The sequence below is a fragment of the Gambusia affinis genome, linkage group LG13 (genome assembly GCF_019740435.1).
Source record: "Gambusia affinis linkage group LG13, SWU_Gaff_1.0, whole genome shotgun sequence".
Lineage (NCBI taxonomy): Eukaryota > Metazoa > Chordata > Actinopteri > Cyprinodontiformes > Poeciliidae > Gambusia > Gambusia affinis.
The window spans coordinates 27,664,701-27,937,000 of record NC_057880.1 but is presented as its reverse complement, the minus strand read 5'-3'; the positions used below and the strand labels follow the sequence as shown (position 1 = coordinate 27,937,000).

The window sequence follows — 272,300 nt, the reverse complement described above, 5'->3', positions numbered from 1 at the left end:
CGGAGCAAAGAGCTGAAGAGTGAGTATGAGCTTTGGTTCTGAAGCCGTTTGTTTTTTCTTTTGCTCTCATTTCATTGGTCCCGATGAGGCCAGGATCCTGGCACGGCTCCCCCTGCTGGATGGAGAACACTGAGTGGGTTGTCAATCTGCCGACTTGACACAAGAGGGCGCTGATCACTAAAACTAAAACCCTGCAGGTGTAAAGGCGTCCAGCAGGGCGAGCCTGAATCCACCAAACCACTCAGCTTTGTTCAGATGTGGCCATGTTTTTCTTTGAGTTTCAACCACTGAGCTCCTCCCACGGGGGTCCCTGTTCTGACCCGGTTCTGACCCGGTTTCCGGTGAGAGGGAAGCAGAGGAAGGAGCCGCAGCCTGGCTTAATTTTACTTGTTTCTTTGTGTTTGTGGCTGCAGTTTTCTGTTTTTCTGCCCCGTTCCATTCAACAACCCTTTGCCGTTTGTCTTCTAGATGGTAAAGAAGGTAAAAACAAAGACTCCTCTGCTGCCTCCTCTTCATCCTCCTCATCTTCATCCAAGCCTAAGGTGAAGACTAGCAGCAGCATTGCAGGCATCGCCCTCTGTTGGCAGGGAGTGGTGCAGCGGCAGGTAAGGCCACACCAATGTAAACCCTGTAATCTGTCCTGTTCAGTCATGAACTTTGAACCCTGCATGATGTGATCCACTTGCTCCACCAGGTCAAGAAGTTCCTGGAGTCCAGCTGCAGCCTGCCGGACTTTGTGGAGCGTTATCGTACTCTGTACCTGCGCCTGAAGAACGCCATGGAGGAGCTGTTCGGACAGCAGACGGCCTTCGTCCTCGCTCTGAGACACGGATTCTCTGCTGCGCTGCTGCAGCTCTCCATCCTCAGAGCCATGCACGTGAGTCCAGAACCGGTCGGGTCTAATCAGGAGGGTCCGGATCAAGGGCCCCATCCTGTGATCACCAGAGAGGACGGGTCCAGCCTGTCCTGCCGTCTCTGATCAATGGATCACCATTTCTTTCACTCTTGTCTCCAACCACCGGTCTGTTTCTGCGGACATGTCTGTGTTTAAACCAGCGTCCTTCGTCCTCACTGAACCAGACGGCAGTTCTCTTGTGTTTGAGCCTCTGTCTACGGAGCAGCTGTTTATTTTGTCCAGAGTGGACATCTGAATGTCCTCAGTCTCTCCAGCCACTGATGGGAGACAGTGATAATCCAGGACTAACTCAGATTTAATCCAGGTTAATTTAAGACAGGCTTTTCCAGGCTTTTCCATGCTTTTCCAGGCTTTTCCAGGCTTTCTGGTCGCCCCTCACTTTGTGCCAGTGAGGCTCAGGTTTCCAGAGTCTGATAGCTCCTTTCTTCACTTCCTGTGTCTCCAGGTCAGTGAGCGTTTCGCTCAATACATCGACCACATGATCCAGGCCAGCGCGGCGCCCTCTGGTGGAGTGGAGACTCTGCAGCGTCTGCAGCAGTTCCTGGAGCCGATGCTCTTCCTGTCGGGCCTGGAGCTCGCCAACACCTTCGAGCATTTCTACAGGTAAGAATGCCCCAGCAGAACCGGCCCGGTTCCGCAGCAGCGATGAGACTCCGCCCCCCTCCCACCTGTGCAGGTACTACCTCGGGGACCGGCTGCTCGCCCAGGGCAACGTGTGGCTGGAGAGCGCCGTGATCGACCAGATCGGCAGCTGCTTCCCGAGTCGCTTCCCCCAGCAGATGCTGAAGAACCTGAGCGAGTCGGAGGAGCTGCAGCAGGAGTTCCACCTGTACCGGCTGCAGCAGCTGGACCGTCATCTGCAGGAGCAAGACCAGGTAGGGGCCGCGGGCAGCAGGGGGGCAGCAAGGGGCCCCGCCAGGCTCCAGCCTCCTCCTTCCTTTGTCCTTCTCTTGTTGCCACAGGTCATGGAAGACTGGGAGGAGTCCGAGGAGGAGGCGGAGGTCCAGGTTCTGGTTCTGTCTCCACGGTGCTGGGCCGTGTCTTCGGGCTGCTTCCTGGATGAACCGGCCAAACATTTTCCAGCTGAGCTCTGCTCCTACCTGAACCACTTCACCCAGTTCTACAGCCACAGTGAGTTCCAGTTCAGCCAGTGAGGCCAGACACTGGGTGAACTGGTTTATCTCTGCTTTATTCCTGACTGCGTTTAAACCGCTTTGCTTGCTGCTTAAGCTGCGTTCATCCTGGATTAAACCAGGTTTATCTGAAGCTCAGCCCAAATAACCACTGAGGTCCAGCAGGTTCTGATTGGCTCCGGTTCTACTGCCGGTTTGGATCCGGACTTTAGTTTACCCAGCTTTGAAGAGCAGGGTTTAGTGCGGGCCTAGTTGAGGCTGGTTCATCCCGTGTCTGCAGGTCAGTCCATGTACAGCCTGAGCCACTCGAAGCCTCGGCGGCTGCAGTGGACGTGGCTGGGCCACGGCGAGCTGCGGCTGGGCGGCTGGACGCTGCACGTCTCCACGCTGCAAATGTTCGTCCTGCTGCACTTCAACACTCAGGAGGTGAGGATCCAGCCGGGTCTCGGTGCCACCGGGGTTCTGGCCAGTTCTGACAGACCGTGTGTCTGCAGGAGGTCAGAGTGCAGCAGCTGCTGCAGGAGAGCGGCCTGTCTGCTGCCGTGCTGATGCACGCTCTGCAGCCGCTCGTTGCAGACGGAGGACCTTTGACCTGCAGCTCTGAGGAGGAGCCCAGCGCAGGTAAGAGCTGCAGCCTTGATCCTCCTCCTCTTCCTCTCTAACCTTCCTCCCATCCTCAGCTGTGCTGCAGCTGAACCAGCAGGTGGCGTCCCGCAGCCTGCAGGGCGAGCCTTCGTCGCTGCAGCTGCTGCCCCGGCAGACGTACCTGAATGTGGACGAGGACGCGGCGGGAACGCTGGAAAGGAAGAGGAACTTCATCTACTGTCTGATCGTCCACATCATGAAGCAGGAGAAGGAGATGCACATCGACAACCTGGTGTTCAAGGTCAGCCGCTGCCCCACCGCCCCATTTTATTGAGGCTCCTCATGTAGCTGCAGCTTTGCTAACACATAAAATACACCATTAAAACAATGTTTAGAAATGAAGTGAAGAAAATGACTTGTATACATAATCAGCCTGAGGAGGATGGAGGAATGATGGAGGAATGATGGAGGGTCTTATTGGGCTCCTGCTGCAGGTCATGGACTCGTGCCAGAAGCAGGAAGCGGCTCGCTCCCCTGGCGGCGGCCGCTTCGGCTGCAGCACCGGCGACGTGCTGTCCTGCATCATGCACGTCATCAACAAGGGCTGCGTCCGCCGCAACGACGACAACCCGCACATCGTGGAGTTCGTCCCCGATGACCCGGCCACCCCCCAGAAGGGCCACGCCCACTTCTCCTTCGGCCGCGCCGGCTCCAGGAAGGACAGCACGGCCGACATCAGGTGTGACCCCAGACCCCACGCGCACACGGCCCGTTTCTGACCTGCGTCAGACAGAGTCGCAGGTCCGCTGTCCACGAAGGCTTTAGGAATAAAACGAGACATCGGGAGCCTTCGAGTGTCCGGCCGTCTGTCCCTCGCCGGACGTTTGTCCTTCTCATTCTGTCCTCATGTCCCCAGTTTGGTACCGGCGCCGCAGCAGTTTGAGGACGGCGTTCTGGACTCGGTTCTGTTCTCGATGGGCCGGACCATGACCCGGGAGGAAGTTCGCCAGCTGATGCAGCGGACGGTGCAGCAGGTCAGAGTTCGACGCCCTGTTTCTTCACGGGCTCTGTGGCGGCTCCGACGACCCGGACCTCCCGGCGGTTCTTGCCCTGCGTTGCCATGGCGATCAGGCCGCCGACGCTCTCCCTGTCCCCGCAGGTGTCGGCGACCCTCAGCTTGGACTCGGACCGGGCCGAACACCTGCTGATCCACTGCAGGTGGAACGTGGACCTGGTGGTGCAGCGCTACACGGACGACCCCGACGCCCTCATCATGGCCGCCGGCCTCACCTGCAGGAACCCGCAGCCGCCGAGCCCCGCCCCCTCCTGCCCCGTCTGCCTGGGGCCCCGGGGCCCCGACGCCGAGCCCGTCCCCACGCTGAGCTGCATGCACTACTGCTGCCGGGTCAGAACCGCCCCGAAGCTGCTGGGGTCTGAGATGGAGCGTGTGTATGAACCTGTGTGTGTGTGTGTGTATGAACCTGTGTGTGTGTGTGTATGAACCTGTGTGTGTGTGTGTATGAACCTGTGTGTGTGTGTGTATGAACCTGTGTGTGTGTGTGTGTATGAACCTGTGTGTGTGTGTGTGTATGAACCTGTGTGTGTGTGTGTATGAACCTGTGTGTGTGTGTGTATGAACCTGTGTGTGTGTGTGTGTGTGAACCTGTGTGTGTGTGTGTATGAACCTGTGTGTGTGTGTATGAACCTGTGTGTGTGTGTGTATGAACCTGTGTGTGTGTGTGTGTGTGAACCTGTGTGTGTGTGTGTATGAACCTGTGTGTGTGTGTGTGTATTAACCTGTGTGTGTGTGTGTGTTGCAGTCGTGCTGGCAGGAGTACCTGACGGCGCGGATAGAACAGAACCTGGTCATGAACTGCAACTGTCCGATCACAGACTGCCAGGCTCGGCCCACCTCCCAGTTCTTCCTCAGCATCCTGACGGACAGGGACACTGTCGCCAAGGTAACGGCCCCCCTCCCCCTGGCCCCGCCCCCCCAACTCTGACCACGCTCTCCTCTGCGCAGTACGAGAACGCCTTGCTCAGAGGCTACGTGGAGTGCTGCTCCAACCTGACGTGGTGCACCAACCCCCAGGGCTGCGACCAGATCCTCTGCAAGGAGGCCGTGGGCGGCGTGGGCACCTGCTCCCGCTGCTGCTGGTCCTCCTGCTTCAGCTGCAACTTCCCCGAGGTCAGAGGTCACGCCGTAGGGAGGGTCAGGGGGGCTCCGCCGGTCGGTCTCTGTCCAGAAGCCGCATCCCGGTCGCCCCCCGCCCCCCACCCCAACTCACCGCGGGCCCTCGTCTGCACAGCTCCCGGTGCCGGCCCGGGTCGCTGACCTCCTGACCTCTGCCCCCAGGCCCACTATCCGGCCAGCTGCAGCCACATGTCCCAGTGGATGGACGACGGCGGGTTTTACGAGGGGATGAGCATGGAGGCGCAGAGCAAACATCTGGCCAAGCTGATCTCCAAGCGCTGCCCCAGCTGCCAGGCGCAGATCGAGAAGAACGAGGGCTGCCTGCAGTACGTGAGGAAGAGGAAGACGTGATGAAGGTGACGAAGGTGATGAAGGTTGATGAAGGTCTCTGTCTGTTCCCAGCATGACCTGTGCCAAATGTAACCACGGCTTCTGCTGGCGCTGCCTGAAACCATGGAAACCCACACATAAAGATTATTACAACTGCTCCGCCATGGTTGGTCGACTCGCCGCCACGTCATCACAGCCTCGTCCAATCAGAGAGCAGCAGCGCTCACTGTCTGTCCTCCTTCCTGCAGGTGAGTAAAGCCGCCAGGCAGGAGAAGAAGTTCCAGGACTACAACGAGAGATGCACCTTCCACCATCAGGCCAAGGTAATGGACACCTGACGGGACCTGGACTTGACGGGATCGACCTGACGGGACTTGGACTTGGACGGGGATCGGGACCTGGACGGGGACTTGGACCTGGACGGGGACCGGGACCTGGATGGGGACCGGGACCTGGATGGGGACCTGGACCTGGACGGGGATCGGGACCTGGACGGGGACCGGGACCTGGACGGGGACCTGGACTTGGACGGGGACCTGGACTGTTCCAGTATTTGGACCTGGACAGAGTTCAGCATCAGAACCAAAGGAGCAGTATGGCGTGGCGTCCTGCGGGGGGCGCCGTGCCAGGCCTCCAAGCAGCATCTGGAAGTTTGGTTTGTGCTGCAGGACTTCGCCGTCGGCCTGGAGAGCAAGGTCTCGTCCATCAACGAGGCTCTGCAGATGAAGTCGCTGACCTTCGTCATCGACGCCTGTAAAGTCCTGGCTCAGTCCAGAAAGGTAACTTCCTCTTCCTGTTGCTCAGTCCAGAAAGGTAACTTCCTGTTGGCCTGCTGAGCGGTGTGCTAACTGTGCCCTGCTCTTTGTCTGCAGGTGCTGGCCTACTCCTGCGTCTACAGCTACTACAACCAGGAGACGGAGAAGATGGATGTGATGGAGCAGCAGACGGAGGCGCTGGACCTCCACACCAACGCCCTCCAGATCCTGCTGGGTGAGACTCTGCCTCAGCCACCAGCACGGCCGCAGGCCTCGCTGGTCTGACTGGGTTTACTGGTTTCTGTGTTCAGAGGAGACTCTGCTGCAGTGCACTGACCTGGCCTCCTGTGTCCGGCTGCTCAAACCGGAACATCTGAACACGGGCCTGGAGCTGATCCGCCGCATCCAGGAGCGCCTGCTGGCCATCCTGCAGCACTCCACCCAGGTGCCAGTCCACAACCACCGAACCGCAGGAAACGCTTTAATCCAGATTAAAACTCCCTGAAAACGGATTAATACGACCTGCGGTAAACCAGTTTAGTCCCTGGTCTCAAGTCCGACACCAGGCAGCCGTGGCGCCATCCAGAGGGGGTCGGGAGGATTTAGGTTGAAATCCTGCAGATCTATTGCAAACAGATTCAGGAGCTTCAGGGATTGGCTGCTGGTCTCAGGGTGCCATCTTGGAACCTCCAAATGAATCCAGTTTGGTCCAGAGTCACTGGTAGTCCAGTGTAAACCAGTTTCCAGTATGAACTCTCCAGTCTGACTCCGTGATGTGTTTCTGGTCCAGGACTTCAGGGTCGGCTACCAGACCAACAGCGGCCAGGAGCCCGAGACCACGCAGGCGTCCAGCCTGTCCAACCACACGGACACCAACAAACGGTCAGAGCTGGACCTGCACACACCTGTCCTCCACCTGTCCTCCAACATGTCCTCCACCTGTCCTCCACCTGTCCCTCACCTGTCCTCCACCTGTCCCTCACCTGTCCTCCACCTGTCCCTCACCTGTCCTCCACCTGTCCTCCACCTGTCCCTCACCTGTCCTCCACCTGTCCTCCAACATGTCCTCCACCTGTCCCTCTATCTCAGCTTGTAGGTCACCTGATCCCAGATCATTTTCAGATGTTTAGATAACCAATCAAATGCAGGAATGAATCAGATGCAGGTGAGGGCCAGGTGTGTCTCACCTGTGGTTTCCTTCAGGTCCAAGTCCAACCGCGGGTCGGACTCTGGAGATTCGGATAACAACACGTTCAACGCCGAGGAGGGCGGCGAGGATGCGGAGGAAGATGATGACGAGTATGACGAAGAGTACGTTCCCGAGTGGCACGAAGACTATGATGAAGACGACATCGACGAGGACGACTTCTTCTCCGACGACGACGAGTCCGAGAACCTGGAGAGGGACTTCAACCCCTTCGACTGAGCCGGGTCAGAACTCGAGGAGGCGAGGACGAAGCCCCGCCCCCTCCCAGCCGTGTGACGTCAACTTGAGGACATTTGGGCCGACGGGAACGATCCAGTCCTCCCCTGACCCCTGACCTCCCTCGCTGCACTCGCTTACACTTTCTGATTCTGTTCTCTTTAGGCCAAAGTACGGGACGGAACGCGGCTCAGAACCGGTTTTGACTCCAGTTTCAGTTTCAGGGGAACCAGTTTGCACCAGTCTGATTCCACCAAAGCAAATAGCTAGGCTGGTTTGAAACCGGATTAAACCAGTTTGACGTTGTCTGAGACAGGTTCACACTGATCACAGGCCAGTGTGAACCTGTCTGAAAACAATCCAATTTCAACCCGATTGAACCCGGTGTGAACGGGTCCAAAGGAATCTGGAAGCAGACTAAGCTAAAGCCAATTTGAACAGACCTGGAACCAGTTTATGGGAAACCATCTTAAAACCCATTTCATGCTAACTTAATCTGGTTTGAAACCAGATTGTAGTGGAACAATGTCTGAAACCGGTTTACAGTTGTCCAGCTTAATCCTGTTTGATTCTAGTATAAACTGGTTTCAGACCAGTTTCCACCCACCACTCGGAGACTGGTTTGATCTAAAGTAGAAACCATTTAAGTTGGATTGGTGGAAACTGGTGTGGAACCAGTTTTGTCTGTGAACCGGTGGAACCAGTTCTTCGGTTTGTTCTGCTCCTGAAGCTCAGACCCGGCCGGTATTCTGGACCTCCTCTGGACTCGTCAACGTCCCGCTGCTTCTTTCCTTGGATCGGATCGGACCGGACCACCCTCCGCCCCGCCTCACGTTCTGCCTTGGTCTGGTTCTGACGGACCCGGCCCTCACCTGAGGAACACGCCGCCTCGGTCAGAGTTTTACCTGAGGGGCGGCCCGGAGGTTTCTATGCACTTAAGCCCGCGGTACCGAGCGGCGCCACTGCAGTGACTCGGTTCTGTCAGAGTTCTGGGTCGTAGTTCTGGAGTCGGGTATCTGATACTCCAGCTCCTTATTTTGCTGTAATTTTGAGAGATCATATATTCATAATGTTCTACGATGTTCTGTTTCCTTCAGCCAGCAAACAAAATAAAAGCTTTTCTGCAGCGCTGCATCCGACTCTGCTGTTCCACAGAACCATCAGAACCATCAGGACCATCAGAACATTTAGGTTAAATACCCTGAGATCAGCTGTTCTGGGTCCAGATGGTGGTGATGTCACGGCTCTGGTGGAAGGTCATTGGAGGAGCCTCTGCTTCCTTGTGTGACCTCAGAGAGACATCGGGTCAGATATCAGGAGGAGACTGGTCCGGTTCTGGCTCCTCCAGCGGTCCAGATGTTCTGCAGAACAAAGTGGCCTTCATCTCCGCATCAGAAACAGACGTACCGTACCTGACCCAGTGGTTCTGGTCCCTCATGGAGCTGCACCTGGTTCTGATGGGTTGGCTGGTTCTTCCAGGTGACGCCTCCCTGCAGTTTCCAGTAGAACTGGACTGGAGGCGGGAGAACCTCCATCTTGGTTCTGCTGCTGTGCGTGGCCCGGTCCACTCGGCTGTGGTTCTGTCTCTGTGGCTCAAAAAATATGAAATAAAGTTTAAACTTTCTGAGCGTCTTTCTGGATCAGAACCGGACGGTTCAGACCCAGCAGCAGATTTTTTTTTTTACAGAATAATTGTGATGTTTTTTTAACATCTCAATTATTAAGTGACAGGACAAAGTTGGTTCAGGATTCAGCAAAATTCAAACAATGAGACATAAACCTAAAGTAAAATACATTTACGATAATATAAGAACAAAAAAACAAGAAGGATGGGGGGGGGGGTAATCAATGAGAGTTAAATAAAAATGTCTGAATCAGAATCGCCCATACATCCCGAGTCCAGCTCCATTACAGGTAGGTTTTCAAACCTTCAAAATGGCTGCCATATTTAATAGTCTTACTTTGATTCTGCATCCAGTAGGTTATTTTTTCCAAGGCCACAGCTATTGATCTCACAAAGCCATAGTTGAACTGGAAGGGGGCTGTCTGATTTTCATTTTGTTGTAATACATTTCTTAGTAATTGCCAGAAGGACTTCTGTGAGTTTCTTATAATTTGTCTTTAGATTGGAGTTCTTAAAGTTCCCCAATAAACAATTTAAACTTTTGGAATCGTGATGCCAGGAGATTCAGGAGCAGGAGGTCAGGCAACTTCATCCAACTCAGGTCTGCTCAAACGGAACCAGACAGATTTATTCATCTCCACGGCAGCAGCATTTTCACTGAATCTGATCAAAACTGCGAGTGGAACCAGTTTAATCAACCTGAGATAATTTTGACCCATGTAAACTACTGAAACCAGTAGCATCAGTCTGGAGTCAGAGTGAGTAAACTTGGCTGATGCAGGTTACATCTGAGCTGAACCAGTTTGGATCCAGACTGATGCTGAATCTGAAACCAGTGTGATCCATTACAAGGGCAAACTGGACCTAGCTAAACGCTGATTGGGGACAGTTTCCAATTTAAGCAGAAGTTAAAGCGGAAAACAGAACTGCGCTTCCGCGGTCGACCTTTAGGGGGCAGCATCACTCGTTCCCACCGATTATTTATAAGAAGAAGAGACGTACCGGAGTGGTAGTGGAATAAACTCGTAAATAAACTTAAATATTTGACACATTCGTTGGTAGAAGCGGCGTTTTTTCGAACTGGGGTGTTAGATAAGGATGCTAAGCTGTTGTTCACGGTAGAGCGGCGGGTTAAGCGGCTGCATTTCAGATTTTAAGTCGGACTGTTGTTAGTTAGCCTGCGGCTAACGGAGCTGCTAACCTCGGTGTCTCCCTGCTGATATGGGTCGCGGAGACGGACCCACGAGGGATAGGACTCCTCTCGGACCTCCAGGGGAAGATGTACCCCCTTTCGAGATGGGGCCGCCGGGCTGGGGCCCTCCTCCACCAGGAGGTTGGGGACCTCCGCCTTCCGGTGGTTGGGGACTACCGCCCCCAGAAGGATGGGGTCCACGAGGCCCTCCGCCTCCAGACTGGGACCTTAGAGGACCCTCTCCTCCGGAATGGGGTCGCCCTTATGACTGGGGCCCAAGCGGTTCTCCATCTCCTGATTGGGATCCGAGACTTCCCCCACCCCCGGACTGGGACCCCAGAGGCCTCCCGCCTCCGGACTGGGACCCCAGAGGCCCCCCTCCTCCAGGTTGGGGCCCCAGAGGTCCCCCACCCCCTGACTGGGACCCCAGAGGCCCCCCTCCTCCAGCTTGGGGCCCATATCCTGATGACTGGGTGCCTCCCCCAGATTGGCGGCGACCCCCTCACTGGAGAGGATGGGGTCCGGAGTGTCCTGACCCATGGGGCCCGGGGGCCGTCTCACCTGTACCTCCTGTCCCTCCTGTCCCACCGGTCCTTCCGCCTGGTCTACCCCCACCTGGTCTACCCCCACCTGGTCTACCCCCACCCGGTCTACCCCCACCCGGTCTACCCCCGCCCGCTCCTATTGTGATCCCCCCTCCAGACCCAGCGGCCGTCCCGCCAGTCCCTCCTCTGGGCTGCATGCCTCCCTTTGGGTTCCCGCCCCCGTTTCCGGCCCCGGTTTGGACCGCGGAGGTGAGGTTCAGAGGGGATCTGGTCCCCAGTGGGTCTTACTGATTCTAGATCCGTGGTTCTGGTCAGATCATAAGAACTGATTCAGTTGTTTTCTCTGTTCAGCCAGTGGCGGAGGAGCCGATGCCCAACCCGCCGCCTGACCAACCGGAGTGGGTGAGTCTGGTTCCAACCTGGAGCTCAGAACAGCTCTCTGATTGGTCCATTCAACTCTGACCACAGTACCAGTTTAAAATGGTTTGGAACCACTTTAAACCAGTGTGAAGTCATTAGGTTGGTTTTCTGGTCTCTGATTGGTCAACCACCAACTTCCTGTTTAGTCTTTTCTTCTCTACTCCAGATCAAGGCTCTTATTTCTGCTCCACCTTCTGACTCAACTCCAGTTGAGACTAAAAAAGACTCTGAAGTTCCTGCCGTCACCAAGGCCGCGCCCCCTGACCCAGCCCCAGCAGCCGCCCCCACACCTCCCGCCGCCCCGAAGCCTGAGCCCAGGCACACGGCCAAGGCGCTGGGGCTGCTAGGAAAGCGGACCTTTGAGAGGTGCGTGGGTTCTGGTGTGGACGTCCTCTAGCTCAGTGTTTCCCAATTCCAGTCCTCAGCCCCCTCCCTGCATGTTTTAGATGTGCCTCTACACCAGAACAGCTGATTCGAATGATTTCATGACATCTTCTGCAGCCACCAAGTCCTGCAGGAGCCTGTTAATCACCCAAAGATTCAATCCAGGTGTGGCAGAAGAGAAACACCTAAAACATGCAGGCTGGGGGTCTGAGGACTGGAATTGGGAAACACTGAACTAGATGTTGGAACCGGGTGTTTAATCTGAGCGTCTCTGTGTTCAGGCCTCCACCCGGCAGATCCACAGGGATCATCTCCTTCGTCGGGGTGAGGATTCTGTACTGCCAGCCTCTCTGAGGTCCGACGGACCCAGCTAGAACCTGTCAGTAATGTTGTTCCTGTCCATAGCCAACGTTCGGCTCCATCGAGAGGGAAGACCTGGAGAAGTTCCAGTTTAGCTTCGATGTCTTCTTTGGGAACCCCAATGCCCTGACGCCCGGCGTCCGGGTCCACTTCACGGCCTGCAAGGAGAAGGTGAGTCTGCGGCGGTTCTCCCCGTGGTACAGTCAGAACCGCCGTCTGAAGCCATCTCTGCTTCCCTGGACAGAACCGGGCCGTGGCCACGGATGTGAAAGTGGCTCCAGGGGGAACGGAGAACGTGGACCCTGAGATCTACGAAGCCGTGGTCAGCCAGGCCATCGAGGAGCCGCAGGTCAGTGAGGAGGAGGAGCCGCAGGTCTTCCTCGCTCTGGTTTCCTCTCCAGCAGAAGGTGATTCTGGTCCAAGGAGTCCAGACCAGTTTACTTTCACCCAAACCTTCTTTCTGCTGTCCTGAGCAAGGAGTCGAAGGAGTCGAATGCATTGCTGCAGATAGCGATGGTGGGTCGGTTCTGGTTCCTCTCTGGCGGCCATGTTGAGCTCAAATCTCCCATGTGGTCCATGGATGATGCACGGCACTACCAGTAAAACTACAGATCAGTCCTCAGCAACCTGGCGATCCAGGGGTGAGGATGTTGTTGCTTAGCAACAGCTGACCGATGACGTCACACTTAGATTCAGCTGATAGTGGGATGTATGTCGTTGCTAAGGTAACAGTGGTGAATTCCCTGAGATACGGTGTGTCCTGCAGGACACCAGGGTCTGCTCACCCACTGCCTTTGCTTTTGCTGTTCCTCTTTAAATCTCTGGTCAGAGACCCAGTCCAGGCCAAAGAACAAGGTGTGTGGTGGTGAGCAGAGGCCTTTGGGTCTAGAAGATGCATCAGAGCCTCTGCAGGTCAGAAGGTCTCTGAGTCTTCAGCTCTGGTTGTTGTCCCCGCAGCCCGGCGACCGACAGTATCCCGGCCAGGTGCATGTGACCCTGGGCATGGTGCGGACCAACCTGGCGTTTGAGAGGAAGGACAGCACGGTGACGCTGCTGAAGGACGATCAGGTGCTCATCAACGTTCTGACCGACATCGTCACGGAAAAACGGCGAGCCACCAACATCAGACCCAAGATCCCAGCCACCTTTGGCTCCACCAGGGAGACCAGGGAGAAGGTAAGGAGGCGCCGCCCAGCAACCCCACCTGCTGCTGAGCTTCTGCTTGATGGTGTTTGTCCTGCAGGGCGTCATTGTCAGTCTGAAGGAAAACGAAGGCATCATTCAGTCAGAAGAACACGGGGAGCTTCAGTTTGAGACCAGAGAGAACTTGAGTGATGTGGACTTCACCGAGGAGGACATCAATGAGGAGGTGGAGTTCACTGTCCTGCCGGTACGCTTCTCTGCTTCCCCAGCAGCTCTTGGTGCTGCAATCATGACTGAGAGCAGGTTTGATTTGTGTTGGACTGTGTTGTGACGTTCCTGTGTCCTGCGTCAGCTGAGAGGGGGGAAGCGGGCCGTCAGGATCAAACGAGTCAAAGAGCCCCTCCTCCTGACGCTCTGTGGTGCCTCTAGCTCCGCCCCCGAGGAACTGGAGAGAACCAATGGGGAGATGGTCTCTGTGGGCCCCAACCGGACAACGTCCAAGTCCAGGGAGGAGTTGGAGCCTCACATGGTGCTGGACTCTGAGCTCTATGAGGGCATCGTCAGCCAGACCATCATCGAGCCCAAGGTAGGCTTTTTCGATCCCAGCTGGCGCTACGGCCTGCTTGGTTGCCTTATGGTTTTAGGCTCTTGACTAAGGTGAGCAGCAATGCCTCGTTTCCACTGGGAGTTCCAGTCTGATGTATTCAGGAGAACTGCCAGTTGGACTCTCTCTGGGCAGGCGGCTAAACCCAAACACGTACTGTAGCATCAACACAAACAAACCTGACGCTAGCAGTGACTCCAGACCACACTGCTGCGTTACAGGTCGGCTGTTTGGTCCACTTTTACCAAGCAGTACCAGTACCAGTCAGCCCCAGCTCCAGACTAGTTTAACAGGGGGGCATCTGCTGTTTTTTGGGGGGGGCTAAATGACTCCATGTAGCAACAATAATATGATTCAAGTAAAAGAAAAATGAACTGTGCAATAAAACTCCTCTTATTAGACCCTTTTTTCCAAAAATGTTACTCAATAGATTATAACCAGTACTACCCACTTTTGAACATAAACAGCACCAGTAACCTACAGGCTGCTAGTTAACAAGCTTAACGTGCTGTAGAGGTGTTAGCTAGTCATCTTTTAGCTAACATTAGCTAGTCATCTTTTAGCTAACATTAGCTAGTCATCTTTTAGCTAACATTAGCTAGTCATCTTTTAGCTAACATTAGCTAGTCATCTTTTAGCTAACATTAGCTAGTCATCTTTTAGCTAACATTAGCTAGTCATCTTTTAGCTAACATTAGCTAGTCATCTTTTAGCTAACATTAGCTAGTCATCTTTTAGCTAACATTAGCTAGTCATCTTTTAGCTAACATTAGCTAGTCATCTTTTAGCTAACATTAGCTAGTCATCTTTTAGCTAACATTAGCTAGTCATCTTTTAGCTAACATTAGCTAGTCATCTTTTAGCTAACATTAGCTAGTCATCTTTTAGCTAACATTAGCTAGTCATCTTTTAGCTAACATTAGCTCTCTCTGTTAGTTTGAGGGATACTGTTGTTGGTTTTGTTGGTTTTCTGCTATGATTCTAAAACACCTGAGCAGCTCTGTGCAGCAGCAGCAGGTCTCCTTCGCTGCTGTGCAGGTGTAAGCCCAGCTAGCGTCTTAGCGCTCATGTTGCGTTTAAAGGTGGCTTGGAAAAACAGGTTATGACGTGTAAATAACCGATTAAACAGTTTTAACTGCTGAAAAAAGTGACAGAAGGCATAGATATGGGAAGTGCGGAAACTGCTACTGCATAGGACTAACAGAGTTATTGGCCAGTTTTAGGCAAAAACAACAAACGGCTTCCAGTCCAAGGAGGCACGGTTGACTCTACGGGCGGGCAATGCCTCCTAAAGCCCACCCAGGCCGCCGGGCCTGGTACCGGTACTCAGAGGAAACGAGGCATTAAGGGATGTTGGTGGGTGAGGATGTTCACTGTAGCTAGCTGGTTAGCAGAAGACTGTCCATCTGATGTTTTAGAACAAAGTTCTGGATCCAACAGTCTATTAGTAAAGACGGATAGCAAGAGCTAATGCTAATGCTACATAGCTACACTGGTGCCAGATGACCAGAACTGCAAGCGCAGAAAGAGAATGAGGCTAAATGACGAGCGATTAGAACCCCGTCAACGTTCCTGATCCTTTCTTCAGAATGGCACCAGCTGCAGGACCATTACTCTCCTGTATTTCTGGGTATTCTCTTCATATTTCCCTCCTACAGCTGGACGTTCCCGGATATCCGGGTCAGATCGTCGCCAACATCGGCCCCCTCAGGACCAACGTGACCTTTGACCACCGGGACTGTTCGGTGACTCTGCTGAAGAACGACCACGTCCTGATCAACCTGCTGATCAACACCTTGACCAACAAGAGGCGGGCCGCCAACATCCGGCCCAAAATCCCCTTCACCTTCCGCTACACCAAGGAGGTCCGCGAGCAGGTACCGGCCCGGAGGGACCGACGGGACCGTTCCCGCTGGAACCGGTGCTAAACTGGTTCCACTGCTAAACAATTAGCTACATGAACTTTGACCCTTCACAGAATAAAATAGGAGGATGAAAGAAGTTCAAATGAACCAGAACCAGTCCTGAACCAAAGCACATTGTAAAGTGAACACACCCTCCAGGTTCTGAACCCGGTCCTAACGCGGATCCGTCCTCTGTTCCAGGGAACCATCGCCTCGCTCGGAGACCAGAAGGGGGTCGTCAGCTCCACCAAGCACGGCGACTTGCCCTTTGACCTCTGCGAAAACTTCAGCGATGCAGAGTTCGACTCTGACGATGTGGGGAAAGACGTGGAGTTCACAGTGACCACGGTGACAGTAAACCGACCCGAACCGACCCGGTCCCGTCAGCCAGCAGAGGCTGACCCGTCGTTCTGTTCCTGCAGGAGAAAGCCGAGGTCAGAGCGATCCGGCTGAGGAGGATGAGGAGGAGCAAGGCGGCCGAAGACAAGATCCTGCAGGAGCAGAAAGCCCGCGAGCTGGAGGAGCGCCAGAGGAGGGAGGAGGAGGAGGCAGAGAGGAGGAGGAAGGAGGAGGCAGCTGCTGCTCTGGCAGCTGCCAAAGACAAGGTGAGCTGGAGCAGCAGGTGGCGCTGTGGGGTCAGTACCTGCACTGACTGGGCTAACTGGTCTAACTGGTCTGCAGTGGACTCCGTTCGGCTTCAGGTACAGAGTCGCCGACTCCATGCTGGAGGTCAGCAGGGAGCGCTTCCAGGGCACCGTGCTCAAAGCCATCTGCAGGAGTCCTCCCAAGGAGCCGAGGGAGGAGCAGGAGGAGGCCAAGCAGGAGGGAGATGTGAAGGAGGAGGAGATGGTGGCGAAGGAGACGCAGGAGGAGAAAGGAGGCACTGAGGTGTGGAAGGTGGAGCAGCTGCGAAGGTTTTGGTTGGAGTTCTGGAGACAGAATGTCCTGTTTCCATGTCAGCAGGTCAAGCAGGAGGAAACGGAGGACGGCGAGCAGCAGGAGGCGACGGGACTGACTGGGAGGAAGGAGATGCAGGGGGAGGAGGAGGAGCAGATCGGGGCCCCCAGCCCGCCGGCCCCTGAGGTGGGTCGGCTGGTGATGACCGTGGACGGCCGACAGAAGCAACTGAGCTTTGGCCCCAATGACCTGCTGAGCCTGGCCACCATGCTGGTGGGGGACAAGGTGAGGAGCGGGCGTGTCGGGACGCTGAGCAGCGGATGGAGGAGTAACGGCTTGTTTCCTCCTGCAGGTCCGCTTCAGCCTGGCCACGCACCGCCTCAACAAGGAGGAGCGCGCCACCTTCATTGAGATCCTCCCCGACTCCTTCGAGGAGTCCACGGAGCAGCGGATGCATGTGAGGCCCTCTGTCCTTGTGGAGCCGCGCCGCCTGTCCTCATTGAGGCCCGTCTGACGCGGCGCTTCTCTCCTCAGGGCATTGTGATCGAGTTCTCCGAAGACTCTGGACTCATCAAGTGTTCGGAGAACCCTCAGCTGTTCTTCAAAATGTCCGAGGTGGTGGAGAAGAAGAAGCTGGAGCTGAACGAGAAGGTGGAGTTCAGCATCGTCCCGGTCAGTCCTGTTGCGCCATTTGGCTAGCTTTCAGTCCACAGTCAACGATCCAGAGTTGTTTTCTGAAATGTGTCTTGGTAATGAAGCATCCGACAGCAGACGGAGGGCAGCAGGCCATCAGGATTAAACGCTTCACGGAGAAAGTTTTTCTCCCGGTTCGCAAACTGAGCGGCGTCGGAGCAACCAAAGGGAAGGTGAGCTCCTCTGCATTGTTTGGGCTAAGCAGAGATCGGTTTTCACCTCCGACGCTAATCTTCCTCTGGTTTTGTAGATGACCATCAAGTTGGCAAAACCCCCAGATGGAACTGAGTGAGTAAATATTCTTCACATCTTCTCATGATGGGGTTTAATCTGCAAACGGGATCAGGGATGAAATCTCTGAGTGCACAAAGGTCATTTTGAGGGAGAGCAGCTAGCACGGCTAGCAAGCCCGTGTTTTCAGAGTGAGCAGTAAAAATTTGGAACTAAAAGAAATCCCCTCAACTTCAGGCACTTCAACTTTTAAAGATTTAGCCACACTGTTTTGTTTCATTAATATACCTAATGACATACTGAGCAGATGATCTTTGCTCAACAGAAAGAGGAATATGATGGGTTTTTTAATTCTGTGTTTTCCAATACAAACGTTACCTACCATTGAACAATAAACATTTGAAATAAAATACTTTGATTAAATTAGCATTTGGTGCAGAGATTAAGATCAGAACTGGTAGTTGGGAATTTGTTGACAAACCCTAACCCTGTCTGACCTCTGTTCACGTTTCAGAAACCAGAAACCAGAGGCAGACAAACAGAAGGCCGTGTTTAAAACGATAAAGAAGGACACCAGCGTCTCCCGCCACAAGTACCGTCGCAGCCGGAGTAAGGAGAGGAGCAAAAGTCGAAGTCCGTCCAAAGATCAGTTTGGCCGCGTGGCAAAAAAGAGACGCAGCGTGAGCGTTGACCGAGAACGCAGCAGCAGGTACAGACGAAGCCGAGAGAGGTCGAGCAGGCGCAGCCGGAGTCGCAGCCAGAGTCGCAGCAGCAGCTGCAGCAGAAGCCGCAGCAGAAGCCGCAGCAGAGAGAAAAGCTCCAGGAAGAGGAGCAGGTCCAGCAAAGAGCGTGAGGACAGCCACCGCAGAAGGCCGAGCCCGGCGCCACGGCGAGGCGTGGTGGTAGATACCGAGTTGGCGAGGAAGAAACGAGAGCTGGAGGAGCTTAACGAGATGATCGCCTATAAGAAGTCTCTAGTTGACCCCAGGGGGCTGGAGCCTGGAGGCAGGACCTGCATCGACTACGACCACGGCAGGATCAGCATGCCTCGCTCAATTCTCAAGAAGCGCCCAGAAGAACCAGATTACATCCGGCCTCCCTATGATGACCCTTACTATGACCGTCCGTACGGTCTGTTCCCAGGCCGCCGCTATGGCGAGCCCTACAGCGACCCGTACCCTCACCCGTATGCAGACCGACCATACGCAGACCGACCATACGACAGCCGTCTCTATGGTGACCCTCCCTATGGCGGAGCCCCTTCTTCCAGCCATCGCTACACTGATCGGTATGACGTGTACAATGAGCATTACGACAGTCACTTCTACGACTCTGCGTACAGGGATCGCCCTTACGATCTTTACCCACCAGTAAAACGAAGTAGATCTCCAGAACCTCGTGTCTCTTCTCCACATTCTCCACCTAGCCTTGATGCTAACCTCTCTGCTAAATCCTTGACTCACTCAGTCTCCACTTTCAGACCTCCGTCTCCTATCGACTCTCCTCCAAAAACACCTTCTCCCAAACGAAAGTTCACAATTCCTCCACAGTCCCCTCCGGCTCAGAAACCCCCTCTGCACCGATTCCTTGACATGCTCAACAAGAAGACAGTTGCTGAGAAGACCTCGGAACCGTTGGATGTTACAGATGACCTCCTGCCTCATGAGCGAGCCCTTCAGGATGGCAAAGGCTTCTCTCGAATTGTAGGTCTGGCTCAAGAGTGCCCCAGCACCGGTCTGGTTCATGAAGTGGAGATCAAGCAGCCAAACTCCAAACAACCCTCAGTGGAGAAAACGGGTGATGGCCAGAATCCAGAACCCTACGATAAGATACAAAGTCTGCTGCGTTCAATTGGCCTCAAGCTGAGCTCTGGAGAGGTTCCCAAACTGGCCAATAAAGCTCAGGATAAAACCTTGAGCTTCAAGTCGTCATCGATGGAAAGAGAGATGTTTCCTAAGGAAGAGTTGCGAAGTGGCAGGACTGGTTCTGTGGAAATGGATCGTATCCATTCTCCCTCTCCTGCCAGATCTTCCAGCATTGAACCGCTCACCAATCCGGAGCCGGCCGTTTCGGAGTACGAGAAATTCTTTGACCAACATGACTTTGAAGAGCGAAAGAAGGCGCAACATCTGCATAGCCATACCAAGACAACAGGGAGCGCACCACCCACAGTTTCCTCTCCAAAGCCTCCTCCAGGGCCGCCTCCTGCCCACTACCAGCACCCAACCCCCCCACTCAACTGGCCTCTTGGAATCACCGCCACATCCCACGGCCCTGATCCCCCAGCTGCAGCCGCCCAGCCCCACCCCAGGCTGTTGCGCCCCCCAGGGCCTCCACCAGGGCCTCCTCCACGGCGCCAGGCGCAGCACCCTCCCGGTCCACCTCCTGGGCCTCCGCCCCAGCGCCCGGCCGGACTGCCTCCTTTCACGACAGCCTCCACTCATACGGTTCTTCCGTTCATTGGCCAAGCCAGTCCCACTTCAGCCGCCGGTGGAGCCTCCTCCTTAAAGCCCGCACCAACTCCCACCGTGACACCAGTAACCTCAAGTCCTTCGAGCTGCGACCAGTCGTCCATGTCTACCACGGTGGTGCGCTGCTTGAACCTGATTGAGACTGTGAAGTCTCTGAGCACCCCGCCGTCAGCCAAACCTGTTAAATCTGTCCAGTTCAGCTTACCCTCAGTGTCATTCAGCAGCTCGCCGCCCTCACTGGAGACGGACGACGACATCAAGGCCAAGCAGAAGGAAAAGGTAAGATCAGCAGAGTCCTAGTTGACGCTCTCAAACCCAGGTTACCCTGAAAAAGACCGTAAAGAAACAGTGTCTTATCTTTACAAGTGACCCAGGTTTCTAGAAAGATGCTGTTCTTGGCTTGGTAGATTGCTAAAGATGTGGTGCTTGTGTCACAGCTGGATTTGTATAATCAGAGGCTTCTGGAGAAGAGGGAACAGGATTATAAAGAGAGGCTTACCCTCAGGAGACAAGGAGAGAGGAGCAAAGAGGGTCCGCCGGTCCCGGCAGGTAAAACATCATCTTTATTTACAGACATACTTAACTAGCAAGGAATCATGTAATAGTTATGATTACTGTCCACCTCAAACAATACCTGCATGCTGTACTCGGTGCTGCTGTCTTTTTGTTCAACCAAACTGCTGCTTTTCACTGTTTCCTGAAGACTTCAGTCATACAGGTTCTTCCAAGAAGGTCCAATGTAACTGATAGGTCTGTCTGCAGACATGCTCAGGTCATTCACGAGATATTAAGTTTAGACACCCTTCATTGGGTGAGTTTATGTAAACATGACTTTAGCAAGGTCCAAGTCAAGAAACCCGATTATTACAGACATGGATTTGTGTAACCATGCCCACATTACCTAAACATGTCCGTTAGCAAGATTCTGCTGCACCAATAGAAATTTTACACTTTAGGGCATGTGGTTGTTTTCCGTCTATGAGAGACCAAGAGATTTTTGCATGCATGTACAGTTCTACATGACTTCAGTGCCTGGAACATGAGCAAAACGTCGGTTCAAGCTCACGGAGCCACAAACCCGTGGCTAAGACGATGGTCAGCAAGTCGTTAGCCGGATCTAATGCGTCGTCTCTTTGAGCAAGCAAAGAAGCTGACTGCGAGCTCAACTCTACAAAGCAAAGCGTTTTCTTCCTCTGCACCTGATGACCCACTGGTCTATAAGGAAGGAGTTGGACTTCAGATTAATCTTTAATGGAAAGGCAGAGATCCAGTGTGTTGGGTGTAAAACTAGATTCCAGTTACCCCAACTTTAAAACTGACTACATTCAGAAGTCGGCTATAAAAACTTAACTCAGGAAGGGTTTTGGGTGTCCAGCTAAACCTCAAACAGCTAGCCACTGTTTTTATCTAGATGTTATTTAAAGCTCCATGGTCACTGTAGGTGCATCCTTCAACTTCTACAGGCTGATACTGAGGATGGAACATGTTCGTGTCACTAAGGCGTTTCATCGGTGACCTTCTTTTTCAGGTTAGGACCTTGGTGAAGATAGACTAACGATGCCCTGACCTGCTCCCAGGTTATCCACTCCATTCCCATCAAGGCTTTAAGTGATTGGTGTGGGAGTCCCAGCTGAGCCCCAGTATCTGTTGCTGGTCTGTGATGATGTTATCTGCATCACTACAGAGAAGTGCAGCCAGTTGTTACAAACCCCGGCCTACTTCTGGTGCAGTCGGTGTGTCTGGCTTTGCACATGATTTTATTGATCTGACAAAGTTTCTCCACACTTCCGCTAATTTGCTTATAGCAGAATTTATTTATCGTTTAGTGTTTTAGTGTTTTCTAACTTTGAAAACATTTATTTTCAGATTCTGAAATGCTAATTTACTTGCCTGTTTTGTAAACCTTAAGTTAAAGTTTGACATCAGTGTTGACATTTAGTTATTGACTGTTGTTAGCATGTAGCATTACAGTTAACAGTTTAAAATCTTCTGATGTCCTGTTTAGACTCTGCTAAATATGATGTTGGTATAGCGTTTTAGCATGATTAGCATCTTTTATAACGTCCCATAACGCCAACAGACCGTATCAGGTCCTGTGGCTCCTGATCTGACTGTGTAGGAGAGAGAGAGCTGTTAACGGGGTCTGCATGGAAATATTTTTAAGGTTGAATTATCCATGAGATGCTAACATTAGCTGAGTCCAGGAGTCGATTCCTCCTGATCCAAACAGATACCTTCACAAACAAATGCTATCCATAGGTTTTAAGTGGCTTGCTAGCATGACGTAGCAGCTTTCAGAACCAAGCTAATCCAGTAAAGTTGGGACAAAATGTGCGTAGCTAAAACAGGCTGCAGTGACAAACTGATTTATTGTTGTATTGGGTAATAACACATTAATAAGGAAGACCCTGTAAAAGTCCAGTTTTCACTGCAGCTGCTGTGGTTCATTGCATCCAGCAGTTCCTCCATGCTAGCTTCTTCTACCAAAGTACCAGCTGGCTAAGTCTAGCTTGCATCAAGCTTGGACGTCTTCAGGGTTGTCCCCCAGCGGTGACTGAGTGTAGATACTTCTGATGATCTTTCTGAATGTAATGTTTGATGCGCACCGAATCAGAAACAAACCCTCGGCTTTGACCAGGATCCCTTCTGCAGAAAAAAGATCTCGTCGTCATTTTCCCGCAGCTTTAATCATTTTGGGACCTCAGCGTTTCGTTGCTCTCTGTAGCACTCTGTGTGCTACCAACCGGTCATGACGCTTACCAGGGGAGAATCTGGGAGTGAAATACAGTTGATGTTTTAGGCTGAAGATGTGCTCCAGGACTTGGTGAGGCCTGGAGGGCAGGATGGCTTTTTGTAGACATGGCTTTATGAGTGCAGGGTTCAGTCAGATAACTAGGGATGCTCACTTAGAGCTAGCTAGTTGTTGGTCTCCTGCTGCTACTTTCTCAACATTGCAGAGTAAGGCTAAGAGCAGAAAGCTAGATGTGAATATTAGCATCACCTGTTAGAGTAATTCATCACTTGCAGCTTAGACCTCTCTGACTTTCTGGTAAACATTAGAAGCTAAAGCTAAATCAGATTTATGAAGGGCTTAAGTCTGTTTGAATTAAAGAACCTGATGTATTTCTGGGTCGGATCTGTTCATTCTTAACATAAAAGCCATGTTGATAAAAGCCTTGTGGGTTCCTGCCAGCCCCGGCGCTCCCTGTTCATGTTTTCACCAGATGTTGCGTTTCGTTCGTGCGGCGTCTTTCAGACAGGTGCTAGTAAAGCCCATCCGGGTAAGTTCACTTCGGTTCTGTTTTCTTCAACCTAAGCCAAAAGAAGCTGAGTCTACCGTCCAGCAAGACGTTACACCAAAACATCTTTAGTCTTTATAAAGCTGATGAACAGTAAGTAAAACCCACCAGACTGTATTAAGAGCTGCGGTAATTTGTTCTGTCTGCTAGATTTGATCCAGTTTCTGTATCAGGTGGAAAATGTGTAGCTGCTAAAAGCCTTAATTGGTGGAAAAGGCTGAACAAGTGACACGTCTCTGCTGTAGTCCTCATTTCTAAGCGTTTAGTTTCATATTTAGAGATTTGACCCGCCTTTGTGCCGCAGAACCAGCCAACAGAACCGTATCGATTTAGTCTTTATGCTAGAAGTTAGCTGTACTGTTGAGATTAAAGTGTGCAGCTTTTCACCAGGATCTTCTTCTCTACAGCTATAATTCACTGTTATTGACATAGAAAGTTTTATCTAAACTGTATTTTTCAAACAGACCATAGTTTTCAGAATAAGTCAGGATCTCGGTCTTTCTGTGCGGTTGATTGTCGTCGGCGTTCCCGTCGGTACAGCCGTTAGATCTCCTCAGGTTAAACTAAACTTTATTTAAAAGGTTTTCTAACTTTGTGACTTTATAAGTCTGCAACTTTTCCATGTTGTGCTGAGAATTTGTATTGTTTGCATCCTCAGGTTGAGCATCCACGTTCCCAGTTTAGACCAGACTGGTCCAGTATGGAGTTTAGCAACTGAAATGAAGATCTGTTAACGGTGATGAACAGAGGCAGCATTTAAACACAGACCCATCTAATAGTTTTCTGTCTTTTCTCTTCAGGCTGGTAGACTTTGATAGAAACTTTGTTTGGTCCAGAAGGTGTTAAACTAACCCACAGACTGCAGAAAGGAAAATACATGCCAGTGTTTTGGGGACTTGGTGGCGTGGGGCCAGACGTTAGTGAACCTCTACTTCACTGTTGAGATCAGTTCCTGTTTCTGCTTCCTGGATGGATCCTTGGGCCGAGCTGAGAGGATCGAACCTTGGCAGGAGTCTTGGAAAGTTTCTGATGTTTAGTCGGCCGGCCTCTGTGGCGCTCGGCTGATTTTGACGTTCTGGTTCTCTGATGACGGATCGGCCCGAACTGAACCTGAATGCAGGCTCCTCCACTGCTGCTCTGTTAGACCAGGGTGGATTTTACATTTATTCACATCGAGAGCTACCTGGTCGATGACATTAGCCTCAAATCCTCTTTTCTGAATCGATTAAAGCCACTGGCAATTCCTGAACGATGAACTTTAAACAAATTACTCCTTTAGGTGCAGACCTGAGCTGCAGCTTGTTCACTGATGCATCCTGGGTCTAAAGTTGCTCTTTAGGTTAGATGAGCTAAGAGAATTTCATTTCAGTTCTATAAACAAAGTACTGGACCACGAGCAAACCGTCAGAGCCAGATGAGGAGGAGCAGACACGTTTATTGGCAAAGAAACTCGTTGTGCTGAACCTTTAGATGTTAAAACGTGATGTTCTTCATGGTTGCTTGACTTTTTGCGTGTCACATTCCATGGTCTGAGCTTTTCCTAAAGGATCTGGAGCCAATCTAGAGACGACAGGTAAAAGTCTCGCGGTGCTTTTCCGTATTTGCGGGATTATTTGAAGTTTTCGTAACTTGATTAAAATGACAAACTTTGCTGAGACGTTTTTTCATGACGGTAAAGGTAGGTGACTCTTTTGATCTCTTAATACTTTTGCTCTAAACTTGAAGCTGTGAAACATTGAAACCTCTTTAATCTCAACACATTCATTACTCAACATTTTTTCACATTAGAAGCTGTAGTGTTGAGGATTAAAAATAAAATCTCTTTATGTAGTAAATATTATTTAAATAGAAATGTTTTGTATGAGCTAGAGAGTTTTGACCTGTAGAAACGGATCAGGAGAAAACGGTCAACAGTTTAGACAGACAGGAAACCCTGCAGGTTCTCTCTGTTTCCTGAACTCAAGACGACAAATCAAACCGATCGGTCCCTTATCTCAAACCGATCGGTCCCTTATCTCAAACCGATCGGTCTTATCTGGACTCAGTAAAGTCCAGGCCATGCTGGAGCTGGGATGGGCAGTTGCAGTACTGTCTGTTAGCATAAAATAAGTGCGATTGTTGCATAGATTTTGATTTATTTTAGTTTGACCAACTCATCAGTATTTTTGCAAACCTGAAAACTAAAACGTGTTGTTGGTACTTTTAGTTTTTTGACATGCAGTAGCATTCAGTCGCAGCCAGAAACACTGCAAAGGGTTTTAAATACGGTCAGCATTGGCCTTATCACTATAAATGCCAGAACATCAGGGGCCTCATGTATCAAACTCTGTGCAGTTTTCACACTAAAACTCGGCGCAAGGACAAATTTAGAAAAAACTCCAGATGCATGAAGCCGTGCTGCTGCTCCGCCCGTCGCCTCCATAAATACATCTTAATGGTAATTAGTATAAATACCAGGAAGTTGCCATGTGAAGCAGTAACCATGGCAACGTCTTTGTTTGTAGCAGATTAAGTATCTATAATAATAATGGGGTGCTTTCAGGACACATAAGGTCACCTCACAAAATATCATATCAATAATCAAACTGTCTGATCAGCCCTGGTTTCTCTTTAGGGACAATAAATAGATTCATTCAGACCAGGAGTTTCATCGATGTAGACTTGAGGCCCTGATGCTGAACTGCTCATCCCTGCAGCAAAGGAGAGAATTCAAGCATTAACCGATTTGGGTTGGAGACGGCCGAGACCTGCAGGGTGCTGCAGGGAACTTTACTGTGATCTTCACCGACTTATTTCTGTAACGCTCCAGGTTGATTTCACAAAGATCTATTAACTTAATAGCACAGCGGTCCTCCGTCTTTCACAACTGTGGAACGAAACCAGTTTCTACCCGGACCGGCCAGAACGGCGGCAGCAACAGGGACAGCATCCAGAGTCAGTTACCTTCTAATTTAGTCTGACTTTTGAAACAAGTTTCTGTGTTAAAGGGTTAGTGGCAGTAGCAGCTCCTGTAGTGGCTTCATCTAAGAGAAGCCTACAGGTTGTACAGGATATGCCATGCAAACCAGAGAGCATGAAGATCCACAGCAGTAGCTATAGATGACAAATACTTGGAGAGTAGTAGGAGAAAGCAGCATGGTCACTTTGTCCTCCACAGCCTGTAGCAGCAGCACTACAGAGTCAAATCAGGATAATCTCAGCCAGTCTACCATCAGGCTTATCAGTTTGATCAGAGTGGAAAGGTTTAAAACTCGACCTGGTGTCTGCCTCACCACCCAGACTGGGAGCTGAAGGATCTGCTCTTTGACCCTCTAGAACCAGCAGAACCCCTGCAGTCTCACAGCAGGATATCACAATTAGCCAGAACAGCTTGGAGGCAGTAGTTGGTAGGATGTTGCATGTTGATGTTTGGTCGCTCTGTGAATGTTGGGGTCATTTGTAATGCATTTTTATTCCAAAACAATAATACACTCTGATATTATGCACACACGATTGCATCATTGAACATGTTTCTGTTCGCCTGGCCTTGGATCGTCTGATTGAAGCCGCCCAGATTAACAGACTCTAGTGGATCTTTGTGAAAGCAGTCTGCGGCGTGATCTGAGACACGTTACGATCATGTCTGTCAGATGATCCTCTCTGACTTCCTGAACTGTCCTGTTCTTATCTTTAGGTAAACCAATCAGTACCGAGCCAAAGAACGTTTGGATCTGTGGTCATTCCCTTGTGTACTGGGCCGAGTCACGGGCCAAGTCTCCAGAGGTAGGTATGCAGCTGGGCATGGACCCCAACAAGGTGACCATCTGGTGGAAGGGTATCCAGGGCATGACCTGGTCCCAGCTGTTGCCCCAGCTCCACCAGCTGAAGATCACCTGGCCCAACCCGGACGCCCTGATCGTTCACCTGGGAGGGAACGACCTGAGCACCGAGAGCCCCACTAACCTGCTGGCCTCCGTCAAGAAGGACATGGCCTCCATACGGAGCATCTTCCCACACTGCCTCCTGGTGTGGTCTGACATCCTCCCTCGCCGGGTGTGGCGTCACTCGCCAGACAGTTATGAAGTGGATCTGGTTCGCACCACTGTGAACCGCAGAATCCACAGCATTGTGTCGGATCTGGGCGGCGTCTCGGTGAACCACGACAACATCCGGTGTGGCACCAACACGGGGTTGTACCGGGGCGACGGCATCCACCTGTCGCCTAAAGGCATTGATGTTTTCAACCTGAACCTGCAGGAGTTTCTGGAAAAGTGGGAGCTGGAGGTGAACTCCCAGAAGGCTGCAGGGGTGTAGGCGTCATTCTTTCTTTTACGGTACTTATGTCCCCCAGTAGCTAGCTAGTTCAGATGAATCTAATTGATGCTCCATAAGGGCAGTTATATTGTAGTTTGACAGTAGAACCGTTTCATTGTCAGCTGAAATATCCCATCATTGTTATTAATTTTATGTGACTTTCAGCAGAAGTGTCTCCAGATGATCCTGAAGTTTCCTCTGCAGGAAGTCTTCTTTTTCTTGTAAAACTGAATAAAATCATTTCATCAAAGTTAATCAAGTTTCTCACTGAAATGAGTTTTAGGAAAATGTAAATGAAAACTGTTCTGAATTGGTGTCAGTTTAATAGTTTACAGTTGGCTGAGCATTGTGAGATGAGAACATCTGATGATCTCTGGTTCATTCATCAGCAGAACCTCCGGGTCTTTTTTTTTTTTTTTCCCACCAGGGGGTCTTTTTGTGGCTCTAGTGTCCCTTATTCAACAGTGGGCTGACAGGAAGGGGGAAGACATGTGGCAAATGTCGTCAGGTCCGGGAATCGAACCCGCGACGGCCGCGTCAAGGACTGAGGGCCTCCAAACGTGGGGCGCGCTAACCTCTACGCCACCGGAGCACGCCCCCTCCGGGTCTTTTTTACCAGATACGTCCCTGTAAATATAACTCACTGCCTCTCATTTCATCAACGCTTCCTTTATGATTACAAGGGACGTATATTATAGATGCACAGTGTGCTAAATTCATTTGACCCCCAAAAACCAAATCTGGCAGCATAAACTGTAGTGGATTAAATGTATTGTTTGGGTTCTCATCAACCTCTAGATATGTCGAGTATAGAAGTTACAGAGCAAATGTCTGGCAGACGGCAGTCAGAGCTGCAGACGGATGGAAGACCCCGGGGTTTAGCCCTGAAGAAAACATGAAGGCGGAGCAGCAGGACCTCCGTCCCCTCAGGACGACACATCAGACCGTCAGATCCTGGAGACTCTGAGAGTAAAACCCAGTTCAACAGAACAGTGATTGGACCCAAGAGCGAAAAGCTGAAAGGTCTGCTTGGGTTTAGGTGGACTGTGTTTGTCCACGCAGATCAGAGCTGATGGAGCATCAGAGTGCAGATCTGCAGCTGAAGCAGTGTGTGCTGCTTCTGGGTCACAGCTACACAAACACACACTGCAGCAATAATCTGGGTTATGTTTCCTTCTATAAAAGGAAAAATATCGGCATCATTTGCTCATAAATGTTTGCAGACTGCACAGGTGGAGGTAAACCCACAGAGTCCAGCAGAACCTCGGGGAGGATGAGCTGCTGGTCCGGTTCAGAGGCCGTCGCTGCCAGGCGGAGCTCATTCACCGCCAGGCTGTGTGGAAGTTGATTAAAGCCTTTAAACCAGACTTTGGAGCGTTTTAGTCTCATTCCTATTACAGTAAAGGAAATGGGAGCCAAGTTAAAATCTTTCTTCTATAGTTTGGGTCGATTTTTCCCGTTTCTGTTTGTGTTATGCTAATAGAACAAAGTATAAACCTGGGATCTTTTGAGTTTATCAATAAAACTGAATTTAAAAAATCAGTTCCTTCGTGTTTTGTTTTTTTAAATGTGAATAGTTTTTTTGTTTATTTGTTTTTTTTATTGTAGTCTGAAATATGCAGCAGAACCAGTTTATAAATGTTTAAACTATTTTGGTTCTGTGGTTCTGTCCCAGTCCAGGCTGGGGTGGCAGAGCGCCCTCTGGAGGTTCGCCTGTAAATCTGCAGCTGGATTAAATCCTCTCAGGACCTCTGGATCCCTCCTGAACCCCCTGGATCTTCTCGGACGGGTTTGTCCTCCAGATTTGCCCTCAGTCTCATTAACTGAATGTTTTCTCTGGGAATCAGGAGATCTGTTGGATCTCTGCTTCCAAGGTCAGAATCTGTTCTGGACTGGCTCAAAGCAATCAGTAGCTCTCAGAATTTCTTTACAGGTCAAAGTTCATTTTATAGCGCTGGATCGGCCCACTTGCAGTACCGCAACTTCGTCACGCGGTGGCAACAGTGAGGCTATCAGGAAGCGAGATACCCCGCAGAAACAAAGAAGAAGGGTTCAGTGTGTGTATGGTTCGGAGCCGAACTCGGGACCACAGCTTTGATAAAATAGTAATCTGTGTTTTGTTGCGGACCGGAACCAGTTGTGGCTTCCTGCTGCTTGTGAAGCGCCGCACCGACCCGCAGCTCCCCGCGCGGCCTCAGTGCATCTCTGCGGGAGAAGATGTTCCGCGGCCGGCCTCCGTTTAGAGGCTACCCGCCTCCTGCGAGGCCTTACCCGTCACAGGGATATCGGGACGACCGGGCCCGACCGAGACCTCCGTACCACCAGGACTACCCGGAGTACCGGGACCACGGAGCTTCGGAAGCCTACCACAGGAGGCACCCGTCCCCCGGCCCCGGAGGCCACCGCGGCGGGGACTTTTGGACCGGAGGTCCGCCTCCTGAGGTGAGTGAAACTGGAGTCAGACTGCACCGAATGATGTGAAAACCTGTTAACTACTCCTATCACAATCGGGTCTTCTACTGGTCCAGAACCAGAACCGCAGGACATTCTTTGGGTTCTGATAGGTTCCTGGTCTGGTCTACAGCTAACAGGCGTTGCTGCAGACCAAACTTCATTCAGAAACGGGTTGATTTAAACCGGAGACTTCTGAGCGGCGGAACCGGGAGACTCCGAGCTGCAGTCAGCTTGAAGGAAAACAGCTTCCGATCAAACTTATTGATCGGCTCTGATCAGATCAATAAGTTTGATTTGATCAAACTTATTGATCACGGAAAGACCACATATGATGCGTTCGAGGGTTTGTTTTCAGTGTAGGACATTTGGAAAGTCTCTGAGTTAAAGTGTTGATTGATCAGGAGATTATTATAATTACTATTGTTGTATTAAACCGATTATAGATCAGACAGTCCAAATGGACCCAGATATCTGGTTCTGTGGCTGATTAGTGAGTACCTGTGTTGTCTCCTGCAGAGGTCTCCGTCTCACAGAGGACCAGCTCACCTGGACCACAACCTGGTCATCAGCGTGGGGAAAGAGCAGACTGGCCCCCCGCCCTACCACGACAGGTAACCAGAGGCAGGAGAACCTGGATTCTGGTCCATATGGAGGACTGAGGTTCTGATCCGTCGCTGATCTCTGGTGCTGTGATCCAACATGAGTTTAGTCCCTTCAACACGGTCAGACATTCACTCTGCTCAAGTTTGGTTTGATCTAAAACAGAGACAGCATTAAACTAAACAGGAAAACCATAATCATTTAAACATGTCTGGATATAAAAGTTAAAATCAGAAATATTCCTGCTGCAGATACAATTATGTCGCATAAATATGAACTCTTATTATAGTTATTTAAAATGGTTGTGATGGAGGAGGACTCTGAGGTCAGGTGATGACTGCACACCTGAATATTTCTGTCATCATTTGGACCGTCACGTGTTCCCAGAGCCACACAGGTCAATATCCAAAATATAGTCAAAATTATTATTATTGATCTTTCGTCCGACAGCAGGAAATCCAGGCGCTGCGCATGTAGGTTCACAGAAAGATTAAAGTATTAAGATATATATAAAACAACATTTGCAATAATGTCCTGAACAAAAGCTACAAAATAAAATACTGTACAGGATCATTTCAAAATTGTACATAACTTTTTCACTCTTCTTTCGTGTGGTCTGTTTTTTCAGGCTCCTCTCACCGATCATAATCCTGCTGTATCCGTCACTAATCTGTCAAACCCACTGTACAGTTTCCCCAAAACACCGATTTGTAGCTGCTCCCAAGGGGGCGGGGCTTGTTGTGCCAACGTCTCCTCTGATTGGCTGATAGATTATGAATCATCTCATGTAGCTGTTTACATCGTCACTGCCTTGAGTTTAATGAGCCATCGCGTGAACAAACTTATTCACGTGAGAGTTTAATTCAATTTCTTATTTAACGGAAACAACCCAAGTGCAAAGTTGTGTCTTATTTTTACATTAGCAGCATATAGACAAAGATTTGCTCACATTTGTAATGGAAACGCAGCAATGGAAACCTTTGTTAGGGGAACTGACTATCTGCCTTCTTTTGAGTTTGTTCTCTGTCTGAATGTTCAAAACTGATCGGTCCCCGGGCCCCGCTGCCTGGTTAGGGTCTAACCGAGTGGATCTGTCATGCTAAGGCTCCTCATCCCACAAGGCACACCGATCAGTTCCCTGGAAGTAGGAAGGAATAAAGACTTTAAAAGATGACCATTTTTGAAGTCCAAAAACAAGCTTTTCTCAACCTGAGGTGGTATTCTCAGGGTGGTTCATGTTCTCCCCGCAGAACCCGAGATGCATGAAAAGCAGCAGAATCCTGACCTCTGTGTACAGAATACTCCTGTCCTAAAGCCTGAATAACTGTCACCAATCTCAGTGTGAAGAGTTTTTACAAAAACATGAATTCTCATAGCTGTTGGTTTCCAAATGAGCTTCAGGAAGAGGGCAAGCCAAGCAGACAGCGTTGACCTCATGCATGTTTGACTCCTGATTACCGGGGTTGAAAAGCTGCATGTCTCTAGCAAAGGATTCAAGTTGGTGAATATGAAGACGATGCTCATCTGGCTGTCCACTCTGGTTATGTTCAATGAATGGTGGATACTTTTGAACTAACCTTTGAGTAAGAAGAGAAGATAGCTCATGCTTGGGCATGAGACAGGTTGGGTGTCTGCTCCCTCCTGCTGTGTGGATGACCTGCACTTGTCAAGTTTGGCACCTAGTGAACTTTATGGTAGCTGCAGGTTGTGACCTCCAACACTATCTCAACTATTGTGGAGGTAACAGGAAGTGTTCACGAGACTGCAATAACCTCTGGAAAAATGGACTCTGCTCTAGATTCAGCGCTGCAAGCTGTACATCTGTCCTCCGAGTCTTTCTCCTGCTGTGTGTCAGGCTGTGGCACAGTGCTACCTGGCAGGTTAAGTCCCCCTTTTTGAGACGAGGGTTCTCTGACCTCACCAGCACTATTCATTGTGGGGATGGTGTGCTACTGACCTCAACTTGGAATGAGGTCAGTAGCACACTGACTGCATTCCAAGGGGATGAGCTCAGTATGAGCAGAATACTTTAAAGACCTCCTCAGTCCCACCAGCACATCATCCAGTGAGTAAGTTGAGCCTGGGGACACTGGGTCTCCAATCTCTGGTGGTCACCAAGGTGGTTAAAGATCTACTCGGTTGATACGACTCTGTAATACTGCGTGGACATCAGGGGCATCTGGAGATTGGCAGACCGGGGTGGTGGTCCCCCTGTTCAAAAAGGGGGACCGGAGGGTGTGCTCGAATTACAGGGGGGTCACACTCTGAAGCCTCCCTGGCAAGGTCTATTCGGGGGTTCTGGAGAGGAGGGTCCGTCGGATTGTTGAACCTCGGATTCAGGAAGAGCAGTGTGGTTCTGGTTCTGGTTCTGGAACACTGGACCAGCTCTACACCCTCAGCAGGTCCTGGAGGGTTCTGGGAGTTCGTTCAACCAGTCTACATGTGTTTTGTGGACTTGGAGAAGGCGTTCGACCGTGTGCCTCGGGGAGCCCTGTGGGGGGTTCTCCGGGAGTATGGGGTACCGGGCTCCTTGATACGGGCTGTCAGGTCCCTGTAGGACCGGTGTCAGAGTCTGGTCCACATTGCCGGCAGTAAGTCGGGCTCGTTTCCGGTGAGAGTTGGACTCCGCCAGGGCTGCCCTTTGTCACCGATTCTGTTCATTACTTTTATGGACAGAATTTCTGGACCAGCCAAGGTGTTGAGGGGATCCGTTTTGGTGGCCTTAGGATTGCATCTCTGATTTTTGCGGATGATGTGGTCCTTTTGGCTTCATCAGGTCGTGATCTGCAGCTCTCGCTGGAGCGGTTCGCAGCCGAGTGTGAAGCGGCTGGGATGGTGATCAGTGCCTCCAAATCCAAGGCCATGGTCTTGAACCGGAAAAGGGTAGAGTGCCTTCTCCGGGTCAGGGGGGGTGTCCTGCCCCAAGTGGAGGAGTTCAAGTATCTCGGGATCTTGTTCACGAATGAGGGAAGTAGGGAGCGGGAGATCGACAGGTAGATTGGTGCAGCGTCTGCCGTCAAGCAGGCTTTGCAAAGGTCTTGATTTACCAGTTGATCTATGTTCCCACCCTCATCTATGGGCAGAGGTCTAAAGAATGAGATCATAGGTACAAGCGGCTGACCTGGGTTTTCTCTGTAAGGTGTTTGGGCTTTCCCTTAGGGATAGAAGCTCAACCATCCAGGAGCATCTGCTGTTTCTCTGCACGAAGAGGAGCCAGTTGAAGTGGCTTGGGATCTGGTTAGGATGGACCCCTCCATGGTGAGGTGATCAGGTCCCATAAAGAGGAGACCAAGAGAAAGACCCAGGACACACTGAAGGGATGATGTTCCTCCGCTAGCCTGGGAATACCTAGGGGTTCCCATGGAGGAACTGGTCTAGGGGCTGGGAAGAGGGAAGTCTTGGCCTCCCTGGCAGGCCGCTGACCCCGCAACCCAACACCAGATTAGCAGAAGAAAATGGATGACAGATTTCTTTGTTGGTACAATTGAATGTAGAATTTTGTTCATATCTCATTTATCAGCTGTTCTTCATTAATATGGTTCTTGGAGATTCTTTTTATTTCATATAATTAGTTTTATTCAGTCCAGTTTGTCAAGATAATTGAACATGTGTTCTCCACAGAGCAGTTCAGATACCAGGAAGTAGGACACTTGATCACAGAACAGATTTTGAGACTCCTTTATCCAGCAAGAACCATGACGGTCCCTTGTTGATCCGGATGTGCTCAGTTAGCTCTACTTATGTTTTCCTACAGAGATTACCTTCCCCGACCTGAATATGAGCGGAGTGGTAGCAGGGGCCGAAGTCCAGACAGGAGCCGGGGACGCAGCAAGAGTCGCCACCGTGGAGAGAGTCGGAGTCCAGACAGGAGCCGGGGACGCAGCAAGAGTCGCCACCGTGGAGAGAGTCGGAGTCCAGACAGGAGCCGGGGACGCAGCAAAAGCCGGGCCAAGAGTCGTGGGCGGAGCAAGAGTCGAGCACGCAGCAAGTCTAGATCCAGGTCCAGATCTCCGGGGAAGAGCAGAGGAAGGAGTCGTAGTTTCAGCAGTTCAAGCTCCAACAGCTCAAGTTCCATCAGAGACAAGAATGATCCGTCCAGGAAGCAGTTTAAAGAGCTGGAGCTGGCCCGACGCAAGAGGGAGGTAGAGGAGCTACTGGGTCAACCTACCAAATCCATCCTGAAGAAGCACAACAGTTACGAAGACTCGCCGTCTTTTCGGGTATGTTCAGTCTGGTACTAGTTGAACTGCTAACTAGTGGTTCTATCCTGAAAAAAGCCAAGTTGATCCGTTACTAAGCTTTAATTTAGATTAGAACATTATGATGCTACAATGAGAAAAGAATGGTTTTGGGTTTGATGAGTTGGCGTTGCATCACATTGTGCTTCTGTACCACAGAGCTCCGACTCGCCCAGGGATCTGGACCGGACCATGGCTCGTGTGGCCGACCAGCTGATGCAGGCTGTTAAGCTGAACGACCCGCGTGCCGTGGCGGCTGTTCTCTCAGAATTGCGGTCCGACCCGCAGATGTCTCAGCGGGCCAACCTCAACAATGAGATCAAAGAAATCCTGAACCTGTTGGGCGTGGCAGAGGCAGTGGGTGGAGTTTCACAGAGAGTCCTGGATGATATCGATGATGAAGAAAAGTTTCTGTATGGAGAATTGGAGGAGCCCAGAATGTCAGCGGCACCAGAGCCAGAGCGACATCACAGCCTGGATTTGTACGGAGACGTGACGGAAGACTCTCTGTATTCTGATCTGCCCTCGCAAAGAGCCATGACCGGTCAGGTGTACAGCTGCCCTCCAACCATTTCACCTCATCTTCAGGTCACTCCGTCTGTGAGTGAGCCAAACAGGCACATGAGTCAACCCAGCATCAACCCCGACCAGAATGTCATAGCCTATCCTCCGGGAACAGAGCCACTGGAGGAGAGTGAGCGTCAGGCGTTGGAGGAGTACGAGAAGATCCAGGACCTCCTGAAAACCATCGGACTTGACCTGGGCGTTGGAGAGATCAGCAAGATGGCTGCCAGGACCAAGGAGCGCCTCCATGGCAACAAGCAGCCTTCGAAGACACCCACACGGCGACAACGATACTCTTCCGGCAGCTCCAACGGCAGCCGCCATAGCCGAGGCCGGAGGAGGCGGAGCGAGAGCGGCAGTTCAAGCAGCAGCAGAAGTCGCAGTCGCAGTCATGGGCGGGGCACCAAACGGGGGGGCAGCTGGAGCAGTGAGGACCATGAGGCCAAGAAGACCACAGCTGCTAAAACTTCCAAAGATTGGGAGGTCAAGGAGACAAAGAACGAGTGGAGTACACCAACACTGCCTCAGAGTCAGACCTCTGATCCCGCCCCCATCCCAACCCACACAGGCATGCACATTCCTACTTACCCTCCCCCACAGCTCCCTGGCATGATGCCCCCAAACTACCCTTCTTCAGCATACAGCCAGTATGGAAACTACCTGCCCTACATCCATCAGCAGTGGCCCCCCATGTACCCACCGCCTAACATGGCCCTGCCCCATCAGCCTGCCAGAGAGAACCTCACGCCACCTCCCACCTACAAAAAGGCTTACAGAAAACCCACCCCAGAGACGGGGGCCTTAGGTGAGGAACCCAGCCTGAGATCTGCTGTGATTGGTCACTCAGACCTGCAGGTGATCCAGTTAGACTGGTTTAGGAAGCGACCAGAACCAGACAGAGGCTGGTGCTGCGTTCCCATCCATTAGCTGTGTGTTTGGTCCTCAGGTTTTGCAAGGAGTGTTGGTCAGGAAGAGCAGCAGCGGCGGAGGAGTCAGGACCAGAACATTTCTGATGAGCAGAACAACGAGAGCGAGAAATTAAAGGTGACTCACCTGCACGTATCACTTCCTGTCTTTCCCTGTCCTGGTAGGACTCCTGTGCAGCTCTGTGGTGTTCCTGACCACCTAGTCCTGCATCTCTGTTTCTGCTGACTGGGTTTCTGTTTTCAGGTTCTGGAGGAGCGGGAGAAGCTGAGGCAGGAGCGGGAGGTCAGAATGACCAAGAAAGAGTATCTGATAAAGGAGCTGGAGCGGCTCAGGAAGCAGCAAGGTGAGTTCCTGAGGGTTCTGCACTGGTCTGATCCGGGTTCTGAAGTCCAAACAGATGAGCTGGGCCCAGCTGAAGTATAGAGTTGCAACACCACTCCACACTGGTGATGCTGAGAATTACAGTTCTGCCTGACAAAGATCTGGATGGAACTGTTTTCAGGCGAGCTGCTGAGGAAGAAGCGCCGTGAGAAGGACGGCCATAAGGACCCCCTGCTGCAGGAGATAAACCGCCTGCAGGACGAGGTCATGGCGAAGATCTCCAACCTCCGCAAGGAGCACGAGGCTGCTGAGAGGAAGCGCAGCGAGATTGAGAAAGTCGCGCAAATCCTTGGCCTGAGCCCTTTAGATCGGCCCGGCAAGATCAGTAAGCTGCCTAAAATCCGGGACCAGGAGGAGTTGCCTCCAAAGAGTGAGGAACAGGGGAGGAACTCAGAGGAGCAACCAGCTGCCGGCAGCGCCGCATTAAAGGTACAGCTCCTTCAGAGGAGGGTTTACTGTCAGACAGCATAGCATAGCTAGGGCCCACATGGTTCCAGTACAACCTTTTGTCTTCAGTATAAGTCAAATGATGGAAGCAGAGAATAAAGATCCGACTGTAGAAATCATTTCTCCTGCTTCCTTAATAGGGTTATTATTGCAGTTATTTACAAGTTCACTGTTAGATTTACAGGATCAGTTCAGATTGATTTCTTGTGAAGGTATTTATAGATTTACTTTTCAATAACTCCATTCTCTGCCTCGTGTATGAGAAGTGCTAACTAGAAAATTTTGGAAGAAATTTAAATGGGGCCTGCCAAAGTGCGCCTGTCGGGCTGGACCCGGCGTTCTGACGCTGAAAGTTAGCGTCAACGCCATAGAAAGCTGCAGCACGATCTATGGCATGAGGAGAATTACGAGAACGTGGACATGACGTGGACTTGCGCCATTCAGCGTGTTAAAATGAGCGCATGAGCAAAAATTAGCCAACATGCTAATGTTTTGGCTAAACGTTAGCATTAGCAAAGACATTTCGCATTTTGGCTAATATTAGTCAAAATGCTAATTGAGCTAATTAGCATTTTAGCTAAGTGCTAATTAGGTAAATTAGCATTTAGCTCATTTTCGTTAATGCTAAGATTAGCTAAATTTAGCATTAGCTAACATTAATTTTAGCTAAATGCTAATTTTAACATTTAGCTAAATTGCATTTGGCATTTTAGCTAAATGCTAACGTCAGCTAAAATGTACATGAGCATTTTGGCTTAAATTAGCCAAAATGCTGACATAAGCCTAAATGCTGTCGGTAGCATGAGGGCCATCCCTAAGATGTTGTCCATGATTAACTTACTCCATTCAGTATACTAAACATGGCTAATAAGTAAGAAAATAGGTAATAGCTTATTTAAGCTAACAGGCTAATGCTAACAAACTGCCTAAATTTTGCTAAATAATAGTCAATAGTGTGTGGAAAGTCACAACCATCTTCACTAATCCTTGTGAAGCATCTCCAACACCCTATATTTAGGCTTTTATTTTGAAAAAAAAAAAAGTAAGCTCAATAATAAATGCCCACACTAATCCAATGTGTAAGAGTGCTTTGGAGAAACCAGTCACATAAAGCCTAAAAGAGCAATTACATGATGTAAAAATTGTCAAGGCTTTTATTTTGAAATTCTTGTTAATCTTCATATCAAAGGGCCACACTCATCCAATGTATAAGAGTCATTGGATTAAATCAGTCATATGCTCATGAAAGCAATTACTTGATGCAAAAATATTCAAGGTAATAGAAAACTAGGTAATAGCTTATTTAAGCTAAAAGGCTAATGCTAATGAACTGCCTTGCACAGCAAGGCAGTTCATTAGCATCGCCTTATGGCGATGCATTAACCTGAGGGCAATATGAAGGCTTTTATTTTGAAATATAAACATAAGCTTCATATTAAATGCACACACTAATCCAATGCCTAACAGTGTTTGGGTTAAATCCCTTATTTACTGGCCTAAACAGCCAATAGTTCTAAATGGAAGCTCTGTGTCAGTTAGAACTACAGATATGGCGTTTTTGTAGTCCTATTTATTATCATTAGCTCAAAGGTTAATGGCATAACCTGAGAGGAAAAGATAATACAGGCTAATATAATTGCACCGCACTAACCTGACAGAGATATTGGGGCTTTCATTGGGAAATTTCCATTAAGCTTTATTTAAAATTGACACACTAATCCTGTGTGTAACAATGGTTTGTTAAAACCAGTTATAAAATGCCCAAAACAGTAGTAATTCTAAAGGCCAGCTCATTCCAGAATATCCTCCCATAAATCAGCTGCTCTGGCCTCATGTGTTCCGTTGCTATGGTAATGGATCAGCTGCTAACTGTCATGTCTGTGTGAGACAGAAAGGGGGGAAAAAATTCTATCTTTGTGAGACACCCAGCCAATTAATATGGAAAAAGCACTCCGAACAAACCTTTGCCGTTCAGGAACCGTAATACATATTTGAAAACCGTTTGAAGCATATGAGAGGGCTATTTGTCTTCTCCGATAGTACCGCAATTCATATTTTTACCTCATTCACAGTAATTGCAGTGATGAGACAAAAATAGTGCAGAAACTTTTCAGAAATACATGGAAGTGAATCAGGGAGAGCGTCAGTTACCCTGTCCCATGATTTCACTCTGAAGCACCTTGACAGAAAACCGTAAATGCTAGAGAAATATCGAACACATTTTACCGGAGCAGGCATGCGTATCAATGTCATGACCGAGTTTGATACTGATAGTGCGATATTTGTGGGCGTGACGGCGATTTCAAAATTGTTTTGGGGTCAAAAATCTGCTTAAATTCTCACTCTACTGGAGCGTCAGTTGGTTTCAGTTATGCTCTGCGTTTCGGCAGTTGGAAATTTCGCTTTTTACGTCGCCATCGTGAGTCCGATTCCTTATAAAAATAATAGCTCCAATGCCGGGATCAGGCCGCACGTTTTGATACTGACTGACTTGGAGAGCGTGACTGACTTCGCAAGTCAGTCACGCTCTCCTTAGGCATTGCTATGGGCAGGCCCCAATAAAGAGACACCTTATTGGGTGTAGAGTAATAGGTTCCTGCCATTGCTTTGCATGGCAGGAACCTATTAAATAATTTGGCTTTACCTGTAGTAGACTGATTTATCACTGTGAATGAGATGGAAAACTAAGTACACCCTCAGTAGTTGAAGCTCACAGCCGGTCATCCATCATGTTGGATGTTTTAGTGCATATTAACGGTTTATAACAGGGATCTTTCAGCCCTGGACTACCAGAGCCAGAGTATATTAATAAATGGATGGCTTACTAGTGCCACTGCCATGAACAAAGTGCAGTTATTCACAGAATAACAGATCTTTTAACACAATATGCAGATTTTTGCTTTCAGAATCTGTTAATTTCCATCTGAAACTTGTATTTCTGTAGACTCTTATCTGGCTTTGTATGGATGAGTATGCATATGGCAGAAACAGGCCAAAATACACTAGCAGTTAGCTGCTAAGCTAGCGGGACAACTAGCATGCTAGCGCCGAAATGCTAACATAATAGAACAGTTACTTCACTCCCAGAACATCGTCTACATAAAAGTGGTTGATGAAATAACAAATGTTATAAGAGAAAACCTTTATGGGAACAATATCCAGGTGCTTAGCAATCTGGAATTAAGCAAAAATTAAACTTTACAGCTTCATGAATCCGTCAAGACTAGCAAAGCAAACCGTCTCTCGGGAAACTCCGCCATCCTGTGGTGAAGCTTGGTACAACACCTAAATTTGCAGTTCTTCCACCTCCTTTTAATTCTAGATCCTTTGTTGTCCCAAAGTGTGAATATTCAGTTAATTTAATTAAGCAAAGCAAAATTATCACAACTTTGTGTGTCATTTGATTTAACCATGTAGAATATTTTTAATCCGGTGAACCCTCGCTATATCGCGGTTCACCTTTCGCTGCTTCGGATTTGCATGGTGCATTGTGTTCTGCATTCTGATTGGATAAACAGTCTCTCTGCTACTTCTCTACCCGTGTGTCAATAACATTGTGGTTTAATATGTGCACGTACGTAAAAACAACTTGCCAAATTTAACATAATCGATGGTGGCATGTCAGTTTATAAGAACCTTTAAGAAAAAAGAGCGACAACAGATACAGATAACTGTTCTTCTCCCGAACAAACACACCTGCACTGCGGAGGAGCAGTGAAACAGGTGAATCACTATTTGTCCTACTGTACTTTGTATTTTTTTAGAATCATATTTTTCCCGTTCTTATCCAATGACTCGGGTCGCGGTGGGGCGGCGCTTGTCTCCGCAATTTGAAACCTTCACTTCGTATTTATGATTAAAATTATTATTTTTCAGTATAGTAGTTATTTGTAAAAAAAAATAAAATGTTTATATAGTTATTTGTTAAAAAAATGCTTGGCCCTGTAAAAAAGGTTTTGTTCTTTGTTTTAATTGTATTATGGAGTATTTCATTGTATAATAATTGTTAAAAAAATAAAGGTTCCTACGTCGCGGATTTTGCTTATCGGGTTCTTTTAGGAACGTAACCCCCGCGGAAAACGAGGGATCACTGTAAGCACTTAAAGACATATTTTTGAATTTGAAAAATATACCAAAAATGTACGATCCTCTGGTCTGTACAGCTTGTTTGCTGCTGTTTGGTCCAGATTATGTGCAGTTACTTTGATTGAGCCAGTCGGATTTCCAATACTTTAGTTTCTAACGAGCTCACAACATCTGCTGCAGGTCGGAGAGCCAAAAACCTTTGACACGTTTATTATTCACCGTCCTGCCACTCAGACTTCTTCCCGGGTTAATCTGGTTAGTCAGAGCGAGTGAGTTGGTCTGATTTCAGATCTGTTCTGTTTTGGGTTTTGCTGCTGCTGGTCGGTTAGTGTTGCAGAGCTAAAGACTCCCAATGCTTCATGTTGGCGGCTGGCCTCATGGTTGCATGATAGCTGTCCCACACCAGCGCTGCTTCGGCGTGCGCCCTGCTGCACATCGGAACCAAGCGGTGCGGAGAGAGTTCTATTCTGAACGTGGGACTAGTCAGGATGGTGTCGTCTCACTTCCTCATTTTCATCTGCGTTCAAACGCATCCTGTCCTCCACCTGTAGAAATGTAATTTCTATTAATGCTCTCAGCTGGTCTGTTGGGCCCAATGAGAGCATCAAGCTGCCATGTTTCAGTGCGGGACGTTCGGGTCGTTCCATCGACTTGTTTTGTGCCCTTCCTGCTGTTGTCAACAATAACATCAGTCTATCGGTGGAATCCTAACAACATAATGCTTTAATATCAGTTTCTGAACAAGCCTGTAATCCTTTCATTGAATAAAAGATAAAGACAACATGAAGTCGGTTCGAACCAGAAGCTGAATGGGCCTCTCTGCCGTTTACCGCACCAACTTGTAATCACTTCATCTGAGTCTTTATCTTGCTGATGACCATCCTGACCTGAAGGGCTCCTGCAGGGGGCGCTGCAGCACCGAGATCCAGTTGTAAACACGTCTCACCTGTTTTTACTCATCGGTGGCGTTAAACAGAAAGGAGTGTTACTGCAGGATCGTTGTATGATGCGCGCCGGCTTTGTCCTTTTTGACGCCGTTGATTTCGTCTTATTTGGTTGCGTGACGAATGTTGATTCTGCCTTTGCTGGACTCTGTCAAGGTAAGTTGTTTTCACTTCGTAGCTGGTTCTTGTTTCTGTCCTGACCGTCTCTTTCTCCTCCTGCTCTACTGAATCGCTGCTTCCTTTACTTTTTAGGCAACCCCGGCGACTTCGACAAAGGCCTCGCCAGAGCGGCGGCTCTCTGCCGCTGAGGCTCCGCCCCCTGACCCATTTGAGTATTATGACGCTGGGAACCACTGGTGCAAAAACTGTAACATCACCTCTGGTTCCATGTTTGACTTTTTCACGCACTTACACAGTAAACCCCACCGGAAGGTTTGTTCTTCACATGGTTTGATGTCTCACTTTTCTCCTCTGATAAATTTCACCGTGGGATTTCTTGTTTGCAGACTTTGGATCCGTACGATCGGCCCTGGGCCTCCGGTCCCTCCAAGACCCCTAAGACCACCGCCGGAGACGCCAAGCAGACCAAACCAGCCAAAGGTACTGGCACCATGTCGAGACTTGATCCAATCGAAGCTGCTGCAGATGATGTGGTCTCTGAACCACTGAATTCTGTTAGCTGTCTTTTACTTCCAGGTGGGACTCAGATTGGACCTGTGTGTCGGAGAAGAAGACATTTACACCTTCTGGTGTCTTTTCATTAGTTTTTCCATTAGCTAGCGCTCTGAGATAACTGTAGAAACAGCTGCTATTTTCTCTCTGACTCTCTTCTGTCCGGACAGGTTCTGATTAACCTGGAGATGTCCGCCAGGTAAACATGATTGGAAGCTGGTTTTGCCTCCCGCCCCGTGTTTGAACGGTGCTGCTTGTGTTTGACTGCAGGGTCGGAGTTCCTGGTTCCTGTCAGAGGGTTCTTCTGCCTGCTGTGTAAGGAGTTTTATGGCGACGCCATCTGTGCTGAGGAACACGTCGTCACGCATTTTCATAATGAGAAATACAAGGTATGAGCTAAAGGAGGCCGGCTGTGTAGTTTTACCTCCAGCTGCTGCAGAGAGCTGGATCCTTTCAGACATGGACCCCAGGCCCGGTTCTTGGCTGCACTGGTAACCTTAGCAACAGTTAGCTGCTAAGCTAGCAGGGCAACTAGCATGCTAATGCAGCAGAACAGTTCTTTCACTGTCAAATCGGCGTCCAGACTCGATGAAATAATAAAACTTCATTTGAATCATCCAGTCTTTACTGCCTCTGCATGTATCTGAGCAGACTGGGGAAGCACTGCCACCCTGTGGTGTAACTCGGTACAACACCTCAGTTCATACACTTTCACCCCCTTTTAATTCTGATAAATTATCAATAAGACTAAACAATATAATCACAAATCATTTTATTATGTATCTAAGGACATAGCTGTGAATTAAAACAATACTTAAACGCCGATCATTCTCACATATTTTGGAACTGTCCTAAAATTGTTCGATTTTGGAAAAATGTGCATGAAACTGTGAAGAAGATTCTGGGATATGATTTTCCTGTCAGTAGGGTGGTTCAATACCTTTGCAATTTTAACAATAACAGAGTAAGGGTAAAAGACAGGTATCTGATTAATGTTAGCAGCTAGCAAGAAAGCTATTACGAGGAAATGGGGAATAATAGAAGAAATCTACATTATGGAAAAACTGACACATCGTTTGAGACTTCAGCAAAAACAACTGGAAGAGAAATGGAAGAAATGGAGAGACAAAAATAAAGAGCTAGACAAACTAGACAGGACAAAGGTCAAAGAGAGGAAGAGCAGAAGTTTCATGTTATGTTAAATGTGAAGTGTTTGTGTACATTGTGTATGTAAACGAATGTGAAAAATACTAATAAACAGTTAAATGATTAATAATCAATAATCCCTGCAGTACCTCCCCACGTTGAAGACCTCCCGTCTGATCAATACAACCTAAACTCAGGCATATTTGTGTTTTTCATGCTTCCTTCACCAGAAACAAATGTTGGAGAATCCGCTGTATGAGCAGAGGAGGAACCTGGACCGCCAGGCGGGCCTGGGTTTGGAGCCAGGCGGGAAGAAACGCAAATATGACGAGGATGATAAAGACAGAGAGGAAAAGAGCAAAAACAAAAAGGACAAAAAGAAGGAAGAGGAGGCCGCCGAGACCGGCGACGAAAAGATCAAAGTCAAAAAAGAAGAAGAGGAGCAGAAAGTGAAGGCAATCAGAAAGAGCCTGGAGGAAGAAAAGTTTTACAGCAAGAATGAGGATGAAAAGTACAAACACGGCAAAAAGGAGGAGAAACACAACAGCAGAGAGAATGAAGACAGGAACAGCCGGTACAGAGGCAGCAGTCGAGACGAAGAGTATCGGCACCGCCATCGCAGGGACGACGACGGCCATCCAAAGTACGGCAGTAAATACACCGAGGACAAATACAAGCAGGAGAAATGTTCAGATTCCAGATCTAAACATGACCGAGATGAAGGGAAGCAAAAAGCCGAGGCTGAGAAACCAGGAGGGAAACCAGACGTCAGGAAGTCTGAACCTCCGCCAAAACCCTACGAGCTGCCCAAGATCTTCTGTGGGCCGAGTCCGGCCATGAGGGCGAAGCTCCGCAAGCAGGCCATGGAGGCCAGCAAAGCACCGGCCTCTGCAGGCACCGCCACTTCGTTTGGGAAGTTCACATGGAAGAAGAAGGAGAACCAGCTGGCAAAGGAAGCCCAGAAAGTTGCAGCAGAGTTCCTCAAGGACGAAGAAGCGGCTGCAAAGGGGAAGCCAGGTGAAGAAGAGGACTCCTTGTCGAAGTCAGTGGCCGCTGCCAAAGAGATTGCTGAGAAGTTGGCCGGCGAGGAGCTAAAATCTCCACCTTGGTACGCGTCTGGTCGAGGACAGATCCGACCAAACCTCCGTGCTCCTGTGGCTCCGCTGAGGAGAGCTTCCCTGGCAGGAAAACCTGCATCCCTTAACACATTTCTGAACATGAGACCCCAAAGCACCGATGGAGGTCCACCAGGGCCTTTTCCTGGGGCCCCTTTCAGGCCCCCAAACCCACAGATGTTCAACAACAAACCCGGGCCTCCAGTAAGCTCTGCTGGACCGTTGGGGGCAATGTCTGCTGCTCCCATGGTGACTGGAAGAGAGCAGTTCGGTCCTAAACTCCCCCCTTCGATGTTGAAACCTGAACCGTGTCAGAATACCTGTAAGCCTGATTCAGCTGAGTCAAAACCTGTCATGAAACAAGGGCCACTGTTCCCTAAACCCACTCCGGTCCAGTCAAAACCTGCAACAGGACAGAGTAGTCCTTCAACAACTTCCCCTGCATTGTTAAACACAGCATCCTCAGAAACTCTGTCTGCTCCATCAGAGGTTAAAGCTACAACTTCTCTGGCTCCCACTGCTCCACCCAAAGCTCCGCCTTCACAACCAGAATTGATAAAGATTGTGTCCGACGTGGCGGCTCCTGGCGTCCCAGAAAGTGAGCAGACTCGCACCGTGTTCGTGAAGCCACCTCCTTTCAAGAGCATGCTAGCGGGGCCTCAGAAGTCGGAGAAGCTCCAGGGCAACCTGGCTGCAGCCAAGGCGCAGGCCTTATTTGACATCTTCTACAGCAGCCTCGGCCAAGCCGGCCCTTCCTCTTTCTCCAAAACAGAAACCGACGTTAGAGCTGCTAAAAGTTCTCCTTCAGTCCCCGTCCAAAATAAGAATTTGCCCCAAAATAAACCTGAACCCCAGATCCAACCACAAGATCAACCCCAACAACAAACCCAAACACCAAATACACTCCCAACTCAGACCCACAACCAATCACAGCCCCCAGATGGACCCAGACCCCAAACACAAGAAATGGCTGAATCCCAACCTCAGATTGAACCACAACTCCAAATTGAGCCTCAACCCCTAAAACACACACAACCACAAGCTCAAGATGAACCACAAGCTCAAGATGAACCACAACCTAAGGTCCAGTCACCAAAGGTACATCATGCTCAGTCCCCCAACGAACCACGACCTCAACAACAAACCCAACAAAAACATGAATCTCAACCCCTGGATCATTCTCTACATCAGGTGGAGCCGTCACACCAACCTCAAACGGCCCCCCAACACCGTTCTCTGTCGCCCTCCTCTACCGGACCTCCACATACAATAGCAACTCCTCCAAAGAACGGGTATCAAAGCACACAAACCCAAGCTGGTGGTGACATTCAGATCACCTCCGTTTGGTCTCTTCATGACGTTGCAGCTCCGACAGCGAAGGCTGCAGGCCCTGAACCATCTGACCCACCGCCTCACCCAGAACAGACTCTACCAGAAGGATTGCCTCAAAGTCCACCCACTAGTCCTGGACGTAAATCTCAAATCTGCCCACAGACGAAACTCGTTACGATGGAACCAGCAGCCGAGCCACCGTTCCAGTTTGAACCCCAATTAGACCAGAATGCTAATTCACATCAAGAGGCGACTCCAGAACCACAGCCTAAACCCAAACCAAGTCCTAGAACCAGAGGTAAGGCAGCAATGACGAAGAAGACCCCTTCTGCCGCTCCGGTTCGTCAGACCCGCTCCCAGACCCGATACCAGACCCGTCAACAGCAGAGTCAACCAGAACCTGAACAGGACCCAGGCGCAGGGAACCAGGACACCACGGCGTCAGAAGCTAAAGGTCTGGAGTCTCCTGATCCGGACAAAGAGACGGATCCTCCAGGGACGGAGGTCACCCCGGAAACCTTGGGTCTCCCTTCAGACATGACCGCCCTGGACTTTGACTACACCTTTAACTTTGAGTAGGGGGCCAGGTTCCCAGTTATTTACAGGACTGTTTAAACACCAGACTGATGTGGAGATCTGACCCCCGGCTCTACGTCAGACTCCTTGTTTTCCACCAATAAGACGTTTTAATTTCCTAAAGTCTCTGCAGGTTTCTGTGGTTTGGATTTAAAGTCACGTTCCTCTTTAGATCTAGACGCCAGCGGCTCTCGTGTTCCTGCTTGTTTCTCCTCCGTCATGCTGAAGCTGTAATATTTGTTTCTTTCAGCAGAGTTTTAATAAAGGTTGGCAGAGAATGTTCTGAACCCTTGTGCTGCTCGAAAGTTTCTAAAGACGGACGGAGACGGTTCCTGCCAGAACCGAAGGAATCCGGCTGTCTGGTGACCTTTGACCTGTAGATGGATCAGAGCTTCGCTTGCACCGATCAGGTCATGGTTCTGGTCCCACATGGGCTGGAAGGTTCTGGTTCTCCAGGGTCCCTTCCGGGCCGGAACCACCTTGGGTTCCCAGGAGAACCCGGAGATGGCCCCTGCTGGACCCGCTGCCTCCCAGAGGAGCATCAGAACCACCGGTTGTAGATGATGGTTTTGATCCCTGGACAGAACCTGATCCAACCCAGTTTGCTGAAACTGGATGATCTGAGTCACTTCCTTAAATTTGGGCCCGAAACGATTCAGCAAGATGGAAACCTGTGATTGGCTGCAGTGGTCATGTGACTCTGACCTGATTAAAATGCTTCAGTTCACTGAAACATTAAAACAACTTCAGCATGTCATATTGGTCGGGTCGGAACCGCTCTGGTTCCGTTCTGGACTCCTGAAGCGGGTCGGAACCGCTCTGGTTCTGTCATCTCAGGAGTAATCTGATGATCATCTGATGCTGAAGTGTTAAAACTGTTACTAAACTGTAACTTAACGTTTCTCATTTTAATTTCTTAGTTTTCGTGGTTCTCATAAAGCTAGCTATTTATTCTGCTAATATTATGAATTTTAAATAAATCTTAGCCTTCATACTTTTGCCTGTTAGAAAAAAAATTAACTGTATTTTTTCTGTCTGTTAGTTTTCTGTAATTAGAAATCTAACCGTTAGTTTACATCTAAATATTTAGTTTGAAACGGTGATATTTATAAATGAATAATAGGGTGAAAATATAACTGAAAACAGGCTAAATAACCCAAATTATTCCTGTTTTGACTGCATAATTTTCAAGAACCAACTAAAGCATGTTCTGACCTCCTTGGGTTAAAGTTTAATGTTCAGAACCAGAACTGGACCAGAACCTGAAGGTGAGAATATCTGGTACCTACGGAGAACATTCAGATGTTTTTCTAACTTTACCTTCACCTGGTTCTGTTCGGTTCGGAACCCGCCTTCCTCAGGTTGGAGAGGTTGGTGTGTGGTTCGGTTCGGGTTCCTCAGGTTGGAGGGGTTCTGTGTTGCTGGGGAAGACTCCAGACCCGCATCGCCTCCTTGCAGCCTCACCCTCGCGGTTAAACTCACTTTTATCCAGTAGGAAAAATCCCTGCACGCGTCGCTAGGCAGACGGCGGCTCCGGCAGCCAATCGCATTGGCCGTGTGGAGTAGCGGGCGCACGGAGTAGACTGACCGAGTGACAGCGTCTGAGTCCCGGGGAGGAGGATCGCAGAGGCTCCGTGGGAGTAGTCAGCGCCGCGGACAAGATGCCGAACAAACCGAAGAAGGAGAAGGTGAGTGTGGACTACGGAGGTTGGGTGGAGCCTTTCCCCCTGGAGCGTGGAGAGACAGCGGCATGGAGGCGGGTTCAGATTTGATGAAGCTAAGCGGCTAAAGGCCCGTTAGCATCACACAGCGCTAAAGTCGGCCTGTGATTGGTAGCATCAGTAAAGGGTCGTTCCGTAGAGTTAAAGTCTGATTGATTGCTTAAAGTTTTAAGAATCTTTTTTCCATAAACATAGAAATCACCTGGGACCAGCAGGAGGCGCTAATAGAGGAAAAGCATTAAGTTCATCTTCAGGAAAGTCTTTTAAATTTTAAAGAGTCTGATTTTAGAATAAAAGTGTTTGTTTGATTGGTTCTGATCGGAGGAGAACAGAGTCACTAAACCTTCTGGTTTAACAGTCAGTGTTGAGCTAAAACCAGTAAGCTGCACCAGTTTGAGCTGGTTAATGACTCCATCAATGTGACGGTTCTTGCTATCGGTCACAGGCCAACTTCAACAGAGCTAACGGCTTCTACAGAGGAGCAGGAGAACCGGGACCGGGCTGCTTCCTGTCAGTCCCGCCGGTGTCGGGTGGGAAGGGAAGGGGTGGCTCTCTGATCCGCCTGTGAGCACGGAGGCTCGGCTGCTGGCTGTCCCCAAGCTGTGTGACTCATCCCGGCGACTCCGAAGCTGCGCTTCCCCGCAGTCCGGTTCCGGACCACTGGGTCTGAACCAGCAATCCAGAACCATCAGCTGGCCTCATGTTTAGAGCGGTTCTGATAGACCCAGTTCCTGTGTGACCAGCGACAACCTCAGGGTTTTGGTTCTGATCGAGTCCTGTTGGACCAGCTGATTTCTCTGGCTGGGTTCCGGTCCGGACCTGATGAAGTCACTGGATCGCTATGGATTTGCTGCAGAACATGACCGGGTTCTGGTCCAGAATAGGGTCAGAACTCAGCTCCCTGAACTTTATTCTGAAAAGTTCTCCCCAGGAAGTTCAGATCCGATTCATAACCATGTTCTTCATCATTTGGGCCCGATTTCTCCGACCCGGTTCTAGCATTGGTTCTGATCCGTTTAACAGAGTAACAGCGTGGTTCTGGTTCTGGTTTGTTGTTTTTCAGGAATCCTGCAAATCTTCCAAAAGCTCCAAGAACAGCAGCAGCGTGAAGGACGGCGGGCCGGAGAACCCGGAGGAGGTGGGTCGCCCCGGTCGCCGCGGCCCGACCAGAACCAGAACCTCTGACCTGCCCGTGTGTTTCAGGTGCAGCAGCAGCAGAGCGGCAACAAGCGCGCCAGCTGCAGCACGCCGCCGCCAACGCAGCTCAACAAGATCAAATACTCCGGCGGCCCAACGCTGCTGAAGAAGGAGCGGCGCCAGAGCTCGACCCGGTTCAGCCTCACCAAGAACCGCGAACTGCAGAAGCTGCCCGCCCTGAAAGGTGACCGGACCGGACCGGACCAGAACCTTACCCCATTCAGACCCTAATCTGTCCCTGTCCCCAGATGCCCCGCCCCCGGAGCGTGAGGATCTGTTCGTGCAGAAGCTGCGGCAGTGCTGCGTTCTGTTCGACTTCATCAGCGACCCGCTCAGCGACCTCAAGTACAAGGAGGTCAAGAGGGCGGGGCTTAACGAGATGGTGGAGTACATCACGCACAACAGCGAGGTGGTGACCGAGAGCATCTACCCCGAGGCCGTCGTCATGGTGAGTCCGCTGAATATCCAGGTGAAGACGTGGGCGTGTCTGTAGGAAGCTCCGCCTCCTTGGCGCCACCATTGTGCTGCGTTCACTTGCCCTGGGACGTCTGGCGTTTCCTCGTTTACTCTAAACTAGCGCAGCATGTAGCTACTGGAACCATCACCATGGTAACGGCTGTTTGTGTCCTGCAGTTTTCCATAAACGTGTTCCGGACTCTTCCTCCGTCCTCCAACCCGACCGGCGCCGAGTTCGACCCGGAAGAAGACGAGCCGACGCTGGAGGCGGCCTGGCCTCACCTGCAGGTACGACTCCAACTCCTGGAGGTCCAGGTGAGCAGAACCAGAACCAGAACCAGAACTGACCTGATCTGTGAATCCACAGCTGGTGTACGAGTTCTTCCTCCGCTTCCTGGAGTCTCCGGACTTCCAGCCCAACATCGCCAAGAAGTACATCGACCAGAAGTTCGTTCTGTCGGTAAGACATCACTTGACCAGGTGGAGCTGCAGGTGGAGCTGCAGGTGGAGCTGCAGGTGAACTCCTGTCCTGCCTGCAGCTGCTGGAGCTGTTTGACAGTGAGGATCCCAGAGAGCGAGACTTCCTGAAAACGATCCTCCACCGGATCTACGGAAAGTTCCTGGGTCTGCGCGCCTACATCCGCCGGCAGATCAACAACATCTTCTACAGGTGAGTATGCCTTAGCCCCGCCCACACAGGTGAGCCCAGTGCTCCCAGTGGCTCACTGGTGTTCTCATCCTGCAGGTTCATCTATGAGACGGAGCATCACAACGGGATCGCTGAGCTGCTGGAGATCCTGGGCAGGTAACACACACACACATAAACACACACAGTTTTATTTAACTGTAATGTTTTGTTCTGAGATCTGCAGAGTATTATATTTGAAAATTAATAATTTGTTTTATTCAATGTTCAAGCTGATTTATTGTTTGTTATGAAAGTCTTTTATTGTAAAGGTGAAAAATAATAACAGAAAACAATACTGACTGAAAAACAAACTCACTCTCTCTCTCTCTCTCTCTCTCTCTCTCTCTCTCTCTCAGCATCATCAACGGCTTCGCTCTGCCTCTGAAGGAAGAACACAAAATGTTTCTGATCCGGGTTCTGCTGCCGCTCCACAAGGTCAAGTCTCTGAGTGTGTACCACCCTCAGGTGAGTGTGTGGTTCTGCTGGTCCTGCTGGTTCTTCTGGCTCTGACCCGGTTCTGCTCCCCAGTTGGCTTACTGTGTAGTCCAGTTCCTGGAAAAGGACAGCAGCCTGACGGAGCCGGTGAGTTTCCCGCCGCAGCTTCCTCGGCCGGGCCGCTGCTCCCTCCTGACCTCTGACCCCCGACATCCCCAGGTGATCGTGGGCCTGCTGAAGTTCTGGCCCAAAACCCACAGTCCGAAGGAGGTGATGTTCCTGAATGAGCTGGAGGAGATCCTGGACGTCATCGAGCCGGCCGAGTTCGTCAAGGTGCAGGAGCCGCTCTTCAGGCAGCTGGCCAAGTGTGTGTCCAGCCCTCACTTTCAGGTACCAGAACCAGAACCGGGCCGGCCACGGCGGCAGGTTCTGGTTCTGACAGAGGTTCTGCTGCGGTTCCAGGTAGCAGAGAGAGCACTGTACTACTGGAACAACGAGTACATCATGAGTCTAATCAGCGACAACGCCGCCAAGATTCTCCCCATCATGTTCCCCGCACTCTACAAGAACTCCAAGAGCCACTGGAACAAGTACACACTGTTACACACACACTGTTACACACACACTGTTACACACACACACACTGTTACACACACACACACACTGTTACATACACTGTTACACACACACTGTTACACACACACTGTTACACACACACTGTTACACACACACTGTTACACACACACACTGTTACACACACACTGTTACATACACACACTGTTACACACACACACACACACACTGTTACATACACACACTGTTACACACACACAGTGACATACACACACTGTTACACACACACACTGTTACACACACACACACAGTTACACACACACACTGTTACACACACACTGTTACACACACACTGTTACACACACTGTTACACACACACTGTTACACACACACACTGTTACACACACACTGTTACACACACACACACACTGTTACACACACACACACACACTGTTACACACACACACTGTTACACACACACACACTGTTACATACACACACTGTTACACACACACTGTTACATACACACACTGTTACACACACACACTGTTACACACACACTGTTACATACACACACTGTTACACACACACACTGTTACACACACACTGTTACATACACACACACTGTTACACACACACACACTGTTACACACACACACACTGTTACACACACACACTGTTACACACACACACTGTTACACACACACACACTGTTACATACACACACTGTTACACACACACTGTTACACACACACACTGTTACACACACACTGTTACACACACACACTGTTACACACACACTGTTACATACACACACTGTTACACACACACACTGTTACATACACACACTGTTATATACACACACTGTTACACACACACACTGTTACACACACACTGTTACATACACACACTGTTACACACACACACTGTTACACACACACTGTTACACACACACACTGTTACACACACACACTGTTACACACACACACTGTTACACACACACACACACTGTTACACACACTGTTACACACACAGTTACACACACACACACTGTTACACACACACACACTGTTACACACACACTGTTACACACACTGTTACACACTCTTCTTCAGGACGATCCACGGTCTGATCTACAACGCTCTGAAGCTTTTCATGGAGATGAACCAGAAGCTGTTTGACGACTGCACCCAGCACTACAAGGCTGAGAAACAGAAGTAGGTTCTAGGAACCAGAACCTCTGGACCGGACCGGACCAACCGAACTGACATGTTTCTGCTCCTCATGCAGGGAGAAATACAAGCTGAAGGAGCGGGATGAAGTCTGGATGAAAATCGAGGATCTGGCCCGGCAGAACCCACAGGTAGGGGCTGAGGATGACGATAATGATGATGAAGGTCACTGGACATCATGTCTCCTTCTGTTTACCTGCAGAGCAATAAGCTCCACCCCCTGCGGCCTGGACTCCACCCACAGGAAGAGGTGAGTGATGCTCAGTGTGTGTGTGTGTGTGTGTGTGTGTGTCTGACTCGCGCTGCGTTCCAGTTCCTGATGTTTAGCGATGGCGGTCTGGCCTTCATCTCCATGGAGACGGAGACTCCCACAGCGGAGGACATCCAGCTGCTGAAGAAGACGGTGGAGACGGAGGCGTCCCAGGTAGACACACTTGTTGACCTGAGCTATGCTAGCTAGCTAGCGGTGGCTAACCAGTTCTTGGTCTGACCTCCAGGGGGTGAAGGAGCTGCAGAAGGAGAAGTCGCTGATGCGCAGGAAGTCGGAGCTACCGCAGGACGTTTACACCATCAGAGCTCTGGAGGCGCACCAGCGGGCCGAGGAGTTCCTCACAGCCAATCAGGAGGCGCTCTGACCCATATGAGGCCCCGCCCTCTCCGAGGCTCCGCCCCTCGGTGGCCGGAACCGGTAGGACACTAGAAGCTCCGCCCGTCTGTCCATGTGCCGTGTCTCAGCGCTCCACTGTGATTGGACATCAGCCACAAGCCACGCCCACATCTCCCCAGAGGCTGCCGCGGTCCAGACCGCCGCCAAGCGCCTGAACGCATCGCTGGAGACCAGAGCAGGAACCTGGTGGTGCGTCCTGATTGGCTGCTCTGGCTCCGCCCCGTAGTGGTGTTGCCATGGAAACTGTGGGGCCTTCAGGCCCTACTGTACGTGGATGAATGTCCCTGTGACCTCTGACCTCAGTCAGCCAATTAGGTTTGGATCTGCTGAGACGCAGTGAATGTAGGTGTGGTCTCCGCCAGGACTACCGCTATTGAGGGCTTAGACCCAAACACTAGGAAGCAGGCCCGGTTCTGATGGTTCTGATGGTCCGGTCACCACAGGAAGTGATGGGATGGCTGCAGGTTCCTCCAGGTGTTTCAGACAGGAACTCTGATTGCTCAGAGGAAACAAGTCGTCTAATTAAGCAGCTCTGAGGTGGGGGAGGGGCTTTGTGATGTCAGTGAGGACACGCCCCCATGAAGGACACGCCCACAGAATGTCTTGGTTTTTTTTTCTTCATCACTCTTCCAGCTGTTGAGCCGACATGTCATCATCCCATTGGCTGTGATAAGCTCCGCCCCCACCGCCCCCCATGTCGTAACACCACCAGGCGTCGCTGTTCCAGATGTTTATTGAGCATCACATGGTGATTTGTACAGATGTTCATGTACAGCAGAAATAAAGCAGATCCCACCCACATGTATGACCACTTCCTGTTTCTACACACAACAGGAAACATGAGAGTAATGAGATGGGAAGGAAGCTGGTCCAGACTAAACCACAGAAGAAGAAAGAATCAGTAAACAGTTATCTGGATCAGATCAGAACCAGGAGCAGCGAGGCTGCAGCTGCTGGCGGTGCGTTCAGGGTCCTGTAGGGATAGCGGTGTGTTCAGGGGACGTGGTTCCGGCGCAGCATCCGAAGCCCGGCAGAACTCTGGCGCTCCTGCAGCGCGTTCTGGACCAGATCGCTCCACTGGGTGTCAGAGATCTGCTGCGCCCAGGGCGGCACGCCGAGCGAGGGCAGCGCCACGCCCGCCATCGTCCTCTTCACAAGCTCCACATGGGCTGCAGAGACAGGAAGTGATGTCAGATCACACATCACTTTGTTAGGGTCAAACAAAGTGATGTTCTGCACAATCTTTTTTTTTCCATTTTTTTTTTCCGGAGAGTTTTTGCGGCGCTAGTGGCTCGTATTTTTGTAAGCAGACAGGAAGCAGGGTGAGGAGAGGGGGGGAAGACATGCGGGAGTCGAACCCGTGACGTCCGCGTCGAGGACTAAGGCATCCAAACGTGGGGCGTGCTGACTACCACAGCACAGCACTTTTAATGCAGTGGAGCCCAAAGTGGGTCCTGGAGGTCCGATTGCATCCTGCAGGTTTTATTCTCTCCCTGGTACCAACAACCTTCTCAGCAGGTCAAAGTTCTTCTTCGGCCTCTAAAGATCCATCATAGGATCCAGGCGAGTTAAACCAGGGAGAGACTAAAACGTGCAGGATGCAATCGGACCTCCAGGACCCGCTTTGAGCTCCACTGCTCTAAACAGAATCCTAAATCCGATTCGGTTCCTCTGAACGTCTCACCTGGATCCATGGGGATGGACGCTCGGCTCCTCTGCGCCGCAGCCTCCTCCGGGTCCTCCTCGTCGCTGTCTGGGGGCGGAGCTTCAGGTAGGTGCAGACCCATCACCTGCAGGGACACGCAGGTGAGACGGTGCACGTCAGCAGGTGGGAGAGCTGCGCCACCTGTTGCTGGGCGGATCTCACCTCTATCCTGTGCTGCAGCTGCTGCAGCTGCTCCGAGTGGGACGTGTCCCCCCTGTCCTCCTCCTCCGGCTCCCCGGGTCCGTCCGGGTCCTGGTTCAGAGGCTGGTAGTAGTACCCGCCGCTCTCCTCCTCCTCCTCTTCCTCCACTCCGTCCTCCACCGCAGGCAGCACCGCCCCGTCCACCGGACGCTCGTCCTCCCCCAGCTCGTCCTCTGAGCTCGGCAGCACTCTCTCTGGTCCCATAGCTGAGCGGCACACTTCCATCCACGAGACGCAGCCCTGCGGACAGACAGGGGAATGGTGAGGGACGGGCAGAGGAAGCACTACATGCTGTAGCAGAATCCTACAGTCTGGGTCAGAACCAGTAGAAACCGCTTAGAAACCGGTGGTTCTGCTGATTCTGACTCCTTCCATGGCAAGCCGTCAGTTCCTCTCCTCAGACTAGAACCAGCGGCCGGAACCGCCGCTACCTGATGAAGGTGGACAACAGCAGAAGCTAACGGCTAACACCGCTAGCAGCTGCCAGTCTCCAGATCATTAGCTTGTTAGCTAGCCGGTTAGTCCGGTAGTTGGTATCTCCCAACAGAACCTCTTGCCTTCACCTGTCCTCACCTCTCTGGGTCTGCTTCACCTGGAGTTAGCTGTTGGCCTCTGCTGCTAGGCGCAGCTGGTGACGCGCCAACACTTCCGTGTGCGTCACATGTAACAACGGAAGCGCTTTTCAGAAGATTTTTTTTTTTCCGACAAATTGTATTGAACAAAAAAAAAAAAATTGATGGCGTTTCCTATCAGGCAACAACCAGAGTGAAGACATTATGTGAAGTAGGTTGTAATAAATGAACTTAATAAAATAATAAAAATAAGATCCGGACTTAATTGATAATAAAGGGTTTACAAACAAGCTAACAACACAAAGAGTAAGGCAAGACAGTAATGCCAAGGTGGCATATCAAGCACAACAATCGAAAACCGTAAATGAAAAAATTAACTCTGAAGAACCGGTCTTAATGGCTTTTCTATTTTTGAATATTCAGAGATCTAATATATTGTCTTCAATTTAAACGTTTGGCTTCGGATGATTCTGGGATAAGAACCAGAACCGCAATGATTATTATTAGAATAAAATTCCAGATGGTTATAAAATGCCTTATCTGGATATTAAAGACCTGAACGGGTCAAACAGAAATTATAAAAATAAAAGTTAACATTCACAAGAATTGTTTCAAAAAATTTTATTTTCCGAAAATATCAATTGAAAAATATTATCAGATCCCAGGCAACAACCAGAGTGAGATTAATTCAGAACAGTTTGTGTCAATGTCTTTTTTGTATAAGATCCGGACTTAATTCTGCTTTGCTCGGAGAGAGGCTAAAGGAAGCCACAAGGTGGCGCCAGAGAGCAACTAACCCGTCATGTTCCCCTGAAGAACCGGAAGTTTCTGATCTTCCAGAAAATAAAATCTACAGATTTAAACGTTTGGCTTCGGATGATTCTGGGATAAAGAACCAGAACCGCAATGATTTTATTAGGTTCCACATGATGGTTCAAGCCTTATCTGGATCCAGTAAGACCTGAACGGGTCAAACAGAAATTATTATTTTCAGGAACTCAATTAAAATCGATTTTTATCAGATTGTCCCAAAGGTTCAGCAGAGCCTTGAGATTAATTCAGAACCCCAGGAGATGTTTCCTGATGAAATCAGCAGTCTGATTGGCTCATCTGGGGGTCTGGAGGTCACGACCTCTCAGGAGTTCAAAGTTCAACTTCTTCTTTCCCAGGATGCTGCAGATACTAATGGATTCATTCAGTTGTTTTAATTTTTCTGGACCTGCAAAAGGTTCTGCTCCTCTGATCCAGAACCAGAACTTTCTGTTTGATCTTGTATCCTGTTTTGGTTCCTAAGCAAAAACAAAGGATGACGTCATCACGCATGCCCAGACCCAGAACCTGCAGAGCCCAACAAAACTTCACGTACCTGGCCCTGTCAGATATGTTGGTTTCTATGGCGACAGAACTCATAGAGGCTCGTGACCGGAAGCTACGTCACAGCTAATGCTCCAACATTCAAGAGGAGTCACTCCGACGAAGATTGTTCAGTTTCATCTTCATTGATCAGATTAACTTTTATTTAACTTTAATTAAAACATAACATTCCGGTATATTCACGCGCTTTTATTAATTTATTTCAAAAAGTAAAATGTTGTGTAATGGTGGTACAGCAGGTCAGGCTTCTCTGCTCAGAGTGAGTCCTCCTGTCTGCCTGCCTATCTGTGCCTCGTAGTAAAGCTGCTCACCTGCAGGAACACACCGGGACGCCCGGACTCCCTCTGCCCGACCAACAGCGCTGCTGCCTGGCTGCAGGAGTCCCAGGCCTCCCATACCGCCCGGGTCGGAATCAGAACCGGTTCTGACGCCCGCCGTCCCGTTGGAGCCGAACCTCCTCTGGCTTCCGGCGGAACCGTGGAATAATGACATCAGCGCGTGACTGTGTGCCCGCTCAGCGCGTGAGCTGATCGATCTCAGGTTAATTGACTGATTGAGAGGAGAACCAATCAGAGGGTCCATGAGCTGGTCCTGCTCTTTGATTGGCTCGGCACGGTTCGGTTCTGAGGTCAGCGGAGGTTCTGGAGACGTTATTGACATTCTCCAGGTTCTGATCAGATCCATGGTGAAATGATGAACCACCGGACCAGAACCGAAACCGGTCTGCCTCAGAACCTTGTGATCCCTGTGCTGCTTCTGGTTCTGGATGTTCTGGTTCTGATTCCTCAGAAGGTTTGTGTTTGCTTCTGTTCCAGCTGACCCAGTAACCTCCCTTCCCCCCACCCAGTCCTCCCAGTGCTCCCAATCCGGATGCTGGCGGCCTCCATCCAGGTCAGCGGGGAACCGCTGTCGGCGGTCGAGGTTCAGGATATCTGCGACCGGCTGCGGGAGGACGGAGTTCGGCTGCTGTCGGTCCGCGGCTGCCGGCTGTCGGACCGGGACTTCGGGCGGCTCTGCCGCGGCGTGGCCGCCTCGCGCTGCCTGGCGCAGCTTAACCTCAATCTGGGCGTGGTCTCCAGCATCGGCCGCGCGAGCCACCTGGCGGACGCCTTGGCGGCCAACCGCTCTCTGCAGACGCTGTTGTGAGTATCCGCCTCCTGATTGGCCGGGCAGGCCTGATTGGTCAGTGACGGCTTGTGCCGCCCCCCTGCAGCCTCCACGGCAGCCCGCTGCTGGACGCCGGCCTGGAGGCCCTGAACCCGGCGCTGGCCGCCCACCCAGCGCTGGTCTGCCTGGACCTGGGCGACTGCCTGCTGGGGGACGTGGCGCTGGCGCTGATCTGCGGGATGCTGCCACCAGACGGAGCCAAATCAGGTAGGACTGAGGCTCGTTCCCCCAGGGGTCCTGAACGCACCACATCCTCCTAGAGCTGATGATGACACACCTGCAGGTGATCAGAGGTCATTGAGAACAGAGGTCAAACCCTGGAGGGCCGCTGCCCTGCTACCTTTAGATGAGTCTCTGCTGCAGCAGCTGAACAGAATAATGAGGTCATTAAGGTTCTGGAGAACCGACCCACACCAGGAGGTCATGAAGCTGTTTGTTTGGTACCCGAGGCTCATCTAAAGCCTGCAGGACGGAGACTGGAGGACTGGAGCTGGACACCCCTGATTTAGAATCAGATTACAGGAAGATCTTAATGCTCCAGCTGTTAACACCTGGGATTAACCAGCTATGACACACCTGCAGCAGGTGATTTTATTTAACCAATAAAATCATTATTGGTAAATGATTTTAACAAATAATTAACCAGTAATAAACCTGTAACTAACCCGTTATTAAGCAGCTTGATCACCCAAATGTTAACCAGTTATTGACCAGTTATGAACCTTTAACCAACCAGTTCCAAAGCAACCTGTTGCTTACCAGTACTGTTCCGGTCTGGTCCGGTCTGGTCCGCCCCTCCAGGTCTCAGGGAGCTGACTCTCAGCGCCAACCCACGGATCAGCACCAAGGCCTGGGCCCGGTTCTCGGTGGCGGTGGCTCACAGCTCCCAGCTCCGGGTCCTCAACCTGGACTACAACCCACTGGGTAAGGAACCGGAACCAGAACCAGAACCTGAACCTGTTTGGCTCTGGTTCTGATGGGTCCGGTTCTGTCTGTAGGGGACCAGATTGCGGCCATGCTAGCAGTTGCTGTGGCATCCAGTAGAACCCTGGAGGTTCTGGACCTGGAGGGAACCGGACTGACCAACCAGTCAGCGCAGGTCAGCAGCTGCAGCTTCTCACCATATTCTTGCTCCTCTTCCTCAGCAGGCTGACAGCGCCGGTTCTGGTTCTGTGCTGCAGGTGTTCCTGGACATGGTGGAGAACTATCCCACCAGCCTTCGGGTTCTTGTTCTGGCCGAGAACGAAGTGAGTCCGGAGCTGCAGCAGCAGATCAGCGACCTGCTGTCTGAAGGGGAGGAGGACGGCCGGGAGGCCCCGCCCCCTCCAGGCCACGCCCCCAGCAGCCCCCTGCAGCCAATCAGACAGAAGCCCCTCCCCTGGCTCCCCCACAGCAGTAAGGGCTGACAGCGGTCCGGATGGAGCCGGTTCTGTTGGACCCGGAGCAGAACCGGCGTCCTCTGTGTGGTGTTTACATGTCCTCTGGATCCGTAGGAGTTTCGTGTTCTGTCTGGTGTTAATCGGCTCCAGTTCTGGCAGCATTATGCTGTTTCTGCACATTAATATTCAGTTTGTATTTATTATTATTATTCTGTGGTTCTACTCAGGCTGGGTTCTGGTTCTGGATTCAGTCAGGCTAAAATCTGAATTAATAATGTGTTAAGACGATAAATATATTTTAAACTTAATTAAGGTGAAAAAGCTAATCTTAGGCTTAAATGAGGTTCTGATGGTTCTGACAGTTCCTCTGACCTCCAAACTCAGTTCAGTCCGGGTCCAATTCCCTGATGGAACCAAATGCTTCTTTGGGTCCTGACAGGCCAGACCCGGTTCAGACGGGTGGAACCAGAACTTGTTAGCTCCAGTTCTCCCTCTAGTTTATGGTTCTGTGGGTTTTTGGTACCGTTGACCCGGCTGAAAAGAACCGGACTGAACTGGCGGTCTGAACCCAGAAACCTGGTTCTAAAGTCTGAATGACCTTTGATCCCACAGACTCCGGTCCGTCCACGGTCATGCTGACGTCAGGAGTAGGCGAGAGCCTATTGGCTGAAACTGAAATATGACCACGCCCACTTCCTGCTAGAGCTTCCTGGACTGAATGTTCGTCTGCTCTGACCTGATTGGTGGGCCTGGGGAGGGGGCGGGGCTTGCTGACAGGCGTCGCTTTATTCTGCTGTGATGATGTCACAATAAAAACAGTTTACGCCTCAGTAAGGACGGCTCTGATTGGTTATTTCTGCTCAGCAGGTCCAGAAACAGAACAGAGTGAAACAGATTTATTGAAGGCGGACCGGATCGGATCGGTTCTGGTTTAATTCAGAGCAAAGTTCTGATGACTCATTCAGCCGGTCAGAGAAAAACAAGCTCATCCTTCAGTCATATATTTTATAAATGCCACAGTGTAAAAGTTTAGTTAGCAAACGTGCTAACTAAACTTTTATTTTGTAAGCTAGTGATATTTAGTTTGAAATGGTGACATTTATAAATGAATAGAAAACATCGAAATGAACTCAAACTTAATGTCTGACTGTCGGCGCCCCCTGCTGGACCACCGGGGTCCGGCGGGTCGAATAAAATCTATACAAGAAGCAATAAATAGAATATCTTACAGTATTTACAGAACAGTTTGGTTTGCAGCCGGTTCTGGTTCCGGGCTCAGAGTGAAAACAGACGGGGAGTCGATCCAAACCCGGTTCTAGGAACCAGAACTTCCACCTGACTCAGTTCACCGATCCGGATCCATCCAGAGTCATGGCCTTCCTGAGTGCGAATTCTGATCCGGTCAGGTCCGGTTCCATACTGCAAACCAGTTGATCAACGTATGACGTCATAGTGCAGGTGGATTTGTGACCTCTGACCTCCTCTAAACAACCTCTATGTTGAGTTTCTTTTTCTGTGGTTCTGCTGCATTCAGGAAGCTGATCCGATGCTCCGGCTGGTCGCCCGGCTCCCGCCTGCTGCGCGGCGATAGGGACAACCAGCAGGGGGCGTGGCCACGGCGTTGGCAGGGGGCGTGGAGGACCAGAGCTGCGGTCAGCGCCACCACGCCAACAGACACGCTCGTCAGAACCAACACGACGACTAGCTGCAGGTCCGACAGTCCGCCGGCGCCGCGCTCCTTCACCGTCACCTTTACCTTCCTGTTGTCATGGTGACCAGTGTCCCGGGCCCGCGTGGTCCAGACCGGCGGGCTGGCGCTGACAGGGCTCGGCGGCTTTTCACAGGTGGTTCCGGTGAATCCCGGCTGGCAGAGGCAGCGGAAGCCTCCGGCGCGGTCGAGGCAGCGGCCGCCGTTTCGGCAGGGCTGGCTGGCGCAGTCATCCATGTTGACCGTGCAGAACCGACCCGAGAACCCGACCGGGCAGAGGCAGGAGAACCGGTTCACTCCATCCACACAGGTGGCGCCGCTGGCACAAGGCCCCATCAAGCAGTCGTCGATGTCGGTCTCACAGCGGGGCCCCGTGAATCCAGCGAGGCAGCGGCACACCAGCTCTGCCGCAAACCCGTCAGCGTCGTCACACAGGCCACCATTTTTACATGGGGACCTGGAACCAGAACCAGATGGGAGTTAAAGTCCAGACCAAGAACTTTAAATGATTCTAGTGAACTACCATAAAATATGTTGGATCATCAATAAGTCATGTCACAACAGAGAAGATACATGCTAACGTTAGCTTAGCCCTTCAACCCTCAAACTCTGTGGATCTGTTGCTACCAATCACCTTCTCTGGAGGCACGGCCCCTTCCTCCTCCGGCAGGTCGGACCATGAAAACCGTCAGGACACAAGCAGCGGAAGTCTCCGCTGTCCTCCAGCAGACAGGTGGCGCCGTTGAGGCAGGGCTGCTGGGAGCACACGCTGAGGTCTGACGGGAAACACACAACAGGCAGCGGCGTCAAGAAACACCAAGACCGACGGGTTTCCGACGGGTCGGTTAGCCGCAGAAACCTTTGTCGCAGAACCGGCCGCCCCAGCCCGGCTGACACGCGCACTGCCACGGCTGCAAGCAGGAGCCGTGAACGCAACCCGGCATCGTCACGCAGCGCTGGCACAGCTCGCCGTCCCAGCCTGGATCACACCTGGAAACAGGCAGCAAGTTTCAAGGAAAGATGGAGAAATTAACCATGAAAGGAGACAACAGGTCAACGTTCCTGTGGTTTCTGCATCGCAGCCATAAAAAAACATGATGAGTTTCTCTGATGCTGAGACATTAGTCCTGGAATGTCCTGGATCCTGGAAATGTTTTCAACTGAGAGAATGCCCGTTCTGGAACTGTCTTTATGTTGCTCTGAAGGTTCAGGTCAGAGGTCAGCCTGATCTCTAGTTTCTAGCTGGGAGAACTGAACTAAACTGTGAACCTTTCAAAATAAAAGCAGTTGGTTAACTGTTTGGTCTACAGGGTGCAGCCAGCCAGGGAGGATTTCCTGTTACACCTGGAGACCAGATCTGACCAGGCTCAGCGGTGTACAGCAGGTTGGTATCCGTGGAAACGGGATTTAACCTTTGACCTCCTGATTCTGATGACGTCTTACCTGCAGACTCCGAACTCATCACAGCGGCTGTTGGTAGCGTTGCAGCTGCAGTTGCTTCCTGTGGGGAGAACGGAACCGATCAGAGGAAATGGTCAGAAAACAGGAAGTAGATCAATTCTGTCAGAATAAAATGTCTGCTGGGAACCCGGTTCTGATCTGGGACGGTTCCAATTCCAGGTTTAGCAGAACCTGAGAGAAGTTCTCCAGCTGATCAGTGACTGGAATCTGAAACATCTGAGCTGCACAGCAAGGACGTCACTGGAGGTTATTTAGGAATTATAAAGACATTCCAGAAGTTTCCAGGAAGTTTCCAGCAGCCAGTCGGAAACGTGACCCCAAACCACGGGATCAAACCACCGGATCCTGAACTATTCATACTCCTGCAGGTTCAGAAAAGTTTTCAGTTTGTCCAGGAAGTTTGTTCCTCAAGAGGAAAATCTGGCTCTGCATTTAATTTTGAAAATTCATTGGGAATTCTTTCCTGTTGTCTCAACAATTAAAGGAAAGGTGTTCCAGACCCACACCAGAACCGCTCTGGTTCTGAACAGCTTCCTGGTTCTGCTGCTGATCCGGTTCAGAACCGATTCTCCAGTAGAGGCCCAACAGAACCATTAGAACCAGTTCTGTCTCTGAATGGTTGGTCTCTGTCAGAGGTTGATGACAGGTTTGCTCCGTGTTTAGACCGTGACCTCTGACCTGCGGCCTCGGAGTGCAGCTGCCGATCGGATCGGGTTTCGGCTGGAATGGAATTGGATTGTTCCAAGGAACGTCTCGGTAATCCGACCCGGTCGCTGGCACAACAACCGGCGGGCAAAGCAAGCCGCCCGCCACGCGACCCGTCGCCTGTCAGAGGTCAGAGGTCAAACTCCTGGCCTTACAGCAGGAACTGCTTCAGGAAAACTGGTGAATCCCGAAACGGGAACACTGTGAGGATGAGCAACTTTCCTTCTTCATCATGGAGGAAGTCAGAGGGAGCAGCCAGGAAGTTACAGGAAGAAAAAAAATTTTATGTCCAGGAAAATCAGTTTGATGATCAATAAATGTGAATAAAACAGGAAGTTCAAGGATTCCTGTTGGAACTAGAAAACATCATTATTAATAAATGAGTTTTATTTTGGTTTCAAGGTGAATTAATCAGTTTGGTTGTTGTTCATAAACATTGCTTCCTGATCCAGAACAGATCAGAATTATTGATGATCGGACAGAACCTTCTGGTTGTTCCATTAAACCCCAGACTTCCTGTTTGGAAGCCCAGATTTCCTCCAGCATTCTGCAGATCATCTCCAGACCTGGACCCTCTCCACCTTTGGGAACCTTCAGAGGAAGCAGAACCTCAGGCGTACCTGGGTCATGTAACCTACCTTCACCTGCACTAGGGGGCGGGGCTAAGAGCATGAGGCGCATGCAGCTCAGCAGCAGCAGGACGCCCACACCTCGGATCGCCGACATGTTGGCTGCAGCTAGAGGCCGTCCTGCAACAGGAGGACACGGAGAGATGGAGACCAGGTGAGTCCACCTGTCCTCCTGTGAGGACAGAACCAACTACAGCACAGCTAGAATTATTCCTGAAGTAAATGGAATGCAGCATTAGCAGGCTATTTGTTGTGTTAGCATGCTAGCTGTTTCTTTTAGCTCAGAAGTTGGTCCATGGATCTGGAAATAATATCGGACATCTTAGATTTCACGTGTTCATTGTGTCATAAACAGTTTAAACAAGTTGGGAAGTTGGGCCTTCCAAGCCGCAGTTGTGACTTTCAAACTGGGAGCTTGAGAATTTGGCCAGAAAACATCACAAGGATCCTCTGGACCAACAGCTGGACTGCTGGTGTTACTCCTGGTTCAGCTGGACCCCTGACACCCGGCTGCAGACATTAGACCCCAGAGTTGATCTGGTCTCTCTGTGAGGTCATCTTTCTGTCCTGGAGTGACCTGGAGCCCAGGAGATTTTTTCAGACATGTCTGCAGGTTGGAGGTGTCGCTGCAATGCGTGTGAAGTTGAGCTGCCACTGAGAGTGAAACTTAAGCTGCCAGCGAGGGACAGTCCTGCAGGACGCTGTGAGCTGAACTTCAGACGGGCCGAGGGACATGTCTTGGGTTCCAATCCTGCATCCCATGCTGCTCCATGTCAAACTTTTCCAAATGTCTTAACCTTCCTTGCTCAATCTCTGTAGAGGACAGGTCTGTCCAGCAACTGGACCCTCCTCCTCTGTCTCAACCAGACCTTTGGTCCAGCAGGGAGTGGAGGTTCCTCCAGACCAGGAGTCCTCCTGTCCTCCAGGTACATTGTCCTGAAGCTGCTTGGTGTGTCTCTGTTTCTACACACCAGGGACACATCTAGCTCTGGGAGGACTGGAGATGATCCAGGACGCTCCACTTCCTGATTAGGTTATAGGACCTACCTGTTCTTCTTCCTCCTCTTCTTCTTCCCGCTCTCTGTTTCCTTCAGTCTTGTTGCCGTGGTGACGGAGGTCCGGATCACTGTGCCCACACTGCCGACTGTCAGGCAGGAAAACAAGGAGCAGATCACTTTTCCAGAGATTCCAGGGAAGAGCACGGCCTCTGCAGAGACAGGAAGGGACATGCCTGGATTACCGACAGCATTCGTGTGGCTCACATACCACAACCCACACACACACACACACACACTCAGAGCCTTTCTTTCAGGGTGTTTACTCTGGGGAAAGAAGAATGAGGGGAGTGTGTTCTGGAGAGAAAGCAACAGGTGGTTGGTTAGCAGGAGAGTTAGTCAGAGCAAACATTCTCCATCATCTCTCCACGAACTCACTCCTCCTCACTCCATATCACGCCTCTGACGAACACTCCTGCAGTAAACACACACAGCAGCACAGGCCAATCAAAGGGCAGAGAATCTGTCACATGACCAGGACTAAGAACATAAAACCTGGAGTGTCTAAACAAGTTTCCCCTTCAACAGAACTGTCCCCTTTCAGACTGAACAGTTCATGTACAGAGTTCACCACTAAAAAGCTCCTCCATCATACTTGGCCTTCTTCACTTTGGTCTGAACCACCAGGAAGTGGATGTACATGTCAGTCAGGGTGCTAGGAAGCTCTCCTCCCTCTCTGATCCCCAGCACATCTTCTAGAACTGTAGCAGTGATCCAGCAGAAGACTGGGATGTGGCACATGATGTGGAGGCTTCGTGATGTCTTCATGTAGGAGATGATCCTGCTGGCCTCTTTCTTCTCTCTGAATCTCTTCCTGAAGTACTCCTCCTTCTGTGGGTCAGTGAACCCTCTGACCTCTGTTACTATACCAACACATTCATGTGGGATCTGATTGGCTGCTGCAGGTCGTGTGGTGATCCAGAGGAGAGCAGAGGGAAGCAGTTTCCCCCTGATGAGGTTCGTTAGCAGAACATCCACAGAGATGGACTCTGTAGCATCAGACAGAATCTCCTTGTGGAAGTCCAGAGGAAGTCGACTCTCATCCAAGCCATCAAAGATGAACAGAACCTGGAAGTACTGAGCCTTCTAGGAGAGATGGGGAAATATTTTTCTTTTGGGTTCCCTCGAAAAACTTTGGATTTCACAATACCATACTAATTGGTTCATGTGGTATAATTGAATACTATAAGCCAGGGGAGCCCAAAGTTGGTCCTCGAGGGCCGGCATCATGCATGTTTTAGTTCTCTCGCTGGTTTAACGCACCTGGACCAAATGATGGCTCATTAGAGGCCTAAGAAGAACACTGACATGCTGAAAAGGTTGTTGGTTCCTCCAGGATCTTCTGCATGATCTCGAGGACCAAATTTGGGCACCACCGCTGTAAGCCTTTCTCACAGTGCCCATTGTACTTTCTGCCATAATATGAGGCTTTCATAAGATTTTTTCATGGATCTTAATATCTCGTTGTAAAATATCTGAAATGTTATAAATTTTTCTTTAGGATAGAAATGCACCACAAACCTATGATATAAATAGAAACTTTCCATAATTAGGAAAAAAAGAAAAAATAAATCCAAACTATTTGGATTATTTCTGAGTTATTATTGCAAGGTAATTAGTCATTTGACAGTTTTGATTGTGTCTATTTTGTGTTGGTCTGAATGTTTTAAAGGGCCATTTTCATGTGCAGCTCCATCTCAGCCTTACACAAACAGACATAAACATGCAGTGAATAATTTGATTTTCAATCAATCTTTTGCACCAAAGAATTAAGAATGGTCATATTTTCACTAAGACCCTTTATATGTTTGAATATTTTAAATTTAAATTGACATTTGTGACTGTATGTAAAAGAGACCAGCAAATATTGCAGTAAGCATATTGCAAGGGAACGTAAAATAATATTTTTTCCATGTGTCCCCTAGAGGGCATCATGGAAGTGTTCAAAGCTGCAGATTTCTTTGGTTTCAGTAAAGAAGTGATTAACAAGTTCCACCAACCTGAACTTTTTCTCTTTCAGCTCTGAAAGTGAATGAAAATATGAACTGGATTTTCTGGTGTGGGGCTCCACAGTGGACCAGCTGGTAACACTGTTGCCTCACAGCAAGATGGTCCTGGGTTCGATTCCCAACCTTGGGTCTTTCTGCATGGCGTTTGCATGTTCTTCCTGTGCATGCGTGAGTTTTCTCTGGGTACTCCAACTTCCTCCCACAGTCCAAAAAAATTAGGTTAATTGGACTGTACAAATTCTCCTTAGTTGTGAGTGCATGGGTGTTTGTCCTGCCTGTCTCTGCATTGCCCTGTGATGGACGGGTGACCTGCCCAGGATGATGTTACCTCTCGCCTGTTGACAGCTAGAAATAGGCACCAGCACAATGGGAGAAGGGTGTGACAAAATGGATGACCACCAAAGTTCTGGTGGTCTTTTTCTTGTAATGTGCTTAGATCACATGCCATCCAACATGGATAACTCAGAAAAGGTTGACCTTTGAATGTCAAAGTTAGAGCAATTTTTTTAAGTATGTCAGGTTAGCTGCCTTCCCCCCCCCCCCCCCTCCCCTCCCCAACATTTTGATAACTTTTACTGCCCCATCCCTTACTTTCATACTGACCAAATATGAAGCTGGTAGCTCAAAATCCATTGGAAGGCTTTGTAATTGTAAAAAATGGCAAAAAAGAGCTCTTTGAGCCAAAATGGCCATGTAATATTATAGCTTTTTACCTTAGTTCAGGGAATCTACTATGTGCGGAGTGTGAAACCTGTCGAACGTACAGTTTGGTGTATCTCACATTAAGGGGTTCTGTAGAGCAGCATGGCCCTAACTCTAACCCTCTTTCAGTTCCTTTAAAAATGTTTTAATATCATGTGGGGACAATTTTGGGCAAAGTTAAGTGAGTTTGAACTATATTTACGTCCTCCAAAACCTCCACAGCAGGGAGTCCACCCTGAACATGAACTAATTCAAAAGGAAAGCTCCGTGGTGAACTAGTTAATCTTCAGAGTTCATGGAGAGAGAACATCAGCAGAGTCACATCTGGCCTTTCACAGCCTCAGAAGGATCCTGGTATCAGGTTCACAGGTCAAAGGTCAAAAGGCCCTTGGACCAAGTCCAAGGTATCAAGTACTGGGTCCTAGGTTTCAGGTCAAAGGTTAAAGAAAGAACTAAATCAAAACATCAGTTAATGTCCATCTTCCCACTGAATCATGGATGCCAGGTTATGAACAGGATGTCCAGAAAGCTACAAGTTTTATTGTGAAGTCACAAGTTTCCTGGTGGAGTTCCATACAGGAAGTCTTTTTGTCAGGCCGCTGAAGGAAACTCTGAAGCTCAATTCTTCCTGTCCAGTTCTGGTTCTTTTGGTTCTGCCAGGTTTGAAGTGCCTAATATTTCAGTACCTGAAGGTTCTACAGTCTGTAGTTAAACCACGGTCACACCCATCGTCTAGCGCCCTCTGCTGGTCGGGATGTTCAAACTCAGCTGATTATTTTTGGAGCTTCTCTGCAGCTTCAGGAATAATGAAGGTGTTTCCATCTTGTTGACGTGCTTCTCAGGAATCTACGGGTGTTTTCTACTGGCTGCTGCCCAATGACGGAGAAGAGAGCAGATCACAAGATGCTCAAATACGGCCAGAGAGCTGAGTTAAACTCTCCTCACCCACTTCCTCCTACACACCTGAGCTGCGATCGCAGCCTCAGATCCTAAAAACACGTCCTGGCAGGACCACCAGCCTCTGGCAAGGGGGAGCTTTCCAGAACCAGATCCAGATCTAGAACCACAACCAGGACCAGAACCAGAACTAGAATCACAACCAGATCCAGGACCAGAATCAAAACCAGGACCAGAACCATAACCTGGACCAGAACCAGAACCTGGACCAGAACCAGAACCTGGACCAGAACCAGAACCTGTAGCAGAGGAAACTCTTCTTACCTTGAGCTGAGTTTCTCCTTCCTGTTGCTGTGAAAACCTCCTGGATCTGCAGCCGCCGGCCAGATTGTTTGCTCCCTGTTTAATGCACATTAACACACACTCTGACACACACACATTAACACACACTCTGACACACACACATTAACACACACTCTGACACACACACTCTGACACACACACATTAACACACACTCTGACACACACAGAGAAACTGACACATGTTGCTCCTCAGGGTGTCTGCTTTAATCTGAAGCGAACGACGAGGAGACGACGCTCGCCCAATAAACACTCCCCCTCTGCTGGGTGCGACCCCAACACACACACACACACACATTGACACACACACACACGTTGGCGTAGCTAGCTTTGTGGGGACTTTCCATTGACTTCCATTCATTTCTACAACCTAAACCTTACCCTAATTCTAACCGTATCCAAAACTCAATTCACACCTCAGTCCTAAATCTGACCCCTGAACCTAAAACAGCGTTTCCCCTTGTGGGCCAGGCTTCGGTCCCACAAGGAGCAGTGGGTCCCCACAACGTGGTTTATGTCAGGAAAATGTTCCCCACAGGTATTGGAGACAAAAGCAGAGAAACACACTCTCTCTCAGAGGACGTGTGTGGGCGGAGCCAGGTTCCTAGAGTGTGTGTTGTTAGATCAGGTGTTGATTGGACTCAGTCGCTCCAACATCAAACATGCTGCTGAACCAGCCCGGTTCTGTTCCTGGCTCCGACCTGGACCTGCTGAAGATCCCAGCGGGTCCAGACTTGTCTCGCTGCAACCAGGACGACTTGTCCTGACAGACAACCTGCTACAGAACCAGGACCAGAACCAGAACCAGAAGAGAACCACTGGTTACCGATATATTTATATTCTGTTGCTCATTTTGCTCAGAGATTTCCCCAATAATGGACACATCGATTTCTCAATATGCTTTCTTGTCTGTACTCGCGCCCTTGTGAAACCATCAACAGCAGCCCAAGTGCTGTTCCAATTCTAGGTACTCATCCGGGCAAGAACGCTCAAAGTACCCGCATGTGTTCTTGCTCCGCCCACTTTATCGAGGATGCATCGATGCATCCATAGACATGAATAGCAGACGCCTCCTGGAGCGGCTAAGCTAACACAAGTAAATGGACCGAACTTCAGAAAGTGCCGTTTGACAAAGTATTTTAAGTTAATTCTTGTTATTGACACATTTTCTCACACACACTAATATATTTGGTAATCAGATAAATGGCTAAAGACAGAGTTTCTAACTTTTGATGGGATTATTCATTTTGTTTTGGGGGATTTCTGAATAAAAAGCAGAATGTTTTTATTTGATAGAAATGATTCTGATCATTTTTATATTGACATTGATGAACAGACACGTTTATAGTGTTCAAGCTGAGCTGTGATTCTGACCAACCTTTCCTCTCTAAATCCTCTGGTCTTTAATAAACTTCCCTTCTAACAGCGGTTTATCATCAGCTCTCTCTCATTAGAAAACAGTATGAAAATATTAGCTATGCTAACAATCAGTGGTTCCTTCGGGCCAATTTAGCTACATAGGAAATATTTCTCGGTTGTTTAGAAGCGAGTTTCTGGCTGGAAAGTCAAGTAATTCTGCTCTTTCATCATTACCTGTGAAAGGTAATGCCAAGGAGTCCAGTTTGTTTTGTAAAACGGTTGAAACAAAACCAAAAAGCACAGCACCAAGAGGTCTTATCGCTCTGGTGCCACACACAAGATGGCGGCGACGGAACGCAGGACTCAGCACTCAATGAGGCGTCTACGGTCTACGGTTCATGGCTACAGCGCTGCTGGAATGGGTTAATGTGATTGGCTGAAACATAGGTTACCCCAACGTGGGGGTTTCAGTAATAAAAACGTAATCCCATTAATTTTAAGGTGTTTCTATTTAGAAATTACATTTCCTTACGTGGGGTTACAAAGAAAAAGCTAAAAATGCAGCATGGAAAAGTGGATAAAACATTTTAAAATGAAACCAGGAACAGCCCTCTTCTGAGTGCTTCTCCATTCATCAACAATATCTTACATTTTCTTACAATGCTATATACAAATCAGGGATGTGAGGAAGCACTGAAAACCTGAAACTACAGGAAACATGGAAATGATTTTAACCAAGACGTATGAAGACGGCCCTTAAAATCTTGTTTAAAAATTCCTTGGGGATGAAAAACGACAAAAAAATAAAAATCAGGTGAGATCATCAAGAAGGCCCTGTTCCAATTGGACGAACTGCGTCCTTGTGAACTCTGTAAGAACGGACCTTTAACTGTTCTTGGGTATGGACTTGCCAAACACACAAGAACGTTTCTTATAATAGAACTAATCTATTCTATTCTATTCTGTCTGCCTTTTCCCTTGGTCAAAACACTTCATACCCCTGGTCAGAGGACGAGGACCCTGATAGCCTTGTAGCCTGATAGCCTTGTAGCGTGGTCAGTGCTACCAGGTCAATCAGAACTCAGTCAGTTCTGGACCTCAGGTCGGATCTGGTCGGTTCCGATGCAGAAGAGGATCCAACCTGCAGCAGCTGGGATTCCTCTATGGTCTAAACTGGGAGCTATGGGAAACCTGGCCACAATGACCTTTAACCCCTTGGGTCCAGGGTTCTGGCTAAAGACTCGCATGTTCACTACCTTTGTCTCTGCATGTCCTTCCTGTCCCTCCTTGTTGTCTCCATTGTTTGTGCTGGGACAGAGGGTTGGGTTCTGGTGAACCGGGTCAGAGACACCAGCAGCTGCAGGACTCAGAGTGTCCTCCATTCCTCCCATAGCTGCCACAGAGCAGGGCGGAGACCTGCGGGGGGGCTGCATTGTTTTCCAGCAGCTGGACATTGTCCTCATCTTTCTGTCCAGCAGCTGCTGCAGCGCGTCATGTGATCTGTTGTTTTTCCTGCAGATCATCCGTCCTCACCAGCTGACGGCGTCCTGATGGATGCCCTGATTTATGGTCCAGGTCCACAAATACCAGAACCAACACCGTCTTCATCGGCTGACAGGAGGGACACAGGACATTTATGAGGACATTTCTGCAATCTGAAGACATTTCTGTGGTGTGACTAGATGTTTTATTTCCAGGACATTTGTGAGGACACGGTCAGACAGTGACCATCTCTTTAATGAGGATTTTTGCCCGTTCTCCGGTTTGTGCCTTCACTCCCTCACAGGAAACGGTGTTCATGAAACGTCTCAGCCTCGCCGCAGTCCTCAGAGGACGGTTGGTCTCTGAAACTATGTGACGCCTCTTCCTGGAGATGAAAGTTTAATGATTCTGCAGGAGAAAGTGGGATGATGAAACCTCACGTCAAGACGAGATGCTGCTCTGCCCTGGGCTCTGTCTGCAGGCGCTTCGGCGTCCACGTCCTCTTCCAGGGACATGGACACAGTCTGATGGACACAAACTGATTAGGAATAAAAAATAAAACCATTTAATTTTAAAGATGTTTTCTGTGTTCCAGTTATTGGTCTACTTGGTGAAGAACTCAAGATCTCCCGTTGAAATAATAATATTGTGTTGAACTTTTAATTTCAAGAGAAAATATTAAAGTCCAGGTTAAATCAACCTGATCTTAGCAATGCAGTTTGACTTTTAAGCACATTTCAACAACAAAGTGGTTCAAAATCCTTTACATGATTAGAAACTACCAGTAGGTACCAGATGGTACCAGATGGTACCAGAAACTCCATGGTGGATGGATGAAGGTTGGATGCTCAGTCCAGCACCAAGTGATTATGATGTTTTTGAAACCAAACAGTTTTTGTTTCAGAACATTTTGGTGTTGATCCATTAAATGGATCCAGTTAGGACCAAAGTGATGTACTACGGGTCAGAACGGAACCGGTCCATGTCTCAACATTAAATAATTAACGGAAATCATTCTGAGACAAATTCAGAACATTTTAAACATTTTAGAGCCCTTCTTCTCTGTACGTCTACTGTGACGTCATGACGCGGGGGCGGAGTTTGAAGGCGAGCCGGGATTCCTGAGGATTACCCATCATGCCCCGCGGGTAAAGATGGCAGCAGATCAACTTTTCCCGGAGCTCTGAGCAGATTCTATCTCCAGTAACGGAGCTCCTCTCCGGGCCGCTGCTGCTCTCACTGACCGCCGTCAGGCTGCTCTGCCCGCAGCGCTGCTACCGGGAGTCGGATCGGTCCGGAGACCCCCGCTCCTGTTCTCCCAGCCGGAGGAAGGACCGCGGACCTCGGGCTGAAGTTTGTCTACCCTCGGCGGAGCCGCCCCGAGCCGCGCTGGGCCGCGCTGACCGCCGCTCAGGTAAGCTGGCAGCGGGCTGCCGGGGCTCCGGGCGGCCGGCGCGAGGCTGGCTGCTCGGAACAACCAGTGCGACAGAAGGGGAACTGGGCCACAGTCTGAGCCGCGGCGGCACCGGACCAGCTTGATGCGGCGTTACGGTGTGTTGGGTAACGTGTCCGGACGGTAATCTGGGGCGGTTCGTGCCGGGCTCCGGCACACGGAGCCCCGCTGGGTTTTGTCGTGTTGTCTCCGGACTGCCTTGCAGACAGAACCCAGGGCTGCAGCGTGACTGCGCCTGACAGACAGCGGAGTGGAAAAACACTCAACGAGTCACACACACCTGCAGCCAGGCGGCCAATCAGAGGCCAGCAACCCCCCATGGATGCTGGGGGTCCAGGGATCTGATCAGACCCGGATCAGTTCAGGAATCAGTTCAGGAGGAGGCAGAGCAGGATCCCAGCAAGGCATTCTGGGTAATTTCCTGCTGGGATAACCAGGAATGGATTCTCCATTACGGGTTGATGGTTCTGATTTGATCATTATTTGGTTCTGGTTCTGATCCATGTTGGATGCTGGAAACCTGCAGGTGTGGTGATCAGCCCGGTCCAGATTCCAGGTAGGAGGGATTAACTGGACCAGAACCACCAGACATCCGATCACTGCTGCCTGTTTCTGCAGAACCTTCTGACTGAACAACCCGACCAGGACCAAGCTGAACCGACCCGACCCGCTGCTCTTCTGGTCTCCAGAACTTGAGGAACTGTCCTGCCAGTAGACGGATCAAACGGGCCTGTGGTTCTGAAGGCTCTGGTTCTGGTTCTGTCAGTCCTTAATGGTTCGGATCAGAATCTGCAGGCGCTCTGTGTTCTGAATGGAAACAGGAAGTGATGTCAGAGGTTTGGTTCTGTTTCAGCCAGACCGAGCCAGTTCTGATGGAGGATCCGGTTCACAGTGGGAGAGGAAGAGGAGCCTGTGTGTGTGTGTGTGTGTGTGTATGTGCGTGCGCGTCATATGAGCCGGCCGGGTCAGTGGTTCTGGTGTCGTGTTCAAGTGGGTCACATGACCCGACTCCAGCCTCCCAGACAGACGATCCTCTGGCTGCAGAGCAGAACCAGAACCAGGCAGGAAGGATGAAGGAGCAGCTCTTTGGTTCTGGTTCTGACCGTCTCGACCCGGTTTTAATGACTCCGTGTTTTTTCAGGTTATCGGATCAGAACACAGAAGAGGATCCAACCAGAGGATGAAGAGTTCCAGGTGAGGATGACTGTGAGGTCGGGTCCGTTTAGACCGGGTCCTCCTGGTGATCATCGGGTCGCTGTGTTCAGAACCGCTTCAGATCGGCGCGTTGGGACAGAAGGCCTCTGAGTCACAATCCAAGATGGCCGCCGGGGCGCTGCGTAGCGGTTTGGACAGGAAGTGGATTTTAGACGTTCAGGTTTTGGTTGTTTTGTTTTGAATTGAGAGAAAAATTAGAAAATATTCACTTGTTCAGTAGAAACATAAATTATTGCCAAACTTTACATTTTAAACCTGATTAAATGTGAAATCGCCATGGCAACGTTTTACCGTTCAGATCTCTTTAATGGGGCATCAGGTCCTCCTGATACACCCACAGAACCGAGTCCGATTCAGAATCCATATGACTTTATGGACCAAAACGAATTCATGAGGAACTCTGAAATGAAAATATTAAAAAATTATGATGAAAATAACAACCAAACAGTTTTAATAAAGATATTAAGTAATGAATATTAATTTCATTATTATGTTTGAATTTTTCCCTGGAATGATTTTCTACTAAAGAAATTTAATTCTTGCGTTTTGAGATAAACCTTTTTTCTATTCATGTTCATAAATGTTTTTAGAAAAATTTTCAGAAGTGGATGTTGTACAAGAAATCTTCCCCATCATTAAGTTTTAATATTTAACGAGATTTGGTCCAACAGGGTGAAGAGTTAAATCATTAATTTAATCCTCTTTAATACGGCTTCCTAAAAATCACATCAAAAGCTTCATTTAGGATTTGTCACATGCAGCAATGAATTGTGGGTAATTAACTAAGCCAAAGTATTTGGCAGAGGGGCGGGGCTAAAACAGGAAGTGGAGGACTGGATGAACTACGACCTCAAACCCTCCAACAGGAAATCACATGTGATTGACAGGAAGTGTTGGGCCGTCCGGTCCCGATGCTCCCTGTTACAGGACCTGGAGGTCAAAGGTCAAGTTTTAAAATGTTTCTCTGTGTTCCAGGTGTGATCCTTTCTGTGGATGAAGTCTCTTCTGGTACCGTTCACAGCTCAGGTAAGAACCAGAACACACCTGGGAAACGACCTGGATATCTGGAGAACGACCTGGAGACCTGGGGAACGACCTGGAGAACGACCTGGAGACCTGGGGAACGACCTGGGGAACGACCTGGAGACCTGGGGAACGACCTGGGGAACGACCTGGAGACCTGGGGAACGACCTGGGGAACGTCTTGGAGACCTGGGAAACGACCTGGAGACCTGGGAAACGACCTGGATATCTGGAAAACGACCTGGATATCTGGAGAACGACCTGGAAACCCGGGGAACGACCTGGGAAACGACTGGAGAATGACCTGGAGACTTGGGGAATGACCTGGAGAACGACCTGGAGACCTGGGGAATGACCTGGAGAACGACCTGGAGACCTGGGGAACGACCTGGGGAACGACCTGGAGACCTGGGGAACGACCTGGGGAACGACCTGGAGACCTGGGGAACGACCTGGGGAACGTCTTGGAGACCTGGGAAACGACCTGGAGACCTGGGAAACGACCTGGATATCTGGAAAACGACCTGGATATCTGGAGAACGACCTGGAAACCCGGGGAACGACCTGGGAAACGACTGGAGAATGACCTGGAGACCTGGAGAACGACCTGGAGAACGACCTGGAGAACGACCTGGAGAACGACCTGGAGAACGACCTGGAGACCTGGGGAACGACCTGGGGAACAACCTGGAGACCAGGAGAACGACCTGGGGAACGACCTGGAGAATGACCTGGAGACCTGGAGCACGACTTGGGGAACGACCTGGGGAATGACTTTGGGAACGACCTGAAGACCTGGAGAACGACCTGGGGAACGACCTGGAGAACGACCTGGGGAATGACCTGGAGACCTGGGGAACGACCTGGAGCACGACTTGGGGAACGCCTGGGGAACGACCTGGGGAATGACCTGAAGACCTGGAGAACAACCTGAAGACCTGGAGAACGACCTGGGGAACGACCTGGGGAATGACCTGGAGACCTGGGGAACGACCTGGAGCACGACTTGGGGAACGACCTGGAGCACGACTTGGGGAACGACCTGGAGCACGACTTGGGGAACGAGCTGAAGACCTGGAGAACGACCTGGAGACCTGGGGAACGACCTGGAGACCTGGGGAACGACCTGGAGACCTGGGGAACGACTTGGGGAACGACCTTAAGAATCCTCAGACAGCTCTTGACTTGTCTGAGTCCTAGACTTGAATCTTGAACCCAAAGTTGTAACTGACCTCTGACCTCTTCCTGCTAAGCTAGCTGCTACATTACAGGACTTTTCCTGCTGGAAGTGTCAAAATAAAAGCTCTTGCTGTTGTGTTCATTCAGAGGTTTAATCTGGGTTGATATTCTCTGCTGCGTGGGTAGAGTTAGGGTTAGGTTAGGGTTAGGGTAGGTCCGGGTCGGTCCGAGTCGGGTCGATCCGGGTCGGGTCGGTCCTGCAGCCCAGCAGAGTTGGGATGGACCAGATGGACTTGTGAACTGGTACCAGTCGACCTGGACAAACGCCCTGAGGCGTTTCTTATTTTAACACAGATACATTAATGTAACATTTATTTTTTGATATTATAAATGCTGCTGAACTTGATTAAATGGTTTCAGAATAAATTAAGAGATTTTAAATTGTCTGACCAACTGGGAACACAAATATAAATCATTATCACCTCTCGCTCAACGCACCTCTGAAAGGAACTTCTAGTTCATAGAGCTGCACAACCGGAGCTAAAGGTCAGCTAAACTCTGACCTTGATCAGAAGTTCTCCAGAGAAACATGATTCCTCACAGGTTGGTTGAACCCTGGTTTCTGATTAGTTGGAGAAGCAGCAAATATTAACACAAGTCGCTATGGAAACGGTGTTTAAATAATCCTGTACCAGCAGGATTGGCTTCAAGTTTTCATCCCCATGAACCGATCTGGCGCCATGTTGGGTTCCTTTTAAACAGCGTATTAGAACGTAAAGATAATGGAACGGTTTATTTAAATCAGAGTTTTGGTCTGGATGAAAACAAATATTTTTGTTTTCCCAGATATATGTGGACTGAATAAACGTCTCTAATGATTCACATCCAACTTCTAGATTAAAACCTGAACATAATCTAGAATATGCAGAAAAAAAGCTCTGTGGAGAAAGGTCTGGAAAAGATCCCGACCAAAACCAGAAACAAAATGAACAAAACAACCAGAAGCTCCAGAAAAACCCAGAATGTTTTCTGATCTGCTTCATTAAAACCACCAGAACCAGAAACTTCTAGAAAAATATGTAGATATGAAATATGAGCAGAAACGCCAGGAGGATCAGGAAGCGAAAACCCAGAAGTCCTGGCAGACGGGCGAGGGTCACACGGATCGATGCGCCCTGATTGGCTGCTGGTCACATGACCCAGACGGACTAAATGGAGCAGAAAATTACGATTACGGCTCGGATCCCTGCAGCAGCACCGTTAACCGGACCGGTGATCCGGTTTCCGGTCCGGTCCTGGTTTTGGTTTCCTTGCTGCGGTCCAGACCTTCCTGTCCTAACCTCTGGTTCTGTGGTTCTGGATGGGTCCAGTTGTCCGAATGCAACTTTGTCTCCTCCAGTAAAAGGTTCTGACGACCCAGATGATGATGTCACCTGTATGACATCATCACACACCTGCTGATAGCCGAGTGGCTCTGAGTGCCGGTCCGGTCCGGATCGATCCAGCTGCACTTCCTGTTCTGGAAACAAGCGCTGATCGATGATTGGCCTGAGGCCGACACACACACACTCACACACACACTCTCTCTCTCTCAGCTGTGAGGGGCGGGCGAGTATCGACCTGCACTCAGAGGAAGAGTGTTGCCGTGACGATGGGCAGTCGGGTCGGGGCGTCGTGGCGAGCGGTCGGTCGACAGGTGAGCAGTGCTGTCGTGTCTCTGACTAGCTGACCTTTGACCCGTTGTCCTGGCAGGACCGCAGACCCGACCGGAACCAGCAGGCAGGATGGCGAGCGCCGGCCCGGCCAGGAAGCCGTACCGCAAGGCTCCGCCGCAGCACCGTGAGACGCGCCACGGCCTGACTCCCGCCTCGCCGCCGCCCGCCCTGCGGCCCGACTTCAGCCAGGTAACCCCGCCCCCTCAGCGCCGCGAGCAGACCCCGCCCCTCTCCGACAGCGAGCCGGACGTCTCCAGCCTGTCCAGCCTGGAGGTCTACGTGCCGCCGCCGCCCTTCAGGAGCTCCGCCCACCGGCCTGAACGCCACGCCACCAGTCAGAGCAGGGGAGGTCACCTAGGCTCCGCCCCCTCCAGGAGGCGCTCCCCGGTGCGGCACCGCCCCGGCCGGACTCAGCGGGCCGCCCCGGCCCGTGCCGCCACCCCTAAAGGCATCCTGAAGCAGCCGTCCGCCGTGGGGGCGGAGCCAACGTACGACACGCTCAGGAAGTCAAAGTCGGTGGAGCTGCTGGGCGACGGGTGGCGTGGGGCGGAGCACCGGGGGCCGCCCTCGCTGCAGTCGCTGGCCCCGTCCTCCGCCTGGAACTGGAGGATGCAGGTTCTGGAGGAGAAGGTCCGGTTCTCCAGCTTCCTGGACGAGATCACCTGCCGTGTCTTAAGCCCCGCCCGCCTCGCGCAGCTCGGCAGGCCGGCCACAGACCTCAGAGGCCCCGCCCACCAGCACGGCCGGCGTCGGGGCGGCCGGGCGTCTGCAGACCGGACCCGGCGCTGGGACGGCTGGGTGGCGTCGATACGGCGACCCGACGGCTGGAACCAGCCTCAGGAGAGGGCGGGGCGCGGTGACGTCACACGGGGGGCGGAGCTTAGAAAGGCGACTGAGGTCAGGCAGAGACCCAGACCCCCCCTGTCCAGTCTGTCCCTGCTGTCCCACATCAAGGTAGGTCAGAGGTCACTCTGCCTCCTCTTCCTCACGCCCTTCATCCTCCCCACTCTCCCTCAGCGCCCGAGGTGCGTTTGTTTTCTCCACCTGGACATGATGATGGTGATTATTACCAGGTTCTGATTCCGCGGGTTCTGTTGGGTTTCTGTGTCCGCTGCTCCTGAAGAACCAGAAGATGCATCCTGCTCTCTGATTGGCTGCTGGCCTCTCCTACAGCTTGGTTCCCTGAGCGGGTCGGGTCGGTACCGGCTGATAGTCGTGATGCCCTGCTGCATGCTGGGAGCCGGAAGAACAGAAAAAGGTTCACAGGACACTGGAAGGCGACTGGGTTCCTGCTGGTTTCCTTAAACTGGTTCTGACTGGTTTACAATGGAATTCAACTGGTTTCACTGCTGCTTTTTACTGGTATGGGTCTTGTTCTGGATGTTTTATGAGGCCAACACCTTCATGAACCAGCAGCAGTTGGTTCTGATCGGGTCCAGTCCGAAGCAGGATCTCTGGATGGAAGAACAATCTCTACCATTTCTGACAAAGTTCTGGATTTGGGTTTCTCTGTGGTTTTGGACCAGTTTGGATCATGTTTAAACTGGTTTCTGATCCCTTTCTTGTCGGGTTCTGGACTGAGATCTAGCTGGTTCTTCAGAACCGGATTATATTTGACTGAAAGGAGACCTAGAAAAATCTCAGGAATTTGGATCAGATCATGGAGGAGCTGGATGCATCTGAGTCGGCCCCAGATGGCCCAGTGGGCTCCAGTCGGCCCCAGATGGCCCAGTGGGCTCCAGATGGCCCAGTCGGCCCCAGTGGGCCCCAGATGGCCCAGTCGGCCCCAGATGGCCCAGTGGGCTCCAGTCGGCCCCAGTGGGCTCCAGTCGACTGATGTGACTGATGGGCTCCAGTCAGTGGGCTCAGTCGGCCCCAGTGGGCTCCAGTCGGCTGATGGGCTCCAGTCATTGGGCTCCAGTGGCTGATGTCAGTGGGCCCCAGTGTGGCTCCAGTCATTGGATGGCTGAGTGGGCAGTCTGAGTGGGCTCCAGTCGGCCCCAGTGGGCTCCAGTCGGCCCCAGTGGGCTCCAGTCGGCCCCAGTGGGCTCCAGTCGGCCCCAGTGGGCTCCAGTGGGCCCCAGTGGGCTCCAGTCGGCTCCAGTGGGCTCCAGTTGGTTCCAATTGGTTTCGGTAGTCTCTGTTTCTTCTCCTCATGTTGACTCCAGTTCTCCCTGACCCGGTTCTGTTCCAGAAGTCCAGGGTTCCCCAAAGTGGGTCCCTGAGGGCCTCCTGCATGTTTTAGTCTCTTCCTGGTTTAACTCACCTGGATCCTATGATGGATCTTTAGACGCCGAAGAAGAACATCAACCTGCTGAGAAGGTTGTTGGTACCAGGGAGAGAATAAAACCTCCAGGATGCAATCGGACCTCCAGGACCCACTTTTGGGCTCCACTGCAGTAGTCGGTGTCAGAGCCGACCGGCGCTCTGCCTGTGGGTCTGAGGGTGGGTTGTTGGCCCGCTGAGTCCAATTCTGCTTCTGCTCTGTTCCAGGAGGCGCTGTCGGACTCCGACAGGATCAGGTGAGTTGGTCCGGTCCCTTCTCTCCAGGTGTCCAACATCCTGATGAGGCTAAAGCACTTCCTGTCCCGCCTCCTTACCCAGAATCCTCCAGCAGCAGAACGAGGACCTGCGGCACCGCCTGTCACTCTCCACCCACAAGATGGAGGCCATGGAGGCGGAGTTTGAGGGCAGCCGTCACTACATGGAGGCGGAGCTCAGCCGGACCAGAGACGACCTGGACAAGATGAGGGACAAGTTCCGCAGGTGAGGAAGCCGATGATGATGATGATCAAAGTGTCTTCATCACCTGATCAGCTGCTGTTTACAGGAACATTTAAATGGTCTTTGTATTATTCTATCATATTATGTTTTTGTAACACGGTGGAGTTTTTACAGTGAGGATGAAGCTGTGAGGCTGTCAGGGTAGAAAACATCTTCACATAATCATCAACAGGTGAAACATGAAGCTGCAGCCTTAATTCATCAATTTATATGAAATACCTTTTACTAAAGACAAACATTTCCATTTACTTCTTATAAATATTTTATGTTTTATCATTACACCCTAATGAAACCACAAAACGCATAAACAACCCCCCACTTTTCAAAGGCCTCTCCCAGAACCAATAAATGGTCTCTGGACCCCCGGGGCAGTGTTTGTCCAAAAGACGGGTGAGTCACTCTATATTAGCACTCCACACTTAACAGATTACACACAAACATTTGCTCAGTTTTACCCACCAGCAGCTCGTTGCTCTGAGTAACAACGATCCTCCTTCACAGGCAACAACAACCTCACTTCTCAATGAGGAGCAGCTGTGCAGACATGCTACACGCTACATGCTAATCACTAAAATACTCAATAAATATAATTAAAACTTCTTGTGTGCAAATTGTTATTGATGTGCAAATTATGCTTAAAGTGCAATGCTACATAAAGTGCTAACCCTGCTATACAGTGACTTAAGTAAAAATAGTCCCAGTAATGAAGATGTCTTTGTTCCATTTATATTATTTTATTTTATATTGTTATATTGTACTATATTATTTTATATTATGCTTTATTGATATAACTCTGTGAGAATCAGATGCGGTGAATCAGCCACTGTAGTTCACTGAGAGAAATTCTGAATGTTTCATGTGATGCAGTAAAAGCACCAAACTCTGTAATCCACTGGCTAGCCCAACTTTAGCATTATGCTAGCCTTTGTACACTAAACTAGCTTTGACCTGCTGATATTAGCTTCACATTGACCTCAGCGTTTTGGAGTAGCTTATTTTGTTTGCTTAAGAACGCAGATGTTGGTGTTATTTTAGCATGACACATTAGCCTTAGCCTTAGCAGAGGGCATAGCATGCTGATGTTAGCATAAACAAATGTTAGCGTTATGATATTGTTATGTTATGATTATGTTAGGCGTAGCTAGGTCAGAGGTTCCCAAACTTTACCATGCTAAGGCCCCCCCTCATATGAAACATGAGTAAACACTCGTGTGTAAGCTACAGTGACAATTAAAAAATGAGTGAACAAACCATGTAAATAAAAACACATTTTAATTGTAAAGATGAAGTCACAATTATATTTTATGAAGCTTTAATTGATCAGATGTTTGTGGATTGGTGGGGTCTTCCAGGTCCTTTTCTTTTCCAAAACTTGTCCATGTTAACATGTTATCTGTTTAGCACTATTATTTTCACGAAGCTAATGTTGGCGCAAGGCTAGTCGTGTTTGTTTACAGTGCGTCATGGTCATGGCTATGATTAGAAAGAGATGCGTTATTTAAAAATATTATTTGTAAGCTTTATGTGAATGATTTTCATAATGCAGTTATACCCAGACAGGAATATTTTAATTATTTTTATTCAATAGAATAATTTCATGTATAACTTTTTTTTTTCTCCCGCGGCCCCCTCCTTGAAAACCACTGAGCTAGGTGATGTTAGCGTTCTCCTGGTAATGTTAATAGTAATGTTAGGATTATAGAAGTTTTATCTTATTGATGTTAGCATTAGCCTGGTGATGTTAGCAGTATGTTAGCATCATCTGGTCTGCTGAGTTAACGAGGTTCTAGTTGGACTGAACTGATCCGGATCCGTCTACTGGGTCTCGGTTCAGTCTTGGAGGCGTTCTGACCCAGACCTCTACTGTTAGTGGGTCAGTAGAACCTGCTGATGGCATCTAACCTCTGACCTCTCCCTGCAGACTCCAGAACAGCTACACGGCGTCGCAGCGAGCCAATCAGGACCTGGAGGAGAAGCTGCACGCTCTGGTAAGCTCTGATGCGTTGATGCTGCGCAGCATCAGATCTTGGCGCTCCACCCCGTCGGTATTTACCGCGCTTCCTGTCACGTCGCGCTGATGGCCGTGTAACGAGCATCCCGATTGGTCGCCTGGCTGACCTCATTAGTAATGAATGGAGCTCATTGATCCTCAGTGAGCATATCGATCAGCTGGGAAAGCCTCGACTGACAGCTGGCTGGTTGCCATGGTGATGGTCCGGACCTGGAGGAGGTTCTGCTGGATTTCCTCCAGGTGCGTCTTGCTACAAAAGCTGCCATGTTTGGGCCGGGTGGGCTCATCGGTGTCGACCCGATTAAACCAGAACCGCTCGGTGGCCGGCGTCACGCTGAGCCCAGAAACAGCTGCTGGTTCTGATCCGGTCCAGACAGATGGAGCCTCCAAAAGCTTCGGGTCACAACAGAAATGGGCTGAACATTCAGAGGTTCCAGATTCTTCTCTGCTTTCTCAAACTGGAAGCTGGAGCGAAACAGAACCTTTTCTGAGCCGAGTTCAGGCCGGTTCTGTTCACAGTTCTGGATCCAAAGGTTCGCTTTGATGGTAGGCTGTTCTGACAGGATCAAACGGTTCTGCTGTGACGTTTGTGCTGAACTGATGATGATGATGATGATGTCTGACTGCTCTTCTTCATCTCTTCTTTCCTCACGCTGCTCTGATGGACTCATCTTCATCTCCATCCTCATCCTCCTCAGGCTGCCGTCAGTCAGACATGGGTTCATGCAGTTGGGTTTCATTCATCCTCATCCCTCCATCCTCTTCCTCTCTTTTTGAACACCACGTCTGCACAGTCGGCCTATAAGAGCCAAACATTGAAATATCCAGAACGATTCGGAACCTTCTGGGTCGGACTGAACCCGGCCGACCTGTAGCTGGACCTGGCGTTCGATCAGAGTCGTTCTCCTCCATCTCTGCTGCTGCTAGTAACACCTGAACAGTTTCAGGTGTGAAACGAACTGCTAACGTGTTGCTCGTCTGACGGGTCAGGACGGTTCTGGTTCTGCCAGGCCATTTTATCCTGAACAGTTTCAAATCAAACACTCATAAAAGTAGGTCCTCTTTAAGGCCTTAGCGTTAGCATGCTAATGTTAGCATTACCCCAGCTGTAGAATGTTGACAATAGTGTTGCCATCTTAGCATGCTAATGTTAGCATAACCTTATGTACAACATGCTGATATTTGTGTTAGCATCATAGCATGCTAATATTAGTATTACTTTAGGTTTAACATGCTGATAGGGTTAACATCTTAGCATGCTACTATTTGGATAACATTAGCTTTAGCATGTTGATGTTATGGTTGGCAAGATCGTAGTATGCCAATTTGATCTTTTCCTAACTAGCATGCTGTTGTTAGGCTTAAAGTAATCTTAGCATGCTAATGTTAGCATAGCTTTATCTTTAGCAAGTGTCATTAGGATTGACTTAATATAATCATAACCTTAGCTTCAGCTTGCTAACAAAAATGCTACCTTTACTGTAACCAGACAGAAGGGAGAAGTTGTGAGTTAGATGCCAGGTTAAAATTTGGGGTCAAATGTCATTCTTGGCCCTGGCAGAATGTCCTGATCCGCCGACGACGAGGCGCAGCGCCGGCGCTCTCGCTGAACTTCGTTTGCTTTGGGCAGGTTCAGATTATTAAACAGATTTTTTTTTCAGCTTTGATGCTTCGATCAATATCCAATCAGATCTTATTGATCTTGTGGCGCTGCATCCCGTCATGCAGGAGGCAGCGTTGCTCGCTAACGCAGCATTCAAATGATCTGGGAAAAATAGAGCGTTCCCTTGGAGGGGTTTGGATCTGAGAGGAGCAGGCTGAGGGCGGAGCTAACCTGTTATTCCCACATGATTTGAATGTATTGGTCCACACAAAGCCTGCCCACTAACAGCGCTGCCTTCTGATTGGCTCCTACATGTTGTTTGCTTGCAGCTACGGAAGGTGGAGAGGGACAAAAAGACGATGGACCAGGAGATTGTGGAGCTCACCAACAAACTTTTGGACGCTAAGAACACTATAGACCGCCTGGAAGAGCTCAACGTAAGAACCTGCGTCACAAGTTTCCATGTGACTCCGCGTTGGCCTCTGATTGGCTGTGAGGTTAAATCTGGGTTTCTATTGACTCATGTTTTCATCAGATTTGGATGTTTTCTTTTGACTCTAAGTGTTTATTGTTTAGTTTGTGTAGAGAACAGTGACGTGCGGTGAGGTTCATAGCTGGTGAGGCACTGACGTCATCAGAATCAGATTTGTAAATAGATGCATAGATTGACAGCAGTTTACAGGTTATGTTTCACTTCTGCATCCTTACACATACAAACTGTAGCTCACAAAACACACATATTATCTCCTGCTTCGATTGAAAGTCCACTTGAGAAAACTTTTTTAGTGTTGTAATGTAGTCATCCATGTCGAAAGTCGGGATAAGCGAGAGGAAAAAAATCACTATCTCTATTATAATCTATCGCTGCACTTGACTTGCTTCCCGAATCGTTTAGCCTAGCTCGCTGTCACTTACTCGGCAGTTGAGGAGTGAACAAGACGAACGTCTGGGATCTTGAGCGCCCCCTGCCATGAGGCAAGAGAACTGCCTGCCTCACCTCGAACCTGTTCTCTGCCGCTTATAATCGCCATTACACTAAACACGTTACACAAACACAGTTGGTGACAAAAAGCACTGTACATTATATAGATAAGCTAAATTATTGGAAATAAGTTCACATATTAAATTTGTTTAAACCATTTTATTGACGCCGTACAGCAACATGCTCTCTCCGCTTAGCAGCCAGCGCAGAGCCAGGGGTTGCGCAATCCAAGGTGAGGCAGAGCTCGCTGCTGCCTCACCGGCATCGCTTCCAAGCATTTGAATGGGAAAATAAGAAAATTCAGCGATTTTGAACAAATAAAAATCGAAATTGGTGAAGCTACATGAAAAATAAATATTTTTTAGTACAAACCACCGGATGAATATAACAATTTAAATTACTTTATGATTATATATTTTCTTTCTTTCCATGATGGCTGGTGAGGCACTGCCTCACCTGCCTCCCCTGACCGCACGTCACTGGTAGAGAAGCAGCTGGAACCACGTAGAACCACGTAGAACCCTGTTCCTGTTGCATCACATGACGAGCTGACCGTGTGTGTGTGTGTGTGTACAGGAGCGCTACAGGCAAGACTGCAATTTGGCCGTTCAGCTGCTCAAATGCAACAAGTCCCACTTCAGGAACCACAAGTTTGCTGATGTAAGTACCTGAGGCGGTTCTGGGTCCCACCAGAACCCAGGAGGCGGTTCTGAATTATTCAGCAGCTTCATTTCTGTCCCGTAATCTGCTTCATAAACGGCAGCCAGGACTAAACAGAGCGGGTTTCAGACCATGGTTCTACCAGGACTCAGAAACGTCCCGTTGGTTTTCATGGATCAGAGCTCATCCTGCGTTTCCCAAACCTTTCCTGGAAAAATCTGAAAACCAAACGGGAAGTTTCCTGGATTTTCCAGGAGTTCAGAAGGAATCTGATCCAGAGACGCTGAGGAGGCGGATTCATAAAGGAAGTGGCTCTTAGAGGGACAGTTGTTAGCTAGCTAACAACTAGAAGCTAACAATTAGCAGCTAGCGGCTAAACTCTGGTTCTGGTCAGGTTCTGTGGTCATCTGTTGCAGCAATGTCTGCCATAAACGGTGATGTTGTGGCTCTGTGGGCGGAGCTCTGACTGAAGGCGGCCATTAACAACATGATGAAGAGTTCAAGTTCTGGAAAACCAGCCTGGTCCTGGTTTTGCAGATGATCCATTTTCTCCATCATGTTTGATTTATGTTTGAGCCAATGGCGAAACGATCAGAGTATTGATCAGAGGGTTGATCTCTGAATGATAATCTAGTTGAAGTTCTGCAGTTTGGAAACAGGAAGGTTTGTAACTTCCTCTGTCCTGATTGGCTGCAAGGTTGCTCTCCAGCAGGAAGTGATCGATCAATCGATCGATTGATCGATGGTGTTAATGGCTGCAGCTCGTCCATCAGCCTCAGTTTCCTGGAGACGTCAGATTTATGTTCACTGTTATGTTTTCTATTATTATTGTTGTTGTTATTCTATGAATCGATTATTTTCCTCCTTCCTGTCCAGCTGCCCTCGGAGCTGCAGGAAATGCTCAACAAACACATGAAGTCCAGCCTCCCGGAGCGAAGCCCCGCCCCGGGCGGTCAGGACCCAGACACGCTGAGCCTGACGCACGCTGACGTTGTGCCGACCTCCGTCATCGCTCGCGTCCTAGAGAAACCCGAGCCGCTGGTTCTGAACTCGGCCCAGTCCAGCAGCTGTGGCCGGCCGGTGGCTGAGGACGTCTTTGTCCATGTGGACATGACGGACCCGGCTGGCGCCGAGGCTCGGGAGGATGGCGCTGGCCGGGAGGTGCCGCAGCACAACGGCTCCTGCCGCAGCCAGAGCAGCCTGGACGAAGAGGCGAGCGGGGTGCCGGCCTTCGAGAAGCTCAACCCGTACCCACCGCCGCCGCCGCCTCACCCGCTCTACCCAGGCCGCAAAGTCATTGAGTTCTCGTCCGACGACAAGGTGAAGATCCCCAAGAACTCGCCGCTTCCCAACTGCACATACGCCACAAGGCAGGCCATCTCCCTCAGCCTTGTCCAGAACGACGACGAGCGGGTTGGCCCTGGAAGCCCCGCCCCTTCCTCCTCCTCTGGCGGCGGGGGTGGAGCCAACCAGCACACGCCGCCGTTGCAGCGAGACGCCGCCAGCGAGACGCTCTCCGCTCAGTCCAGCCCCTTCAGCAGCCCGCCGCAGGTAAGCCCTGCCCACCCACACAGGAGCTGGCCAATCAGAGATCAGGTTAGATTACAGGCTCGATGATGGAGGTCCGGTTCTGGTTCTTTCACTTTACCTGGCTGGTCTGATGGGTCCGGAACTCTCAGGTACCATGGTAACCTTCAGAGGAGTCCAGAGATCCCTGATTGGTTCTGGCCCAGTTGGACCTCCAGCAGAACTAAGCGAGGGAGCGTAGGGGCGGTTTGGACTAAAGTGTATCCGGATCAGACCAAACGAGAGAATAATGACTCCAGACCCAATCGGACCCCCACCCATATTAGGGTGTGGGGTCAAGAAAAGGACATCCGGGAGCAAAAAATGGCCTACTTTGAAAAATCCTTGGGTGCTGACCAAAGGTCAAAGGATCATGGGGCGGTGGTCCCCTGAAAGAGCCATCCCTTGTCACCCTTATACCCAGGGTTCAGAATTTTTAACACCCACAATGACCATGTGACAGTCCCCCAAATGGGAGGATATACAGATCCTCCCATATGGCAAGCACTTTAGTTACCCTGGCTCCAGTAGTCCAGTGACTATTTTACATCAGTTGGATGGGCTAAAGGTGTGCTGATTAACTTTCTATCTGAGCAGTTTTTCCTCTAACACACTGGTGAGAGAAGGTGCATGGCTGCAGTAGTCTAGTGGTTATGATTCTTATGGAAGCATGGTTGCAACCAGAACTGTTACACGCACTGAGAGACATCACTCGATATGACCTTCCCAAATACCAACAGGGTTTGAGTAGTCTAATGGGAAATATGGGAGCATCCACCAGATTCTCCCAAATGGCAGGGTTCCAGTAGACTAGTGGTCCAGCTCCAGAGGCAGTGACAGAAACCAGCACTTGATGTTGACTGCTCATCAATGGGAAAAATGGGAGCTTATTTCAAGATGCTCCCAATTGGCAGGCCCTTTAAACAGGGATGGCTGCTCTGGGGGAACCAGTGGCGGACCCAGGAGCCTTGCTACCTGGGGATGGGTGCTCAGAACCCCGCAGGACGTTGACTGGATACCCCCTGGGTCTGTAACCATGAGGGACCACCTCAAAGCTATGAGACAAAATAGCTATGAGGATTCAAATATCCTCCCAAATGGCAGGGCACCTGACGATCTGTATCAATTTTATGCTTCTTTATGGGAACTTTGAGAGAACTGGGAAAATAGGGACGATTGTAATCCATGTATCATTTTCAATGGGATTTGGTACATAGGGGGATTGAGAGTCACAGGAGTTTAAAGGGGGGTGCAATTCATTGAATGGAACATAAGTGAGGTTGGGCCATCCCATACACTGGGATGGATAAACAGAACCAGGCAGAACCTTCTCCAAAGCCCCCTGGCTCTGGAAGGACCAGGGACACCCAGGAGCAGTTCTACCCAGGGACAAGTGCCCCAAACCCTGCAAAACCTTGGTTGGATCCCCCCTGGTCCTGGGGGAACCAGGAAGACCGTCACCCAGGTCTACCCAGGGATGGGGGCTCAGAACCAGGCAGAGAATTGGTCTAAATACCTCTGGTTCAGGAGAAAAATAGCTCCGAAACATTTGGGAGGATTCAGCCCGGCTCCAGAGGTCCAGTGGCTATTTTTTGCCATGAAATGCAGATATTTCAGTGCAGGAAACTAAAAACGTGCTTGCAGCACCGTCTGTCCCTGTAATATCGAACTATGCTGGTCAACATGATTTCGTTAAACCTGAGTCGTCGGGTTTAATGGCTCAGGAATGGCCAAGAGACTGGGAGACATTTGAGAGGACTTACAACAGGGAAATTTGGGATGATTCACACATCCTCCCTAATTGAAGGCATAAGAGACATAACATGGCCATTCAAACAATGTATCCTCCCCCAGTGGTTAAGACACATGGTGCTTAGGGAGACCCGGGTTTGCTTCCTATGTGGGGATTAAGGACTAATGGGTAAGGAACCCCGGCATCTTGCCAGTAACCGGGGTTTTTTTCCTGTTGGCTGCTGGAGCCTTTTTGTTAAATGTATTGACATTTTGTTTAAATTAAGTGTTTAGTTAATTTAATACTCTTAGGATCAGCCTTTTGTCAATCATGTGGCTCCAGTAGCCCAGTGGTGGTAGCAGCAGCAACGCATAGCTAACTGAAGAATATCAGTCAACACTTAAGGACTATAAAGCCATGTGAACCACATTGTTCCAGCAGCCAAATGGTTAAGGTGCCCGAGTACATGTCTAGACTACGTCTTAGAGGCTTTGAATCCCAGGTGGGGGCACTGACTGTGATCACTAGACTACTGGGATCCATTGGAGGTTGGTCACTGCCACAAATTTGCAGGTGCCAGTGTGGAAGTCAGTAACCCCCGCTGGTTGTCTGAATAAGTGGTGATAACCAATAGACAACTGGAATCACTGCTGGAACCACAACGTTTTATATATTAACTTAAGTCCTGTTTTTTTAACATAGCTCCACACCTGGATGTTGACTGATCATCATGAAGGGAACATAGGGAATGAACTTTGACTGGACCCCACTCTGGTTCTCACTACTCAAATACTCAGTAAAATACCAATAATACCCCCATGTCCTACAATCCTCCCTCATGGGAGGCTCTCAGATCTTAAAATGAAGATTTGCCAATCTTCAAAACATAATACAAGGGCTCCATCAAGTGGAATTTGTCTGAATTGCAAGTCCTCCCAAATTTCCAATTTGGAACCCGGATGGCACATATACAGTAATACCGGGATGGCAAAAGTTACCTTAGGGTCCACAAGGACCCTAAGGTAACTTTTGGGACATGTCCTGGGAAAATATATGGGAAACTTGGGACATGAGGGAGCTGGACCCTAAACACAACCGGACTAAGGGTGTGGGGGTTTCAGAAATTTCAGGGATCACTAAGCAGAACCTCTGAAGGGTCCAGGTCTTTTAACAGAACCATTTGTTCTGGACCTGTGGAGGTTCAGCTGCTTTTTTTAAACCATGTTCCAGATTCTTTAACAGAACCTGAAAAGGAGAGTTGTAGAACCTGCAGATGGAAACAGAAGTTCTGTTGGTGACCAAAATGTTTCTTCTTCTGTGGTGATGGTCTGTGTCTCCTGGCTCAGGCTAATGCTAATGCTAGCCTCTGATCACATGACCCTGCAGGCACCGAGTGTACCAGCCAGCTCTGCCAGCTCCGAGGAGGATCTGCTCGCCAACTGGCAGCGGATGTTCGTGGAGAAGATGGCGTCCTCAAGCGAGGGCTCCGTGATGCACCGCACCTCATTCAGCAGCCAGACGGCGCAGGAGCTGCAGAGGCGGCGGCAGGCGGCAGGAGGCGGGGCCTGCTCAGAGCACCACAGGGCTGCGTACTCGGATGGAGAGGAAGGCTCATCGGCCCGCAGCTGGACGCCGAGCCGCGGCTCCAGTCTGGACACGGACACCGACACAGAGCCGCAGCCCAGCAGGAGGCGCTACGGTGCCGGGAACGGCCCAGAGGAGGCGGAGCTGCTGATGGACCTAGAGGACGAAACCGGCAGCGCGGACACTGCAGTCACTGTGACGACCGCAGACGCCCAGGGGAAGACAGACGAGGACGACGACAGCTCGACCGAAGAGAGAGACGTTCTACCACGCGAGCTGCCCGCCATCTCGCCCCGCCTCCTGGAGTTTGACCCCGCCCCCGGCCCACAGCGGCCAATGAGGAGCCCTAAGAGGATGGGTGTGCACCACCTGCACCGCAAGGACAGCCTGACCCGGGCCCAGGAGCAAGGCACGCTGCTGGACTGACCGTCGCCACGGAAACCTGGCCACAGGCCATTCCCAGGAAATAGCCATACCTGACGTACGCTGCCGAGCGCGCCGCCTGGCGTCCAGCAGCTGATCAATTCCACTTCCTGTTTACACAAACAGAGGATCCAGAAAAACTGGCCACCCTTTATTTTGACTCCTGGGCTCAACGATCCGGAGCCGCTCCACCAGTTGACCCCCTGGTCATATTTTTACTTCCTGTTTAGTGATGCGACATCTCCATCAGGAAACCGTCATCAGTGTTAGAAGGTGAACTTTGACCTGAGGTTCAGCCTGACCCGGTTCCTGATTTTCGGGCCGGTTCTGGATCGATGTCAGAAACTCCCAAATATCTTGTTTCCCAAACAGATGCTTTTATTTTGAAAGGACAAATTGGACACACTTAGACTCTCAGTGCCTCCATCACTTCCTGTCCCACAGGTTGTGAGTTTGATCCTGGGCTCAAGTTAAAGGCTTTTATTTTGACATCTGTAGCTGCTGGTTTCCTGTCGTGTGTCCGGGCAGGTGATTGCCTGGTGTTTGGCCCCGCCCCCTTCACCCAAAACACTGGTTGTCTCACGGGGGGCGGAGCAGTGGGCGGAGCTCCAGCTCACCTGGAACGTGACGCCATTTTGTTTATGAAATCTGACGTTCTGATTGGTCACCACTGAATTTGATTTGCTTTATGATTTCTACAGCATCCTGTTGGTGCCAAAACACGGCTGGAGCGCCTCCTGGTGGTGACGGGAGGAAGTGCAGCTCTGTTTTTGGCGCCTCAGGCTTCCGTAGCCACCGGTGCTCAGCCTCTGCGGCGCCGGTCCGAATGTGGACCCGCCTCCTCACAGCGCTGATTGTGGCTCATCGGACCGACCAGCTGATCACTGAATGTTCTGATGAGCGGTTCTGGCCGGATCCGCCACTGAATGTTCCGTCTCTCACCAGACTGATTTCTGTTCTGAACGTTCAGAAATTATTTTCATAAAAACTGAAATATTTGGTTTATTTTGATTCTGGTTGAATGTTTGCTGCTTCACTCTGCGGTTCTGACCCAGTTACAACTTCACACTTCAACCATTTGGGTCCGGTTTCCTGTCCAGATCTGATCAGAACCTCTGTTCACTCTGAGGGTTCAAGTTCATCGTCCCAAAGAACTCAGCAACCCAGGTTGGAGAGGTTCTGACCCAGTTCCTGAGATCTATTTCCATCTGAGGACAGCAGAAGGTTCTGATGCTCAGTTCTGAGGTCCAGTCTGTGTTCTGCTGAGTTCTGGTCCAATTCCTTCTGTATTTAGAACCCATTCACCATCAAGCTTATTGCGTTGGAGCCCGGACAGAACCGGTTCCAGTACCAGAACCAGAGCTGGGTTAGGGTTCTGGATCAGTTCTAGAGGCAGGAATGAGAACCTTTTGACCCAAACAAAACTGGTCCAGAGAATCAGGTTCTGCTGCAGAGACATCACTTCCTCCTCCTCTTCATCAGCTGTTGATGAATTATTCACTCTTTTCCATCTGCTGGTTCTGAGGTTTTGGGTCACATGCAGGAGGTTCTGTCCAGTCTGAATCTGAGCTGTTTCTGGGTTAGAACCAGAACCAGCAGAACTTCAGTTGCATGTCCTCACAGAGACACACGACCCGCCTGTGTGCTTAATATGTCATGAGCCCCACAAGGCTCGAAGACGAGTGTGTGTGTGTGTGTGTGTGTGTCCTTCCTCCATCTTTAATGACTCTTCCTCGTGAACAGAACAAGCCAGGCTCATCTTCATCACTCCTTCTCTTCATCCCTCCTCTATCTGTTTGACCTTTGACCTCCTGATTATGGGCTTTTTTTCTCCTATTGAGCATCACTCAGACTTAATTATTCAGTCTGATCAAGGATCAGAACCTTCTGGACCACAACCTTTGGTTCTGGATTGGTTCTGAGAATGTTATCTGATCCACTGACCTCAGCAGAGGACCGAGGTCGCAACCCTGAGGAACGCTGACAGGAACCAGAACCTTCCTGTCCTCCTGAACCAATGCGTCACAGATCCGTTTGAACTTTTTCTCAGATTAATAAATATATTAACAATCAGACTGAAATTCATCTGATCGGCACCAGAATTTTCCGGTTCAGCCACATCTGAATTGATTGATCCGAGTTCCATCAGAACCACTTCAGTTAGTGATCAGGGTTGGGAAATTCTGGTTCTGGGAGTCTGCAGGTCAGAATTCAGTTTGTAGTCTCCCTCTGACCTGGTTTCCATGGAGATTCTCCAGAACCATCAGAACCTGATATAAACTTGGCATGAAGTGAAGCGGTGCGTTCGGGTGCCATCAGTGTTTTTCTCCCACTCTGACGCTGAATGGAGCTCAGACGGACCCTCGGAGCCGAGGCCCTCACCTGGACTCACCTGGACTCACCTGGACTCACCTGGACTCACCTGGACATTGATCAGGGGACTTTAGCCCCGCCTCCTCCAGGTGCTGCTCTCACCTGTACGACCTCAGTGGTTTCTGCTCCAGAGAAATCTCTGACTGTTAAACTGGTTTTATTTTCTCAGTTTGAAACGATGATGTATATTTTAAAGCAAATAAAATATTTTAAACGAAGCTCCGCCTCCCACTTTCCCTCCTCCTGCACAGCTGCTCCTGCAGGTTCCTCATGATGTTTCAGGATGTCCCCCCGGCCTTGAACACATTGTCTCACCTGCAAATCCCACAGGGTAAGAAAGTCTCATCAGACGCAGAAGAAGCTGATCTGTTTATATGAGTGAATGTTGAGCATCGTCTTATTCTCATTTATGAATCACGTTACACAGACAAATTGTGTATGCTTAGTGACACTAATTTAGCGTTTGGATCTGGATCGGATCAGAACTTCCTGCAGGAGATGCAGACATCAGGACGAGCTGAACTTATTCAGCGTTTCTAACGTCGGAGGTTCAGGAACTCAATGACTTCCAACGAAACTGAAGAAAACGTCTCAAACATGGAATGAAATAATTGATGCCAAATCCTGAGAAATGTAGCTAAATCTTAAGGCACAACGAGACGATGCATCTAAGAAAATCTGAATTTCTCCTAAAAGTTAAATATTTCTCATCCGTCGTGTCAGGAAGTGGAAGTTTTTTTCTGGAAAACAGTTTCATTCCCACTGTCAGCGTCGCCCAAGTGAAAACCAAAATACTTTATTATATTTCAAACATACTTACATTAAGTATCAAGTATACTGCATATAAATATATACAAAGTATTCTAAAAGCATGCTTGTGCCAGTTTTGACAGAATAACTTTAAACATACTTAAATATAATTGTATCAAAACACACTTTTAAGAAATATATTAAATAAAAAGTATACTTTAAATGAACAAAATATGTATTTGCTCAAGTGTACCAATGAAACAATAAGCTTCTAAAGATATTTTGTGAATATTTTAAAATATATGCTCAAAATAGATTTTTTTTTTTAAATTCACTTGACAGTTACTTGAAAAGTAAACTGAGATATACTAAAATTTCAGTATGTTTTAAATTACAGCTGAGTGTATACTTTAGGCTAATAAAATGCCTTTTTAGGTGCCTTAATAATCTTTTACTATTTTTATTAAAATGGCAAAGAATAAAACAAATAAAATCCTTATAGTGGAACATGCCTCAAAACATCAGACGTTGACAGTTTAGTGACAGCGGTGCAACAACAACAACAACAACAACACTTGTCCTTAAAGGAACCTTGACTAGTTACAACAATAGACCTTATTTGGGAAATATTTATCTTGGATGTAAAAACAGTACAGTAATAACGCTGTAGGTTATTTAGTTTTCATAAATTTCAATAAAAATATTTCCACAGGAATGTCGCCATGTTGTTCATGCTGCAATGCATTCTGGGTAAATGACTGCCTGGTTCCTCCAGCCAAAACAGTGATGAGTAACGTTATTAAATCTTTTAAATTTGAACCCATCAGAACTAGAAATAAGAAGTGATGATGAGGAGCAAACAGGAAGAGGAAGAGTTGTCGGTAGCTGCTGCCTTCCGGTTCTGAGATTCACCTCTGGTCACTGTCTGGTCCGGTGTTGTGCGAAAATCCGTTCCCCTGAGAAAATCTGCCCCCCGTGTCGGGAGCGCGCATAGCAGCCAGAGGATCGGGACGATTTCTCAGTAAAACAACTCATATGATCAAGTCAAGGTTGAAACATTCAGTTTTTGTTTGTTTTTTTCTCCGAAGAGCTTTTATGGTGCTAGTGGCTCATATTTTTGTGACAGTAAACAGACAGGAAAAAGTTTAATGGACAACTGTTGTTTAAAAAAGAAGCAATAACAAAATGGTAAAATAAATAAACGAGGTCTTCTTACCCGGCTTTGTGTTATTTTAAACGCCAAGAGAATCCGTCTTTTCCCAACTTTTGTCACTTCAGCCTCACAAATAAAATAGAATTCAACTTTAATTTCGTTGCACCGTCACAAGTACAAGCAACAAAATGTAGTTTGCATCCATCCAGAAGTTCTATACAGGATATAAATATTTATTTACAGGTGTACAAGACTAAATATAAATATAAATATGGGCGCTATATGCACAGATTATACAAGAATGTTAGGAAATGGATTATATATGTATTAGTGGGTTTATAATACAAGATAAATAATGGCAGATAAGATTTACAGATTGTAAATGTGTGTAAGGAAAACAGTCCGTCACCAAACTCAGTTTTCCAACACGTAGTGTGTATTTATAATTTTTCATTGCTGATATAACGGGATGGAAACTTGTTGATAGCAGGACACAAAAGTTCTTCAGAACGTAATACGAGATCTGCATCAAGTGGAATTTGGAAGACTTCCTGGAAAGACGAGAGTTGAGACTTTCTGGTAAATCCTGTTCTAATGTAAAATATCACAAATTACTGGATTAAGGACATTTCTACTACATGCTATCACACATAACAATTTTTGAGAATTTGGAAACAGTTGCTGTTTATTTCTCAGAGTTATGGGAGAGGAGAGAAAGGATATTTCAGCTGCCTGAAATAATCTGATCCTCCTCCATAAAATGGGAACAAATTAATTTCCCTGCAAGTCTTTAACTGTGTTTATTCCTCTCATCATCAACAACAAATTCTATGGATTTAGTGACATTTCGTCATTATTTGCCAAAGTTAAAGGAAGGAAACCATTTATTTTAGCCACCTGAAATTATCCGTTCCTCATCCATAACATGGCAAAAAATTAATTTTAACCTAAGAAAGTGACAGCAGTCAAACGCAACATGATCAACAACTCCTGGGTAAATTCAGCCTTCCTGTTTCCTCTGAAGACTCCAGTACAGACTGGACCTGATGATGTCATCAACCAGCAGTCTGATGACGTTTTTTGGGCCCCAACACTTTTCTTTTTCTTTTTCTTTTTTGTGAATGAATTCGAATGTTTTTGAGCTTTTAGCCGCAGAATTTTCATTATTATTATTGAAAGATATTCATGAAATATCCAAAAGTGTTTTATTGAAGAGAGTGGGTTTGGTGTTTATTCTAAAGCAGAATCCATTTGAAATTTAGGTTTATTAAAAACAGCTGATCATTCTTCTTTGTTTTTGTTGTGGTTCTGATTAGGACAGGATGTTAAGTTACTCATTTCTAATCTTTATGAAATAATTAAACAAACTCTTGAGCATCTGCAACCTTCCATTCAGACAACGGATCAAACTTCAGGTTGATCTTAAACTGGACCCATCAGAACCTCTCAGTTGAGTCTGTGACCGAATTGAGAGCTGCACTGAATGACCAGCAGGGGGCAGCAAAGCCTTTAACTGCAGGTTCAGTTTGCATTTAAGCTAAGATTCTGCAGAACCAGACCAGCTGGCCCAGGCCGGTTCTGTTTCTACCAGAAGAGGCTTTTATTGTGAAAGGGCCCAGGTGTGTCTCACCTTCTCCTTTGATGTCATGCGTGTTCCGATCACAGCCGGTTCTGTTCAGTCCAGCGGCCACCAGAGGGCACTGCTGTTCCACGTTCACACCGGGTCAGAACCTCAGAACTTCAGAACCTCCTGCGACCCAACAGGAGGTTCTGCTTCCTGGACCAGTTCAAGGGGCTGACCCGGTTCTGGTTCTGGTTCCTCAAGGTCTCTACAGCTGCTCTTTCTTTGTTTATTGATCATTTCTAGCCAGTGAACTGCAGAGGGCCCCATATGGGGTCGCCATGGAAACCACAGACAAAACCATGTGAGACCCATATGGGGCCCTCCACGGTGTTCTGGATGGGTGGAGTCTTCTTTTTTCTCATGAGTTAGACCCTTTACTTATTAAGGTTCTGTTCTGGCCTCAGTGACTGGGTCCAGGATTCTAACTGGACCCAAACTGGTTCCATCTCTGTTTGGATCCCATCCACCATCCGGAGAACTCTTCAGAATCTGGTTCTGGACCCGGTTCTTACTAGAGCGTCCTCAATCTCGGCCGTCCCCAGCCGGTGTCGATGATGTCGACCATCCAACCCGTTATCTGGTAGAACCCGTCCTCGGACCGGAAGGCTCCGTCCCCGGTGAAGTAGAGAACTGCGGAGGGAACCGCTGACCGGGTTCCCACAGAGAACCTCCCCTGACGGGGACAGCAGGGAACATTAAGGAGGGAACAGCTGGAGGGAACAGCTGGAGGGATTCTCTGCTGAAATGGAAATGAACTTTTCTACCAATTTATCAAGTCCAGAGGATTCCAAAGATTTTCAGACTACAACCAGTATGTACCCAGTATGTACCCAGTATGTTCCCAGTATCTACCCAGTATGTTCCCAGTATGTACCCAGTATCTACCCAGTATGTTCCCAGTATGTTCCCAGTATGTACCCAGTATCTACCCAGTATGTTCCCAGTATCTACCCAGTATGTTCCCAGTATCTACCCAGTATGTTCCCAGTATGTTCCCAGTATGTTCCCAGTATCTACCCAGTATGTTCCCAGTATCTACCCAGTATGTTCCCAGTATGTTCCCAGTATGTTCCCAGTATGTTCCCAGTATCTACCCAGTATGTTCCCAGTATGTTCCCAGTATGTTCCCAGTATGTTCCCAGTACATCGTAGCGTACGCTAGGGAACCTGGGAATCAGTTTTGTTCTGGTTCTGATTAGGGAGACGAGACCCGGCGGATTCCTTTACGGACTTTGATTAGGAACATCAGGGAGGTCGTTGGGGTCAGGCAGCGCCAACATTTACATCTGCTGGGTCGGTCCGGTCCGGTTCTGGTACTCCTCTGAACCAATGAGCTGATTTTATTCCTTACGGATTCTGTCCATCTGATCAGAACCCGGCTGAGGTTCTGCCTGGAGATGCTTTCAGACTGAGGCAGAACCGGTCCAGATGGGAGGAGTTCTGGTTCTGGTGTGGCTGCGTCTCAGGATCCTAATCTAATCTAATCTAATCTAATCTGCTGCCTTGATGATGAGGAGGAGGAAGAACCTCCAGATCAGCTGATTCACCAGCTGCTGCAGCGGCGCCGACCAAACCGGGTCACACGGGTCAGCCCTGACTGGACCAGAGCCCAGCAGAACTCTGCTACCCAAAAACCAGCTGGTGCTGCTGGCCCGGTGGGTCGGAACCAGAGGCAGAACCAGAGCGAACCGGATCAGAACCACAGACAGAACCGGGTCAGAACCGGTTCAGACAACCCAAACATTGACCCGAGTCTGAAACCATAAAAAACTCCAAAAACCAATTGGGTCAGAGATGGTTCTGGACCGCTCAGAACTCCTGGACTGGGCCAGGTCATCAGGGAAAGGTTCTGATCCAAACAGGTTCTGCTGCTCCTTCCCACAGCAACCTGACCCTAACCTGGTCCAGAACCTGGTCCAGAACCGGTGTTGGACCGCACCAGCATCTTCACCACTGGTACCACAGCTGCAGTTCTGGTTCCGTCCAGTCAGTCGGACCGGCTCAGTCAGGAGTCTCCAGAACCCGTCCTCTGTCTCTTCCAGAACCTCCAGGCTGATTAATCAGAACAAACAAAACCGGACTCTACCTGGGCCTCACCTGGTCAGAACCGGCTGGATGCCAAAGAACGGCCTCACGGCCGGAACCATGGCGGCGCCGCGGCCCGCGGGTCAGGGGCCATGCACACTCCTCCGGTCTCTGAGGGGGAGCAGAGATTAGAGAACCGGTCCAGTCTGGTTCTGGTAGACACCAGTCTGAGGGCTGTCCCAGGCAGTTCTGACCCAGTGGTTCTGCCTGCAGTTCCCGGTTCTGCCAGCAGGGGCCAGCTGCAGTTCCTAGAGGTTCTGGTTGGCCCAGCAGTTCGGCCGAGTTTAGAGCCGCGTGGCGAGATTGTCGAGGAATTGGGTCAGCGGCCATGATCCTTTCTAGCGGAGAGGGGTGAAGGAGGGGGGCGGGGGGTCAGAGGTCAGGGGGCTGGTTGTTAATTGTCCGCTGAGCTGCAGATGTTCTGCTGCTGATCGTTCCAATTAGGGTTTAAACTTCAGCAAAGAGAAAATCAACAGGACTTAACGTCGGGTCAGCTTCCAGAACCAGAACCAGATGTGGGAGGAACTAACGGACCTCCATGACCTCTGACCTCCACAGACAGCAGGAAGGTTCCTCTGGGAGATTCTCCAGCTTTGGGTTAGGAACTGGGAGAACTGGGAGGAAGGTGTCTCACCAGGTGTCCACCAGGGGGCAGCGTCCCAGAGGAACCAGTGCCAGGGTTCCCCCACTGTGGACAACCAGATATGGAGCATCAACACCGACCAATCCTGGGCCAGAGGTAGTCATGACATCACTTCCTAGTGATATCCAGGTGGTGGTGACATCACTTCCTGGTCTCCAGCTGCCAGGAAGTGATGTGATGACTTTATGTCCGCTAGACTAGATTAGCGGTTCCGTCCTGCGTTCAGACACGTGGTTCTGCTGATGATGAGGTAACTAAGAAACAACCAGAACATTCTGACCCGGAAACTGGATCTGAAGTTCCTGGTCCAGAATTTAAATCTTGGCTCAGAATGTCTGCGCCTGGTGTGTTTGGTGTCAAACCCCAGAACCGGTTCCTAGCAGCAGTGACGTCAGTAACGTGTTAATTTGTAACGCGTTACTGACGTCGGACCACTTTTTTCAGTAACGAGTAATCTAACGCGTTGCTATTTCAAATCCAGTAGTCAGACTACAGTTACTTATCAAAATCATTTTTGCGTTACCATCTTCTTTTGTTATTTAATCGTATTTCCTCTACTCGTCTTGTCGAGTGACCGACGTCTCTATGCAACAGAAATGTTGCATAGAGATCCGATGATGGGGAACCAGGACTCCTGGTGGCACTCAGCTTCTCTTTGGTCAAAACCACTGGTACCAGAAGAACCCAACGACTGGAGGACCCAACTAGCCAGTGGCCTTGGCCCGATATGATCGGGTCAGAATCCCGATGAGGTCATAATGTTCTAGCACCATGAGGAACCAGGAGTTCTCCACCGCGGTTAGGTTCAAAGACCGGCGGCGTATCTGGTGAGTGATGGAGGCGAACAGCAGGTAACCCGCAAGGTTGGACGATGCCTTTAGGTTTCCCTGTGCTGCCTGACGTGTAGAGCAGGAAGAGGACGTCCTCGCTGTCCAGAGGTTCTGCTGGACAGACACCAGGCTGAGAGGGCATCACCTGAAGACAGCAGAGGAAGTTTACACTTGGTTTTGATGGACTGGTCAGGTATGGACTGGGTGTGTTGGTCATTTTTGACTGGTATGGACCTTCCGATCAGGTGTCTCACCTCTTCCAGAGGGATGTCCGTCTTTCCCATTGAAGACATGTAGGACAGATGGACAGGTCCACAGTGGCTTGAGCTCATTGACTCGGCTTCCCCTCACAGCTTGGTTACAGGTGATCACGGCCCTGCACTGAGACAGAACGTCCCGAGGAACGTTCTCTGGGTTCTGACAACATCTGAACACTCTTATCTGGAAACCTGGAGTAAAAGTGACCAGAGAACATTCAGACCTCCTGAACCGTCATAATGACACCGCTACCTTTTGACTGAGGGTCAAAGTTAAGACGGTAAAGATCAAACTGTCTTTCGGTTCTTTTGTTATTGGACAGAATTTCAGCCGATTGATGTCAGGTCCCACCTGGCGGCAGCTCTGATGAAGATCTGCTGTGGAACCAAGTCCAGTATTTAGAGACAGAAAACTGTGGCTAACAGCTGAAGAACCTAAAGATGTAGTTGGACAGGAAGAAGGTGATTGGATCAGTTTCTGGTCGGATCAGGAGTGAAGAAAGACTCATTAATGAACATCCAGATTTCTCTGAAGGTTCTGTTTGTTTTCAGGCAGTTGGGTTTAGAAGGAACCTTTGGACCTGGAAGATGCTGTAAAGCTATCGGGATCATCAGTTTGTTCACTAAGCAGAGACAACGTTCCTGTTCTGACACCTGGGATCAGATTCTGGTACCAACCGGATCAGCTCTGCTTGATTTGGTCTCTTGGTTCTGAAACCTTGTTCTATAGCCATCCAGCTGTGGTAGAAAATGTTCTGACCTGACCCGGTTTGTTTCTGGGCGCGTTCAGCTCGTTGAGTCTCATTTTGAGTTGGTTTTATGGTTTCAGGTTGTTGTCACTCAGTAACATCTCATCACCCTGCAGGATCTCTGAGCTTCTGGGCTCATCGCCGTTATCAGTGTGTCGCGCTCTGAGGTTCTGCTGCCACAACAGAAATGTTCCTCAGCAGCAACCTGCTCACCTCCTCACACTGACCAAAGGTCAGAGTCTGAAATGTTCTGGTTCTAAATATTCCTTAAAACAGAACTTTGTCTTCTGCACTCCTTACAAAGATTAAATCTGAGTCCACTGGCGGCCATGTTCTGATTGTTATATACGTCCAGGTAGGTTAGCATTAATCTAGCAGTAAATTAGGATGAATTTAGCATCATTTTAGTAGAAAATTAGCAGGGATTAAGAATGAATTGAGCATCAATTCAATTCATGCTAACTTTGAGTTAACATAAATTTAGTAGGAAGTTAGCATAAAGTTAGCAAGGTGTTAGGAAAAAATATTAGAACGTTAGCCTAATGTTAGCATACAGTTGGCAGGAAGTTATTATGAATTGAGCAGCAAGTTAGCAAGAAGTTAGCATAAATTAGCCAGAAGGTAGCATAAAGTTAGCTGGAAGTGAGGATGAAGTTAGCAATTAAAACTCCTCAAGTTCCTGAAACCTGAGAACTGACACTATACAATTTTACTTCTGTTTTTGGACCAATCATCATCCATCAGGGTCTGCTAGCGCTAGCAGCTGCTTCACCAAGCCGGTAAATCAGACCTGGAGCTCATTTAAGCCAGACGTGACCCAGACGAGGCAGGGAGAAATGTTCTGAAGGTCGTGTTGGACCCCATGTCAGTTTTAAACTCTGGATAAAACCTCAGTCGGACTGGGTCTCTGAGGTCCGTCAGGATCACAGAGAAGAACAGTTCCTCAGTGTAGGGGAACCTCACTGAACCACATCTGAATTATAGAAAGTTAACCAGGAAGCAGGACCAGAAAACCACTTCCTGTTGTACTGTAGGGAGTTAGACGGTTTGTTTTAGTCGGTGTCTGTCTTTGTTTTGGTTCTGGGTGCAGATCTAGATGTTGTCCTGCTGCTCTATGCAGACAATGGTGAGATTTACCACCAAAACAATCTTTGGGTCTGAAACATTTCAGATTAGAGATCTTCTAGACTGGTGGAGATTTTCTCTGGAGATGAGAAAAGCTCTGAGGACGAAGATGCATCCTGGACACGGAGTCTCCGTCGCCGCAGCAGTCAGCAGGCGCGTGTGGCGTCGTACCTGTAGGAGACCTTCACCTCGGTGCCGGGTTCGTCCCGTTCCCATATCAGAACCACCCGGTCCGGAAGAGCGTCCAGGCAGTTCACTGCGACAGAGATGGAACCGGGCCAGCAGAACCCTGATCAGGAGGGAACGGCTCCCTCCAGGAGAACCTCGGCCCTCCAGGACCCGGCTTCGCTACGCTAGCTGAAGGCCTGGTGTTGTTACCATGGAAACAGAGTTAAAAGAGCCTGAGGAACTAGACCGGTTCTGAAGGTTCTGGAGAACATCAGCTTCCCTCCTAGAGAGCTTCAGATGGTCCTCCGGTCCAATCAGATCCCCTCCCCAGTGTGAGCCGCCGTGGCGCCGAACGGATCATCGTCCCGACCCGGCGGGAAACTCTGATTGAACATTAATCCTGAAGTGGATTTAGAGGCAGAGTGGGCCGGGCCGGGCCGGAGCGGCACGCAGCGGCGCCGTAGAACCCGTTTATGTAATGGAGAGCTGATCCCGTATCGGACCTGATGGGAACCAATCATCCCGCCGCCGTTATTGGATTATAATTGGATTATAATCCGACACACAAACAAGGCAGAGGATGAAAATCTGACTAACATCTGGACCTGGTACCGGGTCCTGGTCCAGAACCACCAGAGGTCTGGACTGGACTGGACCAGTCCTGGAGAACCAGAACCTGTCCTCCATGACGGGAACCAGAGTCACATCAGAACCTAATGTGACTGCGGATCAGAACCGGTCTCATCTCCACCTGCCGGCCTCTGCTAGGCCCGCTCCCCACAGGTTGGGACTCTTCTGGTTCTGTTCGGTCCAAATCCACAGCAGGACGTCTATAACATTCTGCTGCTCTGGTCCATTCATGGTTCTGGTTCCGGTTCCCTGCCACCTTATTAATAAACCAGTCCGAACCGAACCTCAACGTTTCTACCGTTTGTGTCAGAACGGAACCGACTGATCCACACACGTTCGGTTTGATCTGATCCTGATCCGAACCGACAGCATGTGATCCAGAAACCGGACCGAACCTCTGTCCCCTCGGTTCGGTTCAGAACTCACCGGACACGTTCAGCTTCCCGCCAGGAACCAGCAGATCCGGGCCTGGATCGCAGTCCTGGACGCGCTGGAACGGTTCGGCCCAGTGGAGCCTGTCGGCGGCTGCGGCGCACCAGAACCGGGCCCGGTTCGGTGACAGAGAGCCGGTACTGGTCCCGGTGGGGGGGCGGGGCGAGTGGCTCCGGTTCTGGTCAGGGCGGGAACAGAAACTGGAAGCAGAACCGGATCTGGATCCAAACGTGAGCCGGTGGTTCCGGTTTGGTTCCGGATTTTTAATGTGTTGCAAAATTATGAAGAATGGAACCATTTTAGTGGATTATTATTGATTATAGATAAATACATCCATATCATATCTATAATCAATGACACTAATATTGGCTATAGATCTACAGGTCATAGATCTGCTGTTTCTGTCTGGATAATCAAATCATTTGGAGCAGAAGGAAGGAAAGAAACCTGGTCCTAGTCAAAGTAACAGGTTTTTACGAGTGGGGTTATGACCCAGAGGTTGCTATGACAACACCTCTATGGGGCTGCTAGTAAAGTTGCTGCTGAAAAATCTCCATTTGTTGATTTTGATTTAATAACTGAATAAAATGGAGGAAGAATGACCTCTGACCTCTGGTGTGTCTGACGGATCCTGGAAGCCGATAATCTGATCGGCTGATTGTCACATGATCATAATAATGATGAAACAAACATGTTGTGTTCCTGATTAGCATCTGGAACATAAACAAACCGCAGATTATCATCAGAACCGCCGTGGGATTATCGCCTGGACACGTCCGTTAATCTGACCGCAGGTCTGCTGGATTACACATCATCATCTGGATTTACTGGACTCCCTCAAGCTGCTCAACTGGAAACCAGTCAAACCAGTCCTCTGCTTCAGAGGAACCGGAACCGGTGCAGAACCGGCAGATGGGATTAACAGCGGCTCTGGACCGGGTCGGAAACACGTCCAGCTGGAGTCTCTCAGGGCTTCGCGCCCAGGGCGTCACCGTTCGCTCTGTAACTGTGACTTTATTCCAAGACAGGACAATCTGACCTGCTCTATGTTTCTGGTTAAAGACGGATTAAAGTCAAACAGAACCGAACCGTCCAGCTTTGCGCCTTCATCAGATCTTCAGTCTCAGCTGCTAATCTGGGATTAAAACGGCGGCTCGGCGTTCTGGCTCTGCTGCATCCGCCTCAGGTAAGCTTTGGTCTGCAGGTGAGCATGGAGGAAGCTGCGCAGCCGCAGGAAGCTGGAGGTCTGGGGGCAGGCGGAGCAGCAGGAGGGCTTCTGGTCCCGCAGCAGCTCCTTCAGCCGGTAGCTCCTCCCACACACGTCGCAGTGGAACGGCTTGTCCCCCGTGTGGCTGCGCTGGTGCGCCCGCTGCTGCGACGGGTTGGGGAACTTCTTCCCGCAGACCTGGCAGGTGACGGCCGCCGCCGGCTCCTGGGCGTGCCGGCTGATCATGTGGTTCCTCAGGCAGCGGAAGCTCTTGCCGCAGACGGAGCAGAGCTGCTTCTCTCCGGCGTGCGTGGCCTGGTGGCTGCGCAGGTTGGCGGCCTGCGTGAAGCGGCGCCCGCAGGTGGAGCAGCCGAACGGGCGCGGCTCCTGGTGGACCAGCGTGTGTCGCGTCAGGTGGGCGGCGTGGTAGAAGGCTTTTCCGCAGACCTCGCACATAAAGGTCTTGCTGAAATGCGTCACCCGGTGCGTCTTCAGCGCGCTGACGCAGGAGTAGCCCTTCCCGCAGATGTCGCAGCGGCAGCTCTTCTCGCCGGTGTGGCGCGCCTTGACGTGCAGGTCTCGGTGCGTCTTGTGGTTGAAGCTCTTGGGGCAGAAGCCGCAGCTGAACTGCAGGAGGCCGTGCTCCTTCACCTGGTGTTCCCGGAGCTTCAGGACGCCGCCGAACGCCGCGCCGCACACCGAGCACAGCGGATGGGACTTCCTGTGGTGGTCGGCCAGCCGCTCGGCGCTGGGGAACAGCCTGCTGCAGCGCCAGCACTGCAGGTGAAGCTCCTGGCTCGCCCTGGCCTCCGCCGGCCTCCGCCTGCAGCGTTTGGCCCCACCGTCAGGTGGCGCTGGGGGCCGGGCGTAGTCATGGTCGTAGGTCAGAGGGGAGGAAGAGGCGGGGCGCACCTGCAACTCCTCACCTGTGACATCAGAGGCGCTGCTTCTGCTGTCACCTGGAACACAGACACAGTTCATCTGATGAGCAGCAGAGGGCGCTGCAGCAGCTGACTCCGTCCTCAGCAGGGAGACTCACCCTCAGCGCTCAGAAATGGAAACATGGTCAGCGTTTGCTCTGCAGCCGGTCCGTCACTGACTCTGCACAGCAGGAAGTGGGCGTGGCCTGGGCCAGACTCCTGTTCACCTGAAACACAGAAACACGACGACTTTCACCCGGCTCACACCAAACACAGACTCTGATCCAGACCTGCCTTGATCCAGCCCTCTGCTCACCTGAGTCCTGTTTATGAGCCGAGTCGGGTCCACTAACCCAGGACGGGTCTAGTTTACCTGAGGCTGCTCTGTCCTGCAGCTCCTCCAGTGTCTCTAACTAATCCTTCATCTCTACTGTTTTCTACCTCTAAATATTCGTCCAGATGATTGAGGGTTTCTTCCTGTGCTGATTGTAAATCACATCACCATTTTTAAAAGTTAAATCTGTGATGTTAAAATCTGAAAATGTTTGTCCTGCAGACTCACCTCCACCTGTCTGGGTCTTCATTAAGCCTCCACAGGTGTCAGCCGGTGTGGGCGGAGCCTCTTCCTGCCTCGTCATGCTGGTTTCCAGGATCTTCAGGATTCGATCCACAGCTTCCAGACACAGCCTGTCCACTGCCACTCCCAGTTCCTCCTGAGGAAACCAGTAAACCTCCATCACTCATTCACACAGACTGAAAAAACCAGTCTCTTCTGACTGGGCCCAAACTGGGACCCAAACTGGAACAGAACCAGGATTCTGCAGATCTGCAGCTCCTCCAAAGAACCTGTTAATAACTTTGGTTCAAATGAGTCCAGATGTTTTATTAGCAGCTTATTTACTGACGTTTCCTTCAGGAAAACTAACTGCATCTCTCCGTGTCGTCGGGTTTTCCTCTAGATTACATGCAGAACATTCCTGACCATCAGCGTTTTATTTCAGTGTGTTTGGATCTTGCAGGGGAGTCGGGAGGATCCAGATCTGATTCTGGACCCAGAACCAGGACGCCAGCTGGTTCTGGAAATGATCCAGACCTACTGACGAAGACACCACAGTGAAACAGAAACAAAATGTCGCCATCGGAGCAAACAGAAAAATTACAAGCCTGCCTGCAAATACAAAATATACAAATAATAATATATAGCTGGATATAAATAACTGAGCGTTTCAGACAGTCTTACTGAGGGATTGTTGAGCAACCTGCTGGTCAACAGCGAAGGAAACTTCCTGCCAGACGGACGACCAGACGATGAAACGATCAAACAAATAAATGATCAAACAAATAAACGATGAAACGATCAGATGATCAGATGATCAGATGATCAGACGATCAGAGGACAGGAGGCGTCAGAGGATCCGGTTTGCTGAGCATCACCAGGCTAAAATCAACAACATTCTGCAGGTTTTTATGGGACGTATTAGAAATGTTGTTCAAAGCCTTTCTAGAATATATTCTGACAGGTAATCTCTCTGATACATGGGAAACAGGGATTATCAGTCTAATCCCCAAACCTAATAAACGTCTAATGGATATTTATAATCAGAACATCCCTGTGTGATTATGAAATGTTAGCTCAGGTTTCTGCTCAGACTGAATAGAAGTGAGAGATTCAACAATCAGCTTTTATTGTGGTCATGTTGGACATTCCTCTCTGAGACGCTGCAGAGTTTAGGGGATTATCTGTGTGGATTCATAGAGCTGCTCTACGGGAATATTTATAGCTCAGTTTCCATAAATCCAGGACTCCGCTCTAGATTAAAGATCCAGCGAAGCATTTGGCATTACACTGTTTATCACAATAACTGAGTTATTAACGCTTCAAATCAATAACAAGATCAACCTCTTTTCTGACCATCAACACAAACAAAAACAGAGCTTGTCTCTGCCCTCAGTATAATTTCATAAACTCCTCAGATTTCAGGTTAGAAATGTGAAATTTCTCTCATTATTTACTGAACACATCAAAGCATTTCTCCAGTCAGAGTCGAGAAAGAAGTTAAATATTCATGAATGAAACGGGAAGAAATGTTTTTGTTAAAAGTCCCGATTAATTAATCACATGAGAAGGTTGGTTACTAATGAATCTGACGTTGACCTCATGAATCTGACGTTGACCTCATGAATCTGACGTTGACCTCATGGCTGTTGTGTGTTCTGCTTCACGCCGCTGTACCAAGCCGGCCCAAGTAACCCTCGACTGCGTTGTTGTTTTTAAATGAAGACAAGGAGTTTCTGGTGATCAGGCAGTTTATGCTCAGCTTCACACTACAACAGAGCGTTATGTTAGCTTTTAGCTTAGCACATGAAGGGTTTTACAATATTAACAAAACTAAATGTACAAAAATTGGTGCCATCTAGTAAAGAGTCATTACACACTATTTGTCTAAGTTAATAGAAATGATGTTTTATGAGTTGCTAACACTTTTCTACTGTGTGCTGAAGAAAGAAACTCGCCTCTGCAGCTTTCACAGGCTGGCAGCGAGTACAGGGGCCAGCAACATGTAACCAGCCACACCAGAGGGGGCGCTATTTCCCCATTGCACTAATACATATAAAGCAAGTGGGATTCTACAACTTAAACACTGTTACAGCTGCGCTTTGGAAAAATGGCTTAAAACATTCAATATGGATTTATTTTTCTAATTTTATATTTAGGAAGCTGGGAGGATTTGAAATCCTTGGAAATTTGGATTTTGAGATCAGGAGATTCCAGTTAAACATCCAGACTAATGAAAAATTAATTTTCAGTGGAACTTCTCACTCCGTGTTTAAGATTTAATGAATCAATATAAGGCTTGTATGAAAACAGTGCTATTTTTCTAGACATATCTTAGGTCCTGTGAATATCCATCCATCCATTTTCTATTCACCCTTCGTCCCTAATGGGGTCAGGAGGGTTGCTGGTTCCTCTTCAGCTGCGTTCTGGGCGAGAGGCGGGGTCACGGGGTCACCCTGGACAGGTCACCAGTCTGTCGCAGGGCAACACAGAGACACACAGAGACACACAACCATTCACACACACACCTAGGGAGAATTTAGAGAGACCAGTTAACCTGACAGTCATGTTTTTGGACTGTGGGAGGAAGGAAGGGGGCTGCACGGTGGCGCAGTTGGTAGAGCTGTTGCCTTGCAGCAAGAAGGTCCTGGGTTCGATTCCCGGCCCGGGGTCTTTCTGCATGGAGTTTGCATGTTCTCCCTGTGCATGGTGGGTTCTCTCCGGGTTCTCCGGCTTCCTCCCACAGTCCAAAAACATGACTGTCAGGTTAATTGGTCTCTCTAAATTCTGTGAGTGTGTGTGTGAATGGTTGTTTGTCTTGTGTGTCTCTGTGTTGCCCTGCGACAGACTGGTGACCTGTCCAGGGTGACCCCGCCTCTCACCCGGAACGTAGCTGGAGAGGAACCAGCAACCCTCCTGACCCCATTAGGGAAGAAGGGTGTAAAGAAAATGGATGGATGGAGGAAGGAAGGAAGGAACCCACCATGCACAGGGAGAACATGCAAACTCCATGCAGAAAGACCCCAGGCCGGGAATCGAACCCAGAACCTTCTTGCTGCAAGGCAACAGCTCTACCAACTGCACCACTGAGCAGCCCGTCCTGTGAATTTGTTGTCATCATTTCTGAGAAAATATCATTTTATTAGTTATATTTTGGGAAGGTCAGCAAAGCGATCCGTTTATCGTAGATTGAGTTAATCAGAAATGTGTTCCCAGATTCAGTATCGACTTTCCACGTTAAAAGTGAACCACTGTAACTTACCTGACATTAAATGTAACAAGACCGTCAACCGTGGAATGAGATAGCATTTTTATTAGATCATGGAGAAGATTCTAGTTTGTTTTCTACAATTAAGTTCATATTCTCCTGCGTTGCTGTTAACAGCTTTGTTAGTTGATAATAAATAAAACAGTTAAACTCGCTGTAGAGTTCACAAGGACCGTGACGTCACCCGACACGAGCTGCTGGAGCCGGAAGTGTTGCTGTTAGCCACGGTTAGCTTTACCTCTGACCGGGGCGTCTGGCTGCTTACACGGACCGCCTCCCTCAGCAGGGTTTGGGCCAGGTTGTACACGACCAGAACCACTTGGCTCCTGACTGCGGCTAAATCCGCCATTCTGGGCCGCGCTCAGTTCCGGGTTAGCAAGCGGCTGAACAGCGGTACAGGAAGTGACGTAGATGACTCGTCCAGCGCTTTTCCGTTTCCTTTATAAAACAAAAATCCTAAACATGCCATGATTTATACAGCAAACAGAGAAAAGCAGCTCATTTTAACCAGATTCATTCATTTATTATTATTTTATAATAAACCGAAGGAAATTCTCACTTTTTTCTCAGAATTTTAACTTTAAAATCAGAATTGAATTTTTTCGCCCTGGTCCTCCATGGACACAGATTCTTCATTTCAGAAAACCTTTATTGATCGCAGAAAGAAACTAAATGATGTAACTCTCATTGATTCTGTGGGCAGAAAGGATGTCCTGTAGCAGTCTGAATCACAGGGTGTGAGAAGAAGCCTCTGACTGAAGGCAGTCTGATGCTCAGTGTGGATTTTATGTAAGATCCTTCTGTGCATCGTCGTCTCCACTGGTTCCACAGAACCAGGCTTTTTATCTGGTTGTTGACCCGTTCTGACAGATAACAAAAAGATTGAGCAACACACAATAATAATCTCCTTTGTTTTGTTCACGTTTTAATTTTTAATCCTTTATTTGTTGTGCAAAATCTCCTGTCATTAGAGAGAAACATGAAAACAATGACAATAATCCAGGAAATGCTGCTGAACGTCACCAACCTCAGGACGATCTCACAGCTGGTCTGCAGCTGGACTCCTACTTTCTATGGCCATCTCCATGGCAACACGGTGGCAGCGCTAATGGCTAACATGACTATGGGTAATCTGAATAGGCTGCTGCTGCAGACATCCTGAAGACGTTATAATAGAGTGGACAGCAACACTGATGGTTGCCATAGAGAGGCTGGATGGACATCCTACAGGACTCATCCAACCATCATCCAACCATCATCCAACCATCATCCAACAGTTTCTTGGTTTTCATCATGATTTATGACACAAAGTCTCAGATGCTCCAAAAATATCTTATTTTTATTTTTCACTCTGGTGACCAATGGCTGTACAGACATTTAGTAATAATAATAATAACAACAACAACCATAACAGTAAGTATAGTTTGTATTTTACATTCTGATCTCCAAACACTCAGACAGGAAGTTTCCTCCTTGCACAGGTAGAAAACGGGGAAAAGAACCAAATGAAGTCCTGGAGTTCTGGAGTCCAACCCAGTCCAGTGAAGTACTCCAGGTTCTGCAGAACCTTCAGCCTCTCCTCTAGCCCCGCCCACTCCTCTCTGATTGGTTCCCGGGTGGGTGGAGCTGCCCTGCTCCACATAAAAAAATAAACTCCGCCTTAATACGGCAGGTTTGCATGGCAACAGATGACGCTTCCTCATGAAGGAAGAGCCAATCAGATTACAGTCCAGGCAGGCCCCGCCCACCTTCAGCTGTGTTCCTCTGATTCGCTGCTGCTCCCCTGCTGTGGTGAGGGGGCGGTCCTTGCGGAGGCCCCGCCCTCTTCCTGCTGCGGCTGTTTGGCGGAGCTGGATAGGTCGATGGCCTCTTCCTCTTCCTCCTCTTCCTCCTCTGTCTCCTCCCCCTCTAGAAGCCCAGCCCCCTCGGCGCGCCGCTGCGGGGCGTCGCAGAACGGGTCAGGCGGCGGCGGGCTGGAGCATTTCTTGGCCATCTCCAGGGACTTCTTGTGCATACCTGAGGGGGCGGAGCCAGACCAGATCAGGTCAGAACGGGAGGCGGCCAGCAGGGGGCGCTGTGAGTGAGCTCGTGTGTATTGCTGCCGGTGTGCGTGTGCGTGGCACTGACGTGCATGCGGCTCACCGAGCAGCCAGGGGGCGCAGGAACCCATCATGCCGTTCTTGGCCGAGTTGAGGATGGACTCTGGCAGCGGGATGGAGTGGCGAACCATGGCGCCGTACAGACCGTACTCCGCCATGACGCTGCTGCGGCCCCAGCACTTCTCACGCTTCCGCCACTTCGCCCGCCGGTTCTGGAACCACACCTGGACACCAGCAGAACCAGAACATGGGGACCGGGTCAGGACAGACAGAACCAGAACATGTGGACCGGGTCAGGACAGACAGAACCGGGCCGCTGAGGTTCCTGCTATTAAATTCTCATGTTAAAATAAATTGAAAAGATCTGAATTAGACCTGTCGCGATAAACGATAAATCAATTAATTGTACGATAAATTAAAACTATCGATGTCATTTTAATTATCGTCTCTTCCAGGCTTTTTCTCTTTCTGTTGATGACACTGAATGAAAAAAGGCTCAACTGGGGCGTGCTCCGGTGGCGTAGAGGTTAGCGCGCCCCACGTTTGGAGGCCCTCAGTCCTCGACGCGGCCGTCACGGGTTCGATTCCCGGACCCGACGACATTTGCCGCATGTCTTTCCCCCTCTCCTTCCCCCTTTCCTGTCAGCCTGCTGTGGTATAAGGGACACTAGAGCCACAAAAAGACCCCCTGGTGGGGAAAAAAAAAAAGGTTCAACTCCGCTGCTCTCCACTAACCCTCCCTTCCTCATTTCCTCAGTGTAATGTCCAGTTCACACTACACCATCTTAGAGCTGTCGGCCGATTGTCGGCCCATTTTCGAAACCTGAGAGATCACACATTAGCCGACAGAAATCCTAGGTAGAACGGTTCCATCGGGTTCCATCGGGTTCCATCGGGCCGTGTGGTGTCCAACAATGGGCACAAAATAATGGCTCCAAGTCCAGTGAAGTCATTTTAAAACCAGGCATTAATCAATGCTTTACTACAATCTCCCTGCAGTGCATGTGGCTCTAGTGTCAGCGTAACGTCCTGACTGAATGAAAATCATTAGAACCTTTTTATGTCACGTTAACGAAGAACAGCTGAAAAGTTACCGGGTTCATCAACTGGTACCAATTTGGCTCCAACTCCTCCCCTCATCATTTCTATATTCTTTACACCAAATGTTTTATAAACATTAATGTTGTTTCCACATATCATCTCCAATGTCCGCTGGACTTCGGGTTGCTCCGTGTCAGCTGTTTGGGATTCCCCTCTGTAATTTCCCCTCAGAAAGCAGGAGGAGAATCCGGCTTTCTGATTGGCTACCTGTCACATTCAACAGGCTGCGTTAAGCTCCCAGTGGGGAAAACCCCTGATTTAGATCGGAGCGCCACAACGATCTACCGTAACACACCACACACTACAGGATGATCGGTTATGAAACCACAAGAGACAATCTGAGAACATCAACGTTCTCAGATTGTCTTAAGGGGAAAATGTAGGAGTGAACTAACGTGTAGTGTGAACTATTGCATCAGGTAGTCGATGTTCCATCTTCTCTATTTAAATCTAATGATTACTGAAGGACAATATGGTTTACAGACTTCATAATCTGAACTCTTTTGGTTGAATCCAGTATTTATTTACACTTTGGTGTTTTTATTCATTTTTGTTAATGGAGACTGAGAATCCATTTTATTTTAGTTTTTGGTTGTTTTGTTTATTTTATCAGTTCCAGTGTTAAATGTTCTTTTCAAAATAAAGTGTATCTATCTTTGGCAGGAAATCACATGAATTATTACGTCATTTCCATTAAATCAGTGTAAAAAGATCTTCAAACAATATTATCGTTTATCGCAATAATTTTTGAGACAATTAATCGTTCAGTAAGATTTGCTATGTGACTGGCCTAATCTGAATGTTTACTAATAAACTGTTATAATTGTTTTATAAATCTTGACGAATTTACTCAGATTTAGTTTTTTCTATTTTTCTAAATTGTTTTGTTTAAATTTTAGTTGAATGACTTTTTGCTTTTTAATATATTTTGGAGTTTGGAACATTTCTTATTGTTGCTAATTAATTTGATGACGTCAAGTTGTGGCTGTTGGTCCGCCGGGTTGATGTGAGTCCCGCCTGCCGCTCCGGTTCCGGTTCCGGTTCCATCCCGTTAAGCCGTATTTCTTCTGTCCGCCTCGGTCTGTTTGCTCTTCTGTTGTCTTGGTGGAACCGGTTCTCCTGTTTTCGGTCTTTTTTTTGCAGTGGCTTCTTTTTGCTTTAGTCCGGTACCGATAAGGGCTCCGGCGGCCCGGTACAGGTTCGGTACAGGTTCGGGCCCCTGCTGTACCGTTTTGTTCTTGTGGATCGGTTCACCAGGTCCAGCTTTCCGTTAATACTTTTGGATTTTTGTTTTTCTCTTTTTCTCTTCAAAGCAGGAACCAAAAGAAAAGTTTTAAAATCAAATCAAAAATATGTTGCGGCCTTTTTGAACGTAACAGATATTATAATATAACGATTATTAACAAGTTATAATAAAGTACTGATTGAATACTAATTAGTATTAATAATAATGTATTTGTGAATATTTTTATACATTTGAGAATTAAATAATTGATGAATATCACTTTGTTTTATTTTAGTTTCTCTACTATAATGTAAATAACTAAATGTATCATGACTTTATTAATTTAAATTAGTATCTACATTATCATTAATAATTATCATTTGTATTAATGATAATAAATTCTTACTAATTTTTATTAACAAAAAATAAAATAATGTGTGCATTATTTTTAAACACCTAAATAATTTCAGGATATGTATCAGATTGTTTTATTCTAGTTTATATATTTCTATACACAAAAGGAATAATTAATTTATTTAATAAAGATTATTGTTTATATTATTACTGAATCAAAAAGCAGAACAGAAAATAAATAAATTCACACACAAACAAAACACGAAGTCCTCGGTTCTGTGGACCTCCTCTTAATGCATACATCAGAACCGAACCGGACCCACCGAACCGAACCGCGGCCTCACCTGGATCCGGTCCTCCGGCAGCTCCGTCTTCATGGCCAACATCTCCCGGGCGTAAACGTCCGGATAGTGGGCCTCATGGAAGGCCTTCTCCAGCTCCTCCAGCTGGTGGGAGGTGAAGACGGTGCTGAGGAGGAAGAGGAGGAAGAGGAGGAAGAGGAGGAAGAGGAGGAAGAGGAGGAAGAGGAGGAAGAGGAAGAAGAGGAAGAATCAAAATCAGGTCGGAGCTGAGCTGCAATTCAGTTCCAGAACCAGTTCTGTTCGCATCCTCCTGCTCTATTCATTATTATTATTATTATTATTATTATTATTATTATTATTATTATTATTATTATTATTATTATTATTATTATTATAATATTTGTAGCTAATTATTTCATCTTTAATGTATTAAATGTTTTCTCTTTAAAGCTCCAGACGTTTTTATTTTCATGTTTTCTGAGTAAATTAAAGTAAGTCTTTTTTAACCAAACATATTTATTAATTACCCAACTAGAATTTATTCACTGTTATTGATTTATGATTCAATAAAGTCAATGAGGATTTATTTGCAAATAATCAGAAATCGGTTCTGGTCCATCAGAATTTCAATAATAAAAATCAAATTTCGTTTTATGTCATATTTTCAGTTTTTTTGTTTGTTTGTTGTTGTTTTTTTTTTTATATATATTTTCATCATTTCTAAATCAGCTCAAAGTCCCGGAGTTGCTGGGTCCATCGGAACCGAGCCGAAGATTCAAATCTCCGTTTTCAGAGGAAAAATAAATCCTCCAATTACATTTTTTAAATTTCTGTTCTTTTTAAAACTTGTTTCCAGATGAAGATCTTCCTCACCGATGTCTCCTCTTCTTCCTCTTCTGGGAATTTCCGGAGCTTTTCGAGTCGTTTCGGTCCGACAGACACTCTTCATCTGCAGAACAGAACCACAACCAGAACATCAGAACCAGAGCGCGGTGGACCTGGCCACTCCAGAACCGGACCGGTCCGTACCGGAGTACTGCTCCCGCTGGGCCTCCAGGTTCTGCAGGTAGTGCCCGTCTGGCCGCGCCTGCAGCAGCGGCAGGTGTCCCGGCAGGAAGCACGGCGCCCCGGCGGGCTGCTGCGCCGCCAGGCTGCACAGGAAGCCCAGGCCGAGCGGCAGCGACCCGCCCGGGAACGAGAAGCCGCCGAGGCCGCCGGCCGGACCCGGAGGCTCCGCGGCGGTCCCGGAGCCCGCGGTGGGCGGCCCGGAGCCCGGCGGCCCGGCGGGCTGCTGCCGCGCCGCCAAGTCCGACTCCAGGCCCAGCAGGTCGGTGATGGCGAAGCCTTTGGACCGGAACCCGGAGCCGTGCAGCCGGGCCTTGTCGATGCCGAACCCCGGGGAAAGCATCCGCACCCTGGGCTTGTCCTCGCTGAGCTCCTCCCGGCCGGTCATGCTGAGGAAGAGGAGCGATGAAGGTCGAAAAACGGGACCGCGACCCGGCGGGGGGAATTTATGCGGCCCCGGGCCCCCGGGTCCGCGGCGGCAGCCAATCAGGAGCCAGATCCAGCGTGGTGGGCAGGAGGGGGGCCGAAGGAGGAAAGGGGACGGGAGGGGGGTCTCTTCTCAATCCCAGAGGATTAATTGCCACCAATTTCCCTCCAATCCGATCTGGATTTACTGACCGGAGGAAGAGGAGGAGGAGGAAGGTTTAGTTTGTTGATCTTTGATCAGACCCAGATTTCTTCTTCATCTTCTCTCTGCCGCGTCACCGAGCTGCGGTGGTTACCTTGGCAACCGCATCCCAGAGCCAGGTGAGGTGAAAGTTTAAAACTTTTAACAGAATCAGAAACGAGAAGAAATGAAGAAGGATCAGATTCTGGAACAAGAGACAGAGACAGGAAGTTCATCTATAAATGTCCCATGAAGACAGGAACATCGAGATTAGCAGCAGTAACTTCAGATTAAATCAGATCAAATTAAGATTAAATATGTATTTATTTATTTGTTTGCTTATCATTTCTGAGTGAGAAAAGTCCAAATAGATCCAACATTTTGACACGAAACTGAGGATTTGATTTTCTGTGTGGATCCTCTTCATCGTCTCGTTCCCTGATCACCCTCCTTGTTTTTAATCCCACCTGTTCCTTGTTCCTCATCTTTTCTAATCTGTTTCGCTGTGTCTGATGCTGGTCCGTTGTTTTAGTTTTGAGCCTTTGCCTTCTGCTTCTCTGTGCTGGACTTTACAATATTTTCACCATTAAATCATCTTTCTTCCACTCCAAGCTGGATCCTCAGGCTCAGCACCTCTCAACCTCATCGTGACAGAAATAATCCAGGAAACAAAAACATGAAGAACATCTGAGAACTGCAGAAATATAAATTAATAAATTCAGATGCATCAATATTTACTAACATCATGAGAACCGAGGATGGAGCAGAGGTTCCACCTGGTCAGGCAGTGGCTACTATGTAGTAGCTCATCACTATCAGTGTGAATGAATGAATGAATGAATGAATGAATGAATGAATGAATGAATGAATGAATGAATGAATGAATAAATGCAGAAGCATTTGGGTTCCTCTGGACCTGATAAGGAGCAACAGAAACACAAAGACTGCAGGTTGGAAATAAAGCAAACACACACACACACACACTTCTTATTTTAACTTCATCACCTTCAGACACATTTATGTAATAAATCTATAAATTCAAAACTAATTAATGAAAACGCAGTTCTAGATATAAAAAAGAATATTTTTATCCTACAAACAATAATAATAAGCAATAATAATAATAATAATAATAATAATAATAATAATAATAATAATAATAATTCAATTTATTTCCAACCAAAATAATAATGAGTAAAATTTTTTATTTCTGAATATTTAAAATGGTAATAAATAATAATAATAATCAATAACCAGCACAAACCTGCAGATCTGTTTCTTTTTCTCTGATGACAGATCTTCATCATCTGGAGGTGATGATGATGATGATGATGATGATGATGATGATGATGATGATGATGATGATGATGATGACGATGATGATGAGGTCCGGCGTTACCAGCCAGTACCTGGTTCTGTTGGGCCGGTCCAGATCGTCCAGAATCGGTTCTTCGGTTCAGCTGACACCAGGAGGCCCGGTCTGAACCGGACAGGTTCTGGTCAGATCCTAACTGGACCTGAGGTTCTGCCAATCTCAGCAGATCCAGAGCCTGAAACGTCTCCAGAACCGGGAAGATCTCCAGAGTGGACTGGGCCATCAGAACCGGGATGGTGCTCACCGTCAGTCCGGACGGCTCCTTTGCAGGCCCGACCCCAGAGCCCCCGATCCGGGCCTCTAATCCGGGCCCCTCCAAGCCGGGTCCAGATTGCTGGAGACGAGCGAGCGGCACGTGCCGGCGCCGGCTGCGGGCCCAGTTAAGAACCGGGTCAGACAGTTTTAATTATTGGCCATTAGAGCTTCCAGTGTGTCTGGACAGAACCTTTTAAAGATTACTGCATGCAGACCGGGTCCAGACCGGATCCAGACCGGATCCAGACCGGATCCAGACCGGGTCCAGACCGGATCCAGACCGGGTCCAGACCGGATCCAGACCGGATCCAGACCGGATCCAGACCGGATCCGGGCCTCCAGACTTTAATTGAACCACTTTAATCCAGGAGCCGTTTGACTCTGATTGAGGTTAATCTATTAGCATAAATGTGAATTTATGAATAATTAGTGGGACATGAGGAGGGGGGGGGTAATCGGGAGGGGGGGGGGGGGGTCACTGGGAGGGTAAATGGGGCAGGACGCCTGGGCAAACTGTTGAAACAGAACAATGGATCAGGACAGCAGCTGGTTGGATGGTTCTGATGGTTCTGTTGGACCCGGTGGATGAGAACTATCAGGGTTCCATCTCCATGACGACCAGCTGTTGCTCGTTTTTGGACCTTCTGGAGGAAACCAGTCTGGACCTTCCAGAACCTCTGGAGAGGTTCTGCTGGTTTCAGTGAGGAAGAAGTTCTGCAGAACGAACCGGACTTTCAGTGAAGCACGTCAGTGGCAGCATCATGGTCTGGAGAACAGCTGACATTTCCTCTGAGGTCCAGTCCTGGTTCCGACCCAGAAGCCCTCTGCACATTTCTGACCTGAATAGTTTGTTGGACCAGGTCACAACTGGACCAGAATGGGTCCAAATGGGTCTGAATATAGACCCATTTGGATCCGTTTGTCCCATCCTGACCCGTTTGGACCGGCCCGTTCTCCAGTTGCTGCGTCTGAAGCTCAGGCCTCGAATGGGTCCAGAATAATTGAGTTGATGCTACATGCAGATTACAGCAGTGACCTCTGACCCCTGACGTCTGCACATTAATTACAGAAGGTCGAAGAGAAACGATGATGATGATGATGGAGATGAAGAGTGGATGAAAAGATCAGAGATAATCTGAAGATTATTATAATCAATCAATCTGCTCCGTCATATGAAGGTAATCCACAGTATTGATTTAATCCAGACTCTTCATCTGATGTTCTGCTTCCAATCTGCTGCTCTGATCAACTCTGATCAACTCTGATCAACTCTGATCAACTCCACCGATCAATAATCACCTGCAGAGACTCAGAATTACAGCACCAGGAACAAAAAGGAACCGGATTTAGTTTTTATTTGGCCAAATTAAACCAAACAGACAGGCTCTGGACCAATCAGAGGCTCAGCACTTAGCATGATTAGCAATAGCGAGATAACTGTTGTTTGTTAGCATTAGCTCTATGTTAGCGGTAACTGCTAACTAGATATCAGCTTTAATTAGATATCAGAAAGTTGTAAGTCCTAACTAGCTGTTAGGTGTTGGTGGGTGGAGTTAACTCATCCTGCTAGGCTAACTCTTTTTCTGAAACCACACCCAGAACACCTGTGGCTTTTCAAAATAAAATTGAAAAATAATAAAAATAATGCAGATGGAAAAATATTTTTCCACTAAATAAACCAAATAAAACATGAACAACATCACACTGCGCAGTGAGCTAACAGGCTAACAGGAGCTGCTGACCTCCAGCTGATTGTTGCTTCTCCTCCTGGTGAAAGTCGGACAAAATTAGGGCCAAGTTGCAGTTAATCCCTGGGGATTGACTGGCAGGCTGGCAGCACCGTGTGTGTCTGTGTGGAAGAAGGTAAAAATGGTCAGCGGGTTTAAAAAGCAATTAGTTTGGAGGAATCTGCTTATCAGAGATAATTAAAGCAAATTTGAGGCTGATGTTTTTAATCCGTCTCTGTTCTCCTTTTTCTTTCTGGTGATGTCAGCTGAGATTTATTTCTGCTTAAAATAAACTGTTGAGATTATTTTTAATCAGCGAAATCCTGGTTATCTGCGAGTGGCTGAGCTGCCGAGAGGCAGCCAATCAGAGCGCACCTTAATCAGCATGAAGATCGGCAAACAGCAGCAAACAGGCAGGCCGTCTTAAAGGGACAGCGCCGTCTTAAAGAGACAGCGCTGTCTTAAAGGGACAGAGTTGTCTTAAAGGGACAGCGCCGTCTTAAAGGGACAGCGCCGTCTTAAAGGGACAGAGCCGTCTTAAAGGGACAGCGCCGTTTTAAAGGGACAGCGCCGTTTTAAAGGGACAGCGCCCTTTTAAAGGGACAGCGCCGTCTTAAAGAGACAGCGCCGTCTTAAAGGGACAGAGTTGTCTTAAAGGGACAGCGCCGTCTTAAAGGGACAGCGCCGTCTTAAAGGGACAGAGCCGTCTTAAAGGGACAGCGCCGTTTTAAAGGGACAGCGCCGTTTTAAAGGGACAGCGCCCTTTTAAAGGGACAGAGCCGTCTTAAAGGGACAGCGCCGTTTTAAAGGGACAGCGCCGTCTTAAAGGGACAGAGTTGTCTTAAAGGGACAGCGCCGTCTTAAAGGGACAGCGCCGTTTTAAAGGGACAGTGCCGTCTTAAAGGGACAGCGCCGTTTTAAAGGGACAGCGCCGTTTTAAAGGGACAGAGCCGTCTTAAAGGGACAGCGCCGTTTTAAAGGGACAGCGCCGTCTTAAAGGGACAGAGTTGTCTTAAAGGGACAGCGCCGTCTTAAAGGGACAGCGCCGTTTTAAAGGGACAGAGCCGTCTTAAAGGGACAGCGCCGTTTTAAAGGGACAGCGCCGTCTTAAAGGGACAGCGCAGTTTTAAAGGGACAGCACCATCTTAAAGGGACAGTGCCGTCTTAAAGGGACAGCGCCGTCTTAAAGGGACAGAGCCGTCTTAAAGGGACAGCGCCGTTTTAAAGGGACAGCGCCGTTTTAAAGGGACAGCGCCGTTTTAAAGGGACAGCGCCGTTTAAAGGGACAGCGCCGTCTTAAAGGACAGCGCCGTTTTAAAGGGACAGCACCATCTTAAAGGACAGTGCCGTCTTAAAGGGACAGCGCCGCTTAAAGGACAGAGCCGTCTTAAAGGACAGCGCCAAAGGACAGCGCCGTCTTAAAGGGACAGCGCCGTTTTAAAGGGACAGCGCCGTCTTAAAGGGACAGAGTTGTCTTAAAGGGACAGCGCCGTTTTAAAGGGACAGCGCCGTCTTAAAGGGACAGCGCCGTTTTAAAGGGACAGTGCCGTCTTAAAGGGACAGCGCCGTTTTAAAGGGACAGCGCCGTTTTAAAGGGACAGCGCCGTCTTAAAGGGACAGCGCCGTTTTAAAGGGACAGCGCCGTTTTAAAGGGACAGCGCCGTCTTAAAGGGACAGCGCCGTCTTAAAGGGACAGCGCCGTTTTAAAGGGACAGCGCGATCTTAAAGGGACAGCGCCCGTTTAAAGGACAGCGCCGTTTTAAAGACAGCGCCGCTTAAAGGGACAGCGCCGTCTTAAAGGGACAGAGTTGTCTTAAAGGGACAGCGCCGTCTTAAAGGGACAGCGCCGTTTTAAAGGGACAGAGCCGTCTTAAAGGGACAGCGCCGTTTTAAAGGGACAGCGCCGTCTTAAAGGGACAGAGCCGTCTTAAAGGGACAGCGCAGTTTTAAAGGGACAGCACCATCTTAAATGGACAGTGCCGTCTTAAAGGGACAGAGCCGTCTTAAAGGGACAGCGCAGTTTTAAAGGGACAGCACCATCTTAAAGGGACAGCGCCGTCTTAAAGGGACAGCGCCGTCTTAAAGAGACAGCGCCGTCTTAAAGAGACAGCGCCGTCTTAAAGGGACAGCGCCATCTTAAAGGGACAGCGCCGTCTTAAAGGGACAGCGCCGTCTTAAAGGGACAGAGTTGTCTTAAAGGGACAGCGCCGTCTTAAAGGGACAGCGCCGTCTTAAAGGGACAGAGCCGTCTTAAAGGGACAGAGCCGTCTTAAAGGGACAGCGCAGTTTTAAAGGGACAGCACCATCTTAAAGGGACAGCGCCGTCTTAAAGGGACAGCGCCATCTTAAAGGGACAGCGCCGTTTTAAAGGGACAGCGCCGTTTTAAAGGGACAGCGCCGTCTTAAAGGGACAGCGCCATCTTAAAGGGACAGAGTCGTCTTAAAGAGACAGCGCCGTCTTAAAGGGACAGCGTGTTGAATGCTGCAGTGTATTTAAGGTGGCGCTCCACAATGCCTCCTGTAGAACTCCAGAACCAGACCAGATGACTGTCTGAACCTCACAGGCTCTTCTCCACCACTTTCTCCTGTTGCTCTTGTCCCAGAACTTTCATCCCAGTCGACCAGAACATCTGCAGCTGCTGGAAGCTCCTGCTGGCCGCCATTCATCGACTCGCTTTAATAAAAGATCAGAACACCAGATGGTTCCGTCTGATCCAGAACCAGATTACTGCGGGTCAGAACTCTGCCGGGGCCCAAGGGTCCACTGTGGGCCAGGTGAGAGGTCATCCAGGTGAGAAGTCATCCAGGTGAGAGGTCATCCAGGTGAGAGGTCATCCAGGTGTCCACTGATCTTTATCGTCTCTGGAGAAGAGAAAGTGGCCCAGCGCTGGAGGAACAGGAGGAACCTGGACGGAGCGGTGGCCTCTCAGAACCAGAACCGGCCCTCTTTAATCCTCGGGGCGTTTGATTGGACCTGATCGGCTCCAATATTTACCAGCAGATTCAATAATTTGGCTCCGAAATGAGATTCTGGGCAGCAGGAAGATGGACAATATGTAATCCAGGGCGGTTCTGACGGGCCGGATTAAACCGTCAGATTCATCAGATGGACTTAAACACAATATGTTCCTGATTGTCAGATTCATCTCCTCATCAGGAGGTCACTAACGCTCCCTGGAGCCAGCCGGTCCGGTTCGGAGGAACCCGGCCCACCACAGCAGAACCGGCCTGCAGCTCCACTTCTCCTGATTAAAACCTTTTTAAATGCATAAAATTACCCAGAAAGCCGTTCTGCTCCTCCCGATCCATGGCCCGCTCCCGTGTTTTCATTCCTGACCCGAACTGCTGGTTCTGGTCCGATCAGGTAACAGATCAGGTAAAATCATGGTCAGGTCAACGACGGGCCGGACTGAACCACCGAACAAATTAGGCTGGAAGAAAAACTGCATGTCTGAGTCCTGCTGGAAATCCCAACGTCGGAAACAAAACGAGTCACTTCCTGTCTCAGTGAACCTGCTTCATGCGGCTTCCACAGACTCACAAATCTCCCAGAATGCCATGTTTCTACTGCAGAGTTCAGCCGCTTCGGTCCGTATGTGACCCATCCCATGATGCAGGGAAGAAAACCTGATCAGAAGGGTCAAAGCAGAACCTTCTGCCCCCGGTGGGGCCCGGTAGGGGCAGGACGGGCCTGGTATCTTTTAGTTTTTCCTTCAAGCCTTTTACTTGGACATTACATTTTATTTTATATCAATTTTATTCTTTGAATTTCTCCTTTAGCTCCACATTTTCAGCTTGCAGCTCTTTAACATTTTCCTCCATCGCTGCCAGTCTGGACCGACCGTCTTTAACCTCTGATGACCCGAATTCAGAGGCCTTGGAGCCGATTGAAGCACAAATTTAGCTGCATGCTAAGCTACTCCTACTGGTCTCTACTGGTTCCTACTGGTCTCTACTGGTTCCTACTGGTCTCTACTGGTTCCTACTGGTTCCTACTGGTCTCTACTAGTCTCTACTGGTTCCTACTGGTCTCTACTGGTTCCTACTGGTCTCTACTGGTTCCTACTGGTCTCTACTGGTTCCTACTGGTCTCTACTGGTTCCTACTGGTCTCTACTGGTTCCTACTGGTTCCTACTGGTTCCTACTGGTCTCTACTAGTCTCTACTGGTTCCTACTGGTCTCTACTAGTCTCTACTGGTTCCTACTGGTCTCTACTGGTTCCTACCGGTCTCTACTGGTTCCTACTGGTCTCTACTGGTTCCTACTGGTTCCTACTGGTCTCTACTGGTTCCTACTGGTCTCTACTGGTTCCTACTGGTCTCTACTGGTTTCTACTGGTCTCTACTAGTCTCTACTGGTTCCTACTGGTCTCTACTGGTTCCTACTGGTCTCTACTGGTTCCTACTGGTCTCTACTGGTTTCTACTGGTTCCTACTGGTTCCTACTGGTCTCTACTGGTTCCTACTGGTTCCTACTGGTCTCTACTGGTTCCTACTGGTCTCTACTGGTTCCTACTGGTCTCTACTGGTTCCTACTGGTTCCTACTGGTCTCTACTAGTCTCTACTGGTTCCTACTGGTCTCTACTGGTTCCTACTGGTTCCTACTGGTCTCTACTAGTCTCTACTGGTTCCTACTGGTCTCTACTAGTCTCTACTGGTTCCTACTGGTTTCTACTGGTTCCTACTGGTCTCTACTGGTTCCTACTGGTCTCTACTGGTTCCTACTGGTTCCTACTGGTCTCTACTAGTCTCTACTGGTTCCTACTGGTCTCTACTAGTCTCTACTGGTTCCTACTGGTCTCTACTAGTCTCTACTGGTTCCTACTGGTTCCTACTGGTCTCCACTAGTCTCTACTGGTTCCTACTGGTCTCTACTAGTCTCTACTGGTTCCTACTGGTTCCTGCTGGTCTCTACTGGTTCCTACTGGTCTCTACTGGTTCCTACTGGTCTCTACTGGTTCCTACTGGTTCCTACTGGTCTCTACTAGTCTCTACTGGTTCCTACTGGTCTCTACTAGTCTCTACTGGTTCCTACTGGTTCCTACTGGTCTCTACTGGTTCCTACTGGTCTCTACTGGTTCCTACTGGTTCTTACTGGTCTCTACTAGTCTCTACTGGTTCCTACTGGTTCCTACTGGTCTCTACTGGTTCCTACTGGTCTCTACTGGTTCCTACTGGTCTCTACTAGTCTCTACTGGTTCCTACTGGTCTCTACTAGTCTCTACTGGTTCCTACTGGTTCCTACTGGTCTCTACTGGTTCCTACTGGTCTCTACTGGTTCCTACTGGTTCCTACTGGTTCCTACTGGTCTCTACTGGTTCCTACTGGTTCCTACTGGTCTCTACTGGTCTCTACTGGTTCCTACTGGTCTCTACTGGTTCCTACTGGTCTCTACTGGTTCCTACTGGTTCCTACTGGTCTCTATTAGTCTCTACTGGTTCCTACTGGTCTCTACTAGTCTCTACTGGTTCCTACTGGTCTCTACTGGTTCCTACTGGTTCTTACTGGTCTCTACTAGTCTCTACTGGTTCCTACTGGTTCCTACTGGTCTCTACTGGTTCCTACTGGTCTCTACTGGTTCCTACTGGTCTCTACTAGTCTCTACTGGTTCCTACTGGTTCCTACTGGTCTCTACTGGTTCCTACTGGTCTCTACTGGTTCCTACTGGTTCCTACTGGTTCCTACTGGTCTCTACTGGTTCCTACTGGTTCCTACTGGTCTCTACTGGTCTCTACTGGTTCCTACTGGTCTCTACTGGTCTCTACTGGTTCCTACTGGTTCCTACTGGTCTCTATTAGTCTCTACTGGTTCCTACTGGTCTCTACTAGTCTCTACTGGTTCCTACTGGTTCCTACTGGTCTCTACTAGTCTCTACTGGTTCCTACTGGTCTCTACTGGTTCCTACTAGTCTCTACTGGTTCCTACTGGTCTCTACTGGTCTCTACTGGTTCCTACTGGTCTCTACTGGCTCCTACTGGTTCCTACTGGTCTCTACTGGTTCCTACTGGTTCCTACTGGTCTCTACTGGTTCCTACTAGTCTCTACTGGTTCCTACTGGTTCCTACTGGTCTCTACTGGTTCCTGCTTGTCTCTACTGGTGTCTACTGGTGAGTGGGCCCCCTCCACACAGTTGTCAGGGTTTCATGGGTTTTCTGGAAGCTGACCAGACACGTTAAACCAGAAGGAGAAAAACTCCAGTTGATCTGAAAAGCTGAAACTAAAATGATGAAGAATCTCTGGAGTCAAACTTTGCACCAGATTAAGATTAAAAATATAATAAAATATAATCCAGACCTTAAAACCTCCTGGTGGCTCCGCCCCCTCATTAACTCATTAATCTGCAGCAGCCAATCAGGTCTTTGATGTTCTGCTGAGAGCCTGACGGCTCAGCTTCATCACCTCCTCCTCCTCCTCCTCCTCCTCGCCTGTCATGGCCGCCGTAAGCCTCTAATGGCTGTTTATCAGTTAATGGCGGCTCTGACCTTAATGGTTCTGTAATCTGCTGCTGCTTTTCATTTCATCACTCTGATGGTTCAGCAGAACAAAAGCTGAGTGGTTCCTAATCGGCAGATCACCGAGACGCCGACCACACGCCGTCTCCATGGCGACACAATCAGCCGGGGAACGTCTGGGGAAAGTGGGCCGGGCCGGTTCTGGTCTGCAGCCTTCGGCTGGTTGCCTTGGTGACCCACCTGAACTCTGGGAGGAAGACGGTCCCCTCAAACATCCTGCTGACAGGAAGTGGGCTGGTTGTGCTCATGAGGGTTCAGCAGCGAAACCTCCAGGGTTTGGACCGGTTCCTCCAGCAGAACCAGGCAGTGAACACGCGGCCGTAAGTGGGTCATGTGACCATCAGTGGGATTATTAGGACTAATGGAGGATTTCTGCTGCCATAATTCAGCTTCATAACTGCAGGAAGACGCAGCTGGATTAGACATCTGGACCGAACTTCTGATCCTGATTAGGACGAGAACGATTATCATCGGAGGAACCGGGCAGGCTGCTGCAGCACCGACTGGCTGCTGCAGCACCGACGATCACCTGACTCAGGTTTACTGGAGCATGGAGATCAGAACTGGAACTCTGGTTTAACCTCAACCTGCAGCAACGCGCTGCAGCACATTGAGGTCATGGTGGCAGGTCCTGCAGCCTCTACCAGCCGCGTGCGCGGCAGCGGCGGCAGCGGCGGCCCCTCCCTGATTGATGTTATTGGATTAGTTACTTCGCCCTCAACATGATTGTGGCTCAGAAATGAAATTAAAATGTGTGTTGAATGGGATTTTCCAGGAAAGTCCTGTAAAAACCACGACGGTAATAAGGAATGACTAATTCTCCTAAAGTCGATTAAACACCATCTCATCCCAGGAAGACGTGCTTGGATTAGGCCACATTAGGACGAAGATTAAACTGTTTTCATCAGCTCTGTTATTATTCTGCAGCATGTTCCTGTCCAGAGATTAACTGCTCCAAAAACAAGCCATTAGACACAGATTACTGGAGCGCAGTCCCCAGGGCCCCCAGGGCGCGGTGGGGTGGTGGGTCCCCCTGTGGCCCCCCTGAGGCCCCCCGTGGCCCTCGGACAGACAGCCGATCCATTTTCATCCAGGTTGTTTCAGACGAGGCCTGCAGCATGCCGGAACAGAACCGCTGCCTTCCATTATATAATGAAGCAATATAATAATATTAATGGGATAATTTAATGCAATTTTCTTTATTTGATGCACTCTGACTCTGCAGCTAATCTGAAGGCTTTGTTTAAAAATGATTGAAAAATGAAAGGAGTCCGAGCAGCTAATCCGCCACTGAGGTCAGACAGGAGGAAGAGGAGCAGGAGGGGGAAGAGGAGGAGGACCCTCTTCCTCCTCCTCCTCTTCCTCTGAGCCTCAGCAGCTCCTCAGAATCAGAAGCCACCTTTATTAAACGTCAAACAGAAGCACAAGATCAGAAACCTGGGACACTGTGAATGTGTGTGTGTGTGAGTCAGTACATGAACTCTGACCCAGATCGCCCCTCCAGTTTTCCAGGAGCTGCAGCTGACTGGAGACTCTCAGCAGAAGCCGATCCAGTCTGTTGATAGGACGGCTCACTTCCTCGCAGCTAACTGCTAACAGCTAACTGGACAGGTCGCCAGTCTGTCTCAGGGCAACACAAAGACATACAAGACAAACATCACACTCACACCTAGGGAGAATTTAGAGACCAATTAACCTGACAGTCATGTTTTTGGACTGTGGGAGGAAGCCGGAGAACCCGGAGAGAACCCACCATGCACAGGGAGAACATGCAAACTCCATGCAGAAAGACCCCGGGCCGGGAATCGAACCCAGGACCTTCTTGCTGCAAGGCAACAGCTCTACCAACTGCACCACTGTGCAGCCATGTAAAGAATAATAATGGGGCAAATTTTAGTATTTTTGTCAATCCGAAGTAGAAACTTTGCAACATTTATTCTTTTCTTGTAGTTTTACATCTAAATTTTGGAGGTTTTATATTGTTGATTTTGACCAACTATCTAAATATTCCAACTTTAACTTACAACAATATTAAATTTGGCATTTATACTTTGGACACAAAATTGGAATTGATAATTAATAACCTGATTATTATAAAATGTACATTTTTGAAAATTTCCTCCAACCGTTGATGTTTTCTAAAAGAAATTTCACTCCAGTTCGGTCCAGTTCGGTCCGGTCCACTCCGGTCCAGTTCGGTCCGGTTCGGTCCGGTCCACTCCGGTCCAGTTCGGTCCGCATAAAGTTTTGACAGTCATCCATTTAATGATTAAAGCTCTATACAATAATTGCAGTTTAATAGGCTTTATTATTTTATTGTCTATTCTGTCATTTGGTTTAATATTTGACTCATATTCACTCAGGATACCTGAATAAATAAATATGTGGGCTTGTAAAATAAATATAGAATAAAATGAAATTTAAAAAATCAAAAAGGAAGCAAGATTTGAGGAGGTTTGGTCTTCATTTGATTCTTTTGTTAAAGATTCAAACCTCATGGATGAAAATTAATATATTTATGACCCTGGTAAATAAGATAAAAAGAAAATTGTTGATCTCAGAAAATGTAACTGGATTTCAGAGCCTTTATGTTTTCTATCTGGTTTTTCATTTGTAACCTAAATGTTTAAATCGTGTTTATTAAATATAATATTTTACACGTGTGAATTAAATCTCTATTAAGAATGAAAAAATTAATGAATGGTTCCTATAAAATTTAAATAAAAATAATGTTTCAAAAAAAACATTTTTATAATGACGTATTACCGTCACGTCACCGTGTGTTGCCTGACGTCATCATTGCGCGCCGGTTGTAAACAAAGGAATGTAGTTTATCCAGAACTTGGCCGGGTCGGTACCGGTAGGTCCTGCTGGAGTCCAGCTGACCTGGAGCAGCTGACTGGTTTGGTTCGGTTCTGGAACTGTCCGGTTCGGAGAGTTCTTCTGGGTCATGTTGGGTTTTTTGAACGGAACCTGAAGACCGACCGCCTTCAGTCTGAGCTGACCCGGTTCGGCACGCCATCATCATCATCATCAAAACCGAGTCGGAACCTGGGCTCGAACTCAGGCAGCTGTTTCCCTTCGGAACCAGGCGAGTTCTGCTTCCCTCTTTCTAACGGTCAGGATGTTCTGGTTCTGTTTCCAGACCCGGTTCGGTTCATTATAAAGCTTCAGGTTCGGTTTCGCCTCCAGGCTGTTCTCACTAGGTGAACTGGACCAGCGGAACCGAGCTTAGAACCAGCTGACTAAAGGTCCATAAAGGTTCCGTTCAGAAGTCTCAGTCATCTGGTTCTGGTTCTGGACTGATCCGTTCAGAACCAAACAGATCAGATAAACTGAGCCAGAACCTCCTGGAGGACATCTGGACCCAGAACCGGGTCGGATGAAACCAAAGCAGAACCTTTCAGAGTCCGGATGGGTTCCGTTCCGGTGGTGGCAGCATCATGCTGTGGGCTGAGCTGGTGGTTCTGACCCAAAACCTGGAGTTGAACCGGAACCGGCTCATCAGACTGATTAAACTGGTCCTGAGCAGAACCATCCAGGACCAGCAGGAGACCGGTCCGGTTAAGAGGTTCTGGGACCGGTTCTCGTCCAAGTAGAACCAGAACCAGAGACGTGGTACCAGCTGATGACAGGTCTGTGGAACCGGGTCGGGTTCTGCTCTTGCTGAAGGTTCTGTGTGGTTCCAGAATGCGATCCAAGATGGCCGCCCTGTTCCTCCTCCTGGTTCTGGTTCTGGTTCTCTTCCTCAAGCGGTTCTCCTCCTCTTCCTCCTACCGGCCGCCGCCACACCGACCCGCCTCACACAGAACTGGACCGGACCGGCCCGGTTCCTCTGAAGGAGACGGACTCCAGTATGAAGTCGTGTTTGATGCTGGGAGCACTGGGACCAGAGTCCACGTGTTCCGGTTCCAGATGGAGAACCCAGGTACCGGGTTCTGGTGGTTCTGAAGGTTCTAACTGCTGTTAACTGGGACAGACTGAGGTTCTGGTTCTGGTTGTGCTGAACTGGGTTTGTTCCTCCTCCTCAGGGTTTCCCAGTCTGGACCGGGAGACGTTCCGGGCCGTAGAACCGGGCCTGTCCGCGTACGCCGACGACCCGCAGAAGGTCAGAGGGGAAACCGGGTCAACCCGGGCCCGGTCCTGGTTCTGATCGGTGATGTGTGGTCTCGTCTCTGCAGTGCTCCGCCGGCATCGTGGCGCTGTTGGACCTGGCCCGGTCCGTCGTCCCCCCGTCCCAGTGGAGCAGAACCCCGGTGGTTCTGAAGGCCACGGCCGGCCTGAGGCTGCTGCCTGGAGACCGGGCCGAGCTGCTGCTGGACCGGGTGAGGTTCTGACCCGGTTCTGTTTGACCCGGAAGCTTTGGCTGCGAGGTTCTGGTACAACCATGTTCGGTTCTGATGGTGGGAACCCGTCCAGCGGTTCTGGTCCGAGTAAAGCAGCTGTGACCCGTTCTGCTGGTTCTGACCCGGTTCTCTCGTTGTCCAGGTGAGGGCGCTGTTCCAGGAGTCTCCCTTCCTGTCCACGGAGGACAGCGCGTCCATCATGGACGGAACCGACGAAGGTACGTCCGCTCCAGAACCGGGTCGGATCAGCTGGTTCTGCAACCTGTTCTCCAGAACCCGGTCAGCAGGCGGGTCGTCGTTGGAGCCTTTCTGCCGGGTTCCGGTGCAGGTTCATTAGCGGACCGGACCAAACTGGACCAGGCATCGTTCATTAGGAGGGCCGTATGGGCCTGGCGATCCGGGCCGGTACCGGTGGTACCATGTGACGGCAGACAATCCGTCAGACTAATGGACGGTGAACCCGGTTCTGACCCACATGGACTACTTATGAAAGACTTTAAAAGGATTAGGTTCTGGAGAACCGGCCCAATTCCAGAACCTGGGATCACTGGGTCAGGTTCTGGACCAGGAGGTCAGAACGTCCAGAACCACCCGAACCAGGAGGAATGGTTCTGGTCCGGTCCGGTCCAGCTGAGAGCCAAATGCTCCAGGAGAACTCCAGAACCAACCCAATACTGGGTTCTGCCTGCATCTTCAGTCAGAACCTTCAGAACCAAGAGTCTGGATGGGTTCTGGTGAGGTTTCAGAACCTGACCCGGTTCTTCTTCTCTCCTCAGGGATCTCAGCCTGGATCACCATCAACTTCCTGACAGGTGAGCAGAAACAGGAAGTTCTGATCCGATCCGACACCTGGAGAATCGGGCCGGTTGGTCCGGATCGGTTCTGTTCTCTGGAGGGGAGCAGGTAGAACCCGTCCGGAACTGGTTCTGGACCAGCAAAGGACAGGGCCAGAGGTCCTGGTGGTGCCTTCACTGACCCTGGGAGACACGGGATCTGGAGCTCTGAACCCAGTTCTGGCCCGGTTCTGATAAAGCAGTGTTCTGGTTCCAGGTGGGCTGCAGGGTCTGGACCAGCCCACCGTTGGGATGTTGGACCTCGGCGGCGGCTCGACCCAGATCACCTTCTGCCCCCGTCATGAGGTGAGGACGGTTCTGACCCGGCCCGCTTTGGTTACAGGGCATCTCCAACCTGGAACCAGAACCAGAATCTGATGTTCTCTCTTCATTACAGAAAACCATCCAGATGTCGCCGATTGATGACATCAGATCCTTCCAGATGTTCAACCGCACACACACCGTCTACACACACAGGTACACCCACAGTCGTGTTTTCATCACTTGTGGGGACTTCACATTGACTTCCATTAATTTCTACAGCCTAACCATCACTTACCTAACTCTTACCTTAACCTTTACCCTTTACCCTAAACATCACAGAATTAAACCACTAACCCAAAAACAACAATTCCCCTCATGGGGACCAAGAAAATGTCCCCACAAGGAGCAACGGTCCCCATAACAGCACATTGTAGACAGAAATATGTTCCCATAAAGATATAAAAACCTGGCACACACACACAGGTACACACATATTTGTGTGGATTTTCCATTGACTTCCATTCATTTTTACAGCCTAAACTTTACCCTAATCCTAACCCTCTCCAACCAAAACTCAATTCACACCTTAGTCCTAAATCTGACCCCTGACCCAAAAACAGAGTTTCCCCTTGCCCAGGTTTTGGTCCCACAAGGAGCAGCAGGTCCCCACAATGTAGTATGTGTCAGGAAAATGTTCCCCACAAGGTGTTAGAAACAAACACACACACACAGTCTACCTGGGTCACAGGTCAGTCATGTGACCCATTGGACTCGTCGGTCAGTGACTTCCTGTCTGTCTGCAGCTATCTGGGTCTGGGTCTGATGTCGGCTCGGCTCGCTGTCCTTGGAGGTGTGGACGTTCCCCCCTGTAAGTATTTGACCTTTGACCTGGCCTTAAGTCATGAAGCGTTTGTGGGTCCGGTTCTGGTTCTGTTCTGTAAACTGGTTGTTGAAATGAACCATGTTGAACCAGAACCTGGTTCTGTGTGTTTCCTGTCTGACTTCCTGTGTCTGGGTGTGTTTTCAGGCTGGAACAGGAAACAGGAAGCGCCTGGCAGTGCTTCCTGTAGCTAAAGGCTAGCGTGTGTTTGTGTTCCTGCAGCAGGGGGCAGCACTGAGCGGGTCAGCCCCTGCCTTGCTCCAGGGTTCTCGGGCAGCTGGGAACACGATGACGTCGTCTACACCCTGAAGGGCCAGAAGGAAGGTAGAGGCATCTGATTGCTCTGTGAGATTTCCCAGCATGCAACGGATAGGAGCCTGAGTGCTGCCTCCGTTTCCAGGGGAGCCAGTTTACGAGGCGTGCCTGAACAAAGTCCAGAAAGTTCTGTACAGGAAGCTGAGCGCGGTGCCTGAGGCGGCGGATGTCAACTTCTACGCCTTCTCCTTCTACTACGACCGCGCCGTCGACCTCCAGGCCATCGGTACGGAGAGCAGCAGTAGCTCTGGCTCGGCTAGTGATGTCTGCTAATCAAACTACATTTAGATTTGACTGTCTGTTATCGCCATGACGTCCTGGTGAGGTTTGAAGAGTCCAGAGCTCTGATTTAGCTCCAGCTAAGTCATCAGTCTGTGTTCAGTGGAGCAGCTGATGAAACAGTTAGAGAAATCTGTGATTAGAAATCAATAACTGTTTGGATTATTGATTCTCAGTTTGCAGCAATGGATCTGATTTAGTGTTGGTTCCATATTGTTTCTTCGTGGTTTGCTAGCATTAGCATCTTAGCATCCATCGCTACATTTTGCTTAGCTTGCAGGGAAACTGGTAAACTTTTTTTATGATTGTTGTTTATATAAACATATGAAATCAACTTGGTTAAGGTACCATAATGTTCACATTCACAGTAAACACAGAAAACAGAACAGACAACTTAAATACATCAGGACAACACGAATAAACAACAAACCAATAAATAAAACACAACAGTACATTAAAGTTTGAAAAACGATCAACTTCAAAGCATTTTTTGACTTCAAACAAAGATTATAAAACTAATTTAATTCATTCTTCCACTGTATGAAAGTAGAAATAGTTTAAAGAAGCAACATTTGTGAATGTGATGTTTGGCTAATAAAACTTTATTTACATAATAATCTATGATTTGGTCATTGATTAAACTGGTGAAGATCTTTACAAAAACAATTTCACATGTGAAAAACAGATTATCTAAATTGCATTTACTTTATTTTGGAAAAAAGATAAATATTTCAATCTAATCTTTTTAATTTGTTCCTGGTTGAGGATAAAGAGTTACCTATTATTGCTTTTGACAAAATGAAAATCAACATTTTCAATATAAAATCTGTAAATGAGAGAAAACCTTGGAGAATATTAAACCCTTTTAGATTTTCTGGGTATATTTGAAAACTGGAAAAGCAGCAACAGGTTAAACTGGCTGCTGATTGGTCCATAACCTGGTGATTGGCTGCTTCTGGCCAATCAGCTTCCAGGATTAAAACTCTCCAGAATGGTTTCCCTGGCTGGTCCTCATCAGTCTTACCTGACTCAGAGCCGTTTCCCCTGGTTACAACACGCTGCGCTCTGATTGGTCAGGACAACAGACAGGGGGAGCAGATCCATGTTGGTGCACAGAGGTCAGAGGTCAGGCTGGAGAGGACCGGAGCTGCAGACCCAGGATGAGACGTGTTCTGGTTCTGTTTGGGTCAGAACCTCAGTGCTGGTTTCTCACATTCTGGTTCTGGTTCTGCAGATGAGGCGGCGGGCGGAACCATCAGAGTGTCGGACTACGGCCAGGCTGCCGAGAGAGGTGAGAGGGCGCCCCCTGGCTGCAGCTTCCACACCCTGCCGTTAACGTCATCAGAATTAGGAGTCGGGTCCAGCAGAACCAGAACCTGGAGGTTCTTCCAGAGCTGATTTTTACAGAAAGTTAAACATTTCTTTATATTGAAATGTTTGCTGTCATTCATTACGCTCTGCTAACCCAGCTGACTCTGCCAAACCTTTTTTATATCAAATGTCAAAATGATAAACCGTTTCTGAACATCACTAAATACAGAAACACATTTTCTAAAACACCAGATGAACTTGTTAAATTACATCACTTCATATAAAAAGCCAACAGGAAGTCATGTGACCCGCTGCCTGTCTCTGATTGGTCGGCTGTCTGCAGTGTGCCGCGGCCCGCTGGACCTCCAGAACCCATTCCTGTGTCTGGACCTGGTCTACATCTCGGTTCTGCTGCAGGAGCTCGGCTTCCCGGCCAACAAGCAGCTCAGGGTGAGTCCGGACCTCCAGGACCCTCTGACCCGGTTCTGACCCGGAACCAACCCGTCCTGTGCTCTGGTTCTGCAGCTGGCCCGGACCGTGCGCCAGGTGGAGGCCAGCTGGGCCCTGGGCGCCGCTTTCCAGCACCTGGAGGCCCTCAGGAGACACTGATGCTTTTATTCTGAAGGGCTCCACACAACATCCTGCTCTGATCCAGGCGACCTCTGACCTGCAGCTGGATTATCAAGGCGCCATGGAGACGAACAGAAGCTGTGACCTATGACCTCACTTTCTGGGTCGGTTCTGGACCAGAACAACTGAGAGGTACTGACGGGTCTGCAGACATACAGGACCAGGTCTGGTTCTGAACAGTACTAATTGGACTGGTTCTGGTTCTTTTGGGTTTTCTGTGTGAATAAAGCTGTGAACTTTGACCCCAGCCGCAGCCTGTTTGGTTTCTCACTGAAGTTTAGATCTGATTTATTGGTAAATATTGATCAGATTGATTTAACGTCTTGCTGACTCTGATGGAGTTAGCTTAGCTTTAATCCTAAGCTAACACTTTTGATGCTAGCATTAATGCTAGCTTAGCTCCCTGCTGTCAGACTCTGGTCATTCTGCTGACATCCGGGGTCTCCCAGTCCAGTCCTCAAGGGCTACCGTCCTGCAGCTCTGCTCAACACATCTGGACCAGACCAGCGGCTCGGTACCGGCCCAATGCAGACGTCTTGGAGCAGAGACACAGCTTTTTTATATCTTACAGCTAGAAGTTGCAAGATGGCAGCCCATGAAGACGAGACTGGGAGACCCCTGATCTAGAAGGTTCTGGAGCCGGAGGAGGAACTCCAGAACCTTCAGTCCTCTCTGAGGCTCCTTACCTCCAGACGGTTCTGAAACTGTGGACCAGAACTCTGATCCAAACCTCTCAGGGATCCCCTCACTTGCTGAACCTTCAGCTCAGACGAACGACCTTCATCAGGAATCAGACAAACATCTGGGCAAAGAGATTTAATGACAAACATTTACAGAATAAGGAGGAGAAAATCTGGCAACTGTGAACAGCAACGCAGAGCGGGAACTGGAGGGGCGGGGCCTCTGTGGAATGGGCGTGGCTTCCTCACAGGAAGGCGTCGCACCACTCCTTCAGGCACTGGGCGCAGTCTTCAGCCTGCTTGCTACTGGCTGCAGCGACATCCTTCAGCCAATAGCAGAACAGCTCCGTGTCTTTCCTCAGCAGCAGGAACTGACCCAGAACCACGTAGGCCTGGAAACACAACCGGGTCGGGTCAGAGGTTCAGCTCAGGGCTGACCCATTTAGACCTGATGCAGTCCTGGTTCTGATCCCTGCAGGCACTGATGGTTCAAAACCAGAACCAGGGGTCAAACTGGGTCAAGCCTTCACATTTTAAGTAAAAGGTTCTTGCGCAGAGCCTGTTGGAGCGGCAGCGCCCCCTGGGGGCTGGAGCGGGCCGGCGGTTCTGTCGGGTTCTACCTTATCGTAGCCCTGTTCCATCAGGCTGTGGCCCAGTCTGTCTCCGATCCCGGCCAGCGCCGTGACCGGTTTGTCCGCCATCGGCTCCGATACAAAGTTGCGGTGTTTCTGAGACGTTGTCGACATCCTGACTGAAACAACATGGCCGTCAGCAGAACCAGAACCAGTCCGGTCCGGACTACACATAAAGCACCATATTTATTGATTTTATATCTACCCCTACTGTAAGCTTTATGTTATAGGCTGGTGTGATGAAATAAAGTGAAATAAATAAATAGAACCAGTGAAACCAGTAGAACCAGCTGCTCAACCAGAACCAGAACCGAAGCGCTATTGTGTTACGTAATTCAGAGTTACATTTACTAGAGTAGCGTTTTTGGGGGAAAAGAACAACTTTTCGGAGTATTTTCACTACAGTACCAGATACTTTTACTTGAGTCGTTTTATAGTGAATTATTTCCTGCTGGATGAAGAACAAAATGTTTTAACCTAAAATTCACCAGCTGCACTTCTGCTTCGTATCAAGTTTTATATTGAAAGAAACTGATTTGGTGAAAATGATTCCCAACATTTCCACATAACTTTGTGTTCGGTCGGTCTTTGATGACGTCATTTAAAATATTAAACGATGGCAGTTCTGATACGTTAGTCTCGACTTGGATTTTACCAAATACTTACTTGGACGAATACTTTTACTCTTGTTTTGGTCAAAATATGTTCACGTATTGCTACTCCAACCCGAGTTCAGTTTTTGGGACCGCAGCTCAAACCAGAACCGACCCGATTCGGAAACAAGAACCGCATGAAAACGACTCCTGGCTGCGACAGAAACACGTCAGAACCGCTAATCAGAACCAGCTGGGATCACGTGACGCGTTTACCTGGAGCGGTTCCGAACGGACCCGGACGGACTGACTCACCTGGACTCAGAACCCCGCTGGAAGTTCGTCCGAACCCGAGACCCAGAACATTTGACAGAGAGGCGCTTTATTCTGAAAGCTGCACGCCAGGAGCAGGGCGGCTGACGTCATGACGCATAGTCACAGCTGCTCTGAGAGGAGATGAATCACTCTGGACCTAAACGGTTCCCCCGGTCCAAAAGCTCAGTCTGCAGGTTTGGTTCGATCCTTGCAATCAGATGACTTCCAGCTGTGGCTCCGGTCGGGTTCTGGTCAGAGGACCGGTTTGACCTCTGACCTCATCAACATCTCAGGATTTGAACCCACTTTTTATTTATTTTTTTACTTTATTTACCAAAACATTTCCAAACTAGCATGGCAATGAGCAAATCTATAAATAACAGTCTACGTTATTTAATGAACATGAAGTAAAACTAAAAACACCAAAAACAAAGAAGTACATGTTTTAGGATGTACTTGTAACAGGCATTAGTGGATGATTCTATTAATATTTCACAGCTCTTCACATTTTAATAAATTTTAGAGATTTAAAATAAAACTTGGATTCAGATAAGAAATGTTAAAGACTGAAGATGAGCGTTTCTGTTTGTGACTAAAGAATTTCACCAGACAAAATGTTAGATTATAAGATTACAACAGAGTTTTATTTTTCTATGATGACCAAATGTTATTCTACCTCTAGAAACAGATGCAGGAAGTTTAATGTTTGGTTTGATCCAGCTTATTCCAAAGATATTTGATGGGAAATTTTTTGTTTTAGCTGAGTAGAAAACACAATTTATTTTTTCTGTGTTCTTTCCACAAAATAAGCATTAATCAAGGTTGTAGATTTGATCAGAAATAAGCATAAATGTGTGCGATAGAGGAGACAGTTGCCTAACATGGACTCTTCCCCTGCTGCTAAACACCCAAAGTGTAAAAGCATTTTGTTGGTCATAATTATTGGAAATCGATCCATACGTTCAGCTCATTAACAATCTTTCTTTTGAGTTATTAAGAATGTAGATTCCGTTTAAACTCGGGATTAAGACAAACGTTCCTGAGAAAAACCATCAGAGTGAGCCCTCTTCCTGTGTTTCTCGGTCTTTGTTCCACATTCCACTCATAGCCCCACCCTTCGTCCCCCAGTAGGCGGAGCCTCAGTGTTTTCCCGCTCCTCCTGGAGCCCCGCCGCTCCAGGGCCGCCCTCTGCAGGCCTCCGCGGGCTCTGGATGCCCAGAGGCCGCGGAGGAAACCGGGGACTCCGATCCTCCGGCTCCTCCTGTCCCTCCATGTTGGACATGAACGTGTAGGAGTCCAACTGTCTCTGTCTCCCACCGGTGGTCCAGAGATTTTATTTTAAATCTCGTATTTTAGATCTCATTTAATTCAATCTCTAAAGTTCTGATGATCAGTTTGAGACCAGAACCGCTCGATTCGGTTCCGAACCGTCCACGCTTCTGAACCGTTGATCCTTAAATTCCCGCAGTCAGAGAACGTTCTCCTGGGTCTGTTCGGGAATGAAATTATTTCTCTTTCATAAACAACAGAATAATTAATTTGTATGTTTCCCATCGCCTTTGACTGATGTCCACTTTACACTGGACTTTATTTTATGCGTTACACAGATTTTCTTGTGCGCTGAGAATACGCGAGCACTGCGCGATTGCGCAGTTCAGAGGGAACACTGCCTTTGACCCGGTTCTGACCCACTGGGTTTCCCTCCAGAATCGACCCAGTATTGGGGATTTATTTCTGAACCATAAGGCCGCGGCCATGTTTATGACCTTATTAAGATTTTATTTTCCTATTTATTTTGTTTGCACAGTTTGGAACACACATCGTTCCGTTCCCAGTTAAACCAGTTAATATTGTTTTAGTCCAACACCAGCTTACAGGTTAAAGTTCAGGTTAGACTACAGCAGAGCTGCGCCTCTGATTGTTGCTGCTCGCGTTAGAGAGTGTAGTGTGGAAGTTTGTCTCCCCTGAATTAGAGAACCGGAAGTGGACCACCTAGCTAGCTAGCTAGCTGCGGTTCTGACTGTTCTGAAAACATAATAACCTCTCTGGTTATTTGTTATTAATCTAGGACATTTATATATGTCACATAAATATAATTTTTTTTAAAAAAGGATAAGTTTCTGTTTTGTGATAGATTTAGGAGCAATTAGTGGTGGGTACAAGCTGTAAAATAGTTTGTAAAATTAGCTGCAATAATTTAGATAATTTAATCTATAAGTGAAAAGCACAAGTTTCATTTTTCACTCATATTTTCACCATCTTATTCAGTTATATAGTTTATGAGCTAAATATTCAGCTAGCTCAGAGCTAAACATTAACAACCTAACAAGTTAACTTCTTAACTAAATTGTTTGTTAGCAAGTTAAATATTTATCTTTAAGATAAATATTTAAGTATTTGGTTTTAAGCCAAATCGATGAATTAATAAACCTCCCTCGTGTTTTAATCTCATCGCAGATTAAATGATCAATTTAATTTAGTTAATTTTTGATCGGGTAACTTTACAAACGGTAAGCGGAAGTTTGTGTGAGCGCGCTGCCCTCTGCTGGATAAACTGCATCACTTCCTGTTTCCGGGCTCCATCCAGTCCATCCCAGGCCATCGGGTGAGGAGCCTGCAGGAGGCGCTGCGGGGCCAGTGACCTGCAAAACCTATTCATGTTCAGCAGGAGGCTTGAGTGATGCTTTCAGGGACAATCCGAAACCTGAACGCTGGGCAGTTCTAGATTTCACCCACCCCTTCCCCTAACACACACACACACACACACACACGCACACATCAAATCTGTGAAATCAAACTTACAATTATTCAGATCAGAGTTGATCATGAAACAAACATTTATTACATTTCTAAAGTTTCAAGCCTGAAAATGGCTGAAAGCTGGCCAATCAGAGCTCGTCTTTCAGCTCCAATACTTTGACCCATTTTCACCGAGAACCTAGATCCAGAGATGGTAGATTTCCCTCCAGACCGATCAGAACCACTCAGCTGAACTTTGCTCCTCTCGGTTCCCGCTTATAATTTAGTTGAAATAATAAAATAAACTGAACACAAACCAGGGCGTCGTCACGGTTTGTAGTCTGATTTTCCCAGAATGCATCAGTGCACAGGTTGAATCCAACCCGGCCAGAACTGCTGTTGGTGACGGAGAGAGGAAGAACCCTCCAGAACCACCAACATGTTCTGATTGGTCCAGTAGAATAAAATGACTTTTTAAACTAGAACAAAGGTTCTGTGGTTCTGCTTAGTTTGACTCCAGAATCTTAAACTGAGGTCCAGAACCTTCTCTGATCCAGAACCACCACTGGTTCTGGACTCATGAACCTGTCATGAAATCTGACTGGTTCTGCTCAGGTTTTGTAGGTTCACTAGAGAGTCCAGCTCTGAGGTCAGATCGGATCCAGTTTTAAACTGGTACTGGTTCTGCTGTAGCAGCAGACGGCTTAGAACCTTCAGAGTCCGTTTGGGATCAAATCAAAAAAAGCTCTGAGCTTCAGCATGAAGAACCGTCAGGTCGTCTAAAGGTCAACTCACCAAACCAGTGGTGGGACTGCTAGCTAAAAAGCTAGCTGCGCTAACCCTGAAGCAGCGTCATAAACATTAGTTCAGCTGATGCTAAAGCGCTACGTCAACATGGCGTTTAGCAAAAGCTGAAATGCTAGTAGCTAGCGTATTTGTTAAATATCCTGATTGTATTCTTGATTTGTACTTTTCTTTACTTCCTGTTTGCTCAACAAAGTTTCTTAAGAACGAGAGATGTGAGGTAAGGAAACAGAACTGGTTCAGGTTAGCTTCTTAATGACATCACTTCCTGTTTCCTGCTGCTGCGCAAATGGTACCAGAACCGGCCTGGCTTCTTCAATCCTGCAGAACCAGAACTGTTGAGAGGAGAGAATCTGCTGAACAGCTGGACGTTCTGGAGGAGTGATGAGGTCCGGTTTCACCAGAACCAGCACCACCCAGAGTTCAGTGAAGGAGGCTCAGCTACATAAAACCAGATTTAATTCATATTTCAAGTCAGAACAGGAAACAGCTTCCTGCCGACGGTGAGGAGGAACCATGCAGGTGAGAAACAAAACCTCCGTTCTGCAGCCCACAGGACACGGTCACCGAGGTAACCATGGTAACAGTGGTAGCCGTACCGTCAGCCGAGACGTTGGGAATGCTAACAGGAATGTTCAGTCCATGAAGACGAGCCGTCGTCACGCCGCAGCGGGGTGAGCCACACCCAGGAAGTCACTGGAACCAATCAGAACGGGTCAGAACCAAACAGCACCAGGGTCCAGTCAGACACTCGGGCTGGGATCAAAGCCTACCTGAGGATGTTTGGCAGCTCCGGGCTTCTGTAGATGTACTTGTGTCTGAAGGCGAGAGCCGCTGGGAACGCCACAAACTGAACCTTATGACCGCTCAGGCTGCTGGAGCGAGACGCCAGACTGTAGAGCTGCAGGACCGCAGAGGAACTGTTCAGAGGAACTGTTCAGAGGAACTGTTCAGAGGAACTGTTCAGAGGAACTGTTCAGAGGAAACTGTTCAGAGGAACTGTTCGAAGGAACCGTTCACAGGAAACTGTTCAGAGGAAACCGTTCAGAGGAACTGTTCAGAGGAACTGTTCACAGGAACTGTTCACAGCAACTGTTCAGAGAAACTGTTCAGAGGAACTGTTCGAAGGAACTGTTCAGAGGAACTGTTCGAAGGAACTGTTCAGAGGAACTGTTCGAAGGAACTGTTCAGAGGAACCGTTCAGAGAAACTGTTCAGAGGAAACCGTTCAGAGGAACTGTTCAGAGGAACTGTTCAGAGGAAACCGTTCAGAGGAACTGTTCAGAGGAAACCGTTCAGAGGAACTGTTCAGAGGAACTGTTCAGAGAAACTGTTCAGAGGAAACCGTTCAGAGGAAACCGTTCAGAGGAACTGTTCAGAGGAACTGTTCAGAGGAAACCGTTCAGAGGAAACCGTTCAGAGGAACTGTTTGAAGGAACCGTTCAGAGGAACTGTTCAGAGGAACTGTTCAGAGGAAACTGTTCAGAGGAAACTGTTCAGAAGGAACTGTTCACAGGAACTGTTCAGAGGAACTTTTCGAAGGAACTGTTCAGAGGAAACTGTTCAGAGGAACTGTTCAGAGGAAACCGTTCACAGGAAACTGTTCAGAGGAACTGTTCGAAGGAACCGTTCACAGGAAACTGTTCAGAGGAACTGTTCGAAGGAAGTGTTCAGAGGAACTGTTCAGAGGAACTGTTCGAAGGAACTGTTCGAAGGAACCGTTCACAGGAAACTGTTCAGAGGAACTGTTCGAAGGAAGTGTTCGAAGGAACCGTTCACAGGAAACTGTTCAGAGGAACTGTTCGAAGGAACTGTTCAGAGGAACTGTTCAGAGGGAACTGTTCAGAGGAACTGTTCGAAGGAACTGTTCAGAGGAACTGTTCAGAGGAACTGTTCAGAGGAACTGTTCAGAGGAAACCGTTCAGAGGAACTGTTCAGAGGAAACCGTTCAGAGGAACTGTTCAGAGAAACTGTTCAGAGGAAACCGTTCAGAGGAACTGTTCAGAGGAAACCGTTCACAGGAAACTGTTCAGAGGAACTGTTCGAAGGAAGTGTTCAGAGGAACTGTTCAGAGGAACTGTTCGAAGGAACTGTTCGAAGGAACCGTTCACAGGAAACTGTTCAGAGGAACTGTTCGAAGGAACTGTTCAGAGGAACTGTTCGAAGGAACTGTTCAGAGGAAACTGTTCAGAGGAAACTGTTCAGAGGAACTGTTCGAAGGAACTGTTCAGAGGAACTGTTCAGAGGAAACTGTTCAGAGGAAACTGTTCAGAGGAACTGTTCGAAGGAACTGTTCAGAGGAACTGTTCAGAGGAAACTGTTCAGAGGAAACTGTTCGAAGGAACTGTTCAGAGGAACTATTCACAGGTACTGTTCAGAGAAACTGTTCAGATCCACGAACTCCAGATCACTCCAATTCCTAAACTTTCTACCTGATCTTGTTTAGAACATTTTTCCGTAAATGTCCTAACCAAATCATCTGGTCAGAGTGTCAATCTGTAAAGGTCTGACCCGTTTGGGCCACGTACCTTTTTGCCCAGATGGAACGGAACCACTCCATCGTCCTCGGCGTGTAGAATCAGAACCGGACAGGAAATGTGGTCCACACTGAAACCAGATGGTAACCATGACAACCAGCACTTCCTGTGGCTGCCACCAGGAGTCGCTGCTGCACCGAACCGGACCGGGTCCGATCAGACCTGACCCGCAGGTTCTGGAGTCGCTCAAACATGCAGACAAGGACAAAGCTCCAGAACCAGCTAACCAGATCAGAACCATTAAAATGGATCAGAACCATCAGAATGGGTCAGAACCTACTTCTCGTCGTTGGCGAAGCGGATGTTGTTGGCGGTGATGGAGTCCAGAAAGAACCAGTCGAAGCCGGGCAGGAAGCGGTACACCTGAAACACACACACACTGAGACCACCTGCTGGGCCAGGGGGCGGGGCCACAAAGGCCAGGGGGCGGGGCCTGTAGTTACCATGGAGAAGGGGTGGCTCTTGGCCTCCTCTCTGATGTTGGTGAACGGAGACTCCAGGATGAGTGCGTCAGGAGGACTTCCTGTTCAGACAGGAAGACGGCGTCACAGAGAGAGTGTGTGTGTTTCTCTGTGTATGTCTGTGTGTGTGTGTGTGTCCAGCTGAGTGTTTCAGGGTGTGTGTGTGTCTCACCTCGCTCAGACAGCCGTCTCACCAGGTTCGTTGCCACTCTGAAACAGAAAGTTCAGATTTACTGAAGAGGTCCTTGAACTCATCAGATTTACTGTCACTGTGAGGACCAGCAGGACACGCCCCCTGCTCTGATTGGTTAGATTTGACCACATGGGCGGAGCCAACAGAGGGCAGAAGGATGTTTATCCCAGAACCAGAATCAGAACTGGCCAGCACAGTGAGTGAATCTGGTTTTTATATCCTGTTGTGTGTGTGTGTGTGTGTGTGTGTGTGTGTGTGTGTGTGTTACCCGGTCCCCAGAGAGTGGCCCCAGATGTAGAGCGGCAGAGTTTTCTCCATCCTCTGTCTCAGCCAATCGTAGACGAAAAGAGCGTCTGATGTCATCCCTCGCTCTGATGGCGATCCGTCTGAGTCGCCCCACCCTGGTCACACACACACACACACACACACACACAGCTGTCAGACTCGATGCAGCTGCTCAGAGTGCTTCCTGTTTGCCGTGGTGTGACCTCTGACCTCTGTAGTCGAAGGTCACCACATGGTATCCAAGCGAACTGAGGACCTGAAGGAGAACGGACAGGGGTCAGGTGGTTTCCTCTCAGCCAATCAGGAGGCGTTCAGCTCTTCATCACCTTGTACAGCTGCACCCGGTGGTCGCCGCCTCTGGTCCCTGCGTTGCCATGGAGATAGAGGATGACAGGGTGGGCGGAGCTAAAGGCGGATCGGTACCAGTCGCCATCTTTGCCCTGAGCGTCCTTCCACATCTGAGCAGGAACCGTGTGCCTGAAACAACAGACGGCTTCAGCCACGACACTGGTCTAGTCAAAGTATCTTTGTTTGGTGGAGAGGCCTCACTCAGTGTCAGCCATTTTGTGCCTCCAGAACTGAATTACCAATCCCATCATGCATTGCGTTGAGCTGAGAAAATGTGACATCAGGCAGAATCAGTGAGTGGAGAAAACGACTTCATCTGGTAGAGACACTGACCATGAGCAGGGTCAGAGTTCATACCGACAGTTTTATAGTGACTCCAGACGGACGAATCCAGTCTGAACCGGAGAACCGGGAAGGAGTCGCTCTGTGAGAAAACGTCTGATATTCTTAACAACATAAACCATGAGATCGCGTCCCAGAAAACCAGCAGAAAACCAGCAGAAAACCAGCAGAAAACCAGCAGAAAACCAGCAGACTGTTTCCAAACAACCAATATAACGCTGGTGAGACGGGGACTGTCCAACATTTTGACACGTCCACATGTTGTTGTTGGTGATGATGATGATGATGATGATGATGATGATGATGATGAATGGACATGGGAAGGTCAGTTGTTGCTGCTGCAGCTCCAACAGAGGAGAAAGGAAATCCCTCAGTAACAACCTGAAGAAACTCACTGAAGCCTGAAAGACACCAGGAAACATTTCTGGAAGCTCAACCTGATTTAATGACCTCCATTAAAATACAACCTGGAGACCTGGAGACCTGGAGACCTGGAGACCTGGTCCAAGCACACAGGGAAACACTAAACAGAAACTAAAACTGGATGATGCAGCTGACTGCTGGTTGGGAACGGTCTAGTTAAAGCTCAGTGACCTTCATCTGCAGCCTGGCAGCGTTTTCATCTTCAGACAATTTATCGATAAACATGAAACAGAACCTTACGGTCCAACCAGTGAGGCACAAGGACAAAGGCGTACATGAAAAACATTTTCTATTTATTTTTCCAAAAATTCCTAACAAAAAGTTTTCAGATCCTGGATTGATGTTTGTTTTTCCACTTCCTGGTTTGAATCCAACCAGCCCTTCAAACTCAGCAAAACTAAAGATTTAACCATCCAAACAGACAAAAGGTGTTGACTAAATGTGTGGATCCATCACACTAAACTGGGGTTCAAACTGGGGTTTAAACTGGGGTTAAACTGGGGTCAATTAAACTGGGGTCAAACTGTCAAACTGGGGTTAAACTGGGTCAAACTGGGGTTAAACTGGGGTTAAACTGGGGTTAAACTGGGGTTAAACTGGGGTTAAACTGGGGTTAAACTGTCAAACTGGGGTCAAACTGGGTCAAACTGGGGTCAAACTGGGGTCAAACTGGGTCAAACTGTCAAACTGGGGTCAAACTGGGTCAAACTGGGGTCAAACTGTCAAACTGGTGTCAAACTGGGGTCAAACTGTCAAACTGGGGTCAAACTGGGTCAAACTGGTGTCAAACTGGTGTCAAACTGGGGTCAAACTGGTGTCAAACTGGGGTCAAACTGTCAAACTGGGGTCAAACTGGGTCAAACTGGTGTCAAACTGGGGTCAAACTGGTGTCAAACTGGGGTCAAACTGTCAAACTGGGGTCAAACTGGGTCAAACTGGGGTCAAACTGTCAAACTGGGGTCAAACTGGGTCAAACTGGTGTCAAACTGGGGTCAAACTGTCAAACTGGGGTCAAACTGGGTCAAACTGGTGTCAAACTGGGGTCAAACTGGGTTAAACTGGGGTTAAACTGGGGTCAAACTGGTGTCAAACTGGTGTCAAACTGGGGTTAAACTGGGGTCAAACTGGGGTTAAACTGGTGTCAAACTGGTGTCAAACTGGTGTCAAACTGGGGTTAAACTGGGGTCAAACTGGGGTTAAACTGGTGTCAAACTGGTGTCAAACTGGGTCAAACTGGGGTCAAACTGTCAAACTGGGGTCAAACTGGGTCAAACTGGTGTCAAACTGGGGTCAAACTGGGTTAAACTGGGGTTAAACTGGGGTCAAACTGGGTTAAACTGGGGTCAAACTGGGGTCAAACTGGGTCAAACTGTGAAACTGGGGTCAAACTGGGTCAAACTGGGTCAAACTGGGGTCAAACTGGGGTTAAACTGGGGTCAAACTGGGTCAAACTGGGGTTAAACTGGGGTCAAACTGGGGTTAAACTGGGGTCAAACTGGGTCAAACTGGTGTCAAACTGGGGTCAAACTGGGTCAAACTGGGGTCAAACTGGGGTCAAACTGGGTCAAACTGGGACAGCCCCTGTAGACACAAACTAAAAATAAAAACTGAAAGCAGCGTTCTGAACTCAAAGCTCAGATTCAGGGAATATCTGAAAACATCAGATGATCTTCAGCTCCATCGCTCAGCGTCACGTTAAAATGTTCCTGGCAGAAACTGGGCTGCAGGACAACCAGCTGTCCTAATCAAATCCTGAAGACACGTTTTAGGTGAGAACAGAAACATAAACCAGGACAGGAGGCTCCAACTGATCAGATTTATTAAACTCTAAAAGGTTTTTTAGGCCAATTTGATTCTTTTGAATATTATCAAATTTAGATAAAAATCTAAAAATGACTTTAAAAACTTTCATCTGCATTGATTGTGACTGTTTAATAACAGAATGTTCAGTATTTTAAATCTGGTTTCTCCATATTTACACACTGTGACATCACTGCATCGTTTAACGTTTATTCTGATTTTTAACATTTTTACTTTCAGCAGTTTTTCAATTTCATTTCATTTTTCTCAGTAATTTTGTTACCAGATCGACTTTTACTGACAGGAAGAAAAAATGATTTTGTTCTTGGTTAGTTTGGTTTTCTCTGATTAAAAAAAACAAAACAAATCACTTGGTTCTGTTGGTTCTGTTGTGGTTCTGTAGGTTCTGTATGGTTCTGTTGGTTCTGTTGTGGTTCTGTAGGTTCTGTAGGTTCTGTGTGGTTCTGGTACCAGACTCCGATGTTCAGGCCCGCCTCAGGCTCCAGGTACAGGTTGTGTGTGTGGTTCAGCCCCTGATCCAGAGGTCGCTTCAGGTTGATGAAGTACGGCATCCTCACTGGGACAAAAAGAACACACAGGTCACATGACGTATCTGGCGGCTCGCCATTGGTCCGTTTGTTTCTGCGAAACCCGGAGCGTCGTTATGAGCAGCAGGTTCTGATGTCAAACAGGAAGCAGTTCACCAGATGGATGAAGGCCGCAGTCCATGCTGGAGCAGTGCATGCTGGGTAAAGCAGCTGAATTGCTTCCACTAAATGGAACACGACTTCATGCTAACAGCTGATCCTACACCGCCCCCTGCTAGCTGCCATGCAGCGTAGAACCGGCCAATCAGAGCTCCGTTCAGGTCCAACTGAAACTCACCGAAGTTGAGGAAGACGAGTTTGGCCTGGATGGAGGGGAAGAGCTTGATGATGAAGGGGATGGAGATGTAGACGAAGAGCAGCACCATCATCATCCTCTTTATCTTTCCCAGCAGCCCCAGCCTGAGGAGAGAACAGCCTGCATCAGCCGACCAATCAGGAAGCTTCCAGCCTCAGCCAATCAGAGCTCAGCACCCAACGCCTGCTGCAGCCGGACAGAGTGGAGCATCTCTCCTCAGACACAATCTCTGTCTCCGGCCAGCAGGCTCAGATGGTTCTGATGGTTCCGATGGAGCGACCCGGTGAAACCCGACCCGACCCAGACTGAGCGCGCTCAGAACAGATCAATAATTCATGGAGGAAGACAGAAAGACCAGCAGGATGCTGCTGAGGAGGACTGAGTTCTGGGCCGGGTCTGGTTCTGGACCGGTTCACTGGGAGGATCATGATGAAGCTCTGGGACAGCCGTTCTGTCCACAAAGAGTTCCTGAACCGGACTGAACAGATCCAGAGCGGTTCTGTTTGGATCCAACAGCGGGTCATCTGAGCTGGAAGGAGTTTGCATCAGAACCCGTACCGGGCCCGACCTGTCTGGTTACCAGAAACTGTGCAGATCCAGTTTCTGGTAAACAGAACCAGAAACTGGATCTGCACAGAGCTACTAAGCCAAGCTGGTCCAAATAGAACCACAGAGGTTCTGATCCCTGCTGCCCAACTGATACCAGTCAGAACCGGTTCTAGCGGACTCCAGAACAATGAGGAGGATTTTCTGGGTCACACCTGATGGAGGGTTCTGGTTCTGGTTGGATGAAGACTCCTCGGTCTCCAGAACCCGGCTGTATTTTACTGAGGTTAAAGGTTCTGAAGGTTCTGGGTCGGTCTTCAACCAGAGTCTATCAGAACCGGGCCTGACAACTGGCCCGTCCACAGCCAGTTGAACCTGTTGGACTGGTCCAACTGGTTCAACTGGCTAGTTGGACCATTTGGACTGGCCAGGTTCTGGATCTGGTGGTTCTGAGTGGAGGTCATGAGGAGGGGGCGGGGCCAAGCAGTCAGTGAACGCATCACGGAGGCTGCGTTCAGGGTCACATGATGCTGAGTCAGACTCCAGACTTCCTGTTCTGCTCTGAGGTCACTTCCTGTCTCAGTGAAGGTGAAGCTGCTGCTCTCAGTTTCACTTCCTGCGCCGGGTCAGAACATCTGGACCTGAACAGCCTGGGCCTGGCTCCACTGAGCAGAACCAACCAGAACCGGGTCAGGCTCGTCCAGAAGGTTCTGTAGCGTCCTGATCTGATCTGAGATTCATGTAAGGAGGAAGAGGAGGAAGATCACGTGACCTCCTGAGCCACTGAGGTCACAGCTCCGTCTGGAAAAGAACGGCTGGCCCAGTCCAGATGGTCTAAATCAGCTCAGAACCGCATCTTTGGTCTGAGCGCGCTCAGTGTCAACATCAAGACTTAGAAACATGTCCCACAGTGTCTCTGAATGTCCCACAGTGTCTCCAGTCTGACCTTCCAGTCCAACCAGCTCAACTGTCTCACTGGAACCAGTCTGACCAGTCTTGCCAGAGATGGTCTCTTTGTCCTCCGAGGTCCCGCCCAAACTTTAAAACCTGTGATTTTAATCTCTTTTTTAAAAATTATTCAGTTTATATTTTTCACCATTTTATTTAGACTCCCCTCCCCAACCTGTTTCCCCGGTGCTCACCTCCTGAACGGTCTCTTCCCCATCCCCGGCTCCTCTCCCGGGCCCTGTCGGCCTCGGGTCGCCGGATGCGCCGCCGCTCTGCCGGGTCGCTGCTTCAGCTCCGGGTCGTTGTCCTTCTCCGCGGTCAGGGAGCTCCGCCTCCGCATCACTGGAAGCGGCAGATAGACGGCTCGTTACCCGGGGGAAGATGACCGCGGTGAGGAGGCCTCGTTCTGGCCGGCGTGGGAGCACTGAGAGGCGGCGAGAGTCAGACAGAGCGCCCGTTAGAGCCGCACTGACATCCGCAGAGAACAGCTGATCAGTGTCGAGGCTGCAGCAGCCAATCAGGAGGCAGGCTGCAGACCACGTGGTCAGAGCGGTGCTGCCTCCACGGTCTCTGGGGAACCGTCGGAACAACGGCTTCCAAAACAAAACCAGCGCTGCGTTCAGGCGCAGCTAAAAATTTTTTGGTGAATTCAACGCTCATTAAAACAAATTAAGACATGAAACATGTTTGTAATTTCATAAAGAAGATAAATAAATCATATGTGACGCGTTTTAACAGTTTGCGTAAGAAATATTTTAAATGTTTTTATAGTTTATTTCCTGTTAAAATCTTCATGAAACCTTCAGAGAACAAAGCAACTCCAGATGTTCCTCTGACGCTTCCTGTTGTTATTCTGAAACAGCCAGTTTTCTATTTTACTGTGTGTCCCTGAACGCCTCACTGAGGCTATAAATAGAGCAGGTAGGTTTTCAGATTAAATGCATGTTTTAATGTAAATATGATTAAGTCTCGGGCTGCACAGTGCCGCAGTTGATAGAGCTGTTGCCTTGCAGCAAGAAGGTCCTGGGTTCGATTCCCGGCCCGGGGTCTTTCTGCATAGAGTTTGCATGTTCTCCCTGTGCATGGTGGGTTCTCTCCGGGTTCTCCGGCTTCCTCCCACAGTCCAAAAACATGACTGTCAGGTTAACTGGTTTCTCTAAATTCTCCCTAGGTGTGTGTGTGAGTGTGTTATGTGTCTTGTTTGTCTCTGTGTTGCCCTGCGACAGACTGGTGACCTGTCCAGGGTGACCCCCGCCTCTCGCCCGGGACGCAGCTGGAGAGGCACCAGCAACCCTCCCGACCCCATTAGGGAAGAAGGGTGTAAAGAAAATGGATGGATGGATGATTAAGTCTCCACTAGACGCTGCTAAACCAGGAAATAAACTAAAACCTGCTCATCACTCAGAACGCTTCCGGGTCAACAGGAGGTCAGCTGGGGTGGACAGTCCGCTGAAATTTGAACTTCAGAGCTGCATTCTCCAGGTTGACTCAGTAGCTCCCCCCAGTGTTCAAATCTCAAACGGCAGCTGCTCGCCGCCATAAAGCCGACCAATCAGGAGGTGGCTCTCCCCACCTGTCCAGGTGAGATTTGATCTGATTTTTTGAATCAAATAAAATTGAAGTTTCAGTTTTAGGACTCTAAATCTGTTGCTTTTATTGTTTCACATATTTTGATTTTCTTCAGTAACATTTCTAATTGTTTTGGTGAGAAATGCTCATTCAGGCTTCACGTTTCCTCACGTTGCCATGGTGAATCACACCTGTTTACAGGTGGGTTCACTCAGTTTGTTGACCCGCTTTCTGAAACAGGGATCAGGTGATCACGTGACGGAAAACAGGACAGACCAGTAAAACGTTCATAACGAACCTCAAACCCGTTTCCGGTTGGTGCTGTTGGGTTAGGCCGAACTGAAAAAATATTTGATCTAGTTTGCATTAGTTTTAACGATGCCGTGAACCGGAAGTACCGACGTAGGCGAAGTCTTGGATCTTGGAGCTACACTGATTGTTTTCGTTGAGAAACATCAGTAACAACAACAAAACGTCCCTAAATCATCAATAAATCGCCGATAAATCATCAATAAATTAGGAATCCTACCCGGTAAACGTAATTGGCCTGTTTACCACATCACCGCTGGAACTGCTTCTGTTTGTCCCTCCGCGGCTTCCGGAGAATTACGTCACTGAGTCACGTGACCACAACAGAGACTTTTACCGCGAAGCAGCTTCTCGGCTCTCCGGGTCAGTCAGTCCCGGTTCTGTTCGGTGTGCTGGCGGTTCCGAGCTCCAGGATGTTCTGTGAGAAAGCCATCGAGCTGATCCGGGAGCTGCACCGGGTGAGCGACGGCCAGCTGCCCGCTTTCAACGTGAGTATCCCGGGCGGGATCCAACAGCTGGAACTCCGCCCAGAAACGTTCTGTTTAAGGTTTGACCGCTGATTTAAGCTAAAAACTGTAAACCACAGATATAATAGTAATTTTGTCAGAAAATAATCTTTTCATTTAACATTTCGGCTCAGATGAACACGGTAAAGTTTTTTAATATCAGATTTATTTATTTTTCAATAAAGGCTCTAGTGGCCTTTATTTGATGGTGAATTGACAGAAAAGAGGTTAATGAGAGAAGGGGGAGACATGCGGTAAAGGTCACCAGGCCGGGAATCGAACCTGCGACAGCCGCGTCGAGGCCCAAGGCCTCCTTATGTAGGTTGTGCTTAACCCCAGCGCCCCCAATATCAGATTTCTAGCTGAAATTATTTTGCGGAACTCTGGTGAAGAACAGTTTATCGGTTTAAGAGTCGATCGTGTCTAAAAAAATATTAAACTGAAAGTTCTCTTTAAAGGCATTTAGACGGCGGATGCAACACATGATGGAAACAGTTTCATAAATATGAAGAGAAATGATGGCTGTGATGGATTAATTGGACTCAGTTCTTGGTTCCAGGAGGACGGATTGCGGCAGGTTCTGCAGGAGATGGAGGCTCTGTACGAACAGAACCAGGCTGATGTGTGAGTACCGACCCACTGCACGGTTCTACAGGGTCCAGGCTAGTTCTGGCTCTGTTGGGTTTTCTGTTGGCTTCAGATGGTTTCATGAGAAATCCATAAGTCTCCATGGCAACCATTTAGCTGTGCAAAACGCCTTGTTGGACATAACTCCGCCTTGAAGGACACAGCTCCATCCCCACTCAGCTCCTTCAGACTAACCAGCAGCAATTAGCAAACAGCTGCTGAGCTCATTAGAAGAGCTGCTGCTCAGAGTGACGCTGGTGAAAACATTAAAGGGTTAAAAGGCATTAAGACAGGAAGTCAAATTCCTTTTAGGTCGTATTTGATATAAACAGCAATTACAGTTACTGCTATAAAACATAATACTGGCCCCTTAAGGAAACCATTCCCTGGTACCAGTGCAGAACCGGTTGCTCTGGTACCAGAACCAGTTGCGCTCCGTCTGACCTCCTGACCTCTCCGTCTCCTGCAGGTCTGAGGCCAAGGCCGCCGGCCGCGCTGACCTCATCCCCTCCATCAAGCTGCGCCACTGCTGCCTGCTGAGGAACCGACGCTGCGTCGTGGCCTACCTGTAACTCCGCCCACAGTCATGTGACCTACCAGCCCGGGTCGTGTGACTTCTGATGCTGACCTTTGACCTGCTGTTTGCAGGTACGACCGCCTGCTGAGGATCCGTGCGCTGCGATGGGAGTACGGCAGCGTTCTGCCCGCCAACGTCCGCTTCCACATGTCTGCGGAGGAGGTCAGTGACTTCACTTCCTGTTGGGGGTTTCTGCTGGCTCACCTGAAGGCTGACAGCACCTGTGTGCGTGGTGTGTTCAGGTGCAGTGGTTTGGCCAGTATAAAAAGTCCCTGGCCTCCTTCATGCGATCCATCGGAGGACAGGAGGGACTGGACGTCACGCAGGACATGAAGCCTCCAAAGAGCCTCTACATCCAGGTGAGTCTGACCTCTGACCTCTGACCTGCAGCCTTAACCCCCCTGACATCCCTGCGCGTTTCCAGGTCAGGTGCCTGAAGGACCACGGTGAGTTCGAGATCGACGACGGAACCGTGATCCTGCTGAAGAAGAACAGCCAGGTGAGAACAGACTCCCATGTTAGTGATGAGAGAAGCACCACAGTTGCTATGACAACAGTCCTGCTGGTGCTTTAATGGGATGTAACTGGGAGTAGCTGCTTCCAGCTGAGACAGGAAGTGAACAGGTGGCCCATGTTCTGACTCATCCTGACAGGAAGTGGCTTTTGTCCGCAGCACTTCCTGCCACGGTGGAAATGTGAGCAGCTGATTCGCCAGGGCGTTCTGGAGCATGTGATGTCATAACCTCCAGGAGACAGATGGCGTCTCGGCAGCCATGTTTGCTTTTTTACAAATAAAGTCGTTTTGTTCCTTCGTTTGTGTCGTTACTGAGAGTTAAGTCTGTTGCTGGGCAGATTTCACACATCCAGGTGAACATCAGCACCTCATTTTAACCCAGAACAGGAGGTCTCACTCTGAGGTAAAAACCAAGTACCAGTCCAGGTGGAGAGGCCACGCCCACCAGTTTACACACAGTGACACTGAGCAGACAGGTTAGAAAACTAAAAGAAATGTGATCAAGTTTAAAACATTTCACATAAAACAATATTAAAAACGTTTATTAGAAATAATGTTTTTCTATATATTCCTCTTAAAGCTGAATCATTTCAGACAGAAAAAAATCTGAAGAAAATAAAAACAAATAATCAATTTAGAGAAATACCAGCTTCCAAAGTCTGAATGGAACCAGAGCAGCTAAAACGGCCAGGAGGTGAGCTCCGGTCGGACGACGCGGCGGCTCGTCGGGCAGCCGCCCGGCTCGCTCAGTCGGACGACGCGCCTCGGCCCGTCGGACGACGCTCTCGCTCGGACGACGGCGCCTCGGCCCGTCGGACGACGCGGCGGCTCGCTCGGCAGTCGGGACGACGCGGGCGGCCTCGCTCCGTCGGACGACGCGCGCCTCAGGTCAGCTGGAGGTCACGGCGGCAGCCACCACCTCCCTCAGCAGCGCCCCCAGCGCTGTGACCTTGTCCTCCAGCTGGTCGTTCTTCTTCTCTGCCTGTTTCTGCCGCAGCTCTGTGACCTGCAGCGCAGCCAGCAGCTGCGCATTCTGAAGGTGCAGCTCCTTCAGTGCACTGCTCGTCTTGTTGCTCCGCTCCATCTGGACAGAACCAGAGGTCAGAATGGGCCGGTGGGTCGGCGCCAGCAGAACCACAGACTCACCTGCTCCTTCAGCTGTTGCACGTTGTCCTGCAGCACGCTGCGCAGCGCCTTGAGCTGCACCTCCAGGCTGGCGGCCTGCTGCTGCAGCGCCGCCTCCGCTCTGTCGAACTGTTCCTGAAGGCAGCATAGAGGCAGCAGTCAGAACCAGAACCTGTGCAGCCGGGCTGGTTCTGGTTCTGAACCCACCTGCTTCAGGCTGACCTGGGATCTGCTCTGCTGTAGCTGCAGCTCCACCTGCGCTTGTAGCTGCTGACTCCGCCCCCGCTCCGCCCGCAGCTCCGCCTGCAGCTGCTCCAGCTGCTGCCTGCTACCCGCATGCTCCTGCAGCTGCTGCAGCCGCCGCAGCTGCTGCGCCTTGGCCACACCTAGCGCCATATCCGCCCGCTGCGCCTGCAAACACACACACTGGTGCTGACCCGGTTCTGATTCGGTTCTACTGCTCCAGGTCAGGTGGGTCAGCAGCTGTAGCTCCACTAAGATCTCTTCAGCTTGTTGTTTAGATCTAGATCAGGGGTGGGCAAACTTTTTGACTTGCGGGCCAGAATGGGTTCTAAAATTTGACAGAGGGGCCGGGCCAGGAGCATTTGGACAAGCAATGTAATTTATTAAACCTGGGGATTGAAATGTATAAAAAAACAGACAATTGAAGGTGCAAATTTAAAGAAATCAACATTTAGTGGGAAAAAAAATCAATGGAATCACTTTCAACATTCAGAGCATATTATTACCCAACGAAAGGAAGGGGTCTTTAAAATGAGAGCGATGTGCGGCATGTTAATTAAGCTACTGTACCGCTGCTGTGCGTAAATGCGCAAGTTGCTATTTTTTTCATAACACGGTAGAAAAACTCACATTTCAGTGGGAACAGTGTTGTTGTTCTCCTTTTTTTGCCAGTGCATCAAAGTCTGGAGTTAGTTTCGTTGTGGCAATTCTCAGAATAGATCTGAGGTGTTGGTCAGTTAACCGGGATCTGTAACGGGCTTTGTTGATGTTCATGACGCTGAAAGTCTGCTCACACACGTAGGTCGAGCCAAACAATGCCAGCATCTTCTGTGCCGTCCTCCGGAGGTTTGGAAATGTGGCTTCGTTAAGTGAAGCGTAAAAGTCATTCAGTTTAAGAGATCAGAACTTCTCTTTTGAGATGGAGTCAGACTGAAGATCGATCAGTTCCAATTGCAGCTCATGCGGTGCTGTTTCGGGGTCTTGTGACAGGGGACAGGACACCAGCTGAAGTGACTTTTCAATTTTTTCAAAATCAGTGAACCGACGGCAGAATTCTCCGTGCATGTCGTCCAGTGATTTGCAGTATTTCTTCACGTTTCGGGTGGCCTTCTGCATGGCCAGTGTGGGAAAATGAGCGAAAGATTTGTTTGACATTTGCCTGGAGAATAAAATCAGCTTGGATTTGAAGGCTCTCACATTTGTGTACATATCGTGCACAAACTGATCTTTCCCCTGCAGCTTAACGTTCAGCTCATTCATGTGTGACAATATGTCCACAGCAAACGCAAAGTCACAAAGCCAGTCCTCATCGCTCAGCTCAGGGAATTCGTCGGATTTCCCCATTAGCTCCAAAAACGAACGAATCTCCTCTTTGAGCTCCCACACTCGTTGGCACACTTTCCCCAAACTTAACCAGCGGACACGAGAGTGGTAAAGTAAGTCCTGGTGATCCGCATCGGTTTCCTCTAGGAACGCAATGAACTGACGGTGATTAAGTCCCGTTGCTCGAATGAAGTTAACAAGTTTTACAACTGGATCCACAACATGATTAAGCTGCAATACAGACTTACACAGAGATTCTTGATGAATGATGCAGTGAAGAAAAATAACATCCTGGTCAGGGTTTTCTTCTTTCACTTTATCTTGGATTCTCTTCAGCAACCCGACGTTTTTTCCAGTTAAATTTGGCGATCCATCCGTGGTGACACCGGCAAGTTTACTCCAAGGCAGCTTCATTCTGTCGATGACACCAGACACCTGTTCATATAAGTCCTCTCCTCGCGTTTTCCCCTTCAGCGATTCCATGCTCAAAAGCTCCTCGGTTATCTCAAAACTGTCATTTATCCCTCGGATAAAAATTAGGAGCTCAACAGTGTCTTTCATGTCGTTGCTTTCATCCAGTGCTAGTGAATATAAATTAAAGGACTCCGCTTTTTTGTTTAACTCGCTGACTATCTTCGTCAATCAGTTCCACACGCCGAGTCACTGTCCTGCGTGACAAGCTGATTTTTTCAAACTTGCCTTTGCTTTCCGGACACAAGAGATCTGCTGTGTCTACCATGCATTCTTTCAAAAACTCGCCTTCGGATAAAGGCTTGCTAGCCTTTGCCAACTTGAATGCCAGCAAAAAACTTGCCTTGGTACTTGACTCCTGGATCGCAGTTTGTCGGTGAAAAAAATTCTGCTGAGTCTGTAAATTAGCTGCCAACCTCTGAGCAGTAGCCGCCCGTTCTTGTGTTGACAGCTTGCTAGCGTAGTTAGCATGCTTTGTGGCAAAGTGACGGCTGATATTGTACTCTTTGAAAACTGCAACCGTTTCTTGGCAAATCAGACATACAGCCATCAGTAAAAAAATATTTTGTTGTCCACTCCTTTTTAAACACTCGGCACTCAGTGTCCACTTTTCTTTTCTTTGGTCCGCTCATGTTTACCGAAGGGGGGAAATGTCAGCTGGAAAGTGTGTCTAGACTAGTGCGCCGTCTATCGGGGAAACGAGGGTATTGCAGGGGAAAGGGAAATGAAACAGGATTTTACACATCCATGGGTTTTTACGATAATTTGGACAAGTTGGGCGGGCCGGATTAAAAAGCCTAACGAGCCGTATACGGCCCGGGGGCCGTAGTTTGCCCATGTCTGCTCTAGATGGTCTTTTATCTGGTTATCAGTAAAGGTCATCATGAGCTTTATGGTCATGTTGACTCTGACAGTGTTGCCTGACTATAAGCTCAAACTGTTAGCATAAATGCTAGCTTGACTGTTAGCTCAGAATGTTAGCCTGACCTCTAGTTCAGACGGTTAGCCTGCCTGCTAACTCAGACCGTTAGCCTCACTCAGAGGATTCACTGTCTCCTGACCTCATGCTGATGGACCTTCTGCACTGTCTATCTGGTTCCAGTCCGGTTCTGACCTGCTCCTCTGCCTGTGTCCGCGCCGTCTCCGCCTCGTCCAGTCTGGACTTCAGGTTCTGCTGCTCGTGATTCAGGTTCTGGACCCAAACAGAACCAGTCAGATCATCATGGGTCCAATCTGGTTCTACAGGTTCTGGTGGGTAATTGTGAAGCCCCGTCCCCGGTACCTGCTGCTGCAGCTCCTGGTTCTGGACTGTCAGTCTGTGGGTCTGCAGGTTCTGCTGGAGCTCTGCCTTCTCCTCCGTCAACCTCCGGGCCTCCGCCTGCTGCTCCTCCACCTGTAGCCAACAGAGCCAATCAGAACCGGGTCAAACATGACAGCTGCAGCAGAACTCACCTTACTGAGCGCCTCCCTCAGATTCTTGTGGAGCTCCGACACTTCCTGGGTGTGGCCCAGCTTCTCCTGCGTGGCGGTCAGCAGCTGGCAGCGCAGCAGCTCGGCCTCCGCCTGCAGGGCTGCGACACGCTGCTGCATCTGCTGCTGCTGCTGCTCCACCTGCAGAACAGGAAGCTGCAGCTACAACCTGACTCCAGCAGGGGGAGATGCTCACAAAATGGGCGCTGGCTGTTTGGCAGAACTTTATACATCATTTTAAATGCCACAGTTCTTAATTATTAAACTTTAGGAAAAACTCCTGCGACAGACTGGCGACCTGTCCAGGGTGACCCCGCCTCTTGCCCGGAACGTTAGCTGGGGATTGGCACCAGCAACCCTCCTGACCCCATTAGGGACAAAGGGTGAATAGAAAATGGATGGATGGATTGGAAAAACTTTTTATTATTGGTTATTATGACTGAAGAACCATCCTGTCATCTTTCACTGCTGAATAGAAAATGGATGGATGGATTGGAAAAACTTTTTATTATTGGTTATTATGACTGAAGAACCATCCTGTCATCTTTCACTGCTGATAGAAAACATCGAGTTAAATATGAAAATCATTTAGTTACACACGATTCTGCAAAGGGAGCTTCAGGAACATTAAGCACTTCTGTCGCTCATACTACAGGGGGGGTCTCATTACAGAGGACATCTCTTATTAAAGGGACGTGTCTCTTATTAAAGGGACGTGTCTCTTATTAAAGGGACGTGTCTCTTATTAAAGGGGCGTGTCTGTTGTTAAAGGGACGTGTCTCTTATTAAAGGGGCGTGTCTCTTATTAAAGGGGCGTGTCTGTTGTTAAAGGGACGTGTCTGTTGTTAAAGGGACGTGTCTGTTGTTAAAGGGACGTGTCTCTTATTAAAGGGACGTGTCTCTTATTAAAGGGGCGTGTCTGTTGTTAAAGGGACGTGTCTGTTGTTAAAGGGACGTGTCTCTTATTAAAGGGGCGTGTCTGTTGTTAAAGGGACGTGTCTCTTATTAAAGGGGCGTGTCTGTTGTTAAAGGGACGTGTCTGTTGTTAAAGGGACGTGTCTGTTGTTAAAGGGACGTGTCTCTTATTAAAGGGGCGTGTCTGTTGTTAAAGGGGCGTGTCTCTTATTAAAGGGGCGTGTCTCTTATTAAAGAGACGTGTCTCTTATTAAAGGGGCGTGTCTGTTGTTAAAGGGACGTGTCTGTTGTTAAAGGGACGTGTCTCTTCATAAAGGGCGTCTGTTGTTAAAGGGACGTGTCTCTTATTAAAGGGGCGTGTCTCTTATTAAAGGGGCGTGTCTGTTGTTAAAGGGACGTGTCTCTTATTAAAGGGGCGTGTCTGTTGTTAAAGGGACGTGTCTCTTATTAAAGGGGCGTGTCTCTTATTAAAGGGACGTGTCTCTTATTAAAGGGACGTGTCTCTTATTAAAGGGGCGTGTCTCTTATTAAAGGGACGTGTCTCTTATTAAAGGGGCGTGTCTCTTATTAAAGGGACGTGTCTCTTATTAAAGGGGCGTGTCTCTTATTAAAGGGACGTGTCTCTTATTAAAGGGACATGCCATTACCCCGTGTTCTGCCCACCGACTGCAGGTGCCGTTTCTGCACCAAGCTTACGTAGCGTTTTTGCTGCTCCCCGTCTTTCTGCAGCTTCTGTCTCTCCGCCTCCATCTTCTGAAGCTCCGCCCTCAGCCTGCTAAGCTCCGCCTCCAGCTGCCTCACCTGAAACAGCAGCACCTGTCAGCTCCAATAGCTTTTACCTTTGAACTCTGGCCTATCAGCCTGACTCACAGCAGCCCCCTGCTCTTCCTGTTCCTTGGTAACGGTTGCCAGGCGCTCCCGCAGCATCCGGACCGTCTCTTGCTCGCTATGGAGACGGCTGCTAAGGTTGCCGTTGTCGCTGCTGAGCTGCAGGTTCCTCCCACTCAGGTCCAGAACCTCCTCACGGTACCGGGAGTTCTGCAGCGGAAGAAGGCGGGTCAGGAGTCTGGAGGCCGGTTCTGAACCGCCTCCCACACCAGAACCAGGAGGTTCTGATGCCTCCCAGCTCAGATCATAGTAAAGTTCTCTGATGCCTCACTGGGAGCCTCCAGAACCTTTATTGTGAAAGTCTAACAGCACTTCTAAAGCATCTGGAACCTCAGAACCTCTTTGTGGAGCCGCTCCTCCTCCTCTCTGCTCCTCTCCCGCTCCTCTTCCACCTCCTGTTGCCTCCTCCTGCAAGCAGAACAGCGGACCCGGTCAGACTTCTCCAGAACTGGCAGCTGATCAGAACCCGGGACCTGGAGCCGGACTCACCTCCTCTTCTCAGACTCATCCTCCAGGTTCTGGACCGTTTGCTGCAGAACCTTCAGCCTCTCCTGCAGAGCCGCATTCTCCGACCGGACCGCCTCCACCTGGGCCCTGCAAGACAGAACCCAACAGAACCTGAAGATACACAACCTGAACCAGAACAAGAACGGAGCAGTTAGTTCACATTACAGAGGATGTGATTGGTCCATGAAATTCATGCAGTTAGATCATTGGCCAGTTAGAGATGGAGCTGTGCGTTCTGATTGGCCGGTTAGAGATGGAGCCGTGCGTTCTGATTGCTTCCAGTCCACTCTAGCTGACAAACCTGTGAGGTCCGGTCCGGTCGACCTGGTCCTCCCAGTCGGTCCGGACCTCCAGCTCCAGAACCAGGTCCTCCAGCTCCACCAGCTGCCGGGCCAGGCTCCTCTTCTCTGTCTCAAAGTTCTGTTGGGTTCTGCTCAGCTGGTTCTGGGACTCCAGCAGGGCCTGTTGCAGCAGATCGATCCGCTCTGAGGTTGTGGAGGCGGCGCTGAGGGAGCACAGCTCCTCCTCCATCTCCACGATCTGGGAGGACAGCTGGTCCACCAGAACCATGTAGGTTCTGTTCTCCTGGCCCAACCGGGTCGCCTCCTCCTGCAGGAGCGAGGTCCGGTTCTGTTCCTCCTGCAGCGCTTCCCGCAGCGCCTTCTCAACGCTCATGATCCGGTTTAGGGAGTCCAACCCAGTTCTGAGGAGCAGAACTTCCTGCAGCTCCACTGGCTCCGCCCCCAGCTGCTCCACCTGGAGCTCCGCCCCCTCCAGGCCGGACTGTGATTGGCCGAATCGTGGGTCCGCCTCCTCCTTCCTGCTCACAGTGGCAGCTCGGCCGTGATTGGCTGTGGGACTCTGTGGGACGCTGGTCTGTGATTGGCCCACCTACCTGACGCGCATCACTTCCTGCTGTGCATGCAGTTGAAGCTCCGCCTCCAGCTGCTCCTTCTCGGCGCTCAGCTTCTGCACCAGGTTGCTGATCTCTCTGGCGAAGTTCTGCTCCAGCTCGGCCCGCTCTCGCTGCACCCTGAACAGAACCAGAACCGGGTCATTGTGGGCCGACCCAGCAGAACCCATGGGAACCAGCAGGGGGCGGACCTGCGCTGCTCCTCGGCGGTAAGCCCCGCCCCCTGCTGGTTCTGGAGGCGAGTCAGCGCCTCCTTCAGCTGCTGCTCCACCTGGACCTTCTGCTCCTCCAGCTCACTGATCTCCACCTGACGAAGAAATATCATCATCATTAACAGCAGCTGGACCTCTGGTTCTGGTTCTGGTTCTGGTTCTGGTCTGGCTCACCTTGAAGGCCTGGCAGATCTCCTTCCTCTCCACCTCCATGTTCTGCTTCATCATGTCCAGTTGCCGCTCGTAGTAGTTCATCTGAGGGACAGGAGGACGAAAAGTCAGAGGTTCTTCTGGGCCAGAACTGGTACCACCGGGCCGTCAGCAGAACCGGTACCTGGGTCTCCAGCTGGATGTGCAGCTGCTGCAGCGCCTCCTGGTGGCTCTCCTTCAGCTGCTGCAGCGCCAGCTCCGACTGGATGCTCCTCATGTCCGGGTCGCCTGGAGAGGAGAGACTGGGTCAGAACCGGAACCAGAACCAAACCTAGAACAGAACAGGAACTCACTGAGAGACATGGCGCCGCTCACACACCAACACACACTCTGTAGGTGTGTGTTGGTGGGCGGGGCTTAGCCAGACCTGCAGGTCCGGTTCTGGCAGCCTGTGACTCAGCGGCTCAGTCCGACCCGTTCTCCCGGTTCCAAAGCTTCCAGAACCTTCCCCATCAGAACCCGGCTGACGGCTCTTATTGTGAAGGGAAGGCAGTGGTTGCTATGGTGATTCCATAGCTCCTGATTGGACAAGAATCAGAGCCTGGAAGCATCAGAACCTTCTTGTTCCTCATGATTATGGGTCAACAGAACCTCCAGGTCCAATCCCTCCTGAACCAACCAGAACCAAACTCATTTGGAGGGAGAGAAACATGCAGCTCTTTGATTGGACAGAAACCAGGAGGGAGGAACTGCTTGAGTCCAGAAGGTTCTGAGTGTTTGACCGGGTCAGAACCAGAACCATCATCACTCTGAGCTGAAGGTTCCGGAGGAACGTCTGAAAAAATGGATCAGAACCGTAACCGGGTCGGGTAAAGTTCTAGTTTCTTCATCAGTCAATCAGAGAGCAGGAAACAGGTCCTGGTTCTGACCCGGCCAGGCTGCTGCGGTACCTGCTGCGTCGCCCCCTGATGGCCTGGAGGACCTCCTGCTGCTCCTCTGGGCCTCCAGCAGCTCTGAGCTCAGCTCGTCGTTTCTGTCCTGCAGCTCCTGAACGCACCACAGACACAGAGAGAACTGTGAGCATCCTGCTGGGCTCTGAGGTTCTGCCGGGTCAGACTGGTCCTACCCTGCACTGGCGCTGGGACTCTCTGAGCAGCTCACAGAACCGTTCCTCATGGCTCAGACCGGCGCTGGCCGGGTCCAAACCACCGAGCTGTCAGAACATTCAGAGCAGAGCAGTCAGCGGAGCGGGCCCAGCGGTTCTGATCCGTTCGCAGCAGAGACACAGGCTCATCAAAAATTCATCAGGAGATTCAGAACAGAAACCGGACCCGACCAGGATTCACCAACACCCGGCCTGGATCACCTGGACCGGATCAGCGCTACAGGACGGCGAGGAAACCCGGACTGGGTTGGCCCGGTTCTGGTCACCTTGTGTAGCAGCAGCTGGTCCAAATCCGTCTGCAGCCTCTGAACAGAACCATCTGCTTCCCTCAACGCTGACTGCAAGGCGCAGAGCTCCTGCTGCAGGCGCTGCTTCTCCTGGAGCACAGAACCAGCAGAACCGGGTCAGAACCAGGTCAAGACCAGCAGAACCAGGTCAAAACCAGAACGGACCTGTGCAGCGGCATCCAGCTCCTCCTGAAGCTCCGCCTCCTTCCCCCGCAGCAGCTGCAGCTCCTGCCGCAGCGTGCTGCGCTCTCGCTCGCCCTGCTGCAGCAGCGCCTCGTTCTCCTGCTCCGCCTGCAGCCGCAGTGCTGCAGCTCGGCGCCTGAAGTCCGACTCAAGATCCCTGTTGGGTCAGAACGGGTCCATCAGAACCCACCTCCACCTCCCGCTTTATGGGTCAGAACTTTACAGAACCTCCTCTGTCTGCGGGTCACATACAGAACCAGAAGCGTTCTGACCCGGTCCGGCTCCAGAACTGGGTCCTACCTGATCCGGTCCTGGTTGAGCGCCTCCATGCTGGCGTGCCGGTCGTCCGCCTCCCGGACAAGCTGCAGGTTCTGCTGGTCGGCCCGGTCCAGATCGGACCTCAGCTTGTCCCGCTCCCTGCTGGCCTGCTCCAACGCATCCCTGGAAGATAGGACGGGTCAGAACCGGGTCAGGGCGTGCCTACCCGGGCCGGCTGGTTCTGGAGCCTACTGCAGGTGCTGGATCTCGGTCCTGTAGGAGATGAGCGCCGCCTGGTGGACAGAGTTGGAACTCAGCAGCAGCTCGTTGTCCAGAACCAGGGTCAGGTCCGATAGGCTGAGCCGCTCCTCCAGGGGGAAGTCCAGACTCTGCACACACACACACACACACACACACACACACACACAGCTTTAAAGAACCAGACCTCCTACCAGCAGGGGGCGCTGCTCAGACTAATGCTGCAGACTGAAGGTTCTGGATGCAGGTTTGTCCAGCTGATGATCCATTATTGGATCAAATTCACTTGATTTATTGGTAAATCCTGATCGGATCATCATGGTGGGAACTTTAACCTTCGCACTGACTCTGATGCTGTTAGCCTGAATGTAGCTTCAATGCTACCTCAGACTGTTAGCTTCAATGCTACCTCAGACTGTTAGCTTCAATGCTACCTCAGACTGTTAGCTTTAATGCTACCTCAGACTGATAGCTTCAATGCTACCTCAGACTGTTAGCTTCAATGCTACCTCAGACTGTTAGCTTCAATGCTACCTCAGACTGTTAGCTTTAATGCTACCTCAGACTGATAGCTTCAATGCTACCTCAGACTGATAGCTTCAATGCTACCTCAGACTGTTAGCTTCAATGCTACCTCAGACTGTTAGCTTTAATGCTACCTCAGACTGATAGCTTCAATGCTACCTCAGACTGTTAGCTTCAATGCTACCTCAGACTGTTAGCTTCAATGCTACCTCAGACTGTTAGCTTTAATGCTACCTCAGACTGTTAGCTTCAATGCTACCTCAGACTGTTAGCTTCAATGCTACCTCAGACTGTTAGCTTCAATGCTACCTCAGACTGTTAGCTTCAATGCTACCTCAGACTGTTAGCTTTAATGCTACCTCAGACTGATAGCTTCAATGCTACCTCAGACTGTTAGCTTCAATGCTACCTCAGACTGTTAGCTTCAATGCTACCTCAGACTGTTAGCTTCAATGCTACCTCAGACTGTTAGCTTCAATGCTACCTCAGACTGTTAGCTTCAATGCTACCTCAGACTGTTAGCTTCAATGCTACCTCAGACTGTTAGCTTCAATGCTACCTCAGACTGTTAGCTAGCAGTAATTCACATCATTTATTCTATCAATTAATCTCAAATCATAAGTCATCAAATGGGCTTTTAGTGCCTTCAGTGAATCTTGTAACTGAACCGTTTGTATTGTGATCTGATGTTTTGATCATTTCTTTGCAGTTACAGTCAAACTGTGAACAGTGGTAAATGATCAGTTATGTCATTTATTAATAGTCCACTAGTCTAACTATTTTCAAGAATAGAAAGTAAAAATATAACCAGTTAATGTTGTACAGTGCGATGCAATGCGACTGGGCCTGGTGATCAGACAGGACATGATGTTAAATTCATTCTGTGTTTATTTAGATGTAGAAGATCAATGCTGAAATCCCCACAGATAAGTGCAACTTTTTTGATTAACTTTTCTAAATGTTTCTTCCATCCAGTTATAGAATATTTCTATATTTGATCCAGGTTCAGCTCATAAAGACTTTTTTTTTTCCATGAGTTTTTCTACAGTCACACATTCAACATTATCCATGACAGTTGACATTGTTTCTGTCATCTTATAATTAATGTTCTTGTCCACCTCCAATTTTGTTCTCTGTTTTTACAAACCATTTCATAACCATCCATTTCACTATTGAGCCTCGTTTCTGATATTAAAGCTCTGAGTTGTTGGAGGAACAGTTTGATGTAGAAATTTGCAAACAAGCTTCTGCTGTTAAAGTGAATTATTGAAAGTGTATGTTCAGTTTTAATGTTGAACTGCTCATCAGTGTAAAAGTCACAACTATCGTTGATATCAGTAACATTTTACCAGGATCAATGTCAATTTCAATGTCTTGCTGATGACAGTCTTTGTACTGAAATGTAGTCAGTTCCACATCCTCATCACCACCGATCCGTTTTTCCACGTTTTTACATCAGCTGTGCCAGTTGCCATGGTAACATTTTGTATATCTGGCTAACAGTTGGTATGGCTGGGTGCAGACCGCCTACCTGGTTGTCCTTTAAATGTAATTTTGGGGAACTCGAGCGGATGGGTGATCAGCTTATCATGACGGAGATAAGCGACGTGCTGCTCTTACGTCCTGCATCAGCTCCGCCCTGCTCTTCCTGACAGCAGCTCTCAAATCCTCGCTAATGTAGATTTTGGATCCCTTAAATGCCTTTGCCCGCTGCAGAATAGTTGATCTGTCCTTGTACCTCAGGAATTTGACGGCAATCTCCTCTGGGTTTCCCAGTGGGTGAGCTCTCTCCATCTCCATCTCATGTCGCAGGTTTAACTGTGCAGACAGAACTGTCTTCACTTTCTCCTCCCTCTCAGCCCAAGGCTCCTTTGGCGACTCAGTAATTGTTTGTCCTCGATTGTCCCTCTATGTCCTCCATCTAATTGGTGATTGCCAACAGGATGTCACAAACTTTAAATATGTCAGACTGCAGCGAGTTTCCTTGTTTGCCGAGCTTAACGCCTTCTGATTTGATGTCATCCACAAGTTTCTGCATAAACTGCAGGTTGGATTTAATGTCCTGCACTTCTGGTGTCAGCTTGTCCAGTCGGGTGTTTGTGGTGTCTACAGCCCATAAATCACAGATCTACAGCCCATAAATCACAGATCTAGAGCCGATCTTCTAGGACAAGAACATCTGGATCATGTTGGTCTGAAGGGAACAGCAGTAAACTGGTTTAGTCCCATCTGTCCCACTGATCCCAGTTAGTTCCTGAATGACAAATGTTCTTCAGACTGCTGGGTTACTGGTGGAGTCCCACTGGGCTCTGAGCCCGGCCCAGTTCAGCAGACAGGATCAGTGCTGGTGATACTCAGATATTTCCATAAATCCAGATTATTTTAATCTGTCAGGATTACAGACAGGAAATTAAAACCTGCTGCCAGTTTTAGTTTATCAGATTATTTTTATTATTATTATTGTTTTTATTTATTGTTGATAAGTCTCTAGAGATGTTCCTGCATAAATAAAGGATTAAAACAATAATAATAATAATAATAATAATAATAATAATAATAATAATAATAATAATAATAATAATAATGACACCCTGAATATTTCCCATATTAAAACTTTCCTGACCTGCTAGCCGGGGTCATCCTGACCTCCTCCTGTAGTCATGATGCTACCGGCTGCTGCAGGACAAACTGGCCACTCCTCTCTTTCTTCTTCTACTACTCTCCAGTTTGCACCGTTTGCCATCATTTTAACTTTTCGTTTCCTGTTCTCTTCTCTCCATGGCAGCTCCACCTGCTCTGTGTTCTGATTGGCTGATTCCTTCCTGGAGGCGGCTGACATGATGCTGCCATCACCTAATCGTTCTCCCTCTCCTGCTGTTTCTACTTTCATAAACATCAGAAATAATCCAACATCAGTTCATCTGTTTCTTCACTATCTTTCAGTCAGTCGGGTCCCATGGTACTGAGCCCGGTTCTGGTTCTGCTGCATTTTCTCTAACCTCCAGCTGATCACCGACTGTCTTCATTAAACATAATAAATCTATAAAGTTCTACACACAGAAAATACATTGAAAACAAAAGAAGAGCAGTATTAATGTTTTCTATAGATCTAAAATTATCAGCATCAGTTCAACACAGTGAAGTTTTTCCAGATCAATCATGGAGAAACCTTTGGTACCAACCCGACCCGGATTGACTGGAATGTGAGTAATCTGAGGTTCTGAGGTAATCTGCTGTGCGGTTTGGATCGGGTCAGCAAGCAACCAGAACCAAAACCAGATAGAGTGTTCTGGGACTCCTCTAATTCTGATTCTGGTGTAATCCAACAGAACCGGGTCTGGACCCACCTGCAGGATCTGCTGGCTGTTCCTGATGCCGGCCTCAGCCCACAGTGCCGCCACACGCTCCGGGCTGGTGCCGCCCGACCCGTCGTCCAGCCGGGTCAGAACCCTGGGACCCACAGTGGCCGTCAGCAGGGAGCGGGCGGGGCCGTCCGGTACCAGCTGCTGGTTCTGTATGGAGAGAGAGAGGAAGGAATGAGGTCTGCTAATCTGGATTATCCCGACCAGAACCGCCTGATTGAATCCGACTGATTCTACAGACACGTTTGAACCGACGGCCCAAACACTGAGGAGAACCACTGGTTCTGGTTCTGCATCTTGATCCGGATAATCACCTGACACTGGTCCATGCCGACCCGCTGGGTCACCGGCCCGGTTCTGCAGAACATCACATACTGCAGCGGCCTGAGGAAAAACACTTGTTCACCTGCAGCACGTGGCGCTCCTTCTGGCCCCGCCCACCTGTTCACACTGCCAGCTGCTGATTGGTCAGCAGGTGGTGCTGCCTTCAGGAGCATTGGGTCAAACTGGACCAGAGTGAAACATTTAGTTTGACCGGGTCAAAGAGGTTCTGGATCAGGAATCAAAACCGGACCAGAACTTTAGTCCAACAGGCTCTTTGCAGGTCAGCTTTCGCGTTCGGGGAAAAGCGGCTCGGTGGTTTCCGGTCTGATGAAAATGTCATTTTCCACTCAGTGCTTGCAGGGCCTGGCCAAGGTAACAATTAATGATGAACATCGATCCAACAAGTCAGCTGGAGAAAGGTTTTAAGATGTTCGCCTCGTTATAAGGATACCAGGGTGAGTTTTACTTTTTTAAACTTTGTGGCTAACATTAACTTTAGCTTATGCTAACAGGCAATTTTCTCGCCTCTTAGCATAACAGATCCTAATGTTTAAGGATCTAAAACATTTTAATCCATTTTAACGGACAATGTTTTACCTTATTTTGTACTTATTTTCAAGTATATTATATGTGTTTATTGTCGTTAGTGTCAGAGACCAAGTAACGGGGAGGTTACGGTTCGGGCTTTTTGCTTAAGAACCAGGAGGAAGAACAACAAGCCCGTAGCTTCCCATAAACTCGCTCTTTCAGGCTGAATACAGACGTTGTTCATGGAAATAACACAGGAGGCACCTTTATCTTCCTCTTTAGGCTGAAGAAGCTGATCCGGAGTGAAGTGAAGGTTGTAAACTTTGCTGTGCGGCGTTAGCTTTAACTGGTAGCCACGAATATTTACAAGCCACCGTCTTCTTAATTCAGGACCGCTTGGAAATCCATGAAAACTTAAAAGCCCATTATATTAGAAAGACAACAATGTTCATGGTATCGCTTTATTTCCTTCTATAATACGACTTTGTCTTTTCTAGCTGTCATTGTAACTCAAAGAAAGAAAGACGCATTTCGCTCATGTGGATGTGACGTCAGCGCCGTACATGCAAAGTTCCCTGACAATTGCTCTGCTTTGGTTCTGATGGTTCTGACTGGTTCTTCATCTGATCGACTTCTGTAAATCTCATTCATTTGATCAATAAAGTGAGGGCAGTCTGGGCTCCGTCCTTCGGCTGCTGGCCGGTGACCCGACCCGGTGGACTCACTGATAAATCAGTTTTTAGCTAAATGGACTTTAGGAGCCTAATTTCAACCACAAAAATAAAATGATAAAGAAAAAAACAACACATTACCAGCAGTGATGTCAGCAACTGTCATTAATCTAACGCGTTTCTATTACAAATCCAGTAATCAGATTACAGTTACTGATCCGAATCAATGCGTCACTATTTTATTTCATTTGGTCTCGCTGCCGTTTCTATGCAGCATGAACCGTGGAGGAGACGCACATCTTATTCCTGGAAAAACAGGAACTACTTTGGGTTTCTGTCTTGAAGTCTGATTATTACCAGCGACTTTGGGCTCGTTTTTTCTAAAGTCACTTGCAAATTTAATGAGTCGGCTTCGGTTTTCTGGGCTTGTTTTTGAAGGTGAAGCTGCTCATTTAGAAATAAGCAGAGACACAAAAAACCCCAGAATTTGACTGACATCCAGGTAGTTCCCGTCAGACTCTCCCTGTCCATCATTTCCTGGATGATCCGTCCAAATGTCTTTGTTAATGTCCAGATAATATGAATATGTATTAATGTAATAATATTTATGAATGATGTCACAGCTCATATGGAAAACTTTTAACATGGAGACTAATATGAACAGATCAATAAATGTGAAAACAGCCACCAATGAACCAGTTTGTCAAGTTGCACAACTGAACGTGATTCGAATCATTAATGTTAAAATAAGTGTCACTAATCTGTGCAGCCATCTGATTGGTGGAGCCGCAGGATGCAGCAAATCAGGGCCGTAACACAGAGGGGGCTGCATGGGGGCTCTGAAATCCTATCTAGAGTTTTACAGACAATAGTGGAACAAAGAAAAACACAAATAAATTACTAAAGGGTTTGTTTTTTTGGACTATTGTAACCATTAAACGATTTATTCTTCAGCTCCAGATTGTTTAATGGTTCAACAATGAGACACATTGTTGATGTTTAGAAAATAAACAGCAAAACTCTGTAATTTTACATTGATTGGAGGAAGGTTGTTGTCAGCAGTAACTAAAGAAGTTACTTGTAATCTAAATTACCTTTTCAAGGAGTAATCAGTAATCGGATTAAAGTTTTGTTTTTTCAAATTAAATATGTCATCACTGATTATCAGTAGTAATAAATAATAGTTATTGTAACCGAAATGGTAAAAATGACCCTGGTTAGAATCATAAATGTTTTTCTAAAAATGTTTTATATTGTTGTTTTCATGCTGTAATTGATGGAGATCTGTTATTTATAATAAAACTTTATTTTGAGTGTAGACTTTTTTCTACTTCTATTACTAATAAAGTCTTAATTTTAAAAATTCATTAATATCGTCACTGTACTCCAGAGCTGAAGGTGGCGCTATTGCCCAACATGGCTGCTGTTGTTTCTGTTGAAGTCTTTAATTCAGGTCGTTGTTAGAAAACGAACCTTAATTATCAGTGGAACTAGTTAAACTATCAGTTTATTTTCAATTCCTCGTGTCTGAACAGAATATTCTTAGAACATAATTTTACCCAGAGTGGCGCCCTCTGCAGGTCAGCTGACCGAATGGGGGTGGAGCTTAGCGTGGGGGCGGAGCTCCACAGAACTTTTCTGATGGTAACCCGTCCATCCCGGTTAGCGTCCAGGTTAGCATCTAATCTCTGGAGCAGAGCGTCCTGCAGACACAGTGGGATCATCAGGATTGGTCCAGCTGGTTCTGGTTCTGGTTCTGGACGTCCAGCTACCTGCAGGTCCAGGTGATCACACACTGCAGCCACATCACATCCTCCTCCTCTTCCTCCTGCGTCCTGCTGCTGATCTGCTGCAGAGACATTTAAAGCTGCATTGTGTAACTTTTATAGAAAATATTTTTCCGTATCGATTCAATCCGTCTCCAGTTTGTCATGAGACGGATCAATCTCCGCCTTCCCACTGCTAACTAGAAGCAACCAATCAGAGCTAGGAGGCGGGTCTTAGTGCTGTCAACCATCCTCCATGCTAATTGCAGCTAGCATAGCCTGTTGTGAATGCTAGAGCTAGTTAGTAAGCATAAAAGCAGATAAACAGTTTCCGTATACTGGTAAGTTGTTTCTCCACCACTAGCACATTTAGCAACGAGCACATGAAGATGATGGGCAGACGTAAGCCCCGCCTCCTAACTCTGATTGGTGATTTTGGTGAATTTCTTTAGACGGATCAATCTGTTTTCATTACAAACTGTCACAACATGGAGACAGTTGGAGCTAATATGGAAAAACACACTGCAGCTGTAAGTCAGAACCTCAGACCCAGTTCTGGTTCTGATTTCTGTTGCAGAGTACCTTTATTGTGAAAGAGCTGCTGGTCCATTCTGCTGCTTCCTGTCTCTTCATCAGATTTCAGGCTCTGCAGAGAAAACATGGAGCTGAGAGGAATCAGTGTGTGTTCAGTGTGTGTGTTCAGAGTGTGTGTTCAGTGTGTGTGTTCAGAGTGTGTGTTCAGTGTGTGTGTTCAGAGTGTGTGTTCAGAGTGTGTGTTCAGAGTGTGTGTTCAGTGTGTGTGTTCAGAGTGTGTCTTCAGAGTGTGTGTTCAGTGTGTGTGTTCAGAGTGTGTGTTCAGTGTGTGTGTGTTCAGTGTGTGTGTTCAGTGTGTGTGTTCAGAGTGTGTGTTCAGAGTGTGTGTTCAGTGTGTGTGAGTCTCAGCAGCAGTATAAACTGTAATCATAAAGAATTCCTGAGCAGATTTAGTTCTGCTGAATGAACAGAGACTGAGAGGAACACACACACACACACACACACACACACTACTGAGAGGATCTGATCTGGTTCTGGTCCGGTTTTACAGCAGCTGATCCTGGTTCAGATTATAGTCTGTGTGGAGATGCAGCAGCAGAACCAGAACTTTATCTCATGGTCCGATTTCCAACATGCAATTAAGGATAAAAGCTGGAACTTGGAGCCGCATACGGCACCTGAAGTAAAAGCATTCAAGTTACCATCATCACCACTGTAATTAGTTCAGTTGAGAGCTGCAGGCGCTACGGGTAGCATTGGTTTTAGACGTTTCCACCACAGCTTCCTGCTGCTAGGAGCGGCCATATTGAAACTCAATGTCAGCCTTAAGTTTCTGAGTAGGAGGTCCAACTTCAGCAGCCTTCCACTAGATATTTCTGAGATGAGACTATAAATGGAATGTACTTAAAACTAAAGCTAAGGCTAATGCTAATGTCAGGGCCAAGGCTGAGGCTACCAGAGCAGCTGACTATTCCAGGACTTCAAACAGGTTAAATAAAAGAAAAAGAAAACCTTCTGAAAATAGAGGATTTAGCTTACTCCACGTAGCACCAGTGTTAGCATCAGTGTTAGCATCAACTGCTATTATTGCTGCAGTAGACTATCTCCAAGGCAACAATAACTGCTGGTTCAGTTGCAGGTTTATTAGATGTTTTAAGGAAAGAGGGGACTCAGCCACCACCCACAGTCAGGTTCTGCTAAGGGCTACATAAGCTAATATAGGCTAACATAAGCTAGCAGAGGCTAAGATAAACTAATACATGCTAACATAAGTTAACGATAAACCTCGGCCTGTTCACCTCCATGCTCTCCAGAGATGTGGACCGTCTCAGTTTGGCCCTTTGGACACCGGGCGGGGAAGAATCCAGGTTCAGGTCCACAGGTTTGGTTCTGGTCGGGGTCGAGTCCATGCTGGTACTAGATTGGGTTTCGGGTCGAGAGCGGCGGCCATAACGCTTTGCTCCCTTCACAAATTTTGGCTTCACCTCCTGTGGGATGGCTGCAGGAGGAAGAGGAGGAGGGGGAAGTCATCTGGCTGGGCCAGAACCAGAACCACTAACTACTGGATCCTGCAGTGTTTCACCTGGTTCCAGGTAGCTGCTGTCATCCTCTGAGGTGCTGAAGTCCAGAGAGTGGGACAGAACCACCACCAAGCCGTTCTTAAACTCCTCAAAGTTCACCTGGAACACAAACAGAACCTGGACTGAGCCCGGCAGAACCCTGCAGAACATATAATTCTGGTCCAGTAAAACCGGTTACCCTGCCGTGGGGCCGCTCCCCCAGCAGCGTGTCCAGCAGTAGCGGCAGATGTGCGTCCAGCTGCAGCTTCCTGCTCAGCTCGGTCAGGTCCTCCCGGTCCAGGAAACCCGTCGCCGTCGAGTCGCAGCCGTCAAACTCCGCCCTCAGCTGGGTCACGTAGCGGCTAGGCTCCGCCTCCTCCATCGGGACGCATCACGCTGTGATGTCACACCTGGCGGGAGCAGAGCGTGGTGTGATCTGCCCAACAGAGTCACAGCAGGTCCAAACGGCTGGTACCGAGTCCTCCCATACAGCCTCAGAACCTCCAGAACCTGTGAAGCTCGTGGAGTAGAACATGGGTTCCATCAGAGTTCTAACAGTGGGAACCATCAGGGATCAGAACCGGGTTCCATAAAACTCCAGGTCCACAAACAGTAAACATACAGAACCGACCCAAAAAAACGAGACCAACGAAAACACGCAGAAAAAAAAATCACTTCCTGTCAACAACAAGACAGAACCACTGAGTCCCAGTAACAGAACCACTGAGTCCCAGTAACAGAACCACTGAGTCCCAGTAACAGAACCACTGAGTCCCAGTAACAGAACCACTGAGTCCCAGTAACAGACCAGTGAATGAAAACCAGAGATGCTTTGTGTCTTATCTGAACTCAGTTCTGGTTCTGCTAAAAGTGTCTTCAGGTTAACAGGAAGTAGTTTCTCTCCACTGTCGCCACGTTCTTTTTCTGGAGGAGGAACTGGGCTTCCTGACAGAAAAGTTTGGACCAGTTGGTGTTTTGAACAGAACCCAATGGACCGAACTTCCTCAGCTACAGAATCAGCACCCTAGGTAACCTTCAAATCAAAGTCTTAAGGTTTCTTTATGTTATGCCCGGTTCTATTGACCCGGTTCTGTTCCAACGGTTCCAACAGTTCTGAAGCCAGAATGAATCTGTCTGTTGTGCTAGTTTTAGGAAAGAAAAAAAAAACCGAGTCCGCTGCTCGGTCGCTCGACTGTTTCCGGAGAGCCCTCGACTCTGCTCGGAGAGCCTCGCGGGCCGGAGAAGCTTCACCATGGGAACGGAGGCGCGAGCCACAGGAACAAAAGGCTCGCGAGGCAAACCGAGACAGAAAGTTATGAAGTTTATATCCGCGCCGTTAGCTGCGGCTGGTTCGGACAGCGGAACCATACCGCTAACTGGGACTAACTTACCCACAGAAAGTTCTGCTCCGGTCCCGGCCGAGCCTCACGGATTCTCCATGCAGGAGACACTGGAGCTGAGTCAACCGTTACAGAACCGAATCAAGGGCAGAGTTACCGGAGCTGCTGACCCAGAGAACCGAGACCCAAACTGACCAGAGTAAAAGCAAAATTCCATACACACAAACTGACTTCCGGTTTAATTTCAAAATAAGACACAAAACCATTCCGTTTTTCAGCCGATGTCATGGTTTCTATAATTTTGTTGAACATATCATCCATCAATTTTACCTTTTGACGTTAATTACCATAAAGTACTTTATATGTTTTATTTGCTTCATAATATTGTTTAATTATGAAGCAATAATTAAATCATGTCTTCAGTATCTTCTTACTCCAACAGGTATCACTTTATACCACATTACATATTACTACATCAGTTATTGTACAGTCATAATAAAGTTTAATTTAGCGTATTTAATTAACATATTTGAGCAAGCATTATTAAAAGCAACCAACAGTATTATTGGTATCAACTGAAGATTTACTGCTGGGATCTCCAGACAGAACCAGTTTAACCAGTTAGAATTATGAACTGGTCCTGACCAGGTTGACTTAATCGATCAGTTCGCTGAGAATCTTCGCTACTGAATTGAAAGACTAAACCCTGTCAGGTTTTATTTTGGTAGGAGAAGTAACCTGTTCCGGTGTGCTGCTGTCACTGCTGCTGACTTAATTGAATTCTTATCGGTCGGAATTAAACATGGTGCAGAGCACAATTCTTCCGCTGGAGGGCGCTAAAACACAGCAGGTCTGAACTACAAGGTAACGGAGAAGAAGTTGGAAGTTTTCTGAAGAAAATAACGTCACCGTTACGGTGTAAAAACGCAGGTAGACCAGAGGTCCAGAGGCCATCAGAACCGTGGAGCTGCTGCTGCAGAAATCATTAATATTTGATTCATTTCACCAGGAACCTCAAGAGGAGTTTTTCGGTTCTTATGTAAGGAATACCAACTGTAAACCTGTGGAAAAAGGGCAACATTAGAGGTTCTGAGTCGGCCTGGTGGACTGTAGGGTTCTGGTCGGGTTGGAGCATGATGTGAGGACAAGGAACTGCAGTCTGATGAAAACATGAAGCAGAACCGGTTCTGCTGATCCGATCACATTCTGCTGCTCAGACCACTTCTGGTTCTGGTTTCACTGCTGCCTGTGTGGGTCGGTACCATGATGCTTTAACTAGACCGTGCAGAGAGCGGGGTTCTGGTGGTACTAATGGTTCTGTTCATTCTTGTGGTTCTGATGGTACTGATTGGTTCTGGTGGTTCTGAGTTAGAAGAACTGGAGCAGATCTTGAGCTGCGCCTGGTTCTGATCTCCTCTCTGATAGCGCTACAGGTCCAGTTTGGCCGGTTCTCGTCAGTGAAGCAGAACCTTTAGAGTATGATGTTGGTGATGTTCTAGGTGAGGAAGATACAGAACTGGAATCAGAACCAGAACCAGTCAGGAACCTGGAGTTCTGTGTGACATGTTTACCCGGATCAAACAGGAATTGTCAGTTAGAACCAGAACCAGAACCAGGCTGCTGTGGTTACAGAGCGGCTCTATTATGGGATGCTTGACCTCCTCCCCAGTAGAAACTGATGAAAGTCCAGTGGGACTTCTGGACTCTGCTGCTTACATCTTGACCTCCTGACCTTTCCCTCCCCCATTATGACACAGGTTTACCGTTTCCTAATGCTGACTCAGCAGAAAAAGTGCTGAGTCAGCAGGAGAGCCACTGATTGGATCAGAACCGATCACTCATGAGCCACGAGCGAACTGGTAGGAAATCAAATCCTGTTCAGTGAACACGGTGTACTGGTTCTGACCCATAAATCATCAGAACCGAATCCATCCTTTAATGAAGAACAAAACCAACAGAACCGGTAGAAAACTAAAGAGAACTTTGCTTCTGTAATATCAGCTCTGATTGTTTTTTATTTTCCTGCGGTCCCTGAACGCACCACAGCCTCCCTCCTTGAGAAGCGGATGCGCAGAGCCGCTGACGTCAGATAGAGGAGGGCGTGGCTAAATGAGGAAAAGGCAGCTGTTGATCAACTGGACTGAAACTGGACCCGAGTTCCGAACCTGCGGCAGGTGAGCTCCCGTGTGACGTCAGCAGCGTGTGACGTCATATGGTTCTGGAGAGACTCGTGCTGGGTTCTAAAATGGTTTCATATCGGGTTGCGGGGGGGTTCGGGTGGTTCCGGGGGTCTCCACAGGAACCGACGCGTTTACCGGGTCAGAACCGAACTTTTCCCTCTTTCATTCAGAACGTTCAGAACCGGGAACCCAGCAGAACCAGTAGCAGAACCAGATTGGACCTGAAGGATTCGAAGGGTTCTGCAGAACTCCTGGCGAACGGAACCGGTCCAGTCAGGATCAGTTAGCTTCTCACAGGTAGGACCTCTGAGGGTTGGTTCCAATTCACCTGCAGCCCGAACCGGGTCCAATTAGAGGCCGAGCTCTGCACAGATTCTGAAGTTCGGTCGGTGGTTCGCTGCTGAATTGTTTGGGTGTAAGTCACTGAGCAGTGTGTGTGCGTGTGTGTGTGTGTGTGCGTGTGTGTGTGTGTGTGTGTGTCTCTCCAGATGGGGGCCCAGGTCTCGGTTCCGGACGGGGTCCACGTGGTCGTGGTTGGCGGCGGGTTCGGCGGCATCGCGGCGGCGCAGCAGCTCCGTTCGGCCGGGTTCGGCTTCACCCTGCTGGACCTCCGGGACTCCTTCCACCACAACGTGGCGGCGCTGCGGGCTTCAGTCCAGCCCGGTACCCACCGCTCCAAACCCCCCCCCCCCCCCCCTCCCTCACCCCACTGTACTCCCTGACCCCTGACCTCTGACCCTAGGCTTCGCCCAGCGGACCTTCATCCCGTATGCGGAGACGTTCGGAACCAGCTTCCTACAGGGTCGGGTGGAGAGTGTGGACCCAGAGCGGCAGCTGGTGGTTCTCCAGGGAGGCAGGGTGAGGAGGGGCGGCAGGGTGAGAGCTGCTGCTGCCCCCCGCCTGCCAGGTGAGCTCTGACAGGTGTTCTCCCACCACAGGAGGTCCAGTACTCCCACCTGATCCTGTGTACTGGTTCTGATGGTCCGTTCCCTGGGAAGTTCAACACAGAGGCGTCGCTGCAGGACGGCGTGACGGCGTACGAGGACATGGTGGGACAGGTGAGACAGAGGGGGGACAGAGAAAGGTGGGACAGGACGCCGCTCACTGGGTCTGTGTGTGTGTGTGTGTGTGTGTGTGTGTGTATGTCCAGATCCAGGTGGCGGACTCGGTTCTGGTGGTCGGGGGCGGAGCTACAGGGGTGGAGATGGCAGCCGAGATCAAGACGGAGTATCCAGACAAGAAGGTGGGTCGGGTTCTGGCTCTGGTCGGGTTCTGGCTCTGGTCGGGTTCAGCGGTACTCAACGGAACTTAACCCTTCGGTCTGTATGAAAGGTTCTGATTCTGGTTCTGTAGGCCCGGCTGAAACAGGTTCACAGTTATTTAGTTCACACCAGACCTGAAGGTTCTGTTGGGTCCGGATCAAGTTCTGGGCTGTGTCCTCTGACTCCATGAACCGGATCAGAACCGAGTCGCTCAGGGTTCTGCTTCTGGGTGTTTCCTGTAGGGCAGGGGTTCCCAACCTGGGGGGTCTGGAACCCTTGGGGGTCGGGAGACTCCAAGGTTGGGTCACAAAATGATTTGCAGAATGAAAGAGACGCCTGAGGTCTACGGAGGCCCAGAAGGGACAGAAATACATAAGTCTGCCATTAAGTTAATTAACAAATATTTTTTATAATTTCTAAGAAATAAATGAATTTAAAATATAAAGAATTATGTGACTCTATATCAGCGACGTCCTGCTTTCTGCTAACACACCTGAGTCAGGTGAGCGTCTGGGTACCTGGTCTGATCCCGACCTGTTGGACTTGACCTCCACTGATCTAAACATTTAAATGGAAAAAAAACTTGTCTCTGATGCTTTTATTTTGAAAAGCTGGGGAACCCCTGCTGTAGATGAACCCAGTTGGTATGGACCACCGGTACCTGCAGAACCCGGCACTCTGGACTCCGTTCTCATCTCTGTTTCTCCTCCAGGTGGTTCTGATCCACTCCAGGATCGGGCTGGCCGACCCGCAGCTGGTCCAGAGCGTCAGGCAGCAGGCCAAGGAGGTCCTGCTGGAGAAGGGAGTGGAGCTGGTTCTGGGTATGCTAGCTGCTAGCCGTTAGCTAGTTGCTGTTAGCTGGTTCTGCCCAGGTTCTGGACAACCTGCTGCTGTGTTTCAGGTCAGAAGGTGTCCAACTTGTCTGAGCTTCCGCTGAACCGGACCCAGAAGAACCTACAGGTCAGAACTGACAAGGGGGAAACTCTGGAGACGGACCTGATCATCTGCTGCACCGGCATCAGGATCAACTCTGGAGCCTACGCCTCCAGCCTGGGTGGGTCCTCCGGGGGGCGCTGTGGGTCCTCCAGCTGCTCGCTGCCACCAGAACCTGCTGTACGAAGGAATTTGGGAGATTTAAACTGAGATGAGAAGAAATGGGGATTAATTTTTCAGTCATATTCACGCCATGTTGTTCTTTCATTTATAGATGTCAGTGTGTGGCTAAATATTTAGCTACACAATAAGCTAAATAGTTTAATGGCAAGCTAAGTGTTTAGCTAGTGTTGAACCAAATATACTATCGATGAATCGGAAGCATGTGATCACACGTGCAGAAAATCAGTCAAACACAAATAATCAGACTTTACTTATTTTATTCTTTTTAGCGCTAAAAAGAAAGAGACGCTTACCCTCACAGGCTAATTGGTTGTGACGTGAATACACCGGGACTAAACAGCATCTGATCATAAACGGACGATCCATTCTTTATATCTAAGACACGCCTTATTGGTCGTCTGATGAACTACGTCAGCTAAGGAATGCCATGATATCATGGTGTCAGCTTAAGTTTCACTTCTACTGAAAGCCTTTTGTTTGAAAGTGAAACATGCAAGGTCAAGTTCCATTCCTCCAAAAGCTCTCTGTGCATAAATGAAACATACTATGTGTGAAATACAGCTGTATGTGCATGAGTACACGTGCAACCCTGGATAAGCGTCTCAACAACTCCCCCTTTTGGTCTCTAAGAGACCACAAATAGAACATCAAACAGCTTGGGGAGCATCACACATCCTGAGGAAAAACTTCCCAATGTTCTGAAAACTCCCGGGCCCATTACGATGTTTGTTGTTGTCATTTCATTTCATTCTTATGGGGTAAAAATCGAACAGAGCGCCCCGGGCCCTGGGCGGCGGGAAGAAACCACAGTGTTCCTCTTACAGGCTAACAAAGAACATTCAGCTAATAAATAAAAAAATAAATAAATGAAATATATATATATATATTTTTCAAAATAATGTGAATGTCATCAATTGTCAAAATTTTCATGGATAAATAGTAACTGAAATGTAAAATGAATAAAATGTTATTTAATACCTGAAAAGAAATGCAAAATGAAGAAAATAATAAAACATTAGATTTCATTTAAAAATAAATTTAAAATGAGAAATGAATAAACATTAGTGAAAATTTTGATTTTTTAAACCAAAAGTCAAGAAGATAAACCTTAAAATGAATATTTGTTAGATGATGCTTGAAAATTTTAAACGTAAACAAAGAAATTTTCAGATCCCTTTTTTTAGATGAAAACCATGTGTAATCAACAGAATAAGAAACAAACACCATCGAAAAAATGCAAATCAGTGTTATTGGCAAAAATTCAGTAGAAGTACAATGTAATTATTCTAGAAAATTCATTAGAATTCAGTAGTATTGAGTTGTAATGCGATCTACAAAGTTTAATCAAGGCAATGTCTTCTAGCAAACCCTATCAATGTGGAACCGGTTTGAATTGCACAATAAAATGAAATTAATGAGTTAAAGGAGTAAATTTAAAAATAAATATTAGAAATTGAAGCCGGCATTTGAAATCTGTTTCTTATATTATTATTATTAATTTTTTTTAAATTAGTGAAACGTGAACAAACAATAAAATGTAAATAGACTACAATGTGAGGTTAATACTGTGAATGCCGGTAAACTATAAATTGAATAATGCAAGATGAATAAAATGTTAGTCAATATGAAAGCTTGGATGAGCCAAAACTTAATGAGAATAAGATAAATGATTAAATGTTAGATATAACACTGACAAATAAAATCCTAAACAAAGTATTGTTAAGATCCCTTTTAGTACTCGAGAGGTGAAATCTTTAAGTTCAAAATATAAAAGTAGTTAGTGGTCATAAAGGGATACAAACTTACCATCTGAAAGAAATATGTTTAGTGAACAAAATGAAAACACATTTTAAACTTGGCAATCAATGTTTTAGATAAAAATTCAGTCTTAACACAATGCAATGATACTGGCCAAATCGTAAGAAGTCAACAGGATTAATTTGTTTTAATGAGCTCTGCAAACTTAATTCAAAATTGTGTTGTCTAGTATCTGTTGATGTCAACCAGTTTCTACGTGTGTCCAGATGCCTCATTTTCATCCAGGCACACCGAGAAAGGATTGGACTTTTTACATTTAAAATCTGGAAAGTTGCAGCTCCACAGTTGCGCTGCACTTGACCTGTGAAAAGATGCTGTGATTCAGAGGTTGTTGTTCACCTACCATGATGACACAGGCTCTAAGTCTCACCATAGCACAGACACCTGTCACACCAGTCTATGTTCTCTCAATTAGTTTATTACCCCTGCATAGATAAAATATCCCATCTCTAGCCTATTAAGTGCTGTGGGAATGTGATGTTACACCAACTTTCAGGGATCCGGCCCACACTGCGGTTACCTGTTGTAAAATTGAAATAGACATAGTTATCTTTAACTGGAATAGCGGCACCATCCGGGCTCCGCTGTTGATTACTGGAAATAAAGCTGTTAAAGTGTCACATCTAGAGGGCTGTTGAAACTTAGTCATATTAAACATGCAGTTAAAACCCCAAATGTCAGATGGAATCAAAGAAGCAGGTTCAGTATAGATTCTGGGTCGTCCAGCTGTGCAGGCCACACAGTTAGACATTTGATATTATCGTGCTGTTGCAGTTAATCAGTCTAACCACAAGTTGGTTTCTGTGTAATGTATCGACCCAATTTAATTTTGTTTGTGCACAAACCTTAGCCAATTTTGTTTTAAATTTTGATTCATTCATTCTGCTTTGCCTTGGGAGGTAATGATTGATTAGACATTTTATGATGATTTTACTATCTTCTGCTGTTGCTGGCCAGGCTTCAGGCCATCCTGTGAAAGCATCAACACAAATCAGCAAATATTTTTGTCTTGCACCGGGTTTATCATGTCAGTAAAATCCAACACAATTTCTTTCCCTGGACATGTGACTGGAGGAAACTGTCCCTGATGTGGGTTCAAAGTTTTCTTAGGGTTGAACTGTCCGCACACCGAACAATTCTTAACAAAATGTTTCACCATGTGGATCATTTGAGGTGCCACCACTCTTTAAGATTGTGCATCATCTGCTTCGTCCCAACATATCCAACCCTGTGAGCTTCTTGGAGCAGCTCTTGTATTTTCCCAGGAGGCAGAATTAACCTGCCATCTGGGCCCCTCCAGCACCCATTTGTTTCACGTTTTTCTCTTCAGGTGGCGCCCCCTTTTGGCATCTTACCACCTCTTCCAGGCTCTTAACCCTTGTGTGTTGTTTCTGAAACAACAACCATCTGTAAAGAACTGTCTCACCTCTGGTCCCAGCAGAGGAGCTGCTGAAGTCCTGGTGTTACCTTGTCTGTCTTTGCCACCAGGTCTGCACACGTGTGGTTCTCCTTCTGAAAAACAGTCTGCCATATTTATGTCTTGGTGTGTGAATGAAATGTTTGGAGCTTTCAGGACTTTGGAAAGTGTTTGTTGCCTCAACGCTGTCATGGTGAAACTCAGTGAATGTCCCATGACTATGTGTTCAGTTTTTGTATCAGGCAGCAGGTATCCCAGCTGCCTGTTGTGTACAAGGGTGATGCCCTTTTCCTCCCCCTTTTTCTGAAACAAAACAGTCAGTTTTGTTCCAGAAATATCCTCAAAGAACTGTAAAATGTATTCAGGGATGGAGAGCTCTGCAGCCGAAGCCATGTGTTGTTGGAGAGAGACAAAAGCTTGTTCCATGGGGACATGCCAGTCGTTCCTGCTGAAATTATTCTACCCAGAAACTTAGCCTGTTTTCGAGCAATCTGCTTTTACTGACCTTAAAATCTGTTTGACGCAGGCACTGCAAAACCAGAGAGGTGGCTTTAACGCAGGTCTCTGTTACTGGTGCAGCAAGCAAAAGGTCTAGTGGGCAGTCCTGCAAAATATCTTGCAAAACCTGGTTAAACTAAAATCGATTCCATTATGAGGGAACATTCAACGTTAAAAATATTTTTATGCATTGCATATTAAATGTTAATTTATTTTAGTAAATCAGTTCAAAAAGTGAAACACATAACTAAAGTCTTTAAGTCTAGTAATGACAATAATTTTATGCTTACAGTTAATGGAAATATGACAGATTAAATCGGAATATCTTACCAAACAATATAAAGAAAACCATTTAATTAAGAAATGTAGATATGCTGACAAATATGTTTGAAGATTGTTACTTTTACAAACCAAGGAGCCTCATCAGAATGTCTAAGGTCACTGATTTATGGAAAATTGCAGTACATTTTCCTTTAAGACTTATTATGTGATCAGACCCTGAATGACAGATATTACATGTGTAAAGAGTATGGGAGGAAAACAAACCTAGTGCTGCTGTGGCAATCGAATCTGTGGCTGCCAGGGAACGTTTCATCATCACGCCCAATTTTTCACTTGGTGCTCAGGGTGCAAACAGAGAGAAATGTGAGACATTTAATACCATTCTGATTGTTTTTTTTTTGCGAAAGAGACAGCAGCAGCTACACCAACAGGAGCTACATAAATGTCCGAGACTTTTACCTGCCAGGTTGTTTCCTTCAAAGTGGAAAGGAAAGGTTCCTGGTACCATTCAGAGGCGTCTCTGTCGCAGAACAGGGTCACGTGTGGTGGACCCGGAGGAGGAACACAGAAGCGCAGACACAGGAGCCAGGGCTTCCAGGCCAAGAACGTTGACATTAGGCTGCTGTAGGGTAAATTTGTTAAAAGTCCCCAATAGATGTCAGCAAACTCAGACACCACTGGCTGGATCAGATACTGTCCTTCTGTTTGGAAATTTCCACAAAGAAGGGAGGTGCCATCAGGAAAAGCAACAATTATTCCATCAGCCGAGCACATGATTGTTGCTGCCATCTTTATCAGCAAAGCTCGCTCAAGTAAATTCATGGGAGTCGTAGGAAAACTTACAAAAGAATGTTTCATATTCTGATTACCCAAGGTGAAGGTCAGAGGCATCGTGAATAGCAGACTCTGTTCAGTCCATGAGAACCCTGTTAAAGACACAGTTCTTGATGTCAGAGAAAAAGGAGGAGCAGAGTTCAGAGTGGAATGTGTGGCTCCGGTGTCAACCAGGAAGTCTGTGTGTTTTCCTTCCACTGTTGCAGACAACATGGGGTCTGCTGTACCCACATTGTCTCCGGGGTCCTCAGCAGTGTTTCAGTAGATGTTCTGTGTGGCCTCAGTATTCCCCTGAAAGCAATGTCCAGGAATCACATAAGGATTGTTGGGGATCAAACCTGGCAGTCTTTGGTATGTTCACACAGTGTTTGGCCCAGTGTCCAAAATGTCTGCACTGGTAGCACGTCAAGTTCCTTTGGCCCTTGGCCTCGTGCTCCGTGACCTTGCCCCATGGCCCCCATCCACATCCAGCCAAACGCCATCCCCGTCCACGAGGAAACGCTCTGTATCTGTTTGAGGATATAAAAAAGAAAAAGCAGGAGGAGGAACCAGTTCCCCCCCCCAGTATGATTAGAGTTTTGCCAGTAATTTGGAATTTTACCCTGTGTAGATTTATTTTGAGAAGATGCTGCTGCAACCATCACATGTTCTTGTTTTTTTTTTTTTTTTTTTATTATTATTATTTAAGTAATGTAATTTTGTTTTGCTTCCTGCAATTGGAGTTTCAGCGTCTGAGTGCCTAAGCCCTCAAGACTGTTTTTTATTTTTATTCGTCCTGCGCCTTTAAGAGGTGATGAAGCAGGTGTCTTTTCCATCTCACATGTTCACACCCTGCAAGATCATTGATTGTGTTTTATAGACTGCATAACATATTCAGGGGCCTTTTAAAACTGCTTCTTTAAACATTTCAATTAAGTTTGTGCATGGACCTTTAAGATTAACTGTAGATTTTCTGAGCCAGGTTTCTAGATATAATGTCATTTAGTTGGGACCAAACATGGGATTTGGTGATGATGGGGTTTGATCTAATACAGTCCAAGTCGGGGTTCTATTCCCAGTGTGGACTCCTGAAGTTTTGTGGGGTAGCAGTTCCCCCTTGACTGTCAAAGTACCTTCTGTGATATTAATTAGGGGATATATCCGCTTAGAACACGTGTCAAACTGAAGGCCTGTGGGCCAAATCCAGCCCGCTGTGGGTTTGTGCGGCCCTCCAGATTCTAAACTAAACACTAAGTGTGCTTAAATATTATGTCATCAATCAAATTAATGCAGTTCTATCCGTTTACTGCCAAATTATATCAATCAGTCGCTCCAGTTTCTTTTAGAATTATCAGGGAAATTCACCAAAATCAACAAATCCCTGCACTTTTCTGAGCAAATAATTGGGAGTTTTTGCAGTTTTAATAAAAAATGTGAAACTTCCTTACTTGAACTAAACAGCTGCCTCAAACCTAATTGATTTCCCATTATATGACCTGTACAGCGAGTAATAAAAAGTCAAATTTACCGTCATAAATAAGTGCAAATATTTCCAAATTGCTACCACAAACACTTTTTATTGCAAAAAATCACAAAAATTCAATGATATTTAAGAAATGCGTGATATTTTAACAGTTTGTGAATGGCTTTTATCAATACATTCTGGTACAACTGGCCCTTTAAGAGCATTCATGTTCTTGATTTTGCCCAAAACGAAAATAGTCAAGTGTGTATTTTTATGCTAGTGTGTTCAGAGCTGGTGGCAATGACCCTTTTTTTAAAAAAAATTATTTTATGTTATTGTCCCTGTCAGGAACCCAATAGTTTTCATTTTGCCTGAGTTCTGTCTCTGCAGTCTGCCTGTTTTGTCTTCAGCCTCTTTTAGTGAAAACTCCTGCCTCTTTCTGTTTTTGTTTTTAATTGAAAAATTTTATTATCATTCAGTGTTGCCTCTTTTAATTATTCTCATTTGTGATCTTGCTATTGGAGCATTTGCCTGCATGTCAGCTAGAACAATTTTATCTATTGTTTGCTCTTTTTTATCTTAATTTAAGAGGATTCCAGTTCTATGTTATCCTGTTGCTGCTTTTGTTATTTTAACATTTGATCAGCTGACCTATGTCCCTTATAGAGCTTCATCCTGTCCTGTGGTGTGCATGGCACGCTTAAAAATTATTAGTTTTACCTGGTAGTGACATTGTTTGTAGGAGACTTGTTAACAAAGAGGCAATTAATCAGAAATCTTACATGTAGATGTTGTCAAATTCATCAAGGTGGAACACTTCTGTCTGATTCTGACAGATGACACAACCCAAAGTTAAGTCCTCTGCAGAACATTGTTTTTTTCTTGGGTTTTTACACTTTTTAAACAAAAATTACCGTCCTAAAATTAAACCAAATCTAAAATCCTCTAATTCAATATGTCTTTATGAATTTAATAATCATCAATCAATCAGTCAAACCTAGTTTAAACTTTAGTCTAGAAAATGTTATTTATATTCACAATCATCAGTTTGAAGTAACCAGTTATTTAAATCAAAGTTTCCTTTAATCTTTTATTTTATAGCAGTAGACATCTTTTTATAATTATTATTTATTAAATAATTAATAACTTCATCAGTTACTCAGTGCTTGAGTACGGTTTGTTTGTTCTCATAATCACACTAATTTTCATCAACCAAAGCAGCACAAACAGAAACATAAATATTTATCTGATTTTCAGTTAGTCACAAATTTTCAGTCTGCTTTTCTTGTTTTCCTATGCTCAAATTATCAATTTTATTGAAGCTTCATGAAATTTCCAATATTAGTTAACATATTTAATATGTTAATATTATCTTTTAGTTGTCAGGTTCCTGTTTTTAGGTAATGCGCACATTTTTATTTATTATTTATTCATTCATGTATTTATTTATTGTTATTAAAACTATGTCAGACATATGTTAGAATCCAGCAGTAACTGAACTACCTGCTGCTAGAGCACTTCACCCATTTTAATAAAATGTAAATTCATTTATAGAATGAAATTCTAAATTAACTGTTCAGTTTAAATGCAACAAATACTTTATGGTATATAAACACTTCAGTCTCAATTATTTTCAGCCCTTAAAACTGTTCAATTTAATTTCAAACTAGCATGTATTACCGGAATATTCCTTCTTTTCTTTTTTAATAAAGGAGAGAAAGTTTTACAAATCATTATTAGCTTAGACTCTGATAATTTTAAGTTGGTGAAATTTAGTAGCATAAATTTTGTTAGATCTTTTGCTGAAATTTTAGTGATTGTAGATTTTCTTCTAGTTATGCTAGTTATTCCCTCTATTTGCTCACCAACCATAAACAAAGGTCCTATACCCCCTTTTAAATCAAATTTCTTCCTGTCGACCTCGTCTGCCATGCCTGGAGCAAGAATCACCTCTTCTCTCCTCCCTGCCTTTTTTTTTTTTTTTTTATAATTTATTACTCACACACACGGCGGAGGTCTCTGTTTTTATTTTTGTTCTTCCCCTTTATTTTGAAATTCATCTTGCTCCGCCAGATAAGTTATTAGTCCGTCTATTTGTTCCCCGAGAGTCACCCAAGGGCCTGTGCCCCACTTTGAGTCGTAACCCTCATCCCTGGAGTCACTCTCCATTTTGCAAATTCAGAAATCACCTTATGTTTTGTTTAGTGGGCACGGCGGCACCTGCTCGTACGGCGACGAGACAACACCACAGACAAAGTCAAACCTCTTTAACTGTCCGCACGGCGGCGGACGACACACACTTGATAACTTAAACACGGTTTGTTTTGTCGTGTTTAACCGTGTTTAAATTACAGTTCACCAGCACCAGAACACATGAGAGCAAAAACGTCTGCAGCTCTCACACCCACAGCTGACACACACGCACTCCGCTCTCGGCGGAGCTGACAAACAGACAGAGAACACTTAAAAGGATCCCCGCTTTGAGCCCTGGACGTTCTCTTTTATTCTAACTCATATTCGTCTTCCCACAAAGAAAACGTCTTTATTTTCTTCCCACACAGAAGAAATCTCTTATTCTCTTTTCAGTTATACTTCGTCCCAGGCTCAGATCGCGATCAGCTTTGTCGCAATCAACTTTTCGTCCCAGGCACAGGTCGCGATCAACTTTATCGCAATCAACTTTTTGTCCCAGGCACAGGTCGCGATCAACTTTATCGCAATCAACTTTTCGTCCCAGGCACAGGTCGCAATCAACTTTATCGCAATCAACTTTTTTGTCCCAGGCACAGGTCGCGATCAACTTTATCGCAATCAACTTTTTTGTCCCAGGCCGTCCCAGGCACAGATCGCGATCAATTCTATCGCAATCAACTTTTGTCCCAGGCCGTCCCAGGCACAGATCGCGATCAATTCTATCGCAATCAACTTTTGTCCCAGGCTGTCCTAGGCACAGATCACGATCAACTCTATCGTAATCAACTTTTGTCCCAGGCTGTCCTAGGCACAGATCACGATCAACTCTATCGTAATCAACTTTTGTCCCAGGCTGTCCTAGGCACAGATCACGATCAACTCTATCGTAATCAACTTTTGTCCCAGGCTGTCCTAGGCACAGATCACGATCAACTCTATCGTAATCAACTTTTTCTTTTACTCTGCGGTCAGCTCTCTTGAGCTGGCTCGGATTGGCTACGCGTTTATTTTTGGAGCTTAGTCACTTCTCCGGGATCTAAAAACCGACAAAAACCCAGCCAAAACCTTTGGCGTCCGGACGACTCACACACCTGTGTGAGTGGCACAAGGGAGACGGCCACCTCTCACTAATAAGCCAATCCAGCAAACATCTCTTTTATTTCTATTTCATCTCTTTTTATTTCTATTTCATCTCTTTTATTTCTATTTCATTACTTTGCACACACATGAACGTACACACAGCTGACAATTCAAATCAGCTTGCTCTATTGACTCTTCCTAAACTATTACGGCTGATATTTTAACTTTTAGGCAGCCCCACAACAGACAGTGCAAATGCGTTCAAGGAAAAAACTTCCTTACTAGATTTTTTGGGCCCAACGCTGTTACACTGTCCGGCCAGGCAGCAGCCCAAAGCGGCTGGCCAAATCTGCACAACTCTGCACGTGTGTCAACATGTAACCATCCTCTGCGCTACCAAGTTGTTGAACCAAATATACTATCGATGAATCGGAAGCATGTGATCACACGTGCAGAAAATCAGTCAAACACAAATAATCAGACTTTACTTATTTTATTCTTTTTAGCGCTAAAAAGAAAGAGACGCTTACCCTCACAGGCTAATTGGTTGTGACGTGAATACACCGGGACTAAACAGCATCTGATCATAAACGGACGATCCATTCTTTATATCTAAGACACGCCTTATTGGTCGTCTGATGAACTACGTCAGCTAAGGAATGCCATGATATCATGGTGTCAGCTTAAGTTTCACTTCTACTGAAAGCCTTTTGTTTGAAAGTGAAACATGCAAGGTCAAGTTCCATTCCTCCAAAAGCTCTCTGTGCATAAATGAAACATACTATGTGTGAAATACAGCTGTATGTGCATGAGTACACGTGCAACCCTGGATAAGCGTCTCAACACTAGCAAGGCAAATATTTAGCTTTCAAGCTAAATATGTAGCTTAGTGTGATGCCAGATAGTTACACACTAAGCTAAATATTTGGTTTGAGGGGCGTGCCGTGGTGGCGTAGAGCAGTGTTTCCCTGGTCCTCAAGGCTCACTGCCCTGCATGTTTTAGGTATTTTCTTGCTTCAGTGCAGCTGATTTCAATTGATGACTGATTAACAGGCGTTTGTTGAACTGCAATCAGTTGAATCAGGCACATTAAAGCAGGGAAACCTCTAAAACATGTAGGACAGTGTGCCTTGAGGACCAGGGTTGGGAAACACTGGACTAGAGAATAGTGTGACCCACGTTTGGAGGCCTGGAATCCTCAAGGCGGCCGTCGCGGGTTCGACTCCCGGACGCGGCAATGTTTGTCTTTCCTGTTTCCTGTCAGCCGACTTTTGTATTGCTGCTGTTCATTTAGACTTTAACTTTACAAACATTATCAGCTATAGGAACAACTGCTAGCTTAGCATCAACCAGCAGGGATTTAGCAGCTTTTAGTCTCCAATCAGCTAATGGTCCCATCAGATATTGATTGTCATTGATCTGTTAAGAACCTGTTACTGTGTGTTCCTCCAGCGGGCAGCATGGCTGCTGACGGGGCGCTGAAGGTCAACCAGTACCTGCAGGTTGAGGGGTTCTCCAACATCTTCGCCGTTGGCGACTGCGCCGACCTGCGCGAGGCGAAGCTGGCGTATCACGCCGGGCTGCACGCCTACATCGCCGTGTCCAACATCATCAGCAGCCTGAGCGGGAAGCCGCTGACGCCGTATCGCACAGGTAGGCTCCACCTGAGACAGACGGTCGCCGGTTCGCCTGACCCTCGCTGACCCTGCGCCGGTTGCTAGGTTACGTGTCCATGCTGCTGGCGATGGGCCGAGACGACGGCGTGGGCCAGTTTAACGGCATCCGGCTGCCCCGCTGGCTGGTCGCCCTGGGGAAGAGCCGCGACCTGCTGCTGTGGAAGAGCTGGAGGGAGATGCAACAGAAGCAGCCCTGATGGTCGCCGTGGAAACGCCTGAGGATCACCAGCATCACCTAGTGCCTATCGCTCTGACCTCTGACCTTAAATCTTAACAGCATGATAACATGTTAGCAGCCGTTTCAGTCATGATAATCGTCCAAACTCTGTTTTTCTCTTCTGCATTAATAACCTCTGAATATAAACAACTTGTTATTGAATAAACTCAACATGTGGAAAACGGTTTTGTTCTTAAATTCTTTTATACACAGAAGTATTTGTGTTTGTTTTCAGGTTTTATTCCTTAAAGCTAAATGTGTCATAAAGAGCAGTTGAGAGGTGATGAGGGAGACGCAGGTTGCTGAATAAATGATGATGGTTTAATATAACAAAGTACAAAATCCAGGCAGCGCAAATGAGCAACGGCTAGAGGCTCAACCTCTGGTAACAACTGGCAGCAGATTACGACACGAGACGACAGAATAGAGAACCGAGGAGGGAACAGTGATTCATTTCTACTGGATTTTCACAATATATCAGCTACTGCAACAGACAGAGGAACTAACAAGTTCATGTCATCAACTGGGAGGAGGTAACTGGTTTCTCAGTCACAAACTGGTTGCAAACCTGAGGCCAGCAGGTGTCAGTCAGTTATGGTAGATCTGACCTTTGACCTCAATATGAGAAGCTACAGACTGATAGGAGGAACCAAAGAGCTCTGGAAAGGTAAAGAAGCCATTTGTTTGTTAAAATTTGATTAAATCTATTTGTTCTATTTGATGTTTGTTATGAATGACGTATACTCACAAACAAACGAGGTAATTAGTCCAACGTTTAGAAACTACAGCGGCTGTAATGAACCACAGTAAATGTAAACAAAGGTAAAATAACCCGAACAGGTGATCAACTCAAAACCACTCCTACCTTTTTACTCTCTCTCTCTTTGTGGTTTAAACACACCTGTTACCATGGCAACCGCCTGCGCCCCGCAAGACGAGTAAAGATTATGTTAAAAACAAAACATTCAGTCCGTTAAGATATCAAGTTTATTTCTGGATTATTAATCGTTGGTTCCCTGAAGTAAAAGTCAAAGTACTACATTATTATTTTACTTAAGTAAAAGTAAGAAAGTACAAGCTTTTAAAACTACTTAAGTATTAAAAGTAAAAGTACTTGCCAACCATAATACCTAACGGCTTATATAATGTCATTAAGTGTACCTATCGTATTTAGTTTTAATAAATCAGTAATGTACCATTTTAATGAGCAATGCTGCAGATAAAGCATGTTTTTATTGTGTGACAGTTTAGATTTAGATATTTTATTCTATGCATCAGAATTCCAGGGATGACCTGCAGGGTTACATGTAATTAGGCAAAATGAGAGAAATTATTATACCTTTGAAATTTTTTATTTAATTCAAAATAAACACGTTCAAAAGAAAATTGTTTCCCTGAAAAAAGGGACTTTAAACTGACCTAACAAACATCAAGCGATTTGGAAACATCTAGTCTTTCGTCCTAACAAAACATGAACTTAACTTTTTTACCAGCTATTTTGAGAGAACTCTTAACAGAAAGGGGCTGAGGACATTCAATCAAGGAAGAGGAGTCCAACTTGGAACAGCCACATAAAGTTCTGTAGCCTCTGTTTATGGGTGCACCTGATCTGAATGAAATTGGTCCCCCCACATTCTTCAAATCAGACAATTGGTGTCAAACATTTGTGCTGTTTATGCAGAATTTTTTTTTTTTTGTATTGCTTACCTTTGAAGATATTAATGAGCGTCTAAAGGTCCAAAAGTCAACCAGTCCCCACCCCATTTACAAAGTCAAAATTACCTTTAAACGTCCATTGATATTTTCAAAGATAAAACAGGAGAAACTCAAATTTTGCTGCACAAAACATTTGACATTGATTTGAAGAAAGTGTGGGGGTCAGCTTCAGTCAGCCTACTCTAATCATAGCACCACATTAACTTCTCATTTTAACATCACGGCAAGAATTTCTTGTTCAGCTTAAGCAGAAGTTGGTTCTCAAAGTTTTTAGAGTCCAGCCTGGCTCTTTTGGGTGAGAAAATTTGTCCTGCTATATTGAAGAGTCTTTCGCAGGCTGCTGAGGCGGGAAAAGGTGTGTTTACTTTTAAAGACAAATTAAACACTGCCGGAACTGACTTGAGAATATCCATGGTATCACTTGTGCTGGCCAAATATGCATCTAGCTGTCTGGTAGTCTCTTGAATGTTGCTCTTAATGACTGTGAAGTAGTCCTCCTCATCTGATGAGCTTGAGTTGTTCCGAACGAGTTGCACTGGCTCTTGATCCAGGTTTGTCTTGATGTAGTCCAGTCCTATACAGAACAATCAAAATTAATACCACATAGGAAACATAATTCATCAAAATTTTATAAATGACACATAAATGTCACCAATATACTTTTAAAACCACAAAGTAGATCTTAACAACTACATATATATGACCAAAATGGGTAGCACCTACAATTTTGCTCCTCGGTGATTTGAGAGGAACAAATAAGGAAGGTGAAGACTGGATATAATTTATTCAAATCATAAACTACTATACACTATGTAATGTATAAAATTTTGATTTATAGGTAATATTTTCTGATGACCAGGAACTGTTCTTTGAATTTGACAATAGAGTATTTAAAAAAAAAATTAATGGCCATTGAGGAACAATTTATATCATTTACCCATTTTCAGCACGTCATCATTGCTTGTCCAGGATGTTCGGAACTTTGGAAGAAGAATCGCTGCTGCAATGAGTTCAGGGTCAGCAAGCGCTAACATTTATTTAATAACCAAGACGTGAAGGAGTTTAGCGTCAACTTATATGTAACATTCATGGCGGGAGACGTGATCACGACCGCAGTAATCACTGTTACTTGCAAGTTCATGCTAGCTTATAACAATATACAGTAATCGTATTTATTTACTGCAGTCGAGTTCAACAAAAAGCTTGCTAAGATTACATAAAACTTCACTAACACAAATTAATTTAACATCGATAGCGTTTAGCAACTTAACTTACCTCAATATGTTTTTTCAAATTTGATGGTGAATTTTTGAAAGATAGAATTTCATGCTTTCGGGGAAGGCAAAGGCGGCATTGGAATCTCCAGGAAGCGTTTTTTGACCCAGTTATTTCAAAGAAATCTTTTAAATAAGGCCATGGGTGGGGCAGGTCTTCTGGAGGATGACTATCCTTGGACTCCATTCTGGGAGTTAATGATTCTGCAGGTCCTGCGTACTGTGCTGCTCTTCTTGAGGGAGGGCCTAATGGTTTTTTCCCGCTTTGGATTGGTTCAGCGGACTGATTCTGCTCTCGCCATTGGATACTTTCAAACTAACGAACAAATCAAAAAACCGAAATGCGTCTTGGATGTAACGAGTAACGAAACGCTGTATAGAAATGTAGTGAAGTAGAAAGTACAGATACTTACTGTTAAATGTAGTGGAGTAAAAGTAGAAAGTATCCATTATTAAATCTACTTAAGTAAAGTACAGATACACGGAAATTGTACTTAAGTACAGTAACGAAGTACTTGTACTTCGTTACTTCCCACCACTTCCCTGAACGCAGCGATGGTTGATTGACCAGCTGTACTTGGTGCTAGAGAGGCTAACATGAGGAACAGTTTAGTCCAAAACCTTTTCTGCTAAAATAAAATCTTCAGTGTGTGTCAGATACACGTTGCATATTGATCTGTTTAGCTAACATAAGACTGTAGCAGACAGGCTACAAGGTGTACAAGTTGTATCAGTGCTGCTATTATGCTGTACTTAGCTAACAGGAAGCTGTTTGTGAGACGGTCAATCACGTGACCACGTAGAATGGGCATCAGCCAATGAAAAGTGGCCTCTGTGGTAAGATCCACTGATTGAACATTTGATTCCAGTTAATTTCAGGGTTTGTAATTAATGAATCATTTTAATTGAAATTTCATCTTTTTACATTTTTAAAAATATTTGTGTTCCTTTGGTTTTTGGCTTTAATATCTAATTATTGTTTTGTTTATTTTAGCGGTGTTTCAAACAGAATCGTTCTGCGCTCATTTAGAGGATGTTTGGTTTATTGTTACGATTCTGTTTCCTGTCTGAAGTTGCAGGTGAGTTTCTGCTGCTCACCTGGAGGAAGGCCTCGCCTCAAAGCGCCGCCTGCAGTTCAGAGGTAGCCAGCAGGGGGCGCTGAGCGGCTGTCTAATAATCAGCCAAATGTCTGATATTCATGTCATCTTCAGTCATTAAAAACAGTATTCAGTTTATGAATATTTGTGATTTTAAATTTAGATCACTGAGGATTAATTGAGTCTGTAAACTCAAAGAAAATAATCTGGATCAAATCTTCCTGGATAAAAGTCATTTTTATTCACTTTATTTATTTACTTAATTTTTTTATGAATTATGTTTATTAGGTATTTTTGAACATTTATACAAAAACAGAAAAGGAAAGAACAATACACAGAAAACAAGACAAGATAAAAATCGGAGGCATGTACATAAATTACAGCTTCATATGAGAAACATAACCAATTTATACATACACGTTATTCACATTACTGGTTTTTTATTTTTGAAATTTTGAAGTAATAATACGTTCCCATCTTTTTCTAAAAGCATGAAGTTTCCCCTTCATACAATATCTCAATCTTTCTAATACAATAACTTCAGAAAGCAAATTTTTCCAGAGCTGCATCGAAGGGGCATCAGAACCAACCCATTTAAGCATTATTGATTTTCTGGCCAACATCAGTAGAAATTGCACAGTTTCTTTGTGAGTATCCAGATGACTGGGTGTGAACCCAAGGAGACACATGACTGGACCAGGGAGAAGTGTTTGTCCTATAGCGGAGCTAATTTCTCCACATACTGCTCGCCAGAATGCCTCTAGAATTTTACACTCCCATAAACAGTGAATTCTAGTCCCTGTAGTTATTTTACATTTGGGACAATTTGGAGAACTTCCTGGTGTGTACTTGCTATATATATATATATATATATATATATATATATATATATATTTATATATATATAGGGAGGGAACCCAGGTGTGAGCAACAACAGAACACACAGTGTCTACAAGAGAAGAGCAAAATTTAATATAATAAACAATTGTGGATCCACATTTAAAACAGACAAACAAATACTGCGCACTTTAAAAAAATAATAAATAAATAAATTGAATACTTCAGTCTCCAATGAATCAATTCTTCTCAAAGTCTCTCAGCTGGTGACCAGTCGGGTCACTATCTACCCGTGCGCCTGGTCCTCTGGGCTGGGGCTCCATCCAGGTTCAGGAGAATCTCTGGCCCTCCAGGCCAAAAGTGAATCATACAAGCTCCAAAAACCTGACCTATAACAAGGCCAAAGTAAAACATCTTAGCACATAAGATGCCAGCATCACTAAAACTTAAGCTATATTTAATCATTTCAAGTTCTTCTTATTTTTTTCTTTCATGTTGTACAACAACAAGTTAACAGAACACAATTTTTCCAACATATTAGTAAAATTAAAGAGATTAGCTTATATGTGGTGTAGAAGCCTAAATTCAGTTTTTTGTCCATTCAGACTTTAGGATAAGTTATGCTCATATTTCTTATTATAATTTGTTTATTTGGATAAAAATGATAACTAGTTAAATCTCTATTGCATAGTAATTTTGACTACACTGAAGTCTTGTAAATTTGCATAACTAATTGGAGTTAAAGATTTGTAGGGTGTGGCTAGCCAGAATCAGTTGGGCAGTTGGAGTGGAGCCACACAGTTTTTTGACCTCCCTCTCTCTCACTCATTCACTCTCTTTCTTTTTAGATTTTCTTGTTTCTTTATTTTTTGTGGAAGGATAACCTTTGTACCGTTTTTTATTTCTGGAGTAAAAACCGTTCAACTATATTAAGAGGATCGAGTCTTTTTTGGTTGTTTTGTCGTCGTCATCAAGTGAACTAAAGAGAAAGACGAAGAGCGTCAAGCTTATGGCTTCATTATTTAGGAACCTACATGTGGTAAAAAAAAGAATATAATATACATTCAATCTTAAAATAAATGCAATTACATAGAACAAATACAACAATAACAATACAAAATCTTACAATCCATTTTATTTTATATTAAATTTGAGAATTTAATAGGTATTTTAGCCAAATTTACTTACCCAACTGCCGAGCGCGTGCGATGACTCACCGATGCTCCGAGCCGTCAACGGCTATTTTTCGGGCTTCAGTTGTTCATGGGGGAAACCCTCCGAGATCTAATAAAACCGAATTTAGTATTTTGAATTATATATTTAGTGAATTTATATTAATATTGTTTTCCTTACCAATTTCCAGATTCGTCAATTTCTTACTAGCTCTTTACGGAAACAACCGTCAGCTGTTAGCTCTCAAGCCTGTCTGCCGCGCTCCGAACGAATCAACCGTCAGCTGTTGAAAAAGGGGCGGGACGATCAACCCCATTGGCCGACGCGAAACCAGACCGCGCCAGCCATTGGCCGCTCAATCCGTCAATAGAAGCTAACACTAAAGGCATATTTCACATTTTTGAAGATTAACTTTATTACCTTTTAGCTCTTTTGGTAGAATAAGACATTAAATAAACATCTATTATTATTATTATTATTATTATTATTATTATTATTATTATTATTATTATTATTATTATTATTATTATTATTATTTTGTGTGTGTCTTTAAACACTGGGTTACATAATGCCTTACTTGAAGATATTTATAAAAGTCCCTGGAGACAATGTCATATTGTGTTCTTAAGTCCTCAAATGTCTTGAAGTTTCCATTATTCCATAGATCGTGTATTCTGGTAATGCCGGCCTCCTGCCAAGACCTGAGATCAGGTCCAGCGCCCTCTACTGTCAGATCCGGATTATCTACCAATGTTGTCAGAGATGAAAAATTTTTGTTCTGACCAAAAATTTTCTCAAAATGCCCCATGCCTTAATTGTATTAGTAATTAAAAAATTATCTTTGACCATGAGTGGGAGTTCTCTGTTTTGTTTATTTAACATATTTATAGGGCGACAAGGTTTACAAACACTTTCCTCGATCTCAAGCCATGGATTAGTGTGTTTTTGGGTAGCCCACAGTGAAATAATTCTTGCATGTAAAGACAATACATAGTTCTCAACCTTGGCAGACCCCATCCACCCATCCACCCAAAGTTGGTGGAAGTTGTAAAACCTCCATTTTAATTTTAGGTTTCCTGCCTGACCAAATAAATTCTGATATTACTTTATTGATTCCAGCTAAATCTTTAGGGTCAATAAACAAAAACAGCATAGACACTGGATAAATTAACTTAGGGAGAATTATCATCTTAATGAGTCTCAACACTGAAATGGAACAGATTTATGTTCTGAGTTTTCAGGTTTGGGTCAAATGGATCAATTAAGGTACCGGTTCTGGACTGGACCAAAGTTCCGCGGGTCCAGATAAACTGGTGGAAGTGAGGAAGTAATTCACAGAGTTCTGTTTGTCTCCTGGGTCGGTTCTGGATAATAAACCCTGTAGAGAAAAAGTTCGTCGCTTCAGATTTAAACAAAGAGCTGCAGTAAATAAAACCAGCATGTTGATCTGCTTTGATCAGGTTTAGATCTGGATCCTGAAAATATTTCTAATGATCCCAGATTCTGTTTCATGCAGATGAACCGAACCAGAAAAAACCCAAAATGTACAAATTGAAAAAGTCATTTTATTACATTTTTAAACAATAAATATCCATAAATAAATCCCAGGAAAACGTCAAGTATTCATTCGGTGGAAGATCTCGTCTTCGTCATAGAAACCAGCTGCTGGTTTCCTTCAGAACTCCGACCAGAACCAGCTCCAACACGTGACCTTCCAGCAGCCAATCAGCTGCCTTCATACCTGTACGAGCTCAGCTGGATCTGAACCGGTTCTTTTGGATCGGTTCCAGAATCAGAAGTTTGACATTTTAAAGACAAATTGATGGAAATATTTACAGAAGTAAAAGTTCCAGTTCTGACCCAGTTTACTCTCTCCAGCCAACCTGGGTTCGGCCGGAACCAGTAGAACCAGTGTATCGGACCAGACGGGTTCAGATTATAAATATATTTTTACATATTTCAAACATCTTGGAAATGAGACAGAAGGTAAAAATGGTTCAGAACATTTTTTGGGTCCAAAGCTGATAAATTTAGTCAAAATATGGTGAATATTTTCGGACCTCTGATCAGCAGCTGAGCTTCATGTTTGATTCTTTAGATCGGAACCATCTTTGGACCTGCAGTCAGGAGCCAGCGGGTCCGGAAACGCTCCTTCATTCCCAGTCAGAAATAAATTCGTCTTCTGCTCTGGTTTCCCTTCGTTTGCTGCAGCAGCTCAGCAGCGCCGCCCTCCGGTCCGGCGGGTCCTACTGGCTCTTGGCCTTGGCTTCGCGGCGCAGGTAGGTCTGGTAGAAGAAGTTGGAGAAGAGCAGCAGGTAGCTGAGGTACATGAGCGTGGCCCAGGTGATGTTGTCCATGCGGGACGGACAGTCGCCCTGCTGCATCCAGCGGTACACCAGGCCGCTCACCGCCAGCCCCATCGCCATCTGGGCGATCTGGGCGCTGGTGATGACCACGGCGAAGGGGCGGGGCACGAGGAATCCGGCGGCGCGCGCGGCGTAATAGCTGTACATGAGCGCGTGCACGGTGTAGTTCATGGTCATGAACCAGCCGCCGCCGGCCACCATGTCTTTGTAGGAGTACCAGGAGTAGAGCAGCACCGTGATGTGGTGGTACCAGTGGAGGAAGAGCAGCTTCTGCTTCCTGAGCACCACGAACGCCGTGTCGCCTTGGAGACGGAAACAAAAAGACATTAATGACTCAGCAACTTTAATGGTGCCTAGTGATGGGCACCAGGAACCGAGCTGCGCTAACCCAACATGGCTAATCAGACGTCAGTTCTGCTAAAGCTACACTAGTAGTGGCTAATGCACTACTCCTAGTGGAAGCTAATCTGATGCTAAAGCATTAAATATGTTAATGTCTTCACTCCCTTCAAAATAAGAGCATGAATATAAAAATCTACTTGAATTGGTTAATAAAAGTCTGAATTGATGTTTTGGTTAACTTTCTAAAAGTAAATTCAAGTCAAGCTCTTTAAGATTTATCTGGAAAATAAGTTTAGGTGAAGCTAAGTGTTAAACGTTTACAGTTAGCTGAACCGCTAAGGGGCTGCACAGTGGCGCAGTTGGTAGAGCTGTTGCCTTGCAGCAAGAAGGTCCTGGGTTCGATTCCCGGTCCGGGGTCTTTCTGCATGGAGTTTGCATGTTCTCCCTGTGCATGGTGGGTTCTCTCCGGGTTCTCCGGTTTCCTCCCACAGTCCAAAAACATGACTGTCAGGTTAATTGGTCTCTCTAAATTCTCCCCAGGTGTGAGTGTGTGTGTGAATGGTTGTGTGTCCTGTGTGTCTCTGTGTTGCCCTGCGACAGACTGGCGACCTGTCCAGGGTGACCCCGTGACCCCACGTCTCACCCAGAACGTAGCTGGAGAGGAACCAGCAACCCTCCTGACCCCATTAGGGTGAACAGGAAATGGATGGATGAACCGCTAAGCTAAAAGTTGACTCCAGTGTTAGAGGAGGCGTGGCCACCGCGTCATGTGGGTCACATGGTCAGAATTAATGCAGCTGCTTTGGACCCGGTTAACCTTCACATTCATCTTCCAGAACATTTTACAAACCGGGCCCAAACCGACCCGACCCCACTGACCGAGTTCTGGAGCCTTGCTGAGGACGAAGGCGTAGGCCCAGAACTTGCTGACGGGTCCGATGTAGAAGCCCTGGTCGCAGATGGAGCGTCTGAAGCCGCCGGCGCTCAGGATGTGCAGCATGTAGGACCCGGTCCGGACCGCTCCGATGATGCTGAGGACAGGAAGTAGAGCCATGAGGACAGGAAGAGCAGCTGGAATGCATCAGCACCGAAGAGTTCACACAAACTTCCTGATGACATCATCTGATCCCAGAACCGGTCCCACGGCCGACCCGCCCAGTGGGAATCAGAACCAGCCGGACCTCTGGTTGATATTAATGTCAGGAGGCGGGGTCACAGGTTGGCCCTCTGGGTCAACAGAACCGACTCCAGATGCTTTAAAAGGAACCTTTGTTCTGAACCAGGTGAGCCGACGCCTCCACTCGCTCCAAACAAAACGCACCTGATCTGCAGGTGTGGGGCCCGTTGCCATGGCAATGCGTCAGCAGCGGTAACTCGCCCAGCCAGGAATCTGGGTGGGGACTGTTGAGACGCTTACTCAAGACACGCACACACGAAGCACTGACACATGAAATTCTTCACAACAGCCTTTTGTTATTAATGGAAAGTTTCTGTAGAAACGAAACTTGACTTTAGTTAAGGTAGAGCATCGGAGGAGCACTGGGAGGAACCTGAGGGACACATCAGCAGGCCAGGAGGCGTGTCTCAGATAAAAAGAACGGAGCGTCCGTTTTTGGTCCGATGCTGTATAGATTCGGTTTTACACACTTCACATTCATCTAACCCTGTGAGGGGAAGAGTCTCTTTCTTTTAGCGCTAAAAGAATAAAATAAGTAAAGTCTGGTTATTTGTGTCGGCTGATTTTCTGCACGTGTGATCACATGGTTCTGATTCATCGATAATTTAAATAGATACAATAGGACCCAAAGCAAAACCAGGTTACCATGGAGACGGGTGTAGTCTGGAGGGAGGCGGCGTCCCGCCTGGTTTCTACTGGTTCTGCATGGACTTTGGCCAGATGGACCTGCTGCAGCAGGTGACGCAGCAGCAGCCTGCTGCAGCAGGTGACGCAGCAGCAGGCTGCTGCAGCAGGTTCCAGGTGTTCTTACCTGAACACGGCCAGGCTCAGCGACCAGAGGACCAGCGGCAGCCGCAGGTTCAGTTTGGGCCGAGGCTTCATGAAGTGCTGACCTCCGAACACCAGGGCGGCGTACAGCGCGCTGAACATGAACGACTTGCTCCTGCGGGACAGAAGGAGAATCATTAGAACCATCAGAACCAGGAGACCCGCTGAGACCGATCAGAACTTCATGAAAAACCTTCCAGGTTCTGAAACATGACCCGCTTTTAACCAGAACCAAGTTCTGGTGGTTCTGTCCATGAAGAAATGTTGGACCAGATCCTGTTGACACCATCATGTGATGCTAGCTAACATTGTAAACTGATTTCCATATTAAAGCTTTTGACTCCATGAAACATGATTTTATTTTTTGGTTTTTATTCAACCTGCTTTCTCTCCCAGAGTTGATCCACAGCGAGGCGTCGGGTTTCTGATCGCCTCTCGGTTACTTCCAGATTTCATTCAGCTCAAACATTTGAACAAACTGTTATAATTAGTCAACTAGTGACGATACCACTTTATTCTTAAAAGTTGCAGTTGAGACGTTTTCTACAGCCTCCGGACCTCAACATCAGTAAAGATTAACTTTTAGAGATCAAAACTTTAACCTGATTATAGAAAATGTACCAAAGAAACTGAGTTCTTGTCTTCAGATTTATCAACCAGAGGAAGGATTTAGTCAGCAGAAATTATCTCCCTGTAACTCATCCAGCTTCGTCTCCTTCTGTAAATAAACTGACATCATTGATAAAATGCTTCACAGATTTATATGGAAAATAAGATTCATCAGATCAGAAAATCAGTCTTAATGAACTCATCTGAACTGATCTTGATTTTTCAATCTTTATCAACACATTCAAAATAAATTGGATTAAACAGTTTTTTAAAAATTCATCCTCAATCTGGAATTTTATACCAAACTATTTATTCTCAAAACTTGGTGGCCTTAATTTTATTCTCCTTTGCAACTACAACTTTGAATAATCCCCATAAAGTTTTCTAATTTCCAAACAAATGTTTCTTTCCTGCTCTCTAATGTACAAGCACAAAGTTTAACCCCGTCGATTTCACATTTGGAACAATGAGACATTCTGAACAAACAGAAATCTTTCTTCTTGGAAAATTGGTTTGAACCTGGAATCATTTTATTCAGCAGCTTTTCAGTCCTGATGGTCTTAATGTCTGACTGAACCTGTAGAAACGTTTGGTTTCCATCCCACTAAAGAATATGTTCCTGTTTTTGATGGAGTTGAAAGCGTTTTAAATCTTCTGTTCTGACTCTGCCGGGTCCAGACCTGGACACTGATGCTGGTCGAATCTGTTTTCACTACAAAGCTAAAGAACAGCCGTGATGTTTGTGTCTTATTCCAGAAGGACATTGTCTCTGCTCCAAATGTTTCCTCTTAATGGAAGAACTTTGAACTGGGAAAAATCTGGTGTCTTCCATCTAAATATTACATTATTAATAAGATCAAAAAGTATCTTTTAAGATGATCCACCATTTTTATCCCTGCAAGTTTTTCCTTCAACGATACAAAACAGACATTGAGACGAACTGTTCATTCTGCCGACTCATGAAGAAAATCTGTCTTTTATTCTGCTCTTGCTGTTTCTCATGGATTTTATTGTTTATTTCCCAAACAATTCTTGATGACTTTTTCTTCTCTTATCCCACTAATAAAATGAAGCAATTTTATATTATCAATCTAATTTATTTGTTGCCAGATATCATATACATAAGTCTAAATTCCCAAATCAGAAACCTCGCTTTGCAGCCTTTAGAGAGGAATTCAAACAAGATATTAGATCTCCAGTATTAGAAAGATATTAAAGTAAGAGCACATATCATTGTCTTAATGGCTTTTCTATTTTTCTGTTAACTTTTCATTTATTTATTTGCTTTTCGATTTGTTTGTGCTTGTTATACAACACCCTGTTTTGTTACTCATTTGTGTTGTTAATTTTTCCTGTTTGTAAACCCCTTTATTATCAATAAAGAGAAAAAAAACAAAACATGTTTTGATGTACTTCCGGCGGGTCGAACATTCCAGTACGTTCCGTCCAGGTTTCATCAGGACTGCATTCCGGACAGGAACCGGTCCGACCGGATCCACGAATCACACATACCGGGTCCGTGACGTAACGGCGCCTCACCTGCCGCCGCCTTCTTCCGTCCGCACGTGCTTACATAACGCGTCAGGCTGACTCAGACCAGCCTCTTTAATCCGTCCAGCACCGAACCTCATTCATAAATCGGGACATTTTCAGATTTTAAGACAGTTCGGTTCTCAGCCTCAGTTACTAAAACATATTTAATCTTTAGCTGAAATAGTGACGTCAGTTCCTCCATTCGGCTTGAGGAACGGACCCGCAAAGGCCCCCAGCACGCCCATAAGCACAGAAAACACACGAGAGGATTATTGACTGTGTTGATATAGCAACTGATTCATTGGAGCAGTTTCTATTAAAACAGACCCGTTTCAGTGAAACTGCGCCTTAATACGAACTTCTCGGTTCCGAGTGGGTCAGCCGAAACAAAGTCTGGACTGGTTCGGCAGTTAAACCATCCGAATCATTTCAGATGGATGTAGTGTTCTAAATTTAAGTCAGTATTATTAAAAATAGTGGAGATTCTTAATGGAGTCAGGACCTTTAAAGGTAGATGTTCCTTCTCCTGACCCTCTGACCCCGCTGAAGAAGAAGAGCAGCAGAAGAAGAGCAGCTCTCACCAGTTCTCCTGCATCCACTGTATCGCTCCACGCTCATCGAAGTGCGTCTCGAAGCTGAACGCCTCCAGCCGCACCTGGAGCTCCGACTCGTTCATCTGCTGCATCATCACCAAATCCTGGAGGTCCGATCCGACCAGAGCGCTGCTTCCTGCGGTCTGCCCCCCTCACCTGGCCGCCTCGTTATAAAGCCTTGGGGCGGGGCCTCCAGGTGAGCCGCGGCGTTTCGGTCATTCTCACCTGGTGACGTCACCGGTCCGTACGTGTCTCCCAGGAGGACCAGATGAAACTGATTTTGTCAGCTGATGATCTGTTTCGTGAGGAGATCAAACCGGAAATGAATCCTCTCAGTGTTTACAACGTTCAGCTTCATGTTTGTATACTATGGTGTCCAACATGGGGGCCGGGGGCCTCAAAGGGTCAGCAGATAAAACTGGAGGTCCTGAGATGGGCTCAGAAAAACGTGGAGCTGCGGTTGGTGGATCTGAAATGTTCCACATGTTTCCAGGACCAGGCAACAGGACGCCTCGCTGCGGTCCAGCTGGGTCCGAGCAGAACCAGGGACAGCGGCGCCGACCCACCGGGTCAGAGGTCAGGTAAACAGTCACATCATCAGACCAACAGGAAGAGCAGGCTGAGGAACGCCGAGCGTGCAGGATGAACAACATTCCCAGCAGGAACGCCGTGGACTCTGGAAACACTCAGAACATCGGAGCGCTCAGACTAGCAGAACTCTTAATCTGTGATCAATACGGATTATTGGTGCAATAAACTCTAATATCTGAAGGTTGATGGTGATTCTGACTCAGTAAGGTTTTTAATCCCTGTGGATCAGGCAGGAAGCTCCAGAACACCGACCAGAACCAGGCAGAGCGACGGTCAGAAGAAGTTATGAAGCTCCGGTTCATTTCATAGTTTAGCTTTAATAAATAGAGAAACATTAAATATAATTTATATTTCATCAAAGCAGATTGTGGTACTTCATTGTTCATGAAAATGCAGATTTTAAAGGTTCTGTTCTGTTGTTTGGGTCTGAGAACCCAAACAACAGGGGGCCACACCTGGCCCCCGGACCTCAGCTTGGACACCCTGGTTAAAACCTGGAGACGTTTCCCTGCCAGATGGAGTGACCACTTCCTGGACAGGCAGCCAATCAGGAATCAGATTCACAGCGCTGGGGTTCTGTTGCTGAAAGGTTGTTCTGCGGTGACCCGGTGACCCCAGGTAACCCTAGGTCAGGTAAACAGTGACATCACCAGAGCAGCAGGAAGAGCCGGCTGAGGTTCTGATGATAAAACCAGACGGAGACATTTGGGTCGAAACTGCAAAAAATCCTGACAGAAAAATTTGGAAAGAAAATTATTTGATCAAAATTGCAAATATTTCTTGTTTTTAATTGTAAAAATAATTTCCTTACAAACCAATAGTGAAACACTGAATTATGCGCATTTTATTTACAAAACAGGTGTAAAAGGAAAATCATTTATTCTCTAGAAGAGGAAGAGGAGAAACTTAAACGATTCTCCGTAGTGTCTCTTCAGTCACAAACTGCTGACATTCGGATCGTTTTCTCCCAGAACCAAAACCGACTGCAGACGTGATCAGAACAAATAAATCTGTTTCATTTTATTATTGTAATCTGAAATTAATCACCATCATTGTGTTGAAGATTTTCTATGTAAAACCAGCCAGATCCTGAAGGAACGGTGGGGAATGCGGAGATCAGCAGGAACTGCAGCTTTCTGAAGGCTGGGCTGCGTTTACTGATCAGAGGAGGAAAATAATCCAGATTCAGATCATAGGACACCAGGATCACTTTTATAGGCGGATTAAAGTTAAATATGAATTATTAACCTGTTATAAATCCAAACATCTTAATTTTCAATAAATTTTGAACTGTTTCCTGAAAACAATCAAATGTTTCGTAACTTTTCGCTCAGGAATCAGTTTTCTAAACAAAAATTCAATTCTCTAAAAACATTATTCCCGTTCTCTGATTGGTTGGTCCAGCCTGACGTAACGTTACGTCACTCAAACGATGCGGAAGTTGAATTCACCGTGGAGAAGGTAAACTAAAGTGCCGCAGATGCCTGGAAAATATCAATAAAATCAAATAAAAATTACAGTACGTGAAGCGGAGGGCCAGCGGCGCGCCAAAAGGAACCAGCGGGCTGTCCTCCCGCTCCCAGCCCGGTCTCTGCTCTCTCTCCCCGCGGGGTAACGCAGATTACCGTTACTGCCCCAGCTGCCCTCTCTGACCGGTACCGACACCAGTACCGGGGATGGACCTGCAGGGCGAGTCCACGTCCGCACTTCTGTGCTCTTCCAGGGGCCGCTGAGAGCCGCTGAGCCCGCAGCTTTTGTCCGCCGCTGGAGGTAAGACACCACTGCGCGGAACTCGGTTAAAAAGCATCAAGATTTCAGTTTATTCTCATGTTCACTGGATTAAACCTGGGGCAGAACTCCGGTTCAGTCTGGGTCGGTATAAAAGTTGTTCCGGAACAGTTCGGCGCTGATTTAACTGCAGTAAAGAACTTTTTCTGGAAATAACGTTTCCACTTTTCCAAACCCTGGTGTTGTTGAAGAGACGGTCCACCCTGCTGAGCGCCTCCAGCAGCGACCAGGAGACCCTGGAAAAGTCCGCATTAAAGTTGAACATTCAGAGATCAACTGTCAGCCGAATCATAAAAGACACTTTTATTAAAAAGAATAATGTCAAACAGCACATATAGTGCAGCTCACTTCCGAATATTACTGTAAAAATAATAAAAAGTCCAGTTTCTGAAAAGAGATATTTGCTCCCGAATCCAGCGGAGAAGCGACAGAAACGAATGTTTAATGGACCATACAGAGGAGCTTCGTCTTTAAAATGGTATTTCCACTAATGAATGAACAAATAAGACAGTTGGTATTTATAGAATATGTCGAACTGGACCGGCTCCATCCGCCTGGTTCTGGGATGGAGGAGGTCCAGTGACCTTTAGAGGACAGTTCGAGTCAACTCAATACACTCTGAGTCCGAGCTCAGCCGATCAGAGACGAGCTGCTGATGACCACAGGAAGTGTTTAATGAAGACTGGTTCTGATCATAATGCTCAGCTGGTTTCAGGGTCCAGTCAGAGGAAGAGCTGAGGCTGCTCCTCCTCTTCCTCACTCATTTCACCTGAATTATCATTAGTTCAGGCAATGCCACAGTTATTTGTTGTTCCTGTCTAAATATGTTATTGGGTTGTTTTTTAATTGTCCAATATTCAACTTTATTTTTTGGGGAAATTTCTGTTAAAGTTTTAGTTTCAGTTTTTATTCAATTTATTTGATCAGTTCTTTGTTTACCCCAAAGGTGAATGATCTCGTGTCATCTTTAAGAGTCGGTGTGGATGGTGATACTGTGGGCAGGAAGGATCTCCTGTAGAGTCAGTGATGCAGCGAATCAGAAAAAGGCTCTGACAGCAGAAACCATATTCTTGTTGCTCTGCTGATCCACCTCCTTTGCTTTTGCTGCTCCTCTTTAAATCTGTCTGGATAGAAAAATGTTAGAGATGGTTTTTAACGTCCTTCGTCTCTCTGCATTGTGAAGCTTCTCAGGATCTGGGGTCAAAGTTCATATGTAATTTCAGTTTTTGAGATGCTGATAAGCTGATGTAAAAATATAACATACCTTGTTGCTATGGTTACGCATCATAACAACAGTGTGAAAGTAAGCATCCAGGACCAGAGGGAATAACGGTCCAAACAGCAATGACTCAACTACAGTCCAGAAGAACCAATCAGAACCAAATGAGCCCCTGCTGCGCCTGAAAGGAGGGAGTCACCATGTTAGCCAGAGTCCACCAGCAGCTCCAGGTGACCCCGGTGACCCCGGTGAGAAGGTTGATCTGGGATCAGATGTTCTGCAGAAACCAGCAGCCACCAACCTGACATCTGCTTTCACTTCCAGCTTTCTTCAGTGACCTCTGACCTCAGCTCATCTCAGGTAAGCTTGCTTTCTGCTGGTGTCTTCCGTAGTGTCTCATTCTGACCAATCAGGGACAAGGTTTGGGTTGATTGGTGCCAGCTTGCATCTGATTGGTTCTGCCAGCCTCAGCCAATCAGAATGCAACACAGTGACATCACAGTTCATTGATCAGAGTGTTTGTGTTTCCTGATCAGGTCTGTAGCCCCTCCCGCTCCACCCAGTCATTGGCTGAAGCAGCCAACTCAGTTGCTCATTGGATGGTGGGAAGATGGGCGGAGCTAGCAGCTTTTGGAGGAAGAGGAGGAGTCTGTAAATCCACGATGAGCCGGCTCTGCTGCAGACAACAAGTGTTCAGAGAGAAAGAGGAGGACGAAGAGGACGAGAAAGACTAGGTTACTGAGGAGAGGAAGGAGGAAACGGAGGTTACCACGGCAACACAGGAGACGTCACTGCAGCAGCGAGGACAGAGGACACTCAGGTAAGGTTACAGCTGCATGTGTGTCTACATGCGAAGGGGTGTGTGTGTGTGTGTGTGTGTGTGTGTGTGTGTGTGTGTGTGTGTGTGTGTGTGTGTGTGTCAGCCCCTGAATGATGCATGCTGGGAGGAGGAGGGGGTGGTGAGGGAATCCTATTAGCAGAGTCCAAGAAAAGTAGGGCTAACTGCTTATCAGACCAAGAGTACACACACACACACACACACACACAGTGAAAATCTTCTACTCCTCCTGGGATCCACCAAACCTTCCTGGTGTCACTTAAGGTGGTCTGGACTCTGCAGTCCACCTTAAGGTTTCTGTTTTTTGTTTGGACCTTAGTTCTGGTTTGATGCGGTTTGAGTCCAGTTCATGTACCTGACCATTCTAAGGAGAGTTGAACTCCGCAGCCTCTTCCTGTTTCCTGAAGGTTTGGACCTCCGGCAGGTCTCAATGGTCTGGTACCAGTATGGCTGTAAGCCAGGGTCACAGGTCAGCGTCTGATAAGAACACATCAACTCATACATCACAATAAGCAATAAGCTTTATTTCCTGTCAGTCAAATCAAAGTATCTGAACAGGAAGTGAAGGATGTGGACAGGAAGTGAGGGATCTGAACAGGAAGTGAGGGATCTGAACAGGAAGTGAGGGATCTGAACAGGAAATGAGGGATCTGAACAGGAAGTGAGGGATCTGAGAAACAGCTGAAACCTCCAACCTGTGATCCATGTGGATTTGGACCACTGGTTAAGACTTTAGAAGTTTAGGTCTGGGTCTAAAGAACATATTTTAGTTTAGTCTAAAACATGAAGAACTTTGAGCTCATTTTGAGATATTGACGGATTTTCCTTCGGTTTGTTTTTCTCACTGCAGGTTGTAGGAGCTGATGGACAATGGACCTGCTGCTCTCTCAACCAAACACCATAGGCTTCAGGGTTCTGCTGGGTTCATGGAAGTCCAGCAGCCCGCTGCGTATTTAGCTAGCAGGAAGGAGCAGGTTGCTAAAGTGGGCACCATGTCTCAGCCAGGTAAAGTTCTCCACCTCTATGTGGAAGTCCGATCCGTTTCGGAAGAGGACGAGAAGTTCCTGGGCCGAGGCGATGGTGGAACCAACCAGTTGATGCTGCAATGTCCAGATCTCGTCCCTACCTCCCAAAGGAGCTCCAGCCAGTCCAGTCCCAACCGGAGTCCAGATCTTTCCCCGGAGATACCGCGCCATTCGGCAAGGGCAAACCTCTGCTCCCCTAAGTCTTCTTCTAGGCATTCAGTCAGCTTCCAGCTCCAGGATCCTCACTCCTCTGCAGCCCAGTTCCACCATCAGGAAACTTTGGATGAATGTTTTGATCCCTCCTTTCAATCTTCTACATCCTCACACTGGCTGACTGTGCCCTCAACCTACACCACCTGTCCCAGGTCTTGTGAGGTCCCAGAGGCGGTGGATGAAAATGGACAGATGTCTTTGGTGTCCTTTGGGTACATAGAAAAAGGCAGCATCAGCAGCATGGCTGGACACCAACAGGATCCTAACAGATCAGAGGGCCAGCAGCTTGCTGCTCATCTGAAGAAGAGGATGAGTGACCCAATGTGGTATGGTGATGAAACCTTACATGGCAACAGCCAGCAACAGCAGCTGAGGAGGGACTCCTCATGGGGGCAACCCTACTTATCAAAGGCAACCATGGATGCAGTGGCCAGAGACGCTACCCACCGGGCCTTACAGGAGTTTGGGTCTCCAGAACTAAGACGCAGGTTTGCAGGCCATGCTTCAGGGAGCCACAGTCCATCTTTACCTCGACCCTCTCAGTCTCCTCGCTGCCGATCTTTGGGTGGATCACCTGTCCTGCCCCGCAGTACTCTGACCCTACCGTCCAGGACTGAGCTCCTGGAGATGGATCGAAGGTTCTGTCATGGTTCAGTGAACGGATTACCCAGAAGTCCTGCGTCTGACCACCTATGTACTCAAACAGGAGAATCTTTCTACTCAGTGGCCCGACCCCAAGGTCCTACTCAAAGTCCACAGAAGTCCTGGCTGCATGAAGACGGTCACAGGTTGTCCAATAAATTTCACCCCCCGTTACCTGCAGGAAGACCCACAGACATTCAGCATGAGATTCCTTTTAGAACTGAGCACCAAGCTGGGAGCTCCTACCATGGTGTTGGTACCAGGACCAGCTCCAGTCATCCTGCAGCAGAACCTGTGAGCTTCAGCTCCAGTGATCCCCGCAGTAGGAGTCCGTACAATCCGTCCTGCTGTAGCAGCAGAACCAGCGATGCAAACAGTCCCATCAGTGACAGGAGGAGCATCTCTCCATACTCCATCTCTGATCTGGATTGTAAGGTTCTTGGAGAGTCCAACAGAATCTCTGCTGGTTCTGCAGACAGACGGTACAAATGGACCCTTTCTCCGACTCCCTCTGACACTGATTCTGTGAGATCTGAGAGTCCCAAAAATTCAGGGATGTTCCCAAAAGAATCTCCTCTCTGGCAATCTCCCCTTGAGGCTTTGCGGACGGAGAACTGGAACCAGAATCGTAAACCAGAAACCCTGGTACCTCAAACAAAACCAGGATGCATTTCTCCTGGGATGTCCAAAAGAGCTCCACCAGTGTCTCCTGCCTTGCTAAGTAAGTTGGATCAGGTACCGGCTTCTGGGTCGCCCATGTTGGACCCCCGACTGATGCGGACATCGTCACCATCTAAAGATGGGTCCAACTTGCACCGGTACCAGTCGACTCAGCACAACAGAGACCATAGACCTCTGGTTCTGGAGCAGAGGCAGCATGATGATCTGCTGGACGGGTCACCAGCATCTAGTCCCGAGGTCCCCAGAAGAAACGCATCCAGCCAGAGGGCAGAGTGTCCACCAGGGAGATGGACTTCCAAAGGACAAACTGTCCATCAGTCGTCTTCTGGAGTTCACACTCAGGGCAGCGATCAGCGCTGTAGACCGGATGCTCGAGGAGTCCATAAACAACTGGCCCAGGAGTGCCAGCTGCTGGTTCTAGGAATGTCCAAGAACCAGAAAGAGACTCAGGATCACAGTGCACCCCTGGTGACGTTATCCTCCAGTTCCAGTGGGGTCACAGGAAGCCTGGGACACAGCGTGTCCCCTGAAACCTCCAGCCAGTCCAGCCACGGTACTACGGACGGCGGTTCTGGGATGCAGGTTGGCTGGACGGGGCAGGAGAGGCGGGACTGGGCCACGGTGTGTTTGGGCAGAATGTCAGAGAGTAATGTCACATGACCTCATATCTCAATAAACCTTTATTAGAAACAAACATTTAGATGTTTTCCTCACCCAGCAGCGCTGGACCACCTGGTGGCTCCTCACTGCCCTGGTTGGGATGGACAACACCTGATCTGCTGTCCGTCCTCTCTATCAGGACAGACATCATTCACTAATATGGAAGTTTGTTCCAGATCTGTGATGTATAGAATCTGAATACTACTTCTCCATGTTTGGTTCTGGTTGTGGGGATGCAGAGCAGAACTAGAACCTGATTGATTGGTTCTGGTTGCAGGAATCAAAGCCACTAAAGAGAAACTAAAGGACCTGGCAATGTTCTGCAGCTACTAGAAGGCCCACTGTGGAACCGGCTTTATGTGGTTCTGAAGGTTCAGGTCAGAGGTCAGCTTGATCTCTGGTTTCCAACTGGAAGACCTGAAGCTGACTCTAGCTCTATAACTCTATAACCCTAGATCCGTAAATCTATAACTCTATATCTATAACTCTATAACCCTAGATCTGTAACTCTATAACTCTAGATCTATAACTCTATAACCCTAGATCTGTAAATCTATAACTCTAGATCTATAACTCTAGATCGTTCCTCTTTAGGCCTAATAATAATAACTTCAGTTTCTGTTCAGAAAGTTTAGTCTCATCCTCACATTGATTTGTTCTCAGAATCTGTTCAGTGATTTGATGGGGTCAAAGGTCACCCGGTGACATCATAATGTAGAGATGTGGATCCTCTGTGTCGTCATGGTAACTGATCTTATTTCCTGTTGTAACCTGAGCCAGTGGGACCTTATAAATGTTGAATCAGAGGATCCTAGGATGGATCGTTGGGGGACACCACTGATGAGGTGACCTCTGACCTCTGATGAGAAGTTTCCTGTTCTGTTGACCTTTAGCATCAAAGATCTGGGATGTTCCTGTATGTTCTATTCGGTTCTTTTGGGTCTTTCAGAACCTTCTTCTTCAGCAGGAAGCTGTGATGAAGGGAACTTCCTGATTATTCATAATCCTTGGTTCCTAATGTTAAAGACGGACTGATCCGGGTCCGGTTTCCTGGTTCTGCTGCAGCTAAACCCGGTGTTATTGAACCCGACTGATTTCATGTCTCTGGTTCCTGTCCTGCAGTTGGACCGGACCACTCCGTCCAGCCCTTCGTCTCGGTCCCAGAAGATCGCCAGGGCGAAGTGGGACTTCCTGTTTGGAGGCCCGACGGATCCGGGCCGCCGAAGCAGAGGTAAGAGAATCTGGTGCCTTCTCAGACAGAACCTTCAGAACCAGAACCCAATTATGGTCCGAGTGAGGAGCTGGTGAACCAGCAGAAGTAAACAAGCAGCTTCCAGTAAGCCAATTACCAGCTTAGCCTTCCAGCTCCAGCTCACTTCCTGGCCTTTATTTAGGCCGTCTGCCTCCATCAGGCGACTCCAGCCTCAACGGTTCTGACAAGCCGGACCCACGGAACCAGCCACCTTTGACCTTTTAACCGCTGGCTGGTTTGGTTCTGAGCAGAGAGTTCTGCAAGACGTTTCAGCAGTGAATGAGTTAAAGCTGATCCTCCTGTTTGGGTCCACTCCAGCTGCCTGAAGGTCTGGGTCGGACCGACCAGAACCGCACGGGTTGCATTGGACCTGAGAACATCTGTGAGAAAAATGGAACCAGGAGTCTGTTCAGGAACTGATTCAGTACAGAGGATCTGGTCAGATCAGTGAATCAGTAGACCTGATGGTGTCAATGGATGAGCAGGCTGGTCAAAGCAGAACCCTCAGGCCCCGATGGGACCCGCTCTGTCCCCGATGGGACCCGCTCTGTCCCCGATGGGACCTCTCTGTCCCCGATGGGACCCGCTCTGTCCCCGATTGGACCCGCTCTGTCCCCGATTGGACCCGCTCTGTCCCCGATGGGACCCGCTCTACGCTTTGTCCCCGATGGGACCCGCTCTGTCCCCGATGGGACCCGCTCTGTCTCCGATGGGACCCGCTCTGTCCCCGATGGGACCCGCTCTGTCCCCGATGGGACCCGCTCTGTCCCCGATGGGACCCGCTCTACGCTCTGTCCCTGATGGGACCCGCTCTGTCTCCGATGGGACCTGCTCTGTCCCCGATGGGACCCGCTCTGTCTCCGATGGGACCCGCTCTGTCCCCAATGGGACCCGCTCTGTCCCCGATGGGACCCGCTCTGTCCCCGATGGGACCCGCTCTGTCCCCGATGGGACCCGCTCTGTCCCCGATGGGACCCGCTCTGTCCCCGATGGGACCCGCTCTGTCCCCGATGGGACCCGCTCTGTCCCCGATGGGACCCGCTCTACGCTCTATCCCCGATGGGACCCGCTCTGTCCCCGATGGGACCCGCTCTGTCCCGATGGGACCCGCTCTGTCCCCGATGGGACCTCTCTGTCCCCGATGGGACCCGCTCTGTCCCCGATTGGACCCGGTCTGTCCCCGATGGGACCCGCTCTACGCTTTGTCCCCGATGGGACCCGCTCTGTCCCCGATGGGACCCGCTCTGTCTCCGATGGGACCCGCTCTGTCCCCGATGGGACCCGCTCTGTCCCCGATGGGACCCGCTCTGTCCCCGATGGGACCCGCTCTACGCTCTGTCCCTGATGGGACCCGCTCTGTCTCCGATGGGACCTGCTCTGTCCCCGATGGGACCCGCTCTGTCTCCGATGGGACCTCTCTGTCCCCGATGGGACCCGCTCTGTCCCCGATGGGACCCGCTCTGTCCCCGATGGGACCCGCTCTGTCCCCGATGGGACCCAATCTGTCCCCGATGGGACCCGCTCTGTCCCCGATGGGACCCAATCTGTCCCCGATGGGACCCGCTCTGTCCCCGATGGGACCCGCTCTGTCCCCGATGGGACCCGCTCTGTCCCCGATTGGACCCGCTCCGTCCCGATGGGACCCGCTCTGTCCCCGATTGGACCCGCTCTGTCCCCGATTGGACCCGCTCTGTCCCCGATTGGACCCGCTCTACGCTCTGTCCCCGATGGGACCCATACATCTGGAAACTCGATGGACTCACTAAGGGAGGAATTGTTGTTTAGTTCCAGTCGTCGTTTCCTCCTGGGGATTAATAAAGTTTTTTCGATCTCTTCCTGTAGACGTTTCGTCCGTCACGCCACCGACCAGCGGCTCGCCCAGTCCCACCGCGCCCTTCTCCCTCCACCTGCAGCCAACCAATCACAGGAGGGGGCGGGACCACCAGAAGCTCTCTCATCACGAGGTGAAGCAGGTTGAGGTGGAGCTGGTGACCCCTGACCCCCGAGACCCCGCCCCAAAGACCGGCATCATCCGGCGGTCCATCAAGTACTCTGAGACGGACCTGGACGCCGTGCCGCTGCGCTGCTACCGGGAGACGGACCTGGACGAGGTGAACTGGTTCTTTATGGTTCTACGATAAGAACCATTTATTTATGCAGGCTGTGATTGATTGATTTATTGATCAAAACTCATCAGCATGATAACTGATGCGATCATCGCCCCGCCCCCTGCAGGTGATGCGAGCGGAGGCCGAGGCCGCCGAAGAGGCCGATCCGGGTTTCAGTCGCAGCGTTCTGGGAAAGTCTTGCTTCAGCCCGGAGGACGGGTCGTCCAGGTTCGACCCAGCGGGCCTCAGGGAGCAGAACGGCCAGGTGGAGGAGGATGAGGAAGATGAGGAGGAGGAGGGCGTGGCCAGCTGGGCCAGCGTCCGCATGCAGGGCGACCGCCAGCGGCAGCGCGCCGCCAGAGAGGAAGACGAGGTCCTCGGTTTGCTGCTGAAGGGGTGAGGGCATCCGCCTCTGGTTTCCAAGGTAACCACCGCTCAGGTCTGACCCGTGTCCTCCTCCAGAACCACGGCGCCGTCGGCTGAGGCCCACGGCGGCCTGAAGTCGCCGGTGGTGGCGGTCGTCGCCCGGCGACCGTCAGAGAGCCAGTTGGACTCGTTCAGCCGCCACTTCGAGAACATCATGGAGTCGCACCGCGCCAAGGGGACGTCTTACAGCAGCCTGGACAGCGTGGACCTGCTCACCTCCGGATCCACCTCCGTCTTCACCTTCGACCTGCCCACGCTCACCCCCGAGATACAGGTAGGCCGGTTCTGGAGGGCCCGCCGTGTGGCACCGGGCCGCCACTGACCCGTTTCTCTGTCCAGAGTCAGATCTGCGAGAGCGCCAAGCAGATCTTGGAGCTGAGCTTCGCTCCGCTGACCCGGCCCGAGTCGTCCTCTGACACGGCCCTCGGCGCCGGGCCGGGCCCCCCGGTCCGGTCCCGGTCTGAGAAGGACACATGGCGGCGCTCCATCGTCAGAGACAGCTTCAGGAAGGCGACGTCGGTGCCGGCGCTCCACAGCAGGCGAGTCCGACCCAAAGGTTCTGATCCAGATGACTACTTCTGATGGGTTTTGGTGGCTGGTTCTGTTCTGAGTTCTGCAGGTCGGGTTTCAGCAGAGACTGTAGAGCCTGCTGCAGTACCTCTGTGTGGCCACTGGGGGGCAGCACCTCCATGCGGTTCTGGTCGTGTTGATTGGTTTTAATCAGCAGCAGAACCATCAGAACCCATTCAGATTAGACCGAAGGTCAAACAGAACCAGCTGAAGCAGAAATTCCAATCAGTTCCTTAAGATCAGAACAAACCCAGAAACCAGGACAGATCCGACCAGAACTCAGAACCCTGCAGAACTGTTTGGGTTCATCAGCGAAAGCTTCGCTGCATCGGCCCTGATTATGTGATTATAGGAATAATATTGATAATGGTAGTGGCTGGTATTAGCCCTCATGCTAATGTTAGCTAACCTGGTACAGACCGAAACTGTGTTAAGGTCCAAACGGAGCGGTCCCGGGTTCGATTCCCAAGCGCTGGCAATTTACTGTTCAGAGAAGGAAACTAGAGTCGAAGATGTCAAAAAGCAAAAATAAAAATCCTGATGCACATGGTGACCGGCCGGGCCAGCCGGACCAGTCAGAACCACAGGACCAGCCGCACCTCGGCCCGGTTCTACGGTCTTCATGAATCTCTGTGGATCTCCGTTTGTCTCCTGAATCACCACCAGCTGGCGAATCTGCAGCAGACGGAGCGCCGGTCCGATCCACAGTTCTGAGCCGACCCGTTCCCGCCGTCCTGCTGTCAGCCGCACCTGGAGGCCCGTCGCCATGGCAACACTGAGTCACCACAGACAGGAAAACAGAGAGAAGAAGATCTGTCACGACTCAGCGGCTGGTTCTGACACCTGCAGGGTCACATGACCACCAGAACCATCCGATGGTCCGATCAGTTCGATCCATCCATCAAACCAAAGGAGGCCTCCAGCCGGGTCCAGAACCGTTCCTTCAGTCCAGCAGCTCTTCATACCTTGACGCTCCAGCTTGGTCTCAGCTGACCTCTTGACCTTTCCCTGCCTCACTTCTTAGTGACGGTTTCTTCTTCTTCTTGGACCAAAAATATCTTCTAACGTCCTGCTTCCTGTTCTGAGTGTTTGCTTCCTGATCGGATCGGCCTTCCTCCAGATCTCATCCTGCTGGGTGTAGACCGCCAGAACCGACCCAAACAGAGCTGGGCTTCACAGAACCGACCAGAACAGAACCTAGCTTCACAGAACTGACCCAAACAGAGCTGGGCTTTACTGTCTGCGCCAGGAAACGGGTCAGAACCACAGAGCCTGAGGAATGCAAACCAGGAGAGCAGCAAAACAGCAACAGCAGCTGCTGCACGCACACACACACACACACACACACACGCACACACACACACACACACACACACACACACACACACACACACACACACACACAGTGGACACTCCCAGCTCTGGTTTCCTGGGAATGTGGGATGAATTCGATCCAGATTGGCTCTTTGAAGCTCAGAATGTTTTAGACTGCAAGCTGGTCCTCACACACACACACACACGCACACCCACACACACACACACACACACACACACACACACACACACACACACACCCCCACACACACACACATACACGTGTTCATGTCCATTTATCCGGGTTTGGATGTTGGGAGGGAAATTCCTCATGAGTTCATCCAGACTGAATCTCAGAGATGGGACGGAGAGAAAGACCTCCCACTCCTGTCAGAAAAACAGAAACCTTCCTCTTCTTCCTCCTCCTTCCTGAAATTTGTGTTGATCTCTACCATCTGTGACCTCTGACCTCCTCTCATTGATGTCTCCACCTGAGTCAGGTTCTGCTGGGCTCAGGGCCCGGTTCTGTCCAGGATTTGTTCTGAAGCAGAAGTTCAGTGAGCCGCAGACAGAAACTTCCAGGAAGGGAAGAGGAGACAAAGAGAGGAAGAGGAGGAGGAAGAGCAGGAGGAGGAGCGTTCGGGTCGGCCCGGGAGGAAGCTCATACCTCCGAGGGAAACCAGGAGGATCAGACTGGGAGAGGACTGGGAACGCTGGGAAGTCGAGGGAACACCGCGGCTTTAAGAGCCGCAGAAGAAGAAAAGGAGATGATGTCGTACCAGGATGATGTCATAATACCACAGAGGTGCCGAGGCCGTCTGATTGGCCACTGAGCTGGGACTGTAGGCGGGGCCTGGTCGTCATGGCGACCTACCTGCTGTGCTGGGGGGGCGGGGCTCTGGAGGACCGGTACCTGCTGCCTTACCCAGCCGTGTACAGGTGAGCCTCCGGACGGGTTCTGATGGTTCCGGACGGGTTCTGATGGTTCCGGACGGGTTCTCATGGTTCCGGAATCTCAGGATCTGGAGGTCGGCCCGGTTTGGACCCAGAACTCCTGAGATGGATCAGAACCAGGTTTGGGTTGGTTCTGACCCGTTTGGAGATGTGTGTTCACCGGCCACTTTATTAGGTACAGCGAGCTGAACCTGGATTGGATTCGGTTAGTTCTTTATGGCTCGGATACAACCTGGACCTTCAGAGGTTCTGAGGATTCCAGCCGGATCAGAACCGAGTTAGCCAGATTCAACAGAGAGTTCATCTGCTGCAACTGGTTCTGGTTCTGTCAGCGGTTTTGTTGTGGTTTCAGTTGGACTGACACACCCTGTGCAGAACCATAGCTCTGACTCCTCTCTGTCTGTTTGGGTTTGGTTCTGTTTGGTCCCAGCTTTCTGTCCCGACTGGGTCGGGTTCTGATCTGGTTCTGGTCCGGATGGCAGAACTCTGCTCTGGGTTGGTTTGTTGGTTTAGAAACCAAAGCAGTTCAACGCGACAGACGTCTCACTCTGCTTATATTTGCCTCTGATTAAACATAATCCGAAACTGAACTGAGCAGAACCAGAGGTAGTTTGGGCCGGTACTGCTTGTTCAGACTGTCTTATCGTCATGGCGATGGTCTTCATATGAACTCTTCAGATTGGAGGAAATGTTTCTAAATGTTTAGCTGCATTAACCCTTTGAATGCTCTGCTCTGTGGAGCCGGAGTGGTTCTGGTTCTGGTTCTGGTTCTAGTAGTGGGCTAGCATTAGGATTGGAGTTGTGGGTTTATTGGTCGGGAAGGTTCTGATGGTTCAGATCCAACAGAGATCTGAACAGAACCACTCCAAGAATCTGATGCAGAGTTTCTCCAAGAAAACTAGCTTAGCCTGGCGGTAGCGTGCTATCTGGGTCGGCCCGTTAGCGGTCCGTTTGGTCTTTATTTTACAAAATATTACAAGTTGACATCAAATCTGAAAATATGCTTAGACAATCATTTATCGTCTTAGAAAGGAAAGAAAACATATCGATCAAATATCAATATTTTGCTGTTCAGTTAAATCCTAATTCAGTAATCAGCCGGTGGGAAACTGGAAATTAATGAGAAAATATTTGCTTTATTAAATATTTGTGGGGTGAAAATCCCCATGATTTCTATTATGAAATGTTCATGTGTTTAGTTCTGTCATGTCTTGCTTCCCTTGATGTGATTGGTTGTTATTTTATGGAATTGAATGCAGGATTTGTGAGGCGAACTCTGATTGGATGAAACAGACCTGCCTGTGATTGGCTAGTGGTGGAGACAGAACTAATCGCTGCCAGAACCCGATCTGAGTGAGATGTAAATATTCAGCATTCATAGAGATAAATATACACAAGTCAGTCTCACAGGGACCTGCAAATATACCCATAATGCACTGCAGCCGCCATGATGCTGCGTCTCGGATTGATACGTCAAATGATTTACTGTGCGCCGCTGCTATGTTTTAGTCGGGAGTCTCTGCGGTTGGGAAAATGACAATCAGGCAAATCAGTGGTGGAGAAACTAGTCAAAAAATGTACTTAAGTAAAAATAAAAGTACAACGTTAACATTTTTACTTGAGTAAAAGTAAAACAGTACTGGCTTTTAAAAATACTTAAGTATTAAAAGTAAAAGTACTTGCTGAATGCAATAACTAATCTCTAATACAATATTATTAAGTGTACCTATTGTATTTAATTTTAATACATCAGAAATGTGCCATTTTAATGAACAATGCCACAGAAAATGCATGTTTTTATTGTGTTTACTGTCTGTAACATATTTAGACTTAGATATGTGATTCCATGCATCATCATTTCAGGGCTGGAAACATCTTGTCTCCTGCTCTAACATTCATGAACTTCACTTTTTTGCCACTAGTGGCATTTATTTTGAAAGAAATCCCGCAGAAATGTGAAGGAAAGAAGGGTCCCTGAACTTCACATTATAACAGAAAACAGCCAAAGCGACTCGGATGTAACGAGTAACGCGACTGTTTTGTAGAAATGTAGTGAAGTAGAAAGTACAGATACTTTCTGTAAAATGTAAAGGAGTAAAAGTCGAAAGTATCCATGATGAAATCTACTTAAGTACAGCTACATGAAAATTGTACTTCCCACCACTGAGGCAAATAAATATGAAAAATAAGTCAGTACTTTATTTAATTCATCAACTCTACAACAACTATACATAACAAGGTCCAAGAGTGTCACGTTTCACAGGTAAGTAAAAAGTTTAAATTTAAAATAAAGATTGAGAAAATAGCAGTCAATTATGCTAGCGGGGTTACACTTTAGCAAGCTAGCATACCTGTGCTGCGGTTTGTTTTTCGGTTCAATTAGCTCTACAATAAGGCGACACAGAGCTGTTCTCTGACCGGTCATCAGTACAGCAGCTGTTTTAATTAACCGCTGTGTTCTGCTCATAATGACTGTAAAAAAATATCGAGCCTGAAAATTCAAAAAACATAAAACTGCAACAGACTGAAGGTTCTGTTGGGTTTCTGGTTATATGAGAAAAGTTTTTGTTATGATGTGTTTTGATTTCTCCTGATTCTTTGAAGCTAACTGCCGCATGTAACGTAAAGCGACACGGAGAGCGAGAAGAAACAGAACAAAAGCAGAACAAAAGCGGTCTAACGTTGTTTTACGCCTGTTTATCAGCGTTACTTTCTCTTTGCGTTGGCGCTCTGCACCCACTGCAAGTTTTAAAACTTAAAACTTGTAGAATGTAAATCATTGATCATCAAAATAGGAAGAAATACTTTACTAAATTTTAGCAAACTAATTTAACAGCAGCCCTCTCTTCCATCTTGACAGAACTGATAGAAACCAAACTGTTTATTGATTAACTTCCAGGGAGAAAACATGTTTTATATATCGAAGCTTCAGCAAATTTCTCAGCTTTAGTTCATAGAATTCAGACGAGAAAAGATTAGACCACAGTAAAGATATTCCTGCTCATCGGAACAGGCTGGTTACCGAGTCAGTGTCGCTTCGCTAGCTGTAGCGGCTAACAGGCGATGTCCAATCCAGTAATAATCAGTATTAATGGCCTTGTGATTTGGGTTCTGGTTCTGGTTCTGGTTCTGGTTCTGGTCAGGGTTCAGAGGGTGGAGGACTGAATGTTAGCGAGGAGCTTCCTGTTCTGGATGTTTGTCTCCAGCAGGAAGGAGCTGCAGACGGAAACATCCGGATTCCTCCAGGAAACTTCCTGTCCTCTGGGAGGGAAACGCTGCAGAGTGGAACCGGGCTGAGGTTCTGGAGGTTCTGGAGGTTCTACAGATGGTTCTGGTTAGCCGGTTCAGTCAGCTGCATTATTCAAGTGCTGCAGCTCAAGACATCATGGGATGTTTGGTGGTGTGGTTGCCATAGCGACAGTGAGAGGGAATCTGGGCCCGGTTACAGGAAGCGGGTCGGGTCCACGCTGCGGCTGACCCACTTCCCCTTTCTGACTTCACTTCCTGCCGCGACACCAAGCGGTCCGACTGGCAGCCGGGCCGTACCGGAGCAGCACCATGGAGGACCTGGACAGCCCTGCAGCTGAGCGGTGGGTCCAGGTTAGGGTTCTGGTTCTTATTCAGGTTCTGGTTCTGACTAGATGCTTGGTGAGTGTCGGCAGGTTCTCTGTGGACCCAGTTGTTTGGTTCTTCAGATGTTGATCAGAACTTTGGGTCCAGCTTTGGGTTTACAAACGAAGGATTCAGAACCTCTTGAAACCCAAAAGCAGAAGTTCTGTTCTGCTGGTTCTGGAAGGTTCTGGAGGGTTCTGAGTAAAGCTTTGTGATGTTTGATTCTGAACATGTTGGAAAACTTCAAACATACTTTGTTAAATGTAGAACCAGAACCATGGCTTTTCAGAATAAAAGCATCAGCTTATTGTTTGTGGAGACCAAACAGAACCAGAACTGGTTCTGGTTCTCCAAGGTCCATATTTGGGTCTTCTGAACCGGTTCTGTGTCAGAACCACAGGATGTGCACTAAATGGACCAACCTCTGGCCCGGTTCTAGAACAGAAGCAGGTTCTGTTTGGGTCGGTACCAATGGTCCAGACCAATCCAGCAGCTGGTTGTTTGCTGTGTTGCCATGGCGATGGGTCTGTTGGTTCTGCTGAGTGACTGTGTGTCCTCGTGTCTCCAGGGAGCGTCCAGCGGACCAGCTCGACCCAGAGGTTCTGGAGGTTCTGACCAATGGCCTGAAACCGGACCTGCAGGCGGCCCGGCGCCTCGCCAAGCGGCTCTACACTTTGGACGGGTTCCGCAAGTCCGACGTGGCGCCGCACCTCAGCAAGAAGTCAGTTTGGGTCCAAACCCGGTCCGGAACCGCAGCGTTTGGGTCGGAAGTTCTGGAATGACCGAGCTTCCTGTCTTTTCCTGCAGTAACGACTTCAGCCAGATGGTGGCGCAGGAGTACCTGGAGCACTTCAACTTCAGCGGCATGAACATCGACCAGGCGCTCAGGTCAGCGCTGGTTCCGATACCAGGCCCGGTTCTGGCCCAAATTGTGATGAGGTTAAATAGGAAGGTCAACTACTGAATCAGTTTGCTCTCAGACTGAGTGAAAGGTTCTGGTTCTGATTAGGACAGTTTTTTTTTCAGCTTCTCTAACAGAAACAACAACAGCTGCTTTCTAAGGATTTATACAAGAATCTGAAATTATATTCAATTTAATAATAAAGAAATACGCTTATAAAAAATGTCTAAACTCCAGCTTTTGCTTTCTGTATTCATCTTCAGTCAGTTTAACAGATGAACTCTGACCTTACCCAGACATTTAGAGCTTTGTGTTCATGTTAGCGACGTTGAGGAGCATCCTAGACGGGACGCGCTCCACGCCAGTCTCATGATATCAGCCGCCCGCCCTGTTCAGTCTGTCCACTCACCTGTATAAATACAGGATGCTGATTGGTCCCCAGAAAAACCACAGACCTGGACATTATCATCAATCAATAAAATTCTCCCAGGCCGAACTTGAAAACTGGACGTTATGCTGCTAACACTTAGCTTTCGTCAACAACTCAGGTAGAAGTCGGAGCTCCGCGCTGGAACACGGTGCGCTAAATAAGAAAACATAAATTAGCGAAGCTTCCAGGCAGATACATTTTCCTCGAGGAACTTTAATGATCGAGGAACTCAAGTCACTTGAGGAATCGTTTCAGTTCTAGTTCTGATCCAGTGTCTCTCTGACTTCTGGTTCTGGTTCAGGATGTTTCTGACCCGGTTTGCTCTGATGGGAGAAACCCAGGAGAGAGAGAGAGTCCTCGCTCACTTCTCCCGGAGATACAGGCAGTGTAACCCTGAGACGCTGTCCACTGAAGGTACCCGAACCACACCCGAACTACACCCGAACTACACCTAGACCACACCCGAACTACACCTAGACCACACCCGAACTACACCCGAACTACACCTAGACCACACCCGAACTACGCCTAGACCACACCCGAACTACACCCGAACCACACCTGCCTGTCTCACCTGTTTTTCTCTCTCTCTCTCTCAGACAGTGTCCACACCCTGACCTGCGCCGTCATGCTGTTGAACAATGATCTCCATGGAAACGTGAGTGTCTCCTTCGTCTTCCTTGTCAGGTTTACTGATGTGGTCACATGACTGGCTTCCCAACAGGAACTTCATTTTTTTTCCTAAAATATCTTTATTGGAATTTTAGCAGTTTAGACAAACAGCTTGAACATTCTGCAAAGTATGGTTCCAGTGCAACCCATCTCCTATTCCACATATCATCTTTATACCGAGATATTAAATTCAACAGTGTATGTCCTCTGATGGAACTGTCTTTGGGAACTGCAGTTAACATGTTCTTCGGCCACCTGGACCTTCTCCTGTTCACATCCTTGACATACATAATGAAGGGATTCCAGAGGAACTCCAACAAATCCTGTTTGCCCTTCAATACATTTGTAAACCTTTCCAGAGGGAGGGCAGAAAACGTCTGGGACCGGTTTACAGTCGCTCCATGGGTCTTCTTCCAGATCAGTGATGTACATCTTTTTGCACTGAGCAAATTTAAGTTTATAAGTGTTTGTTTTTGGTATAATTATGTTTTTCTGGGTAGAGTCCAAACACAAACAGCTTCGGATCCAAAATTATTTGTTTGGAATTATTTTCTCAGTTACATCTTTTACCTCTTTCCAAAAACAGTGTAATTTTCCTACAATATCACAAACAGTGAACCAGAGTCTCTCTGTGCCCTCTACATTTTGGACATACATCAGGCATCTCCCTGTTTTACCTATTGAGGTCCACTGGTGTTATGTAAACCTGCATTAACCATCGGAATAGGATGGAACTCCATATTTGGTTAAATTAATGAGTTAATTATTATGAAGAACTCAGAATTTTTTACTAATTTTAAAAACAAAACGTATATTATTTTTGATGAATATGACGTTGTTATGACTAACCTTTCTGAAACAGATTCTGCTGATGTTGATTTATTAATAATAATGTTTATATACCAGTCAGCTGCTGTCTTAAGTTTGCCTCCCCAGACCTTTACTCTGTTTAAGGAAGTGAGTCTTGTTGCCGTGGCAATGACCACAGAAAGCATCTAGTCTGAAGGTTTCTGCTGTAACTGAGCAGAGGCGACTGTAGCAAGCGAAGCGACCTCTGACCTCCTGTCTGTGCAGAACGTGGGGAAGAGGATGTCCTGCAGCCAGTTCATCTCCAACCTGGAGGGGCTGAACGACGGGAAGGATTTCCCCAAAGACCTGCTGAAGGTGTGTCCCCGTCTCATGTCCCCCTGAACGTCCCCATAATGCAGAAGTGTTTCTTTAACTTCCTCTCTGTGGATCTAATCCCACTGCCTCTTAATTTACCCAGATTACATTGTTCACCCTGGTTCAGTTTGAGCTGCGGCGATTCATGTTTGTTGCTTTTCATTTTCATGAAGAGCAACAAAATGTTTGTATACTCAAATTACTATATATATCAGTGAAATATCTATAATGAAAAAAGTACTTGTTATTCACAATTATTCTTATTTTACTCGATTGCCCTCAAGTTTTAACAATACTCATAATTACAAAATATCAGAATCTACAAAAATCCAGATTAAAAAAGTTGTTTTTGCTAAAGTATTACTATAATCCTAAAGTCATATAACAACAATTCCATTAAAATCCAGAAATGCCCTCATAATTATCAAAACTTTCTTCCACAAATCAGAAAAATTATAACAAAATGCTTTCATATTTTACCAAAAAACAGAATCAGACCTGAATTATCTTGTTGTTCTGAAATAATTATTTGGTGCAGATTTTTCTCATATTCTATAAGTGCTGTCAAAAGCCTGAAACGTTCCTATAAATGAATCAGACGTCCCGCTGCACAGATTTGTGACATTTCTCTTAATATCATTATAATGGCGTTTAGTTGCAGACTCGTTCATTCGTGGCTGTTTTTATGCTTATTGCTCTGTTCATATTAGTCTTGATGTTCTCAGTTTTCTGGAGTGCAGCGCGAAGCTCAACGTCGTTCACAGCAAATATATTAATCTGACATTAACAAAGACGCAGCAGGACGGATCATCGAGGAATAGATGGACAGGGAGAGTCGGAACTTCTCATTCAAAAACAAACCCAAAAAACACAACTCATTTAATTTGCAAGCGTCTTTAGAAAAAAACAAGCCCAAAGCTGCTTATAATAATCGGACTTGGCGACAGAAACTAAAAGTCATTCTTGTTTATCCAGCAACAAAATGTGCATCTCTCTCCTCCCTCCATTGCTTACATTTCTGTCACGGCGATCAGCTGCTGCCGTCGCATAGAATATGCAAACTTTAAACATCCTAAAGTTCTTTCTGTCATTACATTTAAAAATTCTCCTCGTTGTGTAGATTTATCACATTAACTATTGGATGTTCTCAATTTAACAAACAGCTGTGATATAACAACATTTTTTTTTACAAAACGCAAGTATTATTATTATTATTATTATTATTATTATTATTATTATTATTATTATTATTATTATTATTATTATTATTATTATTATTATTATTAATGTTTTCATCTTTTCATAGTTTTGAGAAACCCCAAAGGTGAAAGAATTTGCTCATAATTTAAGACTTGTCATCTTTTAAAAATATTGATGTTTAATTATGTTAATGTATTTACATAGCACATTTAAAAGCATCTGTGTGCTGAACAAAGTGTTTCATGGATACTTCCGCAATAAGTACATAACAGTTCAAATTTAAAACATCAAATTTAAAAAGTTCTTAAAATCCACAAAGCCGACATCAGTCATTTTCCTCAACTGATGAAATGTAATGCTAAAATGTCCTCATAATAAAATAAAAAAAGACATTGTCCTCACAATCTAGAAATGTCCCCCTGATACTCTGTCAGAATGGTAAAATGTCCTCATGAAATAAATATTTCTTTATAATTTAAACATTTTTATGCTCTCAAAATGTCCTGATAATCCATAATTCCTCATAATGTCCCAGCTTTAAACACACACACACACACACACACACACACACACAGGCCTGTTTTTCTCTCTCGTCGGGACATCACATCGACCTAAACTCATCTTTTTGGGGACACAAACTTTAAGTGGGTTCTGGTTCACAGATGTATTGATGGACATGGTGGATTGGGACATTTCATCTGCAGCCCATTGCCATAGCGACAGCATCACTGTTTGCACTCAGACCGGTTCTCCTGGCTGCTGTGGGTAGTTTTGTCTGTCTGGTGTGTGTTCATGTCTGAGTGGGTTGGTTCCACCTCAGCCTCGGAGCAATCGACATGAATCTGCGTCACCTCTTCACCTCCATCATGCTCATCATCATCATACGTGTTGCTAATGTGTGTGTGGAGCGTTTGCTGAGTTGTCGGCTGGTTGGACGGCTGCAGCAAAGAGTGTGTGGGCAGCAGCTCAGACTGACTGAGAGGCAGAAAAACAGGAATAATTTGCTGTCTTCCTCCTGCTGTGATCCTCCATCAGTGTTTGCGTGAAGAAACAAGAAACTTCTGCTGAAATCTCTTGACAGTTAAACGACTTACTTTATGACCACATTGTTTATTCAGTGTAACGAGAGAACAAAATCTGATCAGAGAATTAATCTAAATAACGCTAAGAAACCTGTTTGAGCAACATGGGAGCATGAAAATTAAAAATGGATTCATATGTTTGGAGAGCATTTCTAGAATTGACTGAAAAAGTTCCGTCTTCCAGAAATGTTGCTGGTTTGATGATATCAATGTTTTGGGACTAAAACGTCTCCTGTGGTTCTAGTCCATAAAGACTCTTTAAAATGAGATCAACTCTCAAATTGACTGGAAAGGGTTACTGAAAGGGTTATGGGTCTAGTTCCAGTGGCCTGGGGCGAATTGTAGGGAGATTGTGCAAAAATTGGTAGGTTAGCCTAATGAGATCCAAACCGGAGCCTGTGGAGATGTAGGGTGGGGCCAGTGTAGATGTGGGGTGGGATTGTGGGCGGGACCTGTGGAAATGTAGGGTGGGGCCTTTGGAGATTTGGGCGGAGCCTGTGGAGATGTGGGGCGGGGCCAGTGTAGATGTGGGGTGGGATTGTGGGCGGGACCTGTGGAGATTTGGGCGGAGCCTGTGGAGATGTGGGGCGCTCTTTTCCACAAAAATATTTAAAATAAAACAAAATACAAAAATAAACACATTCAAAATGATTTTATATTCTGAGAGGAAATTAGACAACAATGACAATTAGATTTTAAAACATTAAAGTAAAATGAATGGTTTAATTTTCAGGTCTGAAATGATAAAAATGCTCCCCTTCATCGCTGAGCTTCATCTACATTCAGCTCATGACTGGCAGCCGGGGGCGGGTCTTAGCTTTCTGGCTCTGCCCTCTGATTGGCTGCTGAGCTCAGAGAAAATGCGCATTGAGAGAGAGGAGGAAGAGGAGGTGGAAGGCAAACCGTCCTTAACAGTTCAGTCTGAGGAAGAGGAGGAGGACTGAGATCACCTGAAGACAACGAAGGATTCTCCTGCAGGAGGAAGAGGAGGAGGAGATCAACAGCTGAGGAAGAGGAGAACGGATTGTGTCAGATTCTGGGCGGATCAGGAGAAACTTTCCTCCTCTGTCTCCCCACCTTCATCCTCCCTCCTCTCCGTCACTCTCTCTCTCCGAATGACTGTGTGGGTGTGTTCGCTCGCCCCACCCTCCCTCTCTCTCCTCCTCTTCGTCGTTCTCTGGGTTTTGGCCGCTGCTGATGCATCTCCTTCGTCACACGTTTATTTGCAGTCCAGGGATTCTCCTCGCCGCCTCTCCGAGTCGGGATGAGTTTGTCTGGGTGATCAAGGCATCCCATCGCCGTGGTTACCGCCTCGCCGGGACCGCGCAGAGTCTGGGTTTGTTTAACGAGACGGGAGGAAGAGGAGGCTCCTTCAGAAAGTCTGATCAAACCTTTAAATACGTCATCGATCAGAAGAAACGATCTCTGCACCAAAGGAACCCAGAAATCAAACGTCTCCGACTCTAAAACAGAAATCTGATTCATTTCTGCTTCGAATCTGAAATTACTGGAATTAAAACGATTAAAATATTTTTATTCTCCATGAAGAAACAGAAACTGTTTGGTTCAGAAACCAGAAGTTTGATCTGATCCAGGAAGAACTTTCCTCCAGAACGGATCTGGAAGCTTCTGGACTGACCCAGAACTCCAACTGGACCTGCTGGAGGCACCGGATCCATCAGAACCAGAACCTCTAAGGGCTCTGTCCAGACTTTGTTCCCCCACCGTTCGGATCAGAACCGCTCTGCCTCCAGTCGGAGCCTCGTCGACCCGGGTCAGCCATGATTGGAGTCAACAGCATCCACTCCTCGGGTCGGAACCGTTCGCGCTCGCTGTGCTCGGTCCGGAGCGGCGCCAGCCGGGACTCCAGGGAGTCGGACTTCCGGTATCCACGGGCGCCCCGGTCCCGGTCCTTGAAGCCGCTGGCGTTCCCGGACCTGCTGGGCAAGAGCCAGGACCGGCAGCAGCACCCACAGAACCGCAAGAAGAAGGTAGAGCTGGTACTGGGAGGTCCAGATGTGAATGTCGATGTAACGTCTGGTTTACGGTGGCCGGAAAGGTCTGCAGCTCTACTGCCACCTGCAGGTCGGAGGGGGTATTACGGTTCCTCTGGTCAGTTTATCTCCATGAACCGCCCCATTTCTACGTTCTTCTGCACATGCAGGTCACTTCAGCATCAGAAACCGGTCACATCATGTGGTGACTGTAGCCAAAGTGGGCATTTCCAAAAATCAAGGTGTTCCTCTTTCAAAATAAGATAACGGTAACTTATCTTACAGAAGCAGTTTTTCAGAAACGTTTCCATGTGTGGAGGGTTAAATGTTGATGCCTCATCGTTATGTTAAAAACAGAATCCATCTTGGTTTCTGAAATCACACAGGTGATGAGAACCTTCCTCAGTCAGGTCCGGTTCCTGTCTGACCCGGTTCTGTTCTCTCTGCAGACGCTGTACAGCTCCATCAGGAACGAGAAGCTGCAGTGGACCATGTGAGTGTAAACATGTTTCCTCGTTTCGCTCTCACTCTCTTATTTAAGCTGCTGTTGCCGTGGCAACTGTTCCCGCTTCTCTGCCGGCTGTAATTACGGGTCAGCATCCCAACGCCCCGGCAGTGTGTGTGTGTGTGTGTGTGTCCTAATAACAGCCTCCTGGTTAATCACCGCCTGCAGCACCAATCAGAACCAGAACACCATCAGGGCCCAAACAGAACCGGGTCCTGATTAAGGTTCCCCTGGTTCCACCAACCAGAACCCAGACACTGGGTCTGGATGGATGGATGATAGTCGGATGGCGGTTGGGTGACTGGTGTTCCTCCATCGTGGATCCGGCGGAGTGTCTGGGTCTCTAACCAGAACCGCCTGATGCAAACTCTTCCTCTCGTAGTGATGAAGAGGAGCTGAGGAAGTCGGCGTCGGAGCTGGCCGACCCCCGCACTGACTCCGCCTCCCAGACCATGCGGCGTGTCGCCGGTGGCAACCCGTTGGTGGGCGTGGCCCAGCAGGCCGACGGCGAACTCTACAAGAGCGGCTTCCTGGTGAGGAAGGTCCACGCCGACCCGGATGGGAAGAGAAGTACGCAGCTGCTCTTCATCCTCCTCCTGCTGTTCCTCCTCCTCCTCGTCTTCCTCGTTGGCTCCATGTTGTTTCTGTTTCAGCTCCGCGGGGGAAGAGAGGCTGGAAAACCTTCTACGCCATGCTGAAGGGTCTGGTCCTCTACCTGCAGAAGGTAAAACACCCGGACTGCGTTTCCCATCAGCCCCTGCTGCAGTAGACACCGCTGCCACCCGGTTCTGATCCGTTAGTGGTCCGGACCTTCTGCAACCCGGTAAAGGGTTCTGGATTAGTTCTCCAGAGTCTCTGGCTTCGGCTGCAGAGCTCCGCCTAGTGGTGAGACTGCAGACTGCAATCAGCAGGGGGAGACACAGAACACATTAACATTTAGATCTGGTTCTGGTTCTGGTGAAGATGATGAGATGAAGTTCAGACCAGAAGGTCCAGAGACTCCAGATAAACATCAGATTTATCCAGAACCATGAAGGAGTTGAGGACTTTGTCTCCCTGCATCTCATTGGTTCACCAGTGGAGCGGTTCGGGTCAGAGGTCTTTCCAGATGTCCGGTCGCGTCCCGACTGTTTCGGGTCGGATCACGGTGTGTCTGTGTCCTCGCAGGATGAGTACCGGACGGAGCGAGAGCCGACTGAGGACGACGTGAAGAACGCCGTGTCCGTCCACCACGCCCTGGCCATGAGGGCCGCCGACTACCGCAAGAGACCCAACGTCTTCTACCTGAGGACGGCCGACTGGAGGGTCTTCCTGCTGCAGGCACCGTAAGGAACCCCGCCAGCACCCCCCGCTGGTCTGGAGGACATGATGGGGGTGGGGACACTGGAGGTCACTACAGGACACTGGAGGTCACTAGAGGAGACTAGAGGACACTAGAGGACACTAGAGGTAACTAGAGGACAGTAGAGGTCACTAGAGGACACTAGAGGACACTGGAGGACAGTAGAGGTCACTAGAGGACACTAGAGGTCACTGGAGGACAGTAGAGGTCACTAGAGGAGACTAGTGGACACTGGAGGACACTAGAGGACACTGGAGGACACTAGAGGAAACTAGAGGACACTGGAGGACAGTAGAGGTCACTAGAGGACACTGGAGGACAGTAGAGGTCACTAGAGGACACTAGAGGACAGTAGAGGTCACTAGAGGACACTGGAGGACAGTAGAGGTCACTAGAGGAGACTAGTGGACACTGGAGGTCACTAGAGGACACGGGAGGACAGTAGAGGTCACTAGAGGAGACTAGTGGACACTGGAGGACACTGTAGGTCACTAGAGGACACTGGAGGTCAGTAGAGGTCACTAGAGGACACTAGAGGTAACTAGAGGACAGTAGAGGACAGTAGAGGACACTAGAGGACACTGTAGGTCACTAGAGGACACTGGAGGACAGTAGAGGTCACTAGAGGAGACTAGTGGACACTGGAGGTCACTGGAGGACAGTAGAGGTCACTAGAGGAGACTAGTGGACACTGGAGGTCACTAGAGGACACGGGAGGTCACTAGAGGACAGTAGAGGTCACTAGTGGAGACTAGAGGACACTGGAGGACAGTAGAGGTCACTGGAGGACAGTAGAGGTCATAAGAGGACATTGGAGGACAGTAGAGGTCACTAGAGGTCACTAGAGGACACTGGAGGACACTGGAGGACAGTAGAGGTCATAAGAGGACACTAGGAATGAAAGCTGTAATCTGAATGTTTCAGGTGAAAATTGTCGTAGTATTTGACATCAACTGCAGAAGACTTTTAGAAATGTAATAAATTGCCAGAATTGATTACATTCTGGCTTAAAAGTAAAAGCCTGAAAAACCAGAAAAAGGAGGGAAAATGTTCAGTACAAAAACCCAAAAGAACTAGAGATGAGTTCAGAACAGAGCTAATCGGTCACAGCAGCTTAGTGGGTAAATTTAGCTGAAAAGCTAAAGCTAGCTTAAATGCTAATGGTGTTGAGCATCAGAAAAAGCGTTTTAAAATCGAACATAAAATGGCCGCTGTATTTTGAGTGTCCGGTCCTCCCTGACTCTTCTTCTATGGTCCTCCAGGAGCTCTGAGCAGATGCAGTCCTGGATCACCAGGATCAACGCCGTGGCGGCCATGTTCTCTGCTCCTCCGTTCCCGGCCGCCATCGGCTCCCAGAAACGCTTCAGCCGCCCGCTGCTGCCCGGGTCCAACACCAAGCTGACCCAGGTAGGGACCAGAACCCGACCGGAACCCGTCGGGTTCTGGTGCCGTGCTCACCCTGTCTCTCTCTCCAGGACGAGCAGCTCCAGGCCCATGAGAACCGGTTCCGGGCGGTTTCCTCGGAGCTGACGGAGCTTGCCGCTGCCACACCCGACCGCAGGGTCAAAGGTCGTGAGCTGGAGGAGCAGAAGCTGCGGAGGGAGTACCTGGAGTTCGAGGTGAGTTGTCGGGTTCTGGTTCTGGTTCTGAACTCCTCAGGTTGGAGACCAACAGAATCACCGGGTCCATCCGGGTCAGAACGGTTCTGAACAGGTACAAATGGTTCTGGCGGATCCAACCAGAACCTCCTGAATGTTCTGAACGCTGGACGGGTTGGCAGAACCGGGCCAGAGAGGAAAAAACACCTTCTGCTGAGCGCCAGATGGTCCGACAGAACCGGCAGCCGGTTACCATGGCAACAAGCTGCCGGGGCACAGAGGGACGAGAGGTCCGAACAGAACCAGAACCTCAGAGGTTTAATTCCACGATCTGGGTCGGGAAAATTCTGCTTTCTGTGACCCGGTTGGACCAGCGGTTCTGATGGACCGGATCAGAACTGGTCTGATCGGTACTGAAGTATTCAGACCCAAGCTGTTTCACCGGAACCAGAACCCACTCCTGACCCAGTTCTGCTCCTCTCTCCTGCAGAAGACGCGGTACGGGACGTACGCCATGCTGCTGCGGGCCAAGATGGCGGACGGCGGCGCCGACCTGGCCGCCTTTGAGGCGCGGCTGTGCAGCGACGGCGGCCTACAGAGGGCGCACTCCAGCCCCTTGCTGCCCCAAGACGCCGCCGCCGCCCGGGACAAGAGCCGCGGCGCCAAGACGTCCCGCAGCCTGAAGGCCACGCCCTCCTCCTCCTCATCCTCAGTGATGAAGAGTGGCGCCAGTGAGGGGGCGGGGCCAAAGAACGGCCAGAGGGCAGAGCTTCAGAAGCAGAGCAGCAAGCAGGAGGAGGCAGCGTAACGTTCAGGCGCCGTTGGACAAAACGCTGAGGCTCTTTGCCCCCTTATGAGATGTTTGAGGTCGGCGGGAAAACAGACATTCATCCAGGAAGCACTTCCAGCCGTCGGCCTTTCACAATAAAAGCTTTATTTCCTGTTAGTAATTTCAGTGCAGCGAGCTGAGAGCGGTGTGTTCAGGGTCACCAACGCATCATAGGAAGTTCTAGTTGCATCGTCTCAGATGGAATCTGAGAGGGAACAACCGACCAGAACCAGAACCTCCAGAACTGTTCGACCAGAACCTTCATGTCTGCTTCCTTCAGGTTTTGCTGGAGACAAACAGGAAGTACGGAGAACCATTAGGGACAAAAAACTGATTCCCATTTAACCTGCAGATCAGTCGAACTGATGCAGAACCTCCGGTTCTGGACCCGGTTCAGGATTCTGGATCCGGCTCACAGTAAAAATTATCCAGATGTGAAATTCATTCACAGAATTTAAATTGAATCCTGAATTCAGGAACTGAGGAACCAAAGATCCTCTGTGCTGGAAGATATCTCACTCTTGTTTTTATTTGACCAGATTCTCTGTGTGTGTGTGTGTGTGTGCGTGTGTGTGTGCGTGTGTGTGCGTGTGTGTGTGTGTGTTCATAGTTTCAGTCAGAACCAGGCTGTAATTCTCTGCTGCTGCCACTGGGGTCAACAGTCAGTCAGACTGGATCAGAACCAGAACCATTCGGTACTGGATCTCTGCTGAGGAAGGTTCGATGTTTTAGGCAGAAGAATCAGGAAAGCTCACAGAACTGATCCGGTTCTGTACCCAATCAGAACCAGAAGTTAAAACATTAGAATGAAAGTTTTCTGCTGTTAACGGACCGGTTCTGATCCGCCTCCAAATGGCAGCAGAGGGAATCGGATCAGAACAAAACTCTTCATCAAGAGTCGGGTTCTTTTGTCCTCTGACCCATCAGAACCAAACTGGGTTCTGTTCGGATTTAGACTGGATCAGAACCTGAGGATGAGTGACATCAGGAGGTGTCCAGAACCGGGTCACAGAGGTACCACCAGAGCCGGTCTGGTTCTGGAACTTTCTGGTTCTGTTGGACCAAGCCGTCCTCTTCCTCAGGCAGATTAAGACCTAGACCGGTTCTGGTCGGTGTAGAGCAAACACAACCACTTCAGAACCAGAACTCTGCAATTTCTGGTTCTGTGTAAATAAGCTGGACTGGATCCAACCGGATCTCAGAAATCTGTTGTAAATAAAGTTGGACCTTCAGAACCGGAAGAAGCCATACAGCCGCACTTTGTTCTGAGTCAGAACCAGGCCGAATCGGACCGGAACCGGCCTGTGCTGTACAGACATCACTTCCTGTCTCGATCCATTGAGCAAAATAAAAACATGGACCGGAACCAAAAATCTGGGTCAGGTTTTTATTCCAGTCAGTTCTGTTCAGGTGGGTCCAGTAGGAAAAAACAGATTTTCCTTTAATTTAGAAAAATTTAATTTCAACATAAAAAATTCTTAATTTTAGTTGTTTTTTCCCCAGTTGGTTCTGATTTGTTTTTTGTTTTGGAAACAGGAGAAATTTTGGATTTTTTTGCTCTGCTGTGAGATTTTACCTGCAGAGATCTTCTATTCAACAGCGAAGCACACTCTGCTGATTATCAGCTGGTCTAAAACCAGTTTATTATTCCAGTTTAGGAATAATAAACTTCAGCCAGGTTAGAGAAACGACCAGATTACCTCAAACGCCTCTTAATGAACAGCGCCAAAGGTCAAAGGTCAGCTGATTTTTGTTCTAGTTCTGTCTGTCTCCTGTAGTAAAGGATTGGTGTAATTATGAGTGATGGCCAGTAGGGGGAGCTCTGCTCAGCATTTCTGTCCTCTGGATGGGAAGTTCTGATGTTTCCAGAACCCGTTTCCCTCTTGGAGGTTCTGATGGTTCTGCAGAGGACCGGTCCACAGCTGGACACGCCTGTCCATGTCCAGCCACAGCGCCTCCTGCAGGTCAGCTTCTCCACTACCAACCTGAAAGACGCGCTGTCCCTTTAAATCTCCACAGTTTAACAGCATTTATTCTCAAAGGAAACATTTTATCGGTTTTTACAACATTAAACATAATTTTGGCATCATTGATCTTCTGCACCTGACAGGTGAGTCAACAAGGGGCGGTGCTGCATTCAAACACCCCACAGAAACCAGGAAATTCCAGTTTTAGTCTTGATTTGAAGACGAATGAAACCGAAGGACATTACAATATAAATAAAAGTCAAAGTTCCAGTTTCTGGTGAATCAGCTCAGGATGAAAATGATGAAGGGAGTGATGTTGATCCATTTTGCAGCGTTTCTGCCTCCTCCAGCAGAACAAACACGTCTTCAACTGATCCTTCCTCAGCGGTCACATGATGCCACTGCTGCTCATTGATTGGTCATCTCCTCCTGCTGCTGCTCCTCCATTGGCTGGCTGCTGAAGCCGCTGTCCACCGTGGCGTCTGATTGGACAAAGACCAGGAAGTAAGGAACATCTCTCAGATCGGATCAACTTTTCCGAGAAGAACCTCACTGCCTCATCAAGTTTTAAAAATGACATCACTTCCTGTTTCAGAAACCTGGTTCTGGTTCGTTTTAATAACTAGAATTTATTTCTATTTAACTACTGTTGGAAGTTTTAAACCTCTGCTGGACGCTGCTGAAGCCTTTATTAGTTCTGAAAATGAAAATAATTAATTTTCACAACGTGCTAATGCTAACGCTCATGCTGGCATATCTAATAAATGTGATGAAATTAAAAATAACATTTCAGCAAGTTTTAAACTTATTTTTAATCAAAGTAAAAAAAAGAAAAATATTGTTTTTATTGATCTGTTGTGAAATTCTGATGTTTCTATTGGCTGGAAGCAGAAAATAATCAGAATTTACAGAAAGAAAAGCTTAAAAACAATAATCAGTCTAATAATTCACTGGGATAAACCAACTTTTATTGACCGACTGCATTTTAAACATTCTAGCACTAAACTGTCTAACTGATATGCTAATGCTTCTATTGCTTATGCTAGCACAGTCAGCGCTGCAGATGACGATGGGATATGGACCTCCTGGAGCTAAAGCAGCGCTTTTCAATTCCAGTCCTCAGGTCCTCCTGCTCTGCATGTTTTAGATGTACCTCTACTCCAGAGCAGCTGATTCAAATGATTGCATGACCATCAAGAGCTGCAGAAGCCTGTTAATCACCCACATGTTCAAACCAGGTGTGTGGCAGAAGGGAAACACCTAAAACATGCAGGCAGGGGGGCCTGAGGACTGGAACTGAGAAACACTGAGTTAACCCAACCATGCTAACCTGACCCATGCTAACCTGACCCATGCTAACCCAACCATGCTAACCTGACCCATGCTAACCTGACCCATGCTAACCCAACCATGCTAACCTGACCCATGCTAACCCAACCATGCTAACCCAACCATGCTAACCTGACCATGCTAACCCAACCATGCTAACCCAACCATGCTAACCTGACCATGCTAACCCAACCATGCTAACCCAACCATGCTAACCTGTCTCAACAGGAGGGAGGTCGGTACCTGGACTCAGTCTGAACATCATTCTGTGGCGTTTGGTTCTGGTTCTGTTTGGGTTCTGACCAGTCAGGCATACCTGAGCTGAGCTTGTCGTCTCGCAGCTCCGTGTTCCTCAGCAGCTGGACTCCCTCCGTCAGCCCCAGAGCCTGCAGCGCCTCCACCAGGCCTTCAACCGGACCACCACCCAGCTGCAGCACAGAGACACACAGTCAGAACCGGGTCAGGACCAGGTGGGGTACCTTGTAGTGCTGCAGCAGGGCCATGCTGGCCTGGAGGTGCGGCAGGGCCGTCAGCCCATGCGTCCTCGACCTGGCGCCCACCAGCGCCACCATGCCCAGCTTCTCGGCCAGCTTCATCCAGGGACACCAGGTCTGCGCCCCGCCAGCTCTGCTACCTTCTGACAGGTGGCTGCTCAGCCTCCCTCGCTGATTCGTCGCCTCCTCTGACCTCTGCCCGCCTGGCAGCTGAAACATTAAGGCGTCGTTCTCCATGTTCTTATCAGCACCTGAAAACAGGAGACGCTCACAGGTCACCTGGTGCAGCTGGACAGGTGAACCTGGTCCTCCAGGTGAACCTGGTGTTCCCTCACCTGCAGCGATCAGCATGGAGCAGAGCGTGGGGAAGCCCAGGCTGGCCGCCAGGTGCAACGGCGTGTTTCCTCCGAAGGTGCAGGTGTTGACGTCGGCCTTCAGCTGCAGAGCAGACACGGTGTTAGCAGGTGGAGCCCAGGTGGAAACGAGCCCCGCCCCTTCCTGTCGGCTGCTTACCTCAGTGATGAGCGTGCAGGCCACTTTGGCTGCAGACCTGCAGACACACAGCCACAGCTCAGCGCCTCGCCGACGCATCAGGGTCAGCGCAGGCTCCGCCCCTCACCGTGGTAGTCCGGCGTGTTCACCAGGTGTGCGTGGTGCTCTCCCAGGTGGGCCAGCAGGAGGCGGAGCGTGGCCGTGTCTCCGGCCAGCGCAGCCAGGTGAAGCGGGCTGCGGCCATCTTTGTCCACCAGGGTGGGGTCGGCCCCCGCCCGCAGCAGCACCTCCGCTACCTTCACCTGCCGCGTGATGACCGCCAGGTGGAGCGGCGTCTAAGGAGTGGGCGGATTCAGGACATCAGCTGGCCACCAGGCCTGGGTAGCAGAACGTAGCCAGTGCAGCTAATGTGGCTGGAATAGAAAGTGCAGCCTCGCTAACCTAGCATAACACATAACACTTAGCTTAGCCTAGCACAGCTAGCCTAGCCTAGCGTAGCAGGCTACCTGCTGCAGGTGGTTGCACCGCAGCAGCACCTCCGCTACCTTCACCTGCCGCGTGATGACCGCCAGGTGGAGCGGCGTCTAAGGAGTGGGCGGATTCAGGACATCAGCTGGCCACCAGGCCTGGCATAGCTAGCGTAGCATAACTTGTGTAGCTAGCATGGGTAGATTAGCGTAGGTAGCAGAACGTAGCCAGTGCAGCTAATGTGGCTGGAATAGAAAGTGCAGCCTCGCTTCTGGTGCATAACACTCACATCCAAGCAGTTGCTGCTGCAGCCGAGCAGGCGGACCTCACCCTGCTGGGGGGCGGAGCCTGACGTTGGAGGGGCGGAGCCTGACATCTGGGCTCCTCCCCCTGAGGGGAAGTTTGTGAAGCCTCCGGTGTAGAAAGTTCCGCCTCCTGGTCCTCCGTTCATCTGGGAGAACTGGAAACCTGGAGAGAGACGAGCCGTTAGAGACACCAGAACCAGAACAGAACCAGAACCTCGCCAGGTCCAAGCACTGAACACTGGGACCCCAAACGGTTCTGTTTCCTTCCTGTTTGGGTTCAGGAAGGTTCCCCTGAATTTGTCCCTCTCTGGAAATTAAATTAATCCTAAAGTTTTCTGGTTCTGATCGGCCCCGGGCCCTCCGTCGCGCCCTCGCCCTCCTCTCCAGGGAGGCGTGGGAGACATGGCTTCTTCCTCTGGACTTCCTCTTTGTCTGAAACCAGAACCAGAACCGGCCACGTTCTGGTGCTGCACACTCACCGATCCGAAGCAGTTGCTGCTGCACAGCCGAGCCGGGCGGACCCTCACCCTGCTGGGGGGCGGAGCCTGACGTTGGAGGGGCGGAGCCTGACATCTGGGCTCCTCCCCCTGAGGGGAACTTTTCCATATTTCAAAATAAACATTAAAATGTTCTAATATTTAATTATCAGCCTGATATTTGACATGATTTTTACCCATAAAACCATCTGGTTTAAAAAACATACGGCATTTATAGAAGATAATAATGTAAAAAATAAAAGACTAATAAAGCTAAAATGAACTATGAATGTTAGTAATAAATTGTGACTTTTCATGAATGTTTTTAGAAAGTTTTCAAAAGTGCAATAAATATATTCCCTCTTTAAGTTTTAATACAATAAAATTTGGTCTAACGGGATGAAGAGTTAAATTATGATGTATTTAATCCTCTGGCCTCCATTTTTAAAGTGAAATAATTTTATTTAGAGTGCTTCAATAAAATGTTTTTACCAGCATGTTAATAACTTCATTTAAGATTTTAAATTTGTTTTTCTTTCCTCAGTTTCTGATTATTATTTAAATTTATTATTTTTTTATGCTCAGTTTATCAGATGATATTTTCTTTGAATTTTCTATAAAGACGGAAAAAACAACCAAACATTTCCATAAATCCGCCTTTTAACTCAAAACGTCACATGCAGCAATGAATTGTGGGTAAGGCTCTTCGCCTGGATGCCGACTCAGCAAAAGGGCACACTGTGACCTTTAACCTTCAACATGAACGAGGGAGGGGGCTCGGGTATTCTGGGTTAAACCCGGTTCTGTTTATCCAGGTCACAGGAAGTGGATCAGAACCCGACCCGGTTCTGGTTCTGATCCGCTATCCAGTTTAACTTTCATGGTTTTTCAGGTTTTCCCCCAGAACCTTCAGCTTAGAGTCTGATGGTTCTGGTTCTGATCCAGTCAAACATTCAGAAGCTTCTGGACCCAACCAGGTTCTCCTTCCTGGTTTCCGACCAATCAGAGCCCAGAGCCTCTCTCTCCCTTTGGTCTTAGTTGAAAGAGATTTAACAAAGACTTTCAAAGTAAAGCTCGCAGAGTCTTTTCAGAATAAGAGTCTAGTGCTGTCAGCATAGAGGAGGAAGTGAAGGAGTCCGTTTCCAAGAAATGATCAGAGATCATGTGACAGCTCTTCATTCTGTACGGAGCTCTGCTGGGGCCAAAAAGTCTTTTAAAAAAAATTCATCTAAATGGTGCATAATTTTTTTAATTTAAAATATTGTATAGTTTGATCTGTTTTTGAGCCCCATGTAGCTCCGTTTAAGATCAGTTAACCTTTCTTTCCTCAGTTTCTGATTATTATTTAAATCCCAGCAATGCTCAGTTTATCAGATGATATTTTCGAATTTTCTATAAAGACGGAAAAACAACCAAACATTTCAGGTGAGCCTAACTCAGTCACATGCATTGAATTGTGGGTAAGGTCACTCACCTTTCTGGACTTTGTCACACAGCAGGGCACACTGTGACCTTTAACCTTCAACATGAACGTCTTGTCCATCGAGATTCTTCAGGTTAAACCCGGTTCTGTTTATCTGCAGGTCAGGTCAGAATGTGGATCAGAACCCGACCCGGTTCTGGTGTGTGTGATCACTGCTATCCAGTTTAACTTTCAGGGTTTTTCAGCGCCCCAGAACCTTGCTGTCTGATGGTTCTGGTGATCCAGTCAAACATTCAGAAGCGGACCCAATTTCCTGGTTCAGGAGCCTCCAGTTGATTTCGACTTTCAGCTCCTTGGCCTCCTGTGCTGTCAGCATAGAGGAGGAAGTGAAGGAGTCCGTTTCCAAGAAATGATCAGAGATCATGTGACAGCTCTTCATTCTGTACGGAGCTCTGCTGGGGCCAAAAAGTCTTTTAAAAAAAATTCATCTAAATAAAACTGAAAACTAAAAATGAGCAAATTTTTTTAAGGTTAAGTTTTTTAAAATTTGTATTTCTCACTGTTTAAAAATTATTTTTGAGTTTCAGTCGTTTTTTCAGGTGCATAATTTTTTTAATTTAAAATATTGTATAGTTTGATCTGTTTTTGAGCCCCATGTAGCTCCGTAGATCCAGTTCCAACCTGCTTGTGGGTGCCGTGTGTGGAGAGAAGTGAAGGCCTCCAGCAACCGTGTCTGTGTTCCCTCAGGTAGAATGTGGATCTCGATGTCGTCTGAGGAGACAGACAGGTGAGCCTCAGAGTGAATGTGTGTCATTGGTGTGTGCCAGCGACCGAGGTGAATGTGTGTCCAGGTCTCACCTGTGTCTGTGACTGTGTGTCACACAGCAGGAAGATCTCGTCTCCTCCCAGCACCGATCCGCACGTCTTGTCCATCCGCGAGATCTTCAGGTTGGATGCGTTGGGAGACTCTGCAGGGGAAACAGGTCAGAATGTGGCCAGCAGGGGGCGCTGTGTGAGTGTGTGTGAGGCTCACTGCTGTCGTAGATGGGGTTGGACACCACGGGTTTGAGCGCCCTGGTGAAGCCGCCGTTGCTGTCCTGCAGGAAGGCGGTGAAGCGAAGACGGACAATATTCAGGTCCATGACTGTGTCCAGGTCCTTGTGTGTGTCCAGGTGTGAAGTGTGTGTCCAGGTGTGAATGTGTGTCCAGGTGAATGTGTGTGTCCAGGTGTGAGTGTGTGTCCAGGTGTGAATGTGTGTCCAGGTGTGAGTGTGTGTCCAGGTGTGAATGTGTGTCCAGGTGTGAGTGTGAGTCCAGGTGTGAATGTGAGTCCAGGTGTGTGTACCTGTGAGCTGACAGTGAGTTCCTTTCTGTCTCCGCCTCTCGTCTCGGAGCCGTCGGGTCAGAACCTCGACCACGCCCTTCTTGGTCACATGGAGGATTCCCAGGTTGCTGAACCTGCCGGAAGTGACATCATCACTGCAGCTGTGAGCGCTTATTAGCAGGCTGTGGTTCTGTTTGGGTTCTGGTACTGACGAGGCGGTCAGGTCGTTGGGTCCGATGTCCAGGCTGCAGGTCCCGTTCTCGTTGCAGTGGCGTCCCACCAGGCTGTGAGCGTGGACCCGGGCCGGGTCGGTGTGGGTCACCAGCTGGACCTCCACCCGGGCGTGGCCCACGTAGTTGTTGATCTGTGGACCAGAACGTCGCCGGCGTCAACAAAACAGGAACCAGAACCGGAGAGGAGCGCAGACTGGTTCTGATTGGCTGCTCACCTTCACGGTCGGGTAAGTCCTCCGGTTCTTCTCACTGGACGCCCCCGGTAACCCGCCGTGGGACGGGCCTTCGCACTCGTAACGGAACCGGAACCCCCGCTGCAACGGCAGAACCAGAACTGGGTCAGAGCAGAACCGGGTCCAAACCAGAACCAGCCCCGACCTAACCCCACTGATAAGGGGCTGCAGGCTGTGACCTGCATCACTTCCTGTTAGTAAATGACTGTTGGACTAACAGGAAGTGACACGCTAACGGCCGAGGGGGAATCACCCGTTTCTCTGGAATTCCCACCTGAGCGGTTTTCTGTCCCCAGAGTTTTCCAGAGTTTTCCAGTTTCACTCTGAGGTTCTAACAGCAGAACTTTAAAACTTATTTACACATTTGATTAAATCTGAACATAAACATCCTGGAAACACAAACAGATCTGATCACTTCCTGCTCTGTAGTTTTAGACAACAATCCCTTTCCAGGCGGCCATGTTTCTCATTATTTTAATCTTAATCTGTGATTTCATAGTCTAAATAATATTTTATCAGATAAATAAACTGAATATTTGTGTCTAAAACTAAAAATAATCTGTGAACTCTTTATTCTAGATGGTCACAATGTCCAAGAGCTCAGAGAGAAATAATGACGTCATCAACATCACGACTGAAATACAGAAACATTTGTGGGCCGAACAGCCATGAGGAACCCCAGGAACACAGCCTGAGGTATGGAAGGCAAGTAGAGACAAAATTCAATAAATAGATACATAACTAAATCCTAAATAACATAACTAAAAACATAACAAAACAATTTAAAAGGCAAAATTTAAATGTTTTAAGAAAATATTTTAAACCTGTAATGAATTTATTAACATTATATTTCCAGAAAGCTTCTGTATGGAGAGCCAAAAGGGACAAAGTTTATTAAATTAATACTTCAATACATCACTAATTAAATGAACAATAAAACATGTTTTTGTTTAAAATAATGAGTGGGCAATAAACTTATTAAATATGTAAATAAATCATTAAAATAAAAACAGATCCACATTAGCCCCGCCCCTCCATGTTTCTGGTTTGACAGCTCAAATCATTTCATGGCGACGCTGCAGGAACAGGAACCAAACAATAATAACAATAATCAAATGAAATAACTAAATATAAATGGGATGAATTATCTGCAGCTTTAAAATAAGTTTTAATGATTTAATGAATTTATAGAAAAGCCTCAAAGTTCAAACATTCGGATTCTGTTTCAGACATTTAAATTGTTTTGTTGTCGTCGAGTCGTAAAGCTAAGAACTGTTAAACGGAACCTCAGGGGTCAAAGGTCAAACAACCCGAAGGTTCTTCTTCCTGTTTCTGGTCATCATTACACAGGTTCTGCTTAACCGGGTCAGAATTATTCTGTTGGACTGGAGGCTGTAAAAGGTTCTGGAACCAAACCAGAGGTCTGAATTCAGACAGAACCAGAACCAGCAGGTTTTGCTCGTTCCGGGTCAGACTCACCTGTTTGGGTTCCTCGATGATCTGGATGTACGGGCCGTGAGCTGCAATACAGAACAGAACCGGGTCAGAACCGCTGACTGACCGACAGTTTCCCTGAAACTTCTCTAGAAGGTTCTGGACTCCCTGGATCCGGGTCAGCAGGGGGTTCTGGGATGTGTTCTGGAATGGGTTGGACCGGCGGGTTCCAGGTATTAGAGAAGGGTTCTAGAAAAGTATGCTGGTGCTGGGGTCGTGGTTCTGACCCAGAACGACCTGCCACATAGAACCAGAACCAGAGAGCAGATCCGGTACCAGCAGCCAGTGGGTTTGGTACCAGAAAGAGGGATGTGAAGGGTTCTGGGAGCTCCTCCCTGTGAAAAGCCACAACTCCACTGACCCGGTCCAGTTGGTTCTGTTCTGGTCTGCCGGGCCTGCAGGATGTTTAGTGGGCGGGGCTAAAGCCAGAGCAACTCACCTGTCTCAGGTATGTACGGCTCCGTCTTGATCTCCATCGGAGGAATGAAGTCATAGGGGAGGAAGTTTGCTAACTGCTGCAGAAGAAGAGACATCAGATCAGAACCATCAGAACCCGATCAGAACCTCCTGATATCAGACAGGAACTCACCATGTTGTCGTCTCCGTAGTTCACGAACTGAGGTTCAGTCATCCTGCAGCAGAAGCACAGTAAGACACCGAGTGTGTGTGTGTGTGTGTGTTCTGGGTCGGCCCAGCAGAACCGCCTCAGATCCAAATAAAAGCTAGCAAACAGAAGCTCCCCCTCCCCCGCCTGTTTCAGTCACTTCCTGGAAGCCGACTACAGGAAAACCCCCAGAATCCCACAGTAGAAAGGGGCGGGGCTTCCAGCCTGCTGATGATGTCACACTGCTGCTATGGCAACCGGAGAGGCAAGCAGGAAGAGAACCAGAACCAGGAGGACAGAACCTCTGACATCTTCAGAACCTCCAGGCCCGATGATGATGAAGGAACGCAGTGAGGAAGAGGAGACACCAACCTGAAGCCAGAACCAGAACCAGAACCAGAACCTCCAGCAGTCAGAAACAGACCCGGCGTTCTGTGTTCATCTACTTCCTGTCTGGTGGTTTTTGACTTCCTTTGACTGTCTCTCAGAGAAAAACCCGACTGCCTGTGAGTCAGAACCGACCCGAGGCCCGGTTCCCCAGCGCCGGGACGGCCCCCAGCGTGGCGTCGGCCAATCAGAGCGCAACGTGAGGACAGAAACCTGAAGGGGGAAGTCGGCAGGAATCCACGGCGGGAGATTTTACTGACGGTTTCTGTGAAAGCCGTCGCCGTGGCAACACCTCTGCAGCCTGCCGCGACCTCTGGTGACCTGATTCTGGAGATCCAGGAAGGTTCTGGTTCTGGACCAAACGGTCATGATGCTGACCTCAGGTTGGTCACATGGCGCTCTACTGAGCATGCTCAGTCCAGTGCTGCTGTAGGACCAGCAGAACCTGGGGAGGAGGGGGTTCTGGAGGTTCTGAACCGGGTCGGAGTGATGAAGACGTACCTGAGCGCTCCGGCCATGTCTGGAGGTGAGGAAGAGGAGGACCGGATCTTCCTCCTGCCGGGTTTTCCCTGCAGAACACAAACAGACATAATGAGAGTCAAGAGATCGAATCACCGCCGGCCCAGAACCTCCTCTGGACCCGATAGGACCATCAGCTGCTCAGCAGGTCCAGAACCTCTAGAACCTCCTGGTCCAGCCTGGAGCTAGAATCAATCAGAACCTGGACCAGAACCAGAACCACCATCCCAAAGGCCAGACAGGTTCTACAGCTCAACCGGGTCATGGAGAACCTTCTGCTGGTTCAGAACTTCCTTTTACTCCCAGATTTCAAAGTAAAAGGATTCCACAATAAAAACATCCGGAAAATATCAGCATATTTATGATAAAAACCTGAATTATTTTTAATTATTTTACGTAAGGACAATCACAGACATCAAATCACGAAGCCATGAAAAATTAAAATCGATCATTAATCGATGTGATTTCGTCATTTTCCCAGAACCTCTTGAGAACAGAACCAGGATTACTGAAACCCAGCTTAAACCAGTAAACAGTAGCTGACCCCGTTTAAACGGGTTCGGCGCCAGTAGAACCGGGCTTCTTTCATCCGAAACAGTGATACTTTAAGCTCAGCTTCGGTTCGGATAACTACCGAACTTTGAAGGTGGATTCAACGGATTTTGAGCCTGGCCTCGCGTTTTAGCTCAGATTTAGACTCCAATTTAAACCCGTCCGGACTGTTTTGGCCCAGTTAGAACCCAGTTGGTTCCGTTGGAACCGTTTAGCAGTAAAAAATTTGAGTTTTTACCTGGTTTCTTTCTTCGCTCTTACTGTCCGCTTCTGTTCGCAAAAACTCCCGAACTGAATCCTGAAGCGTCAAACTGGCGCACGAGGAGGACGGGGGACTTCCGGTTCGGAATTTTCAAAATCAAACCTGCGATGTGTTTTTGTTTCTGTGCTGCTTCTTGTCTGTTGCTCCACCTGCTACTCGTTTGAGTCGCAGGTGGAGGACAGCTGGTGTCCCCCTGCTGTCTTCCAGGGACACTGTCCCACCTCCTACTGTGGTTCCCGGGGAGGGGTTTGCTCCTCCGTGGCGTCACCGGTTCTCCAGACTTTTGCTGAAGAACCGTTCTGTTGGTTCTGCTGAGACACATGGTCTCCGGTCCATGTGTCCAGAATGAGTCCTGCAGGACTCATTCTGGACACCGCAGTCCTTCAGCGACTCAAACAGTGAAGTAATTTCCTGAAGTTCGACCACTTTTACTGGTTTTATTTTGAAGCAACAAACAGGATCGGAAATGCCTGTCCCACTCTTTTGATCCGGCTTGACGCATCTCAGAGCCGTTGTCATGGTGACCTCAGGCTGTCAGTGCAGTCGGAAATCCCCGAACCTGCAGGGGAATTCCGGAGCCTCGGCAGGAACACGGCCATCTAATTGGTGGGAAAACAAGGTTAAGTCCCGCCCTCCAATGAAACAACAAGTGAAGAAAACGATCAAAATAAGCATCATAAACAGGATTTATGGTAAATCGGTAGAAAACAAATAGAGTTTCATGCGTTTATGCAGAAATGAAAATTAAACTCTTCACGTTTAAAGACAGTGCTCCAAAGATGGAAATTAAAATGAACAAACAACATTGATACATTTAAAGCTTGTTTTATTCTGAGAATAATCCTGATTGCTTCAGTTTAAACATGTCGCAGTCTTTCAAAGGCTATAGTGACGTAACAAAATGAGAGAAAACAACCGGAAGATTATTTGTGCTTTATTTAGCTTCCTGTTCTCACAAAGAGCTAACCCAACCCCTGAAGACAGAAGAGCAGCTTCAGTTAAAGCAGACAAACCGGAAAAATAATCATTTTTCATGCAGCATAAACAAACTGCCTCAAGCTTTCACAAGGCGCCGACAGGGGGCGCCACCTGCGTTTGCATAGATTATTGAATTGAATCTTAAAAGAATTTATTTGTTTGGGTTGTTTACAATCAAATTAAATACTATCTTCAATAACATAAATCTGATTAAAATATAAAATATAGAAGTAATGAACAGAAGTTCAGTAATCTCATAATTCTACATTCATTTAATTTTACAAACATTTTCTACACTAAATTTAAGACTCAGAGCCGGCCCAAGGCATGTGCAATAAGGTCATATTCAACTGTTATGTGGAATTCGCTCTTATTTATTTCAGAATTTTACATTTTTATTATTTTATAGAACTTTTTAGTTTGTCTATGAAAGATGTGAATGTCATTTGCTTTTATTTTGTAACAGTTTAATCACATTTTACACATCTATTCAAAAAACAAAATAAGTTATTCTCATTTTACTTATTAATATCCCACAATTAAGCACCACTTGTCTTTTAAAAATGCTAATTAGGATGTTGGTTTATAGACGTTAGAAATCAACATCCATAATAATAACAGTATGATGAAAGCCAGTTACAAATGATGCTAAACGCTACATGTTGACATGTTGGTCTGGGGCCCCAAGAGAAGATCTGCTCAGGGCCCCAAAGAGGCTTGGGCTGGCCCTGGAAAATGTGCAAAGTCACTTTGGTAAAGTAGATTATTTCTACAAAACAAAAATAAATCTGTTTTCAGATGATTTCTGAACATAAAATCAGTTTTATGTTAAACTGTTAAATATTTTGTTGCAGCAGCTTCTCAGGGCGATCTTTGGTCAAAACATGATCAGACAGCTGGGAACCCAGTTCTGGTGCTGGTTTGGTTCTGTCCTCAACTGGTTTTGGATTTGATATTGGTACCAGAACCGGGCCTGAGAGTTTTGGGTCGGTTTGTTGAACCTAAGAAGCAGAATTTAAATCGGAGGAAAAAGAACCCGATCAGAACCAGAACCTTTAACCGGGTCGATAAAGTAACAGATATGTAAACAAGGTGTATGAAAACATGTGACCAGAACCATGTGGAGGTCCAGTAGAACCAGTCAGTGGCTCTGACCCAGTCCATCTGACTGCAGCAGCACTTTCATTCTGCCAGGGGGCTTTTATTTTGGAAGGAACTTCCTGGTTCGGTCCATCAGAACAACTTGTAGTTGGAGCCAGGGCGTTCCTTGATCCGGCCCGGTCCACATGGTTCTGATCCGTCTGAAGGCCTCAGAGCGTGGCGGCTCTGCGGTCTGGTGGGCTGTGAGGAAGAGGAGCGATGAAGCAGCAGGAGCGCCAAGGGAGGCGGGTAGCATCTGGAACCAGAACCGGAACCAGAACCAGAACCTTATGTGAAGATGAGCCCAGAGTCACTGTACACCTTGAAGATCTTCTCGATGGCGTTGACGTACGCCGCCGTCCGCAGGTCCAGACCCAGCTGGTACCGGCTGGCCGTCTGCATGATTTGCTGCAGGAAACAAGATTTTCAGAATAAAAGCTCCAGCCACCAGGGGGCGCTGTGACTCAAATGATGCAGCTGCTCATATTGTGTGTGGTACCCTGGCAGAGCGCTCCATGGTGTAGGCCAGGCCCGAGTGGACGATGTCCTTCTCAGACGCTCCCTGCAGCAGAACAGGACAGGTCAGCACTGAGGAAGAGGAGGACGACGAAGATGTTTGTTTCTCCCTGAGGTTCACGCACGTATCCAGGTCTCGGCCAATCAGAGGTGGTTAGGGAGGAGATTCTCCTCTGATTGGTTGTGGTAAAGCAGTTCCTGTATGTGGGCGGAACATGCTGCTGTACCACCAGGTTCCTGTGTGTGGCGCTGCTGAGACCTGAACCGCTCACTGCTGCTGACCGAGCGAGAGCCGACACACACTTTATACGGGGCGTGAATACTTTATACGGGGCGTGAATACTTTATACGGGGCGTGAATACTTTATATGGGGCGTGAATACTTTATACGGGGCGTGAATACTTTATATGGGGCGTGAATACTTACAGAGATCCGGGCCTGGAACTCAGAGGTGGGAACGACTGGAATGGAGCCGTTCAGTTTCCCAAATTTCCTCTCCAGACTCTCCTGGACGGACACTGAGGAGAAACGGGTCAGTCAGAACCAGAACCACCATGGCGATGATGATGGTGATGATGAAGAGCGCGGCGCTAACTCAGCAGATGGTAGTTCGAATCCCTCTCGTACTTGAAGGTGAGCCGGCCGTAGCTCACATGGTTCAGGTTCTTCAGCCACTCAAAGTAGGAGACGGTGACGCCCCCCGCGTTCAGGTACATGTCCTGGGTACGACACCGCAGCTCAGACCAGAACCAGAACCAAAAACCAGAACAGAACCAGAAGCCCCCACTAACCGGGATCACCAGCATGTTCCTCTCCAGGAAGATCCGGTCCGCCTCAGGCGTGGTCGGCCCGTTGGCTCCCTCTGCAATGATCTTTCAGAACCAGAGAGAAACTGGGTCAGAACCAGAGAAACCAGACAGTATCTTTGTCAAGTTTTGGATTTAAACCCAGGGAAACGTTTGGATCTGACCCAGAAGAACAGCTGACCTCCAGCAGGTTTATCAGAACTCCAACAGAACCTCCAGGGAACCGCTGGCTAACCAGAACCAGGCCCGGTCCATAGCCAGCCGGGTCATTTTAAAACCATTCACTTATAAGATAATCTGACCCTTCAACTGGAAAGGGGAATATTGAATGAATGAATGAATGAATGAATGACTAGCATTGTGAAAACATGAACTCCCATGTTTTTCATGTCCTGCTAAATAAACCCAAATACTGCTGTTCAGTTTTTACAGTGTAACTTTACAAACTGGATTTGTTTCTTTAATTATGTTTTAATACCAGAGATTTATAAAAAAACGGGTAAATGTCGTTTCCCTTTGAAAACAGGAAGCCTGCCAGCTACAGAGTCCAGATGGACCAGAACCCGGTCGACCTGTGGCCCGGTTCTGCCGGTACCTTGGCCTTGACCCGGTGCGCGTTGCGCTGCGTCAGCTGCTTCTCGCTGGCGGCGGGGATCAGGATGTCGCAGTCGGCCTCCAGCAGGCTGCCTTCGTACGGCGTGGAGTCCGGGAACCCCACGATGGTCCCGTTGGCCTGGAGACGGGGAGCAGCGTTAGGGCGCGGTTCTGGACCGGAGCGCGGCCCGCGGGGGGCGCCGACCCACCAGCTTGTAGTCCTCCAGCTGCTTGGGGTCGATGCCGCGCGGGTTCCAGATGCTGCCGTCCACCTCGGCCACGCCCACACACCTGGCGCCGAGGCGGTGCAGGTAGCGCATGCTGTGGAGGCCCACGTTACCGAAGCCCTGCAAGCAGAGGAGCGGCGGTCGGCTCAGAGCGGAGACGCCGGACCCCGCGGGGTCGGGCGGCGCCGGCCGTACCTGGATGATGAAGGTCTTGTCCTGCAAGCCCGGCGCCAGCCCGACCCGGTTCATGAAGGACGCTTCGTTGATGAAGTTCTCGATGCCGTGGAAAACGCCGCGGCCCGTCGCTGAGATCCGGCCGTGGATCCCGCCCTGGCTGATGGGCTTCCCCGTCACGCAGGCGTGGGCGTTGATGTCCTGAGGAGGGTCAGACGGATCAGAACCAGAACCAGGGTGGGATCAGACGGGTCAGTTGGTTCCGGCCCAGACTCACGTAGTGTCCCGTGGTCGTGGCGAAGGTATCGGCGATCCACGACATCTCCCGCTCCCCAGTGCTCATGTCTGGCGCCGGAACGTCGATTCCGGGCCCTGTAGAACCACACGCAGGGTCAGAACCAGCCGGGTCCGACAGAACCACAGACCCTGGCTGAGAGGTGGGCGGGGCTTATGAGCAGGAAGTTGTTTCCTCACCGATGAATCCCTTCTTGGCGAGCTCGATGGTGAACCGCCTGGTGATTTTCTCCAGCTCATTGTCCTGGAAACACAGATTGGACCAGAGGAAGTTCTGAATGGTTCTGGTCCCGATCAGAACCCCGATTGAGACGTCCTGTTAGTCTGTAACTAACAGTTTATTTATTTAGTAACGATTAAATCGATTAAGATAATCATAAATTGTCTCATTCTGCAGATTTTTATTTGATAAATTTCCTTTTTGAAGAATAACGATGTTTATTGTTGACATCATTCCTCTAAAGAACATTTGATTTGTGGATGAATTATTGATTAACTGATTAATCAAAAGTGATTCATAGATTATTTTCCAGAATATGAAGCTAAAACTAAAAATGTTTTTAAATTAAATGTAAAATGTTTGTTGTTCAGTTTTGGGATCATTTTTCGTTCTCTAGTTCCAATCGATCACTGATCGATTGATTTTAATATCTGACTCTCTGGTTCTTGCAGCTCCGCTGCAGCGCCCCCTGCTGTGCATCAGATCCACTGAACCGGTCTGGTGGGTTTATTCAGCGTCTCCACAGTGGAACCAGTTGGACAGGACCAGAACCGGGCTGTTCTGACCCGCCCCGATCCAGACACGCCTTTGTTTAACTTGTGGGTGGCCCGGTTCTGTTCTGGTTTTGGAGGAAGATTCTCCATCTGACTACAGCTGGTACCATTGAGCTGGAGTCCAGAACCAGTTCAGAACCGAGGTTCTGTTTTCCCCTCTCACCCAACGACCCGCTTCACTTAATAATAATAATAGTAATAATAATAATAATAACAACAGACTGCACGGTGCTGCAGTGGGTCACACTGTTGCTTTGAAGGTTCTGGGTTCGATTCCCGGCCTCCATGTTCATGGTGGTTCTGTCCGGTTCCTCCCAGTCCAGAAACACGACTGTCAAGTTAGTTGGTCTCTAAATACTCCCAAGGTGTGTGTGTGTGTGTGTGTGTGTGGCTGGTTTGTCCTGTCTGTCTCTGTGACCCGTCCAGGTGACCCGTCCAGGTGACTCCGCCTCTCGCTGGTTGTTTTGTAGAAAATGTTGGTTTTGGACTCGATTGAACATTTATTTCACTTTCTTTATTATTTAGTCAAGTTTAAATCTGATCTGCTTGTTCAGTAAAATGATATTTTGGTTATTAAAACTTTAATCATAGCCCGGTTCTGTTTCTGCTCCAGAACCGACCCAGACTCCGTTTCTCCTTCGGAGCCGGTCTGTAACGTCTGTTTGACTGAAAAACACCAGAATGTGAACGGTACCGGCCCAGTTCTGTCAGAACCCGGTTGGGTAGCTTGGACCTGCTCACCGTGTACTTCTTGGTGTCGATCTTCACTCCAGCTTTGGCTCCACCAAACGGAACATCTGGAACAGCAGGCGGTTCTGGTTAGGCCCGGTTCAGGTCCGGTGTGTGTGTGTGTGTGTGTGTGTGTGTGTGTGTGTGTGTGTGTGTGGTACCGACCCACGATGGCACACTTGTAGGTCATCAGGGAGGCGAGAGCCTTGACCTCGTCCACTGACACCTCAGTGCTGTACCGGATCCCTGAAACAGAACCAGAACCGGGTTCTACTGGAACCAGAACTAGACTGTGACGTTAAACATTTCCATCCCTCCTGTGTGACCTTTGACCTGTTGGCTCTGGACTCTGTCCCGGCTAGGCCGATTCTGATCGGTCTGTTTGGGTTTTAATACACAGGACTCAGAACCAGAACTAGGCCAGACTGGACCGGACCGGACCCAGTGGTTCTGTTGGTCCAGCCTGTTTTTTTCAGTGTTCATTTATTCTTTCATTTTGACGTAAAATAATTAGACGTGTAACAATAACAATAAACTCGATTATATAGAATATGACGATATTTAAAACAAATCTGAATTTAACCAGAAGCAGGGATTGTTTATCATTATTATTATTAATGTTTATACTTCCTCCTCCTGCAGCAGGTACCGGCTGGACTCTACTGTGTCTGCTCTACATGCTGACTCGGTCCGGTCCGGTCCGGTCCGGTTCGGCTCTCACCTCCCTTGCAGGGCGTCCGGTGCTGGCTGTGCTGAGCCCGGTAGCCCTCGATCACCTCCCACTCGCCGCTGTCCCTCCGGATCGGGAAGCAGACGCTCAGGACGTGGTTACACGGCTTGATGATCCGCAGGATCCCGCTGACTCTCTTCCGCTTCTGCTCCGGGGTCTCCCTGGTCCTCAGGTCCTCCACCAGCTTGTCCTCCACGATCGCAGCTCCGCGGTCGAAGAATCCCTCCACCATGGTGAAAAAGTTGGGGTCGTCGCCCCGGTCCGCGGCCTGGCTGTAGCCGCGGTGCCACAGCAGTGAGGCGGACGCCGGCAGCACCGAGTCGGCGGCGGAGGCCAGGAGACCACCCGCTCCCCGGTTCAGCAGTTCTCCCAGGTTGCGGTACATTTCGCGGGTGAGCTGGTGGAAGGAGGTCCAGGAAATGGAGCCGCCGAAGCGGAGAGTCTGTCCCGGCAGCGGCGGCTCCTCCTTCCCGCCGCCCCTTCCTGTCAGCAGCCCAACAAACTGAAGCTGGCACGCGATCATTTAAAGGGCGCGCCGGGCGGGAGCTGCTGCGGTTAGCCGTTAGCTTAGCTCAACACGAACAGCAGAAACACAGAAGAAAACTGATAATTACGGCTTACCCAGTGAGTTAATCACACAGACAGAGCAGATATCAGTCTGGTATGAAGGTTTCCATCAAGTTTGACTCCTTTAATTAAGTTTTATTAGCTGCGTAAAATAGTTCAATACTAGCAAGCGTTTAGACCACACGTATTTCCGGGAAAACTTTCAAAACAAATGTTCATTAAATAATAAAACCCAGATGCTATATAATATTTCATGCTATGGTTAATTTCAACATTTGGTCTTTAAATGATGTTGTTTACAGTCTTTTCAGCTGTGGGACGTGTTGACAGGTATGTGGCTCATTGCCCATGGCGACACTCCCTTCAGGATCAACCCACTTAATAAAAACAACACATTGCGCTTTAGACAGATTCTCCGTGCAGAACTTTTCCTGAATATTTCCCTGCAGCGCATTCCTCCAGCGAAGGCTCTGGAGAAGCCTTCAGGTAAATCCAGGGCTGTTAAAACCTTCAGCAGTATGCCCAACATGTTGTCTGATCAGTAACAGATCAATAAACCTGTAAAGTATCAACAAGCAGCAACCATGAAGTTGTATTTACTTTTAAGGAAATGACAAACATTAAAACTATTAGCTTAACTTTATTAATCTGAAATGTGACTGATTAGAGCAGTGTTTCCCAACCCTGGTCCTCAAGGCTCACTGCCCTGCATGTTTTAGGTATTTCCTTGCTTCAGTGCAGCTGATTTCAATTGATGACCGATTAACAGGTTGAATCAGGTACATTAAAGCAGCGAAACCTCTAAAACATGTAGGACAGTGTGCCTTGAGGACCAGGGTTGGGAAACACTGGGTTAGAGAACACAGAAAGAAGCTCAAACTATGAGACAGTCAGGCTGATTCAACCTTTAATCTGCTGTAAAAATACAGCAAAGATTCTTCTTCTTCGCTTCATTTGTATTTATTTTTTGTTATTAATATTGCCAGCAGAGCAGGATTATCAGCTCACGCTGAGGCGCTGCCATCTGCTGGTCAGACTGGGAACTGCAGCGGTCACAGTCCCAAAGGCCCGGTTCTACAAACGCATCAGAATAAAAAACTGGACCTCAGTGTTCTTCTGATGAACCTTGAGCTCTTGACCAACCACAACTAAATAACCAGCTGCTGTCCCTTCAGAATAAAAGCATCCAACCCGACATGTTTGAACTAATGACCCAAAAAGTTCTGGTTCTGTTTGTCTCCTCAGTGGACACGATGCATCAGCAGCCAAAGATCCACATCTTCCTTGGTGCTCCTCCTCCTCCTTCACCTGGTATGGAGGAAGAGGAGGAGGAGGAAGAGCGTCCTGCAGGATGGAGACAGCTGGAGCTCACCTGGAGGGCGGGCCGTCTCCGACCCGCTGCAGGTGAGGGGGGTTTAGTCCCGCTCAGAGATTCAGGAGTTCTTCCTGTGTTCTGTCTGTGCGACCCGACCCGTTCTGGTTCCGTTCTGGAGCAAAATGGACCAGCCACCAATTGCTGCTGGTTCTTTGGGTTGAACCCAAGCGGATCCTGAATGACAATCCTGTTCTTTCAGATGTTCCTGGGAGCGAGGATCAAAGTAAGGAGAATCCAACAGAACCAGAACCAGGTCGGGCCACAGGGTCTGCTAGAGGACGATCCGATGGAGGAGTGGGTTCTAAAGCCAGAGCTCTGAGGACTGAGGAAGACTCAGATGGTTCTGAGGAGGATGTAAGTTCTGCTTCGGTCCGGGAGTACCTGGACCGCTGTTTCCCTCTAGCTCCACCAGAACCAGAACCAGAACCAGAGCAGCAGCCTCTGTCTACCAGAACCCAGTTCCTCAGCACCTGGACTCTCAGCCAGGCAGTGATCCTGAGAGGACACGCCGTCCAATCAGCACTCAGCCCAGACAAAGCCCCGCCCATCCACCCCGTCGGCCCCCAGTCCGGCTCCTCCAGCACCCCGGAGCTGTTCAGCCCGGCCGCCTCGTCTCCCGGAGACTCCATGGAGATGTTCAGCCACACCTGTCCGGTCTCCAGGGCGGAGCAAGGTGGGGTCATCATGGAGGTCACCGCAGACGGCGTCCTCTGCTCTCAGGAGTCCGACCCCCAGGCGTCCCCCGCGTCGCCCCCCTGCAGCAAGAAACCACGACCCTCAGAGGAGTCGACGTCTGCTGCACCAGAGAGCTCCACCTCCACCACACGTCTGGACAGGTGTGACCAGGTGGGACGCCGGTACTCTGTCCTGGTGGTGGTGGTCCACCCCTGCCATCTGAAGGAGGTCCAGGTGAGTCCAGGTGTCCAACAGGAGAAAACAGATGAAATGTTTGTCCTCTGGGTTTGGAACATTTCCACCTTTTTGGTGAAAAATTAAGAAGAGCCGTGGTTTCTGACTGTGTTCTGATCGTGTTCTGACCGTGTTCTGGTCCGTGTTCTGACCGTGTTCTGATCGTGTTCTGATCGTGTTCTGATCCGTGTTCTGATCGTGTTCTGATCCGTGTTCTGATAGTGTTCTGATCGTGTTCTGATCCGTGTTCTGACCGTGTTCTGATCGTGTTCTGATCCGTGTTCTGACCGTGTTCTGATCCGTGTTCTGACCGTGTTCTGATCCGTGTTCTGACCGTGTTCTGATCCGTGTTCTGATCCGTGTTCTGATCCGTGTTCTGGTCCGTGTTCTGACCGTGTTCTGATCCGTGTTCTGACCGTGTTCTGATCCGTGTCTGGCCGAAGGTGCGGTCGGGTCCGTCAGCAGGAAGCCGCGTTCCTCTGGCCTCCATGGTTGTGACGGACCAATCAGGAGCTGAGATGAAGGTGGTGCTATGGAGGAGAGCGGCCTTCTGGGTTCTGACTGTGAGTCCTGGAGAGGTTCTGCTCATCACAGGTACACACACACTCTGGTACCAGACCTGAGAGGCCGGTTCTGGTGTCGGTTTGATCTCAGGTGTGTGTTTGTGTTGTAGGGCTGCAGGTGAGGGAGGACAGGTGGAGAGCAGAGACTGTCCTCCAGTCCACCTTCTCCAGCAAACTGCTGAACCTGGGACACGCCTCCACCTCACCGCCAGGTACAGCAGCAGCCAATCAGCAGCCAATCAGCCTCCTTTGCCCAGGTGTGACCACCTCTGTCTCTCTCCAGTTAGCCAGCAGGTTAGCGCCAGCGCTCTCCGCTCTCTGTGCGGTTTCGTCAGAGAGCGGCGCCCCCTGCTGGTGTCCATCCCCAGCCGGCCCCAGCAGGATCTGAGCCGGCTCCCTTACGCCACCCTGAGGTCACTGCGGGTCAACACTCTGGTTCACGCTCTGCTTCGTGTCACGCACTCTCACATCAGCTCAGGTGAGCCTGTCACGCTGGCAGGGGGCGGGGCCAGCGGGGCGCATGTTAGCTAACGCGCCTGAGGAAGGTGAAGCTCACAGGTGAAACCTGTTAGTGAGACTTACTGACTCCTAACAGGTTGCCATGACGGCGGTGCTGCTGCATTCATTCCTGAACAAACAAAAACATCATGAAGCAACATGGCCGCCAACTTTATCTCAGGAACTTTGACCAGTTAACAGGAAACTTAAATCATGTTTTCTGATTGGAGCATTTCAGTTATTTTCAGTATTTTATGTTAAGTTTGTTAAATCTTGTAGTTTTGATATATTGGTGTCAGATCATCACAGCAGAAACTTAAAGAAGTATTAATATTATGACTGGGCAGTTATCATGTTATTACTGCCTTCCAGTATTACAGTTATTCACATTACCATGTAGTCATGTTAGTCACGTGGTTTAATATTATCCTCTTATTATTGTGTTATCACTATATTATGTTACTATGGTGTTATTATCTTGTTATTATCATGTTATCATGTTATTATCATGTTATCATAATATTATCATGTTATTATCTTGTTATTATCATGTTATCATGATATTATCATGTTATTATCTTGTTATTATCATGTTATCATGATATTATCATGTTATTATCATGTTATCATGTTATTATCATGTTATCATGATATTATCATGTTATTATCTTGTTATTATCATGTTATCATGATATTATCATCTTATGTCCATCCATGATGGCTGCTTGTGTTTCCGTCAGAGTGGAGAGATGAGGCTGAGTCTCGGAATCGCTCTGCGGTCCAGATGAAGGCGGTTCTGATGGTGCATCAGCCGGGTGGCCAGCAGGGGGCTCTGCTGCTGTGGGGGGCTGCGATGGACTGGCTGCCTCGCTTCAGTAAACACAAAGGTTTGAGGGGTCAAAGGTCACAGAATGACTTAAAGCACAGCTTTATGTGGAACTGCGTGAGCTGGACTGATCCAGTCTGGGTCAGAACCCTGGACCAGATCAGGAGCTTCTGTTCATTTCTGCCCTCAGATGCTGTGTGGGACTTCAGAGTGCTCCTGGTGAGGGAGGGTTTGACCTCTGACCTCTTGGAGCTGCACTCCACCCCCTGGAGCTCGGTCCGGGTTCTGGACCCGACAGACCACCGGGCGCTGGACTTCCTGCGGGCGTGGCGCCGTCCAGGCCTGAGCGATGCGGCTCTGGAGCTGGATGTGGACACGCTGTTGTCCCAGAAGTACAGCGGTGAGTCGGGCCCGGCCCGTCAGAACCGGAACCATGCAAAACTGGGTCAGAATCCCAAGCGGGCTGAATACTCTCCGTTCTGCTGCAGGTGAGGTGGAGCTCAGAGTTCAGGTGCTCAGCTTCCAGTTCCAGGAGCCTCCGCCCTCCCTGAACCCGGCCCAGCCGGTTCTGGACGGCTCCACGCCGCGGGCCGGCCTCCTGGCGGTGCTGAGCGGTGACATCACCTACACCGGCTGCGGCCGCTGCGCCGCCGAACTGGACACGGACCGCAACGGGATCTACACACCGTGCTACGCCTGCCTCCCGCTCACCGCCCTGCGCCGCTTCTACAGGTACTGATGATGTCACAGCTTACATCACCACACGCAAACAGCCGCAGGATAATGTTCTAGGATTAGCATTAGCTTTCACTAATTACTTAGTATTGTGCTTTAGCATTAGCATTAGCTTCTGCTAACCACCATGTTCAACGCTGAGAAACATGGCCGACCTGATGACATCACCTCTGTGTTTCAGGCCAGGTGTGTTGACAGTGAGTGGGCAGGGCTCCACCCACCTGATGGTCCGGGTTCCTCCGGTTCCTCTGCAGAAAATCCTCCAAGCTCCTCCGGACCGACTCCAGCGCAGCGCAGGTGAGGCGCTCAGGTCTCAGGTGAGGTTCTGACCCGGTTCTGACCCGGCTCTTTCTGCTCCTCCAGCTCCAGGTTCTCAGGTGCGACACGTCCAGGTGGCAGCGGAGAAGCTGCAGGCGCTGCTGGCTCTTCCCAGGAAGTGGGTGGTCATCACGGTGCGGAGCCACTTCCTGTGCGACCAGAACAGCGTTCCCCTCAGTCAGGACTTCACTCTGCTGGACCTTCAGGTTCCGACCCGGTGAAGAACCCACCTGGTGGGCGGAGCTTACAGTCTCCTCCAGGTGTGTGGACTGGACCTGCTGCTGGCGGGTCACATGACCCATCAGCAGCAGGTTTTTTATTACTATTTCTGCATTAAATCGTTTTATCGGACCTGAGTTCTGATTATTTAATGTCTGTTGAGATCAAAGATCAAAATAAATTTTATTAAAACATTTTCATTCCTTTAATACATTTTCATATTTGGAAGAGATTCAGGAAGAGAAAAAAGGAAGAGGAGAAAGCCAGGAAGATGAAGGTGATGATGATGATGATGATGATGATGATGATTTCATCAGGATGAAGGTTCAGTCATTAGACGTTTGTTCTGCCACCTCCGCCAGATCATCAAGCAGGTCTGAAAATAAATCAGTTATTTCCACAAGCAGGAATAAAAACTAATAAAGAATATTTATCGTTTCTAATTGAACAAAATAAATCTCTACTTAAGAATATTGTTATTTCCAAAGAACCTCCATTTTACTTCTGGGGGTTCAGCCAATCGGTGTGAAGGAGAATGGAAGCTGCTCCTGATTGGCTGCTTGTGATCACCAGCCAACAGATGTTAAACAGCTGGAATGTGTTTTCTTCCAGAAAAATCCAAAGACAACATTTCCACATATAATTTATAGTTTGTTTCTAGAGAAAACAAAGGATTTGGTTTTAGTTAAAGTTATGAAGAGCCAATGCAGAAGGACCAGGAGCCACAGGTTGAGAACCCCTGATGTAGAACTAGAGTAAACAGAGTTTTGAGATGTTTTAAGTTTATTTTGCTGGTTGAGATGATCTGGGGAACCTGAAGCTCTGGTTTAGATTTTATGCTTCTACATTCAGACTGATGTTTCCCTCCCAGATGAATCACAAACAATCTTTTATTCTTATAATGAAACAGTTTAGTCCAGATTAGCCAAACTGCAAGTTTGTAATCTAATTAGATTAACACATATGGAAAATGATTAAATAAAAAAATGAAAACCTTAATCTGAAATATGCCAACAACTAAAGATTTTCTACACCTCTAGTTCATCTATTTACTGCTGATCAACAGTGGAGATCCTGTCCAATGATCTAACTGCTGGTACCAGGTTCTGACCGGTCCAGACCCGGAGCTCACCCTGGTTCTGCCGTTTGGTGATCTGGTGGTTTAAAATCAGACCTCAGCTCTGAGACGAGACGTTTTAAGTTCCCAGAGTTTAAAGTTTCCTGGGTTTGACCTCAGGTTGGCAGGTCGAGGCTCTGCTGGAGCAAACGGAGGGTTAAAACTCACAGATCTGGTCTCTGAGAAGCAAAGACCTTCAGAGGATCTCCAGTTTGATGGACTGGTCTGTCCCCTACAGAGACAGCCTCAGAGTGTTGGACACCTGAAGACGTGCAGGACGTCTGCGTGGGTCTGGATCCTCAACACCAGAACCGACTGACGTGTTGGGAGACGGACTGGGAGAGAATCATGGATCTGAGTTACCTGTTCCTCATACATACCTCTGTCAGACACCGCTACCGTCTGGCCTGGGTTTCCTCCAGCCTCTTCGCCTCCCCCCATAGCTCCGCCTCCTGCCATAGCTCCGCCTTCCTGCCCTTCAGCAAACAGGCCTTGGAACCCGCTCTTCTTCAACCCCTTGTCTTCATCATCATCTTTGTGAAAAATCTTTGAGAAAAATCCTTTATCTTCATCCTTCTTCTTTGTCTTCTTCTTCTCCTCCTTGTCTTTGTCGCCTTTAAATATGGACATAAATCCTCCTTTCTTCTTGTCCTCTTCTTTGTCCTTGACGCCCAGAGCGCCCTTCACTGTGTCCTCCACCATGTCTCCTGCAACACAACCACAAACATCCAGTTTTACCATCAGAGGTTCTTCTCCTGGTCTGCAGACAGGAAGGTCTCATCCATGCAGAATCAGTTATCTTGGTTTCAAACTTTATTTAATGAATCCACAGTGCTTCCTGTTTGGAGGCTACAGATCGGATCGCTCTGTGCCAGCCACATGGAGAGTGACTATAAGAGCTGCTGTGTGGATGACGCCATCCCCCCCAGAACCGTGACATGCTTCCCAAAGAACATGTAATTTCGGATAAATAAAGTATTTGTGACTTTGAAATAAACTGGAGAGGAAACATCTACATGTGAAGAACTGACCTGAGGAAGGAGAAGCATCACCTGACTGAATGTTTCCAGTGTTTCTAACGGTTGTTAAGTTGTTATTTGATGTTGGATTCGCTGCAGCAGTTCATTGAAATAAATCTGTTTCCACGTGTTTCCATGGAGATTCAGCCTTGCAGAAAGGAATGAAAAGTTCAGACATCTTCACTCATCAGAACTTGAGGAAGTAGCACCAGGTGTTTCTGCGTAGAAACATGGCGTCCAGATCAGCAGCAGAAATCCTGTTCATCTCGTCTTTCAGTCGTTGGCGGCTCTTAATTCTGGCAGATCGGCCGATCTTTCACACTGATATTCTCTACCTCAGCAAAACTCTAAAAATCCTCTTCAGTCCTCTTTTGCTCTGCAGTGAGAGGTTTACCTGTTAGCCCCGCCCACCAGGTTAGCCCCGCCCACCACGTCATGTCTGCACAGTTAACATCTGTGACCCCCCTGTTAAAACTTTTCTTCCTATATTTCAGTGACATTTCAGACAAAAGGTTGGACTTTAGAAAGATCAGCGATCGACCAGAAAACTGCAATCGGTGCAGCTCAGAACCAGAACCTGGTACTGATAAACAGCATTGGTAAAAAGAAATGCGTCTGTAACCATGGCAACTACAAACAGGTCAAAGGTCAGGTCCTGTATGACAGGCTGGTGAGTTTTAATTAAAAACCAACTGATTTGGACCTGGAACATGCAGGAGGTCAGGATGGAGGTCAGGGTGGAGGTCGGACAGTTTCATTTAAAGCCCTCTGATTGGTTACCTGCGTCTGATCCCGCCCCTTTTACCTGAACCATTCTGTTCCTGAGATTTTAAAAAGCAGACTGACTCACAGAGACACGTTGAACCAGAGGAACCGGAGAACCCGACCTGCCTCGGTTCTGTTTGGGTTCTGTCTCACCCAGAACCACCTGGTCCATGTGTGTACACCTGCCTGTGCCTCAGAGGCCAGATTCCCGATAAACACAGAGCTGAGGAGCCTCAGGTTCTCCCAGGAGCCCAGAGTGGGTCGGTACTCACCCACTTTGTTCCCGATGAGCTCGGCCACTTTATTCATCTTCACCGTGTCCAGCGCCGTCCAACTCTGACGACGCGTCTCAGGTGACTCTGGATGACAGTCGAAGAACCAGGTGTGTCTGCAGGCCGGCCAACCTGTTCCACCTGCTGCCTCCTTCTGAGCATGCTCAGTACGACTGACAGGTGGGAGGAGGAGGAATGACTGCAGGTGGAGATGACGAATCCTGCTCCACCCAGTCTGTGAGAACGAGCTCTCAGTGAAACAGTGACACACTCACACACACACACACAGTAACACACACACACACATTAACTCATGTTTGTATTTGTATCTTTGCAGGAATTTTCCATTCCTTTTAGAATAAAATAAAATAGAATTCAACTTTATTGTCGTTGCACCGTCACAAGTACAAGCAACAAAATGTAGTTTGCATCTATCCAGACGTTCTATACAGGATATAAATATTTATTTACAGATGTAAAAGACTAAATATAAATATAAATATGGGAGCTATATGCACAGATTATACAGATTATTATACAGATTATACAGATTATACAAGAATGTTAGGAAATGGATTATATATGTATTAGTGGGTTTATAATACAAGATAAATAATGGCAGATAAGATTTACAGATTATATATGTGTGTGAGGAAAGCAGTCCGTTGTGTGTGTGTGTGTGTGTGTGTGTGTGAGGATACTCACACACACACTGTGACCAGCAGTTTAAAGATATTTGATCCATTCTAACTTTAAGAGGCTTTTCTCCCATTTCAACCAGTATTGCTGCTGCTGAAGATGTTTTAAAAGAACCAGTAGATTTTCTTAAAGCCTGATGTTGGATAATATTTAACTTATGAAGGTTTCTATCTGCTGCTGAGTTATAAACTAAACATCCATCATCCACGACTGACCTAGTTAATCCAGTAAACTGTTTTTAATGAATTTCTATCAGCTCTGTTCCAACTAAACACCTCATTATAATTAATACCTTCCTACATTTATTGATTATTTTCTTAATGTGAACACCCCGTGTCATTCTAGTTTTCTCCCCTCCAGGTCTTTTGTGGCTCTAGTGTCCCTTATATGACAGCAGGCTGACAGGAGGGGGGAAGACGTGCCAAATGTCACCCGGTCCGGAAATCGAACCCGTGACTCGAGGACTCAAGGCCTCCAAACGTGGGTCACGCTGTCCGCTACGCCACCACAGCACGGCCCCCCCACGTCATTCTTTCATCAAACTAAGTCCCAAGAAATTTAAATTGTTTAACTCTTAATCATTTTAATTTCATTTTTACATCAACTCTTGTCCTTGTAAAAACATTATTTTAGTTTTCTCTACAGAAAGTTTAAAACCACATTTATAAAACCATTTTTCTCCCTGAAGCTTCTATAAAATAAAATCTAAATTTCTTCCACATTTCTCCATCATCAGCAAAATGAAAATCCCATTCCAACCTCTGTTTCTTTAAACATTTCATTAACTATTATATTATATTATATTATATTATATTATATTATATTATATTATATTATATTATATTATATTATATTATACACAAATGAATAAAAACAAAGTATCAAATTAGTTCAATTAAATGCCAAGGAATAAAAATGAGTTTTAAGAAGCGATTTAAAATGATCCAGGCTGTGGGCAGATCTAATTTGGAGAGGTAGATCGTTCCATAGAAAAGGAGCAACAGCAGAAAAAGCCCGATCTCCTTTCCTCTTAAGTCGGTTCGAGGAACTGTCAGTAAAAGCTGATTATTAGGGTTCTGGACACGGACTGAAATTTTAAAAGTTCCAGAAGATAAGAGGGAGCTAATCCATTTAAAACTTTATAAGTTAATAAGAGAATCTTAAAATCTATTCAATAAAAAACAGGCAGCCAATGTAAAGAGGCCAGTAAGGGCCTTATATGGTCACACTTCCTGGTTCCTGTAAGAAGCCGAGCCGCTGCGTTCTGGATCATTATATTATATTATGTTATGTTATATTAATTATATTTTATTTTGTTATATTTTATTAGTAATGCTAGAATAGTGGAGCTGTTGAAGAAAACTCAGTAAACTGAGGAAGTTCAGCTCAGTTAGTTTATTGAAATATGTATCATTTTATTATGAGATCAGGTCAGGATATAAAAAGTTTATTATTAAAATAGAACCAGAAAGGAGAGGATTGACGTCAGGTTGATTTTTTAAAACTTTTTAATATTTTTGTTATTATTTCTACAGTATTTATTAGAATAATGTTAGGAGACATGAACAGGAGAGGTTTTAAAATAAGGATTCTGCAGTAAATAGAGTTAAGATGTATAATAATGTAAACATCTGAAAATCAGTTGTTAAGATTCTGTGTGATGAAAGATACTTTAACATCAGAGAGGCAGAGACACAAACATAACTAGATGTTGTAAACAAATGAAAATGACAGGAGAATAAAAACATTTGGTTTTTGTTTCTCAGGTTCGGTCAGTTCTGAGTTGAACATTTTAATTAGAAACTGCTGCTCTGCTGTAGAGTTGATCTAGAAGAACCAAATTTATTTCTAGACTTTGTTTTGTTGGTCAAACTGCTGAACTGAGTTCAAACCTGCTGAGACCCATTTTCTGTTTTTACTCTAGAAGAGGCAAAATCAGAATGACGGACTTCCTGTCTGAACAGGAAACTGTTTATAGAACAAATCTATAAACATTTTAATCTGTTTTAAATGAAGTGCTGCTGTTTCCTTCACTTCAGATGAATTATAATCTCAGTTAATCCCAGAATGTTTAGATTTAATTCACTAAAACAGGAAAATCTGGTTCATTTCCCAGAAAAATTATTTTATGTCTGGAGAGAAAAAAACCTCAAGAGAGAGAAACAAAATTAAACAGCAATAACCAAACATCAGAAATCAGTTTTATGTTTTAATATATTTAATTTGACAGTTTATTGGTTCCAGAAAAAACAACCAGTAAATGTCCAAATGTAGAATTTATTAAACCAGTTAAAGTTCCCAGTAAGACGCTGGGAGGCTTAAAACAGGAAGAGAGATGAAACAAGAGGAGCCGAGTTCAGAAACGTCTGAGGCAGAGAGGGTGATGAAGGTGATGAAGGTGATGAAGGTGATGAAGGTGATGAAGGTGATGAAGACTCCGTCCTCCAGCTCCTACTTGAACAGGCCGCCGGCCAGGTTCTTCAGATCATCAGCTGAGAACAAACAGAAACCAAACCTGAAAACGACTTCAGAGAAACTAAACGGTTCCAGAACCAGGTAACAGAACCAGGTAACAGAACCAGGTAACAGAACAGATTGTCTAAAACTTTTGATAATAATGTGATTAAATATCAGGAAGTTCTTTAAACCGTTAAAACAGCAACGGCTGTAAAATCTGGATACGAATCATCAGTTATTCTGACTGGAGGAAAAGTTTAGTATTTATTTAGTTTTTTTATTTTTGCTCCTGATTCTCCTCTTCCTCCTCCAGGTGCAGCGTTTGCTCTGCAGGGTCAGTCCAGCCTGTGGACACCAGGGGGCGGTGTTCTCCTGCTCTGTTTCAGGTAAACTTCTTTGTTGTTAAATGATGTCGACTCACCTGCGTTTCCTCCTTCCTGCCCCTTGTTGTTAACTAATTACAGCGCGTCTCCCAGACCAAAGTCTTCATCTCCTCCTTTCTTCTCCTCCTGCTGCTGCTGCGGCTGCTGCTTCGGCTGCTGCGGCTGCTGCGGCTGCTGCGGCTGCTGCGGCTGCTGCGGCTGCTGCGGCTGCTGCGGCTGCTGCTGCTGTCCCGCTTTTCCACCAAATACCTCATCCACCTTTTTCTCCACAAATTCACCTGCAGAAGAATCAAGAGACGAGTTCTGTCTTGATTATACTGAAAGATCTTCCTGGTAAATCTGATCACAGGTTAATTAAAGGTGCCACAGGAATTTTCCTCAGCTGTGGGTGAAGCCCCGCCCCCTCCAGGTGGAGCCACGCCCCTCCATGTGAAGCCCCGCCCCCTCCAGGTGGAGCCACGCCCCTCCATGTGAAGCCCCGCCCCCTCCAGGTGGAGCTCCGCCGGAAGGTGAAAATGTTCTGAATGTTCTGGTTGGTGGTTTCAGCTGCGGGTTTCAAACTGTCAGCAGTGAGGATGAACTCAGTGGGCCGGTTTCTATCAGACTGAAAGGTCAGAGTTCATTTTCTCCTCAGAGGAACTTTATGATTCAACTTCTTGTTGGGATTTCAGAGGAATATTCTGGTTTTCTTGTTGAGTTTGAATCATTTTTATGGTGAAATTAGTGAATTTAAAGACCAAAACATATTAATAAATATAGGATAAACAAATAATGTGAAGAGAAAACATTAGTTATTTGTTTTTTGAGAAATGTTTGTATTGTTGTATTGTCCAGTTTCCAGTGATTTTATTGATGTGGTTTAACTGTTAGGATCTCTTGACTTCCTACCAAAATCTGTTCAATTTAAATAATTAGTTCAGGATTCTGGGAAATAAAGAACAAATTATCAGAGAAAATGTTTTTGACTTTTTTGGAATAATTATTTCCACTAATCATCCAATCAGTAAAGAATAATACTAATAACTTTTATTGACTCACTTCTTTTACTAAAATATGAGAAACTAAGAAGCATATTTGTCTGAAAGACTAAAACTAAAAGTGCGGATGTTACAACTCCGAACCGAACCGACCCGGTTCTGTCAGCGTTCTCCCTCATTTAGCTCAGACACTGAGGAACAAAGGGACAGTAAATATCAGGAGATCCTGCAGACCAGATGCAGCTGCAGCTTTGACCTTTGACCTTGTAGTTTAAGGTTTGTCATTGACAGGAAGTTTCAAGGTCAAAGCAACTCAGATCTGAAATCCAAGAAGTTCTGTAGTAAAACATCTGAAACACAAAGTTTCCTAAAGCTGCTCCTCTAAATGCATGTTAAAGAATTTAACATTTATTTTTATTTAATTCGCTCTATTAGTTATGTAACTTCATGTCAAACTTCATGACGGTTTGTGTTGTAACACAGGAATCTCATTTCCTGATGTCTGGAGGGATTAGAAAACAGCAGAGGAAGGTTAATGTTTTACATTTTACTGATGTGAATTAGAAATTTAGCAGCTTTTCCTCCATTTTTATTGACTGTAAATATAAAAACTTAATCAGTTTTTAACCTGATCAAATCAACCTTAAGCATAAAACTAATGAAGAAACAAAAACATTCTTAGAATAAAGTGAGTTTTATTTGAGACTCACCTGCTTTCTTCCCGGCAACTTTGCCTAAATTTTTGCCTCCGACTGCGTTTTTCACGAAGTCCATGTCTGCTGCAGGCCGATCGGTGATTATTGGTCAGGAAGTGATCGATGATGACTGATCGTTGTGCTGCTGGCTCTGGAGCAGCTCGGTCTCTTATACCTGGTGGCGACGCCCCGCCGGGGAATGGGGCGTGTTTCTGTCCAACCCGTCAAACCGGCGGGGCTGCAGAGTCGGAGCTGGTTTATGTTCCTGTTCTTGGCCTGCAGCTAAACCACAGGAGATAATTACTGTCAGGTGAAGAGAGGAGACGCCGCGTCACCCGATCAGGAATGACGAGAGGCGCAGAAACTCTGACTGGGTCCAGTCCAGAGAACCAGCCGGTTCGGTTCCTGGTCCCACCATCATCACACCTCCAGTCAGATGTTTCTATGGACTCAGCTGCTCCACCCTGATGATGATGATGATGATGATGATGATGATGATGATGATGATGACGACGATCCTTTCAGCTGGCTCTGCTCTCTGATTGGCCGTGAGCAGCAGGTGTTGCTGCAGGGTAAGGTGTGTATTTATTGTGTGTATCTGCTGTAACAAACAAACAAGCAAACCTGCATAAACTCTGCGTTGCTATGGTAACGGCCCCAATAGACACTGAAAGCCTCAGTCTGGTTCTTCACATGTTTGATACCAAAATCTGATCTTTATGTCTGTCAGGTTTTAAGGAAATGTTTACGATCTTTTTGATAAAACATGAATAATTTGATATGAAAACATGAATTTGATTAAATTCATGTTTGATCTTGAATCAAACACGAATCCTGAAAATGAGAATCAAACTGATCGACTTCCTGACAGGATGGCAGGAATGAAGTCAATTTGCTCCAGGTTGTTTTTAGTTCAGTTTCTGACTCTAGTTGAGTAACACTGTTTTTAAAGACCTTATTATTTTATTTTATTATTGTAGTAATTTTTCTACATTCTCGTTATTATTCTGTTATCCGAGTTTCTAGTTTTGTGTCCATTTTGTTGCTTTAAACTGAATATACTTTATGTCCGTCTTCTTGCTAACAGCTAACAGTGTTTCAGTGCAGAGGAACAGGAGGAGCTGCGCCTCGGAGGCGGGGCTACGGCCACTCAGCCGTTTAGCAGCTAACTGGTTGCCATGGAGATTAAAGTATTTCTCAAACATGTATGAAAGAATCAACGCAACACACCAGGTATGTTTTTGATGAGAGAAAAACATTATGAGAAGTTGATTTTATGTAAAACTGCCCCTTTAAGATTCTAGATCTGTGATCTGGGTTAAATTCAGATCACTGTAAAGTTCCTATCTGTAAAGATTATAATTTGTCATTTTTGCAGTCAAACATGTTTTATCTGTGATTATTATGGATCTGATAAGTTTGTAACACAAACAAACTGGAAAAAAATCCCAGATTTTCTTAATTTTTATGTAAATATGGAGAGTTAAAGGTTTGAACCAGGAAATAAAATAATAACTGTAGGTTAAAGTTTTGTTTATTTCAAATTAGTTAAGAAAGAAAACACAAGACAGTTTTTCCTGTCAGGTTTTCCAGTGTTGATGCAAACAGGATTATCTGTCATCACTGAGGCTCTGATGACAGATAATCCTCCACTATTTACCGACTGAAATATAATCACAGATACATAAAGTCCTCAGGATGTGACAGGATGACAAACTTAATCCGCCCTACAGAAATGATTTGAATGTTTCAGCTCTTTTCTTCCCTCTTTGTTCATATCTTGATTTTAACATGGATTCATCTCATTTAAGATTTAAACTTAAACTGCTTTAAATTGTTACTTCCTTTGTGGTTTTCTATCAAACTTTAAAATACTCTTTGCAGGACGGGTCAGAGCAGACTGACGTCTTCTGTAGAGACTTTTGGAGCCGCAGCTCATCTGAAGCTGAGATCAGCTCTGTGCTCTGCTGCATCCTAAATGCACAAAGCAGCATTACCACAGGGTTTCTGTCCCTGCAGTTTTTGCAGTTTTATTGTCACTTATTGTAAATTGTTTGTTTTTTCCTGTAATGCTCAAATATAGTTGCACAATTTTGTACAAATGAGCCTCATTAACTTCACATTCCTTGGGATTGGAGTACACTATAAATAATGTATTCTTAATTATGAAATAATAATAGTACCACAGTATTATAAAGTAGAAATTTATCATTTATATACAGCATAGATGTTGTTTCTTTTAATTTAATTGTATGCTATGTTCTTGTTAATTTTTTAAATATATTTTATTTGTGTCTCAGTCTACAGTCTTTGATTGCTTGTCACTTTGCTGCTATTGCACCAGAATTTTATTCTACTCTAAATTGTTTTGCACAGAAGTGTTAGTTTTGTACAAAAAAATGTTTCTTTCAATTGAGAAAACTAACACACTATGTTAAAAATAAAACATAAAAATAGAAGACCTCCATTTTATTTTAAGCTTAAAATAAAAAAAAGTAACTTTCTTTTGAAAAAATCAACTGTTGTTTAGCAATCTGAATGTGTAACATAACTCCCACCAGCAGAGGGCGCTCGGCGCTGTGTGCAGGTGAAGCTGCCGCTCTGGCTGGCAGAAGAAATTCGTGAAGCAGAAGCAGCGAGAAGAACGGTGAGTTCGCTACTGTTAACCAGCTACTTCTCTGCTTTCGCGCGTAAGTTGTGATGTAGATAATATATTAGTGATAAACTCCAGCAGTGAGGAATCGTAAGGCCCTTAGAGTGAAATGGATGTCAGGCTAAAGAGCGAATTT

General features: G+C 47.9%; 21 protein-coding genes and 4 long non-coding RNA genes across 62 annotated transcripts in view; 11 read left to right on the top strand and 14 right to left on the bottom strand.

Moving 5' to 3' along the window:
* The window catches only part of LOC122842662 (cullin-9), a 30,033-nt gene extending 21,571 nt beyond the window's left edge, over positions 1-8,462 (top strand). For all 4 annotated transcript variants that reach the window (XM_044136733.1, XM_044136732.1, XM_044136730.1 and 1 more), the window contains 21 exons: positions 469-605; positions 695-877; positions 1,362-1,519; positions 1,593-1,791; positions 1,879-2,047; positions 2,330-2,475; positions 2,544-2,670; positions 2,730-2,935; positions 3,129-3,373; positions 3,551-3,668; positions 3,794-4,039; positions 4,455-4,595; positions 4,658-4,822; positions 4,991-5,154; positions 5,231-5,324; positions 5,407-5,481; positions 5,827-5,937; positions 6,031-6,148; positions 6,225-6,358; positions 6,704-6,795; positions 7,117-8,462. In XM_044136733.1, the coding sequence (XP_043992668.1) occupies positions 469-605; positions 695-877; positions 1,362-1,519; positions 1,593-1,791; positions 1,879-2,047; positions 2,330-2,475; positions 2,544-2,670; positions 2,730-2,935; positions 3,129-3,373; positions 3,551-3,668; positions 3,794-4,039; positions 4,455-4,595; positions 4,658-4,822; positions 4,991-5,154; positions 5,231-5,324; positions 5,407-5,481; positions 5,827-5,937; positions 6,031-6,148; positions 6,225-6,358; positions 6,704-6,795; positions 7,117-7,339 (3,251 nt within the window). In that variant the 3' untranslated portion in view covers positions 7,340-8,462. The remainder of the gene's footprint in view (positions 1-468; positions 606-694; positions 878-1,361; positions 1,520-1,592; positions 1,792-1,878; positions 2,048-2,329; positions 2,476-2,543; positions 2,671-2,729; positions 2,936-3,128; positions 3,374-3,550; positions 3,669-3,793; positions 4,040-4,454; positions 4,596-4,657; positions 4,823-4,990; positions 5,155-5,230; positions 5,325-5,406; positions 5,482-5,826; positions 5,938-6,030; positions 6,149-6,224; positions 6,359-6,703; positions 6,796-7,116) is intronic.
* Positions 8,463-9,909: 1,447 nt separating this feature from the next.
* On the top strand, positions 9,910-27,651 carry si:dkeyp-121d4.3. 3 transcript variants are annotated; one of them, XM_044136736.1, is made up of 21 exons: positions 9,910-10,946; positions 11,049-11,099; positions 11,284-11,483; positions 11,783-11,825; positions 11,907-12,032; positions 12,106-12,210; positions 12,819-13,037; positions 13,105-13,251; positions 13,357-13,590; positions 15,267-15,485; positions 15,714-15,860; positions 15,935-16,117; positions 16,194-16,400; positions 16,473-16,694; positions 16,762-16,866; positions 16,944-17,081; positions 17,168-17,275; positions 17,353-17,390; positions 17,848-20,083; positions 20,242-20,353; positions 21,333-25,084. In XM_044136736.1, the coding sequence occupies exons 1-21, from the start codon at positions 10,182-10,184 to the stop codon at positions 21,335-21,337; spliced, it is 5,610 nt and encodes a 1,869-aa protein (XP_043992671.1). In that variant the 5' UTR covers positions 9,910-10,181; the 3' UTR covers positions 21,338-25,084. The 3 variants fall into 3 exon arrangements, with proteins under 3 accessions (XP_043992671.1, XP_043992670.1, XP_043992669.1); XM_044136735.1 differs by lacking the exon at positions 21,333-25,084 and adding an exon at positions 26,777-27,651 and having other exon boundaries at positions 9,914-10,946; positions 16,476-16,694; XM_044136734.1 differs by lacking the exon at positions 21,333-25,084 and adding an exon at positions 26,777-27,651 and having other exon boundaries at positions 9,914-10,946.
* Positions 27,652-27,798: 147 nt separating this feature from the next.
* znf318 (zinc finger protein 318) lies at positions 27,799-47,165 on the top strand. 2 transcript variants are annotated; one of them, XM_044136738.1, is made up of 12 exons: positions 28,989-29,838; positions 30,367-30,461; positions 34,205-34,264; positions 34,319-34,670; positions 34,848-36,057; positions 36,199-36,296; positions 36,423-36,522; positions 36,682-36,989; positions 42,290-42,469; positions 42,544-42,637; positions 42,980-43,098; positions 44,086-47,165. In XM_044136738.1, the coding sequence occupies exons 1-12, from the start codon at positions 29,614-29,616 to the stop codon at positions 46,879-46,881; spliced, it is 5,637 nt and encodes a 1,878-aa protein (XP_043992673.1). In that variant the 5' UTR covers positions 28,989-29,613; the 3' UTR covers positions 46,882-47,165. The 2 variants fall into 2 exon arrangements, with proteins under 2 accessions (XP_043992672.1, XP_043992673.1); XM_044136737.1 differs by having other exon boundaries at positions 27,799-29,838; positions 34,205-34,670.
* Positions 47,166-48,225: 1,060 nt separating this feature from the next.
* Positions 48,226-54,511, top strand: ppp2r5d (protein phosphatase 2, regulatory subunit B', delta). 2 transcript variants are annotated; one of them, XM_044136742.1, is made up of 17 exons: positions 48,226-48,566; positions 49,663-49,737; positions 49,803-49,980; positions 50,045-50,244; positions 50,430-50,540; positions 50,620-50,712; positions 50,792-50,922; positions 50,998-51,057; positions 51,297-51,405; positions 51,469-51,522; positions 51,595-51,765; positions 51,838-51,965; positions 53,064-53,165; positions 53,239-53,311; positions 53,383-53,430; positions 53,494-53,604; positions 53,678-54,511. In XM_044136742.1, exons 1-17 carry the CDS (start codon positions 48,540-48,542, stop codon positions 53,813-53,815), a joined length of 1,809 nt encoding a protein of 602 aa, XP_043992677.1. In that variant the 5' UTR covers positions 48,226-48,539; the 3' UTR covers positions 53,816-54,511. The 2 variants fall into 2 exon arrangements, with proteins under 2 accessions (XP_043992677.1, XP_043992676.1); XM_044136741.1 differs by having other exon boundaries at positions 48,402-48,566; positions 53,383-53,604.
* Positions 54,512-54,562: 51 nt separating this feature from the next.
* On the bottom strand, positions 54,563-60,693 carry mea1 (male-enhanced antigen 1). The gene is given in 6 exon segments (XM_044136740.1): positions 54,563-55,016; positions 55,532-55,637; positions 55,715-55,993; positions 58,011-58,028; positions 58,030-59,143; positions 59,626-60,693. Coding segments are annotated over 6 exon segments (1,971 nt in total). The 5' UTR covers positions 59,904-60,693; the 3' UTR covers positions 54,563-54,840.
* Positions 60,694-61,047: 354 nt separating this feature from the next.
* On the bottom strand, positions 61,048-70,226 carry dlk2 (delta-like 2 homolog (Drosophila)). Its single transcript, XM_044136743.1, has 7 exons — positions 69,736-70,226; positions 65,796-65,955; positions 64,758-64,868; positions 63,397-63,454; positions 62,813-62,943; positions 62,588-62,729; positions 61,048-62,410 (listed from the first exon to the last, which is right to left on the bottom strand). Exons 3-7 carry the CDS (start codon positions 64,843-64,845, stop codon positions 61,729-61,731), a joined length of 1,101 nt encoding a protein of 366 aa, XP_043992678.1. The 5' UTR covers positions 64,846-64,868; positions 65,796-65,955; positions 69,736-70,226; the 3' UTR covers positions 61,048-61,728.
* Positions 70,227-73,774: 3,548 nt separating this feature from the next.
* On the top strand, positions 73,775-95,133 carry tjap1 (tight junction associated protein 1 (peripheral)). Of its 2 annotated transcripts, XM_044136417.1 has the most exons (12): positions 73,775-74,026; positions 75,207-75,259; positions 76,256-76,306; positions 79,235-79,386; positions 81,691-81,719; positions 81,802-81,963; positions 83,903-83,969; positions 84,691-84,720; positions 85,925-86,032; positions 87,154-87,237; positions 88,114-88,788; positions 91,922-95,133. In XM_044136417.1, the coding sequence occupies exons 4-12, from the start codon at positions 79,267-79,269 to the stop codon at positions 92,543-92,545; spliced, it is 1,899 nt and encodes a 632-aa protein (XP_043992352.1). In that variant the 5' UTR covers positions 73,775-74,026; positions 75,207-75,259; positions 76,256-76,306; positions 79,235-79,266; the 3' UTR covers positions 92,546-95,133. The 2 variants fall into 2 exon arrangements, with proteins under 2 accessions (XP_043992352.1, XP_043992351.1); XM_044136416.1 differs by lacking the exons at positions 73,775-74,026; positions 75,207-75,259; positions 76,256-76,306; positions 79,235-79,386 and adding an exon at positions 79,393-80,151.
* A 1,965-nt stretch (positions 95,134-97,098) lies between these two features.
* LOC122842634 (zinc finger protein OZF-like) lies at positions 97,099-111,700 on the bottom strand. Of its 2 annotated transcripts, XR_006372589.1 has the most exons (5): positions 111,551-111,700; positions 108,051-108,201; positions 107,608-107,715; positions 102,255-107,527; positions 97,099-102,145 (listed from the first exon to the last, which is right to left on the bottom strand). XR_006372589.1 is itself a non-coding variant. In XM_044136687.1 (4 exons), exons 1-4 carry the CDS (start codon positions 111,659-111,661, stop codon positions 106,503-106,505), a joined length of 1,395 nt encoding a protein of 464 aa, XP_043992622.1. In that variant the 5' UTR covers positions 111,662-111,700; the 3' UTR covers positions 97,099-106,502. The 2 variants fall into 2 exon arrangements, 1 of the variants encoding a protein (XP_043992622.1); XM_044136687.1 differs by having other exon boundaries at positions 97,099-107,527.
* Positions 111,701-112,643: 943 nt separating this feature from the next.
* vsx1 (visual system homeobox 1 homolog, chx10-like) lies at positions 112,644-130,792 on the bottom strand. Of its 6 annotated transcripts, none has more exons than XM_044137060.1 (6): positions 130,702-130,792; positions 117,423-118,270; positions 117,267-117,342; positions 116,436-116,559; positions 113,440-113,635; positions 112,644-113,328 (listed from the first exon to the last, which is right to left on the bottom strand). In XM_044137060.1, the coding sequence occupies exons 2-6, from the start codon at positions 117,844-117,846 to the stop codon at positions 113,063-113,065; spliced, it is 1,086 nt and encodes a 361-aa protein (XP_043992995.1). In that variant the 5' UTR covers positions 117,847-118,270; positions 130,702-130,792; the 3' UTR covers positions 112,644-113,062. The 6 variants fall into 6 exon arrangements, with proteins under 6 accessions (XP_043992995.1, XP_043992994.1, XP_043992996.1 ...); XM_044137059.1 differs by lacking the exon at positions 130,702-130,792 and adding an exon at positions 119,330-120,108; XM_044137061.1 differs by lacking the exon at positions 130,702-130,792 and adding an exon at positions 119,330-120,108 and having other exon boundaries at positions 117,423-118,224.
* Positions 130,739-137,040, top strand: entpd6 (ectonucleoside triphosphate diphosphohydrolase 6). The gene is made up of 14 exons (XM_044137049.1): positions 130,739-131,026; positions 131,625-131,863; positions 131,967-132,043; positions 132,117-132,260; positions 132,424-132,499; positions 133,058-133,093; positions 133,332-133,420; positions 133,512-133,591; positions 134,182-134,246; positions 134,481-134,582; positions 134,659-134,799; positions 136,087-136,143; positions 136,507-136,613; positions 136,689-137,040. The coding sequence occupies exons 2-14, from the start codon at positions 131,626-131,628 to the stop codon at positions 136,770-136,772; spliced, it is 1,296 nt and encodes a 431-aa protein (XP_043992984.1). The 5' UTR covers positions 130,739-131,026; position 131,625; the 3' UTR covers positions 136,773-137,040.
* A 553-nt stretch (positions 137,041-137,593) lies between these two features.
* Positions 137,594-139,144, bottom strand: LOC122842846 (barrier-to-autointegration factor A-like). 4 transcript variants are annotated; one of them, XM_044137068.1, is made up of 4 exons: positions 139,014-139,143; positions 138,772-138,912; positions 138,094-138,224; positions 137,594-137,865 (listed from the first exon to the last, which is right to left on the bottom strand). In XM_044137068.1, exons 3-4 carry the CDS (start codon positions 138,217-138,219, stop codon positions 137,719-137,721), a joined length of 273 nt encoding a protein of 90 aa, XP_043993003.1. In that variant the 5' UTR covers positions 138,220-138,224; positions 138,772-138,912; positions 139,014-139,143; the 3' UTR covers positions 137,594-137,718. The 4 variants fall into 4 exon arrangements, with proteins under 4 accessions (XP_043993003.1, XP_043993002.1, XP_043993004.1 ...); XM_044137069.1 differs by having other exon boundaries at positions 137,602-137,865; positions 138,094-138,220; positions 139,014-139,144; XM_044137067.1 differs by lacking the exon at positions 138,772-138,912 and having other exon boundaries at positions 137,595-137,865; positions 139,014-139,140.
* Positions 139,145-142,998: 3,854 nt separating this feature from the next.
* Positions 142,999-153,563, bottom strand: abhd12 (abhydrolase domain containing 12, lysophospholipase). 7 transcript variants are annotated; one of them, XM_044137051.1, is made up of 13 exons: positions 153,440-153,563; positions 151,536-151,683; positions 149,830-149,951; positions 149,416-149,521; positions 146,358-146,508; positions 146,242-146,287; positions 146,015-146,147; positions 145,726-145,763; positions 145,536-145,615; positions 145,373-145,455; positions 145,084-145,268; positions 143,330-143,489; positions 142,999-143,252 (listed from the first exon to the last, which is right to left on the bottom strand). In XM_044137051.1, exons 2-13 carry the CDS (start codon positions 151,679-151,681, stop codon positions 143,216-143,218), a joined length of 1,287 nt encoding a protein of 428 aa, XP_043992986.1. In that variant the 5' UTR covers positions 151,682-151,683; positions 153,440-153,563; the 3' UTR covers positions 142,999-143,215. The 7 variants fall into 7 exon arrangements, 5 of the variants coding, with proteins under 5 accessions (XP_043992986.1, XP_043992985.1, XP_043992988.1 ...); XM_044137050.1 differs by having other exon boundaries at positions 151,536-151,765; positions 153,440-153,562; XM_044137053.1 differs by having other exon boundaries at positions 143,330-143,457; positions 145,084-145,162; positions 151,536-151,765; positions 153,440-153,562.
* A 12-nt stretch (positions 153,564-153,575) lies between these two features.
* On the top strand, positions 153,576-155,741 carry gins1 (GINS complex subunit 1 (Psf1 homolog)). Of its 2 annotated transcripts, none has more exons than XM_044137063.1 (7): positions 153,576-153,707; positions 154,285-154,349; positions 154,822-154,920; positions 155,001-155,091; positions 155,172-155,288; positions 155,354-155,428; positions 155,603-155,741. In XM_044137063.1, the coding sequence occupies exons 1-7, from the start codon at positions 153,633-153,635 to the stop codon at positions 155,669-155,671; spliced, it is 591 nt and encodes a 196-aa protein (XP_043992998.1). In that variant the 5' UTR covers positions 153,576-153,632; the 3' UTR covers positions 155,672-155,741. The 2 variants fall into 2 exon arrangements, with proteins under 2 accessions (XP_043992998.1, XP_043992999.1); XM_044137064.1 differs by having other exon boundaries at positions 155,583-155,741.
* Positions 155,742-155,969: 228 nt separating this feature from the next.
* On the bottom strand, positions 155,970-176,619 carry ninl (ninein-like). 7 transcript variants are annotated; one of them, XM_044137041.1, is made up of 29 exons: positions 176,472-176,619; positions 175,280-175,598; positions 175,104-175,200; positions 174,820-175,019; positions 173,570-173,633; positions 172,994-173,070; positions 172,781-172,924; positions 169,684-169,848; positions 165,806-165,942; positions 165,596-165,736; positions 165,278-165,452; positions 165,092-165,202; positions 164,787-164,873; positions 164,611-164,707; positions 163,845-163,948; positions 163,685-163,765; positions 163,490-163,605; positions 163,281-163,418; positions 162,687-163,205; positions 162,368-162,472; positions 162,217-162,286; positions 161,861-162,028; positions 161,687-161,791; positions 160,058-160,216; positions 159,888-159,998; positions 159,720-159,797; positions 156,776-156,979; positions 156,590-156,703; positions 155,970-156,527 (listed from the first exon to the last, which is right to left on the bottom strand). In XM_044137041.1, the coding sequence occupies exons 2-29, from the start codon at positions 175,460-175,462 to the stop codon at positions 156,333-156,335; spliced, it is 3,945 nt and encodes a 1,314-aa protein (XP_043992976.1). In that variant the 5' UTR covers positions 175,463-175,598; positions 176,472-176,619; the 3' UTR covers positions 155,970-156,332. The 7 variants fall into 7 exon arrangements, with proteins under 7 accessions (XP_043992976.1, XP_043992980.1, XP_043992977.1 ...); XM_044137045.1 differs by having other exon boundaries at positions 172,994-173,067; XM_044137042.1 differs by having other exon boundaries at positions 175,280-175,590.
* Positions 176,620-177,307: 688 nt separating this feature from the next.
* Positions 177,308-192,622, top strand: aifm2 (apoptosis inducing factor mitochondria associated 2). Its single transcript, XM_044137055.1, has 11 exons — positions 177,308-177,459; positions 178,467-178,594; positions 178,771-178,897; positions 179,089-179,263; positions 179,343-179,458; positions 179,539-179,658; positions 179,751-179,843; positions 180,575-180,683; positions 180,764-180,916; positions 191,997-192,197; positions 192,266-192,622. Exons 4-11 carry the CDS (start codon positions 179,089-179,091, stop codon positions 192,415-192,417), a joined length of 1,119 nt encoding a protein of 372 aa, XP_043992990.1. The 5' UTR covers positions 177,308-177,459; positions 178,467-178,594; positions 178,771-178,897; the 3' UTR covers positions 192,418-192,622.
* Positions 182,961-190,311, bottom strand: LOC122842847. Its single transcript, XR_006372628.1, has 2 exons — positions 186,059-190,311; positions 182,961-185,919 (listed from the first exon to the last, which is right to left on the bottom strand). It is a non-coding gene; the product is annotated as an uncharacterized LOC122842847 (long non-coding RNA).
* Positions 192,623-197,524: 4,902 nt separating the features above from the next.
* LOC122842836 lies at positions 197,525-198,953 on the bottom strand. Its single transcript, XR_006372623.1, has 3 exons — positions 198,715-198,953; positions 198,550-198,645; positions 197,525-197,750 (listed from the first exon to the last, which is right to left on the bottom strand). It is a non-coding gene; the product is annotated as an uncharacterized LOC122842836 (long non-coding RNA).
* Positions 198,954-200,079: 1,126 nt separating this feature from the next.
* LOC122842817 (elongation of very long chain fatty acids protein 6-like) lies at positions 200,080-206,141 on the bottom strand. Its single transcript, XM_044137017.1, has 4 exons — positions 205,971-206,141; positions 203,231-203,362; positions 202,122-202,273; positions 200,080-201,202 (listed from the first exon to the last, which is right to left on the bottom strand). The coding sequence occupies exons 1-4, from the start codon at positions 206,075-206,077 to the stop codon at positions 200,781-200,783; spliced, it is 813 nt and encodes a 270-aa protein (XP_043992952.1). The 5' UTR covers positions 206,078-206,141; the 3' UTR covers positions 200,080-200,780.
* Positions 206,092-206,753, top strand: LOC122842838. The gene is made up of 2 exons (XR_006372625.1): positions 206,092-206,178; positions 206,476-206,753. It is a non-coding gene; the product is annotated as an uncharacterized LOC122842838 (long non-coding RNA).
* A 1,563-nt stretch (positions 206,754-208,316) lies between these two features.
* Positions 208,317-236,965, top strand: LOC122842785 (PH and SEC7 domain-containing protein 1-like). 3 transcript variants are annotated; one of them, XM_044136948.1, is made up of 21 exons: positions 209,689-209,828; positions 209,905-209,940; positions 210,117-210,400; positions 211,269-213,600; positions 214,762-214,870; positions 216,734-217,002; positions 217,127-217,395; positions 217,462-217,699; positions 217,765-217,964; positions 224,444-224,596; positions 224,683-224,763; positions 225,508-225,620; positions 225,806-225,864; positions 226,953-227,042; positions 231,768-231,811; positions 232,206-232,393; positions 232,477-232,547; positions 232,991-233,148; positions 234,428-234,572; positions 234,641-234,784; positions 235,254-236,965. In XM_044136948.1, the coding sequence occupies exons 4-21, from the start codon at positions 211,282-211,284 to the stop codon at positions 235,569-235,571; spliced, it is 4,968 nt and encodes a 1,655-aa protein (XP_043992883.1). In that variant the 5' UTR covers positions 209,689-209,828; positions 209,905-209,940; positions 210,117-210,400; positions 211,269-211,281; the 3' UTR covers positions 235,572-236,965. The 3 variants fall into 3 exon arrangements, with proteins under 3 accessions (XP_043992885.1, XP_043992883.1, XP_043992884.1); XM_044136950.1 differs by lacking the exons at positions 209,689-209,828; positions 209,905-209,940; positions 210,117-210,400; positions 211,269-213,600 and adding an exon at positions 208,317-208,343; XM_044136949.1 differs by lacking the exons at positions 209,689-209,828; positions 209,905-209,940; positions 211,269-213,600 and having other exon boundaries at positions 210,341-210,400.
* On the bottom strand, positions 208,351-210,104 carry LOC122842832. The gene is made up of 4 exons (XR_006372617.1): positions 209,882-210,104; positions 209,626-209,761; positions 209,301-209,485; positions 208,351-208,597 (listed from the first exon to the last, which is right to left on the bottom strand). It is a non-coding gene; the product is annotated as an uncharacterized LOC122842832 (long non-coding RNA).
* A 641-nt stretch (positions 236,966-237,606) lies between the features above and the next one.
* On the bottom strand, positions 237,607-248,519 carry nfkb2 (nuclear factor of kappa light polypeptide gene enhancer in B-cells 2 (p49/p100)). The gene is given in 22 exon segments (XM_044136911.1): positions 237,607-238,041; positions 239,205-239,316; positions 239,368-239,633; positions 239,718-239,820; positions 239,896-239,999; positions 240,002-240,209; positions 240,381-240,458; positions 240,612-240,667; positions 240,670-240,958; positions 241,127-241,234; positions 243,228-243,317; positions 243,405-243,514; positions 243,580-243,731; positions 243,885-244,004; positions 244,083-244,234; positions 244,319-244,417; positions 245,816-245,856; positions 246,270-246,345; positions 246,420-246,462; positions 247,323-247,390; positions 248,131-248,242; positions 248,383-248,519. Coding segments are annotated over 22 exon segments (2,598 nt in total). The 3' UTR covers positions 237,607-237,967.
* A 444-nt stretch (positions 248,520-248,963) lies between these two features.
* LOC122842799 (glutamate dehydrogenase, mitochondrial-like) lies at positions 248,964-260,956 on the bottom strand. 3 transcript variants are annotated; one of them, XM_044136988.1, is made up of 13 exons: positions 260,812-260,956; positions 254,553-254,633; positions 254,400-254,455; positions 253,065-253,128; positions 252,868-252,962; positions 252,612-252,791; positions 252,399-252,536; positions 252,191-252,328; positions 251,581-251,661; positions 251,385-251,508; positions 251,216-251,307; positions 250,772-250,834; positions 248,964-250,680 (listed from the first exon to the last, which is right to left on the bottom strand). In XM_044136988.1, exons 2-13 carry the CDS (start codon positions 254,575-254,577, stop codon positions 250,561-250,563), a joined length of 1,176 nt encoding a protein of 391 aa, XP_043992923.1. In that variant the 5' UTR covers positions 254,578-254,633; positions 260,812-260,956; the 3' UTR covers positions 248,964-250,560. The 3 variants fall into 3 exon arrangements, with proteins under 3 accessions (XP_043992923.1, XP_043992921.1, XP_043992922.1); XM_044136986.1 differs by lacking the exon at positions 260,812-260,956 and adding an exon at positions 255,109-255,640; XM_044136987.1 differs by lacking the exons at positions 248,964-250,680; positions 260,812-260,956 and adding an exon at positions 255,109-255,640 and having other exon boundaries at positions 250,796-250,860.
* shld2 (shieldin complex subunit 2) lies at positions 255,609-262,627 on the top strand. 4 transcript variants are annotated; one of them, XM_044136977.1, is made up of 11 exons: positions 255,609-255,741; positions 256,930-257,088; positions 257,259-257,968; positions 258,412-258,562; positions 258,642-258,743; positions 258,815-259,009; positions 259,770-259,916; positions 260,046-260,255; positions 260,344-260,587; positions 260,772-260,887; positions 260,954-261,259. In XM_044136977.1, coding segments are annotated over exons 1-11 (2,211 nt in total). In that variant the 5' UTR covers positions 255,609-255,740; the 3' UTR covers positions 261,130-261,259. The 4 variants fall into 4 exon arrangements, with proteins under 4 accessions (XP_043992912.1, XP_043992910.1, XP_043992911.1 ...); XM_044136975.1 differs by lacking the exon at positions 255,609-255,741 and adding an exon at positions 262,483-262,627 and having other exon boundaries at positions 256,258-257,088; positions 260,954-261,168; XM_044136976.1 differs by lacking the exon at positions 255,609-255,741 and adding an exon at positions 261,357-261,476 and having other exon boundaries at positions 256,258-257,088; positions 260,954-261,168.
* A 4,572-nt stretch (positions 262,628-267,199) lies between these two features.
* On the bottom strand, positions 267,200-269,759 carry LOC122842827 (RNA polymerase II degradation factor 1-like). Its single transcript, XM_044137038.1, has 3 exons — positions 269,527-269,759; positions 267,878-268,117; positions 267,200-267,491 (listed from the first exon to the last, which is right to left on the bottom strand). Exons 1-2 carry the CDS (start codon positions 269,588-269,590, stop codon positions 267,915-267,917), a joined length of 267 nt encoding a protein of 88 aa, XP_043992973.1. The 5' UTR covers positions 269,591-269,759; the 3' UTR covers positions 267,200-267,491; positions 267,878-267,914.
* Between the last annotated feature and the right edge of the window lie 2,541 nt (positions 269,760-272,300).

What these genes read in the sequence shown, in the direction of transcription:
- LOC122842785 (XM_044136948.1), top strand. Translation starts at nt 211,282, where the DNA reads ATGGACAATGGACCTGCTGCTCTCTCAACCAAACACCATAGGCTTCAG. An exon ending in AGAGGCGGGACTGGGCCACG is followed by an intron (nt 213,601 to 214,761) that starts GTGTGTTTGGGC and finishes CCTGTCCTGCAG; the next exon opens with TTGGACCGGACCACTCCGTC. An exon ending in GTCTTCCTGCTGCAGGCACC is followed by an intron (nt 233,149 to 234,427) that starts GTAAGGAACCCC and finishes ATGGTCCTCCAG; the next exon opens with GAGCTCTGAGCAGATGCAGT.
- entpd6 (XM_044137049.1), top strand. Translation starts at nt 131,626, where the DNA reads ATGCGATCCAAGATGGCCGCCCTGTTCCTCCTCCTGGTTCTGGTTCTG. An exon ending in ACGCCGACGACCCGCAGAAG is followed by an intron (nt 132,044 to 132,116) that starts GTCAGAGGGGAA and finishes TCGTCTCTGCAG; the next exon opens with TGCTCCGCCGGCATCGTGGC. An exon ending in CGGCCAACAAGCAGCTCAGG is followed by an intron (nt 136,614 to 136,688) that starts GTGAGTCCGGAC and finishes CTGGTTCTGCAG; the next exon opens with CTGGCCCGGACCGTGCGCCA.
- gins1 (XM_044137063.1), top strand. Translation starts at nt 153,633, where the DNA reads ATGTTCTGTGAGAAAGCCATCGAGCTGATCCGGGAGCTGCACCGGGTG. An exon ending in CAAAGAGCCTCTACATCCAG is followed by an intron (nt 155,289 to 155,353) that starts GTGAGTCTGACC and finishes GCGCGTTTCCAG; the next exon opens with GTCAGGTGCCTGAAGGACCA. An exon ending in TGCTGAAGAAGAACAGCCAG is followed by an intron (nt 155,429 to 155,602) that starts GTGAGAACAGAC and finishes TTTTGTCCGCAG; the next exon opens with CACTTCCTGCCACGGTGGAA.
- vsx1 (XM_044137060.1), bottom strand. Translation starts at nt 117,846, where the DNA reads ATGACCGGCCGGGAGGAGCTCAGCGAGGACAAGCCCAGGGTGCGGATG. An exon ending in CCAGCGGGAGCAGTACTCCG is followed by an intron (nt 117,343 to 117,422) that starts GTACGGACCGGT and finishes TCTGTTCTGCAG; the next exon opens with ATGAAGAGTGTCTGTCGGAC. An exon ending in AGGAAGAAGAGGAGACATCG is followed by an intron (nt 116,560 to 117,266) that starts GTGAGGAAGATC and finishes CTTCCTCCTCAG; the next exon opens with CACCGTCTTCACCTCCCACC.
- LOC122842827 (XM_044137038.1), bottom strand. Translation starts at nt 269,590, where the DNA reads ATGGACTTCGTGAAAAACGCAGTCGGAGGCAAAAATTTAGGCAAAGTT. An exon ending in AGTTGCCGGGAAGAAAGCAG is followed by an intron (nt 268,118 to 269,526) that starts GTGAGTCTCAAA and finishes ATTCTTCTGCAG; the next exon opens with GTGAATTTGTGGAGAAAAAG.
- LOC122842634 (XM_044136687.1), bottom strand. Translation starts at nt 111,661, where the DNA reads ATGGCGGATTTAGCCGCAGTCAGGAGCCAAGTGGTTCTGGTCGTGTAC. An exon ending in GCCAGACGCCCCGGTCAGAG is followed by an intron (nt 108,202 to 111,550) that starts GTAAAGCTAACC and finishes TGGTTTCCTCAG; the next exon opens with GAGGAACTGGGAGTGGCAGT. An exon ending in GAAGACCCAGACAGGTGGAG is followed by an intron (nt 107,716 to 108,050) that starts GTGAGTCTGCAG and finishes TCTGTGTTTCAG; the next exon opens with GTGAACAGGAGTCTGGCCCA.
- tjap1 (XM_044136416.1), top strand. Translation starts at nt 79,807, where the DNA reads ATGCAGGTTCTGGAGGAGAAGGTCCGGTTCTCCAGCTTCCTGGACGAG. An exon ending in GTCAGACATGGGTTCATGCA is followed by an intron (nt 84,721 to 85,924) that starts GTTGGGTTTCAT and finishes GTTTGCTTGCAG; the next exon opens with CTACGGAAGGTGGAGAGGGA. An exon ending in ACCGCCTGGAAGAGCTCAAC is followed by an intron (nt 86,033 to 87,153) that starts GTAAGAACCTGC and finishes GTGTGTGTACAG; the next exon opens with GAGCGCTACAGGCAAGACTG.
- shld2 (XM_044136975.1), top strand. Translation starts at nt 256,881, where the DNA reads ATGTTTGAACTAATGACCCAAAAAGTTCTGGTTCTGTTTGTCTCCTCA. An exon ending in AGAGGTTCTGCTCATCACAG is followed by an intron (nt 258,563 to 258,641) that starts GTACACACACAC and finishes TTTGTGTTGTAG; the next exon opens with GGCTGCAGGTGAGGGAGGAC. An exon ending in CGCCTCCACCTCACCGCCAG is followed by an intron (nt 258,744 to 258,814) that starts GTACAGCAGCAG and finishes GTCTCTCTCCAG; the next exon opens with TTAGCCAGCAGGTTAGCGCC.
- LOC122842799 (XM_044136986.1), bottom strand. Translation starts at nt 255,640, where the DNA reads ATGATCGCGTGCCAGCTTCAGTTTGTTGGGCTGCTGACAGGAAGGGGC. An exon ending in CTACAAGTGTGCCATCGTGG is followed by an intron (nt 254,456 to 254,552) that starts GTCGGTACCACA and finishes CTGCTGTTCCAG; the next exon opens with ATGTTCCGTTTGGTGGAGCC. An exon ending in CCACGACCACGGGACACTAC is followed by an intron (nt 252,792 to 252,867) that starts GTGAGTCTGGGC and finishes GACCCTCCTCAG; the next exon opens with GACATCAACGCCCACGCCTG.
- abhd12 (XM_044137051.1), bottom strand. Translation starts at nt 151,681, where the DNA reads ATGCGGAGGCGGAGCTCCCTGACCGCGGAGAAGGACAACGACCCGGAG. An exon ending in AGAGCCACCCCTTCTCCATG is followed by an intron (nt 145,456 to 145,535) that starts GTAACTACAGGC and finishes TGTGTGTTTCAG; the next exon opens with GTGTACCGCTTCCTGCCCGG. An exon ending in GAGCTGCCAAACATCCTCAG is followed by an intron (nt 143,253 to 143,329) that starts GTAGGCTTTGAT and finishes GATTGGTTCCAG; the next exon opens with TGACTTCCTGGGTGTGGCTC.
- ninl (XM_044137041.1), bottom strand. Translation starts at nt 175,462, where the DNA reads ATGGAGGAGGCGGAGCCTAGCCGCTACGTGACCCAGCTGAGGGCGGAG. An exon ending in GCAGCTCTTTCACAATAAAG is followed by an intron (nt 173,071 to 173,569) that starts GTACTCTGCAAC and finishes ATGTCTCTGCAG; the next exon opens with CAGATCAGCAGCAGGACGCA. An exon ending in CTCAACCAGGACCGGATCAG is followed by an intron (nt 165,453 to 165,595) that starts GTAGGACCCAGT and finishes CTGACCCAACAG; the next exon opens with GGATCTTGAGTCGGACTTCA.
- si:dkeyp-121d4.3 (XM_044136734.1), top strand. Translation starts at nt 10,182, where the DNA reads ATGGGTCGCGGAGACGGACCCACGAGGGATAGGACTCCTCTCGGACCT. An exon ending in TGGAGTTCAGCATCGTCCCG is followed by an intron (nt 17,082 to 17,167) that starts GTCAGTCCTGTT and finishes TTGGTAATGAAG; the next exon opens with CATCCGACAGCAGACGGAGG. An exon ending in AGGCCAAGCAGAAGGAAAAG is followed by an intron (nt 20,084 to 20,241) that starts GTAAGATCAGCA and finishes CTTGTGTCACAG; the next exon opens with CTGGATTTGTATAATCAGAG.
- LOC122842817 (XM_044137017.1), bottom strand. Translation starts at nt 206,077, where the DNA reads ATGATGCAGCAGATGAACGAGTCGGAGCTCCAGGTGCGGCTGGAGGCG. An exon ending in CAGTGGATGCAGGAGAACTG is followed by an intron (nt 203,363 to 205,970) that starts GTGAGAGCTGCT and finishes TCTGTCCCGCAG; the next exon opens with GAGCAAGTCGTTCATGTTCA. An exon ending in CAGCAAGGCTCCAGAACTCG is followed by an intron (nt 201,203 to 202,121) that starts GTCAGTGGGGTC and finishes TCCGTCTCCAAG; the next exon opens with GCGACACGGCGTTCGTGGTG.
- LOC122842846 (XM_044137069.1), bottom strand. Translation starts at nt 138,219, where the DNA reads ATGTCGACAACGTCTCAGAAACACCGCAACTTTGTATCGGAGCCGATG. An exon ending in TGGAACAGGGCTACGATAAG is followed by an intron (nt 137,866 to 138,093) that starts GTAGAACCCGAC and finishes TTGTGTTTCCAG; the next exon opens with GCCTACGTGGTTCTGGGTCA.
- ppp2r5d (XM_044136741.1), top strand. Translation starts at nt 48,540, where the DNA reads ATGCCGAACAAACCGAAGAAGGAGAAG. An exon ending in CGGCCTGGCCTCACCTGCAG is followed by an intron (nt 50,541 to 50,619) that starts GTACGACTCCAA and finishes GTGAATCCACAG; the next exon opens with CTGGTGTACGAGTTCTTCCT. An exon ending in TGGCCCGGCAGAACCCACAG is followed by an intron (nt 53,312 to 53,382) that starts GTAGGGGCTGAG and finishes GTTTACCTGCAG; the next exon opens with AGCAATAAGCTCCACCCCCT.
- aifm2 (XM_044137055.1), top strand. Translation starts at nt 179,089, where the DNA reads ATGGGGGCCCAGGTCTCGGTTCCGGACGGGGTCCACGTGGTCGTGGTT. An exon ending in TGGTTCTCCAGGGAGGCAGG is followed by an intron (nt 179,459 to 179,538) that starts GTGAGGAGGGGC and finishes CTCCCACCACAG; the next exon opens with GAGGTCCAGTACTCCCACCT. An exon ending in GGGAGTGGAGCTGGTTCTGG is followed by an intron (nt 180,684 to 180,763) that starts GTATGCTAGCTG and finishes GCTGTGTTTCAG; the next exon opens with GTCAGAAGGTGTCCAACTTG.
- znf318 (XM_044136737.1), top strand. Translation starts at nt 29,614, where the DNA reads ATGTTCCGCGGCCGGCCTCCGTTTAGAGGCTACCCGCCTCCTGCGAGG. An exon ending in GCAGACCAAACCAGCCAAAG is followed by an intron (nt 42,638 to 42,979) that starts GTACTGGCACCA and finishes GTTTGACTGCAG; the next exon opens with GGTCGGAGTTCCTGGTTCCT. An exon ending in TTCATAATGAGAAATACAAG is followed by an intron (nt 43,099 to 44,085) that starts GTATGAGCTAAA and finishes TTCCTTCACCAG; the next exon opens with AAACAAATGTTGGAGAATCC.
- dlk2 (XM_044136743.1), bottom strand. Translation starts at nt 64,845, where the DNA reads ATGTCGGCGATCCGAGGTGTGGGCGTCCTGCTGCTGCTGAGCTGCATG. An exon ending in GCCCCCTAGTGCAGGTGAAG is followed by an intron (nt 63,455 to 64,757) that starts GTAGGTTACATG and finishes TTCTCCCCACAG; the next exon opens with GAAGCAACTGCAGCTGCAAC. An exon ending in GGGCCGTGCCTCCAGAGAAG is followed by an intron (nt 62,411 to 62,587) that starts GTGATTGGTAGC and finishes TTCTGGTTCCAG; the next exon opens with GTCCCCATGTAAAAATGGTG.